The 276,768-nt window shown below is 36.6% G+C and overlaps 9 protein-coding genes across 20 annotated transcripts in view; 3 read left to right on the plus strand and 6 right to left on the minus strand.

Moving 5' to 3' along the window:
* Window positions 1-34,597, minus strand: part of LOC141395156 (uncharacterized) — a 57,814-nt gene extending 23,217 nt beyond the window's left edge. The window contains exon 1 of the mRNA XM_073970644.1: window positions 34,468-34,597. Within this exon, the coding sequence (XP_073826745.1) occupies window positions 34,468-34,478 (11 nt within the window). The 5' untranslated portion in view covers window positions 34,479-34,597. The remainder of the gene's footprint in view (window positions 1-34,467) is intronic.
* Window positions 34,598-44,911: 10,314 nt separating this feature from the next.
* On the plus strand, window positions 44,912-46,461 carry LOC141393295 (uncharacterized). Its single transcript, XM_073966282.1, has one exon. The coding sequence runs from the start codon at window positions 45,085-45,087 to the stop codon at window positions 46,417-46,419; it is 1,335 nt and encodes a 444-aa protein (XP_073822383.1). The 5' UTR covers window positions 44,912-45,084; the 3' UTR covers window positions 46,420-46,461.
* A 9,929-nt stretch (window positions 46,462-56,390) lies between these two features.
* On the plus strand, window positions 56,391-58,007 carry LOC141393296 (uncharacterized). Its single transcript, XM_073966283.1, has one exon. The coding sequence runs from the start codon at window positions 56,500-56,502 to the stop codon at window positions 57,829-57,831; it is 1,332 nt and encodes a 443-aa protein (XP_073822384.1). The 5' UTR covers window positions 56,391-56,499; the 3' UTR covers window positions 57,832-58,007.
* A 4,632-nt stretch (window positions 58,008-62,639) lies between these two features.
* On the minus strand, window positions 62,640-73,222 carry ppk13 (pickpocket 13). Its single transcript, XM_073965435.1, has 8 exons — window positions 73,060-73,222; window positions 72,858-72,984; window positions 72,511-72,795; window positions 72,360-72,447; window positions 72,048-72,133; window positions 71,610-71,978; window positions 71,389-71,492; window positions 62,640-62,782 (listed from the first exon to the last, which is right to left on the minus strand). Exons 1-8 carry the CDS (start codon window positions 73,220-73,222, stop codon window positions 62,640-62,642), a joined length of 1,365 nt encoding a protein of 454 aa, XP_073821536.1.
* A 12,901-nt stretch (window positions 73,223-86,123) lies between these two features.
* LOC141393297 (uncharacterized) lies at window positions 86,124-89,147 on the plus strand. Its single transcript, XM_073966284.1, has 3 exons — window positions 86,124-86,633; window positions 86,701-86,914; window positions 88,113-89,147. The coding sequence occupies exons 1-3, from the start codon at window positions 86,406-86,408 to the stop codon at window positions 89,018-89,020; spliced, it is 1,350 nt and encodes a 449-aa protein (XP_073822385.1). The 5' UTR covers window positions 86,124-86,405; the 3' UTR covers window positions 89,021-89,147.
* An 11,065-nt stretch (window positions 89,148-100,212) lies between these two features.
* LOC141393298 (uncharacterized) lies at window positions 100,213-110,051 on the minus strand. The gene is made up of 4 exons (XM_073966285.1): window positions 109,726-110,051; window positions 101,304-101,448; window positions 100,960-101,234; window positions 100,213-100,896 (listed from the first exon to the last, which is right to left on the minus strand). The coding sequence occupies exons 1-4, from the start codon at window positions 109,936-109,938 to the stop codon at window positions 100,240-100,242; spliced, it is 1,290 nt and encodes a 429-aa protein (XP_073822386.1). The 5' UTR covers window positions 109,939-110,051; the 3' UTR covers window positions 100,213-100,239.
* Window positions 110,052-125,993: 15,942 nt separating this feature from the next.
* Window positions 125,994-127,529, minus strand: LOC141393299 (uncharacterized). Its single transcript, XM_073966286.1, has 3 exons — window positions 127,234-127,529; window positions 126,740-127,165; window positions 125,994-126,675 (listed from the first exon to the last, which is right to left on the minus strand). Exons 1-3 carry the CDS (start codon window positions 127,417-127,419, stop codon window positions 126,022-126,024), a joined length of 1,266 nt encoding a protein of 421 aa, XP_073822387.1. The 5' UTR covers window positions 127,420-127,529; the 3' UTR covers window positions 125,994-126,021.
* Window positions 127,530-134,418: 6,889 nt separating this feature from the next.
* tadr (torn and diminished rhabdomeres) lies at window positions 134,419-234,679 on the minus strand. Of its 12 annotated transcripts, XM_073970655.1 has the most exons (13): window positions 234,595-234,676; window positions 234,466-234,504; window positions 233,722-234,176; window positions 159,844-159,992; window positions 159,482-159,676; window positions 151,427-151,518; window positions 151,017-151,151; window positions 137,315-137,472; window positions 137,002-137,246; window positions 136,797-136,940; window positions 136,481-136,737; window positions 136,159-136,417; window positions 134,419-135,297 (listed from the first exon to the last, which is right to left on the minus strand). In XM_073970655.1, exons 3-13 carry the CDS (start codon window positions 233,733-233,735, stop codon window positions 134,939-134,941), a joined length of 2,007 nt encoding a protein of 668 aa, XP_073826756.1. In that variant the 5' UTR covers window positions 233,736-234,176; window positions 234,466-234,504; window positions 234,595-234,676; the 3' UTR covers window positions 134,419-134,938. The 12 variants fall into 12 exon arrangements, 11 of the variants coding, with proteins under 11 accessions (XP_073826756.1, XP_073826754.1, XP_073826752.1 ...); XM_073970653.1 differs by having other exon boundaries at window positions 233,722-234,504; window positions 234,595-234,679; XM_073970651.1 differs by lacking the exon at window positions 234,466-234,504 and having other exon boundaries at window positions 234,563-234,679.
* A 39,012-nt stretch (window positions 234,680-273,691) lies between these two features.
* Window positions 273,692-276,768, minus strand: part of LOC141392498 (integrin beta-nu-like) — a 5,367-nt gene continuing 2,290 nt past the window's right edge. The window contains exons 2-3 of the mRNA XM_073965436.1: window positions 274,184-274,753; window positions 273,692-274,121 (exon numbers count right to left, since the gene is read on the minus strand). Coding sequence (XP_073821537.1) covers window positions 273,760-274,121; window positions 274,184-274,753 — 932 coding nt within the window. The 3' untranslated portion in view covers window positions 273,692-273,759. The remainder of the gene's footprint in view (window positions 274,122-274,183; window positions 274,754-276,768) is intronic.

Genomic DNA, 276,768 nt, shown 5'->3' on the forward strand with positions numbered 1-276,768 from the left:
GAATACTAAAGCAGCAGGAGCCGATGGCTTACCAGCCGAGCTGTTTAAAACCGGAGGCGACGCGCTGATAAGGTGTATGCATCAGCTAGTTAGCACCATCTGGCAGGAAGAACGCGTACCCGACGATTGGAACCTGAGCATCCTATGTCCCGTCCACAAGAAAGGAGATAAGACTGTATGCTCCAACTATAGGGGCATAAGTCTTCTCCCTATTGCCTAGAAGATAGTGTCAGGGATATTGTGCGAACGACTAAAGCCAATGGTCAACGAAATAATTGGACCATACCAATGTGGCTTTAGACCTGGCAAGTCCACCATTGACCAGATATTTACCCTGCGGCAAATCCTAGAGAAGACCCAAGAGATGCAGATCGACACATTTCACCTATTTGTCGATTATAAAGCAGCATTCGACAATCCCCTCCGATCAAAGGTATTCCACGCAATGTCTGAATTTGGTATCCCCGCAAAGCTCATCCGGCTTTGTAAGATGACTTTAACTGATACTAGGTCCTCAGTTAAAATTGGAAAGAACCTCTCCGAACAGTTCAGTACCAAAAGAGGTTTCAGACAAGGAGACAGCCTTTCGTGTGACCTATTCAACATTTTGCTGGAAAAGGTAATACGAGATGCAAATGTCAAAAGAAATGGCACAATTTACACCAATAGCCACATGTTACTTGCCTATGCTGATGACATAGACATCATGGGACGATCAGTAAAGGAAGTAACTGATACCTTTATGAAGATCGAAGCAGAATCTGCGAAAGTGGGTCTGGCGGTAAACGGCGAAAAGACCAAATTTATGGTGTCGACACGCAAAGCGTCCATAGAGCTCGGACCAACTGTGGAAGTTGGTACCTACAATTTTGAGGTAGTTAAAGACTTCGTCTACCTCGGCACTGCCATAAACACAACAAACAACATCAGTTGTGAAACAAGAAGAAGAATTGTATTGGCCAACATGGTCTAAGTAAGCAATTTAAAAAAGCCACATCTCGTCAAACAAAAATAACACTATACAAATGGAGATCTTTTCTTAGTTCGGTCTATGGAACAAATGTTCTGTAATGGGCCAACTAAGTAAGTAAGTAAGAGGTTAAACAGTTCCGGAGATACTACCCCACCTTGAGGAACTCCCGTTTCATTCTACGGGGTTTGGACTTCTTGTTCCTAAATTCCACCTAAAGGCCTAAAGTCTCAAGGGTCTTTGCTACGGATGACAAAAGCGAAAACGGGCTGTACGATTCAACTTTGCTGGTATCCTTACCTGACTTCAGTAGCGGAACCACCCTGCCCATATTCCAGACTTCAGGAATGATGTGGATGGCTAGCGACAGGTTAAGATATTTAGTGAGATACTCGACTCTCTGCTCATCCAGCCGTTTCAGCATTACCATGCAGATTTCATCAGGCCCCAATGCTTTTGTTGAGTTAGCGTTCCTGATCACATTCGCAACATCAGCTATTGTAAATTGTGGTGTTGCGTCCTCGGCAGGAAGAGATCTAATGCGACATAGTTCTCTTCTCTACGCCATGTTACTCCCGGTGCACGATAAAATGTTAATTGAAATAACTTGCGCACCTCTTCGAATCAGTCAGCGTAACGTCGTAAAACCTGATTGAGTTCTCATCTTCCTTCTTTATAGGGTTCAAGAGTGACATAGCCGTTGCCCATATTTCACTTATTCCGGCTCCAATGCAGCAACTTGTTCCGCTTATGCTTACTGACAAGCCTGTTAACTTCCAATGTCAGTTCCCTGATTGTGCGGTCACTGGGGTTGGTACGACGAAGCTCATCGCGCACATTTGCTAATCACGTCGCCTATGCTGGGAAATTTGGTCTAACTTCGGGTATTCTACCAAGAGATATATGGCGAGCGGCTGCAGCAGTGATGATGTCTCGGAACATCATTTCTGATACCCGAACACTAGAAGCGTTGGGTAGATCTCTGAAGCGGAAGTTCAACTGGTAGTAGTTTTGGCGAAAAAGTTTGTGCAAAGGCTCTTTTCTCTAACCTAGTCTGGCAGTTGGTGTGCGCCACTTGTGGAAGTTTCATATTATATGTGGTTTAAACCCAGATCGCGGGTGGGGTTTCGTCTCGAATCTGGAGTTGCATATCAACCGGGTGAACCGGAAAGGCAGAAGTCTTAGATTGGTTCCCCTATTTATAAACGAGGTGATATCGTGCAAATGTGTGTGAGCGAATTGGTACTCGAACTTCGGTGTGGGTGCGTTGGTAGACGCATGACCTTCACCCCGGTGTTAAGAGCACTGAGAGATAGGTGGTAGGTGCTTTCATTCAGCGAGAATTTATGAACTCCTGTGAGGGAGGTACTCATTTCATACTATGTAGTGCCAAATATATTCCCCGTCGTCTGCGAAAATTTGATCTGGTCGATGGGATGTTACGCGGTACAGTACAATTCTTCGTGTTTCTCTAAATTGTTCGCACTAGACTAAAGTTTGTATCTTCGATATTGATATTTAAGGAAGCCTACCAGGCGATGCAATGGGAAGCTAGGTGTTGTCCAATTGAGCTAAGGAAGGAATAAAGATAAATCTTGAACTTTGCCATGCTAAATTGATCAGAAGGGTTCTTAGTAATGTTTTAACCCCTACATCACCCTCATTTCTGAAATATCCAACAAAAAATAATTGCACATATATGTATGTGTACGTATAGGTACATTTACATACATTCATATGTATGTGTGTAACATTTGCTACACATGCATATACTTATTTCACATGTCCTTGCTTCAGTTAATTTATAACACATTCACTTGCACCTACTGACCCAAATATTTTATGGGATTTTATAGTCTCGACTGTGGCACCACCAACATAAAAGATAATAACCCCTCACGCTGATCACCATCACTTGCATTAAAAAGATCATTGTTCCAGTGACTCCATTGCATAAAGAAGCAGCAGTTCGATTCATGGTGAATGCAAAATCAAAAATAAGAAAAAAATGTAACTCGGGATTAAGAGAGTGGAAAAAAGTAAGAGGTAATTATTTATTCACTCATCCATGGATGCAATGTAAAAGAAAAAGCAGACACTTTTATGTTGTGTACCACCACATGAAAACCACCGATGATGATGATGGTGGTGGAGAAGAAGAAAAATGTTGCACTGATAATAACACGACAATTGCATAATACACCGGCTCCAATATTTCTACAACAACTGACTGGTTGGCGGGATGTTGTGCATGTGGATTCACTAGTTGGCTACCTCGATCACCATATATTCATACATATTGCGTCTATTCATCGCAACAATGCCAGCCAGTCAGCCAGCCTGCAGCATCGACTGCCAATTCCAGTTGCTGCTGAACAAAGTTGTCCATGGTTGAAGGTGCAATTATATCAAAGTGTAGTCTGTCCACCCATCTGCCACAGGCAGAATAGCTGGATTTCTGACTGGATAGTTGGAGAGTTGCTTGCGGTTGTTGTCAAATGATGCTGTTGACGTTGCATTCCATAATGCAGCATCTTGAAATTACACGATTTAGGCGTAAGTGTGGGTATTTTGGAATTTTTTGAATGTATGAAAACATTAAATTAGTTAAAAAATCCGCAAAACCAAGAAATATTTCAAAATAGTACAAACTAATTTGGTATAGGAGATTAAAAATTCCTGGGACTGTTGACCGCTTTTAAAATGACAATCCTAAAAACTTGGATGGATGCGTCGGTTTTGTAACCCACTGGATGCTGGAAATCAACAACACAATCCTCTGGGTGTCGCTAGCAGAATACCCGAAACAGACAAAATTTCCTAGAGGCGAAGGCACTAGTAAGCGCACTAAATGGGCGATCATCGATACCTGAGCATGTGGTTTCAACCAAAGAACAAGGTGAAGACAGTTAAGTTAACTATATAGAATGGAAGAGGCTTCTATAGAATGGAAGACCTCCGTAGGAGGCTTCTATAGAATAGAAGACCTTCCTAGAGGCGAAGGCACTAGTAAGCGCACTAAATGGGCGATCATCGATACCTGAGCATGTGGTTTCAACCAAAGAACAAGGTGAAGACAGTTAAGTTAACTATATAGAATGGAAGAGGCTTCTATAGAATGGAAGACCTCCGTAGGAGGCTTCTATAGAATAGAAGACCTCCGTAGGAGGCTTCTATAGAATAGAAGACTTCCGTAGGAGGCTTCTATAGAATAGAAGACCTCCGTAGGAGGCTTCTATAGAATAGAAGACCTCCGTAGGAGGCTTCTATAGAATAGAAGACCTCCGTAGGAGGCTTCTATAGAATAGAAGACCTCCGTAGGAGGCTTCTATAGAATAGAAGACCTCCGTAGGAGGCTTCTATAGAATAGAAGACCTCCGTAGGAGACTTCTATAGAATAGAAGACCTCCGTAGGAGGCTTCTATAGAATAGAACACCTCCGTAGGAGGCTTCTATAGAATAGAAGACCTCCGTAGGAGGCTTCTATAGAGTAGAAGATCTCCGTAGGAGGCTTCTATAGAGCAGAAGATCTCCGTAGGAGGCTTCTATAGAGTAGAAGATCTCAGTAGGAGGCTTCTATAGAATAGAAGACTTCCGTAGGAGGCTTCTATAGAATAGAAGACTTCCGTAGGAGGTTCTATAGAATAGAAGACCTCCGTAGGAGGCTTCTATAGAATAGAAGACTTCCGTAGGAGGCTTCTATAGAATAGAAGACCTCCGTAGGAGGCTTCTATAGAATAGAAGACCTCCGTAGGAGGCTTCTATAGAATAGAAGACCTCCGTAGGAGGCTTCTATAGAATAGAAGACCTCCGTAGGAGGCTTCTATAGAATAGAAGACCTCCGTAGGAGGCTTCTATAGAATAGAAGACCTCCGTAGGAGGCTTCTATAGAATAGAAGACCTCCGTAGGAGGTTTCTATAGAATAGAAGACCTCCGTAGGAGGCTTCTATAGAATAGAAGACCTCCGTAGGAGGCTTCTATAGAATAGAAGACCTCCGTAGGAGGCTTCTATAGAATAGAAGACCTCCGTAGGAGGCTTCTATAGAATAGAAGACCTCCGTAGGAGGCTTCTATAGAATAGAAGACCTCCGTAGGAGGCTTCTATAGAATAGAAGACCTCCGTAGGAGGCTTCTATAAAATAGGTGACCTCCGTAGGAGGATTCTATAGAATAGAAGACCTCCGTAAGAGGCTTCTATAGAATAGATGACCTCCGTGGAAGGCTTCTATAGAATAGAAGACCTCCGTGGGAGGCTTCTATAGAATAGAAGACCTCCGTAGGAGGCTTCTATAGAATAGAAGACCTCCGTAGGAGGCTTCTATAGAATAGAAGACCTCCGTAGGAGGCTTCTATAGAATGGAAGATCTCCGTAGGAGGCTTCTATAGAATGGAAGATCTCCGTAGGAGGCTTCTATAGAATGGAAGACCTCCGTAGGAGGCTTCTATAGAATAGAAGACCTCCGTGGGAGGCTTCTATAGAATGGAAGATCTCCGTAGGAGGCTTCTATAGAATGGAAGATCTCCGTAGGAGGCTTCTATTGAATGGAAGATCTCCGTAGGAGGCTTCTATAGAATGGAAGACCTCCGTAGGAGGCTTCTATAGAATGGAAGACCTCCGTAGGAGGCTTCTCTAGAATAGAAGACCTCCGTATGAGGCTTCTATGGAATAGAAGACCTCCGTAGGAGGCTTCTATAGAATAGAAGACCTCCGTAGGAGGCTTCTATAGAATAGAAGACCTCCGTTGGAGGCTTCTATAGAATAGAAGACCTCCGTAGGAGGCTTCTCCTCCTTCTATATAATAGAAGACCTCCGTTAGAGGCTTCTATAGAATAGAAGACCTCGGTAGGAGGCTTCTATAGAAAAAAAGACTTCCGAAGGAGGCTTCTATAGAATAGAAGACCTCCGTAGGAAGCTTCTATAGAGTAGAAGATCTCCGTAGGAGGCTTCTATAGAATAGAATACCTCCATAGGGGGCTTCTATAGAATAGAATACCTCCGTAGGAGGCTTCTATAGAATAGAAGACCTCCATAGGAGGCTTCTATAGAATAGAATACCTCCGTAGGAGGCTTCTATAGAATAGAAGACCTCCATAGGAGGCTTCTATAGAATAGAAGACCTCCGTAGGAGGCTTCTATAGAATAGAAGACCTCCGTAGGAGGCTTCTATAGAATAGAAGACCTCCGTAGGAGGCTTCTATAGAATAGAAGACCTCCGTAGGAGGCTTCTATAGAATAGAAGACTTCCGTAGGAGACTTCTATAGAATAGAAGACCTCCGTACGAGGCTTCTAAAGAAAAGAAGACCTCCGTAGGAGGCTTCCATAGACAAGAAGACCTCCGTAGGACGCTTCTATAGAATAGAAGACCTCCGTAGGACGCTTCTATAGAATAGAAGACCTCCGTAGGAGGCTTCTATAGAATAGAAGACCTCCGTAGGAGGCTTCTATAGAATAGAAGACCTCCGTAGGAGGCTTCTATAGAATAGAAGACCTCCGTAGGAGGCTTCTATAGAATAGAGGACCTCCGTAGGAGGCTTCTATAGAATAGAGGACCTCCGTAGGAGGCTTCTATAGAATAGAAGACCTCCGTAGGAGACTTCTATAGAATAGAAGACCTCCGTAGGAGACTTCTATAGAATAGAAGACCTCCGTAGGAGACTTCTATAGAATAGAAGACCTCCGTAGGAGGCTTCTATAGAATAGAAGACCTCCGTAGGAGGCTTCTATAGAATAGAAGACCTCCGTAGGAGGCTTCTCCTCCTTCTATAAAGACCTCCGTTAGAGGCTTCTATAGAATAGAAGACCTCGGTAGGAGGCTTCTATAGAAAAAAAGACTTCCGTAGGAGGCTTCTATAGAATAGAAGACCTCCGTAGGAAGCTTCTATAGAGTAGAAGATCTCCGTAGGAGGCTTCTATAGAATAGAAGACCTCCATAGGGGGCTTCTATAGAATAGAATACCTCCGTAGGAGGCTTCTATAGAATAGAAGACCTCCATAGGAGGCTTCTATAGAATAGAATACCTCCGTAGGAGGCTTCTATAGAATAGAATACCTCCGTAGGAGGCTTCTATAGAATAGAATACCTCCGTAGGAGGCTTCTATAGAATAGAAGACCTCCATAGGAGGCTTCCATAGAATAGAAGACCTCCGTAGGAGGTTTCTATAGAATAGAAGACCTCCGTAGGAGGTTTCTATAGAATAGAAGACCTCCGTAGGAGGCTTCTATAGAATAGAAGACCTCCGTAAGAGGCTTCTATAGAATAGAAGACCTCCGTAGGAGGCTTCTATAGAATAGAAGACCTCCGTAGGAGGCTTCTATAGAATAGAAGACCTCCGTAGGAGGTTTCTATAGAATAGAAGACCTCCGTAGGAGGCTTCTATAGAATAGAAGACCTCCGTAGGAGGCTTCTATAGAATAGAAGACCTCCGTAGGAGGTTTCTATAGAATAGAAGACCTCCGTAGGAGGTTTCTATAGAATAGAAGACCTCCGTAGGAGGCTTCTATAGAATAGAAGACCTCCGTAAGAGGCTTCTATAGAATAGAAGACCTCCGTAAGAGGCTTCTATAGAATAGAAGACCTCCGTAGGAGGCTTCTATAGAATGGAAGACCTCCGTAGGAGGCTTCTATAGAATAGAAGACCTCCGTAGGAGGCTTCTATAGATTAGAAGACCTCCGTAGGAGGCTTCTATAGAAAAGAAGACCTCCGTACGAGGTTTCTGTAGAAAAGAAGACCTCCGTAGGAGGCTTCTATAGAATAGAAAACCTCCGTAGGAGGCTTCTATAGAATAGAAGACCTCCGTAGGAGGCTTCTAAAGAATAGATGTCCTCCGTAGGAGGCTTCTAAAGAATAGAAGTCCTCCGTAGGAGGCTTCTATAGAATAGAAGACCTCCGTAGGAGGAGGAATTCCTCCGCAGGAGGCTTCTATAGAATAGAATACCTCCGTAGGAGGCTTCTATAGAATAGAAGACCTCCATAGGAGGCTTCTATAGAATAGAAGACCTCCGTAGGAGGTTTCTATAGAATAGAAGACCTCCGTAGGAGGCTTCTATAGAATAGAAGACTTCCGTAGGAGACTTCTATAGAATAGAAGACCTCCGTACGAGGCTTCTAAAGAAAAGAAGACCTCCGTAGGAGGCTTCCATAGAATAGAAGACCTCCGTAGGAGGCTTCTATAGAATAGAAGACCTCCGTAGGAGGCTTCTATAGAATAGAAGACCTCCGTAGGAGGCTTCTATAGAATGGAAGATCTCCGTAGGAGGCTTCTATAGAATGGAAGATCTCCGTAGGAGGCTTCTATAGAATGGAAGACCTCCGTAGGAGGCTTCTATAGAATGGAAGACCTCCGTAGGAGGCTTCTCTAGAATAGAAGACCTCCGTATGAGGCTTCTATGGAATAGAAGACCTCCGTAGGAGGCTTCTATAGAATAGAAGACCTCCGTAGTAGGCTTCTATAGAATAGAAGACCTCCGTTGGAGGCTTCTATAGAATAGAAGACCTCCGTAGGAGGCTTCTCCTCCTTCTATATAATAGAAGACCTCCGTTAGAGGCTTCTATAGAATAGAAGACCTCGGTAGGAGGCTTCTATAGAAAAAAAGACTTCCGTAGGAGGCTTCTATAGAATAGAAGACCTCCGTAGGAAGCTTCTATAGAGTAGAAGATCTCCGTAGGAGGCTTCTATAGAATAGAATACCTCCATAGGGGGCTTCTATAGAATAGAATACCTCCGTAGGAGGCTTCTATAGAATAGAAGACCTCCATAGGAGGCTTCTATAGAATAGAATACCTCCGTAGGAGGCTTCTATAAAATAGAAGACCTCCATAGGAGGCTTCTATAGAATAGAAGACCTCCATAGGAGGCTTCTATAGAATAGAAGACCTCCGTAGGAGGTTTCTATAGAATAGAAGACCTCCGTAGGAGGCTTCTATAGAATATAAGACCTCCGTAGGAGGCTTCTATAGAATAGAAGACCTCCGTAGGAGGCTTCTATAGAATGGAAGACCTCCGTAGGAGGCTTCTATAGAATAGAAGACCTCCGTAGGAGGCTTCTATAGATTAGAAGACCTCCGTAGGAGGCTTCTATAGATTAGAAGACCTCCGTAGGAGGCTTCTATAGAAAAGAAGACCTCCGTACGAGGCTTCTGTAGAAAAGAAGACCTCCGTAGGAGGCTTCTATAGAATAGAAGACCTCCGTAGGAGGCTTCTATAGAATAGAAGACCTCCGTAGGAGGCTTCTATAGAATAGAAGACCTCCGTAGGAGGCTTCTATAGAATAGAAGAACTCCGTAGGAGGCTTCTATAGAATAGAAGACCTCCGTAGGAGGCTTCTATAGAATAGAAGACCTCCGTAGGAGGCTTCTATAGAATAGAAGACCTCCGTAGGAGGCTTCTATAGAATAGAAGACCTCCGTAGGAGGCTTCTATAGAATAGAAAACTTCCGTAGGAGGCTTCTATAGAATAGAAGACCTCCGTAGGATCTCCGTAGGTTGCTTCTATAGAATAGAAGACCTCCGTAGGAGGCTTCTATAAAATAGAAGATCTCCGTAGGAGGCTTCTATAGAATAGAAGATCTCCGTAGGAGGCCTCTATAGAATAGAAGATCTCCGTAGGAGGCTTCTATAGAATAGAAGACCTCCGTAGGAGGCTTCTATAGAATAGAAGACCTCCGTAGGAGGCTTCTATAGAATAGAAGACCTCCGTGGGAGGCTTCTATAGAATAGAAGATCTCCGTAGGAGGCTTCTATAGAATAGAAGATCTCCGTAGGAGGCTTCTATAGAATAGAAGATCTCCGTAGGAGGCTTCTATAGAATAGAAGATCTCCGTAGGAGGCTTCTATAGAATAGAAGATCTCCGTAGGAGGCTTCTATAGAATAGAAGACCTCCGTAGGAGGCTCCTATAGAAAGGAAGATCTCCCTAGGAGGCTTCTATAGAATAGAAGATCTCCGTAAGAGGCTTCGATAGAATAGAAGACCTCCGTAGGAGGCTTCTATAGAATAGAAGACCTCCGTAGGAGGCATTTATAGAATAGATGATCTCCGTAGGAGGCTTCCATAGAATAGAAGATGTCCGTAGGAGGCTTCTATAGACTAGAAGATCTCCGTAGGAGGCTTCTATAGAATAAAAGATCTCCGTAGGAGGCTTCTATAGAATAGAATGTCTCCGTAGAAGGCTTCTATAGAATAGAAGATCTCCGCAGGAGGCTTCTGTAGAATAGAAGACCTCCGTTGGATGCTTCTATAGAATAAAAGACCTCCGTAAGAGGCTTCTATAGAATAGAAGACCTCCGTTGGAGGCTTCTATTGAATAGAAGACCTCCGTAGGAGGCTTCTATAGAATAGAAGACCTCCGTAGGAGGCTTCTATAGAATAGAAGACCTCCGTAGGAGGCTTCTATAAAATAGAAGACTTCTGTAGGAGGCTTCTGTAGAATAGAAGACCTCCGTATGAGGCTTCTATTGAATAGAAGACCTCCGTAGGAGGCTTCTATAGAATAGAAGACCTCCGTTGGAGGATTCTATAGAATAGAAGACCTCCGTTGGAGGCTTCTATAGAATAGAAGACCTCCGTTGGAGGCTTCTATAGAATAGAAGACCTCTGTAGGAGGCTTCTATAGAATAGAAGACCTCTGTAGGAGGCTTCTATAGAATAGAAGATCTCCGTAGGAGGCTTCTATAGAATAGAAGATCTCCGTAGGAGACTTCTATATAATAGAAGATCTCCGTAGGAGGCTTCTATAGAATAGAAGATCTCCGTAGGAGGCTTCTATAGAATAGAAGACCTCCGTAGGAGGCTTCTATAGAATAGAAGACCTCCGTAGGAGGCTTCTATAGAATAGAAGATCTCCGTAGGAGGCTTCTATAGAATAGAAGACCTCCGTAGGAGGCTTCTATAGAATAGAAGACCTCCGTAGGAGGCTTCTATAGAATAGAAGACCTCCGTAGGAGGCTTCTATAGAATAGAAGACCTCCGTAGGAGGCTACTATCGAATAGAAGACCTCCGTAAGAGGCTTCTATCGAATAGAAGACCTCCGTAGGAGGCTTCTATCGAATAGAAGACCTCCGTAGGAGGATTCTGTAGTATAGAAAATTCCGTAGGAACCTTCTATAGAAAACTTCCACATCCGAAAACTTCCTCTGTCACGTACAAAAATGCCATTTATATTTATATGTAGGGGCTCTTAGTGGTACATTTAGGTCCACCTGCTTCAGGGGCCAGGGGATCAGCTAGTTTTATTTATGTATAACCCCATTTGTCATAAAAAATCTAAGCACTTTTTAAAATATTTTTTTTTCTTTTGTTATGTTTAATCAAATTCTTTTTAAACAATTATTTTTATAGATTTACAATGACAGCACGCTGACCGGCCAGACATTTGTCACTCTGACATTACTACCTGTACATACATACACACATGCATAAAGTTGACGACAATATGCAAGTCACATTTATTTGCATAAAAGTTATAAGTTCAGCAGTACAACAAAAATATTACTTAGTTATTTATAGTTTTCAAAAAATAATTACCAGCAACAATAACACAAAAAAAATAATTAAGTAATAAAATTTATTATTTACAAATAATACACGGGGCCAAAGAAGTTCAATACAAAAGCAAAACAAACAGCAAAAATTATGAAAACCCTCATTAAAATGCTGAATGGTAAACTTTAATGTCATCGATTGAAAATTGGAAACCCCAAAATTGTTACTACAAAAAAATATTTGAAATTTCTTTGGTAACGATTAAATAATCGAAATAACAACAACACGTTTGTCATAACACGGATTATATGGAAGAGGCCCAAAACAGAGACAAAATTGGAAATATTGGCCACTCTTGGAGGGGAAGAGCAATGCATAACACTATGCCCATAAATGGCAAAGTAACTTAAAGAGTTTTTTTTAAGTATTGGTAGGGGTCAATGAAAGTGAATAGAATTTTGTTTGTTGTTATTGTTAGGATTGTTGTTGCTGTTGTTGCAAGATACCTCAATGTAGGTTAACATGCCGGGCTAATGGGCCAATGTTAATTTTTTAAAGCTCTTTGTGTGCACGCATGCGTCTTATGTTGTGATGTACATGAGCCTCTCTTGACTTCAGTGAACATTTTAGCCAAGTTTATGTGAAGTGCATTTTTAAGTGGTTACCATAATTTATTTTGCTTTTAGGGGGAGGGGTGGGGGTGTAGAGTGTTATCGTTTATTTCTCCTTTATGGGCGGTAGCATAATTTGTAATGTTTTTCGGTTTTGTTTTAATATACCGGTAATAAAATGCATAATCCGGACTAATGACCTTGAGACTGTTAAATGTATTTTCATGTTGTCCATGTTGTTATGACTCTTTTTAATTTGACCATTATCATCTGCAGGTACTAATGGGCGCATGTATAGATTAACAAGAAGACAAATTATTTTAATTGACAAGTGCGCAGTTTTTTGTGTGAAGAATTGTTAAGCCTATTGGACTTAAGTGGATATATCAGCGATCAATGACAACTTTGGGTGTGAGTTTCTCTTCCACATCACGTAATAAGGCCTATGAAATGTTATAATTTGAATTTTAAAATTTAATTTGATATGTTGTTGAGAACCTTAACCTTCAATATTGTGAATATATTGGTTTTATGCCCAAGAGTACGTAAATATGCCAGCACATGTTTACAGTAACAAAACATCTGTCCTTGAATGTAGAATAGATTTCCAAGCGTCTCCGTTTTTTTGCGCTATTCTAACTAATAACGAATTAGGAGATGACCTTCTCTACTTAAGTTGTCCATCGAAATTTTTGCCATTCCCTTCCGGGTATTCAAACTGTAGTTCATTCATCCAATCTCACAATGAAAAAGCCAAGCCAATTTGATACCTTTACGCCATTCATGTGACGTCTTTATTCTCCCTCCACACATCTCTTTTGGCCTTGACTGTTTTAATGTCAAACCTAATGTTATTTTCGGGTGATGTGGGGGATAATTGTACCAAGCAACGGTATTGACCGGCTTTAATATGGCAAAGCCCAAGATTTATCTTAGCCCCTCTTTCATTTCAAGTGGACACTGACCTTCCCATGGTGGCACCTGGGGAGCTGCCTTTAACATCCGTCGAAGGTAGTGAGCTAACATGTGCCGCGCGTTCACCCATAAGAACGTTAAAAACTTGGGTTGGACGTTGGACTAATAACTCACCCCGTCAAAACACCGCCTACTATGAAAAAACAAAGAAAAAGAAGAAAAACAAACTCCTCTAAAGTTGACGAACCCCGCAAACGTTTTAAGGACCATGATCTGCGAATCTGCACCAGGAATGTCAGGACTCTCTACAGAGCAGGTGCAGTTTGCGCACTGGTGTATGTACTTGGTAAGTGCAAAGCTGATATTATCGCCTTACAGGATTATCGCACTGTATTATAGCTGCCATGAAACGAAACATGAGCTAGGTGTTGGATTTATGGTAAATAGGAGACTTAAAAATCTCGTCTCCAACTTCACTCCGGTTGATGAGAGAATTGCCACAATCCGTATAAAAGCAACGTTTTTTAACATCAGTCTCATCTGCGCCCATGCCCCGATCGAAGAGAAAGAGGAACAGACCAAGGATATATTCTACGAGCGCCTAGAGAGAGCATATGACCGCTGCCCTGGCCATGACATTAAGATTGTTCTAGGATATTTTAATGATAAAATTGGGAGAGAAAATATGTTTGTTACCACGATCGGTAAGTTCAGCCTTCATGAGGTAACATCCGACAACGGAATGAGGCTGATCGATTTTGCAGCGCCAAAAAACATGGTAGTGAGCAGTACCAGATTCCAATACCTCGACATGCACAAGACCATGTGGATATCCCCAGATGGGAAAACAAGAAACCAGATTTATCATGTTGTGATAGACGGAAGACACTCGTCCAGTGTGTTATATGTCCGATCGATTCGAGGAGCGAACTTCGATTCTGACCATTTCCTTGTAGCAGCAAAGGTACGCACTCGCCTTAATGTTGCAGCAAAAGTGCGATCTAACACAAGACGGAAGCTGGATGTCGAGAAGCTGCAAACACAACAGATAGCACAAGCCTTGTCCGCTCAACTGACTCACGTGCTGGAAGACAGCACTCCTTGTCGCGATAATGTGGAAGGCAGTGGCAAAGAATAGCCAACTCACTTCAAACTGCCGCAAAATCTGTGCTTGAGTACCAAAAACAACCACCTAAAAATCCATGGTACGATCAGGAGTACCGTAAGGCTACTGAAGAAGAGAACGCGGCATACAGCAACACTGCATTCAGAAGCAATACGAAGCGCGAAAGAAAAAAATCGGAAGAAGAGGAGAAGCGTATTTTCAGAAGAAAAAAGAAAGTGCGAGAAAAACGTGAGCTTGAGAAACTCGGGATGTTCAGGAGTCAGAATGAGGTCTGAAAATTTTACCAGAGTGTAAAACACCAGACTGAAGGGTATTGTGCAGGCACATTCTCCTGCAAAGATCATGAAGGGAATCTGGTATAGCGTACTGAGGATCTGGAAGGAGCATTTAATGAAGCTCTTAGTATGGAATATGGGCGGCGATGAAGATACACCAGAACCAATCGCAAACGACGACGTTGAATGTCTTCCACCTAGCCAAAGCGAGGTCATGACAGAAATTAATCGGCTGAAAAACAATAAAGCAGCAGGAGCTGATGGGCTGACGGTCGAACTGTTCAAGACCGGTGGTGAAATGCTGATAAGGAGTATGCATCAGTTAATTACCGAAATTTGGCAGGAGGAGAGCATTACCAACGATTGGAACCTCAGCCTCTATGTCCCTTACACAAGAAAGGAGACAAGATGGTGTGTACAAACAACAGAGACATAAGTCTGCTCCCAATCGCATACAAAGTGCTGTCGAGTGTACTGTGTGAACGTTTAAAACCCATGGTCAATAACATAATCGGGTCATACCAATGCGGTTTTAGACCTGTTTAATCGACAATTGACCAAATCTTCACACTGCGCCTTCGACAGCCCAATTCGATCAAAGGTGTTCCAAGCCATGTCTGAGTTTGGTATCCCTGCAAAACTTATAAGATTATGCAGGATGACATTGGCTAATACAAGATCAGCTGTTAAAGTAGGAAAAAACCTCTCGGAACCTTTTGAAACAAAACGAGGTTTCAGGCAAGGTGACAGCCTATCGTGTGACCTATTTAACATTCTATTGGAAAAGGTCATACGAGAAGCGAATGTATATATCGATAGAGATAAAAATAGCACTATATACAATAAGGATATAATGTTATTAGCCTACGCAGACGATATTTATACCCTACACCACTATGTGGGGAGGGTATTATAAGTTGGTTTTGGCCAAAAAGTTTGTAACGCATCGAAATAATGGTCGTAGACCCATACTTGTATATACCAAAATGAATGTCTCGACGAGCTGAGTCGATCTGGCTATGTGTGTCCGTCCGTCAGTCCGTCCGTCTGTCCGTCTGTCCGTCTGTCCATCTAAACCTTGTAATCACGCTACAGGTCGCAATTTTGATCGGATCGTCACGAAATTTTGGATGTTGATGGGGGTCCCGGAGGGGAAGAAGCCTATTGATTTTGGTGATGGTCGGATAATATTTAGAGGTCGGAAAGGGCAAAAAACTTAGGCGGATAAAAAGAAAACGTTTTTTCCAAAGCGAATATGTCAGCTTCTATATGGGGTATACCAAAAGCAAAACCTGACAATGAAAGCAAAAAATATCACCTTTCGAATGATGTAAAGTAGGTGCTCGTAGGTGATCAAACAACGAAGATATCACAATAGTAGCAAATAAAACCCCAATTTTAATTTTTGCGATTTTAAATATATTGACGAATATCACAGCTTTAGTTGAACATTTTCAAAAAGCAAAGCCTGACTATGAAAGTAGAAGATCCCGTCTTTACAATGATGCAAACTAGGTCGGCGTATGTAACCAAATAACGGAGATATCGCAATAGTCGGTAATACATCCCATTTTTCTATTTTTTGGAAATCACGCTACAGGTCGCAATTTTGATCGGATCGTCACGAAAATTTGAGGGTTAATGGGGGTCTCACAAATGAAGATACCTATTGATTTTGGTGATGGTCGGATAATATTTAGGGGTCGGAATGGGCAAACACTTATTTGGAGAAAGGTCAACCTTTTATTTCAAAGCCAATATCTCTGTTTCTTTAAGAGGTATATCAAAAGCAAAACCTGGCCAGGAAAGTAGAAAATATCACCTTTACAACGATGTAAAGTAGGTTGTCGTAGGTGGTCAAATAGCAGAGATATGGCAATAGTCGATAATGCATCCCATTTTCCGATTTTTTTGTAATCACGCTACAGGTCGCTATTTTGATCGGATCGTCACGAAATTTTGGGGGTTAATGGGGGTCCCAAAGAGAAAGAAGCCTATTGATTTTGATGATGGTCGGATAATATTCAGGGGTCGGAATGGGCAAACACTTATTTGGAGAAAGGTCAACGTTTTATTTCAAAGCCAATATCTCTGTTTCTTTAGAGGTGTATCAAAAGCAAAACCAAGGAAAGTAGAAAATATCACCTTTTCAGCGATGTAAATTAGGTTGTCGTAGGTGGTCAAATAGCAGAGATATGGCAATAGTCGACAATGCATACCATTTTCCGATTATTTTGTAATCACGCCACAGGTTGCAATTTTGATCGGATCGTCAGGAAATTTTAGAGGTTAATGGGGGTCCCACAGAGGAAGAAGCCTACTGATTTTAATGATGGTCGGATAATATTTAGGGGTCGGAATGGGCAAAAACTCATTTGGAGACAAATTCAAAGTTTTATTCTTCGTGAATATATTGACTTTTAGTAGGGGTATTCCAACGGCAAAACCTGTCAATGGAAGAAGAAAATATTACCTTTACATTGGCGTAAAGCAGGTTGGCGAAGGTGGTCAAACAAGGGAGATACCACAATAGTCGGTAATGCATCCAATTCTTCCATTTTTTGCAATCAAGCTACAGGTCGTAATTTTGATCGGATGGTCACGAAAGTTTGGTTGCTTATGGGGTTCCCAGAGAGAAAGAGGCATATTATTTTTGGTGGTAGTCGGATTATATTCCCTAAAAGAAATGTTTACCAGTGAAAACCTTATGCACAGGGGTAGTGGTGTAGGGTATCACATGGTCGGCCCCGTCCCGACTATAGCCTTTGCTCACTTGTTATATAATAGGTCGATCAACGCCAAGTGGGACTGGTAGCGATAAGATAAAGTTTATGGTATCAACACGCAAGACGTCCAGTACACTCGGACCAACTGTTGATGTTCAGAACTACAATTTTGAGGTAGTAAATGACTTTACATAACTCGGCTCCGCCATAAATAAAACGAACAAAATCAGTTTTGAAATCAAAAGAAGAACAATATTGGCCAACAGATGCTACTTTGGTCTAAGCAAACAGTTTAAAAGCAAAACCACCTCTCGTCAAACAAAACTTACATTCTACCAGACACTGATACTACCCGTACTTATGCATGGATCTGAAGCATGGGTACTTGCGAAAGCAGATGAGGCAGAACTTGGTGTGTTTGACAGAAAAATTCTTCAAAAGATTTATGGAGCAATATACGTTGACAGCCGACCGACATCGATATAGTAAAACGTATCGAAATACAACGATTGCGTTGGCTTGACCATTATAACGAGTGGTTTTGTCTAAGGCTGAGGTAAGCTCAGTCGTCTCCAGGGTCAACTCAAGGACCCACAAACCTTAAGTGATAACACGAGTTTTATAAGTTCAATTCTTTATTTAACTCTTGGGTGTTAATGTAATGAATAGTACGTTAGTGGAATTTCAGATTTGGTTGGATATTTATATGTAATTCAGATAGCTATATGATTATATATATTTATATGTAATTGGACAAATCTGGTGGAAGATCGGACCCTCGGTTTCTCTGCTTCGGTACACGGGTGTGTCCAGGGAATTCAGACGGGTGCGGTTGATTAGGCTGGTTCTGGTGTGGGAAGGTGGCATGTGGCTGGATGCAAGCGGTGTGATGGCTACGAGCGAGTAGCTGGCTACGAGCGAGTAGCTGGCTACGAGCGTTGAGCTTTGCTGAGCGGTGAGCTTGATGTGGGCTGCTTACGAACGAGTGACTGGTTACGAGCGGTAGGCTGCCACGATCTTGCTGGCTAGGAGCGCTGAGCTATAAGTTGACTACGAGTGAGTAGCTGGCTACGGGCGTTGAGCGTTATTCAGCGGTGAGCTTGAGGCGAGCTGTGGACTGCTTACGAACGAGTATCTGGATACGAACGGTTGGCTGCCACGAGCTTGCTGGCTATGAGCGCTGAGTTGTCGATTGGTGCACGGGTTGCGAGTAACAGAACTGAGTGGTAAACTAGTTATGAGCAAGTTGCGAGCTACGAGCGTTGACTGGTGAGCGAGTAGCTGGCCGCAAGCGTTGACGGTGAAGAGCGGTGAATTGGGCGAGCAGCGGGCTACGAGCGTTGACTGGTGGGCGAGTAGCTGGCCGCAGGCGTTGTCGGTGTTGAGCGGTGAACTGGGCGAGCAGCGGGCTACGAGCGTTGACTGGTGAGCGAGTAACTGTCCACAAGCGTTGACGGTGAAGAGCGGTGGATTGGGCGAGCAGCGGGCTACGAGCGTTGACTGGTGAGCGAGTAGCTGGCCGCAAGCGTTGACGGTGAAGAGCGGTGAAATTGGCGAGCAGCGGGCTACGAGCGTTGACTGGTGGGCGAGTAGCTGGCCGCAGGCGTTGTCGGTGTTGAGCGGTGAACTGGGCGAGCAGCGGGCTACGAGCGTTGACTGGTGAGCGAGTAACTGTCCACAAGCGTTGACGGTGAAGAGCGGTGGATCGGGCGAGCAGCGGGCTACGAGCGTTGACTGGTGAGCGAGTAGCTGGCCGCAAGCGTTGACGATGCTGGGCGGTGGACTGGATGCGGGCGAGTAGCTGGCTACGAGCGTTGGACGGTGAGCGGGTAGCTGGCTACAAGTGTTGACGAGGCGGAGCGGTGAACTGGATGCGAGCGAGTAGCGGGCTACGAGCGTTGTACGGCGAGCGGGTAGCTGGCTACAAGCGTTGACGGGGCTATGCGGTGAGCTGGATGCGGGCGAGTAGCGGGCTACGAGCGTTGTACGGCGAGCAGGTAGCTGGCTATAAGCGTTGACGAGGCGGAGCGGTGGACTGGATACGAGCGAGTAGCGGGCTACGAGCGTTGTACGGCGAGCGGGTAGCTGGCTACAAGCGTTGACGAAGCGGAGCGGTGAACTGGATGCGAGCGAGTAGCGGGCTACGAGCGTTGTACGGCGAGCGGGTAGCTGGCTACAAGCGTTGACGAAGCGGAGCAGTGAGCTGGATGCGGGCGAGTAGCGGGCTATGAGCGTTGTACGGCGAGCGGGTAGCTGGCTACAAGCGTTGACGAAGCGGAGCGGTGAGCTGGTTGCGGGCGAGTAGCGGGCTACGAGCGTTGTACGGCGAGCGGGTAGCTGGCTACAAGCGTTGACGAGGCGGAGCGGTGAACTGGATGCGAGCGAGTAGCGGGCTACGAGCGTTGTACGGCGAGCGGGTAGCTGGCTACAAGCGTTGACAAAGCGGAGCGGTGAGCTGGATGCGGGCGAGTAGCGGGCTATGAGCGTTGTACGGCGAGCGGGTAGCTGGCTGCAAGCGTTGACGAAGCGGAGCGGTGAGCTGGATGCGGGCGAGTAGCGGGCTACGAGCGTTGTACGGCGAGCGGGTAGCTGACTACAAGCGTTGACGAGGCTATGCGGTGAGCTGGATGCGGGCGAGTAGCGGGCTACGAGCGTTGGACGGTGAGCGGGTAGCTGGCTACAAGCACGGTTGAGCTGGCAGAGAGCGGGGGAGCTAGCAAAGAGCGGGTGAGCTGGCAGAGAGCGGGGGAGCTGGCAAAGAGCGGTTGAGCTGGCAAAGAGCGGGGGAGCTGGCAAAGAGCGGTTGAGCTGGCAAAGAGCGGGTGAGCTGGCAAAGAGCGGTTGAGCTGGCAAAGAGCGTTTGAGCTGGCAAAGAGCGGTTGAGCTGGCAAAGAGCGGTTGAGCTGGCAAAGAGCGGTTGAGCTGGCAAAGAGCGGGTGAGCTGGCAAAGAGCGGGGGAGCTGGCAAAGAGCGGGTGAGCTGGCAAAGAGCGGGTGAGCTGGCAAAGAGCGGTTGAGCTGGCAAAGAGCGGGGGAGCTGGCAAAGAGCAGGTAGCCGGCTACGATAAGGTCAAGTACACTCGTTACTTACAGGCTACTACGACTGCGGTCAAGCCACACATCACTTCACTTGTACTAACTCTGGTTCTCGACAAACTCAATGGTGAAATTCTGAACATCTTATATATATGCGTTTGCAAAGTGAATGCGAAGCACATGTGGCGCGAGTTGTCAAAAAAATGCACCAGAATCAATGTTAACATGTTGACTGCAGTATGAATGGTGGTGCGAAATTAAAATGTGTTGTCAACAAGAGTGATGTGTGGTGTGCGTATGTATGTTTGCCTTTGGTGCCAAACGTATGTTGGGGTGGGTAGTGTTGACGAATAGACAACTGCTTTATGTTTGTTGTTGGTTGGCACCAGTGTGGTGTCTTGTGTGTAGTTTTGTGAGTTTTGTCCAGGTACCTAGGGTAAAACGTGTATTAGGATGGGTAGTGTTAAAGAATATTTTTAAGTGAATTGGGGAAATAATTGATAGGGGAATTTATGTAAAATGAAATAAAAGCAGTAATAGTTTTATTTTATTAATTATTATGGATAATAAGAGTTTGCGGTAGTAAAAAAATTAATCGGGCGTATAAGTAGGTGGGACGTTTGTAACGGTCACGTTACAGCTCCCTCCTCACTTCGGTAAAAAAAAGAAAATATATTTTCTTTTTTCCCAGACTTCCTTCTTTTCTCTCTTTTTTTTTTTTTTTTTTTTTTTTGTTCTGGTTTCATTTTTTTTTCAAATTCTTAATCTATTATTTTTTTAATTCAGGTTTATTTATTTTTTTATTCTGTTGTTAGTGTCCTTTTTTGGATCTTTTGTTTTTTTTCTTGTTTTGATTCTTATATATTTTTTCCAGAACTCTTCTTCTAGTTTTTTTTTATTATTTTTTTTCATCTTATTTTTTTTCTTCTTATTTTCTTCAATTTATTTTTATTCTTTGTTTTCTTGCTTCCTTTTTGATTTATGCTTTTCTTAGCTTTTATTGTTTTTCTTATTATTCTTTTCGGAACATGTTTTGGAGATGTTGGCGACCCGTTTTGCATGCTACGGATGGGTGCTGATCGGTTGTTGGCATACAGTGTGCATATCAGTTGGTTCTGCACACCGATTCCGGGGTTAACACCTACCGATGACAATTCTCCTGGTTTTGACACTTGTATTTGAGAGTTTATTTCAACATCCGAAGGGACCGGGTTAGCCTTAGAAGCCTTGGGCGAAGGGCATGCTATAGACGTCTTCTTACTATCCTGCAATCGGATTTCTCGGTTCGGGATAAATTTCGGTGGTGATTCTTTTTCAGGTATATTTCGTTTCTGTTGTTGGGGGGTTGCCGCCACCTTCCGCGGTTGAGTCGATGTTCGCTTTACTTTCCTCATATCGCTCTCATTCGGCTTAAGATCAAGCGTTGGAGGTATTTGGCGAGAGTAATCAAACGTGGCGTTGTGCATAAAGTCGTGGTGGGGTTCAGGGTTGGATAACCTTATGACTTCACCATCGATACTCAACCGACAGTCCCTTGCGGCCAGGAAGTCCAAACCTAATATGAGAGGAACGGCTAAGGTTGGCATGACGGTAACCGGTATAACCGTCGACTTGTCTTTGTAGTTCACCCTCACGTTCAGACCGGATTCGCAATATGCGACCCGTTGGTCCGCCATCTGGATTCTCTTTGTGGTTGTTCCGGGAAGTACTCCTTTAGACTGGAGCCTCCTCCTCATTGCTTCGTCGATATAACTCAAGGAAGCACCTGTGTCGATGAGGGCATGGACGTTGACTCCTTCGACGGTTACAGGGAGAAAATATCGCACGATTGGTCCAGATGCCGCCGGAATTGTTCCTCTGGTATCCTTTGTCTTGCAGCTGCAGTCCCGAGAAAAGACGTTATTCTGCCCACAATAGGAACAGAACAACATTGGAGTTTGCTGACATTGCCAGCGGGTATGACCCGGACGTTTACAACGCCAGCAGTGGTTCTTTCTGGAGTACGGAACGTCGGTGGCATGTAGCATGTGGGAGGTATGCGGTTTCTCCAGACGAGCTTCGTCCCGCTTCAATAACTCATACTCATCCGTCAGATCCATCAGGTCGTCGAGGGTTTTAAAATCGTGCCGTCTGACGTAATGACGGTATTCTGGACGCAAGCCGTCGTAAATTCGGTCCAAGTGGTCCATATTCCTCAGCTGGGGATGTCGACGGGAGTTCGTTAACATCGTGAGGATATAATCCTTCGCTCTTTCTCGGGCGTGCTGTCTACGGTTGTAAAAATTCTGCTCGATCTGGCTTAAGTACCGTTTGGGGAGAAAAAATTTTCCGGCCTCTGCTCGGAAATCGGCCCAAGTTTTGATGTCGGTCCGTTTGACCCGGTACCATTTCAGTGCGTTGCCTTCCAGAATGGTGAGTAAGGACGGGAGAAGGCGATCCTGATGTATTGAATAACACTCTGCCAATTCTTCAGCGCGCTCAATGAACTCCATCAGGTCTTGTTCGCCTGAGTACTTTAATCCCCATTGGTGGATGGTACTGATGACTTCTGCGGCGTTAGACATGGTTAGTTGATATTTGATCGGTGTGGTAGGGGTGTCTTTATTTTCTAAATTTCCACTTTTACTATTCATGGACCTCGACGAATCTTCGCTGGCGATGGTTGAGGTTTTTCCGCTTTTCGTTTCTTCGTCGTGTCCCTGCTCGGGCGCCATATATAACGAGTGGTTTTGTCTAAGGCTGAGGTAAGCTCAGTCGTCTCCAGGGTCAACTCAAGGACCCACAAACCTTAAGTGATAACACGAGTTTTATAAGTTCAATTCTTTATTTAACTCTTGGGTGTTAATGTAATGAATAGTACGTTAGTGGAATTTCAGATTTGGTTGGATATTTATATGTAATTCAGATAGCTATATGATTATATATATTTATATGTAATTGGACAAATCTGGTGGAAGATCGGACCCTCGGTTTCTCTGCTTCGGTACACGGGTGTGTCCAGGGAATTCAGACGGGTGCGGTTGATTAGGCTGGTTCTGGTGTGGGAAGGTGGCATGTGGCTGGATGCAAGCGGTGTGATGGCTACGAGCGAGTAGCTGGCTACGAGCGAGTAGCTGGCTACGAGCGTTGAGCTTTGCTGAGCGGTGAGCTTGATGTGGGCTGCTTACGAACGAGTGACTGGTTACGAGCGGTAGGCTGCCACGATCTTGCTGGCTAGGAGCGCTGAGCTATAAGTTGACTACGAGTGAGTAGCTGGCTACGGGCGTTGAGCGTTATTCAGCGGTGAGCTTGAGGCGAGCTGTGGACTGCTTACGAACGAGTATCTGGATACGAACGGTTGGCTGCCACGAGCTTGCTGGCTATGAGCGCTGAGTTGTCGATTGGTGCACGGGTTGCGAGTAACAGAACTGAGTGGTAAACTAGTTATGAGCAAGTTGCGAGCTACGAGCGTTGACTGGTGAGCGAGTAGCTGGCCGCAAGCGTTGACGGTGAAGAGCGGTGAATTGGGCGAGCAGCGGGCTACGAGCGTTGACTGGTGGGCGAGTAGCTGGCCGCAGGCGTTGTCGGTGTTGAGCGGTGAACTGGGCGAGCAGCGGGCTACGAGCGTTGACTGGTGAGCGAGTAACTGTCCACAAGCGTTGACGGTGAAGAGCGGTGGATTGGGCGAGCAGCGGGCTACGAGCGTTGACTGGTGAGCGAGTAGCTGGCCGCAAGCGTTGACGGTGAAGAGCGGTGAAATTGGCGAGCAGCGGGCTACGAGCGTTGACTGGTGGGCGAGTAGCTGGCCGCAGGCGTTGTCGGTGTTGAGCGGTGAACTGGGCGAGCAGCGGGCTACGAGCGTTGACTGGTGAGCGAGTAACTGTCCACAAGCGTTGACGGTGAAGAGCGGTGGATCGGGCGAGCAGCGGGCTACGAGCGTTGACTGGTGAGCGAGTAGCTGGCCGCAAGCGTTGACGATGCTGGGCGGTGGACTGGATGCGGGCGAGTAGCTGGCTACGAGCGTTGGACGGTGAGCGGGTAGCTGGCTACAAGTGTTGACGAGGCGGAGCGGTGAACTGGATGCGAGCGAGTAGCGGGCTACGAGCGTTGTACGGCGAGCGGGTAGCTGGCTACAAGCGTTGACGGGGCTATGCGGTGAGCTGGATGCGGGCGAGTAGCGGGCTACGAGCGTTGTACGGCGAGCAGGTAGCTGGCTATAAGCGTTGACGAGGCGGAGCGGTGGACTGGATACGAGCGAGTAGCGGGCTACGAGCGTTGTACGGCGAGCGGGTAGCTGGCTACAAGCGTTGACGAAGCGGAGCGGTGAACTGGATGCGAGCGAGTAGCGGGCTACGAGCGTTGTACGGCGAGCGGGTAGCTGGCTACAAGCGTTGACGAAGCGGAGCAGTGAGCTGGATGCGGGCGAGTAGCGGGCTATGAGCGTTGTACGGCGAGCGGGTAGCTGGCTACAAGCGTTGACGAAGCGGAGCGGTGAGCTGGTTGCGGGCGAGTAGCGGGCTACGAGCGTTGTACGGCGAGCGGGTAGCTGGCTACAAGCGTTGACGAGGCGGAGCGGTGAACTGGATGCGAGCGAGTAGCGGGCTACGAGCGTTGTACGGCGAGCGGGTAGCTGGCTACAAGCGTTGACAAAGCGGAGCGGTGAGCTGGATGCGGGCGAGTAGCGGGCTATGAGCGTTGTACGGCGAGCGGGTAGCTGGCTGCAAGCGTTGACGAAGCGGAGCGGTGAGCTGGATGCGGGCGAGTAGCGGGCTACGAGCGTTGTACGGCGAGCGGGTAGCTGACTACAAGCGTTGACGAGGCTATGCGGTGAGCTGGATGCGGGCGAGTAGCGGGCTACGAGCGTTGGACGGTGAGCGGGTAGCTGGCTACAAGCACGGTTGAGCTGGCAGAGAGCGGGGGAGCTAGCAAAGAGCGGGTGAGCTGGCAGAGAGCGGGGGAGCTGGCAAAGAGCGGTTGAGCTGGCAAAGAGCGGGGGAGCTGGCAAAGAGCGGTTGAGCTGGCAAAGAGCGGGTGAGCTGGCAAAGAGCGGTTGAGCTGGCAAAGAGCGTTTGAGCTGGCAAAGAGCGGTTGAGCTGGCAAAGAGCGGTTGAGCTGGCAAAGAGCGGTTGAGCTGGCAAAGAGCGGGTGAGCTGGCAAAGAGCGGGGGAGCTGGCAAAGAGCGGGTGAGCTGGCAAAGAGCGGGTGAGCTGGCAAAGAGCGGTTGAGCTGGCAAAGAGCGGGGGAGCTGGCAAAGAGCAGGTAGCCGGCTACGATAAGGTCAAGTACACTCGTTACTTACAGGCTACTACGACTGCGGTCAAGCCACACATCACTTCACTTGTACTAACTCTGGTTCTCGACAAACTCAATGGTGAAATTCTGAACATCTTATATATATGCGTTTGCAAAGTGAATGCGAAGCACATGTGGCGCGAGTTGTCAAAAAAATGCACCAGAATCAATGTTAACATGTTGACTGCAGTATGAATGGTGGTGCGAAATTAAAATGTGTTGTCAACAAGAGTGATGTGTGGTGTGCGTATGTATGTTTGCCTTTGGTGCCAAACGTATGTTGGGGTGGGTAGTGTTGACGAATAGACAACTGCTTTATGTTTGTTGTTGGTTGGCACCAGTGTGGTGTCTTGTGTGTAGTTTTGTGAGTTTTGTCCAGGTACCTAGGGTAAAACGTGTATTAGGATGGGTAGTGTTAAAGAATATTTTTAAGTGAATTGGGGAAATAATTGATAGGGGAATTTATGTAAAATGAAATAAAAGCAGTAATAGTTTTATTTTATTAATTATTATGGATAATAAGAGTTTGCGGTAGTAAAAAAATTAATCGGGCGTATAAGTAGGTGGGACGTTTGTAACGGTCACGTTACACCATGTCAGCAGGATGGATAAAGATGCCTCCGCCAAAAAGGCATTTAAATACGAGCCACTCGACAGTATACACGCCAAGGGAAGGCCAAAACTCCGATGAAAAGACCAAGTTGAAGAAGATATCACAAAACATGGCATTCAAAATTGGAGAAGTAAAGCAAAAGATCGCTGCGTTTGGAAATCTACTCTTAGTTCGGCTTATGGAACAAGACGTTCTGTTTAATATGAAAGCCATCTAGGTAAGTAATGTTATTTCCTTTGCAGATGGCTTTTCCAAGGTAGACACAATCGTTCATTTCTTAATGTTGGAGTTTCCATCTTTGACCATCTGTCGGAGTCGGATATGATATTTCTACATACTTCTGCATCTCCACAACATTTAATATACTGCTGGAATTTTGACAAAATCATACGATAGGCTGCCCCTCGTTTAAAGCTTTGCTTGGAGATAGTTCATTTCTATTTTAATTGCAGATTTTGTATCTGTTAATGTCTCTTGCCACTTCATATACGCTTGCCAAATCATATATTGCTTCCAAAATCTTTGACCCACTAGATATATGGGTACAGCATTTTACGTCAGCTAAGATTCCGCTTGGTGGTAGATTTGCCAGGTCTAAAGCCACATTAAAATGTATCTATCTCTGGAACTGAATGAGTGCACCACGATTCATATTAGCTCAATGATATGGGACCTACTGTTTATCGCCGAGTCCGAGAGGCGTGTCTTAAGATACCACTTTGTAGAGAAGTTTTACATGGCTGAAATACTCAGGAAATGTCGCCAACCTTACTGAGGGGTACTTTGCCACCGTTGAAAATTTTGATGTTGACTGGCCGGGGAATAGAACCCACGACTTTCAGCGTGCATAGAAGCACCTTTTCTTTCAGAAAGGGTCTATAGAAGCAGCTTTTCTTTCATAAAGGGTCCAGAGAAGCACTCTTTCGATGGGCTGTAACTTCAAAGCTACTGGAGCCAGTTGAGTACATTTGGCAGGGCAGTTGAAAAGGTGCAGTGTATTGTTGTTGTAACAGTGTTTATTATTGTATGTTTGTGTGTTCATTCTTCTGTTCAATTTGTCTCTGGGTCCATCTCCAGTTCCCGGAATGTGGCTGTTTCGATGGGATGTAACTACCGATCCACTGCAGGGCAGTTGAAAAGGTGCAGTGTGTTGTGCGGGCCCATGCCGAATGCTGGGCAGATGGTGCCATCGATCCTTGCCCTAAAAAAATTCAGGCGACTGCAATATCCAGAGCGTAGTTGGGCCAAAACTACTCTGATTTATCGTAGCAGCTGACGCTCCTCAGCTGCGATAGATGGGGGACGTACTCCTTGGACTTTAGTTGTAGTTCTTTATGGCCTTGGCAGCTTCGTCCGTGTGAATGCTATTCAATCCTGCTTGATATGCTTGTTGATCTAGGGGTTCTCTCCTGTATCTTCGGATCTCCTTCTCTAGAACGTGAAGATCCTTTTTGATGGTGATTGGGATGGCTCTCACGGTAACACCCGAGCAAGTATTGCAACGAAAGCATTCCCTTGCGTTGCTGTACTGGAACAATCTTTGCATCTTCATGTAGATACTCTACTGAAGACATGAGGAGGTACCCTGTTGCTGTTCTCAGGGCGGCATTCTGTCAAGTTCGAATATTTTTCCATTGCGTTGCACTTACACTCGCGGATCAAACTGGTGCCGCATAGCTTACCATAGACCGACCTATCGCGTTATATGTGGTCAACAAGGTTTCTTTATCTGCACCCCAAGTTCTGCGGCTTTTGAGGACAATGTTCCTAAATTTCAGTTTGTCTCATATAGCCGAGGCATGCGTGGACGACGAGAACGTGATGTCGAATGTGACCTCTATAACTTAGGGGTACTTTGTGGTTGGAATTCTGCTACCATCGACCACGAAATTCAACTCTCTTCTCACCTGCGTCGTCCATGTGATGAACAGAGTGGCCGTGGATTTAGTGGCGGATATCAGAATATTCCTCACGTGGGAAAATGTGCTAAGATCGGTTAAATAGGAGTTCAGTCTTTAACAAATGTCGTCAGAGAAGGTACCTGACGTCAGGATCGCACAATCATCCGCGTACGTTACGATCTCGGTGCCGTCTGGAATTTAAACAGTTCCGGAAATATAACCCCACTTTGGGAAATTCCCTTCTTGTTCCTGAATTCCACGAACGACGGACGTCCACACATATAATTGATTATCTAGCGTTTTAGACTTGGCCGGAGGGTTGTCTGCTCAAATTCCTCAAACCGCGTGGAGTGACTGACAGTATCAAGCGTCACCTTCACTGTTCTATTACACGACATATTCTGGTTGAGTGCTCGACAAATATCTGTGGAGATGACGTACAGCGCTGTTGTCGTGCTGTGCTGCTTACGTAATCCCTGCTGATGATCGGCAACTGGATAGCTATTTCTGACGCTGGGAAGGACTAAGGCCTCAAAGGTCTTTGCTAGGGGCAAAAGCGAAATTTGCTGGCATCCTTGCCTGGCTTCAGTAGCGATACCACCCTGCCCATTTTCCAGACTTCGAGAACAATGAAGGTGGCTAGCGACCATAGAGATTCCATCAGGACCCAACGCTTTGGATGATTTAGCGTTCCTGGTGACATTCGCAATATCATCCTTTGTAAATTGTGGTGGTTCATGCTCAACAGGAAGAGATCTAATTCGACGTAGTAATCTTCTCTTCGTCCTGTCACTCTCGGAGTGCTCGAAAAACTGTCGATTGAAATAACTTGCGCACCTTTTCGGATCAGTCAGCGTAACGTAGCCAAACGTGACTGAAGTCCAATCTTCATTCTTTCCAGGGTAAGAGAGTAATGTAACCGTTGCCCAGAATTCACTAATTCCGTCTCCAATGTTGCAACACTTCAGATGATTTAACCCCTTGTTCCGCTTATGCTCATCGATCAGCCTGTTAACTTCCAGTGTCAGCTGCCTAACTTTGGGGTCACTGCGGTTGGCACGACGAAGCTCATGATGCTCATTTACTATTTCCGTCGCCTCTGCTGGGAAGTTTGTTCTCACTTCGGGTATTCGACCAGCAAGAACGGCATTTTTGCTACCCGAACATCAGAAGGTTGCGCGGATCTCTGAAGCGGCGATTAGTGAACTCTCTGAAACTTGGCCAATCAGCTGTCCCATTATTGATGAAAGTGCGGCATTCAGAGGTGATGAAATCGGGCGGTCTGCTGATGGAGACAATTATGGGGAGATGGTCTGACCTAAGAAAAACGACTTGTTGCCATTTGTCAGACCAGGTCAGGACACGATGGTTATATCTGGCGAACTGTGAGACTCCCCAGGGCGTCCTAATTGACGGTGCAAAACGTAGAAATATGATGTGCATTAAAGTCGGGATGTATACGAGAAGCAACTCCACCTCGGCAATTCCCCACCTTGTTGCTGCCCCCATACTTTCCATGTACTGGCAACTAGAGCCAAGCGAGATAGGTCTGCGTAGAGCAGACTGGTGTAATAGGAAAGCTAATCCCCCCACCTCCACTTCTGGTACGATCCTTCCTCAGTACGTTGTAAACATCACAAGGCTGTAAGCTGAAGTTGTTGAGCTACCCAGCAAAAATATTCATTACAAAAACCCTTACTAACCCTTTATTTTAACAAGGGTAATCTTTGGTTATTTTCTGTCCACTTATTACGCTCTATAAAAATCAGTGAAGTCTTTTCACAGAGATGTGGCATAAAAGGGAGTCTCTCACAACAACTCGAAGACTTATATCAAACATAAACTAACACCACCACTAGTGGGGTTAAAAATGCTCTCTTAGTTTTTATAAGTTCAACAAAATATGGATAATTTTGTGTTTTTGTGGTTAATAACTTGCGTGTTAAAAAATAGAAGATATTTGTATCTAGAAACCCGATACCAAAATAAAAAAAAAAATTGTAAACATCACATCATCCTAAGCTAATGTGACACAGTACGAAATTCATATTCGCAATGCGAAAATGACACACCATCACAGTTCATGTACTATTGACCAACGAACGCACACATTAGTTGGCCGGCAATGCGTTTTTTTATTTGTTTTATTTTTATGCTGTGGGGTAATGTAGGTGATGATGTTTGGCTTTTCTGATGGTCAATGGTATAAAAACACAGCAGTTAATTTATTGCCCTCTAATTGTTGTCAACACAAAAACAACAACAACAACATTGGTAGTTAGTTTAGTCCAATGGTGGGCAAATTGCGAGAGACTCATGTATTTTTTACACTTTTGTGTATGAGGCCGAGCATTTCTGCCCAACAGTGGTTTAGTCACTGTGTTTGCTTTAGTAGTTGGCTTGCAATTCGGAAGCAACGTAGAAAAAAAAAAGACGAAAACAAATACACAATATTGGCAAATTGTTTATCGGGGCTATTGTCTTAAACTATTTGCATAAATTTGTTAAACAGGCGACGATTGGGTAATATTTAGTTGTAGTGGGTATTAATTGTGCTGCAGCTACTGTTGGCGGCATTGCCAATGTTTGAGGATTTGATTTTAGAATTGTGTATGTAAACACATAATGAGGAGAGGATATTTATGTTATTTGGCAAAAATATAGAATTCTTCGGTTTAGAGAGAGAGAAAGAGAAAATATTCCTCTGGGAAGTGAAGAAATGTATTCCACAAGGGCCTGAGGAAAACTGGTACATTAAAAAAACACATAAAGAAACTGACGAAAAAAAAATCGATAAAAATATACTTTAGGAACCTGAGGAAAATTTTTGTATAAAAATAGTCCTCAGAATTTCTATAGAAAAATATTCTTCAGGTACCTGAAAAAAAAATTGTCAATAGAAAAATATTCTTCAGGGACCTGAGGAAAAAAATTGTCTATAGAAGATTAATCATTATAAAATTATTCTTAAGGGAGCTAAGGAAACAAATTTTAAGGAAAGATATTCCTCAGGTATATGAGAGAACAATTTTATATAGAAACATAGCTCTCATTTACTTAAGACAATTTTTTATAGAAAAATAGTCCTCAGAGATTTGAGGACAAATTATTTATTGGAAAACACTCAGTGTTCTGTGGAGAACTTTTCTATATAAAATAGTCTTCATGGACCTGAAGAAATTTTTCCTATACAAAAATATTCCTCAAGGACCTGAGGAAACATTTTCAATAGAAAAATATTTCTCAGGGACATGAGGAAATAAGTTCAATAAAAAGTATTCCTCAGGTCACTGAGGAAAGCGTTTTCTGTAGAAAAGTATTCTTCACCGACCTGAGAAAAACTGTTATATTGAAAATTCCTCAGAGACTTCAGGAAAACATCTTCTTAAAAAAATCCTGAGGGATATGAAAAAAACATTCTATAGAAAAATATACCTTAAGAATCTGAGGAAAAAATTTTCTATAGCAAAATATTCCTCAGTGACCTGAGAAACAAATTTCTCCAGGAAAATATTCTCCAAGGAACTGAGGAAAAAAAATTCTATGGAAAAATTTCCTCAGGGACTTGAGGAAAACAATGTCTATAGAAAATTATTCTTAGGAATTAAGAAAATTTGTCTATATAAAACTATTCTTAAGGGAGCCGAGTAAAAATTTTTTTTAAATAAAAATATTTCTCAGTGATCTGAAGAAAAACTTTTCAGTAGAAAAATATTCCTCAGGGATATGAGAAAAAAGTTTGCATAAAAAAGCAATGGAGGAATACTTTTCTATAGAAAAATATTTTTTAGCAACCTGAAAGTTTGTCCTCAGAGACCTGAGGACTTTTTTAATAGAAAAAACTGTCTTCAGGGACCTGAGGATTTTTTCTAATGAAAAAAGTTTTCTCAGTGATCTGGCGACAACTTTTTCAGTACAAAAATATTGATTAGGGTCCAGAGGATAAAATTGTCTATAGTAAAATATACCTCTGGGACCTGAGATTTTTTTTTAAAGAAATATCAATCCTCCGGGCCTAGAGGAAATTTTAGAAAAAGAAAACTATAGAAATAACAATCCTTAGAGACCTGAGGAAAAAAACAAACCTCATGGGCCTGAGGATTTTTTTTCTATAAAAAACAAAGAAATCTCAGGGACCTGAGGAAACTTCTTCTATAGAAAAAATAAACTTCATGGACCTGAGAAATTTTTTTCTGTAGAAAAACAATTTTTTCCAAAAGAAAAAACAATCTTCAAGTACCGGAGGAAATTTTTTAAAGCAAAAACCATCAGCGACCTGAGGAATTTTTTTTTTATAAAACAACAATCGTCAGGAATCTGAGGAAATTGTTTCTATAGAAAAACAATCGTCAGTGACCTGAGGCAATTTTTCTATAGAAAACACAAACGTCAGGGACCTGAGGAATTTTTTTCTGTAGAAAAACTATTTTTTCTATAGAAAACACAAACCTCAAGGACCTGAGGAAATTGTTTCTATAAAAAAAAAACAAACCTCAGCAACCTTAGGAAACTTTTTCTGTAAAAAAACAAACCTAAGGAGACCTGAGAAAATTTTTTCTGTAAAAAAAACAAACCTTAGCAACCTTAGGAAACTTTTTCTGTAAAAAAACAAACCTAAGGAACCTGAGGAAATTGTTTCTATAAAAAAACATTTCCTCAGAGACCTGAGGAAATTTTTTTAAAGCAAAAACCATCAGCAACCTGGGGAAATTGTTTCTATAGAAAAACAAACCTCAGTGTCCTGAGCAAATTTTTTCTTTATAAAAATAAACCACAAGGACCTCAGGAAATTTTTTTTTTTCTATAGGAAAAAAACAATCCTCATGGGGCTGAGGAAATTTTTTAAAGAAAAAACAATCGTCAGGAACCTGAGGAAATTTTTTCTATAAAAAGGAAACTTTTTCTGTAAAAAATAAACCTAAGGAACCCGAGGAAATTGTTTCTATAAAAAACATTTCCTCAGAGACCTGAGGAAATTTTTTTAAAGCAAAAACCATCAGCAACCTGAGGAAGTTGTTTCTTTAGAAAAACAAACCTCAGGGTCCTGAGGAAATTTTTTCTTTATAAAAATAAACCTCAAGGACCACAGGAAATTTTTTTTCTATAGAAAAAAAAACAATCCTCATGGGGCTAAGGAAATTTTTTAAAGAAAAAACAATCGTCAGGAACCTGAGGAAATTTTTTCTATAGAAAAAACAACCTTCAGCGACAAACCTCAGGGTCCTGAGGACATTTTTTCTATAGAAAAAAACAATCCTCAGGGAGTTGAGGAAATTTTTTAAAGAAAAAACAATCGTCAGGAATCTGAGGAAACTTTTTTTATAGAAAAACAATCGTCAGGGACCTGAGGAAATTTTTTCTATAGAAAAAACAACCTTCAGGGACCTGAGGAAATTGTTTTATAGAAAAAACAATCCTCTGGGACACGAGGAAATGTTTTCAGTAAAAAAACAGTCTTCAGGAAACTGAAGAAATTTTTTCAGTAGGTCCTCAAGGACTTCAGGATTTGCTTCAAAGACAGAACTCTCCTCACGGACTTCTTACTATAGAAAAAATTGCCCTCAGGGACCAGATGAGAAAATGTTCATCAGAATGTTTTTCTGTAGAAAAATGTGTCCTCAGTGACCTGAAGAATTGTTTTCTTCAGTAAAAGCTGTCCTCAAGAACCTGACTAATGTTTTCCTTTAAAAGAAACTGTCCTTGGGAACCTGAGAAATTTTTTCTTTAGAAAAAAACTTCGTTTAAACGAAAGTGTCCTGTGTATTTTTTCTGTATAAAAACAGTGTTCTGAGACAGATGCTTCGTAAAAAAACTGTCTTCAGGAACCTTGGGGACATGAGATTTTTTTTTATAGAAAAAGTGTCCTCTGGAGCTTAAGGATTTTTTGTATAGAGAAATTTGCCCTAGAGACCTGTCGTAGAGGATTTTTCTCTACAGCAAAAACTGTGAGCTGAGGATTTTTATAAATAAAAATTTGTCCTCAGGGACCTGTTGATTTTTTTTTCATTAAAAGAAAGTGTCATAGGGGACTTAAGGAATTTTTTTTAGTAAAAAAGTTTCCTCAGGTAAATGAACATTTGTCCGCATTTGTCCTGATGTTTTTTTTAATTGTCTTTATGGACCTGAGGAATTTTGTTTCTGTATAAAAAAGTGTCTCAGGGACTTGTAGAAAAAGTGTTCTTAGAGACCTCAGGACTTTTTTGTGTATAAAAAACTGTCTTCAGGGACCTCAAGATGTTATTGGGCGAAACCATCTTCTCAGGGAAATACAGTTCATCAAGTCCAGGAAACAGTTTTCTTCTGCATAAAAATTCTCATCCTCAGGTTCAATCGTTTTATATACAAAATATTTTCATTACAGATTTTCAAAGACTTGTTAACATATTTGAATTAATTGTTTACTAATATTCCCATCAATCTATTTTTAATGTCACTTCTTAAACATTTAACAGCAATAGTTTAAACTTTAATTACACTTTCTATTAAACAGGAAACAAAAGACACACATAATATTGGCTTTGATGATGTCGAAACTCACATTTTTTCCATCTTCGTTTTTGTTGTTGTTAAAATTTGCTCACGAATTTGAAAATTAAAATTTGATGAGGTTTTCGATATTTGCAACCTTAATGTGGAAGATTCACAAGTACGAAAAATTTTGTAGTTAGTTGTTGTTGATGATGTTTGTTGTTGTTGAAATCCGTTTAACTGAAACCAAAACAAAATGTTTTTTTTTGCAAATATTTCAAATCAAACAAGAAGACACAAATCTAAAATAAACGATAAACAAATTAACAATGAAGTAATTGCCGTTTTGTATTTATTTTCTTGTTTTACAACAAATTTACACGAATTAAAGACCGTTTAATTGTTTTCTTTTTACTTTGTTGACATTTAAATATTTACAATTTCCGTTGTTTTGATTTTAAATGAATTATTCTTTAATTTATGTGGGAATTTTCAATTGAAGCGCTTTAAGCGAAGTTTAAACGAACGCGTCTCGTAAACAACTGTCTGAATTTTGAGTTTTACGCCAAGTAAAAACCTTACCAAAAAAAACTGTTTCACGTTTTGTGTGGTGACGTGATTTTTTTAACGCTCTTAACCATCATTCGGTAAATTTGTTGCAAGTTTTTAAGTTAAGCAAAGAGTTGATTTCTTCTGCTTTGGCTAAAACGTGAAACCAACCATCTGCTCTGCGACTGGCTCATAAAAACTTGAAGTCATCAACAAGAATTTGGCTATTGGATGAGAAAAAGCTTATATTGACTTAAATCAAAAGTTTCGTTAACGATTTAGCTTGGACGAAAACCGCCTGGTAATTTTTAAGACATTGTTTGGGTGGTTGGCAATTAACTTTTGGATGGTCAGGATCATTCGTAATACAAGGTATTACTTGTCGTTGTTATACCCTAGCCAACACTGTGGTAATTTTTATACCCTATTCTATAGTATTGAGGGTATATTAAATCTGTTTTTACAGTGTTACAGTGTTTTATTTAACTTGCCTTGGTGTGTGTTTAGTTCAAATCTGGTAACTCATTTTTAACACAGTTGCAGTTTACCAATCGAACTAAAACTTTGCACACTTTTCAGATGTGAATGACAATACATGAATATGAATTCAAAACCAATATTGGTCCATTTTTACACTGTTTTACAGGGTTTTATCTAATTTGCTTTTCAAATCTGGTAACTCATTTTTCACATATCGCACTTAAATTTTGCACACTTTTCAGATTTGGATGACAATACACGAATTTGAAATCAAAACTAATATTGGTTGATTGTTACAGTGTTTTTACGGTGTCTAACTTGACTTGATTTTTTCCTATAGCCCCCATATAACGGTACCACCCGACTTCTGGTATTTTGGGGATTTTGCCTTCATGTTTAGCCCGAATATGCTGTAACTTGGCATTTGGAGTTCTCAATACTCCAGGAACTTCCCCACTAAAAATTGTGGACGTAGGTCAAGGTTTAATAGAGCCTCCATATAACGGTACCATCCAATTTCAAGCATTTTAATCTACATTTTTTGCTCAAATGGACTGTTTTAAGTGCATTTCTAAATAAAACACTGAGACTTATTTTTTTAAATTATTTTTTATTCCGTTTGTAACGCAATGAAGTAATAATTTGCGACCGTATAAAGTATATATTCCTGATGAAGATAATAAATAAATCCCCGGAATTGTCATTTATCGACATTTTCCGACAAATTTGCACTATTTCAAGGCCAAAACTGCCTAAATTAGCTTACCAATGCTTTTGCGATGTACTAGAAAGTTCATAATTATTGTTTTGGCTACAATTTTAGTTTTACAGCCTGTTCATGTATGTCGACCGAACGGCTTTTTGCGCATCGGAAGTGGAAAGAAATCATTTTCTGTTCATGTAAACGCCTTCGAAACGAAAATCTATGCGACCGACAAGCCATACGAAATAACACGTAAACGTACACCTTTCCATTAAATTTGGGTTTATGTATTTCGAAAGGACTTTCTCTTATAGAAAGAGAACGTCAAAATCACTCACTTGCTTTGTAGCTGCCGAGTAGAACGTAAACTCGCGAATAACACCGAAAATCTTAAAACAAATTTATGCAACACAATCTTGAAACAAAATAAAAATTTTATAGACACGTTTTAATGGAGTTTTCATTCATTATTTTGAAGAAATCAATAAAATAAAATAATTCAAAATACCGACACATTTTTGCTGTGTTCCAGAACCTGCAAAAAGCTACTATTTTTTACTACGATAACATTGTTTCCTTTATGTTATCGGAAAAAATAGTAAAAATTAGTAGATTATTGCAGTACTTGAACAGACCAATTGCTAACGATGTCGCACAGTGAAAAAATACAAAACAAATCACACATATTTCAATGTTTGTATGTATATGTGGATTTTGTTTTCATTTCTCATTTGGCTCTCATTTGGTCTGTTCCTTTACTTTTGAAAATGGTAAAACCGGCAAAAGTAGTAGAAGTTGTAAACGCTCCCATATGAATGGTATGGTATCCGAAGTAAAGGAACACTTTTCGAGTAAAAAGTGGTAAAACTTGATGATTCTTGCACGTAAAGGAACAGAGCTATTTATGGAACATATTTGTACAAATGTACATTCAAATTAGTAGTATTTCGCATAGGATACGTAACGGCAGTCGCACGATAGTTTGCGAAATACATGAACGCATTTTTAGACGGAAGCGAGTGACTGCTTTCCTTTCGTACAGGTTTCCGTGCGACATACATGAACAGGCGGTTAGTGTTGTATCGAAAATCTCTATGGTTTGGCTGTTATATGACAAAATATCCAAAAACTTGGGTAAAAACGTTCAAGTCAAAATCGGAAGGCTCAATTTTCACCGTAGACATATGGTCTAGTGGATTTTTTGCCCAGTACAATCCCAGGAATCAGAAAGGCGAAGGGCCCTTGTAATGTTCAAAAAGCTCTATCCTAGCAACCAACAAAAACTAAAAGAGCAGATTAAAATCTGCTCGATTTCGAATGTATTTCAGGCCTAGGTACATTGAAGCCTTGCCTGCTTGCCTTGTTTGCTTCTGATAAAAGAATAAAGAAGGCTGAGCCAATTTTCGAACTAGGTTGCCCTTTTTTCTTTTATCAAAAGCAAGCAAGGTAAGCAAGCGAGGTAGCTTATGTACCCAGGCCTTTACTCACACTCGAAAACGAGCAAAGCATGTGGCCTGTTATTCGAGCGGTATAGAAAAATTAATTATACTCTATTGTTTTTCTACACGTAGGAGTAACGTGCTCGAATTATAGTAGAGAGCGAAACTCTCTCATTTCAGAGCCCTGACTACAATTACACTGTGCAACAAAATTCATTTTTTTTCAAAATGACGGGAAAAGCTGAGCAGATTATGAAAAATATGAGACACGTGTATCGGCGTTTTTCACCTTGACATCGGAAAGTGACCAAAGTAGGCGGGGCAAGTTCCGCCAATTTCTCGTTTTTTCGAAATACTTGTTTTAAGATATCTTAAATAAAATGAAAATGTAATAAATCGTTAACAGCATTCCATATCTATTCGTAGATGTTTAAATAGTTATTAAATTTATTATTATTTTCGCGGAAAATCAACAAATAATACAAAAATTTGAAGTAAATCCAAATTATCCATCGAAATCCAAAATAAATTAAAAAGTATATGCGGAATCTAGACAATGCGTAGAAAAATATGAAACCAAATTTATAGAGATTGGGTACATAAATTGCATATTATAGCAACAACAAAAGAAAAAAACTTATTGTTGGAAAATATTGTTGCAAATATATTTTTTGGTTTGATTCGAAAAATTAGAAAAAAAATATTTGGGAGTTCTCTAACTATTTCGCTAAAATCCCATACAGTAATTAATGTGTACTGCTAAAACTTCATCAAGAAATATGGTTTGCCATCGTGAAAGCTTTTTTGCTTACTGTGATAACTTATAAGAATAGGAAATTAAGAGTAATATTGCAATTACAATCATTCAAAAAATGGGGAAATTAAAAAGCTTGTAATTCGCGAATTAGTTAAAATCAGTTGATGCGCATCCGTTTTTGGATACAGCGAATCAATCTCTTTCAATATTTATGCATATTACGATGTTTCACTCAGCGATCAAAGTGTGCCTCCAGTTGCATCACACAATACAAAAAAACCTTAAAGTGGATAAAATCGCGCAAATTGCTTACGATTTTGATGCGCATCCGGTTTCAGTAGCACCCATCAAAAATACGTCTATATCAGTGTCAGGCACCATACTTTTCTATTGCATACCTTACGGGGTGTCATTGTGTGAGTGCATGCTTTTTCAATGGGTTGAATTGTGTGTGTGGAGAGAGCAACGTTAAATGGGCGCACGTGAGCGCTCTCTCGCATGACGCTGGTCTATATACACATATTTCAAGTAGATTCTTCAAGAACCGCGGATGTGCCTCCACATTCTATTTTTGGTAAAAAAAAAACATATTACACGCGAATCTCTGTAATTTATGACACGCGTTTTCGCACATATTATAACCATTTATGTAAAACATGTTAAAGAAAATCGCGGTTTAAAACGCCGATTTGTCAAAATATATTTTTGCCGATTTTCGTATTTCCAAGGTATCTATATCCGCGGTTTAAGTGGATGAATTCGATCGCGGAAGGTCTCATTAGATCCGTCGCGAAAAAAAAAACTAAATTCACGCGGGGTATAAAGGAAATTGAATGGCATTTGTAAATTTTAAATGCCAAAAATAGGGTTTTTAAAAAATTCACGCATCATATATTGGCCTTTAGACTCCAATTACTAGGATGCTCTAAGGAGCACACTCATGAGATATGCATTAAACGACGTAAAAGTACGAGTTCTATAATCCTATTATGAGATTTGAATATTATCTTTTGATACTCGGATTCATCGATTGTAAAACATTTTTGGTTTTTGCCACATATTCTTGATCAAGGTAAAATTCTAAGTCGATATAACCATGTCCGTCTGTCCGTCCGTCTGTTGAAATCAAGATACAGTTCGTAATTTTAAAACAAGTTAAAAAGTATCAGTCGGCTTTGCCGACAGAGATATACCCTCAGCCTGTGTATATTGAAACAATTTTTTCCCAAAATACGTGTGTATTTAAGGGGGTTTAACAATTTCGGGAGTTTGAACCGACAAAAATGTTGATTAGGATTAAAGATCAAAAGTTTTGCGGAGGAGATACTAAAAGGAATGGATCGACATTGACCGTTATGGAAGTGGACCTCCAGCCACAACATATGGCGCCATAGGGGGTTTATACACTCTTCGGGCTGTTTGCTCAAGAAGTATGGACTTGCCCCTAAAAAAACTTTTACCATCGTAATTGAGGCAGCGAATGCAAGCTGCTTCAACAAAAAGTCTTAAAGTGAACTTATTCGAAATTTTGTGTGGGAGGTACCGGATGGAGTGGACAAATATTGTCCATATTTGAAGCTGATCTATATCTGGTAGATATATTAGGATCTGCAAAGTATAGACCGATTCGGCCACTCCCTTCAAGAGTTACCGTACGAACAATTTTTCCGAACATATTTGAACTTTTGTGGTGGAGGTACCTGAAGGAGTGGACCGATATTGCTTATCTTCAAACTTAAACTATGTTTGAACAAAATATTACTAAGGTCATATTTTGGACCGAATCGGCAGATCCGTTCCAGAGTTATCTTGCGCTCCATCCACCTCACAGGGTGTCATAGGGTTTTTTTGCAACTTTCATGCTATTTTCTCAGGAAGTATGGACTTGCCCCTGATGAAACTTGTACCGTCGTATGGAGGGCAGTGAATACAAGTTGCTAAAACAAAAATCAAAGCGATTCGAGAGATGGCCCTAAACTGAACTTTTCCGATATTTTGTGTGGGAGGTACCCGAAGCAGTGGACCTATTGAGACCATATTGGAACCTCATATTACTCTGGTAGAAAGTTTACGCTATACAAAGTATGGACCAAATCGGTCACTCCCTTAAAGAGTTATCGTGCGCACAAACTTTGCGAACATTTTCGAACTTTTGTGGGGGAGGTACCGGAAGGAGTGGACCGATGTAGCTCATCTTCGAACTTAAACTAAGTTTGGGCAAAATGTTACGAAAGCCAAACTTTGAACCGAATCGGTTCATCCGTTCGAGAGTTATCGTGCGCTCCAACCAGCAGGACAGACTGACAGACAGACGGACGGACATGGCTAGATCGACTCCAAATTGTCTCAAACACATTTCGTCAAAACATACTTGGGGTCTAAAACACACAACTCTTCATTATAAAACAACATTCCACAGCCGCGAGAGCACTGTTATTACTCTCGTTGACAAACATCCTCTCTCCACCCATGAAAAAAATTTTCTAACATAAAAAATATGTTTTAGCCAAACATATCAAAATGAGATATGTTACAAAATGTTGCAAACATATATTTGTTTGTACCCAAACATATTATGTTTGGATCCAAACATATATTTGTTTGCAAACGGTCCCAAACATATATTTGTTTGGATCCAAACATATTTCTAACATAAATTTTTCTGCGTGTATATACCCTCCTTAGCCTAAAGGCTGAGGGTATAATGAAATTCTGCTGCCCAATCCAAAGTCTAAACATGTATACAAAAATTCTTAGGTTATGTAAGGAATTCTTGTTTTAGCAAAAAGTCATGAACGCAATTTGCCCAATCTACATTTTTTGTACCCTCAGCCTCAGGCTAATGAGGGAATTTACACACTTTCCTACGGCCAGAATGTGGTTCATCGAAATAAAGCCCAAGTATGTTTGGACGAAATCCGTTTCAGTCTGTCTGTATTGCTGGAAAGCTCGAAAACTCTCGAACGGATATAATATTTTGTCCCAACTTAAAGCAGGCTGTTCCCGGGGCCCCTATTACGACAGTACAATTTTTTTTCAGGGGCAAGTCCATGCTTCCTGAGAAAATGGTCCGGCAGCTGTAAAAAACGCCTACAGCCACCATGAGCAGTGGCTTGTACGTTGATCCAAACTTGGAATATCGTAATATTTCTGCGAGTCTTCGATAAAGTCCGAAGATTGTGCTTATCGGTCCACTCCTTCCGGTGCCTTCCCCACAAAAGTTCAAATATTTTCGTTAAATTTGTACGCTCGATATTTTTAAACGGAGTAACCGATTTGTTCCAAACTTTGAATTTAATAATACATTGTCCAAACATAGTTTAAGCTCGAAAATGGGCCGTATCGATTCGCTCTTTAGGGTGACACCCTCGCAAAGGTTCAACATTTTAGTTTAAGTGTAGTTTAAGCTCTGTTCGAGGATCCTTTGAAAATTTTTACTGAAGATACTCCTTGTGGTCCTATTTGCAGCGATATTATGTTTTTCGTGGACAAGTCTATCTTTCCTGACATAATAGTCCAACAGTCCTGACATAATAGTCCATGAAAGACTAAATAAGAAATTTCAGTCATTTCGGTGGGATATTCACGTCACAATCTTCAGAATTACGAAAATCGGGAGGTACCGTTCTATGGAGGCTATATGAAGGCGTGAACCTATACCAACAAATTCAGGTGGAAAGTTCTATACACCCAACGATAACTAAATACCAAATTTCAGCCATTTTGGTGGGATAATGAAGCTAAAACCTTCAAAATACCGAATATCGGGCGGTACCGTTTTATGTTGGCTATATCAAAACGTGGACCGATATATCCCATTTTCAATACCAACCATCCTGCAAGTAATAAAAACGTCTGTACCAAATATTAACTCTCTATCTTTAAAATTGAGAGCTGTATCTTGATTTCAACAGACAGCAGACGGACGGACAGACGGACATGGTTAAATCGACATAGAATTTTATGCTGATAAATACTATATATACTTTATAGGGTCTCCGACGAATATTTCTATGAGTTACAAGCGGAATGACAAATTCAATTATACCCTCCATATGGTGGAGGGTATAAAAAGTGCAATAATTATAAATTAACGTATTGTTGTGAAGTCAGCAACTGAAAACTTCCAGAAAATTACCCAAGAAGCTTAAATTGTTATTTTTGACAAATAAGTATGCAGATGTAGTTAAATTATCCTCTGTAATACTCCATCCAATACTTTAGATATGTCTTGCCGAATTTAAAACAGTTTAAAATTCTACTCAGAAATCATGGTAGAACAAGAAAAGGTAGCAGCAATACCCAGCTGACTGAACTGGGTTGTAGTGTTAGTGTCAAATCCCATTCGACATTTTATGTATTTATTTCTATGTTCCATGTATATTAGGGATATATATTTTTGAAGAACAAATTTATTCATCAGAAAATAAAACTATTTCCCATAAAGACGGCTTCATATCATTGACATGTAACCTCCTCCAGGTCCGAACGACATGCCGCACACTAAAACACCGCTTATAGAGGCGGTACAATATTTGTTAATATGTGTGGTATTTTCTTAAACTTGAAAAGAATAAAGCCCTAATAAACATGTGCTTTTTTGTTTTCAAAAGCAAATGATTGAAACATCTTCTCTTTTTTCAATGAATTACCAGCGACCCGAAACATTTTTGCAAGTATTCAACTTTCTGCGAGAAATTATGCATTTAATGGAATGATATGGAAACATTCAAATTGAAAATCTAACGAGTTTTCATTCATGTTTTCCAAAATATTCAATCAAATGTGAAAAATTATTAGTTTTTTAAATTCCAATAATTTATAGACATTTCCTTGTTTTGTTTACATTTACGTTGACACTACGGTTTACAAACAAAAACAAATTCCTTTGTGGTTGTTGTTCGAGTTGTATTTGTTGTAGTATTAACTTTACCTTGTATTTGTTCTACCATGCTCAGAAATGAAAAAATGTGTAGCATAAGCTAATATCCTATGGAAACTTAAATCATTTAGGCCCCCCGCCACCTCTGGCTTCGTCGGTGCCTATAAAGTACCCCTATAGTACCATGCGTAGTGGCTGAAGCTCACGATAACTCTCGAACAGATCAGCCGAATCGGTCCATAATTTGGACTTCGAACAAATTTGGTTTTTGTTGTATTCGCTTTCCATTACGACGGTATATGTTTTTTCAGGGGCACATCCTTACTTCTTGAAATAATGGTCCGAAAGCTCCAAAAAAGCTTGCCGGCACCAACTAAACTAGGTAGTGCGTAAGATAGCCCTCGAAGGGAGTAACCAATGTAGTCCAAACGTTGTACATCGTATTATACAGACGTAAGAAATATTGTGTGATACTTCTTTTCTATAGGTCCGAGGCTGAGGATATATCTCTGTCGTTCAAGCCGACTGATACTTTTTTACTTGTTCGTGGGCAAGTCCATGTTTTTTGATATAATGGTAATATCGAGAGGAATGACTCGCAAAATAAGACACACTCTCAAAATGGACTATCCTAATCCATATCTTTGTCGGCAAGTTCATACGCCCAATCTGAAGACCCCCTAAATACATACTTTTTTTTGGAAAAAAAAAACGTTTCAATTCACACAGGCTGAGGGTAGATCTCTTCTACTTTTTTACTTGTTTCTTTTTATCCTCATTTGGGTCTTTCCACAGGATTTTTCAAAATAATGTGTGAATGTTTCTTCCACATTTTTAATGTGGCGCGTCAGCTAGGGGCTCTGAGTTCTCTATGTTTATTGTGGTTAAATAGCTGTGTCTGGTTACCTTAAAATTTGTAACAATTTGTCTCAATTGTTGCTGGATGTCGTCTGTTAACACAAAAACCCAGCAAAAAAGAGCGGTTCGAGAGAGACATTTTGACAGTTCTTTCACTGAGAGCTTGCAAATTCTTGCTGGACAAATTTCTTCTAGCAAGCACTTGCAAGCTCTTCTTCTTCCTGAAAACAATCAATCATCTGTTTTTAATTTGTTGTTGATTTATGTGTTTGAAAATTAAAAACCATTTTATTGTGGAAATAACATAGTCTAATTGTATTGTTTTATGGAAAACAAATTTGTAAAGTGGAAAAATACTTTATTGTTTCATTTTCTTTTTTATTTTTAATAAAATACAACGTGTTTGCTTAATTTATTGGCGGACAAATTGTCTGTTTTGGCAAGCCAGCTGATTGCTTGCTGGTTTTTGCTGGGAAGGTGTCTGTTTACTTTTTACAATTTTCTAGCAAAAGAGAACAAAAACCCCTTACTCTCTGAGAAAGTTCTTGCTTGAAAATTGTTGCTGGGAAAGTAACCAGACAGACTTAAGGGGTAAGTACATAAGCTGCCTTGCCTGCTTACCTTGCTTGCTTCTGATAAAAGAATAAAAAAGAAAAGGGCAACCCAGTTCGAAATTTGCTCGGCCTTCTTTATTCTTTTATTTTTATTATGTCAGAAATTAAGCAGGAAAGCAAGGCAATCAGGCAAGGCAGCTTATGTACGCAGGCCTTTATTCTCTGGTATTTTTAAAAACAAATTTTATTTGCATATTCTACTTTCTTGACAAATCCCATTCAAAATATTAATTCTTAGATATGAAGAAAAGTTAAGACATGAATTAGTTAATGGTTGAGATAACATCTGCAGTTAAAGAAGTTTTAATTTTCAAGATCATTGTTTGGTATTTTTCACTTCAAGTGCAATATCTCAAAGGCAAACAACAAAGAAAGGGTTAAACGGCAGTTTGTGCAACATTCAACATGACCGCTACTGCAATAGAAATATCCTCCAAGGAAGTTGAAAGGCTATGCCAAAAATATTTTAGTCAGGAACATGAGCCGGAAGCAAAGGAGTCATCAACAGACAACCATTTCCAAATAAATATCATTCGTTATCAATTGCAATCAATTTCGGATAATACTTCGGGATTTTTTGGACATCATCGTTTTTTGGTGGTTGATGTCCAGCTTATCTACAAAAATGATGCTGATGGTCAAGAATCAAGAACCTTCAATAGAATACGTTTCTTTACCAAAACGGCCCCGGTAGAGAATGCTTCCAGAATGGATTATTTGGAGGAATTTGGTGTCTTCAAAAAAGAAATAATGGTCTACCGAGATGTGTTGCCGCAATTAGAGAAAATATGTCCAGGAATTTTCCCAAAATGTTATTATGCTAATACAAATTTGTTGGTATTTGAAGAATTGCAACAAAAGGGCTATAAAATGGCAGCGGCGCGAGATGGTCTTCTCGACTACGAACACTTGAAGTGTGCTGTCAAAAGTTTAGCTAGCTTACATGCAGCTTCCATTGTATTTGAAGTTAAACAAAATCAGAAAGTTAATCGAACCTATCCCCTTGCCACCAAGGAAGATTGTTATCCCGAGAACTTGGAACCCAAACATGTGCGTTATCAAAATTTCGCCAACGGAATTAAGGTGTTTGGTGAATTAATTAAACAAATGCCGAAATATAAAGAACAAACAGATTTTCTATTAAGCCAACTTAAACCAAAAATGTCAATAATATTCCAGTTGGCCCAACCTTCCAAGGAATTCCGCAATGTCTTTTGCCATGGTGATTTATGGGCCAATAATCTTATGTTTAAATATGCCAATGGAAATGATAAACCCACACAATGTTGTTTTGTGGATTTCCAATTATCTCGCTATGCACCCCCAATGTTGGACTTGATAACTCTACTTACCATTCCCACATCTCAACAATTTCGTTCCGCATATCTTATCAAATTGTTGGCGAATTACTATGATTTTATGACAGAATTTTTGAAACGTGAACACCTTAACATTGATAATTTTTTAAGTCGTACGGAATTTTGGCAAACATTTGAACTATATCGGATTTGTGGTCTAATTGAAAGTTGTTTCTTTTGCCATCTGATTCTTTTGCCACCCGAATCAACGGAAAGCCTAACATCGAGCGCTGATGGTTTTAGTGATTTCTTTGCTCGCAAACGTGTGGAAATATGCCTCAAGGCATTCCAAACGGATGAAATCTATAGACAACGTTTAACTGATATGTTGGAAGATTTTGTCGATAATTATATTTTGGAGAAGGAAGGGAAAAGGGTTTAAAATGTTAACATACGAAAATATTTTGATTATTATGTATGTGAATTGTTCGACTAATAAATACTATTTTAATAAATAGCGTCTGCCCAAAAATATTTTATGGTCTCAATAATTACTTATAAATAATGTGATAACATAACATACTTGTAAATATAAAGGTGTGTTCCAACACTTAGTCGGTCATAAAAATAAATCTTTATGTATTTCAGCATGTTTTATGAAAGGTTTGTTTATTATAACCATGGCACAATTATCCAGGTAGTGGTTTCGTAAAATTTTGAATATGTTATGTCAAAATTTTGTTTATGTTGTTGGGGAAATTACAACAAAAATAATTTTTTTATAAAGGGATTTGACTTTTCATATTCGATCAGCTGGCGTGATACCACTACCTGCCCCCCTATTCAGTAACTTTTTAACAACTTTACTCATTGTTTATTTTTAAACAATTTCATTTGTTTGTTTTGTAGTTGTTACAAAAACAAAAGAAATTTTAACAACTTTTCAATCGATAAAAGTTACAAAATAGGCCTACTGGTAGTTCTGCCATGATTATAACCTATACCTCAACGATGTATAAGGTATGATATGTTGGTAAATTATTTTATACCCTCAGCCTTTTGATATGACAAAAGCGTTAAGTTCGTCCATAATTCGGTGGAGAAGTTTCTTGATCACTGAAAAGCCTAATTGAAAAATTATAGCTAATTAGGAATGAAAATGTAGCTAAGAACGTAAAAATACATGAAATCCGGTGGTACCGTTATATGGGGGCTATTATAAAATGTAGATCTATGTCCACAGTTTTTGGTGAAGAGAATTTTTGACCACTTCGAACCTTAAATTCCAAATTATAGCTAATTCGGTTCGATAAAAGCGCAAAAAATACCTAAAATTGGGTTTTACCGTTATATTGGGTTTATTCCCAAACGTAGAGTTGTGTTCATAATTTTTGGTGGAGAAATTTCTTGACCACTGCTAACCCTACATGCCAGATTGTAGCTAAATCGGTCTAAAAATGTTGCTAATAACGTCGCAAATACCTAAAATCGGGCGGTACCTTTATATGGGCGCTGACCACAACGCAGACCTATGTATATCCATAATTTTTGGTGGACAAGTTTTTTGACCATTTTGAAACTTAAATGCCAATTTATAGCTAATTCGGTCTAAACATACCTAAAACTGGCGGCATCATTATATGGGGGTTATAGCAAAACTTGGACTAATATAGCCCATCAGCGAACTAGAACTGCCTGCAAACGAAAGACACATCTTTCCAAAATGTCACCTTTCTATCTCATATAGTGTTCATGCTATAGTAATTACCACAGACGTTTATACATTTGGACCTATCTCTCTCCAGATCATGAAGATCTCCCCTGACGTACTTGGGTGGGGAAACCTGTCTGGTAGATTATGACAGGGATGTTCACCGCGGTGACGCCCAAGCAGGTACTGAATCGACAATACCTTCTTGTGTGGATGTACCGGTAAAATCTTCGTCTCCTCATGACGATGCTCGTTTGAATATTCTTCCACTGCCTAGCGCTAACCCAAGCATACCACACTGACGCCGCATAGCTTACCACAAAAAGTATTCTTTGTGAGCACCCCAAGAGCTGCCGACCAGCGGCTTTAGAACCTTATTCCTACTTTTGATCTGTGGCTTGCGCGTACGTCTTAAACATGATGAACATCGACCAATATGTTTCAGCCGTCCATGTGGTGAACAGTGTGGCAGTGGATTTAGCGGCGGAAATTTTCATATTCTTCACATGGAAGAACTGCACTAAGTCATTTATGTAGACATTTAACCTATCACATATGTATGTCATCAACGATAGGACTGGACGCCATGATCGTACAATCATCCGCATACATTATGATTTCTATGCCGTCTGGATGGTGTGGAATTTCAGAACGATAGAGGTTAAAGAGTTCCGGAGATATCATCCAGTCTTTGGGAACTCCCTGTTTTGCTCTACGGGGACTTTTTATTTCTAAATTCTACAAACGACTTCCGTCCACACATATAGTTGATTAAGCAATGTTTCAAACGCGAATGGAAGTCTTCTCTATACACTCGAACAGCTATCGAAAGCATTCGATAAGTCAAGGCCCACCATAACTGTTCGGACGCACGGCTTGTTCTGCTTCAGTCCTCGACTGATATGTGTGTAGATATGGCGTGCTGTGATGCTGTGCATTTTCCGTAATCCATGCTGATGTTGGGCAACTGGGAAATTGCTTCTCATCATGGGGAGGAGTAGTGCCTCTAGAATTTTTTCTACTGGCTTCAGTTGCAGGACCACCCTGCCAACTTTTCGGACTTCTGGTACAATAAGGGTGGCTAACGATAGATTGAGGATACTTTTTAAATACGGATGACGCCTGAAACGTCGCCCATCGAAAATTTTGCCGGTACCTTCTCGGCTGGGAGGGCTCTTCTTATACGGCGTAGTGCACTCCTCTTCGCTCTATCACTCTCGGGGTGCTCTAAAAATGACCGGTTATAATAAAGCGCGCACAGCCGTAACAGCCGTTCTGTCATCCTTTTTTCCCGGATTCGAGAGTGTTTTAACCTTTGCCCACAGTCTCAATGTATGCATTCCTTCAGGTTGTCTAGCCACTTTTTCAACTTGTGTTCGCCTACAAGCCCGTTGATTTCATGAGTAAGTTGTCTAACTCTCGGGTCTTCAGGGTTCGAACGACGAAGCTCATCATGCTCATTTGCTAGTCCCGTCGCCTTTGCTGAGAAATTAGGTCTGATTTCGGGTATTCTCTGAACTCTTGCTAATCAGCTTTTCCATTATTCAGAAAAGTACGGCGTTTAGAGATTATGAAATCGGGTGGTCTATTTAGGCAGACGTGATTGGAAGATGGTCTTAGCCAAGGGAAATTACGGATTGCCAGAAGCGTCATTCATCAGTCCTTTGCCCACAATCTACTTAATCCTGTATCAATGTTGCATTCCTTCAGGTGGTCTAGGCACTTTTTCAGCTTATGTTACCCACATAGGAGCGTCTTCATTCATCGTGCAAAATTTGGGGCTATCGATTTGCTCCTCTGGTCAATGCTCATGATGAGAATTGAAGTCACATAGCTCCAGACGGTTATTGATCTCCAGCAGTGAACTAATGTCGGATGTAGAACCCAAGGCACATCTATTCATGGGCGGTATGTACACATTCAGCAATTCTACCTCGGTAGTCTCACACTTTACTGTACTGGACAGACTGATGTTTATAGAAGGCAAGACCTCCTCCTTCGCTTATTATACGATCCTTCTGCAAAACATTGTTACCATCGCAATTATGCAAGCTACTGACGCTGACGGTGAAATTTGTTTCCTGCATCGCGACGAGCATGACGTTCTTTCAAGTCATAAAGTCTAATATTTCGCTTATGCATTTCCGGGACGCTGAACAACAACATGGCGTGTTAGATGTTGTGCTTGCTGTTGTGTAGACGTCACGTATTCCGACAAAGACAATCATTTCGATGACGAAGTTGAAGAGCCGCTGGGCTATGTTATGGGCAGCAAGCAGCACGTAACTTCTATCGCAGTTGTCCTGGAGACGTCTAAGGCCTGAGCAGCCTCTTAAGTGTACCCATTCTCTACATCCATTACATTTCACCTAATCTGCTCATCTAGCAAACGGAACAGATCCACGGACCGCGGTTCTTCTCTGTCCCGACATGGACCAAGAAAATCGGAGCGGGCATTCTGCGATACATTGCCGCTAACATTGGTAGAACAAGTAAAAAGTCATTAAGTTCGTCCTGGCCGAACTTTTCATGCAGTACTTTTTCGGCCACGGATACCCCAAATGTCTAAATTATCTAATCTAAAAAAGTGTTCAATTTGTTTGGATTTATGTTGACAATTTATGGTGGTCAAATTTTGTGACTGCAGGAAACTTAAAATGTCAAATTACCGGTAGATCCGCCAAATAATGTAGCTAAATCCCTCAAAATACCGAGAATCTGGACGTACCGTTATACGTAGGCTATACCAGAAGATGGACCTAAGTTAAAAACTTGTGGTGGAGATTTTTTGTGACCACTGGGGACCTCAAATGTTAAATTACAGGTAGTTTGGTAAAAAATGTAGCGAAGACCGAAAATCGAGAGATACCGTTATATGGGGGCCATAACGAAACATGAACCTATGCCAATTTTTATTGAAAAAGTTTCGTTGCCACTAAGAACTTCAAATGTCAAGTTTCAGATAGTTCGGTTAAAAATTTTAGGTAAAATTTCAAAATACCGAAAATCGGGAGGAACCGTTATATGGGGCTATACCAAAGCATGGTTCATGTTGACGATTTTTAGTGAAGAAGTTTCGTGTCTATTAAAAACCTCAGATGTCAAATTACAGCTAGTTCGGTTAAAAATTGTAGTTAGAATCCTCAAAATACCGTTAATGGGGAGGTACCGTTATATGGGGGGCCATACCAAAACATAGACCTATGTTGACGATTTTTAGTGAAGAAGTTTCATGACCACTGAGAATGCCAAATGTCAAATTACAGCTAGTTCGGTTAAAAATTGTAGCTTAAATCCTTAACATACCGATAATCGGGAGGTGCCGTTACATGCGGGCCATACCAAAACATGGACCGATATAAACCATCATCGACCTTGACCTGCCTGTGTATAAAAGACTCATCCTCCCAAAATTTAAGCGTCCTATTGCCATCTTGTGTATGCTACAGTGATTACAACAGACGGGCGGACGGACATGCATAGATCGACTCAGAATTTTACCCTGATGATTGTTTCAATGGGTTACAAATGGAGAAACAAACTTAATATATCCTCCATACTATGGTGGAGTGTATCAAAATATATGAACACAAACACATAATTGTTGAGGTGACGGAGATCGAAGATTCCGAAAACTCCGAGTCAATTCGGTGTATAGAAACGTTGGATTGACAATTTTTGGTGGAGAAGTTTGTGGCTAAAATCCTCAAAATACAGAAAATCGGAAGGTACCGTTATATGGAGGCTACACCAAAACATGGGCCTAGGTCCATAATTATACCCTCTAATATGGAGGGTTTAATTAAATTTGTCATTCCGTTTGTAACACATCGAAATATTCATCGGTGTAAATTTCATCAGGGTAAAATTCAAAGCCGATATAACGATGTCCGTCCGTCTGTTGAAATCAAGATACAGCTCGCAAGTCCACGCCTTCATATTACCCCCATAGAAAGTACTTCCCGATTTTCGGTGTTTTGAAGGTTGTAGCCACAGCAACTCTTCGAAATGGGTGAAATTTGGTATTTAGTCTTTGTTGGAGATAAAAGCCTTTCTGACTGAAATTCGTCGGTATAGGTCCACGTTTCGATATAGCCTCCACAGAACGGTACCTCCCGATTTTCGTAATTCTGAAGGTTGTGACGTCAATATCCCACCGAAATCGGTATTTTGAAGGTTAGCCACATTGTGTTACCGAACTTGGTACTTAGCCTTCTTCATAAACGAAAGGAAACTTATTTTTATACCCTCGGCATTTATGTTAATGCTAATCGAAATAATGGTTTTAGACCCCAAGTATGTTTGGACGAAATGTGTTTCAGACAATTTGGATTTGATTTAGCCATGTACGCCGTATGTCTGTTTGGCTGGCTGGAGCGCACGATAACTCTCGAATGGATCAACCGATTAGGTCCAAAATTTGGCTTTCGTAATATTTTGTCCAAACTTATTTTAAGTTCGAAGATGGGTTATATCGGTCCACTCCTTCCGATACCTCCACCACAAAAGTTCGGAAATGTTAGGAAAATTTGTGCGCACTATAACTCTTGAATAGAGTGATCGATGTAGTCCATTCCTTTCACATCCTAATATGTCTACCAGATATAGATCAGGTTCGAATATGGACTATGTTTGTCCACTCCTTCGGGTACCTATCACACAAAATTACGGATAAGTTCACTTTAAGACCTGCTCTCGAATCAATTTGATTTTTTGAAGCAACTTGCATTCGCTGCCTCAATTACGACGGTAACAGTTTTTTCAAGGGCAAGTCCATACTTCTTGAGAAAACAGCCCGAAAGGTGTAAAAAAGCCCTATGGCACCATATGTAGTGGCTGGAGAGCACGATAACTAACCGATTTTGTCCAAAATTTGGCGTTTCTGATATTTTATCATACTTTCAGTTCGAAGATAGGCAATACCGGCCCAGAACTTCCGGTAGTTTCCCCGAATAATTAAAAAATGTTACTTAAAGCCACTTGGTCCAAACTTTGGATCTCCTAACATTTCTTTAATTTAGTTTAACTTCTAAAATGGAGGCACCTTAGGGTACCTCCTCCACAAAAGTTCAACATTTGTGTCTATTTGCAGTTTAAGGTCTGTTTGAAGATCCTTTGGAAATGTATGCCGATTCTGTTCGTTGTTGCCCTTCTTACAACGGTATTATGTTTTCTGTGGACAAGTCCATGCTTCCTGGCATACTGGTCCATAAGTTATACGAGACCCACTGAAATGACTAGTAGGCGATATATCCCAAAATAAGATATACTTCCATAATGGACTATGTCGGTACATTCCTGTAAGTATATCCTCTGCAACACTTTTGAACTCTAATCCTAATCCATGCTGTCGTCGGCAATTTCAAATGTACAAAAAAGGCCAAAAAATAAAAGTCGATAAGTCGATATAACCATGTCCGTCTGTTGAAATCAAGATACAGCTCGCAATTTTTAAGAGAGTGCTTTGTAATTTAGTATAAAAGTTTATATTACTCATAGGATGTTTAGAATTGCAAATGGCCTATATCAGTCCACGTTTTGATATAGCCCCCATAAACGGTACCATCCGATTTTCGGTATTTTTAAGGTTTTAGCCTATATATCAAACCGAATTGGCTGAAATTTGCTACTTAGTCTTCGTTGGGGGTATAAAACATTCCCCCAGATATTAGTCGGCATAGGTCAACGCCTTCATATAGCCCCCATTGAACGGTACCTCCGATTTTCGGTATTTTGAAGGTTGTGGCCACAATAATCCACTGAAATGGCTGAAATTTGGTATTTGGTCTTCATTTGAGGTATTACACTTTCCATATGAAATTTTTCGGTATAGAGCTGTACCTCCCAATTTTCGGTATTTTGAAGGTTGTGGTCTCAATATTCCTCCGAAATTTGAAGCTTGTGGCCACAATAAACCATCGAAGTGGCTGAAAATTTGTATTAAATATTCATTGGGGGTATTCAACTTTCCCCCAGAAATTTGTCGCTATAGGTCCTCACCTTCATATAGTTCCCATAGAACGGTACCTCCCGATTTTCGGTATTTTGAAGGTAGTTGCCACAATAACCCACCGAAATGGCTGAAATTTGGTACTTAGTATTCGTTGGAGATACAAAACTTCCCCCCAGCAGTTTGTCGGTATAGGTCCACGTCTTCATATTACCCCCGTAGAACGGTACCTCCCGATTTTCGGTATTTTGAAGGTTGTGGCCACAATAATCCACTGAAATGGCTGAAATTTGGTATTTAGTCTTTGTTGGAAGTAAAAGCCTTTCTGACTAAAATTCGCCGGTATAGGTCCACGTTTCGATATAGCCCCCATAGAACGGTACCTCCCGATTTTCGTAATTCTGACGTCAATATCCCAACGAAAAACTGATACTTTCATGGGGTTATAAAATATTCCAGAAGAGAATTATCAGTATAGGTCCGCGGGTTACTATATCCCCCTAGAAACGTACCTACCCTTCCCCAATTTTATGGCGACTCGAGCTCAAGAATAAGTGTGACTGATGAATTTGTTTAAATGCGAATTCAACCGAAACAGCTATAGATCGACGTTTCGATATAGCTCTCATGGAACGGTACCTCCAGAAGTTCGGTATTTTGAAGGTTTGCCACATTTCTTGATAAACGAAAGGAAACTAATTGTTACATTTTACTTCAATATAACTCGTGGTGGAGGTTATAACAATTTCGGTCTGCCCGAAATTAACGCCGTTCTTACTTGTTTTTGGAATATAAGCTTTCTGCTCACTAGGAACCCTAAATGTCAAATTATAGCTAATTCATTCTGAAAACTTGAAAATACCTAAATCGGTCTGTACCGTTATACCTTATATAACCCGCCTACAAACAAAAGACGCAACTCAGAATGTTAACTGTTATTTTCTTTTTATACCCTCCACCATAGTATGGAGGGTATATTAAGTTTGTTTTTCTGTTTGTAACACATCGAAATAATCGTTTGCGACCATATAAAGTATATACATATATTCTTTATCAGGATAAGATGATCTAGCCATGTCCGTCTGTTGTAATCACTCTAGCGTTATCAATAATTGAGGTAGAGTTCTATATTTTTGCACCGAGCGTATTTTTTCAGGTCAAGTTCGGAACACTTTTTGGTATAGCCCCCATATTACGGTACCTCCCATTTATCGGTATTTTGAGTATATTAGCTAAATTTTTTGACCGAACTACCTGTAATTTGACAGTTGAGGTTCCTAGTAATCACAATATATCTCCACCAAAAACTGTCATGGTTTGGTAGATCCCCTATATAACGGTACCTCCCGATTATCGGTATTTTGTGGATTTTAACTACCTTTTTTGACCGAACTATCTGTTATTTCAGGTTTGGGGTTCCCAGTGACCACAAAGTATATCCACTAAAAACCGTCAACATAGGTCCATGTTTTGGTATAGCCCTCATATAGCGCTACGTCCCGATTTTCGGTATGTTGAGGATTTTAACTACATTTTCACGTTGGTGTTTCCAGTGCTCTCAAAATATCTCCACTTAAAACCGTCAAGATAGGTCCATGTTTAGATATAGCCCCCTATATAAAGGTACCTCCCGATTTTCACTTTGATATAGCCTCATATAAGATTCCCTACCGATTGAATACATTTTTTATGTTTTTTTCTTACCTTATTTAGGTATCAGTGGTCACAAAACATCTCCGCCTAAGATTGTGGACAGGAAAGAATATAATTATTCCGTTTTAGTTCAGAATATTTTATGGTGGAGGGTATAAAACGTTCGGCCCGGCCGCACTTAACGCTTTCTTACTTGTTTTTTTTTTTATTTGTTATCTTTAATCCTGCTTTCTCAGCCTCTTGGACAATATTATTCAATTTATTTTGCATGTCGGAATGATTGTTTCTTACAAGGACTATGACGTATGTATGCGTAAGCCATTTCACCTAGTTTTGAGTTGAAGTGGCGAAAAGACAAAACTCACGGGGAATTTTCGTACAGAATAACCCCCATATACTTTATGGGGTCACACGTGATTATTTTAATACGTTACGAACGGAAAAACAAACTTAATATACCTCTGCATACTATGGTAGAGGGTATAAAAAATTAACAAAAAATACAGAATTTTGGCCAAGAAAAAATGATTCCGAATCACTGTGTGTCGTACGAATACAACCTATGATAATAAACAAAACACTTTTTCCACACGCTTTGTGCATTCAACCTAAAAGTGTACTTTTGAATTTTTCGAACAATCTGTCTATTAACAGAGAATGATAAACAGATAAGGGTTATGGGTCATCTTGTAACGATACGATAAAAATGGAAGCTGAAATTACAAGACATTTACCAAAAATTTCAGAATGACAGATGACAGGCGGTACACAAAAATCATTAGTTGCTTTGCCAAAAACGAGGATATAAAAGTCGGTTAAAATGGTTGAATGACAATTAAAGAAATTCCTGGAACGGTAACCAAGCACTCGAAGTTATAGCAGCGTGTGATTTTAAAATAAATGTATAAATCTGTTTGTAAATATTATGAAGATCTTCTTCAACAAATCATAAAATGTTTGTAATTTATTGGTGCTGCTGATAATGATACTCCCGCGCCACATGTTTACTTATCAAAAATACATTTCCATACCCGGCAACTTGTTATCACACAAAAAGATGGTTCATATATGGTTTTATGGATGAGAATGAGTGCCAGGCGTTTAAGTAGATCTCATTTTCAAGATCATTGTTATTTCGCAGCTGAAGTGTAATACCAAGAAGTCGAGATAGTCAAGGTATTTAACGGAAATTTCAATTAACTACCAACATGGCCACTGCAATAGAATTATCTGCCAATGATGTGGAAGGATTGTGTCAACAATATTTTGGCCATCAATATGCTGCTGCTGAAGCCACTAAATCTGCCATAAATAAGGAGTTACAACTAAATGTTATTCGTTATCAACTGAAACCAATCTCCGATAGTCCTGCAGGATTTTTGGGACATCATCGTTTTCTGGTGGTGGATGTCCAGGTTACCCACACAAATGATGATGGTCGCGAATCTATAGCCTTTAATAGAATTCGTTTCTTTACTAAAGCAGCTCCTGCTGAGATTGCCTCCAGAATGGAGTATTTGGAAGAATTTGGAGTTTTTAAAAAAGAAATCATTGTCTATCGGGATGTGTTACCCCAGCTACAACAAATATTTGCAGGAGTGGCCCCTAAGTGCTATTATGCCGACAACAATCTTTTGGTTTTTGAAGAGCTACAACAAATGGGCTATAAAATGGCTGCTGCTAGAGATGGCCTCTTGGACTATGAACATTTGCTGTGTGCTGTCAAGACCCTTGCCACCATGCATGCAGCATCCATTGTCTTTGAAGTGAAACAAAATGTGAAATTAAATCAAATATTTCCCCAAGCCATTGTAGAAAATGCCTATCCGGATGAAGTGAATCACAAACATGTGCGTTATCAAAACTTTGCCAATGGTGTTGAGGTATTTGGTGAATTAATTAAACAAATGCCAAAATATGCGGGGCACGTGGATTATATTTTAAGTCAGCTGAAATCAAAAATGTCAATTATATTTTCTCTGGCCAAGACTTCCAAGGAGTTCTGCAATGTCTTTTCCCACGGAGATTTGTGGGCCAATAATGTCATGTTCTCATATGGTAAATATGGTGATAGTCCCATACAATGTCGCTTTGTTGACTTCCAACTGGCCCGTTATGCACCACCCATGATGGATTTAATAACCCTTCTAACCATTCCCACATCACGTGAATTTCGTTCCGCACATCTGGTTGAACTACTCCAAGAATACTATCGTTTCGTGCAGGAATTTGTAAAACGTGAACATTTACGCATTGAAGATTTCCTAAGTCCAACAGAATTTTGGCACACATTTGAGATGTATCGCATTGTTGGTCTCATTGAAAGTTGTTTATTTTCACATTTAACAATTTTACCACCAGAATTGACACAATCTTTGACAGCCACCACGGATGGTTTTAGCGACTTCTTCTCTCGCAAACGTGTGGAAATTTGTCTTAAGGCATTTAACACAGATGAATCGTATAGATGCAGGCTAACGGATATGTTGGAAGATTTTGTGGATAATTATGTGCTCGAGAAGAGGGTGAAAAGTGAGTGAGGGCGGAACGTAAGGAATTTGTTAACCTGTAAGAAAATTTCTCATCATTCATACTCATTCATGTATTATTGGCTGTAGAAGAATCAAACATAGACGTACATATGTACAGTTATACAACTGTTTGCAAAACAACTTATATTTAAAAAAAAATTGGAAATAAAATACAATAATATAAAGATAATAAGTTTTAATAAAAATAATAATTTTTAATAAAAATTTTCTAAACTGATAAACTGATTATTTCGATGTACGGGTTTCATAATAGAGTGATTTGTTTCATTGATCGTATGAAAATTATATCAGGAAAAGTATCTAAAATCGGGTTTCCATTTTCAAAAAATGTTTTGATATCATAAAGGGATATGGATCTTTTCATTTTAATAATTAGAAAAATTCTGTAAAATCGGGGGTTAATAAAATAAAATAATAATTGTTCCACAAATATCCCTGAAGGGACGAGGGAGACTCCTCTCTTATCAATGAGTGCACCCAGATTCATATTGGCTCAATATGAATTGCCGAGTCCGAACGGCGCACAGTGTTGCCGCTTCCATACAAAAGTGGACAAAAATAGAAGGCGTTGACCTAGGTTGATGAATTTTTGCACATGTACTTATGAGGGCACGGGTGACGTAGGGGATGGAAGATACCAAGGAACGGTCCTGACCGGTTTTAACATGGCACAGCCCAGGACTTATCTTGGTCCCTCGTTCATCTCAAGTTGACACTGACCTCCCCGTGGTGTGGTAACATGTGCCGCGCGTTCACACATAAGAACGTTAAAAACCTGGGATTGGACGTCGGGTTAGTAACCCCTAGAAAAAACAGCCTACTATGAAAAAACGAAAGAAAAGAAAAACAAACTCCTCTAAAGTTGACGAACCCCACAAACGTTTTAAAGACCATGATCTGCGAATCTGCACCTGGAATGTTCACACTCTTTATAGAGAAGGTGCAGTCTTCGCATTGGCAGACGTACTTGAAAACTACAAGGCCGATATTACTGCCATACAGGAAATACGATGGATTGGGAAAGGCGTCACAACAACACCTAAAGGTGACGCACTGCATTATAGCTGCCATGACGTAAAACCTGAGTTTGCTTGCGGATTCGTAGTTAGTCGGATGCTAAAACATCTGGTATCCAGCTTCACCCCACTGAATGAAAGACTTGCTGCAATTCTTCAACATCAGCTTTATTTGCGCTCATGGTCCCAAATGCTGACCAAAGATATATTTTACGAGCGCTTAGAAGAAACATATGACCGTTGCCCTGCCCATGACATTAAAATCATTCTAGTCGATTTTAATGCCAAAATTGGAAAGGAGAATATCCTTGCCCCAACAGTCGGGAAATTCAGTCTCCACAGTGAAACATCTCACAATGGTATGAGGCTGATAGACTTTGCAGCTGCAAACAACATGGTAGTTAGCAGTACCAGATTTAATCATCTCGATATTTATAAGGGCAACTGGCTGTCTCCAGATCAAAGAAGAAGTAATCAAATTGATCATGTTTTGATAGAAGGAAGACTCATCGAGCGTGTTGGATGTACGATCGTTCCGAGGAGCAAACATTGATTCGGACCACTTCCTTGTTGCAGCAAAGTTACGTACCCGTCTAAACGTTGCAAATAAAGCACGAACAGACACAACGCGGAAGTTGGTCATCGATAGGCTGCAAACACAACAAATAGCCACAGCATATTCTACTCAACTGGCCCAATTCTTTAATGAGAGCACTCCTTTTCCCGATAACATATCAGGACAATGGCAAAACATTGCCCACTCCATGCAAACAGCAGCAAAATCCATACTTGGATACCAGAGACCTCCACAAAGGAATTCATGGTATGACCAGGAGTGTCGTGCTGCTACCGAACAGAAAAATGCGGCATATAGAGCTACTTTACAATCGATAGCAACGCGTAGCGCACGAAAGGGATATCGGGAGAAAAGGAGAGAAGAGAAACGTCTTTTCCGCAAGAAAAAGAGAGAAATGGAAAAGCGGGAGTGTGAAAAAATCGAGATGTACAGGAGCCAGAATGAAGTCCGAAAATTCTACCAAAGAGTGAAACATCAAACAGATGGCTTTGGTACAGGCACATCCTCCTGTAGCGACCAGCAAGGTAATCTGGTAACAGACACAAATAGCGTGCTCAGGAAATGGAAGCAACATTTTTCCAATCTGCTGGTATCCAATAGTAGCGAAGACGATAATAGCACAAATCCAATCCCAGAAGATGGTATAGAATGTATACCACCCGGCCAAGATGAGGTAAAAACAGCAATCAACCGGCTGAAGAATAATAAACCAGCAGGCATAAGTCTTCTCCCTATTGCCTATAAGATAGTGTCAGGGATATTGTGCGAACGACTAAAGCCAAAGGTCAACGAAATAATTGAAACATACCAATGTGTGAGATATTGATTAAATTAGGAAAATGTGACGTTATTATTCGTAATTGAGTGACACCGGCCGAAATTATATATGAAAGCCATATTCAAACCTGAACCGATATGGACCAAAGTTGATATTTTTCATTCCTGTGCCCTCATAAGTACTTGTGCAAACATTCATTAACGGTAAATGTGAACAGGGGCCTGAGGAAACATTCCATGTTAAATTTGAAGGCTGTTCATCAAAAATTGAGCGAATTATAGCAAAATCCAAATTTGAACCGATTTTTGCAAAAATCGGTGAAACTACTCAGGGGCCTAAGAAAATATCACACATTAAATTTGAAGGCTATTATATTAAAATTTACCGAGTTATAGCAAAATCGGAGAAAGATATATATGGGGGCTATATCCAAATTTGCGCGGATTTTTCAAAAATCGGTGAAACTACTCAGGGACCTAAGAAAATCTGACATATTAAATTTGAGGGCTATTCGATTAAAATTTACCGAGTTATAGCAAAATCGGAGAAAGATATATATGGGGGCTATATCCAAATCTAAATCAATTTTTGTAAAAATCGGTGTAGCTACTCAGGGGCCTAAGAAAATAACACATACTAAATTTGAAAGCTATTCGATCAAAATTGAACGAACTGTAGCAAAATCGGGTAAAGATATATATGGGGGCTATATAAAATCTGAACCGATATATCTCAGAAGGTTGCAGGGATGGGTAGAATGTTTTTACACATTTTGCTTCGGAAGTGATGTCTAATTAACGGAAATCAAGATCTAAGGTGGCAATAGGTGGCAATCAAAAGATATACTATACTAAATATTAAGAATTTATATTTTTTTTATCTTTTTTATCTTATTTTTAATTCTTGATAGCGTTTCTTTGCCCATGTCTAATTGATGTTAACTTATTTCGCTAAAATTTTATATTTATAGCCCACCCATCAAATCCCCATCCAAAAGTTTTAATATTATCAACAAAATTTTCAGAAATAATTATTTTATTGGTCGTCTAATTATCGCTTTAGATTTCGTTCATATTTAGCGAGCTATAACTTCGTTATAGATGCACATATCGATAAAATTCTTTCAGATTCGTCGTATCTGATGTGTGTACTGTAAGAAAGAAACGTAAACATATATAAAAGTTAACATCACATTTATCGATTTTTGTCCTTGCGGCAACACTGTGTGGCGTGTCTTAAGACTTAAGAGAAGTTTTTCATGGCTTAAATACTCAGAAAATGTCACCAACATTACTGAGGGGTATTTTGCCACCGTTGAAAATTTGATGTTGCCTGGCCTGGGAGTCCAACCGCAGACCTTTAGCGTACAAGGCGGGTTTGCATACCATTGCACCACGGTGGCACCAAATAAGTTTTTATATCCTATTACCGTTAACTGAATTTGTACTCTTTGCTATTATTCGAAAATACTCTTTTTATGTCTCAGTGGATTTGCAAAAACTCAAATTCATTACAAAAGTTTACGTAATCACAAATATTTTGTTTCTTGAGAAAACAAAATTGTATTAGCTATCCCAATAAAAAACGACGCCACCATGTTCGAAATCACAAATATATTTTTGGAAATAATAGCGCTTAACTCAAAAGAAAAGTTGAAGTTCTTCTTCGAAGAGTTTTGACCGAATCAGGTATAATTTGGTGCTTCTCTGATCAAAAAACGTATTCACCTAAAATTGTGATCAAGAAAATAGCCCAAAAAATTTTTGGAAGTCCTACCCCCAAATATGTTTTCCATTTCATCCAAAAACCTTATATATGAAATTTTATGGCAATCGGTTAGCGTTAACCCGTGCTACCTGAGCGATCTTTGTATGGGGGCACGGGTTATCTTTAACCGATCATTATACGTTTTAGAACAAATCGGGTTTTAGCCACAACAGTGAACTGGAAAAGTTTTTTCATCGATTGGACCATAATTGTCACCTTTAGAGAATTTTCGTGAAAATTCACTTTGGGCCCATGCATATTACTATGGAACAAAGATAACTAGTTTGACTTAACCGATGGGTTAACCAATCGCCATAAAAATCCATATATAAGGTTTTTGGATCAAATGGAACAAATTAGGGGTAGGAGCTCCAAAAAAAAAAGTTGTGTGTTTTTTTTTTGGGTCTCCTAAGCTTAATATACGGCACCACCCAATTTGCTGTAAATGGTGATTATGATTGCCAGCAGTCAGAAAACTTCCTCACTACAAATTGAGGACATTGATACTTTCGTAACAAAAAGAAAACTAATTATTTTAGAGGAATTTAAATGTACTTTATTAGTTAAAACAAACATGTTGTAATATATTCCAATGTATGGTGCCGAAGTTAGATATTATTTATGACCAATGAACCACATTTAAAATTTACGGTTAAGCTCAGTATCGCTGCCCTTCCTGACGTAATTGTCGTTTTTTCGCCATCATGCTGCCATAAGGACGTATAGTAGCATAATAGAAGATTTCCACAAAACTCAAGAGACTGGCACCCACAAATAGACCGGTAGTTCCGCCAATCGATACTGAAATGAGAAATTCAAATTTTGTAATAGAATGTAGACCACCAAAAAAGTATACTTAAAAATCAACGATTATGCCTCTCAAATAACCTCAAAACATATTAAAAAGAAATCCACGACTATTGCTCTGAAGTACCCTCCAAAAATATTAAAAAGAAATCCACGATTATTGCTCTGAAACACCCTCCAAAAATATATTTAAAAAATCCACTATTATTGCTCTGAAATACCCTCCAAAAATATTCTTTAAAAAATCCACGATTATTGCTCTGAAATACCCTCCAAGATATACTTTAAAAATCCACGATTATTGTTCTGAAATACCATCCAAAAATATTTTTTAAATATTATTGCTCTGAAATACCCTCTAAAAATATTCTTTAAAAATCCACGATTATTGCTCTGAAATACCATCCAAAAATATTCTTTAAAAATCCACGATTATTGCTTTGAAATACCCTCCAAAAATATTCTTTAAAAATCCACGATTATTGCTCTGAAATACCATCCAAAAATATACTTTATATATCCTGAAATACCATCTAAAAATATGCTCTATAATACCCTCCAAAAATTTAGTTTAAAATCCACAATAATTCCTCTGAAATACCCCCAAAAATATATTTTAAAAATCCACGATAATTGCTCTGACATATCCTCCAAATTATTCTTAAAAAATCCACGATTATTGCTCTGAAATGCTTCTCAAAAATATTCTTTTAAAGTCCACGATTATTGCTCTGAAATACCATCCAAAACATACTTTATATATCCTAAAATACCCTCTAAAAATATGCTCTATAATAACCTCCAAAAATTTAGTTTAAAATCCACAATAATTCCTCTGAAATACCCCCAAAAATATATAATCGATACTGAAATGAGAAATTAAAATTTTGTAATAAAATAAAGACCACTAAAAATATTCTTAAAAATCAACGATTATAAGACATATTAAAAAGAAATCCACGATTATTGCTCAGAAATACCCTCCCAAGATATACTTTAAAAATCCACTATTATTGCTCTGAAATGCCCTCCAAAAATATACTTTAAAAGTCCACGACTATTGCTTTGAAATACCCTCCAAAATATTCTTTAAAAATCCACTATTATTGCTCTGAAATACCCTCCAAAAATATACTTTAAAAATCCACGACTATTGCTTTGAAATACCCTCTAAAATATTCTTTTAAAATCCACGATTATTGCTCTGAAATACTTTCCCAAGATATATTTTAAAAATCCACTATTATTGTTCTGAAATACCATCCAAAAATATTCTTTAAAAAATCCACGATTATTGCTCTGAAATACCTTCCAAAAATATTCTTTAAAATTCCACGATTATTGCTCTGAAACACCCTCCAAAAATATATTTAAGAAATCCACGATTATTGCTCTGAAATACCCTCCAAAAATATTCTTTAAAAATCCACGATTATTGCTCTGAAATACCCTCCAAGATATACTTTAAAAATCCACGATTATTGTTCTGAAATACCCTCCAAAAATATTGTTTAAATTTCCACGTTTATTGCTCTGAAATACCCTCTAAAAATATTCTTTAAAAATCCACGATTATTGCTCTGAAATACAATCCAAAAATATACTTTATATATCCTGAAATATCCTCTAAAAATATGCTCTATAATACCCTCCAAAAATTTAGTTTAAAATCCACAATAATTCCTCTGAAATACCCCCAAAAATATATTTTAAAAATCCACGATAATTGCTCTGAAATATCCTCCAAAAATATTCTTAAAAAATCCACGATTATTGCTCTGAAATACTTCTCAAAAATATTCTTTAAAAGTCCACAATTATTGCTCCGAAATACCTTCCAAAAATATTCTTTAAAAATCCACGATTATTTGTCTGAAAAAACCCTCCAAAATATTCTTTAAAAATTTACGATTATTGCTCTAAAATACCCTCCTAAAATATTCTTTAAAAATTTACGATTATTGCTCTAAAATACCATCCTAAAATATATTTAAAAAATCCACCATTATTTGTCTGAAAACCCCTCCAAAACTATATTTAAAAAATCCACGATTATTGCTCTGCAATTCCCCCCAAAACTATATTAAAAAAATCCACGATTATTGCTCTTAAATACCCTCCAAAAATATATTTAAAAAAGCCACTATTATTGTTCGTTAATATTCTTTAAAAATCCGCTATTATTGCTCTAGGATTATTATTACTCTGAAATACCCTCTCCTCGGGGGAACCTGTAACCCCTAGAGGACGCGTCCCCAGGTGGTGGATAGGGGAATGCTTCCCAGATATGGGTGGTAAGGGGGAAATAAAATACCTCTCGCGGACCAACAGGTAGCGGTGTCTGTTTCCACAGTGGGCGGCTGCAAACAGCGTCTATACTCTAAGAAGAGCGGCTGAAACGAAGACGGTAAACTTTAAACCCATCAGAAGATAAGGGGAAATCACTGATGTATTTATCCCTTGAAAACCACAAACAATGAATGCAGAACAAAACACACGGCCCTCAATCTCCGGTAACTCGAGGGTGCTAAGAATCCCCGGAGATAAAACCAAAAAGACACTTAATATTGGTACATGGAATATCCGAAGTTTATATGAAGCAGGTAAACTAAACAACACTATAGCTGAAATGGACAGACTCAATGTGGACATACTGGGAGTGAGTGAAACTTGGTGCCCAAACTCTGGAGATTTTGTATCTCAAAATGCGAAAATATACTTTTCAGGTAACTCGGATAGAAATCATCGGAATGGAGTTGGCATTATAGTGAAAGAACATATAGCCAAAAGTGTCATCGGATTCATTCCAAAATCTGACAGAACTATGATAATAAAAATATCAGCAAATTCAGTAAACGTTAATATAATTCAAGTCTATGCACCTACAGCAGACAAAAGTAATGACGAGATTGAAACCTTTTACACTGAAGTCGAGGAACTAATTAAAATAACAAAACCGCACAAAATAACCATAATCCAAGACGAGTTCAATGCAAAGGTAGGAAGCGATATAGTTGCAGGAGTAAAAGGAAGATATGGTCTAGAAGACAGAAATGAAAGAGGTGACAGACTCATCGAATTTTGTCAGGAATTTAAAATGAAAATTACCAATACCCTGTTCATCCTACCGCTAAGAAGGTTATATACTTGGAAATCCCCCCAAGATAGAGTCGACAATGTGGTAAGAAATCAAATAGATTTCATACTTATCAACAGGCGACACTGCTCATCTGTTAGAAATGTTACAACATACCCTAGCGCAGATGTACCATCTGATCACAATCTTCTGATGGCAAAAATCCACATAAAACTAGCACGTCAATTAAATAAAGTACGAAATCGAAAAATTGACATCGGAAAACTCGGAAATCCTACAATAAGGTCTGACGTTTCTTCTGAAGTCAACACAGAATTAATCAATATCGACAGGAATGACGTTGAAAATATATGGAACAGTGTGAAGACCACAATCAATTCAATTGCACGTAACACGCTTGGAAACTACACAAAACCAAAAAGTAAAAGCTGGATGACTGAAGAGATACTTCAACTGATGGATGAGCGTAGAAAATACACTGCACGACGACTTTCAGTTACACAAGAAAATGAAAGAAGCAGCCGGCATATACAGAAATAATAATTCATCAGTCCTTTACAATAACAGTAATGAACCCGTTTTTGAAACCGCTGAGAATAAAAACACGTGGAAAGAATATATTCAAAACTTATTCAAAGATCCTACTAGATCTGATTATGGATACCGGATATCACAGCAAATGACAGGCGAGGCAATCACAAACAACGAAGTTGAAGATGCAATAAATAATTGCCGAAATACTAAAAAAGATAAATGATAACAATCTTGATCTGTTAACGAAACTATTTAACTATATTTATGACACCGGTAAATACCCCGAGGATTGGCTGAAGTCCACATTTATAACCATTCCAAAGAAATCTCACCCCAAAAGATGCAACGACTACCGACTTATTAGCTTGATGAGTAACGCCTTAACAATTTTTCTGAAAATTATACATAGACGGATATACGAAAAAAGCGAAAAAGAAATGGGCGAAACACAATTTTGTTTTAAAGAAGCAAAAGGAACCAGAGAAGCACTATTCTCCGTGCAAGTGTTGGTCCAAAAATGTAGAAGTGTCCATAAAGACGTTTTTATGTGCTTCATCGACTACGAGAAGGCATTTGACACCGTACAACATGACAAGCTCATTGATATTTTGGCGTCAATTGGAATAGGGGGAAAAGAAATTAGATGCATTAAAAGTCTGTATTGGCACCAAACCGCACATGTTAATATCAACGGAGAAATGACGGAAGAAATATCTATATCCAAAGGAGTAAGACAAGGTTGTACTCTGTCCGCACTACTGTTTAATATCTATTCGGAAAAAATATTCAAAGAAGCAATAAATAACGCTAAAGAAGGAATCCTCATAAGTAATGCTTATATAAACAATATCAGATACACTGACGATACTACACTAATAGCAGACAGCCTATCAGGTTTACAAAATCTTGTCACCAGACTAACTGCGTGTAGTGAAAGATATGGATTAAGATTAAACATCAAGAAAACTAAATATATGATAATAAGCAGAAAAAACAATTACGAAAACATGAATATAATAATTCACAACACTCCACTCGAGAGAGTGTCGAGCTTCAAATATCTCGGGTTCTCAATAAATGATCAGTGGGATAAATCCAAGGAAATTAAATGCCGGATAGAAATGGCAAGAGACGCCTTTCACAAATATAGAAAAATTTTGACAAGTCATGATATTAACATCACAACAAAGACGAGGTTCATAAAAGCCTACATATGGCCAGTACTGTTATACGCAACGGAAGTATGGACTCTAAAAGTAGTAGATGTCAAGCGATTAGAAGCATTCGAAATGTGGATATATCGGAGAATTCTTAAAATCCCATGGATAGCTCACGTGTCAAATGACGAAGTTCTACGCAGATTAAAGAGAACAAGAGAACTCTTCAATCATATAAAAAGGAGAAAAATTACATTCTACAATCAATTCTACAAGCCAGTATAGTAGGAAAACGTAGCAGAGGAAGGCAAGATATGTCCTGGCTCCAAAATATTCAACAATGGACAGAATTCCGAAATGCAGAAAATTTAATAAGTGCCGCAAGAAATAGAGAATTATTTTCTTATTTTGTCAATGATATATAAAATATTATACATGAAATGTAATATGGTCGCTAACATTCGAATATGGAATATGCAATAAAGAAGAAGAAATACCCTCCAAAAATTTATTAAAAAAATCCTAGATTATTGTTGCAAAATACCCTTCAAAAAACGTTTCTTGTTGAAGAAGTTATTGAAAAATAACTTCGGCGGAGAATATCCACAAACAAGAAACAAGGGAACTGATGAGATCCAGTGGCGTGGATCGAAACTATAGTATTCCCTGCCTTACCCCTTGGCGAACAATGCCAAATCTTTTCCACTAATAAACTAGTTGTTTTAAAATATTAAAACAACAACAATGGGATTAAGCCAGACTATTTTGAAAAAAAAACAAAATTGCAAACGCTATCCCAATAAAAAACGCCACAATGTTTCTAACTTCAAAAATATATTTAAAAAATTCACAATTGTTGCTGTGGAATACCCTCCAAAAATATTCTTTAAAAATCCACAATTATTGCTCTGAAAACCCCTCCAAAACTGTTCTTTAAAAATCCACGATTAGTCCTCTGAAATACCCTCCAAAAATATTCTGTAAAAATCCACGATTATTGCTGTGAATTACCCTCCAAATATATTCTTTGAAAATCAACAAGTATTGCTCTGAAATACCTTCCAAAAATATTTGTTAAAAATTTACAATTAGTGCTCTAAAATACCCTCTAAAAATATATTTAAAAATCCACGATTATTGCTCTGAAATACCCTCCATAAATATATATAAAAAATCTCAATTATTGCTCTAAAATACCCTCTAAAAATATTGTTAAAAAATCCAGGATTATTGCTCTAAAATACATTCTAAAATTTTTTTAAACAAGTAAAAAATTGTCGGTCCGCTTTGCCGACAGAGGTATACCCTCAGCCAATGTGAATTGAAACTTTCATCTACGGACAGATAGAATGTATTTAGCGTCTCTTCAGAATTTTGTGGCCCTTTTTCAACATTTAAACTTGCCGACAAAAATGTGAATTAGGAATTAACACAAATGTTGAACTTTTATGGGGGAGGTACCCTTAGGGAGGACCGATATGGGCCATTTTAGAAGTTAAACTAAATTTTGACAAAATATTAGGAGATTCAAAGTTTGGACCAAATTGGTTGCACCATTCAAGTGATATCGTCCTAACATTTTAGTGACATTTTTTAAATATTGGGGAGAAGTACCGGAAGTTAGGGGCCGGTATTGCCCCATGAAACTAAGTTTGGATAAAATATGACGAAGACCAAATGTTGCACCAAATCAGTAGAACAGTTCGAGAGCCACATATGGTGACAAAAGGATTTTTACACCTTTTGGGATGTTTTCTCAAGAAATATTGACCTGCTCCTGCAGAAACTTTTACCGTCGTAATGGAGGTACCGAATGCAAATCGCTTCCACAAAAATCAAATTGATTCGAGAGCAGGTCTTAAAGTGAACTTATCCGAAATTTTGTGTGAGAGGTACCCAAAGGAGTGCACAAATATAGTCCATATTCGAACCTGATCTATATATTGTAGATATGTATATTAGGATGTGCAGAGTATGGATTACATCAGTCACTCTCTTCAAGAGTTATCGTGCGCATATTTTTTCCGAAGATTTTTGAATTTTTGTGAGGGAGATACCTGAAGGAGTGGACCGACATGGTTTATCTTCGAACTTAAACTATGTGTGGACAAAATACTAGGAAGGTCAAATTTTGGACCGAATTGGCAGATCCGTTCGATATTTATCTTGCGCTCCAACCACTACACACTGTGTCATTGGGGTTTTTTTTTGCACCTTTCAGGCTATTTTATCAGGAAGTATGAACTTGTCCCTTATGAAACTTGTACCGTCGTATGGGGGACAGCGAATACAAGTTGCTACAGCAAAAATCAAAGCGATTCGTGAGCAGGTTCTAAACTGAACTTTACCGAAATTTTGTGTGGGAGGTACCCGAAGGAGTCGACCGATTGAGTACATATTTAAACTTCATCTAAGTCTGGTAGAACTTTCACGATGTACAAGATGGGCACAAATTTTCCGAACATTTTCGAACTTTTGTGGGGGAGGTACCGGAAGAAGTGGACCGATATAGCACATCTTCGAAGTTAAACTAAGTTTGGGCAAAATATTACGAAAGCCGAATTTTGAACCGAATCGGTTGCTCCGTTCGAGAGTTATCGTGCGCGCCAGCCAGACAGACGGACGGACAGACAGACGGACAGGCAGAGAGACGGACGGACATTGCTAAATCAACTCCAAATTGTCTGAAACACATTTCGTCCAAACATACTTGGGGTCTAAAAACATTATTTCGATGAGGCCGTATGAAAGTGTATACCCTTGTTAGCATAAATGCTGAGGGTATAAAAACCCACGATTATTACTCTGAAATTCGCTCCAATAATATTCTTAAAAAATCCACGCCTATTGCTCTGCAATTCCCTCCAAAAATGTTCTTAAAAAATCCAGGAATTTTGCTCTGAAAATCCCTCCAAAAAATATATTAAAAATCTTAAATACCCTTTAAAAATGTTGTTAAAAAATCCACGCTTATTGCTCGGAAATTTCCTCCATAAATATTCTAAAAAAATCCACGATTATTGCCCTAAAATACTTTCTAAAAATATTGTTAATAATTTCACAATTATTGCTCTAAAATACCCTTTAAAAATATTTTTTAAAAATCCTCCATTATTTCTCTAAAATGCCCTATTTTTAAAAAAATCAACGATTGTTGCTCTAAAATAGCCTCTAAAATAATTTTTAATAAATCCAAGATTATTTTTCAAAAATATGTTTAAAAATCCAATAATATTGCTCTAAAATATCCCTTAAAAAATGTTTTTAACAAATCCGCGATCGTTGCTCTAAAATATTTTTAAAAAAATATTTAAAAAATGGACGATTATTGCTCCAAAATATCCTCCAAAAATATCACGATTACAGCTCAGAAATTCCCCCAAAAATATTTTTTAAAAATACACGCTTATTTTTCTGAAATTTCCTCCGAATATATTTTTAAAAAATCGACCCTTAATTTTATGAAAATCCTTCCAAAATATTTTAAAAAAATCTACGCTTATTTTTCTGAAATTCCCTACAAAAATATTTTTATAAAATCCACGCTTATTTCTCTGAAATTCCCTCCAAAAATATTCTTAAAAAATCCACGCTTATTGCTCTGGAATACTCTCCAAAATAGTCCTAAAAAATCCACGCTTATTGCTCTGGAATACTCTCCAAAATAGTCCTAAAAAATCCACGCTTATTGCTCTGATATCCCCTCCAAAAATATTCTTAAAAAAATAACGCTAATTGCTCTGAAATTCCCTCCAAAAATATTTTTAAAAAATCCACGATTATTATTCCGAAATACTCCCCAATTGCCTTACCAACCAAATCCAATTTTCCTCTAACCAGATTTCTTTTATAACGTTCAGTGGGCAATTCCACCAAGGCTATTTCCACCTTTGAAAATGGAATTTGACTGTAGATACTGGAAAGAAATTGAAAATCAAAATATATTTTTTTAGCATGACGTATGAGTAATGAAACTAGATTTCCATTAATATCCCCATAGAATTTTTTATACGTCTCATTGAACAAAACTTACTTATCCTTACTATCCACGGCTGTTGTAATATCCACTTCGGTGCACGATGGTAAACAATCACATACCAAACCACGACGACTCTTCGACCATTTGGCAATAATCACCGATAAATCTTCATAATTACGATTCAAACACTCGAGACCATCCATATTGCACATTTGATGACTTGGGGTGTTCGGTGCCAGATGGCTGGAACAGTTGCACAACTCCATTTGTCGATCCTTACGACATTGTACCGTACAGGCACTGTAACTGTAGTAACGATGAACATCCAAATTATTTTCATCATTGAAACGGCAGTTGCGTTGTGTGATTTTCGTGTCACGAATTTCTTCATCATTTTGAATGTCATGCTTGGCAATGTGACGGCTGTAAGGATGGGTGTGTTTGGAAATTATGGGATGATATGAATGTATTCAAATTTCATAAAGAACTTACACAAATGATATATAAGGACTAACAATGAGATAATCGGTCTTGGGTGTAACCAGTGTGGGAACTTCTTCTTCTCCTAAAATAAACACCTGGAAGGTAAACAAATAAATAAATTCAATAATGGATGAATACCAAAGAAGAAAAACATTCTCAGGTTTCTAAAGTATTTATTTTTTTCTACAGAAAAATCCTACTCTAATTCCTAAGGTGAGATTTTTCTAAAAATATTTCCCTTATTTTCTGTTTAAAAAATGCCATATTTTCTGTTTACAAAATCACTCTTCAGTAACTTGAGAAATATTTCTTTAGACTTACCACAGCCTCGGTGTGTATGTCCAATTTCAAATTTCCAGGACCGGTATAACGATTTGACCACATATTCAGTTTGGGACCATTATTTTTGCTATGGAAAATTAATTGTTCAAACAGATTTCCCTCTACACAACTCCATACAACTTTTACCTACCCAGCCTGTAATGAATTGATGGCATAACATAAACCCAATTCCGTTTCCATGCGATGGAAAAACCGACAACACTGAAACGGTTTATTGTTCCACATACAATTCTTGATGGTGCTCTCACAACTGCTTCGCACAAGCTGCGCATAATATGAGAAATTACTGTAGAAACAATTCTCGGAAGGTTCTTCTCCGCCACATTCATGTACTGTGTGATAGGATTCACCACGAAAGAAAGCAATTTCACTTAACACTTCTTCCAGGGTGAAATCATGATCTGCACCCCAAAGTCTGGAGGAAATATTTGTTGTTGCTTTTTTGTTCATAGCCAATAGAACCAATTTTCTACTTACTGCTCTGCAACCTCTTGTATGCGATCCATATTCTTGGATTCACACACCACAATGGCTGGGAAATTGGTTTCCCAATCACGATAACTGGACTCTACACCGAAACTAATGGAATTATTTTCAAAGGCATCTGGGAGAAGCACAAAAAAAAAAATAAATAAAATAGTCTAACATTTATCCGCATTGCCATTGAAATTATCCTCACCCAATGAAACAGTTATTAGCTTCCATGAGGCCACCCACGACGCCAATAAACAAATAAACCAAAACAACTTCTCAATCCAGGTTAGTTCCTTATCCACAATAAAACGTGCTCCATGTAATGTCGAATTTTCCAAATATTCTTTAGTCACATCACGTAAACGCATCATTTTCCAAAGACACTTTTCACCTGCGAACACCTTTCACTTTAAATGCCGAACAAAAACTGTTAGCATTTCATAGCTGCTGCACTCAATTTTACCTCTGATTTGTAACACATATATTTTTTAGGGGATAATTAATGTCGTTCGGTTATGTCCTACGATAGATGTAATTATCCTCTTAGAGATTGTTTATCTGCGGACATGTTTGGCAACATTTGTTAGAATTCTCACGTCGAACCCATTGAGTTGGGGGTATAAACAAAAAATAAATAAATAAAAATAAAAAAAACAGAAAAAGGAATAAAGGATCCATTGGGTTGGATAATTAATCAAATCCAATAGTAGATTTTTTAAATATATTTTTGGGGGGTATTTCAGAGCAATAATCATGGATTTTTTAAATATATTTGGAGGATATTTGAGAGCAAAAATGGTGGATTTTTTAAATATATTTTTGGAGTCTATTTTTCAGAGCAATAATCATGGATTTTTTAAATATATTTTTGGAGGGTATTTCACAACAATAATCGTGGATTTTTTTAATTTATTTTTGGAGGGTATTTCACAACAATAATCGTGGATTTTTTTAAATATATTTTTGGATGGTATATCACAACAATAATCGTGGATTTTTTAAATATATTTTTGGAGGGTATTCCACAACAATAATCGTGGATTTTTTAAATATATTTTTGGAGGGTATTTCACAACAATAATCGTGGATTTTTTAAATATATTTTTGGAGGGTATTTCACAACAGTAATCGTGGATATTTTTAAATATATTTTTGGATGGTATATCACAACAATAATCGTGGATTTTTTAAATATATTTTTGGAGGGTATTTCACAACAATAATCGTGGATTTTTTTAATTTATTTTTGGAGGGTATTTCACAACAATAATCGTGGATTTTTTTAAATATATTTTTGGATGGTATATCACAACAATAATCGTGGATTTTTTAAATATATTTTTGGAGGGTATTCCACAACAATAATCGTGGATTTTTTAAATATATTTTTGGAGGGTATTTCACAACAATAATCGTGGATTTTTTAAATATATTTTTGGAGGGTATTTCACAACAGTAATCGTGGATATTTTTAAATATATTTTTGGATGGTATATCACAACAATAATCGTGGATTTTTTAAATATATTTTTGGAGGGTATTTCACAACAATAATCGTGGATTTTTTTAATTTATTTTTGGAGGGTATTTCACAACAATAATCGTGGATTTTTTTAAATATATTTTTGGATGGTATATCACAACAATAATCGTGGATTTTTTAAATATATTTTTGGAGGGTATTCCACAACAATAATCGTGGATTTTTTAAATATATTTTTGGAGGGTATTTCACAACAATAATCGTGGATTTTTTAAATATATTTTTGGAGGGTATTTCACAACAATAATCGTGGATTTTTTAAATATATTTTTGGAGGGTATTTCACAACAATAATCGTGGATTTTTTAAATATATTTTTGGAGGGTATTTCACAACAATAATCGTGGATTTTTTAAATATATTTTTGGAGGGTATTTCACAACAATAATCGTGGATTTTTTAAATATATTCTTGGAGGGTATTTCACAACAATAATCGTGGATTTTTTAAATATATTTTTGTAGGGTATTTCACAACAATAAACGTGGATTCTTTTAAATATATTTTTGTAGGGTATTTCACAACAATAATCGTGGATTTTTTAAATATATTCTTGGAGGGTATTTCACAACAATAATCGTGGATTTTTTAAATATATTTTTGGAGGGTATTTCACAACAATAATCGTGGATTCTTTTAAATACATTTTTGGAAGGTATTTCACAACAATAATCGTGGATTTTTTAAATATATTTTTGGAGGGTATTTCACAACAATAATCGTGGATTTTTAAAATATATTTTTGGAGGGTATTTCACAACAATAATCGTGGATTTTTAAAATATATTTTTGGAGGGTATTTCACAACAATAATCGTGGATTTTTTAAATATATTTTTGGAGGGTATTTCACAACAATAATCGTGGATTTTTAAAATATATTTTTGGAGGGTATTTCACAACAATAATCGTGGATTTTTAAAATATTATTTTGGAGGGTATTTCACAACAATAATCGTGGATTTTTTAAATATATTTTTGGAGGGTATTTCACAACAACAATCGTGGATTTTTAAAATATATTTTTGGAGGGTATTTCACAACAATAATCGTGGATTTTTAAAATATATTTTTGGAGGGTATTTCACAACAATAATCGTGGATTTTTTAAATATATTTTTGGAGGGTATTTCACAACAATAATCGTGGATTTTTAAAATATATTTTTGGAGGGTATTTCACAACAATAATCGTGGATTTTTTAAATATATTTTTGGAGGGTATTTCACAACAATAATCGTGGATTTTTTAAATATATTTTTGGAGGGTATTTCACAACAATAATCGTGGATTTTTTAAATATATTCTTGGAGGGTATTTCACAACAATAATCGTGGATTTTTTAAATATATTTTTGGAGGGTATTTCACAACAATAATCGTGGATTCTTTTAAATACATTTTTGGAAGGTATTTCACAACAATAATCGTGGATTTTTTAAATATATTTTTGGAGGGTATTTCACAACAATAATCGTGGATTTTTAAAATATATTTTTGGAGGGTATTTCACAACAATAATCGTGGATTTTTAAAATATATTTTTGGAGGGTATTTCACAACAATAATCGTGGATTTTTAAAATATATTTTTGGAGGGTATTTCACAACAATAATCGTGGATTTTTTAAATATATTTTTGGAGGGTATTTCACAACAGTAATCGTGGATTCTTTTAAATACATTTTTGGAGGGTACATCACAACAATAATCATGGATTTTTTAAATATATTTTTGGAGGGTATTTCACAACAATAATCGTGGATTTTTTAAATATATTTTTGGAGGGTATTTCACAACAATAATCGTGGATTTTTTAAATATATTTTTGGAGGGTATTTCACAACAATAAGCGTGGATTTTTTAAATATATTTTTGGAGGGTATTTCACAACAATAATCGTGGATTTTTTAAATATATATTTGGAGGGTATTTCACAACAATAATCGTGGATTTTTTAAATATATTTTTGGAGGGTATTTCACAACAATAATCGTGGATTTTTTAAATATATTTTTGGAGGGTATTTCACAACAATAATCGTGGATTTTTTAAATATATTTTTGGAGGGTATTTCACAACAGTAATCGTGGATTCTTTTAAATACATTTTTGGAGGGTACATCACAACAATAATCATGGATTTTTTAAATATATTTTTGGAGGGTATTTCACAACAATAATCGTGGATTTTTTAAATATATTTTTGGAGGGTATTTCACAACAATAATCGTGGATTTTTTAAATATATTTTTGGAGGGTATTTCACAACAATAAGCGTGGATTTTTTAAATATATTTTTGGAGGGTATTTCACAACAATAATCGTGGATTTTTTAAATATATTTTTGGAGGGTATTTCACAACAATAATCGTGGATTTTTTAAATATATTTTTGGAGGGTATTTCACAACAATAATCGTGGATTTTTTAAATATATTTTTGGAGGGTATTTCACAACAATAAGCGTGGATTTTTTAAATATATTTTTGGAGGGTATTTCACAACAATAATCGTGGATTTTTTAAATATATTTTTGGAGGGTATTTCACAACAATAATCGTGGATTTTTTAAATATATTTTTGGAGGGTATTTCACAACAATAATCGTGGATTTTTTAAATATATTTTTGGAGGGTATTTCACAACAATAAGCGTGGATTTTTTAAATATATTTTTGGAGGGTATTTCACAACAATAATCGTGGATTTTTTAAATATATTTTTGGAGGGTATTTCACAACAATAATCGTGGATTTTTTAAATATATTTTTGGAGGGTATTTCACAACAATAATCGTGGATTTTTTAAATATATTTTTGGAGGGTATTTCACAACAGTAATCGTGGATTCTTTTAAATACATTTTTGGAGGGTACATCACAACAATAATCATGGATTTTTTAAATATATTTTTGGAGGGTATTTCACAACAATAATCGTGGATTTTTTAAATATATTTTTGGAGGGTATTTCACAACAATAATCGTGGATTTTTTAAATATATTTTTGGAGGGTATTTCACAACAATAATCGTGGATTTTTTAAATATATTTTTGGAGGGTATTTCACAACAATAATCGTGGATTTTTTAAATATATTTTTGGAGGGTATTTCACAACAATAATCGTGGATTTTTTAAATATATTTTTGGAGGGTATTTCACAACAATAATCGTGGATTTTTTAAATATATTTTTGGAGGGTATTTCACAACAATAATCGTGGATTTTTTAAATATATTTTTGGAGGGTATTTCACAACAATAATCGTGGATTTTTTAAAAATATTTGTGGAGGGTATTTCAGAGTAATAATCGTGGATTTTTTAAAAATATTTTTGGAGGGTATTTCAAAGTAATAATCGTGAATTTTTTAAAAATATTTTTTGGAGGGTATTTCAGAGTAATAATCGAGGATTCTTTAAAAATATTTTTGGAGGGTATTTCAGAGTAATAATCGAGGATTTTTTAAAAATATTTTTGGAGGGTATTTCAGAGTAATAATCGAGGATTTTTTAAAAATATTTTTGGAGGGTATTTCAGAGTAATAATCGTGGATTTTTTAAAAATATTTTTGAAGAGTAGGGTTTTTTAGAGCAATAATCGTGAAATTTTTAAATATATTTTTGGAGGGTATTTCACAACAATAATCGTGGATGTTTTAAATATATTTTTGGAGGGTATTTCACAACAATAATCGTGGATTTTTTAAATATATTTTTGGAGGGTATTTCACAACAATAATTGTGGATTTTTTAAATATATTTTTGGACGGTATTTCACAACAATAATCGTGGATTTTTTAAATATATTTTTGAAAGGTATTTCACAACAATAATCGTGGATTTTTTAAATATATTTTTGGAGGGTATTTCACAACAATAATCGTGGAGTAATAATCGTGGATTTTTTAAAAATATTTTTGGAGGGTATTTCAAAGTAATAATCGTGGATTTTTTAAAAATATTTTTGGAGAGTATTTCAGAGTAATAATCGTGGATTTTTTAAAAATATTTTTGGAGGGTATTTCAGAGTAATAATCGAGGATTTTTTAAAAATATTTTTGGAGGGTATTTCAGAGTAATAATCGAGGATTTTTTAAAAATATTTTTGGAGGGTATTTCAGAGTAATAATCGTGGATTTTTTAAAAATATTTTTGAAGAGTAGGGTTTTTTAGAGCAATAATCGTGAAATTTTTAAATATATTTTTGGAGGGTATTTCACAACAATAATCGTGGATGTTTTAAATATATTTTTGGAGGGTATTTCACAACAATAATCGTGGATTTTTTAAATATATTTTTGGAGGGTATTTCACAACAATAATTGTGGATTTTTTAAATATATTTTTGGACGGTATTTCACAACAATAATCGTGGATTTTTTAAATATATTTTTGAAAGGTATTTCACAACAATAATCGTGGATTTTTTAAATATATTTTTGGAGGGTATTTCACAACAATAATCGTGGAGTAATAATCGTGGATTTTTTAAAAATATTTTTGGAGGGTATTTCAAAGTAATAATCGTGGATTTTTTAAAAATATTTTTGGAGAGTATTTCAGAGTAATAATCGTGGATTTTTTAAAAATATTTTTGGAGGGTATTTCAGAGTAATAATCGAGGATTTTTTAAAAATATTTTTGGAGGGTATTTCAGAGTAATAATCGAGGATTTTTTAAAAATATTTTTGGAGGGTATTTCAGAGTAATAATCGTGGATTTTTTAAAAATATTTTTGAAGAGTAGGGTTTTTTAGAGCAATAATCGTGAAATTTTTAAATATATTTTTGGAGGGTATTTCACAACAATAATCGTGGATGTTTTAAATATATTTTTGGAGGGTATTTCACAACAATAATCGTGGATTTTTTAAATATATTTTTGGAGGGTATTTCACAACAATAATTGTGGATTTTTTAAATATATTTTTGGACGGTATTTCACAACAATAATCGTGGATTTTTTAAATATATTTTTGAAAGGTATTTCACAACAATAATCGTGGATTTTTTAAATATATTTTTGGAGGGTATTTCACAACAATAATCGTGGAGTAATAATCGTGGATTTTTTAAAAATATTTTTGGAGGGTATTTCAAAGTAATAATCGTGGATTTTTTAAAAATATTTTTGGAGAGTATTTCAGAGTAATAATCGTGGATTTTTTAAAAATATTTTTGGAGGGTATTTCAGAGTAATAATCGAGGATTTTTTAAAAATATTTTTGGAGGGTATTTCAGAGTAATAATCGAGGATTTTTTAAAAATATTTTTGGAGGGTATTTCAGAGTAATAATCGTGGATTTTTTAAAAATATTTTTGAAGAGTAGGGTTTTTTAGAGCAATAATCGTGAAATTTTTAAATATATTTTTGGAGGGTATTTCACAACAATAATCGTGGATGTTTTAAATATATTTTTGGAGGGTATTTCACAACAATAATCGTGGATTTTTTAAATATATTTTTGGAGGGTATTTCACAACAATAATTGTGGATTTTTTAAATATATTTTTGGACGGTATTTCACAACAATAATCGTGGATTTTTTAAATATATTTTTGAAAGGTATTTCACAACAATAATCGTGGATTTTTTAAATATATTTTTGGAGGGTATTTCACAACAATAATCGTGGAGTAATAATCGTGGATTTTTTAAAAATATTTTTGGAGGGTATTTCAAAGTAATAATCGTGGATTTTTTAAAAATATTTTTGGAGAGTATTTCAGAGTAATAATCGTGGATTTTTTAAAAATATTTTTGGAGGGTATTTCAGAGTAATAATCGAGGATTTTTTAAAAATATTTTTGGAGGGTATTTCAGAGTAATAATCGAGGATTTTTTAAAAATATTTTTGGAGGGTATTTCAGAGTAATAATCGTGGATTTTTTAAAAATATTTTTGAAGAGTAGGGTTTTTTAGAGCAATAATCGTGAATTTTTTAAATATATTTTTGGAGGGTATTTCACAACAATAATCTATATATATAAAAGAGTAGTGAGGTGAGTGACTGACTGACTGATTCATCAGCGCCCAGACGAAACCGCTGAAGCTAGAAAGTTGAAATTTTGGGTGTAGGTTGCTGTTGGTGTGTAGGGGTGAGATAAGGCTGGGTTTTTGGAAATTCGACCTAGAAGTGCACGAAAAGTACTAAAAGGTACTAAATATGGTACCCTTTGTATTAGGCAAACGGTAAGAGCTAGAATTCTGAAATTTGGAATGAGGGTAACTGATGGAGATCCAGAAAGATGTACCAAAGGGTTTTTGGAAATTCGAACTACAAGGGTACGAAAATTACTAAATGGTACTAAATTTAGTACAATTTGGATTTGTGTGAACGGATGGAGCTGGAATCCTGAAATTTGAAATCAGGGTAACTTGTGGAGACTAACAAAGAAAGGTTTTTGGAAATTCCAACTATATGTGCACGAATAGTACTAAATGGTACTAAATTTAGTACCATTTGGATTTGGGTGAACGGATAGAGCTGGAATACAGGCATTGGAATGAGGGTCACTGATGAAGAGTAACAATGCAAGGTTTTTGTAAATTCGAACTATAAGGGTACGAAAAGTACTAAATGGTACTAAATTTAGTACAATTTGGATTTGGGTGAACGGTGGAGCTAGAATCCTGAAATTTGAAATTAGGGTCGCTGGTGGAGAGTAACAAAGAAAGGTTTTTGGAAATTCGAACTATAAGTGCACGAAAAGTTCTAAATGGTACTAAATTTAGTACAATTTGGATTTGATGAATGGATTGAGCTGGAATCCTGAAATTTGTAATGAGGGTCACTGATGAAGAGTAACAATGCAAGGTTTTTGTAAATTCGAACTATAAGGGTACGAAAAGTACTAAATGGTACTAAATTTAGTACAATTTGGATTTGGGTGAACGGATGGAGCTAGAATCCTGAAATTTGAAATTAGGGTCACTGGTGGAGAGTAACAATGCAAGGTTTTTGTAAATTCGAACTATAAGGGTACGAAAAGTACTATATGGTACTAAATTTAGTACAATTTGGATTTGGGTGAACTGATGGAGCTAGAATCCTGAAATTTGAAATTAGGGTCACTGATGAAGAGTAACAAAGAAAGGTTTTTGGAAATTCGAACCGTAAGGGTACGAATAGTACTAAATGGTACAAAATTTAGTACAATTTTGATTTGGGTGAACGGATTGAGCTGGAATACAGACATTTGGAATGAGGGTCACTGATGAAGAGTAAGAATGAAAGGTTCTTGGAAATTCGAACTGTAAGGGTACGAAAAGTACTAAATGGTACTAAATTTAGTACAATTTTGATTTGGGTGAACGGATTGAGCTGGAATACAGACATTTGGAATGAGGTTCACTGATGAAGAGTAACAATGAAAGGTTTTTGTAGATTCGAACTATAAAGGTACGAAAAGTACTAAATGGTACTAAATTTAGTACAATTTGGATTTGGGTGAACGGATGGAGCTAGAATCCTGAAATTTGAAATTAGGGTCGCTGGTGGAGAGTAACAAAGAAAGGTTTTTGGAATTTCGAACTAAAACTGCACGAAAGTTTCTAAATGGTACTAAATTTAGTACAATTTTGTTTTGGGTGAACGGATTGAGCTTGAATCCTGAAATTTGTAATGAGGGTCACTGATGGAGAGTAACAAAGAAAGGTTTTTAGAAATTCGAACTATAAGTGCACGAAAAGTACTAAATGGTACTAAATTTAGTACAATTTGGATTTGGGTGAACGGATAGAGCAGGAATCCTTGAAATTTGGAATGAGAATCACTGATGAAGAGTAAAAATAAAAGGTTTTTGGAATTCGAACTATAAGTTACGAAAAGTAATAAATGGTACTAAATTTAGTACAATTTGGGTTTGGGTGAACGAACAGAGCTGGAATCCTGAAATTTGGAATGAAGGTCACTGATGGAGAGTAAAAAAGAAAGGTTTTTGGAAATTCGAATTACAAGGGTACGAAAGTACTAAATGGTACTAAATTTAGTACAATTTGGATTTGGGTGAACGGATTGAGCTGGAATCCTGAAATTTGTAATGAGGGTCACTGATGGAGAGTAGTAAAGAAAGGTTTTTAGAAATTCGAACCACAAGTGCAAGAAAAGTACTAAACGGTACTAAATTTAGTACAATTCGGATTTGGGTGAACGGATAGAGCTGGAATACAGGCATTTGGAATGAGGGTCACTGATGAAGAGTAACAATGAATGGTTTTTGGAAATTCGAACTGTAAGGGTACGAAAAGTACTAAATGGTACTAAATTTAGTAAAATTTTGATTTGGGTGAACGGATTGAGCTGGAATACAGACATTTGGAATGAGGGTCACTGATGAAGAGTAGCAATGAAAGGTTTTTGCAAATTCGAACTATAAGGGTACGAATAGTACTAAATGGTACTAAATTTAGTACAATTTGGATTTGGGTGAACGGATGGAGCTGGAATACAGGCGTTTGGTTTTTTGTAAATTCGAACTAGAAGGGTACGAAAAGTACTAAATGGTACTAAATTTAGTACAATTTGGATTTGGGTGAACGGATTGAGCTGGAATCTTGAAATTTGTAATGAGGGTCACTGATGGAGATTAGCAAAGAAAGGTTTTTAGAAATTCGAACCATAAGTGCACGAAAGTACTAAATGGTACTAAATTTAGTACAATTCGGATTTGGGTGAACGGATAGAGCTGGAATCCTGAAATTTGGAATGAGGATCACTGATGAAGAGTAAAAATGAAAGGTTTTTGAAATTCGAACTATAATATACGAAAAGTAATATATGGTACTAAATTTAGTACAATTTGGGTTTGGGTGAACGAATAGAGCTGGAATCCTGAAATTTGGAATGAAGGTCACTGATGGAGAGTAAAAAAGAAAGGATTTTGGAAATTGGAATTACAAGGGTACGAAAAGTACTAAATGGTACTAAATTTAGTACAATTTTGATTTGGGTGAACGGATTGAGCTGGAATACAGACATTTGGAATGAGGATCACTGATGAAGAGTAACAATGAAAGGTTTTTGTAAATACGAAAAGTACTAAATGGTACTAAATTTAGTACAATTTGGATTTGGGTGAACGGATGGAGCTGGAATCCTGAAATTTGTAATGAGGGTCACTGATGGAGAGTAACAAAGAAAGGTTTTTAGAAATTTGAACTATAAGCACACGAAAAGTACTAAATGGTACTAAATTTAGTACAATTTGGATTTGGGTGAACGAATAGAGCTGGAATCCTGAAATTTGGAAAGAAGGTCACTGATTGAGATTAAAAAAGAAAGGTTTTTGGAAATTCGAATTAAAAGTATACGAAAAATACTAAATGGTACTAAATATAGTACAATTTGGATATGGGTTAACGAATAGGGCCGGAATCCTGAAATTTGGAATGGGGGTCCCTGATGAAGAGTAAGAAAGATGTACCAAAGGTCGAAAAGTCCTAAATGGTACTGAGTTTAGTATGATTTGGGTTTGAAGAGCTGGAATCCTGAATTTTGGAATTAAGATTACTGTTGGAATATAGAATTGAGATATGGAGGTAGCTTTGGAAAATCGTACTAATGTGCACGAAGTAGTACTAAATGGTACGAAATTCGCTATAATTTGTATTTGCGTGAACAGATTATTGTTGGAGTGTAGGATTGAGGTAGTTTTGGAAATTCGTACTTATGGAAAAGTGATTAATGGAACTACATTGGAACTCGTGTACGAAAAGTGCTGAATGGTACAAAAATTTGTACCTTTTGGTATTTGCTATATGGTATAGAATTTTGTACAATTTGTGATTTTGTAAAGGGTAGAACTGGAATTTTGAAATTCGGTATTAGATTAGCAATTGGTGTTTAGAGTGGAGGTAGGGAGGAGGTTTTGAAAATTCGTACTTATTTATACAAAAACTACTAAATAGTCCCCAAATGGGTTTCAGGGGAACTGGTAAAACTGAAAAAGAGAATTGGGGTTAGGATATATGTTGAATATAAGGAAGTAATTTTTAAAACGTTTACCTATGTGCACGATAAGTTGGGTAACATGTTGGTACCAAAACCATTTTAAATAGTTACGGTACTAAATTTGGTGTTGGGTGTAGGGACAAAACTGGGATTATATAATTTGGAAATACGCTATTTGTACAAAAAATACGAAATGGAAAAATATTTGTTATGAAGATCGCTCTAATATTTGAGACAAAGTTCTGAGTTTGAAAAATTTGCTTTTGTATGTAAATTTGAGAACGTGGTCCAATGCGACAATTTTTTTAACTAGAAGGTATTTACCCCCTGATATTAAAAATCCTAAATTGAAATGCCTTCAAAAAATTGTCCGTTATATACGGTTGACATACCCGTGCACATTAAGTACAATTTTTTGTAAAGAAGTTTTCTAACCTTTCATGCCACAAATTTCGAATTTCGGTTGGAAAATGTGCAGAAGATTTTCAAAATACTCTAAATCTTCAAAATATCTCTTCTAATAAACGTGGATTGAAGTGGAGATTTTTTATATTAAACTTTTATATCCTCTGAGTATTCAAGGTCCAAATTTAAAGAAAATTGGACAATGTACATTTGTTCTTCTTTTAAAATACACTTAGTCGAGGGGTGCCGTTATATGGGGATATCCGAAAACGTGGATTTTTATGGCCATTTTGAATGCCGAAAATTTAACGGACCTATTCGGGTTCTGGGCGAAAACGCTAAAGCTAGAACCATGAATTGTGAATGTGCGTGAGTGTTGTTGTGAAGGGGTGAGATAAAGTTAAGTGTTTGGAAATTCATACTGGAAGGGAATGCTGTGTTAGTGAAGCGGTAAAACGAGGAGTCAAATTTGAAATTTGCAATATGATACGTAGTTTTGGAAATTCGCAATAAAAATATGGTAGCTGTGTAGGGATGCGATACGGCAGATTTTTTTAAATTCTGACTACAATCGAAAAATATTGGTAATAAAAATAGGTGTTAGTACAACAGAATCTCCAGTATTCACAATTCCCGTATTAAATATTGTTTATATATATTTCGTTTCCTTTCCGCATACGAAGTAGCGGGCATTTGCTAGTCGTTAAATATATTTCTGGGTGGTATTTCAGAGCAATAATCGTTGCTTTTTTAAAAATATGTTTGAAGCATTTGGACCGAATTATTATATTGTTGATTGCAAACTTCGCACGGGTTGTCCATGAAAACTTATCATGAGGAAAACATTGTACAAAAACTACCTAACGACCCAGTCATATCAATGAAATATGATGCTCCCATCTAATGATAATAATAGGCAACGCTTTCAGATAAATATTTGCACAGTTATTATTGTTTGCAAATGCAGAATGCAATGTCTCCAACTTCAACAATTCAAAAATAAAAAAAAACGATGTGGTTTCTTTTGTGATATGAGCTCCACAGAAAGTTTTTTATCAGCATAATTCTTAAAAAACTGAAACACAAAAGAACGTAATGCAAAACCACCCAATATGAGTCAATTTTTGATTGGGCTAATAAATTGAAGATATAACAAATGTATTGGGCAGGGCGTTCATTGATATGAACGTTGAATGTATGAACGGCTGTTGGTACACTTGAGTAAATGGCGATTAGATTAAATAACAAACAAAAATATAAATAAAAATACAACTGAAAAACGAAAAACCGCTGAACGCAACTACCGAATGGGTGGAAGAGGTGTAAAAAATGTGCCGGCCATAGAAAGCCGTTCACAAGTGCATGCTAGTCAGTGGATATTAACAAGTCGCAAAGAATAGAACCAAAAAACAAACAACATATATAGTACGTCTTAGATAGAACGCCAAGAATAGTTCATTATTATAATAACAAAACAAAAACAACAACAGCAAAAACAAAAAAGTGTCAACAAAGAAAATTCAGAAATAAAACAATTTTCATTTTGTGTGTTTTCGAAATACAATTTTTTGGATACCGGCCAAACTACAAAAACAATAACAACCACATTTGAGGAAAATATAAACAACAATTTGTAACCGTTTTTCGCATGTAATGGCAACATTATTAAATGAAAATCTGGCAACTGTTATCACTGCCAAACAATGTAAACAAATTTTACACAAATACAATGAAGACAACGAATCGGATTTGAAGTTGCTAAGTTTTAGCGTCACACCAGCGGAAGAGGTAAAAGGTTTCTTAGGTGAATATTTTCATTTGAATTTGATTTGTACAGAAATAGCTGCAGTAGAAGAAGAGGAGGTAAATTCTGATGAAGAGGTGAATTTTTGTAGTGTTAAATTGAAAAAAGATAGCATACTTTGAGGCATTTGTATTTATGTTGCAGTTAACAGAAGAAGATCATGTTGATGATGATGAAACCAAAGAAGTTGAGGAAGGTGCTAATGAAAATATCGATGATGAAGAGAACTTTGTCGGCAAATCCCTAAAGTTTTTCATCAAGAAACTTCCGTTGGTCCATGAGCTCCATGAAAAGGTCATAATATTTCGTAAAGAATGCCGCTTGTATAGTTCCCTTTTAAATGAATTACAGGAATACTGTAAGTATAGAATATATTTGCAGATATTTTTTAATAATATTATTAAAGCAATTAAGGCATCGGAAGCATGCAATTCGGTACATATAAAGGCATCGGAAGCATGGTAAATTAATAAAAAAACGACCGAGGTAGGCTGCCCTTTACCTTTTAGCCTTTTACCAGAACTAACTTAAGTAAGAAACTCAGCCGCTTATGTACCGAGGTCTTTACGGTTATTGCACACAAATTATCACGCTTCAGTTCCACTAGACATATTCTTAGAGTTTCAGAACCTATCCACGATTATTGGTCTGAAACGCCCTGCAAAATATTCTTATTCTTCCCTCCAAAATATATTTAAAAAATCCACGATTATTGCTCTGAAATACACTCCAAAAATATATTTAAAAAATCCACGATTATTGCTCTGAAATACCCTCCAATAATATATTTAAAAAATCCACGATTATTGCTCTGAAATACCCTCCAAAAATTTATTTAAAAAATCCACGATAATTGCTCTGAAATACCCTCCAAAAATATATTTAAAAAATCCACGATTATTGCTCTGAAATACCCTCCAAAAATATATTTAAAAAATCCACGATTATTTCTTTGAAATACCCTTCAGAAATATATTTAAAAAATCCGCGATTATTGCTTTGAAATACCCTCCAAAAATATATTTAAAAAATCCATGATTATTGCTCTGAAATACCCTCTAAAAATATTCTTAAAAAATCCACGATTATTGCTCTGAAATACCCTCCAAACATATATTTAAAAAAATCCACGATCATTGCTCTGAAATACGCTTCAACAATATTCTTTAGAAATCACGATTATTGTTCTGAAATATCCTCCAAAAACATTCTTAAAAAACACGTTTACCGCCCAAAAATACTCGCTAAAAATGTTTTTTAAAATTGCTCTGAAAACCCCTCCAAAAATATCTTAAAAAATCCACGATTATTGCTCTAAAATACCCTCCAAAATATACTTAAAAAGTCCACGATTACTGCTCTGAAATACCCCCCAAAAAATATATTTAAAAAATCCACGATTATTGCTCCAAGATACCCTCCAATAATATCTTAAAAAGTCCGCGATTAATGCTCTGAAATACCCTCCAAAAATATTTTCTTTAAATCTATAAATATTACCTCAAAACATTCTTTTAAAAATACCTCATCATTTTATTTCATTTCGTTTTTTTCAGCTCCCCAACCATGGTGCCCGAAGGTATATTTATGTTCCTCACAACTTCTGGTATTACAAGATCTCGAAGAGATGGGCTATCACTCGCTGAATAACAGAGAAACTCTGGAGGAATGTGAAATATTTGCCATTCTCAAGGCTCTGGCAGCGATGCATGCCTCAAGTTTACTCTATGAACTTTATGACAAACCTATTGAGGATAACTTTTATGATTGCCTTAAGGAGATTACCGTTCATCCCGACATAGCATGGTTTACAACTGGCCTCAAGGCCATCTTAGAAATAGCTAAAAAACATCCAAAATATCAAGCAGAAGTCTCCCAGGAATTTATTGACAAAGAATTACCGTATCATTTAAAATCCGTCTATTTTATGGTAAACCCCTCACCAAAATATCACAATGTGGTTTGTCATCGTGACCCCTGGGGTGGTAATATTTTCCTAAATTCTGAAGATCCAGATGCCCCGGCAATATTTGTTGACTATCAGACGTGTCGTTATAGTCCACCAATAATTGATGTCATCTTTACTCTCTTCATGAATTTGCCGAAAGAAGAGAGAATGGAAAAAGAAATGGAGTATTTACAATATTATTGGGAACAACTGAAGGGTGTATTGAGTGCAAATGATGATGGCGATGGTGGTGAAAGTTGGGGCCTTAATGAATCCGAAATTATGGAATCTTATGAAGAATTTAAGCTATTCGGTTATGTTTATCGTGCCTTGGCTGCAACCATATTAAAGGTTCCCAAAGAAATGGTAACAGAGGAATATAAAAATGTGGAACGAACAGAGCCATTGTTACAATTTATGGAAGAGAATGAGGAATTTAGAGAGCTTATGGAAGAATGTGTCGAGGATGTAATTGAGATTGTCATTGATATGACCATGAAGGATGAAAGTTTTTAGTAGTTGGTTTAGTAAATATTTGTATTTTGCTATTGTAAATAAAATTTAGTAAATTTTTATGAAAAACTAGCGGACCCGGCGAACTTCGTCTCGCTATTAAGGAATAAAATTTCACACAAAAACTCAATTTTCGATTTTTCCAATTTTCCGACTTTTCCAGAGAGATTTTCCAAAATTTTCTTCCGTAAAGACCTTCTCCTCGAAAATACGAATAACTGACATAAAATATTACAGAAATCGGCCTAGCCGTTCTCATTTTATGAATTACTATACATTTTTTACACCATTTTTATATATATAGATGTTATATGTACATACTGCCATTTTTTGTTCTTGGGTTACTTAAAAGATGACAGATACCATATCAGCTTAGATTGTTTAGGCATGGCTTCCAATTTAGCTTCTGCCGAAAACAATATTGAAGTCTCTGAAAGTATTATAGGTATAGGTTTTCTCCTCATTAGATGGGAAGAATAGTCTATCACATAGAAGGGTTCCAAACGATTTTACGAAATGTCTATTTTTATAGACCTTGTAACCTTAATGGATCGAAACCCCAATTCATCGGGATTCTAATGCATACCAATGCCCTGCCCAATGATGTTAAATATATTATCTTGTGGACGAGACATAGTATGCTCACGTTCAAACGCCTTCCTCTTGCCAGATAGTGCTAATACATAAATTTTATCAACGTGTTGCCTTCTGTCTTGAATAGCACGGTTGGTAAACCATCGGCTCCTTCGGCTTTTTTGTTCTTCAGGTGGTTTATTGCTTACCAGATCCTGGTCAGGCGGTGTACACTCAATATAATTTTCTCGGATTGCATCTGAGGGATCTTCGCTGTTGTTGTAACAACGGAAATATGTTCGTAAGAATTTCGTTTACCTGGTCCTGGTTCCTCGTGTACAGATTCAACAATTCTGCAGCACTGACCTGAATGTTTCTATAAAGAATCAGGGGACCGGCCAGATAAACCCAGGCCATACATATGTTCCTACAACATCTCCGCAGAAACAAGGGAGACTTCTCTAATTCCAATGAGTGCACGACGATTCACGCCGAGTCCGGCTTGCGTGTCTTACGACACCACTTGTGGAGAAGTTTCGCAAGGCTGAAATACTCAGGAAATGCAAGTGAAGATTACTTTGAGAGGATTTGCAACCGCCGAAAGTTTTGATGTTCTGGTCGGGGATTGAACCGCAGACCTTCTGAGTGCAAATCGGAGGTGATTACCACTGCACCACGTTGTTTGGTATCATACCATCAATTTGGGCCCAATATGATTTGAGATGGCTGCATCCGGGATCTTAATTGAGCTAAAATCACCCCTTTTTGCTTGGCAGCTGGGTGTGTGTGGTCTCCGAGTACGTTATTCCCAATGCAATTTTTTATTGCCTGCTCAATTGCATCAGTGTGAACACTAACCTAGAGGTTCTCGCATGTACTCATGTACCACTATAATGTGGTTGGCTCACGGAGGTAAGACCCAAGCAGTTACTGTATCGACAACAACACCTGGCTGTGCTGATGCGCACATGTTCGTCTTATCATGATGATTGTCCACTGATATCATCAGGAGGGACCCTGTTGCAGTCCTCAGGGCAGCATTCTGGAAGGTTTGAACATCCTTCCATTGTTTAAATCTAACAGTTGCATACCACACTAGCGCTTCATAGCTTACCACATAGGCCGACCTATTGCTTCATAAGAGCTCAAGGAGTTTTCTTTGTCAGTACCCCAAGTTGTTGTTGTTACATCATGAAACCTACGTAGAAACAGCTGCCGATCAGCGACCTTGTTCCTATTTCTGCCTTATTTCTATGCCAGACTTAAACATAATTTGGAATATTACACTCAATATCTTGGGATAATTAACGTCGGAATGATGACATCTTGGTCGATGGTGTCTTCATTTTCAGGGGACGCCTCATATCATATCGCTTATCCGGGTAGATATTTAACCATATGTATGTCATAGGACCCGATGCCAAGATTCTATAATCATCCGCATATATTACGATCTTTATGTAGTTCGGTGGGTGTGGGATTTACGAAATTCAGCGATTAAACCTTTCCGGAGATATCGCCTGTTTCACTCTGCGGGGCTTCGACTTCTTATATATGAATTTCACAAGCGACTGGCGTCCACACATGTGGTTGATTATCCAACTTTTCAAACACTGCTGGAGAGATGTCTTCGAACAGCTTGGAATGGTTAACGGAAGACTTTCAATATGCTATGACTGTCGCACTGTCTTTTCGGGTTCAATCCTCGACTGTTAAGTGTGGATATGGTGTATAATGCAGTTGTGGTACTGTGCATTTTCCGGAATCCATGTTGATGTTGGGCTCCCAGTTGTCCTTATGGTACCCGGACATAACTCCCACGGACATAACTCCCAAAATGATTTTGGGCGTCATGTAGGCTGCGCTTTGCGGACATAACTCCCAAAATTCGTTGGGAGTTATGTCCGTTAAGCAAAGCGGACATAACACCCAAAGATTTTTTACTTAATTTATAAATTATTTCTTTGCTTAATTTTGAAATTTATAGTTATACATTTTTTAATTTTAGAGTAGAAGTTAGAATGTAAGCGGAATTATACATTTGAGAAGGCCTAAGTGCCAACCAATACCGAAGTATCCACAAAATCCTTCTGATTTTAAAAAAAATTATTTAAAAACGAAATTATGTAAGTAGCAGTTAGGAGAAGTTTTGAATTGTAAAAATATTTGTCAAGAAAATCGCGCTATTTTTTCAAAAATATTTTCGTTTTTCAGAAAGTATTTGAATATTTGTACAAACTCTTTTTTTATCTTCTTAAATTGTGAACATATTTTTGTAAAAATTGCGCGATTTTTTTTATACCCTACACCACTATGTGGGGAGGGTATTATAAGTTGGTTTTGGCCAAAAAGTTTGTAACGCATCGAAATAATGGTCGTAGACCCATACTTATATATACCAAAATGAATGTCTCGACGAGCTGAGTCGATCTGGCTATGTGTTTCCGTCCGTCAGTCCGTCCGTCCGTCCGTCTGTAATCACGCTACAGGTCGCAATTTTGATCAGATCGTCACGAAATTTCGGATGTTAATGGGGGTCCCGGAGGGGAAGAAGCCTATTGATTTTGGTGATGGTCGGATAATATTTAGGGGTCGGAATGGACAAAACACTTATGTGGATAAAAAGACAACGTTTTCTTCCAAAGCAAATATCTCAGCTTCTATAAGGGGTATACCTGAAAATGAAAGTAGAAAATATCACCTTTCTAATGATGTAAAGTAGGTTCTCTTAAGTGATCAAACAACGAAGATATCACAATAGTCGCAAATAAAACCCAAATTTTTAGTTTTGCGATTTTAATTATAATGACGAATATCACAGCTTTGGTTGGGGACTTTCCAAAAGCAAAGCCGGCCCATGAAAGTAGAAGATTCCATCTTTACAATGATGCAAACTAGGTCGGCGTAGGTAACCAAATAACGGAGATATCGCAATATTCGTTAATACATCCCATTTATCCATTTTTATGGAAATCACGCTACAGGTCGCAATTTTGATCGGATAGTCAGGAAATTATGAGTGTTAATGGGGGTCTCACAGATGAAGAAGCCTATTGATTTTGGTGATGGTCGGATTATATTTAGGGCCTGAATGGGCAAAAAACTTATTTGGATAAAAAGACAACGTTTTTTTCCAAAGCGAATACATGTCTCTTCCAAAGCAGTATCGATACCTGGATACACTCTTATACGTAATGATCGCCCAGTATCTAGAGGAGGTGGGGTTTGTATTTTTGTCTCAAAATGTTTAAAATTTAAGATTGTTCATCGTTCATTGGACTTTGGAGTTAGCGAATCTCTTTTCATTGAATTGGAAGATGGTTTAGTTAAAACTCTTTTTGGTGTTGTTTATTTGCCTCATGGCGATGTTGATACGTTTGAAGAATCTCACTCCGACCTTTTCGCTAGGTATTGTAATGTCATTGTAGTTGGTGATTTTAATTTCAATTTATTTGACGTGTCAAAGTCAGTAAAAATGAGAGATATATCGACGAGACTGGGTCTTTCTGTCGTTCATAACTCTCTTCCCACTCACTTTGATATTGTTCATTCATCGTCGTCATTGATTGACTTTATGCTTTTGAGTCGTCCTGCATTATTAAAATTTTCTCATCAAGTTCAGTGTCCCTCAATTTCTCATCACTCATTAATTTTTGCCTCATTGGACTTTTTCATGCGTCCTAGGGATATATATGTAGAATATCGCGATTTCAACAATATTGATTGGGATGGTTTTTTCTTGTATCTATCAAATATTTCCCTTGATCTTACTTTTTCTTCGTTGGATGTGAACTCGCAGATTCAGGCGCTTAATAATGTTATATCTAATTTATACTCCTATGTTCCCACCATTCGTCGCCAACTTAGTAGTAATACAGATTCCTGGCTAAAATGCGGGGAAATTGTATTGTCTCGGTCGTTGCGTGATATGGCTTACACTGGTAATTGGAAAATTTTTTGTACCTACCGTAACAAGGCCAAGTCAGTTTTACGGAGAGAAAGAAGGAAGTATTATACAAATTTGTTTGATGGTTTAGATAGCTCCCAGATGTGGAAAAGAGTTCGTGCAGGTGGCTATATGGATGAGGACTCCAACCCAGAGGAGATTCCAGTTGATGTTGAAACTTTAAACGATTTTTTTGTTCAACCCCCTTCCACCTTGGGTCCGAGACCTGTTGATCTTACTGGTTGTGTTACTCAAGGCCATACATTCTCATTTAATTGCGTATTTGAAGAGGATGTTGTTCGTGCTTTTGGTGCTGTGAAGTCGGATGCGGTAGGTTCGGACGGTATTCCGATCAAATTCCTGAAGATCATTTTTCCTTATTTGTCTGTTTATTTCCTAAAGTTTTTCAACTCAATTCTTACAACTTCTTGCTTCCCCTCATGTTGGAAAATTGCCCGTGTGGTTCCAATACCTAAATGTAAAGAGTCATTATGTATGGAAAATTTGCGACCCATAAGTATACTTCCCGCTTTGTCTAAAGTAGCCGAGCATCTTATGAAAAATCAGATCATTGATTATATAGAAGATAAAAAGTTGTTAAATAAATTTCAATTTGGGTTTCGTCGTGGTCACAGTACCGTAACGCATCTTCTTCATCTTACGGATACTATTAGAGAGAATATCGACGTTGGAAATTTTGGTGTGCTTGTAGCTCTTGATTTGTCTAAAGCTTTTGATAAAGTTGACCATGTATTATTGATTGAAAAGCTAAAGAATAACTTTTCCTTTGATAGCTCGTCATGCAGATTGATTTATTCATATCTTTCAGACCGTTCGCAGTTTGTTAGCCTTAGTGGTTCTTCCTCAAGCCAACGCATTATCAATAGTGGTGTTCCGCAGGGATCCGTCTTGGGCCCGCTTCTCTTTATACTATATATCAATGATATCGTTAACTGTATAAGTAGTCGAGATTGTTTCCCATTTTTGTATGCAGACGACATGCATTTATTCTTTAGAAATTGTTTGATTACAGATTTAGAAACTGATGTTAATTGTTCCTTAGAAATTATAAATCGTTGGCTTAACTCTAACAACTTTTCGGTTAATGTTCAGAAATCTAAGGCAATATTATTTAAACCCAGGAGAAATATTAGTTCTTCCATTCGTATTTATTTGAATGGCTTAAATATAGTATTCGTAGAAAAGATGAAATGTTTGGGATGCATAATTGATGATAGGCTAACGTTTAGTAGTCACATCACATATCTTCATTCTGTTGTTATGTCCACATTGCGTAGGTTATACTGCAATAATATGTATTTGCCACTGTCTGTTCGTAAGCGACTTGCTTTTGCTTTGTTGATGTCTCGGCTTAGCTACTGCATTGAGGTTATTTCTGGCACTAACCAAGGGAATTTGAAGAGGATTGAGAAGCTTTACAACATGGTTTTGCGCTTTGTTTATAAATTGAAGCGCCGTGACCATGTCACGAGCTACTCTCTAATGTTTTTGGGAGTACCGTTTGACAGTTACGTTAGTCAACGTTTAATGATAACGTTTTACAAGATGATTTGTACTAATTGCCCCGATTTATTGCTTACAAAGTTTCACTTTTCGCATTCAACGCGACATACACAGCTAATTATACCTCGATTTACCTCTTCGATATTTGAGCGATCGTATATTATTAGAGTTGCACGTATTTGGAACCAGCTTCCTCCATTATTACGCACATTTTCGTACACGGTACATGTATTTAAACAAAAATATACTGCTTTTGTTTTAAATCAGGTCTGATAAGTTATCCACAATGGTGGCAACAAGTATAGTAGTTCTCTTAGTTGATTTATATATTTTGTATGCTTATTTAACAGTAATATACATATATACATTTTTTTTTTCCTCAGTTTGGATTTTTTATACATTGGGGAACCAAATTCTTGGTCTTAAATTGTTAAGTTTACATTTAATATTAATTGCTTGAAATCATGTTGTATGATCCATTGAATTAAAGTAGAACTTACTGTAATGTAATTATTTGGCTGCCTTCAGCTTTTGCATTATTAAGTAAATAAAAATGAAATGAAATGAAATGAATATCTCAGCTTCTATAAGGGGTATACCAAAAGCAGAACCTAACAGTGAAAGTAGAAAATATCACCTTTCTAATGATGTAAAGTAGGTTCCCGTAGGTGATCAAACAAACAAGATATCACAATAGTCGCAAATAAATCCCAAATTTTCAATTTTTGCGATTTTAATAATAATGACGGATATCACACCTTTGGTTGGGGACTTTCCAAAAGCAAAGCCTGAATATGAAAGTAGAAGATTCTATCTTTACATCCAAGTTTTCCATTTTTTGGAAGTCACGCTACAGGTCGCAGTTTTGATCGGATTGTCACGAAATTTTGAGGGTTAATGGGGGTCTCACAGATGAAGAATCCTATTGATTTTGGTGATGGTCGGATAATATTTAGGGGTCGTAATGGGCAAAAAACTTATTTGCATAAAAAGACAACGTTTTATCCAAAGCGAATATCTCAGCTTCTATATTGGGTATACCAAAAGCAAAACCTGACAATGAAAGTAGAAAATATCGCCTTTCTAATGATGTAAAGTAGTAGATATCCCAATAGTCGCAAATAAAACCCAACTTTTCATTTTTGCGATTTTAGTTAAAATGACAAATATAACAGCTTTGGTTCGGGACTTTCCACAAGCAAAGCCTGACTATGAATGTAGAAGATCCATCTTTACAATGATGCAAACTAGGTCGGCGTAGGTGACCAACTAACGCAGATATCGCAATAGTCGTTAATACATCCCATTTTTCCATTTTTTTGGAAATCACGCTACAGGTCGGAATTTTGATCGGATCGTCACGAAATTTCGAGGGATAATCGCTATTAGAACCCTACTTTTCATTTTTGCGATTTTAATAATAATGACGGATATCACACCTTTCACTAAGAACGTATAAAATCCCATCTTTAAAATTATGCAAAGAAGGTTGGCGTAAGTGGTTATATAATAGAGATATCGCAATAGTCGGTAACGCATCCCTTTTTTCCACTTTTTCTGCAATCACACTGCAGGTCGGAATTTTGATCGGATCATCACGAAATTTTCTCATTTGGTATAAAAGTCAGATAGGTGAAATCTTTCGTATCTCCATAAAAGAAATGTTTTCGAGTGAAAAGATTATGCACAGAGGTAGTGGTGTAGGGTATCACATAGTCGGCCCCGTACCGACTATAGACTTTTCTCACTTGTATCAAAAATATTTTCGACTTTTTATCTCCTTAAATTGTGAAAATATTTTTGAATACTTTTACGAAAGCTTTTTATTTTCTTAAATTATTAAAATATTTTTGTAAAAAATCGCGAATATTGTTACAAAAACGTTTTATCTTCTTAAATTGTGAAAATATTTTTGTAAAAAATCACGCGATATTTTTTTTAAATATTTTTGCCTGCGGCGCTTTCCATTTTTCAGAAAGTATTTGAATATTTTTACAAAAACTTTTAATTTTCTTAAATTGTGATAATATTTTTGAAAAAATCTGGCATATTTTCGCCTGCGGCGCTTTTCGTTTTTCAGAAAGTATTTGAATATTTTTACAAAAACTTTTTATCTTCTTAAATTGTGAAAATATTTTTGTAAAAAATCGCGCGATTTTTTTAAATTTTTTTTTCTTGCGGCGCTTTTCAAACTTTTTATTTTCCTGTAGGCAGCATTTTTCGTTTAAAATAGGCTTGACGGCAAATTTTGAATATAGTTCGATTTGAGATGGCTACTACGTATTTTGTACTTAATTTTCTGAAAAATTTTAAATCAATTATAAATTATTATATGAAATGGAAAATGCATCTAAACTTAATTTTTTTCTTATACATTTGAAATAAAAATTGTATTTAAATAAATATCACCTAAATTTTAAAAACGGACATAACTCCCATTGGGACTTATGTCCGCTAAGGGGGGTCGGACATATCTCCCAAAAAATTTGGGAATTCCGTGTGAGTTATGTAACGGCACCTGTCTTTATTATGGGGAGGAGTAATCTCTCTAGGATCTTCGCTACTGGTGACGAAAGGAAATTCAGCATGTAAGATTCGCCTTTGCTGTATCTTTGCCTGGCTTCAGTAGAGGCCAAATTTCCAGGCTTCGACAATACGAATGGCTAACGACACTTGTCAAGTACTCAACTCCGGGAACATCCAGTTGCTAAAGTATTACCGTGGGATACCGTGCGAGGCCAACGCTGTGAATGATCGGAAATTGTGGTGGTCATCCTCGGCTGAATAGGCTCTTATACGGCGTAGCACATTCCTTTTCGCCCAATCAATCTAAGGGTGTTCTATAAATTGCCACTGTCACGCCATTGAAAGTAACAGGCGTTCTATCAACCTTATTTCCTCGGAGTCGAGAGTGCTTTAACCGCTTTCCACTTAATCATATCCAAATGTTCCATTGCTTCAGGTTGTTTAGCCATTGTTTACGCCTACTAGCCAGTTGACTTCAAAGTATTTCTTATTTCTTCAGGTTTCCTACAACAAAGTTCATCAAACTCATTTGTTAGTCCCGTCGCATCTGCTCGAAAAGTGTGATCTAATTTCAAATATTATACCAAAAGGCTACAGCTGTGATGATGTCCCGGAAAATTCTCTCAGCCACCAATCAGCTTGCCATTGTTCAAAAAAGTACGGTGGTCAGAGGTTATGAGGTCGGGTGGCCAGTTAATAGAGACGATGATAGTCCAAGTCATTTAGAAGATCGGGTACAACAAAGGTGATGTCTGGTGAGATGTAAAAATACTTGTAGGAGCATCCACATTCACTCGGCACTTTACTGCTACCCTATACATTCCATTTATCGGTCACTATATTCAAACTCAAACTGGGCAGTCTGGTGTATATGGAAATCATGTCTAGTCTTCCCGGTTTGTTTTTTCAATGATGGATGTTTTAATAGAGGTTGGTTACTTAGCCGACACCTCTAAAATGGTTCAGAAATGTACGGTTGTCAAAAGTAGGGTAGTCTGGATGTCATTATGGTGATGTCTAGCAAAATGTGGAAATCTCCTCTTATATGTGTAGGAGCGTCTTCATTCACCGTGCAAAATGGGGAGCTTTCAATTTGCTCTTCCAACAATGTACCCTTCTGGTCATTGCCTAGGATGGAATACCAAAGCTCATGATGAGCATTGAAGTCCCCTAGCACCAGACGTTTATTGTCTCCCAATAGTGAACTAATATGAGGCATATAACGCAAGGCCCAGCTCTTCATCGGCAGTATGTACACATTCAGCATTCCATGTATGGGTCACTACAGTCAAGTTTAAGTGAGATAGGTTCTTACTGGACAGACTGGTGGAAGGTATGTCCTACTCCTACGATTCTTGTACTATTATTCCATAACGTCCTCTGAAGTGCACCCATTTCCTGCATCCATTACATCTCACCATTGTTGACATATGGTGGATGCGCAGGCTCGGAGCAGGCATTCCGGGATACATATATCATTTGTATAGAACCGGCCGCTGTAGATTTGGTATTCATCCATTTGTTTCAGTTGGTGCCAATTCCTCAGATCCTCGTTTAGCTGAAAGAATTTTGCAGCCGCTCGCTATATACCTGCTGATCGAATACCCAAAATCAGACCAAATTTCCCAGAAGGTATTACTAGCAAATGGGCGTGATGTGCTTAGTCGTACTAACCCTGAAGAACCCATGACCCAAAAGCGAAAAAAGCAATGCAACATTGGAACAGGATTTAGTAAAGTGTGGGCAACGGTCGAAGAGGTACCACCACAATTTACGATGGGTGAAGTTGCAGACATCATTCGAAGCGCGTAATCATACCAAGCGTTGGGCCCACACGGAATCTCAGTGCTTTAGCAAGTATCCTCAATGTATCGTTAACCACATATATTTTACCAGAAGCCTGGAAAGGCACAACCTCCCCCCCCCCCCCCCCTGATAAGAAGCAGTTTCGCAGTTGCCCAACATCAGCATGGATGGACGGAAAATGCATAGCACCACAACAGCATTACACGCAACTAACTCACATATCTGTTGAAGACTGAACCAAAAGGGGCCGTGCGATTGAACAGTTATCTAGTAGAGCTGGTAAAAATCGATTGCACTATCGATAATATCGATTATTATTTTTTTAATTCAATATCGATAAATAGTTTTTTCTATCGATATTATCGGATTAAAAACCCCTAACCAAAAATTCATTAAAAAATGGAAATTTCGCGGCTTTTCGGTTTTGTGGACGTGAGAAAGTAAGTCTGTATTCACACGTACAAATTTTTCGGGAAATTAAACTGTATTTTGTATATTTTTATTAAATAAGAGCAATTGTTTTTCTCCTTTATATTTCTGTAAACTTCTTGTGCAAAATGCCAACAAAAGCATAGACATTTCCGCCATTTTCATTTCCAAATTAATGGTGACAAATATCGATAAAATCGATATCAATCGATGTTTTTAAATGAAATATTGAAAATATCTAATGTTGGGAATATCGATAATTTGCCAGCTCTATTACCTAGGTCTTGACCCATTAAAGGCCCGCTGTCGACCATGCTAATGTTTTGTCCGAGTAGCCTGCATTTGAGCCTGAGGTATTTTTTAGGAATAAGCAGATAGTGCGTCATCGCCATTTGTTTAAATATGTAAAACCCACATTTTATTCTTTATAGAAATAATCTTTCAAAACCAATTCCATCATGTCATCAATACATTCCAACATATAATCTCTGAAATCGGCATCAATCTTCACCAGTTCCAAAACTTCATCAGTACGATCAACATTCGTGTAGCGATGAAAATCATCGGGACGATTTAATTTCATATCACGCAAATAATCTCCGGGGACACGTAAAATTGTTGCCGCTATGCAATTATACAGTGCTCCAAATAGAGCCAAATCTTTTAAAGACTGCTCAAATGCTTCAAAAGTCATAAATTCCTTCGGTTCCAACGACATCAGCGATAATTCCTCACAAAATTGTTGATAATATATTGCATGGCATTCCTTCTCAATTTGTTTTCTTTCCGAGGGTTTAATGTTCATATACAGCGTCATAAGGACATCAATGGCAGCGGGGGAATAACGACATAATTGGAAATCTACAAATGCTGCTCCTTTTTCATAAGGCCTCTCTTTGGCAAAGAAAACATTACCACCCCAAACATCACGATGACAAAAGACATTGGAATATTTGGATGAGGGGTTTACCATATCATAGACCGTATCCAAAATTGAGGGTAAATTGTTTTTGATGAATTGCTGCAAAGGTTCTGATTGGTAGTGCGGGTGTTTAAGGGCCACCGCCAATGTTGCCTGTAATTAAAATAGATTCTATGAATTTTCGTAATTTATTTCTTTTATAGTGTTCCTCCCTACCTTAATGCCAGCTGTATACCACACCACCTTGGGATTAACTGTAACCTCATAGAGCACATCCTTCAGCTGTTCTCCAATTTTAATATTATGTATTTGTTCATAGCCCACGCTGCAGGCATGCATACTGGCCAAACCTTTTAGTATGGAACAAATCTGTTGTTTGTTTAAAAATACCGATGAATCTTGCAAAGGTTCATAACCCAAATCCACTATATTTTGCATAACAAAGAGATCTGGTTTGACTAGATAACATTGGGCACACCAAATATTGGGAGCTGTAAGCAGATTGGCGAAAAGGCATTGAAATGAGTTTTGAAATGTGAAAATATTTTGCTTTAACTTACTTAGTTTCCTAAGTTCATTCAACAGTTTTTGATAGAGGGTAGCTTCTTTCTTCAACATGCCCGAACGTTCTATGAAATCGGACATATCAGGATTTTGATAGGGTTTGCTCTTTATGAACAGCCTTAGACGTGTTAGTTCTGTTTCCTGAAAAAAATATTCAATGTTATTTCCGTTTAAAAAAATATTGTTCCACAACAACCCATACGGGACAAGGGAGACTTCTCTCATATCAATGAGTGCATCCCGATTCATATTTAGATATGGGACCTACTGTTTATTGCCGAGTCCGGACGGCGTGTCCTAAGACACCACTTGTGGAGAAGTTTTTCAAGGCTGAAATACTCAGTAAATGTCGCCAACATTACTGAGGGATATTTTGCCACCGTTGAAAAATGTTTGATGTTACCTGGCCGGGGAGTCGAACCACCGACCTTCTGCGTGCAAGGCGGGCATGCATACCATTGCACCACGGTGGCATTTCCGTTTTAGGTTTTGAAAAAAATATAATAACAAAAAATATTCCCCAAAGGGTACTACAGGGCAATGAATAGAACGGCACCACCTGATTTTTAAGGGTCTTTCGGTGGAATAACCGTATAGTATTACTATTTTTTAAGAGTTATTAAGGATAATATTCGCAAAGTTTTTATACGAAGAGTTGCAACATTGAAGCAGAAATAAGTGATTTGTGGGCAACGGTTAAGTCACTCTCGAAGCTTGGAAGGAAGATAAGACCTAAGTCAGGTTTAGCGACGTTACGCCGATGATTAACCACCACAATTTACAATGGATGGTGTTGCGAATTTCATCAGGAACGCTAAATCATCCAAAGCGTTGGGCTCTGATGGAATTTCCATGGTAATGCTGAAACAGCGGGATGTGCCGGGAATCGAGTATCTCACTCAAGTTGTCAACCTATCGGTAGCCAACTACACAGACAAAAATTTAGCCATTTGATAAAAAAATTCAAAAATTAAATCAAAAATTTATCGGTTTTCCGGCGATAAAAAATTGTCATATTGACAAAATTCGATAACATTATTTGATCACAAAGTAAAAATACAGCTGATAAAATATTTCACATACTGACAAAAATATTTATCAAAATAATGTGGAATATGCTTAAAAAAATATTTTCTTGTTGAAAAAAAATGTATAAAAAATCGATAAATATTTTAGTCAATATGTAAAATATTTTATCAGTTGTATTTTTACTTTGTGATCAAATAATTGTATCGAATTTCGTCAATATGACAATTTGTTTTATCGCCGAATTTTTTCTTCTGTGATACTGATGGGGAGGACTAGAACCTCTAGGGTCTTTCCTACGGCGACAACAGCGAAATCGGTCTATGCGATTCACCTTTGCTGGCATCCTTGCTTGGCTTCAGTAGCGGGACCACCCTGTTCCAGACTAAAACAAATTGTCATATTGACGAAATTCGATACAATTATTTGATCACAAAGTAAAAATACAACTGATAAAATATATCACATATTGACTAAAATATTTATCGATTTTTTATACATTTTTTTTTCAACAAGAAAATATTTTTTTTAAGAACATTCCACTTTATTTTGATAAATATTTTTGTCAATATGTGAAATATTTTATCAGCTGTATTTTTACTTTGTGATCAAATAATTTTATCGAATTTTGTCAATATGACAATTTTTTATCGCCGGAAAACCGACAAATTTTTGATTTAATCTTTGATTTTTTTATCAAATGGATAATTTTTTTTTGATAAGGGTTCCGTAATAAGCACAGCACGACAACAGTGCTGCACGCCATCTCCATACATATTAGTCGAGGATTCAACCAGATCAAGCCGTGTGATAAAACAAGTAAAAAAGTATCAGTCGGCTTTGCCGACAGAGATATACCCTCAGCCTGTGTATATTGAAACAATTTTTTCCCAAAAAACGCATGTATTTAGGAATTTTGGGCGTTTGAACTGACAAAAATGTTGATTAGGATTAGAGATCAAAAGTTTTGCGGAGGAGATACTAAAAAGAATGGATCTCCAGCCACTACATATGGTGCCATAGGGGTTTTTTACAACTTCAGGGATGTTTGCTCAAGAAGTATGGACTTGCCCCTGAAACAACTTTTACCATCGCAATTGAGGCAGCGAATGCAAGTTGCTTCAACAAAAATCAAAGTGATTCGAAAGCAGGTCTTAAAGTGAACATGTTTCCGACATTTTGTGTGGGAGGTACCGGATGGAGTGGACAAATGTAGTCCATATTTGAACCTTATCTATATCTGGTAGATATATTAGGATGTGTAAAGTATGGTCCAATTCGGCCACTCTCTTTAAGAGTTTATCGTACGCACAATTTTTCCGAACATTTTTGAACTTTTGTGGGGGAGGTACCTGAAGGAGTGGACCGATAAGGCTTATCTTCGAACTTAAACTATGTTTGGACAAAATATTACTAAGGCCAAACTTTGGACCGAATCGGCAGACCTGTTCGAGAGTTATTTTGCCCTCCAACCTCCTCACACGGTGTCATAGGGGTTTTTTGAAACTTTCAGGTTATTATCTCAGGAAGTATGGACTTGCCCCTGATGAAACTTATACCGTCGTATGGAGGAGCAAAAATCAAAGCGATTCGAGAGATGGTCCTAAACTGAACTTTTCCAAATTTTTGTGTGGGAGGTACCCGACGGAGTAGACCGATTGAGTCCATATTAAAACCTGATCTATGTCTGGTACACGCTCCACGATGGGCAAAGTATGGACCAACTCGGTTACTCCTTTCAAGAGTTATCGTGCGCACAAATTTTAGCATAAATGCTGAGGGTATAACAACGATGGTGACGCTTGACTTATCAAAAGCCTTCGATACTGTCACACACTCCATACTGTTTGAGGATGTAGACAATTTTCAAAAAATTGTGTTACACTTGAACCGGACTATATAGGTTTGGAAGTATAGGCAAAATGGTGTATAATGGTATTTTTATACAGTCAGCATTTATGCTAACGAGGGTATATGGTAATATTCAAAAATGTTTTACAATCGTTGAAGTTGAGGTTCACCATTTAATAAGTCGCGAACAGTCAATATATTTTATACAATATGAATATATTTGTATTAATTGAAGTGTTTTAGCCGGGTTTCGCATAAAATGAACCATAACAAATAATTTATGTGGAGGCTGTGTTGGTGGTAATATTAAAAAATGGGTAAAAATATGTTGAATTTTACAAGTTTTTTTGTGTTCTTTCTTGATTTCTGTTCAAACCACGGAAAATTCAGACATGAGCTCAAAGAAAGAATTGAAGAATACCCCTTGGGCAACATGGTTCTAATGTATGACTTTTTGATATATACACTGCATCCCCTAACATAGATGCTGACACTTTGAAGTTTTGAAATCTGGGTTTTTTGAATTTTTCTTATAATTGGAGGGCGCAACCAGATAATTACCCAAACTATTTATTGGATTGTAGAACTCGTGATTCCACGTCGTTTGATGTATATCTCATGAGTGTGCTTCATACAGCTCCCTAGTAATAGGAGTCCAAAGTAGAAATTTTGGTGCGTAAATTTTCTTCAAAACCCTATTTCTTGGCTTCTAAATTTACAACTGTGACTTAGGTACCCTTGAACCCCGCGTGATTTTAGTTTTTTTACGCGCCGGATCTAATGAACCCTTCCGCTTTCAAATCCATCCACTTAAACGGCGGTTATAGATACCTTGAAAGTAGGAAATTCTGCAAATTATATTTTGATGATTCCGCGCATTGAACCGCGATTTTCTTTGGTTATTTTTACATAAATGGAATCCTTTATACGCGATTATATTATTTTCCAAAACCGTGTGGCATAAATTACCAAAATTCTGGAGTAATATTCGTATTTCGTATAAAATAGAATTTGGTAGCACATCCGCGGTTCTTGACGAATTTGTTTAAAATTTTTTATAATGACGTATTTTTTATAGGCGGTCACTGAAATCAGATGCGCCTTATAATCTTATGTACATCGCGCAATTTTTACCCACATAAAGGTTTTTTGAACAGTAAGATGCAGCTGCCGGCACACTTTGGTCGCTGAATGAAAATTGGAAAAATCGCTACATATTGATAGAGATGCACTCGCTGTATCTGAAAAGTGCATGCGCCTTAACTGATTTTAACGAATTCGCGAATTATGCGTTTTTTAACCTTTATGTTTTTTCTTTGGTTGTAATTTCAATATTACTTTCTATTTCATAATCCTATTGTTTATCAAAGTAAGCAAATACACTTTCGGGTTTGTCATCGCATTTTCCCTGAAGAAGTTTCAGCGAAGTCCGTCAGTCCTTTCATCGAAATTTAGCGAAATAGTGGAATAACTCCCAAAAATATTTTTCTATTTTTCGTATTAAACAAAAAAATATATTTTTGAAATAATATTCCAACAATAAGTTTTCGTCTTTTGTTGTTGCTGTAATATGGCAGTTATAAATCCTATCGTTAAAATTTTGGTCTCATATTTTTCTACGCGTTGTCTAGAATCTGTACGTATTTTTAATTAATTTTTTCGAGTTTTATTTGGACTTTAATTAGAATAAATTAAATTTACTCAAAGATTTTTTCAGTATTTCTTAATTTTCCGCGAAAATAGAAATAAATTTAATAAATATTAAGGCATCTACGGATAGACATTAAATGCTGTTAACGCTTTATATATACATTTTCTTATTACAGCAACAATGGAATTTTTAAATATTTGTTCTTTATAAGGGAATATAACCCCCCATAACTTTGGAGCGCAGCATCCAATTTTGTGAACGCGAACAGATTTGAAACCACGACTTTTTTCTTAATCTATGTTCCAAAAATTGCGGATGTGCTCGCGAAAATTTTTTTTAACATTTCTTCCAATGGAATTGCAAAAGAAATTTGAAATTTACCATATACACTTTCATACGGGCAAAATGTGCCTCATCGAAATAATGGTTTTAGACCCCAAGTATGTTTGGACGAAATGTGTTTCAGACAATTTGGAGTTGATTTAGCCGTGTCCGTCCGTCTGTCTGTCTGGCTGGTGCGCACAATAACTCTCGAACGGAGCAACTGATTCGGTTCAAAATTTGGCTTTCGTAATATTTTGCCCAAACTTAGTTTAAGTTCGAAGATGGGTTATATCGGTCCACTCCTTCCGGTACCTCCCCCACAAAAGTTCGAAAATTGTCGGAAAATTTGTGCGCACGATAACTCTTGAAGGGAGTAAACGATTTGGCCCACACTTTGTACATCGTGAAAGTTCTATCAGACTTAGATGAAGTTTAAATATGGACTCAATCGGTCCACTCCTTCGGGTACCTCTCACACAAAATTTCGGAAAAGTTCAGTTTAGGACCTGCTCTCGAATCGCTTTGATTTTTGTTGTAGCAACTTGTATTCGCTGTCCCCCATACGACGTTACAAGTTTCATAAGGCGCAAGTCCATACTTCCTGAAAAAATAGCCTGAAAGGTGCAAAAAACCCCTATGACACCGTGTGTATTGGTTGGAGCGCAAGATAAATCTCGAACTGATCTGCCAATTCGGTCCAAAATGAGGCCTTCGTAATATTTTGTCCAAACATAGTTTAAGTCCGAAGATAAACCATGTCGGTCCAATCCTTCAGGTACCTCCCTCACAAAAATTCAAAAATCTTCGGAAAAAATATGAGCACGATAACTCTTGAAGGGAGTCACTGATGTAATCCATACTCTGCACATCCTAATATATCTACCAGATATAGATCAGGTTCGAATATGGACTATATTTGTGCACTCCTTTGGGTACCTCGCACACAAAATTTCGGATAAATTCACTTTAAGACCTGCTCTCGAATCACTTTGATTTTTGTTGAAGCGATTTGCATTCGCTACCTCCATTACGACGGTAATTTGTCCAGGATAAAAAGAGGACATCAAAAATATCCTTGAAAAATTAAGTCAAAAGTGAGCATTTTGGCAGGCGCGTATCTTCTAATCCGCGAAGAATTTTAATTTGTTCATGGAGGCAAAGTTGTAGCTCTTGTCATAAAGAACATCAATTCTGGACAAATGAAATCCACCAAACCTCATTTTCAAGGTCAAAATCGCCAAGGTCAAACCCCTAGAAAAAGTTATAGAAGATGATGAAGATGAGGTTTGGTGGATTTCATGTGTCCAAAATTTATATTCTTTATGGCAAGAGCTACAACTTTGCCTCCATGAACAAATTAAAATTCTTCGCGGTTTAGAAGATATGCGCCTGTCAAAATGCTCACTTAATTTTTCAAGGATATTTTTGATGTCCTTTTTATTCTGGAATGCAATAATTTATAATTATTATATAAAGCCTATACTCTCCTCTTTAATATGACACCAATACCAGCATCGTACGACGAGTACAAGTATTTAAAATATTTTTTTGAAAAATGTTGACCTTTGAAATTTGTTTGACCTCTAAAAGGTCAAAACGATGAGAAAACGAAAAATTAAAAATGCCATTTTACTCCATATTGCCTATATTTTCAAACGTATATAGTCCGGTTCAAGTGTAATTTTGGCTATCGGACAGTGTAATCAATTATATTTGTGGACGCCAGTCGAACGTGGAATTCAGCAACAAGAAATCCAAGCCCCGTAAAGTGAATGGGGGAGTTCCTCAAGGTTGGGTAATATGACCGGAACTGTTTAAAATCTACCTCTCCCGTATTTCGCCCCCTCGAGACGACATTGAGATCGTAACGTATGCGTCAGGTACCTTCACTGGTCTCATTTGTGAAAGGCTAATTGACTGATTGTTCCACTTTTTTCCACGCGAGGAATATGCAAATATCCACCAATAAATGTACGGCCACGCTGAACACCATATGAATGGCAGAGGTGAGAAGATAGTTTAATTCTAGGAGTCACATTCGTCAGCATGTTAATGTCGCCCGATCGTGCCACAGCTATATGCGACAAGCTTAGATGTAGAAGCAAAGCCCTCAAGTCCCTAGTCGGCAGCACTTGGGGTGCAGATAAAGAAACATTATTGACAACATATAAGTCGAAGGGTCGGTCTTTGGTACGCTACGCAGAACCAGTTTGTTCCGCGAATATAAGTGCAACGCTATGAAAAAGTATTCAAATCTGTCAGAATTCCGCCCTGAGAACTGCAACTGGTTGTCTCCCTATGTCTTCAGTGTATCATCTACATGAAGAAACAAAGATGCTTCCAGTACAGCAACACAATGACATGCTTTTGAGTAATTGCTCGCGTGTTACGGTGAAAGCCATCCTAATCAACATATGCTGGATAGGACTCCCCCACCAGGCATATCAGGAGAAATTTTCATAATCTAGAATTCCTGCTTTACAAGAGAAAACCTCTATATCGACAAGCCTATCAAGCAGGTTTAAGTAGCATTCACATGGATGCAGTCGCAGATGCCATAAACAACTATCGTGTGAATGCGGTCCTCGGAGAACATCCCCCATCTATTGCAACTTAGGAGCGTATAACCCAATAACGACCAACATTCGTTCCAACGACAATTGAATATTTGCTCCGGAATGTCTCATGTTCATCTTGGACTAAGATTGTCAATTCAGCGATAGCTGTATCAACAGGAAGTTTTTTCCACAGATAAGCAAAACATCCTGGAAACTTTGTGCGCCATCCTCCTAATTAGAGCCGGCATTCAACAAAATCCTCGTCCAAGTATATGGATTTGTTCAGTATATTGGACAAATTCCACCTAAGTTGGATGCTACGTTTGTAATAACTGGTCAGGTCTTATCTAACACCGCCACTAGTCACAATATTTTATAGACAGCTGTGATCAGCCGCCTACAACATCCATCATCCATCAATTCGCGGCAAATTGCTAAGCCTGTGCAATGGTTCTGTTCAGTCAGAAGTGTAATTCGGAGAAATATAACATCCGTTCAATGAAAGGGAATGGAGTCCAATGTTCCAAGCCGCATAGTGCTCCAACACCCGTGCTGCACTAGCAATCCTTTTACACCTTATTCAGATATAACTCGAAACATTCCAGTTGCAATTCGTTACATTTCATTTGTAGTTCGATTATTCCATTTGTAATTCTAAACAATTCAGTTTTAATTCGAGTTTTCAATTTGTAATTCGAATTATTTTATTTGTAATTCGGCAAGGAGTCGTTAAATGTATATATAAAGTTTTTTGGAAAAAAAAGAAAAAAAAATCCGGGTAGGCGTTTAAAAAAACTGTATGTTGTTTTTTTGGGTCACCCTAACGCACATATATGTAACTAACCCAAGAGCGTTATATAGAACATTTTAGGGTCGTCTTTAAATTCGCGGATTCTCGATTGTTTTCTTGAGCCTTTCTTACGTATGCGTCCGTATGCACTCAGCTATGCTTCGTCGGGACTGTTTTTTTATAGTTTTCCTTAACGATAGTTTATTCTTTTCACATACCCCAGCTTTTAAATACCGCAAATGCAAATGGAAATATTCTCCCAAATATCCAATTGTACTTAATTCTGGAACAATTTCATATTCTTTCAATTCACCCACAACACCCTGTTCGTCCAATATCTTTTTCAGTATTTGTTCACATTCTTCCCGTGTTACTAAATCATGACGATTATGTCGTTCGATTAGTTCTTTATTATTTTGTATATCATTCATTGTGATTTGAATTTTAAAATGTGAACAACTTGAATTGAATACAACAAACACGTGATAACAACGACAATGGCACGAGCGATACAACGTTCTACCTCGAACGAATTTTAAAATACAACTGAGCGGTTAACAGCTATCGTCTTGATGAGATACAAGTAAAGCGCTTTACAAGTAATAAACTGTGAGAGGAACGGTATTCTGAGTAGGGCCAACGTTTTGTTACAATTCGACAAAATGAGACTCATTTTATGTTTCGTTGTATAATTCTAAATAATTTCGCCGGTCTGCGATCATCTCTTCATAATGCTACTAAGTTGAGATCGATTGAAGATATCTAATGGCAAGAAAGTTTGATTTCTACATTACAGACTACTCGAATCGTTTGAACATAATATTATAGTGTCTTTTTAATTCGTATACAATTCTTATAAGAAAGTACTCTCTTAATGTCGATACGATAAGATATTTTATTAGATAGTAAAAACTACCCAACAGGTAAACTATAGACTATTCTACGTAGTACTTATAACATATTCGAAACGAACGTTTAACCGTATCCACTGTATACTCAATACTTCTAGTATGTTATGTATGTCTATGTATATCAGTTGCCTACTGGGTAATTGTGCGAGACTATAATTTGTTTCAGAGAGATTAAGGTGATGGATGATCTTATCAGAAGACAATTTATCAACAAGTTGACAATCTAACGGAGAGATTGTAACAGAGCATGTTTAAACAATTAATAGCGTTTTAAATTTGTTTAACTTGAACTGTGTTTTAATTTAACAGCTTAAGTGTGTAAACATATATAAAGTTTGCTAGTTTATTTCCATCATAATAATAATTTGAGTGCGTGGCGTAGGGGATGAAAGATACCAAGGAACGGTCCTGATCTGTTTTAACATGGCAAAGCCCAGGATTTATCTTAGTCTCTATCTCATCTCAAGTGGACACTGAATAAAATGCCGGTCCCGTGGTGTTACCTGAGGGAACTGCCTTTAACACCCGTTAAAGGAAGTGTGCTAACATGTGCCGCGCGTATAAGAACGTTAAAAACTTGGGTTTGGGCAACGGGTTAGTAACTCACCCCTAGAAAAAGCAGCCTACAATGAAAAAAAACGAAAGAAAAGAAAACAAATCCCTCTAAAGTTGACGACCCCCGCAAACGTTTTAAGGACCATGATCTGCGAATCAGCACCTGGAATGTTCGCACTCTTTACAGAGAAGGTGCAGTTTACGCGCTGCCAGATGTACTTGAAAAGTACAAGGCCAATATAACTGCCATACAGGAAATACGATGGATTGGGAAAAACGTCACAACAACACCTAAGTTAACGAACTATATTATAGCTGCCATGAAGCAAAGCATGAGTTTGGTTGCGGTTTTGTAGTTGGTTGGAGGTTAAAACATCTGGTCTCCTGCTTCACCCAAGTGAATGAAAGACTTGCTACAATGCGGATAAATGCATAATTCTTCAATAACAGCATTATATGTGTTTATGCTCCCAGAAAAGGCAAGGACCAACAGACAAATGGACATATTTAACGAGCGCTTAGAAGAAATATATGGCCGTTGTCCTATGCCAAAATTGGAAAGTAGAATATTATTGGCCCAACATTTTGGAAATTCAGTCTCCACAGTGAAACATCTCACAATGGAATGAGGCTGATAGACTTCGCAGCGGCAAAAACATGGTCGTTAGCAGTACCAGATTTAAGCATCTCGATATTCATAAAGGCTTCTGGCTGTCTCCAGATCAACGGACAATAAATAAAATTCATAACGTTGTGATAGATGGAAGACATTCATCGAGTGTGTTGGATGTACGATCGTTCCGAGGAGCAAACATAGACTCGGACCACTACCTTGTTGCAGCAAAGGTACGTACCCGTCTAAACGTTGCAAATAAAGCACAAACCGACGGAAGTTGGACATCGGTAAACTCCAATCACAACACATAGCTACAGAATATTCCACTCAACTGGCCCAATTACTTAATGAAAGCACTCCTCGTCCCTATAACATCCCAGCAAACCAAATGTCGGATGTCCGACATATCGGAACAATTTCGGAAGCAAAATCGTTCAGATTTCGTATCGATTTCTATACGATTTATCGTAGGGGAATTCGTTCAAATTTCGTTCCGATTTCGGAGAAAATATCGGAAGTAAATTTCCCTTCGAATATGCTAATGTTTTTCTTCCGATTTCGTTAAGAATTCGGATCGATATGTCGGAAACAAATTTCCCTTCGCACAACAACCACCTTTTGTATATATCTAACAAGCAACATTTTAGTTTGTTGTCGAAAAACAAAATAGTTGGTTATAAAATTCGCATATAAATTTGTTAAATATTTTAAATATAAATGCAACATATAATAATTCAAGATTATGCTGATAGACTCAATATATTCGTACACAAAGTTTACATTGTTCTAGTATAACTACAAAATAATAATAACAGTGAAAATCATTAGATATCTTTGAAATTATAATCTTCCAACAAAATACATAACAAAGAAAATTTATCAATAAAAAAGAGGCATCAGAGAAAATTTTTTTCCTTCGATAATCATACGAAATTATTCCAAAATCGTTCAGAAATCTTTACGAAAGTTCGGGAGGTACCTCAGATTTTCATACGACATTATTCCGAAATCGTTCAGAAATCTGTACGAAAATTCGGAGGGAAAAATTCGCATTTCGAATTCCCCAAGGATTTTATTCCGATTTCGTTCCGAATTCTGATCCGATTTCGCTCCGAAATCTCGTTCCGAATTTATGTCAACCACTTCATATAACTTTCCGGACCCGAAATCGGACGTATCGTCCGAATTTTGTTCTGATTTCGTTACGATGTCGGTACGATTGGTTTGCTGGGATATCAGCACAATGGCAAAGTATTGCCCATTCCATGCAAATACCCGCGAAATCCATACTTGAATACCAGAGACCTCCACCAAGGAACCCATGGTATGACCAGGAGTGTCGTGCTGCTACCGAAGAGAAAAATGCGGCATATAGGGCTACTCTACAACAGGAGGAGGCATTGTAACTCACAAGAGAGCCCATTTGCTCTAAGTGAGCGTAAATTTGTTATCGCTCACAGCCTGTGTAGATGCTAACACGTTGTGAACAACAACAAATTTACGCTCATTGAGAGCACAAGAGAGACCCAAAAATGTTCTCTGCCTCACTCTGCTCTACAATCAATAGCAACGCGTAGCGCACGAGAGAGGTATCGGGAGAAAAGGAGAGACGAGAAACGCCTTTTCCACAGTAAAAATAGAGAAATGGGAAAGCGGGAGTGTGAAAAAATCGAGATGTACAGGAGTCAGAATGAAGTCCGAAAATTCTACCAAAGAGTGAAACATCAAACTGATGGCTTTGGAACTGGCACATCCTCCTGTAGAGACCAGCAAGGTAATTTGGTAACTGATACAGATAGTGTGATCGGGATATGGTAAGTACATTTTTCCAAACTGCTGGTATCCAATACTAACGAAGACAACGAAGTTACCACAGATGGTATTGAATGTATACCGCCCGGCCAAGATGAGGTAAAGACAGCAATAAACCGGCTGATGAATAATAAGGTTGCAGGAGAGGATGGCTTACCAGCCGAGCTGTTCAAATCCGGAGGCGACACGCTTTAAAAAGTGTATGCATCAGTTAGTTAGCACCATCTGGCAGAAAGAACGCGTACCCGACGATTGGAACGTGAACATCCTATGTCCAGTCCACAATAAGGGAGATAAGACTGTGTGCTCCAATTACATGGGCATAAGTCTGCTCCCTATTGCTTATAAGATAGTATCTGGCATTTCATATTTTAAGTTGGGCATCGTTTTGTAACTACATAATAATATGATTATTGTAATACTCTGTATAATTTCATCGGTATGCGATCAGTTATTTAGAATGATAATTAGTTGAGAGCAATTTTGGGAAACGTGTATTTCAGTGAATGCCTGATTTTCACAGTAACAACTTGTCCAAACTTTTAACCATCATTTATATACCGCATTTTTAATTCTTATATTCAATTTTCAATTCAATTCAATGATTCTTTATTTTTTTTTCAAATATCGTTACAAAATATTGCAATTATAGATATTATGTTAGAATAAAGAATATTTACAGCATGGTTTTATAAACCGTCTGCTGGGTAGATGAGTGGTTATATGATAATGTTTATCAAGATGTACGCTAATAGTTAAATTCATCGATTAAGATTTTTCTAAATTTTAGTGCTTCCTTCAAAAATTTATACAACTGTATCCAGCAAAATTCTTCACCACCATTTAGTATACTAATAACTTTTGAGTGCGACAATAGGGGTTGTTGTAAATGTCTGATACGCATATTTTTTAAAACTGGACAACGTCCTATGAAGTGCTCTACTGTTTCTATTTCTCCAGTATTGCATAACGAGCACCTTTGTTCCTCCTCAGGCCTCCAAGTATTAAAATTCAGCCTTAATAATCCGCCTCTGGCCTTCATTATTAATGAAATTTGCTCTTGGTTATATTTGTCATTACAATAAAGAGGACCAATGTTAAAATTGAGGTATTTATATATTCGGGTTCCACTACATTCTGCTTTTTCAATATGTTCGATTATATTTTTGAGTTTCAGTTCTGTCAGCAATTTCTGCGCAGCTTCTAACCAATAAGTCTTGTTAGACATTACGTTGTTGTGATAAATGTTATTCTCAGACAGTTTTTGCTTAAATTCCTTAAACCAGGATATATTTTTGGTAGCCAATTTTATTCCCAGTATGTGTGGTAATCTATGACTATCGAAATCAAATAATATTTTCGATAAATATTGTAGGTGCAGGGAATACGTATATATGTACCCTGGTTCATATCCTGTCTCAAGTGAAATCACATAATTGGGTGTAGACTCCGGTAGGTTCAATATCTTCTTGATGAAGAAGCGATACATTTTGTCCACTTCGCTAAAGTACGCATTGCCCCAGATTTGGGCCCCGTAACTATGTATTGAGCGGCATACAGCCAAAAACATTTTCCATTTTGCAGTGAGACTTATGGAAGCTTTTGAAATAAATTGTTTCCAGGTGGAGAGCAGGGATAGTTTCGTGGCTTCCTCTTTTTTCTTTAAGTGTTTAGTGAAGGAAAACGTTGGTGTTATCAATATTCCCAAATATTTGTATTCGTTGACTATTCTTATTTGTTCGTTTTTATACACCCACTGCTCATTCGACGCTAGTCTGCCTCCTTTCCTTAACACCATTATCTCAGACTTTGTTTGGTTTACCTCCATTCCCCATAATGTACAATATGCTTCTAATTTGTTGATCATTTGTTGCAATATCGGTGCACTTTCAGCAAGAATGACTATATCATCCGCATACATTAATACACGAATGTTTGTGTCATCTATATAAATGCCTCCTTCAAGATGATCATGCAGGTCGTTGAGGTAAAGAGCGAAAAGAATAGGAGATAGCAAGCAACCTTGTTTTACTCCAGACCGTGTTTCAAAGAAATCGGATAGTTGTTGGCCTGACCAAACTGCAGATTTTGTTTTTTCATATATCCTTTGTATAAAATTCACGACTTTTGTGGACAGCCCGATATCATGCAATTTATATATTAGCATATCCCTTGGAACTCGATCAAAAGCTGCTTTAAAATCGACGAAAAAAGCATAGACCTTCTTGCCTTCGTCAATTTTTAAGTTCGTTATCGCTGCAAGGTTAAATATATTGTCCACTGTCGAGTAGCCTCTTCGAAATCCCGCTTGATACTCATTCAATATAGGGATAGACAAGTCGACTTTCGATTAATCGATTAGTCGACTTTTTGGTTTGAAAAGTCTAAAAATCGAAGTCGACCTTTGGTTATGAAGAAGAAATCGACCATGAAAGGTCGACTTTCGATTACCTTAAGTGTAGTACACATTGACAAGCAAAACTGACAGTCATCGAGGTCTATTTCGTGAATATCAAAGCCTAACTGAAAAATTTCTTTTGTAATCTCTAAATAATACCATATATATTGTATTTCAAAAGTTTTTAGCTAAATAAAAGTTGTTATTTGCCGGAAAATTGTCCTAAAAGTACGCTGACTGTCAGTTTTGAATGATAATGTGTACTCCCCTTTACTCAACATTTTTTATATGACAAATATTGCAATAACACCCTCTGTTGACAGCTATATGTATCAAAAAAGCTATAAAATCGATCAAAAATCGATTTTAGTCGACTTTGATCATAATCGAAAGATCGAAAAGTCGACGTTTTTGTTAAAGGTGAAAATCGAATGATCGAAAAGTCGACTTTCCTGTTGAAGGTAAAAATCGAAAGATCGAATAGTCGATTTTTGACTTCGATTACGTATCCCTAATTCAATATATTGTTTCTTTCCACCCATTCTCCAATTCTCTGGTTGATCATACCGATCATCAATTTACCAACACTGTTCATAAATGTGATGCCTCGATAGTTGCTCACTTCCATTACATCTCCCTTCTTGTAAATTGGAAAAATAATGCCGGAACGAAAAGTTTCATAATCATCAAAACCATTAAAAATATTGTTGAAACTGTTGCACAGCATTTCTAGATAACTGTCTGTTGCGTGAATAAAAAATTCATAGGGTACTTGATCTTCCCCTGGAGCTTTATTTGCTTTTGCTTTTTTTAATTGTTCTTTCAGTTCTTCGACAGTAAATGCGGCATCCATGTGTATATCCCTTGATATATTTGGTGCAAAATGAAATGGTGAAATATTGCAGATGGGGTTGAGGAGGTTTTCAAAATATGTTTTGAGTTCATCTGTTGAGATACAGCAGTTACTTCCCTCATCTAACTGTCTGATCTCTCTTGCCAAAGACCACCAAGTTTTGCTATCATTTATTGCGTCCAGCCTTCGCTCTATATTATTGTAATAGTTTCTTTTTTTCGACTTGCATAAGTTTTCATACGTTTTCTTCATTTCAATATAATGAATTCTGTTGTAACTTTCTCCAGATCTTCTGAATTTATTGAGGAGTTTCATTGTTTTTTGCCTTGCTTTAAAGCATTCTGTATCAAACCATTTGTTTTTGAACATTATATTTTTCTTGGTTGTGTTTTTCGGATAAGACTTATGTATAATTCTCGTCAGCTCGTTCAGCTTTGGTTGTGGGGGCAAATAATCGATGTTTTTGTTTAGAGAGTTTTGATATACACTTTTCTTGCTTTCCTTCCATAGTAATTTTGGAAGAAGATTATGTTTCTTTGACATATTCGGTCCCGATGAAGGTATGGATAGGGTTAAGACTATAGGGAAATTTTCTTATAAGCAACGTCTCTCTCATTGTCGTTAATAATTACACTTAATGTGATAAGATAGATAGGTGAGAGTAACAGGTAAATTAATATTTAGTAAAGGAAATGTGAAACGAGTCTGTACTGAAAACATGGTAATGTAGATATTTGTCAATATGTATAAATAAACACATTTTCAAAATTATGTTTAGAAGATCGCACATGTTTTAAATTAATAATTTTAGATTGTATTTGATAATTAGAATGTGATCGAAATATAATTTTAATGTGATTAATAAATTGTCCACCGGGTATTTGGAGAGACTATAAATTTGTTTCACTGTGATTATGGTGATGATCTTATCTGAAGACAATCTATCAACAAGTTGACAGACTGGCAGAGTGATTGTGAGAGAGTGTATTCAAACAATTAATAATGTTTTAAATTTGTTTGACTTGAACTGTGTTTGAATTTTACAGTTTTAGTATGTAAACAAAAATAAGGTTTCGACAGTTTATTTGCATCCTAATAACAATTTTAGTTTTACTGTAGCAAAATTTATCAGATATATGTAAGTAACGTTCATTGTAAGGAAGTTGTAATATCTGTACAATTTATTAGTATTATAGTCGATAGAAATAAAGAACTAAAAACGAATACATATGTCGACTTTAGAAGACAGCTAATTGCCCTGAGCCTATGGCTGTACAAAAAAAAAAAACAGCGGCAAAAGTGAAGGACATAAAATTGTAAGCTTTTGTGAGAGCAGGTATCACAAATATTAGGCCTGATTATTTCATATTTTCGATATTATTCTAAGAGGAAAATGGGGCATTGTAATAAAAAATAATTCAAAAAAGTTAAGCCACAGCGTTTTATTTATAAATGCACTAAAAGCTAGATTATATTTTTCGCTTAACATAAAGTAGAATATTCTTCTTCATGATGGAATCTCCCAAATAAAACGCTTGCCGTTTAATTTTGTCAAAATTGTAGTTGGGTGGAATCGTTATATGGGGGCAATACCGAAACCTATGTCCACAATTTTTGGCGGGGAAGTGTATGTACCTTTTTGAACTCAAATGTCAAGTTACAGTCATTTTGGGCTAAGAATGAAGATAAAATCCTCAAAATACCTGAAATCCTGTGGTACCGTTATATGGGGGTTATGGGGGAAAAAGGACCCATATTGGTTTTGGTTTCATAGTCATGTATTGTCATCCAAACCTGAAAAGTGTGCAAAGTTTTAGTTCGATTGGACAACTGCAACTGTGTTAAAAATGAGTTACTAGATTTTAACTAAACAGATATGAGACAAAACAAGTTATATAAAAATATATATTACTAGCAAATGCCCGCTACTTCGTATGCGGAAAAGAAACGAAATATATATAAACAATATTTAATACGGGAATGGTGAATACTGGAGATTCTGTTGTACTAAGACCTATTTTTATTACCAATATTTTTTCGATTGTAGTCAGAATTTAAAAAAAATATCTGCCGTATCGCATCCCTACACAGTTACCATATTTTTTATTGCGAATTTCCAAAACTACGTATCATATTGCAAATTTCAGATTTGACTCCTGGTTTTACCCCTTCACTAACACAGCATTCCCTTCCAGTACGAATTTGCAAACACTTAACTTTATCTCACCCCTTCACAACAACGATCACGCACATTCACAATTCAAGGTTCTAACTTTAGCGGTTTCGCCCAGAACCCGAATAGGTCCGTTAAATTATCGGCATTCAAAATGGCCATAAAAATCCACGTTTTCGGATATAACGGTACCTCTCGACTAAGTGTATTTTAAAAGAAGAACAAATGAATATTTTCCAATTTTCTTTAAATTTGGACCTTGAATACTCACATAGAGAATATAAAAGTTTAATTTAAAAACTCTCCACTTCAATCCACGTTTATTAGAAGAGATATTTTGAAGATTTAGAGTATTTTGAAAATCTTCTGCACATTTTCCAACCAAAATTCGGAATTTGTGGCATGAAAGGTTAGAAAACTTCTTTACAGAAAATTGTACTTAATGTGCACGGGTATGTCAACCGTATATAACGGAAAATTTTTTGAAGGCATTTTAATTTAGGATTTTTTAATATCAGGGGGTAAATACTTTCTAGTTAACAAAATTGTCGCATTGGACCACGTTTTCAAATTTACATACCAAAGCGGTCAGAACAAAAAACATTTTTTAAAAAGATACTTCACGTTTGACTACTTAATTTCAGTACATTATTTATAAACCCCTTGGCGTTAACATCAAATCAATGGAACAATATTTTTCAAACTCAGAACTTTGTCTCAAATTTTAGAGCGATCTTCATAACAAATATTTTTCCATTTCGTATTTTTTGTACAAATAGGGTATTTCCAAATTATATAATCCCAGTTTTGTTCCTACACCCAACACCAAATTTAGTACCTTAACTATTTAAAATGGTTTTGGTACCAACATGTTACCCAACTTATCGTACACATAGGTAAACGTTTTAAAAATTACTTCCTTATATTCAACATATGTCCTAACCCCAATTCACTTTTCCAGTTTTACCAGTTCCCCTGAAACCCATTTGGGGACTATTTTGTAGTTTTTGTATAAATAAGTACGAATTTTCAAAACCTCCTCCCTACCTCCACTCTAAACACCAATTGCTAATCTAATACCGAATTTCAAAATTCCAGTTCTACCCTTTACAAAATCACAAATTGTACAAAATTCTATACCATATAGCAAATACCAAAAGGTACCAAATTTTGTACCATTTAGCACTTTTCGTACACGATTTTCCAAAATGTACTTTCATATCTCAGCTCTATCCGTTCACTTAAACCCAATTTATAGCCAATGTAGTTCCATTTAGCACTTTTGCATAAGTACGAATTTCCAAAACTACCTCAATCCTACAATCCAACAATAATCTGTTCACGCAAATACAAATTATAGCGAATTTCGTACCATTTAGTACTACTTCGTGCACATTAGTACGATTTTCCAAAGCTTCCTCCATATCTCAATTCTATATTCCAACATTAATCTTAATTCCAAATTTCAGGATTCCAGCTCTTCATTTAGGACTTTTCTTTTCTTCATTTAGGACCTTTCTTTTTCACTCTCCATCAGTGACCTTCATTCCAAATTTCAGGATTCCAGCTCTATTCGTTCACCCAAATCCAAATTGTACTAAATTTAGTACCATTTAGTACTTTGCGTACCCTTGTAATTCGAATTTCCAAAAACCTTTCTTTTTTACTCTCCATCAGTGACCTTCATTCCAAATTTCAGGATTCCAGCTCTATTCGTTCACCCAAACCCAAATTGTACTAAATTTAGTACCATTAATTACTTTTCGTATATTATAGTTCGAATTTCAAAAACCTTTCATTTTTACTCTTCATCAGTGATCCTCATTTCAAATTTCAGGATTCCAGCTCTATCCGTTCACCCAAATCCGAAGTGTACTAAATTTAGTACCATTTAGAACTTTTCGTGCACTTATGGTTCGAATTTCTAAAAACCTTTCTTTGCTACTCTCCATCAGTGACCCTCATTACAAATTTCAGGATTCCAGCTCAATCCGTTCACCCAAATCCAAACTGTACTAAATTTAGTACCATTTAGAACTTTCCGTGCACTTATAGTTGAAGTTTCCAAAAACCTTTCTTTGTTAATCTCCACCAGTGACCCTAATTTCAAATTTCAGGATTCTAGTGCCATCCGTTCACCCAAATCCAAATTGTACTAAATTTAGTACCATTTAGTACATTTCGTATCCTTATAGTTCGAATTTACAAAAACCTTTCATTGTTACTCTTCATCAGTGACCCTCATTCCAAATGTCTGCATTCCAGCTCAATCCGTTCACCCAAATCAAAATTGTACTAAATTTAGTACCATTTAATACTTTCCGTACCCTTACAGTTCGAATTTCCAAAAACATTTCATTGCTACTCTTCATCAGTGACCCTCATTCCAAATGCCTGTATTCCAGCCCTGTCCGTTCACCCAAATCCAAATTGTACTAAATTTAGTACCATTTAGTACTTTTCGTACCCTTATAGTTCGAATTTACAAAAACCTTTCATTGTTACTCTTCATCAGTGACCCTCATTCCAAATGTCTGTATTCCAGCTCAATCCTTTCACCCAAATCAAAATTGTACTAAATTTAGTACCATTTAGTACTTTTCGTACCCTAGTGGTTCGAATTTCCAAAAACCTTTCATTGTTACTCTTCATCAGTTACCCTTATTCCAAATGCCTGTATTCCAGCTCTATCCGTTCACCCAAATCCGAACTGTACTAAATTTAGTACCATTTAGTACTTTTCGTGCACTTATGGTTCGAATTTCTAAAAACCTTTATTTGCTACTGTCCTCATTACAAATTTCAGGATTCCAGCTCAATCCGTTCAGCCAAATCCAAATTGTACTAAATTTAGTACCATTTAGTACTTTTCATACCCTTGTAATTCGAATTTCCAAAAACCTTTCTTTTTTACTCTCTATCAGTGACCTTCATTCCAAATTTGAGGATTCCAGCTCTATTCGTTCACCCAAATCCGAATTGTACTAAATTTAGTACCATTTAGTACTTTTCGTGCACTTATGGTTGAATTTCCAAAAACCTTTCTTTGTTAATCTCCACCAGTGACCCTAATTTCAAATTTCAGGATTCTAGCTCCATCCGTTCACCCAAATCCGAGTTGTACTAAATTTAGTACCATTTAGTACATTTCGTGCCCTTATAGTTCGAATTTACAAAAACCTTTCATTGTTACTCTTCATCAGTGACCCTCGTTCCGATTGTCATTATTCCAGCTCAATCCGTTAACCCAAATCAAAATTGTACTAAATTTAGTACCATTTAGTACTTTTCGTACCCTTGTAGTTCGAATTTCCAAAAACCCTTTGGTACATCTTTCTACCTCTCCATCAGTTACCCTCATTCCAAATTTCTAGCTCTTACCGTTTGCATAATACAAAGGGTACCATATTTAGTACCTTTTAGTACTTTTCGTACACTTCTAGGTCGAATTTCCAAAAACCCAGCCTTATCTCACCCCTACACACCAACAGCAACCTACACCCAAAATTTCAACTTTCTAGCTTCAGCGGTTTCGTCTGGGCGCTGATGAATCAGTCAGTCAATCAGTCAGTCACTCACCTCACTACTCTTTTATATATATAGATTGAGGCAACCATATATTTTACTGTATACTGTTGTTTGCCACAAAATATTTGTCTGTTCCAACAGTACATATTCTGGCATATTTACAATGCCCACTGCTCTTGCAAGCATACCACTTGAACGGGGTTTTTGGGCATTATGCAGGGAAGTATGGAGAATAAAATTATAGTGTTATAATAGAGGTAAAGTGAGGGTGTCCCTTGTCACCTCTACTTACTTAGTTAGCCAATAAACCGAACTAAGAAAAGATTTCCAATACTCTCTCTTCATTGCTTTGCTTTTTGGAATACCACGTCTTTCCATCTCTTCTACCACTTGTTTGCTTCATCAAAGCCTTGGCCTGCCAGCTCTGCATGTACCGCCATATGGCCCGTATTTATACGCCATTTTAACGGGTTCATCATCGCTCATTCTTATGACATGGCCTAACCAACGCAATCGTTGTATCTCGATACGTTTAACTATACTGATGTCATTGTATAGCAGGTACAGCTCCTGGTTTATATGACAACTCCTGGTTCATATGACGTTCACATAACGTCACCGTCAATGCAGATTGGCCCAAAAATCTTTCGAAGAATTTTTTTTTTTTTTAAATAGCATCTGTTGGCCAATAAAATTCCTTTTCTTATTTCACAACAGATGTTGTTTATTGTGTTTATGGAGGTGTCGGGGTAGACGAAGTCTTTTATTACCTCAAAATTATGTGAACCAACTTCCACTGTTCGTCCAAGCTCTATGGACCCATTGCGCGCCACACCATCAATTTGGTCTTCTCGCCGTCTACCGCCAGACCCACTTTAGCAGATTTTCCTTCGACCTTCTTAAAGGTATCAGTTAATTCTTTTACTGATCTGTCCATTATGCCTTTATGGTCAGCATAAGCCAGTAACATGTGGCTATTGGTGTAAATTGAGATATTTCTTTTAACATCTGCATTTCGTATAATCTTTTCCAGCAGAATGATGAATAAGTCAAAAGAAAGGCTGTCCCCTTGTCTGAAACCTCTTTTGCTTCTAAACTCTTCGGAGATGTTCTTTCCTATTTTAACTGAGGGCCGAGAATCAGTTAATGTCATTTTACAAAGTCGAATGTGCATTGCGGGGATACCAAATGCAGACATGGCTTGGAATACCTTTGAACGCAGCGGGCTGTCGAAGGCTGCTTTATAATCGACAAAAATGTGGTAGGTGTCGATCTGCATCTTTTTGGTCTTCTCCAGGATTTGCCGCAGGGTATGGTGGACTTTCCAAGTCTAAAGACGCATTGGTATGGTCTAATTATTTCTTTGACCATAGGATTTCTTCGTTCGCACAATATCCCTGACACTATCTTGTAAGCAATAGGGAGAAAACGTATGCCCCTATGGTTAGAGCATACAGTCTTATCTCCTTTCTTGTGGACAAGGCACAGGATGCTCAAGGTTCCAATCGTCGGGTACTCGTTCTTCCTGCCAGATGGTGCTAACTAGCTGATCAGCTTATCAGCGTGTCGCCTCCGGTTTTGAACAGCTCGGTTGGTAAGCCCCTACTGCCTTATAATTCTTCAGCCGGTTTATTGCTGTCTTTATCTCATCTTGGCTGGGCGGTATACATTCAATATCATCTTCTGGGATTGGATCTATTGTATCTTGGTCGTCTACGCTACTATTGGATACCAACAGTTTGGATCAGTTACCAAATTACCTTGCTGGTCTCCTGTACATCTCGATTTTTTATACTCCCGCTTTTCCATTTCTCTTTTTCTACTGCGGAAAAGACGTTTCTCTTCTCTCCTTTTCTCCCGATACCTCTCTCGTGCGCGTTGCTACTGATTGTAGAGCAGTCCTATATGCCACATTTTTTTCTTCGGTAGCAGCACGATGCTCCTGTTCATACCATGGATTCCTTTGTGGAGGTCTCTGGTCTCCAAGTATGGATTTTGCGGCTGTTAGCATGGAGTGGGCAAAACTTTACCATTGTGCTGATATGTTATCGGGACGAGGAGTGCTTTGATTAAGTAATTGAGCCAGTTGAGTGGAATATGCTGTGGCTATCTGTTGTGATTGCAGCTTACCGATGTCTAAATTTCGTGTTGTGTCTGTTCGCACTTTATTCGATACGTTTAACCGGGTACGTGTACGTACCTTTGCTGCAACACGGTGGTGGTCTGAGTCTATGTTTGCTCCTCGGAACCAAAGTACATCCAACATACTCGATGAATGTCTTCCATCTATCACAACACACATCAGCCGCTATGCCACGATCGTTTCGTTAGCTGGTAAGGCTAACATTCTCAAGCATATTAGATGTTGTTGTTGCTAGACAATTTTCGCCATTTAGAGCCCCTATTTATACATCCATGATTGCAAATTTGCATTTGTGAATTTCAAATTGAAGCTTTTTATTTCCAAAGACGACTCATTTGTCCCCCTTCTATTCCAGAAATCAATTTTTCAATATTACATTCATATTACAGCCAATGGTTATTTTGCATTTCTTGTCTTCTGATCTGGAGACAGCCAGGTGCTCTTATGAATGTCGAGATGCTTTAATCTGGCGCTGCTAACTTCCATGTTTTTTGCCGGTGCAAGATCTATCAACCAGATATTTCACTGTGGAAACTGAATTTCCCGACCGTTGGCCCAAAGATATTCTCCTTCCTAATTTTGGTATTCAAATCTACTAGAATAATTTTAATGTTGTGGGCAGGACAACGGTTGTATGTTTCTTCTAAGCGCAGAATATATATTTAGTCTGTTAGTTCTTGTCTTCGGTTTGAGCATGAACGCAGATGAAGCTAATGTTGAAGAATGTTGCTTTTATCCGTATTGATGCAAGTCGTTCATTCACTAGAGTGAAGCTGGAGACCAGATGCTTTATGTCATGGCAGCTATAATACAGTGCAGCACCTTTAGGTGTTGATGTGACGCCTTTCCCAATCCATCGAATTTCCTGTATGGCAGTAATGTCGGCCTTGTACTTTTCAAGTACATCTGCCAATGCGTGAACTGCACCTTCTCTATAAAGAGTGCAAACATTCTAGGTGTAGATTCATAGATCATGGTCCCTAAAACTTTGCGTTCGTAAACATTTGAGGGCTTTGTTTTTCTTTTCTTTCGTTTTTTCATAGTAGGCTTCATTTTGTAGGGTTAGTAACCCAACCCGACGCCCAAACCCAATTTTTAACGTTCTTATGGGTGAGCGCGCGGTGCATGTTAGCTCACTACCTTTAACGGGTGTTAAAGGCAGCTCCCCAGGTGACACCACGGGGAGGACAGTGTCCACTTGAGATGACAGAGGGACCAAGATAAATCCTGGGCTTTGACATGATAAAGCCTGTCAGGACCGTTCCTTGGTATCTTTCATCGCCTACGTCACCCATCTTTGTACTATATGTACAATGTTCATGGGACGTCCACGGCTATCTTCCAGTGATAATAAAGATGTCATATGGGGCGTAACATCCCAGATTTTGGCGAGGGACCGTATTGAAAAATTGTATAATCTAATCTTCTTCAAGCTTATGTCAAATTCGAAAATCCACAAAAGTTCCAACATTTAGGCCTGAGAACAGATTTTATATAAATGTCACTATCTTTATTTATAATACATCTATTTAGTCTTAAAATTAAAATATTCCATTATTTCTTGTATTGGAAATAGTATTTTATCCATATAGGTGGGATCGATTTTCGAAACCCTTTCAAACATTTCAGTACGTTCACTATTCATGTAACCGTCAAATGTCTTTGGTTCAGTGGCACGCATATGGGAAGCCCAGCCGCTAGGTAAATTAAATAACGGCACACAAATAGCTCTCAAAGTTAAAACAGGCAATAAAGCTCTACGGCAATCTTCTTCAAATTCTTTCTGTGGTATTAGATCCTCAGCTAAGTTCAAACGTTTCAATTCATGCCTCAGGGCATTATGATAATACTTGAGAAGTTCTGGTACTTCTTTATCTCTCCGGTGGGAATTTTCAAAATTGTTATAAAGAAAATTTAACACATCTATGGCAGGAGGACTGTAACGTGTTAGCTGAAAGTCAACAATGCGACATTCCAATGGTTCTTGAGATGCTGGATCGTATTTCCAAAAGATGTTGCTGTTCCATGAATCACGATGACAAAAAACATTGCGTTGAGTGGCAGATGGATTGGAAAATTCTTCCATATTTATAAATATTTTATAGAGCTGTTCATTGATGAATTTCTGGGCTTCAGGGTATTGATAGTTGGGATGATGTTGGGCCAAGTAGATGGCAGCCTTATTAAAGAAGAAAAATAAAATAAATTAATTATTCTTTATTTTTGTGTTGAAGATACCTTACCTTTATTCCCGTTATGTACCACTCATTTTTCGTTGTTAGCTGCATTTCAAATAGCACATCTTTGAATTTTTCACCTATATTAAATGCTTCATTGGTCTCCCAAGCTATGCTGGCTGCATGAAGCCGAGCCAGTAAATGTAAACAAAGCTGGAAATGTTTTGTGGTGTAGGTTTCATTGGCAGCCAATTGCATGAATCCTTTCTCTGGCAAAGAAAAATCTTCTAAAACCAAAATATCCGAACGTATCAAATATGATTTTGGAAATAAATCAGCCGCAGCATAGCGTTGAATATTTGGTAATATATCAGCATAGATCCTGGATTCCTTGCGAAAGAATCCCTTGCGTTCACATTCATCTCGGTAAACTGTATTTGTTACAGGAATACTTTTGACAAAAAATTTCAAAATCTTCACAGCATCAGAATTCTTTGAGGAAGGGAGAGATTCGAAAATTAAAAATCTTATAATTCAACTTTTTCTTTAAAAGAACCCACCTTTTCCTTTATCTCCACCTGTAGTTTATAATATTCCCCCATAAAACCCACCAAATCACTGGAGGGTTTTACAATTTTATATCCGAGCAATTCAAAATCACTATCATTTGGCAAATTTAAACAATTCTTAACAACTTGTAAACATTCTTTTTTATTTAAAATTTCCACTGCAATGCTATCTTCCATGATCACGTTTAGTTCGATACTAAATTTTCAACTCGCATTTGCTTAGCTCTGAATAGACGACCACAAAGACTTGACTGGCATTCGTTTGAATTTATAGCGAGATTTTGTTTGTTTGTTTAACAATTGTGAATTTAATTTTGTTTTCATTATCCACAAATCGTTTGAACTTGTGAGAGGGAGAGTTTGTGTGAGAACCCACGAATAACTCAAAAAGATAATTTTAATCTGAGAACTAGTTATGATAATTACTTTAGATATTAAAACGCACAATGGGGAAGAATTCTCTCATATCAATGAGTGCACAACGATTCACATTGGCTCAATGATATGGGACCTATTTTTTATCGTCGAGTCCGAAGTAGAGAAGTTTTTCATGGCTGAAATACTCAAGAAATTTTAAGCCAACACTTCACGGAGGGAATTTTCCAACGACAAAATTCTGAGTGCAAGGCGCCACTGTGTCTCCAAATAATGGATTTCCATTTCTCCATAGTTGTTGCTTTAATTTCAAAAGTTTGAATATCATGATTATATCCTCAGCATTATGCTAACTATAAATGTGCCTCATCGAAATAATGGTTTTGGACCCCAAGTATGCTTGGACGAAATCTGTTTCAGACAATTTGAAGTTCATTTAGCCATGTCCGTCCCTCTGTCTGTCTGGCTGGAGCTCACAATAACTCTCGAACGGATCAACCGATTCAGTCCAACATTTGACCTTCGTAATATTTTGTCCAAACTCAGTTTAAGTTTAAGGATGGGTTACATCGGTCCACTCCTTCCGGTACCCACAAAAGTTTGAAAATGTTCGGAAAAATTCTGCGCACGATATCTCTGGAAGGCAATAACCGATTTGATCCATACTTGAAATTTGTACCAGACTTAGATAATGTTCCAATATGGACTCAATCGGTTCACTCCTTCGGGTACCTCCCACACAAATTTTCGAAAAAGTTCAGTTTAGGACCTGCTCTCGAATCGCTTTGATATTTGCTGTAACAACTTCCATCCACTGTCCTCTATACAACAATACAACATTTGCTGAGAAAATAGCATGAAAAATCCAAAAAAATCTTTATGACACCGTGTGTAGTGGTTGGAGCGCAAGATAGGTCTCGAACGGTTTTGCCGATTCCAAAATTTGGCCTTCGTAATATTTCGTTCAAACTTAGTTTAAGTTCGAAGATAAGTCATATCGGTCCTCTCCTTCAGGTACCTCCCCCACAAAAGTACAAAAATGTTAGGAACAATTGTGCGCACGATAACTCTTGCAGGGATTGATCGATTTGGTCTATACTTTACATATCCTAATATAACTACCAGATATAGATCAGGTTCGAATATGTACCATAGTTTTCCTCTCTTTCGGGTATTTCCCACACAAAGTTTCGGATCACTTCACTTTAGGCCTGCTGGCGAATTACTTTGATGTTTGTTGAAGCAACTTGGATTCGCTGCCTCAATTACGACGGTAAACGTTTTTTTCAGGAGCAAGTCCATACTTCTTGAAAAAAACAGCCCGAAAGGGGTAAAAACCCCTTATGGCACCATTTGTAGTGGCTGGAAAGCACGATAACTCTCGAACTGATCAACCGATTTGGTCCAAAATTTGGCTTTCTTCATTTTTTGTCCAAACTTAGTTTCAGATTGAAGATGGGCAATACCGGTCCACAACTTCCGGCAATTCCCACCAATATTTAAAAATGTCACTAAAATGGTATGCACGATATCTCTTGAATGGGGCAACTAATTTGGTGCAAACTTTGGATCTCCTAATATTTTGTCCAAATTTAGGTTAAATTCTAAAATTGCCGATATCGGTCCTCTCTTTAGGATACCTCCAAAAATTCAACATTTGTGTCTAAGTTCAGTTTAGGGTCTGTTCGAAGATCCTTTGGAAATGTATAACGATGCCGTTCGTTGTTGTCTTGTTTACAGCGATATTATATTTTCCGTGGACAAGTCCATGCTTCCTGGCATATGTACTTGTCCTAAAGTTATACGATGACCCACTGAAATGACTAGCGAGTGCGATATCTATCGAAAAGATATGACTCCCAAAATAAGATCCACTTTCATAATGGACTATGTCGGTCCAATGCTTTAAGTAGCTCCTCCGCAACACTTTTGAACTTTGATCCTAATCCACATGTTTGTCGGCAAGTTCAAATGTCCAAAAAGGGCCACAAAATTCTGAAAAGACCCTAAATACATTCGATTTGTCCGTAGATAAAAGTTTCAATTCACATAGGCTGAGGGTATATCTCTATAGACAAAGCCAACTGATACTTTTTTACTTGTTTTTTAAAGTAGCCTTCCATTTGTTCATTTGCCGTTCTGGGTGTACCGCTATGCGGCCCATATTTATATGCCATTTTAGTTGGTTCATCATCGCTCATTCTCAATACGTAACCTACCCAATGCAATCGTCGTTGTATGACCGATACAATTCGTGGTGGTTACGACGGTGATGTTCACCTTCAAAGTCGATTGGCCCGTAGATGTTCCTAAGTTTTAATTTTCAGACATACCAAGTACAGCATCGGGACCATACATCAGCACGGGTAGTATTAGTGTTTATTGACAAGTTTAATTTTTTTGACGAGATGTGACTTTGTTTCTATCCATAGAATACCTTTAGACATAAATTGGTCTACATATGTCCTTTAGAAGGACTAAATTTCATAAAAAACCGTTAAAAGATAGAGGACCTTAAGTAGATATTTCGTTTACAGAAAACTCTTAAATTGTTTGCTGCCCATAGACGATCTTAAAAAAATATTCTTTCTATAGATGACTTTAAAATGGTCTTCAGTCTATAAAAAAAAAACTTTAAGGTATTCTGTCTATAGAGGATCCTTAGTAGTCGTATGCCTCTAGAAAATACTTAAAATGCCTTCTGTCTATAGAGTATCTTTAAAAGGACTTATGTAAATAGAGTATCTTTAATTCGTCTTCTATCCACAGAGGACCTATAAAAGGTCGCCTGTTCATAGAAGACTTTTAGAAGGTAATTTGTCCATAGAAGACCTTCAGAAGGGTTTCCGTTCATTGAAGATCTTTAATAGATCTTCGGCCCATTAGAAGGTCTACTGCCCATAGAAGATGCCTCAAAGCCATTCTCTCAGAGGATCAGTAAAAGGTCTTCAGTCCATAAAAACTCTTAGGCCTTCTATCCATAGAGTGCCCTTAATAATGGTCTGTGCATAGAAGACATTTGAAAGGACATTTATCCACCGAGGAACTTTAGTCAATGAAAGATCCTTAAAGAGTATTTTGTACCTAGCGGACCTAAACTAGATACATAAAAAGCCCTGGAAGGTCTTTTATCCATTGGAAACACCTAAAATGTCTTCTGTCTGTAGGGGATCTTTCATGGAGGACCTGTCCATAGAGAACCTTTAAGTAGTATTTTATCCACAGTGTCCCTATAATAGGTCATCTGTTCATAGAAGATGTTTAGAAGGTCATTTGTTCACAGAGGACCCATAGAAGATCGTTCAAGGGTATTCTCTCCATAGAGGATCTTTAAAAGGTCTTAAATACATAGAGGACCTTCAAAAGGTTTTCCATCCATAGCAAATCTTTAATAGATCTTCGGCCCATAAGAAGGTACATTAGAAGGTCTTCTGGCCATAGAAGGTTCCTCAAAGGCATTCTCTCCATAAAACATATTTAGTCTTTGGTCCATAGAGGACATTCAATAAGTCTTTAGTTCTTTAAAGACCTATAGAAATTAATTTCTACACAAAGAAGGTCCATGGACAACCGTTGGAAACACTTCTGTCCATAGAAGACCCATAAAGGGTCTTCAATACATTTAAAAGGACTTATGTTTTTAAAATAGCTATACAATATCTTTTGTCCATATATAACCTCTTCAAGGTCTTCGGTCCATAGATTATCATTAGAAGATCTTCAAGTAGTAGAGGACGATTGAAAGGTCTTCGGTCCATACGTGGTTTTAATAGGTAAGATCTTTAAAAGGTCAATTGCTCATAAAAGAGCCTGAAAATAGTGTCCTCTCTATAGAGGACATTTAGAAGATCTTCAGTCCATAATAAAACCTTTAAGGTCTGTTCATGGAAAACCTTTAGAAGATCATATATCCATAAAGGAATTTTAGAAGATCTCCGGTCCAAAAAATACCATAAAGTCTTTTGTAAACAGAAGACCCTATGCTAGCTCTCATTAACCTCTACAATCTTAAAAGGCCTATGGAGGATCTTTGAAAGGACTTCTGTCCTGGAGTACCTTTAAGTGGTTTTTCATCCACAGAGAACGTATGTATACAAGGTCGCTTTTTCATAGAAGAGGTAATTTGCCCATAGAAGAACTTCAGAAGATTTTCCGTCCATAGAAGATCTTTTATAGGTCTTCGGTCCATAGAGGAACTTCATAAAGTTTTCCGTCCATGGAAGATCTTCGGTCTTCGGTTAATTAGAAGGTCTTCTGCCCATAGAAGATCCTTCAATAGAGAACCTTTAGAAGGTTTTCAGTACATAAAAAACCTTAGATGGTCTTTAGTTCTTTGAGGACCATTAGAAGTTTATTTCTTCACAGAGAACCATTGAAGGTCTTGTATCCATAGATGATCCTTAAAGGGTATTTTTTCGAAATCAAAAGGCCCAAAGAGGATTTTTGAAAGCTCTTCTGTCCATAGAAACCTCTTAAAGGGTTTTCAAAACATTAAAAGCTCTTATGTCCTTAGAAGATCTCTACAACATATACTGGAGTTAGTTAGAAAGGTTTGGCAGGGCAGTTGTGTGGCGTAAGCTATGCGGTACCTCATGTCTTCAGTGGACGTAAGGAGACAAAGTTTCTTCTAGTACAGTCGCTGACCCTCCTCAGCTGCAATAGTTGGGCATATTCTCCGAGGACCACATTCACACAATAGTTGTTGTTGGCATCTGCGACTACTTCCATGTTAATGCTATTTAAACCTGCTTGATAGGCCTGCTGATCTAGGGGTTACCTCTTGTAACATTGAAACTCTCTTTCTAGATCTTGAATATCGAAGGAAATAGTATTGTTTGGGCTTGAATGGCAACAAAGGGTGTTAAAAGTTTTGTTTTTATAAAAGCAAACATGGTCAAAACATTGTTAAGAATATTTCTGAAAACTGTTTTCAAAGAAATGTGCAAAAAAATTGTTACCTCTATCAGGCAACGCCGTTAAAGACTATTACAATATAGGACAAGCCTGGCTAATACAAGACTTTCCATATATCATTAGGTTGTTTGTACGTACTCTGGACATAACCCTTAATGATTTTTCATAGTAATTTTTTTGGAAAATAACTTCAAAAACTAGAAATTTCTAGCCAACTAGGGACCTTAATTACTGTCATGCCACTATTACGTCAAGAATATCATTTTTTCTATCGGAATCATGGACAAAACTACTGAAAACGATAGGGAACCAATAATTTCACCATTCTGAATACTAAAATTGCATAAAAAGCGAAAAATTTGGAAATTATTAATCGATTATTGTGGTGCATAATTTTCAATGATCACATTAAAAATGCCAATTTTTTGTTTTCCGGTAAAATTTTAGTATAACGGTACTGTAAAGGGAATATTTTTGTATGCCATCTTAAAGACAACTCTTCAGCCTACAAAATTGTTTTTTGAATTGTTAAAAAATCTCAACTCGTTTCCAAGTAATCAACGTTTACATTTTTTATTTCAGGTTGCATAATTTTCAGTGACAGTCACCGTATATCTGTCGGCAAAGCCGACTGATCCTTTTTGCTTGTCACGGTGCTCTTGAACAAATTTTAAATAAAAGGAGCTTACACCTGGGAAGGTTTTGCGGATTCTGAAACTACAATGTTCATGTTCAGAAAAATCAAAAAACAAAAAACCTCCGGAGCGCTTTTTAAATAAATCTCTGTCAAAGTTCAAACTCATTGTTTGAGTTACCGACTAAAATCGGTAACATTAAAACGCATAATTATGAATGAAAAGCATAACAAAATTCGACAGCACTGTTGTTATCGGTATTATCGGATTTAGCAACAGCTTTATTTTGGTTGTTAACTTACCAAAAAATTTATTTAAAAAGCGCTCCGGCGATTTATTTTGTAGTCTCAGAATCCGCAAAAACTTCCCAGGTGTAAGCACCTTTCATTTAAAGTTGGTTCAAGAGCACCGTGTTGTTACTTGTTGAATTTCAACTTTCCGTCCGGAAAATAAATTTATTTTCGCTACATTCCTCCCCAAACCTTTCGCGTCCACTAATCGTTGCTACTTATTGCCGAATAGCCATATGTGCTGCGGTTGTTTGCAGGGAGTGAGCAACATTTTACCACTGCACTGATTTATTATCGGAACAAAGAGTGCTCTCATTAAACAATTGGGAAAATTGCGGAAGGAATATACAATGGCTTTCTGTTGTCATTGTAACCTTTCCAACAATCGTGTTGTGTCTGTTCGTACTTTGCCTACGTTTAAGTGGGTACGTACGTTTGCTGGTCCTCGAATCGATTATACCTAGCACACGCTCAATGAATGCTTCTATCCATCGCAGTGTAATTAATTTGGTTTGCCTCAACCTGGAGCTGCTAACTTTCAGGTTTTTTTGCCACTGCGAAGTCTATCAGCCACATTCCATTATCAGATAGTTCATTGTGGAGACTGAGTTTCTTGCATGGAATACTTGCAGTATCATAGGCAGGACAACGGTCTTAAGTTTCTTCTAAGTCCCCATAAAATATATATTTGATCTCCTTGTCCTTATTTTCGGTGTTTCCATGGGCAGAAAATAATACTGATCTTGAGGAATTTAGCGTTTATCCGAATTGTATAACGCCTTTCATCCACCTGGGTCAAAACTGCAAATCAGTATTGGAATTCTGCAACCGACAAAAATCGGTATAATTAAAATGCAACATTATGAACGAGAAGTCCCAATACAACCAACTATAGTTTGTCTGCTTTTTGCACAAATAATTTTAAATTTTTCATCACTTATTAATAAAAATCTCATTAACTCTTTTTTCGAAATGTTATTATTTGTTTTTATTTGAAAACTTAATACTTTCATTTTCCATTTGCATTCAGTGACAACTTTAATAAACGTCTTAAATACTAAGTAAAGCCCGTATAAAGTCTCCATCCAAATTTTGTATTTTTTTAAATCTTTTTTTCTAGACAAAAAATTTGTTCAGAATAATAAATTGCTCTTTTTTGAATTGATTGCTGTAATAATTTTTTTAAATAATAATAATTGTTCATATATATTTCTAAATTTGCTTTTTAAATATGAAAAAATACTTTTGTCGAATTTCTTATCTGCATTTCGTTCCATGCTAAAGCATCAGGCATCTTAGTAACAAGTAAAAAAGCTTTTATATTCATATATTTTGAATTTCTAACTAGCAATTAGTTTAGCTCGCTCGCTCCCTTCATTCAGTCCAATCTCCATTAGGATCACCATCCGCATCATCCTCTTCAAAATCACGAATATTAAAGTCCTCATTGAACAAATCCTCGCCCTCAGAGGACTCTGAATGTCATCTGGGAGCGTTGATGTGTGTTGGTATGGTAATGAAGCCCTTGGGAGGTCTTGGCATACGTATGGTTGTTGTTCCGCTTGCCGATGTTGAGCCGCTCGATACACTTGGCAACAGTTGTTCATTTAACGATCCGCTATCTTGATTAAGGCAATCACAACAAATATTATCACAACGTATTAACATTATGAGACCCGCAACAATCCAAAATACAATTGCTGGCCACGAATATTGAGCACAGGATGCAAAGAGTATGCAACCAATATAGATTGCTGAACAGCATATGACAGGACTGACATTGACAACACTTCCAGTGTATTTTGGTATTAGCGGCATCATAAGGCTGATAATGAAAACACCTGCAAGAAGAAAGGGAAAGGTGATTATTTGTTAAGTTTTCATTATGGAAAGATAAATCTATACTAAGGGATCTATCTACAGAGAAGAAGGAGAAGGTTTCTATATATCATCGGAGGTCCTCTAGCTATAGATGATTCTTAGGAGTTCCTTTTTCTGAAAGAAAGGGTGCTTCTATAGACCCTTTCAGAAAGAAAGGGTGCTTCTATAGACCCTTTCAGAAAGAAAGGGTGCTTCTATAGACCTTTTTTGAAAGAAAGGGTGCTTCTTTAAGAAAGGGTGCTTCTATAGACCTTTTCTGAAAGAAAGGGTGCTTCTTTAAGAAAGGGTGCTTCTATAGACCCTTTCAGAAAGAAAGGGTGGTTCTTTAAGAAAGGGTGCTTCTATAGACCTTTTCTGAAAGAAAGGGTGCTTCTTTAAGAAGGGGTGCTTCTATAGACCTTTTCTGAAACAAAGGGTGCTTCTTTAAGAAAGGGTGCTTCTATAGACCTTTTCTGAAACAAAGGGTGCTTCTTTAAGAAAGGGTGCTTCTATAGACCTTTTCTGAAACAAAGGGTGCTTCTTTAAGAAAGGGTGCTTCTATAGACCTTTTCTGAAACAAAGGGTGCTTCTTTAAGAAAGGGTGCTTCTATATCTACAAGACTTCTATATCTACAACATCCCTAGGAGGTCACCTTTCTTTAAAAGACTTTTAGTAGGTCTGTTATTTATAGCATACCCTTAGTAGATAATCTACCTATGGAAGACCTGTTGGAGGTCTTCTATCTCTATAATACCGTTATGAAGTTTTCTGTCTCTAGGAGACCCTAAGTACGTCTTGCACTACCGAACATACATGTAGCCTTTGAAAAAATATTACTCACCTATCGATCCGGTGAATGCTGCTGGCGCCCAATGCATAAATATACCAGCCATGCTTAATGCTATACCCAGAAACACAACCACAATTGCAAATATGGTAACACGCCAAGAAGATACTGTAGGTATGCGAGCCGTTCTATCCAATGGACCGGCAGTGGCAACCTTAACCTTTTGGCGGTATTCATCAACAATGGCATCAATGTCCGTGGATGTATCCGAATCGCTATTATCGAATTTATCGGGATATTCAAAATCCGAAGGCTAAAACAGAAATAAAAGCAGTTATAATATTTTAACTACAATTTGCTACAAGTATCACATTACCGGAGGTTCTCCATCTGAAAGTATCGTAGACTCGACATCCTTTGTTTCCCTCTGCGGACATGGTGATGTGGGTTCACCCAAAAGTAACCACTCTTTTTCAACCTCTTGTTTATTTTTTGATTTTGTTTTGGGTTTTTTATTTGGTGCCTGTTTGCCAACACTTAAATTCCATAGGCTGCGCTTTAGGCGGGCCGATGATGAACTGTGGGTAATTGGTTCCGTGTTTAAGCGGCTATATGACAAAGAAGAATCTGTGTCTAAAATGTAAAGAAAATCTTAAATATTCCTTAAAATTTGTTGTATCCTAAATACTCACTGCATTGTAAAATAAATTTTGGACGGAAGGGTGTATAGAGCAAATAGAAAGCTCGGAAGAATACCGCACACAAATGACTGGCCGCCAGCATATAAGAGAGATTTTGCAAGGGGCAAGCAAAGGCTAACATGGCACATAGGCTTCCTAAATTAGAAAAATAATAATAGTAAAAATAATTTCATTACAAATAAAAGTCCCCCATTACCCGCTATAAAAACCGCCAGCACTGGATTACCACTTTCCGAACTTTCATATGATATCTGTTTGGTTAATATTCTCCATTCGGATGTTGCAAAGCGAACTATTATCCGATATAGTTCTGGAAATAGTTCCAAAAAGGCACCGGTTACTGTTAACATTAGCATACAGGCAGCTGCGGGTACTAATTTATGAAAATTATTTTCATCCAAAATGTGAAATAATGGGACGGCTGCATATTCCTCTATGGGTCTAAGGTAAGAATTTTGATTGTTATTATATGGCTGATGAAGGGTGTTTGGAGGTTGTTGTACACTTACTTGTAGTGTAATATTGTGGTTAAACAACCGGAAGCTAATAGCAGTGATATCGTCACTAACAATATCATAAATAGACCTGTAAACCGTTTCCAACCGGTTTTAGGGCTTGGACACTCAACGGGAAAGGAAAACGTCAATAAGGCAGTGGCGGTAAGTAACTGAAAATTAAAGAAAATGTAATTAAAAATATATTTTATCTTATTATTATAATAATTGTTTCACAAATATCCCAGAAAGGACATGAGATACTTCTCTTATATCAATGAGTGCAATGGGACCTAGTTTTTGTTGTCGAGTCCGAACGGCGTGTCTTAAGACACCACATGTGGAGAAATTGTACATGGCTAAAACACTCAGGCAATGCCCCCAACAATACACTGAGGGGTATTTTGCCACCGTTGGAAATTTAATGGCCTAGATATCGCTTATGAAAATCAACAAGCATATCAAGCAGGTTTAGATAGCATTCACACAGATGCAGTCGCAGATGCCATTAACAGCTATCGTGTGAATACGGTCCTAGGAGAACATTCCCATTTATCGCAGCTGAGGAGAGTCAGCTAGCACGAAAAAACAGATTTGGGCAACTACGCTCGGGATGGTGCAGCCCTCTAAATTCCTACACTGTGCAACAAAATGGAGCTCAAAGTCTGGGGGGTGGAAAATTTCTATTGGAGATGAAAGCCCTTGTTGAGTATATACAGAACCCCGAAGGACAGATTCGCCGTGAGTCGAACTTTCGCGATATGGCGTGATGAATATTTTGCTGGAGACCCTAAAAGCCATCTGGAGTCAGCATTATATCTTTGTTCGCGGTTGTTTAAGCTTATATTTAAGATGGCATGTCTTCAGTCAAATCAAATGAGGATTTTTTTCGTAGAACATTTCGACCTTCTAACTCGCTTTGTGGCTAATTTATGGAAGTATGGACTTTCACACGGCATATTTCATATCGTTGTGATCAGGATAGGGTTTTGGGTTTTCCCGGTTTTTGTCATTCCCGGGAAACGGGAATCAAAAAATCGCCATTCCCGGGAATCCGGGATTTCCCGGGAAATTTTCAAATACGAGAGTGGATCAATATTTCCGTGATTTTTTTATATTCCCATACTAACTTATATGAAATACAATATTTTCAAAGAATTGCGGGCTCAAAAATGCATGACACGTGTTCGCTCTATCGATTAAAAACGAAAAATATGGAAATGCACCACACAGATTATTTCCATTATTCAAAGCTAATGAAATCGCTCTATGGAAAGTCATTTGGCTCAAACAATTAAGTTATTCACCAGAAATTCCAATTTTATGGACCTCGAAAATCGTATGTTTAATTCTTATGCTTAAGATTGCTTGAAAAAAGTAGAAAAGTATCAGTCAGCTGTGCCGACTGAGATATACCCTCAGCCTTGAACCTAAAGAAAAGAAGCAAACACAATACTTCTGACGTTTCTAGGGGCTTTTTGAGTTTTTGAGCCAATTTCTTAGGAAAACTAGGGCCGCACACAAAACATGTTGCCAAACATTTAAAAGAGAGAGTGTGGGAGATTTCACCCTTCGACGGTTATCTTACGTCCTACCCAATGTAGTTCGTATCTGCAGGTTTTTTAGAGATTTTGTGCCTTTACCTCAGGAAGAGTGGACTTGCCCTCCCAATAAAGTTGCGCGGTCGTAACAGGGCCTTCGAGTAGAACTTTTTGGAAAGAATTTCAAAACGATTCGAGGTGAGCTGTTAAGCTGCACTTTTCCTGGATTTTGTGTTTGAGGTACCCGAAGGGCTGGACCGAAATAGTCCATATTCCAAACTGATACATGCATAGATGAAATAATACGATGTGCAAAGTTTGTTGCCGATAAGGTTTCTCGGAGTTTTTAATACATTATCTCAGGAAGTATGGACTTGCCCCCATAAAATGTGTTCCGTCGTAAAGGGGGCCGTAAAGACAAATTGCTGAAAAAAAATTTCAAATCGATCCGAGAGAAGCTCTAAAACTTCACTTTTTCCGAATTTTGTGTGGAACCCGTTATATGCCTGGAACTAATATTACCATATGCAAAATTATGACCGATTCAGTTATTCCCTTCGAGAGTTATCATGGGCACCATTTTAGCGATAATTGTTGAACTTTTGTGGGGAAGGTACCGGAAGTAGTGACCCCCGGTATGGTCCATCTTCCGGCTTAAACTAAGTTAAAAAAAAATTCGAATGACAAATTTTTGATCTGATCGGTGGCTTCGTTCGAAAGTTATCGTGCTCACCAGCCAGCAAGCAGGACCCTCTTTAGCCCAATGGCTGAGGGTATAAAATGTCGTTATAGTCCATGTTTTTGGTGCGCCTCTTATAACTTTTTCCCTGAAAACACTTCTGTTGATTAAATTTATTTCCAAATATTTTGTATTTTATCGATTCTGTAAAATCTTATCGAATTTTGATTGTATGGTATAAAAGTGACGGACATAGTTTATTCATTAATTCAATATAAGTTGTGATAAATGTAAAAATATATTTCCCGAATTCCCGGGAAATATGATATTGTTTCCCGGGAAAATCCCGTAACCAAAAAACCGAGAATTCCCGGGAATTCCCGGTGCGGGATTTCCCTACCCAAAACCCTAGATCAGGATAACAACGACTAACTTTGGTGAATATTTCAAAAGAATCCTACAATCGCACTGTGGTTCCGCCTGTGGACAAAAATCGAAAAATGTATGACAAAAATTTCATTGTGATTGAAATAAATATTCTCTAAACATATTACAATTTTAATATTTAGTGTTATTTTTGCCAATTTACTGTGGTAATATGTCAAGTTAAGCCGAAGAAGTTGAAATTTATAGGTGGTGCCTTAAAAACGTAAAATACACCCGCAAAACATTCGCAGCTTATGATTAAAATTATACAAAAATAAATAGGTAAATGTACAATTTCCAGAATGAAACTTATAGTTGATGGTATTGACAATGTTTTTACCAAACAAATATTCCTACATCATTTTCTAACTTACTTAAAAATAAATTCTTTGTAAATTAATTTTTCTGGTATTTTTAATATCAGAACTATATATTAAGTTAAGTTTTAGTAATGTTGGGAGTATTTGGGAGACTCCATATTTTTTTTTTAATAGATGGGAAAGTCTCTAGTTAACGATAAAAAATTCAACCATCTGCCACGCGGTATGTTATTCCCCTTATACCACGCCTGTAAATAGTCAAAATTCCGAAAATCGGAAGGTACGTTTATATGGGGGCTATACCTAAACGTAGATCTACAGTGGCGGCCAACTATTTAGGACAATAAGTTAATAGATTATTCGATTTCATTTAAAAATGTGTAGATTTTGATGAATTAATTTTGCATAAATGTATTGGTAAAAGCACTATCGAGTAATGTCAACACGTTCTGAGATTCCCCATTAGGGTGGGGCGATTTGTGTGGAAGGAAAAAACCTTAATGAGCCCTTCGCGTTTCTGATTCCTGAGATTGAACTGAGCAAAAAAGTCCACTGGACCGTGAAAATCGAGCCTCCCGATTTTGGCTTTAAGTTTTTTATTGACGTTTTTTGGATATTTTGGCATATAACAGCCAAACCATTGAGATTTTCGATCCAACACAAAGACATAAATTGTAGCCAAGACAGTAATTGAAAACTCTCTAATACATCGCAGAAGCATTGGAACGCTCTTTCAGGCAGTTTTGGCCTGAAGAATGTGCAAACTTTTCGGAAAATGTCGATAAATGACATTGTGCTATAAAATTTGACAAGAAAATTATTCCAGCGTCAATACCTTTAGTTCGTATGTATCACTTCGTTTTATTTTTTATAACGGTAAAAGTAGTGAAAATCTGGGTTTCTTACAGTTTCAAATTTAAACGGACATATCTTCTTTTTTTCACAACGGTTTACTATTGATCCTTCTTCCTTTTAAAGCGCTGAATAATATCTTTCGAACAAGTTATTATTTTTTTTAAATCGGTTAACAAATGGCTCAGTTGAAGTGGTTTAAGACTGAAAACCCCCACAAAATAACTATAACTGAATTTCTCATAATTTTGAAATATATAATGTTTTTTGTTTTGTTCAATAATTATTTTCAAAATTAAGAGAAATTCAGTTATAGTTTTTTTGAGGGGGTTTTCAGACTTAAACCACTATAACTTAGCCATTTGTTAACCGATTTAAACAAATAATAACTTGTTCTAAAGATAGTATTTTTAAGTCAACAAAATGTGAGGAAATCTAGTCATTAGTATGCCGTTTGAGAGAAATATTGCGATGTTAAATGCTTGGACCAATGTCAGTTACTCTTTTCGATAGCTATCGTGGAACATAATGTAGGATTTGGAAGATATTTAACTCAGAAATCATTTAAGTTGGTGCCGGCAGGGGTTTTTAGAGATTTTGTACCATTATGTCAGGAAGTAGGGACTTTCCCCAGACAGATTGTACTGTCGAACGACTTTCCTGGCCAAAACCCAAATTTTTTCGTCATCGATTGTTAATTTCTATATGGGATTTGATAGTAAACATATTGAAACTAAGGGAACCAAAAATTAGGTCAAAATATTTCGCTATTTTGGAAAATACGTCATTTTTCGAACTATAACAGATATTATGTTTATTGTTTTTTTTTTTTTGTTAGGTAGGTACGATTGTTGTCTTTAAGAACCATTTCAATAAATTACCGTTGCGTTTACACGAAGTGAGCTATTTTATTTTCCGCAGGTACTAAATTTTAGTCAAATTCCAACTTTGGTGGACTAGAAATTTTAGGGGACAGCTTGGAACAAAGTTCCATTTTCACAGAAGGATGCCCGAGAGTGTCCACTTTCAGTCCATGTATACTTTTGAACCCGCCCCGTTTAACACTTTTTTAAATTTTTCCAAATTATATGGGTATACATTTGTGTTTTTTCCATACCGTTTCCTATATAAACTATAGATTTTTTACACAAATAGACATTTTTTTAATATATGAGTTGTTTAAGAGTTTTATGAAACCCCTGCACAGTGGATCCACTTGTATGGAGAAAGTGGCCAAAAATATATAGAGTGTAAAAATGAAGCCAGTGCGCCGGTTACAGCTTTGTGCTGCTGCGAAGAGTGTTTTAAGAAACCAAGAGCGTAACATTCTCCCCCTTTCCCATCTGGAGGGGGTATATGGTAAGAATTGATTTATGCTGTTAATACAAAATAACATGAACAAAGGTCCCGATTATCTTATGATGCAAAAATAGGCTTGGGGAAACAAAACAATGTCCATAACAACATAAAGTCCGACAAATTTAGCGGATTAAAAAAATCAAAATTTTTGTCTGAAATTTGGTAAAATTTTTAATATAGATCTTATAGCGCTCTTCTTGGAAGGCACGTACCGCCAACGTATGGCAAATTTGGAAGAAGGTTTCTTCATCATGGCGCTGATGCCAATTATGTTGATGTACGTGGTCAGATAACAGAGTTATACTCTAATATATCCATAGAAACCCTATTCAAGGGCAGCTTTAGTCAGCAGCCCACCATTTATAGTCTGGCACTAGATGGCAGCTGATTTTAATACTGAATAATCTTAAACCCATGACCTACTTTGAAAAATTATTCCCGAGGTGGGCACTGGTTGGCATCATTACTAAAACCTTAGTTTAAATTTAAGTATATGATCGAATTGGCATTACAAAATACACTAAGAAAATATGCAGCTAACAAGAATTCCACATCACGCTAAAACAATATTTTTTAATGAAAATTAAGCTATTACCTTCTCCTTCAAAATCCACTATAATATTTTGCTATACGTATTAGTTTCGCGATATTTTGAATATATTTAATTGCACTTAAAATATAGGTTGCACTCACAACAAAAAATATTTGTCAAATGTTCCGACTTTTGAAGCTATTCTTAAGAAGATCGCGTTCGAGTGAAACAAAAATTCAATTATTTTTAAAAAGGTCCATGTCATAGCTGTCAGAGTTGCCAGATGTAGTACCAAAATTTTGACATTCATTTTTTATTTTTGGCCAATGGGTGGATCCACTGTGCCCTGGGGCATTTATCTAATTTTGAAAACAATTTTTCGAAAAAATTTTTTTTTTTAATTTTTTGTATTTTTATTGTTTGTTTATTGGTGTTTGACATTTTTTTAAATAGTTAGAACTCATGCTCGAAACAAAGCTCATAAATGTGTGTAAAATCTTGATATCCGTCATAACACTATATCGCTGTACAAAAATTATGCAAAAACTATTTTGTATATTCGCTCCAATATTGTCATCAGAGGCGTCGAGGGATTTCAAAATTTGTATCTAATGTATGTAAATAAATACTGAATTGAAAAAAAATCAGCCATGTCCGTCCGTCTGTATGTGTGGCTGGTGCGCATGATAACTCTCGAACGGATCAACTTATTCGAACCATATTTTGGGTATCGTAATATTTTGTCCAAACTTAGTATATATATGGTCCATACTGTGTACATGGTGAAATTTCTACCAGACTTAGATGAGGTTCCAATATGGACTCAATCGGTCCACTCCCACACAAAATTTCGGAAAAGTTCAGTTTAGGACCTGCTCTAGAATCGCTTTGATTTTTGTTGTAAAAACGTGTATTCACTGCTTCTAATGCGACGGTACAAGTTTCATTAGGGACAAGTCCATACTTCCTGAGAAAATAGCCTGAAAGGTGCAAAAAACCCCTATGACACCGTCTGTAGTGGAGTGGTGGAGCAAGATACCTCTTGAACGGATCTGCCGATTTGGTCCAAAATTTTGTCTTCACAATATTTTGTGCAAACTTAGTTTATTTTCGAAGATAAACAATTTTGGTCCTCTTCTTCCCCCACAAAAGTTAAAAAAATTCGGAAAAATTGTGCGCACGATAACTCTTAAAGAGAGGGACCGATTTGATTAATACTTTACACTTCCTAATATATCTACCAGATATAGATCAGGTTCGAACATGGACGGTCTATTCCTTCGGGTACCCCCAAACACAATTTTGGATAATTTCATTTTAAGACCTGATCTCGAATCACATTGGTTTTTGTTGAAGCAACATGCATTCGCTGTCTCAATTACAACGGTAAAATTTTTTCAGGGGCAAGTCCATACTTCTTGAAAAAAACAGCTCGAAGGTGTAAAAAACCCCTATAGTCCACGATTTGGTCCAAAATTTAGACTGTATTTGTCCATTCCTTTGGGTATCACCCACACAAAATTTTGGATAGGTTCACTTTAAGACCTGATCTCGAATCACTTTGATTTTTGTTGAAGCAACTTGAATTCGCTGTCTCATTTACAACGGTAAAATTTTTTCAGGGGCATGTCCATACTTGTTGAAAAAACAGCCCGAAAAGTTTAAAAAAACCCCTATGGACCATATGTAATGGCTGGAGAGCACACCGATTTGGTCCAAAATTTGGATTTCGTCATATTTTGTCCAAACTTAGTTTCTGTTCGAAGGTGGGCAAAACCGGTCCACTACTTCTGGTACTTCCTTTCAATATTTTTTTTATAATGTCACTAAAATGGTATGCATGATATCTCTTGAACGGGGCAACCAATTTCGTTCAAACTTTGGATCTCCTAACATTTTGTCCAAATTAAGTTTAACTTGTAAAATGGTCCATAGCGGTCCTCTTCAGTCTTAGTGCAGCTTAGGGTCTGTTCGAAGATCCTTTAGAAATGTGTACCGACGCTGTTCGTTGTGATCCTGTTTAAAGCGATATTATGTTTTCGGTGGACAAATCCATGCTTCCTGGCATACTGGTCCAAAAGTTATCCGATGACTCACTGAAATGACTAGTGGGCGCGACACATACCGAAAAGATATGACACCGAAAATAAGACCCACTTCCATAACGGACCAAGTCGGTCAATACCTTTAAGTACCTCCTCCGCAACACTTTTGAACTTTAATCCTAATCCACATTTTTGTCGGCAAGCTCAAATGTCCAAAAAGGCCACAAAATTCTGAAAATACCCTAAATGGATTCGATATGTCCGTAGATGAAAGTTTAATTTCACATACAGTGCCCGAAATAAACATAGGTTCACATGTACATTTCTATTTTTTTCATAATTCCGATGACTTTTATAGGATTTTATAATTTTGTATTATGGAGTTGGACACTCCCCATGATATCAATATATCAATTATTTGATTTTGCGATAAAATAAAAATTTGTAAAAGTTGTCTCCGAATTATTTTCAAAATGCAGATTTGTTCAACACTTTAAAGCAGTTTTCAAGAAACAAATTTTTAACGTGGGAGAGGAGGCGAATCTGTTGTTATCAGAGGCAAGGATCATTTCAGATTGCATGAAAAGAGTATCAATCAAAAAACTAAATCCAGTTTTTTAAAAAGTTTCATAAATTGGGCGCAAATTTAAACGTCAAAAAAGTCTGGGGGGTTCTCCAACTCCACTTTGACGGCAAGAATAGCTTATTTTTCCCATTTATTGCAGTTAAAATAATTTTTCATCTCAAAACAACAGTCAACTTGATCTTCAGGTATCGAAAATGCGATGTATACAAACGCTAGTAAGCTCGAATGGACCGATAGGAAGAATACAAGAATTGCCAAGTAAAACTGCAACCGAGCCCAAAAAAGAGAACCGCCAGATTTCGACTAAAAAGTCTGTGAACTCTCATGCAAAATGGCTAGGATGGATTTTTCTATTACTCAAACAATTTCCCATCCATTTTTCATAAGCATTTTTACCTAAACCTACGTCTGTTCTTTTTCAGGCTCGATTGCTGTTTTCCTTGGCAATTTTTGTATTCTTCCTAGGTCGATTCGAGCTTTCTAACGTTTGTTTACATAGCATTTTCTATACCGGAAGATCACGTTGACTGTTGTTTTGCGCCTAATTTATGAAACTTTTTAAAAAATTGGATTTAGTTGTTTGATTGTTACTCTTTTCATGCAATTTGAAATGATCCTTGCCTCTGACAACCACAGATTTGCCTCCTCTCCCACGTTAAAAATTTGTTTCTTGAAAACTTCTTTTAAGTGTTGAACAAATCTGCATTTTGAAAATAATTCGGACACAACTTCTAAACTAAATTACTCGTTGGACATCGGCGATCTAAAAAAACAACGATTTGTAAAAAGTTCTCCTCAAATTTATACGTGTAAATCCTCAAAAATTGCCCTGAACCTATCATTATTTCGCACCTAAAATAAGGAAACAATTTTTTAAATTTTTATTTTGTCGCAAAACCAAATAACTCATATATTGACATCATGAGGAATGCCCAACTCCAAAATACAAAATTATAAAATCCTATAAAAGTCATCTGAATTATGAAAAAATTACAAATTTACATGTGAACCTATGTTTATTTCGGACACTGTAGGCTGAGTGTATATCCCTGTCGGCAAAGCGGACTGATACTTTTTTAATTGTTTTTTTCAATTCATAGTATTTTTGTACCATTTACCATAACATGGAGGATATAATGAAATTTGTCATTCCGTTTGTAACACATCGAAATATTCATCGGAGACCCTATAAAGTATATATTCTTGATCAGTGTAAAATTTGAAGTATATAAAACCATGTCCGTATGTCCGTCCGTCTGTTGAAATCAAGATACTTACTTACTTACTTAGCTGGCCCATTACAGAACATCTGTTCTATAGGCCGAACTAAGAAAAGATCTCCAATACTCTCTATTTGTTGCTTCGCTTTCTGGAATACGGCGCCTTTTCATCTCATCATCCACTTGTTTGCGCCATCTATTCCTTGGCCTACCAATTCTGCGTGCACCGCCAAGCGGTCCGTGTTTATACACCTTTTTAGCGGGGTCATTATCGCTCATTCTTATGATAGATCTTTCGAAGAATTTTTCTCTTAAACACACCAAGCACTGTCATATCTGCTTGCGCAAGTACCCAGGCTTCGGAGCCATACATCAGCACGGGTAGTATCAGTGTTTTGTAGAGCGTTTTTTTTTTTGTTTGACGAGATGTGGCTTTGTTTTTGAACTGCTTACTTAAACCAAAGTAGCATCTGTTGGCCAATATAATTCTTCTTTGTATTTCACAACTGATGTCGTTTGTTGTGTTTACGGAGGTGCCGAGGTAGACGAAGTCTTTTACTACCTCAATATTATAGGAACCAACTTCCACAGTCGGTCCGAGCTCAATGGACGCATTGCACGTCGACACCATCAACATGGTCTTCTCACCGTTTACCGCCAGACCCACTTTAGCAGATTCTCCTTCGACCTTCATAAAGGTATCAGTTACTTCTTTTACTGATCGGCCTATGATATAGACATCTATCATCAGCATAAGCAAGTAACATGTGGCTATTGGTGTAGATTGTGCCACTTCTTTTGACGATTGCCTCTCGTATAACCTTTTCCAGCAGGATGTTAAAGAGATCACACGAAAGGCTGTCTCCTTGTCTGAAACCTCTTTTGGTACCAAACTCTTCGGAGAGGTTCTTTCCTATTTTAACTGAGGACCTCCTGTCAGTTAAAGTCATTTTGCAAATTCAGACATGGCTTGGAATACCTTTGAACGCAGCGGGCTGTCGAAGGCTGCTTTATAATCGACAAAAAGGTGGTAGGTGTCGATCTGCATCTCTTGGGTCTTCTCCAGGATTTGCCGCAGGGTAAATATCTGGTCAATGGTGGACTTGCCAGGTCTAAAGCCGCATTGGTATGATCCAATTATCTCGTTGACCATAGGCTTTAGTCGTTCGCACAATATCCCTGACACGATCTTGTAGGCAATAGGGAGTAGACTTATGGCCCTATAGTTAGAGCATACAGTCTTATGATGCTTGACTCTTTGGTAGAATTTTCGGACTTCATTCTGGCTCCTGTACATCTCGATTTTTTCAGCCTCTCGCTTTTCCATCTCTCTCTTTTTCCTGCAGAAAAGACGTTTCTCCTCTCTCCTTTTCTCCCTGTATCTCTCTCGTGCGCTACGCGTTGTTACGGATTGTAAGGTAGCCCTATATGCCGCATTTTTCTCTTCGGTGGCAGCACGACACTCCTCATCATACCATGGATTCCTTGGTGGAGGCCTCTGGTATCTAAGTATGGATTTTCCGGCTGTTTGCATGGAGTGGGCAATGCTTTGCCATTGCGCTGATATGTTATCGGGATGAGGAGTGCTTTGATTAAGCAATTGGGCTAGTTGAGTGGAATATGCTGTGGCTATCTGTTGTGATTGCAGCTTACCGATGTCTAACTTTCGTGTTGTGTCTGTTCGTACTTTGGTTGCTACGTTTAAGCAGGTGCGTACCTTTGCTGCAACAAGGTAGTGGTCCGAATCAATGTTTGCGCCTCGGAACGATCGTACATCCAACACGCTCGATGAATGTCTTCCATCTATAACAACATGATCCATTTGATTTCTTGTTTTCTGATCTGGAGACAGCCAGATGCCCTTATGGATATCGAGATGATTAAATCTGGTACTGCTAACTACCATGTTTTTTGCAGCTGCAAAGTCTATCAGCCTCATACCATTGTCAGATGTTTCACTGTGGAGACTGAATTTCCCGACTGTTGGGCCAAAGATATTCTCCGTTTCAATTTTGGCATTAAAATCGCCTAGAAAGATTTTAATGTCATGGGCAGGGCAACTGTCACATGTTTCTTCTAAGCGCTCGTAAAATATATCTTTGGTCTGTTCGTCCTTTTCTTCAGTAATCAGCGCAAATAAAGCTGATGTTGAAGAATTTAGCTTTTATTCGAATTGCAGCAAGTCTTTCATTCACTGGAGTGAAGCTGGATACCAGACGTTTTAGTCTCCGACTAACTACAAATCCGTAATACAGTGCGTCACCTTTAGGTGTTGTTGTGACGCCTTTCCCAATCCATTGTATTTCCTGTATGGCAGTAATATCGGTCTTGTTCTTTTCAAGTACATCTGCCAATGCGAAGACTGCACCTTCTCTATAAAGAGTGCGAACATTCCAGGTGTAAATTCGCAGATCATGGTCCTTTCGTTTTTTCATAGTATGCTGTTTTTTTTTTTTTTTGGGAGGGTTACTAACCCGACGCCCAAACCCAAGTTTTTAACGTTCTTATGGGAGAACGCGCGGCACATGTTAGCTCACTACCTTTAACGGGTGTTAAAGGCAATTCCCCAGGTGACACCACGGGGAGGTCAGTGTCCACTTGAGATGAAAGAGGGACCAAGATAAATCCTGGGCTTTGCCATGTTGAAATCGGTCAGGACCTTTGCTTGGTATTTTCCATCCCCTACGTCACCCGTTGAAATCAAGATACAGCTCGCAATTTTTAAGATAGAAATTTGTAATTTTGTATAGAAGTTTCTATTACTCGTGGATTGTTTGGTATTGCAAATGGGCAATATTGGTCCACGTTTTGATATAGCCTCATTATCCCATCGAAATGGCTAAAATTTGGTACTAAGTCTTCGTTGGGGATATACAACTTTACTCCAAAAATTTGTCGGTATAGGTCCACGCCCCCATAGAACCGTGCCACCCGATTTTCGGTATTTTGAAGGTTGGGGCCTCAATATTCCTCCGAAATAACTGAAATTTGGTATTTGGTCTTCATTTGGGTATTAAACGTTCCATATGAAATTTGTTGGTAGAGGTCAACGTCTTCATATAGCCCCCACAGAACGGGGTCCCCCGATTTTGGGTATTTTGAAGGTTTTAGCGTCATTATCACACCAAAATGGCCGAAAATTGGTACTTAATCTTCGTTTGGGGTATAAAACTTTCTCCCACAAATTTGTCGGTATAGGTCCATGCCTTCATATAAACCCCATAGAACGGTATAGATCGACGGTTTGATATAGTCGGTATTTTATATGTTAGGTGGAGGGTGTTTTTGAGTTTTTTAAAAAAAGAATAAAAATGTTGCACTGATATCTTAAAAAGTTGGCATTGAAGTTTATTTTTATTTAACCTCCTTTTCCTTCTTTTTTGGTTTGGTTGTTATCTATGTCCTAAATATAAATCTTGAATATGTTTCGAACAAAAAAAAAAAAAAACTTGTTAAACCATTTCCCCTCCAATAAAGGAACATTTGAAAACATTCGTGTTTTTGTTTAATTATATTTGTCACGAATATGTCTGTTTGCGGAAACGGTCCGACAATATGTTTAAATGTTTTAGTCTAAACCAAAAGTTTGTTGGCGTTCTTTGGTGGTTGAGATTGACGAATTATAATAATTTCATATAAAAAAGCCTGAAATTATTATTACAGAAATGATTGCTTTAAACCATTTTCTAAAGGTTAAGGTAGTACGTAGTCTGTTGATTCCATTTAAACATGATTAAAAATCAAATATTTCTACGTTTAGCTATTAAAAATATAACACTCATTCAAATATATTGCCTTTAGTATTTGTTGAACTCTTAAATTTTAATTTAAATTTATTTTTTATTAATTTCCCCATAACATCAACATTTCCCATTCACACATTCATTTTCTTTGCATAATCTTAAATTACCACATATCCTTTTTCTATCTACAACGACAACATTATTTACATGAAAGAATCAGAAAATCAAAAAGGATTTCCAAGTGGCATAAGTGTTCTTTAGCTACTAACTGAAGTGAAAAGTGGCGTTTCTTTGCGTAAACATGACACACAACAGCACTACCAACACTATGGCCACATGAGAAGTTCTCTTATTAAAAGCTCGCTACCAGCCCCCCTTCCTTAAAAAAAAAAACTAAACATAAACAATACGTACACTTTTGAAACCACTCGGCTGCAATAGAGTCTCATGCCAAGCGATAGCATCACCATTCCACCAGCCAACGGCACTTAATATGGCATTTAAACCGAACATGGCCAATGCCATTATAAAACTGAAAGCCTTTGAGTGCTATAAAAAGTGAGGAAAGAGAGAGAAAAGAAAATATAAAAATATCATATTAAAAATTCATTCACCTAATAAATAAAATATATTACGAAAAAAACATTTCACAAAAAGCACCATCAACAACCATGGAGATCAAACACTAGACAACCAAGAGGGCCATGGGTGCGTGTTGTTGTTGTTCAACAACAACGGTCTCCATGATTACTGCAGTAAATAACACACGTTGCAGAAGAGCTTACCACATACTCGTAGATACTGACTCTGTATGAAATACATACCTCTAGGCCTAACATAAACATGCCCGTTACTAGAAACACCACAGCTACTCCCAAGACATCTGGCCAGGGTTCGTTGGCTGGTGAATTGCGGCCTAAAAGTATACAATGAAATCTAAGCGATAACAAACATGAAATGGTTGATGGATTGGCTGCCCTTATACCCTACAACACTGCTATTATAACATAATATCAAAATATAATATCAAAATATAAAGGAATAATGCAAGCCAAATTTCGTTTATATGACCGTTGAAAAAGACAATTGATTTGCAGGACGAAGACTTTTGTTCTTCAACATGAAGACCTTTGATCTTGTTGATAAAGACCCTTGATCTTCAAGATGAAGACCATTGACATTTAAGATGACACCGTTTGGTATTCATGATGAAGTCCTTCGGTCTTGAAGATGCAGACCTTCGGTCTTCACGATGAAGAAAGTTGGTCTTCAAGATGAATGCCTTTAATCTTTATTAATTTATTATTAATCTTTAATCTTAATCTTTAAGATTTTTGTCTTCAAAATTAAGACCTTCGGCCTTTGGAATGGAGACCTTTGATTTCCAAGATGAATGCTTTTGATTTTCAAAATCATTAAGATGGAGGCCAATGATATTCAGGATGAAGACTTTTGCTTTTTAAAATTAAAACTTTTGGTCTTCGATATGTATACCTTCTTCGTATACCTTTTACGATTGAGACTTTTGACCTCCGGTCTTCATGATGATTGATCTTCAAGTCGAAGACATATGTTCTTTACTATGAAGACCCTTGTTCTTCACAATGAAGACCTTTGATATTCAAGAAGAAAACCTTTGGTTTTCAAGATGAAGACCATTGATCATTAAAATGAAGACCTTTGGTCTTCAAGATAGGGGACGTAGGGGATGAAAGATACCAAGGAACGGTCCTAACCGGCTTTAACATGGCAAAGCCTAAAATTTATCTTGGGCTGGCTGATGTACTTGAAATGTACAAGGTCGATATAGCTGCCATAAAGGAAATGCTATGGACATCAGCTTTATCTGCACTCATGCTCCAACCGAAGACAAGGACGAACAGGCCAAAGATATTTTCTAAGAGCACTTAGAAAAAAACAAGTAAAAAAATATCAGTCGGCTTTGCCGACAGAGATATACCCTCAGCCCGTTCAAGAGATATAGCATTTTAATGGCATTTTCTTAAATACTGAGGGAATGTACCGGAAGTTGAGGACCGGTATTGCCAAAATTTGAACCCAATCGGGTGAAAAAGCTGTTACTGTCGTAATGGAGGCAGCGAATGCAAGTTGCTTCAACAAAAATCAAAGTGATTTAAGAGAAAGTGTTTAAGTTTACTTATCCGAAATTTTGTGTTAGAGGACCCCGAAGGAGTGGACACATATAGTCAATATTCGAACATGATCTATATATGGTAGATATATTAGGACGTGTAAAGTATGGACCAAATCGGTCACTCCCTTCAAGAGCTATCGTGAGCACAAGGTTTCCGAATATTTTTGAACTTTTGTGGGGTAGGTACCTGAAGGAGAGAACCGATATGGCTTGTCTTCGAACTAAAACTAAGTTTACAAAGGCCAAATTTTGGACCGAATCGGCGGATCTGTTCGAGAGTTATACTGCGCTCCAACCACTACACACGGTGTTATAGGGTTTTTTACACCTTTCAGGCTATTTTTTCAGGAAGTATGGACTTGCCCCAGATGAAACTTTTACCGTCGTATGGATAGCAGTGAATACAAGTTGTTACAACAAAAATCAAATCGAAATTTTGTGTGGGAGGTACCCGAAGACGTGGACCGATTAAGTCCATATTTGAACCTAATTCATGTCTGGTAAGTGCTTCACGATGTGCAAAGTATGGACCACATCGGTTGCTGCCTTCAAGAGTTATCGCGCGCACAAATATTCCGAGCATTTTCGAACTTTTGTGGGGGAGGAGTGACCGATATAACCCATCTTCGAACTTAAACTTAGTTTGGACAAAATATTACGAAAACCAAATTTTGGACCGAATAGGTTGATCCGTTCGAAATTTAACGTGCGCTCCAGCCAGTCAGACGGACAGACAGGCTGGCGGACATGACTAAGTCAGCTCCAAATTGTCTGAAACGGATTTCGTCCAAACATACTTGGGGTCTAAAACCATTATTTCAATGAGACACATTTTGCCTGTATGAAAGTGTATATACCCTCGTTAGCATAAATGCTGAGTTTATCAAAAATACGACCGTTGTCCTGTCCATGACTTTAAAATTATTCCAGGCGGTTTTAATGCCAAAATTGGAAAGGAGAATATCTTTGGCCCAACATTCTGGAAATTCTGTCTGCACAGTGAAAAATCTGACAACGGTATGATGGTTATACACTTTGCAGCGGCAAAAAACATGGTAGTTTGCAGCATCAGATTTAAGCATCTCGACATTCATAAGGGCACCTGACTAGATAGGATAGATGGGAGCCATTCGTTGGCCTTGTTGGATGTGCGTTCGTTCCGAGCAGCAAACATAGACTCGGACCACCACATTGTTTCAGCAAATGTACGTACCCGGTTAAACATAGTGAATAAAGTACGAACATACACAACTCGAAAGTTAGACATCGGTAAGCTGTAATCACAACAGATAGTCACAGCATATTCTACTCAACTGGCTCAATTGCTTAATCAAAACACTCCTCGTTCCGGTAACAAATCAGCACAATGGCAAAATATTGCCCACTCCTCGCAACCGATACAGATAGTGTGATCAGGATATGGAATGAGAATTTTTCTAAACTGTTGGTATTCGATAGGAGCGAAGGAGGCGAATATACCACAGATCCAATCCTAGAAGATGATATTGAATGTATACCGTCCAGCCAAGATGAGGTAAAGGCTAATAAGGCAACAGGAGCCGATGTCCTACCAGCCCAGCTGTTCAATACCTGAGGCGACACGCTGATATGCATCAGCTAGTTAGCACCATCTGACAGGAAGAACGTAAGGATAAAGGACTGTATGCACTAACTATAGGGGCATAAGTCTTCTCCCTATTGCCTACAAGATAGTGTCAAAGATATTGTGCTAACGACTAAATCCAATGCGGCTTTAGTTCACCATTGACTACATATTTACCCTACTGCAAATCCTAGACAAGACCCAAGAGATGCAGGACAGCCTTCGACAGCCCCCTACATCCAAAGCCATGTCTGCATTTGGTATCCCCGCACAGCTTATTCGGCTTTGTAAGACGACTTTAACTGACCTGCTGGTAAAGGTTATACGAGATGCAAATGCCAAAAGATATGGCACAATCTACTTGCTTATGCTGATGACATTGACATTATGGGACGATCAGTAAAGGAAGTAACTGATACAGCAAAAGTGGCTCTGGCGGTAAACGGCGAAAAAATAAAGTTGATGGTGTCGACGCGCACTGCGTCCATAGAGCTCTGACCAACAGTGGAAGTTGGTTCCTATAATTTTAAGGTAGTAAAAGACTTCGCCTACCTCGGCACCGCCATAAACACAACAAACAACATCAGTTCTGAAATAACAAGAAGAATTGTATTGGGCAACAGATACTACTTTGGCTTAAGTAAACAGTTTGAAAACAAAGCCACATCTTGTCAAACAAAAACAATGCTTTACAAAACACTAATACTACCCGTGCTAAAGTATTGTTCCGAAGCCTGGGTATACTCAGTATACTTGCACAAGCAGACAAGGCAGCGCTTGATGTGTTTGAGAGAAAAATTCTTCGAAAGATCTACGGACTAGTCTGCGTTGACGGTAAATATCGACGTCGTATGAACCACTATCTGCTATATAATGACATCAGTAAAGATAAACGTATAGAGATGCAATGATTGCGTTGACTAGGCCATATCATAAGAATGAGCGATGATGAGCGCGCTAAAACGGCGTATAAATACGGGCTACTTGGCGGTACAAGCAGAACTGCCAGGGCATGGCTTCGATGGAATAAACAAGTGGAAAAAGAGATGGAAGGCGCGGTATTCCTAAAAGCGAAGCAACAAACAGTTCGGCTTATGGAACAAATGGTCTGTAATGGGCGGCTAAGTAGTGCAACAATTTTCCGGTCACAGTTTGGGGTGTGGAAAATCCAAGTGGGGGTGAGTTCCCACGCCAAACTTTTTTCAGGCCAAACATTTTAGAGCGATATTTTTTAATAATTATGGTTATAATTTGGCACTTTCCTTTCTCAGGGGGAAGCACACCTTTTCGCAGAAAATTTTCAATGTAGATCCATGTTTCGGAGTAGCGGAGAGAAAAAGTAGAAAATGTTTCTTCAACCTACCAAGTCCATATTCCGAACCGATTTAGTATGGGGTCTGGTAAATTCTAAATGGACGTGATGGTGTTAGGTCAGAGGAGCAAAACCTTAAAATGGATTGAATTCTCAGGCCAATTTGTATACCCTCAGCATTTATGCTAACGAGGGTATATACACTTTCATACAGGCAAAATGTGCCTTCTCAAAATTATGGTTTTAGACCCCAAGTATGTGGGGACGAAATGTGTTTCAGACAATTTGGAGTCGATTGAGCAATGTCCGTCCATCTGTCTGTATGGCTGGTGCGCACGATAACTCTCGAACGGATCAACCGATTCGATCCAAAATTTGGCTTTCGTAATATTTTGCCCAAACTTAGTTTAAGTTCGAAGATAGGTTATATCGGTCTACTCCTTTCGGTACCTCGCACACAAAAGTTCGAAAATGTTCGGAAAATTTGTGCGCGCGTTAACTCTTGAAAGGAGTAACCGATTTGGTCTATACTTTGCACATCGTGAAATTTGTACCAGACTTAGACATGGTTTCATTATGGACTTAATCGGTACACTCCTTCGTGTACCTCCAACACAAAATTTAGGAATAGTTCAGTTTAGGGCCATCTCTCGAATCGTTTTGACTTTTGTTTTAGCAACTTGTATTCACTGTTCCCCATACGACGGAACAAGTTTCATTAGCGGCAAGTCCATGCTTCGTGAGAAAATAGCATGAAAGTTGCAAATAATCCCTATGACACCGTGTGAGATGGTTGGAGCGCAAGATAACTCTGGAACGGATCTGCCGATTCGGTCCAAAACTTGGCCTTAGTAATATTTTGTCCAAACATAGTTTAAGTTCGAAGATAAGCCATATCAATCCACTCCTTCAGGAACCTCCCCCAAACAATTAAAAAATGTTCGGAAAAATTGTTCATACGGTAACTCTTGAAGGGAGTGACCGAATTGGTCCATACTTTACACATCCTAATATATCTACCAGATGTAGATCAGGTTCAAATATGGACTATATTTGTGCACTCCATCCGGTACCTCCCACACAAAATTTCGGATAAGTTCACTTTAAGACCTGATATCGAATCACTTTGATTTTTGTTGAAATAACTTGCATTCGCTGTATCAATTACGATGGTAAAAGTTTTTTCAGGGGCAAGTCCATACTTCTTGATCAAACAGCCCGAAGGGTGTAAAAACCCCCTATGGCACCATATGTAGTGGCTGGAGATCCACTTCCATAATGGTCAATGTCGATCCATTCCTCTTAGTATCTCCTCCGCAAAACTTTTGATCTTTAATCCTAATCAACATTTTTGTCGGTTTAAACGCCCAACATTTTTAGAACCCCCTAAATACACACGTTTTTTAGGGAGAAATTGTTTCAATATACCCAGGCTGAGGGCATATCTCTGTCAGCAAAGTCGACTGATACTTTTTTACTTGTTTATGAAAAAGTTTCATATAAAGGTACCTCCCATGTCCAGGTTCCGAACCGATTCGTTATGGGATATGGCAAATTTCAAATGGAGGTGATGGTGTTAGGTCAGAAAGCAAAATCTCAAAAGGGTTTTGAATTCTCAGCCCAATTGCTATACCCTCCACCATAATATGGAGGGTATAATTAAATTTGTTATTGCGTTTGTAACACATCGAAATATTCATCGGAGATCCTAAAAAGTATATATATTCTTGATCAGGGTAAAATTCTAAGTCGATATAACCATGTCCGCCCATACTTCTGTTGAAATTAAAATACAACTCGCAATTTTTAAGATAGAGCTTTGTAATTTAGTGTAGAATTTCTATTGCTCCTAGGATGTTTGGTATTGCAAATGAGTTATATCAGTCTATGTTTTGATATAGCCCCCATAGTACGGTACCACCCGATTTTCGGTATTTTGAAACTTTTAGCTTCATTATCACACCGGTAGAAATTTACTGAAATTTGGTATTTAGTCTTCATTTGTGGTATAAAACGTTCCCCATGAAATTTGTCGGTATAGGTACACGTCTTCATATAGCCTTCATAGAACGGTACCTCCCGATTTTCGGTATTTTGAAGGTTGTGGCCTCAATATTCCTCCAAAATTGCTGAAATTTGGTATTTAGTCTTCGTTAGGGGTATTAAACTTTCCATATGAAATTTGTTGGTATAGGTACATTCCTTCATATCGACGCCTCCAAACAATAGTATGCTAAGTCGACTTAGCATGTTTTCAAGTTCTTTACATTTTTATATTTAACGTCCTTTAACTTAAATTCTGTCAAATTTTGGCAATAATCGGACAATCCAAAACGAAGTTATAAACAAATATTTACTTAGCATAGTACTGAAGGTCAAAGAAATTTCCAAACTTTTAGAGCTTGTCCTGCAAAACTCACTGTTCAGAATTAGCAAACTATTATTTGGAGGTGTCGAACGTCCTTTAACTTAAATTCTGTCAAATTTTGGTAATGATCGGTCAATCCGAACAGAAGTTATAAACAAATATTGACTTAGCATAGTACTGAAGTTCAAAAAAATTTCCACACTTTGAGAGCTTCTCCTGCAAAACTCACTTTTTAGACTTAGCATACTATTATTTGGAGGTGTCGATATAGCCCCCATAGAACGTTACCTCCCGATTTTCGGTGTTTTGAAGGTTGTGGCCTCAATATTCCTCCAAAGTGACTGAAATTTGGTATTTAGTCTTCGTTAGGGGTATTAAACTTTCCATATGAAATTTGTTGGTATAGGTACATTCCTTCATATAGCCCCCATAGAACGGCACCTCCCGATTTTCAGTATTGCGAAGGTTTTAGTCTCATTATCACACCCAAATGGCTGAGATTTGGTACTCAGTCTTCTTTGGGGGTATAAAACTTTCCTTCAGAAATTTGTCGATTTTCGGTATTTTTAAGGTTGTGGCCTCAATTTGTCCGTCAATGTGCACGTCTGCATATAGTCTTTATAGAACGACACCTTCCGATTTTTGGAATCGCTTCACCAGAAATTTGTTGGTATAGGTCTTTATATAGCCCTCCATAGAACGGCACTCACGGATTATCGATATGTTGAAAGTTTTAGCCAGGGGTACAAAACAGTCCTTGCAAAAAATAATACAGCATACGTCAAAGTTTTGCCAAAGGTCGCATGTAAGGGTTTTAGTTTTTGTCAAATTTTTAGAACCGAGATTGCTGTAATTTGGTATTCTGTTTAGTCAGAGGATAGAAAGAACAACGATGAGCTCTTTTATAGAGTGCTGCTACATTTTCCTTCTGAATGAAGTGGATGTAACCTGGTAATTTGGAATCTCAATGGGTAGAAAAGCTCCACACAGAAAATTATCAGTATAAAGTCATTATCGTCAGTTGAGATATTATTCTCTTCCAAAGAAATTATACTTATCGTAGAGAAAGAGCTTAGTAGTTACTAATTGTTTATATTTACTTCAATACAAATTCAACGCCGTTCTTACTTGTTTTTTTTTATTTTACTAAGACCGTTTCTGCGTTTGTTTCTCGTATTCAAGACAAGGTTTTTAGGTGTGATAGTCGTTGAAGAAATAGTCCTGAAGGTCCCAAGCATTACAATATATCACCTAATAAACCTTTTGTATATATAAGCAATATATTTTCTGCAACAAAATGGCATTGGGTAGGGTACATGCATACATATTTAACTAGCCCTATAAGATAAATTGCCCACAAAACCCCAACACTTGTTTTATTCAACATCATCTCCCCACTTAACATATCTGTTATTTAGTAGCTATGGTTTTTTGAACTTACCTAAAATCATAATACGTGCTAAACCACCAGTCATGGCATCCAAACACATGCTCAGTGTGCGCGTCAATGCCCCACAGGCACACAACACCGACAACATTTCCATCCAAGTGGCCAGAAAAAGGCAACCGAAGTCAAATTTATTACTGGCCCGTATATAAGGCATTTGAAGGGATCTCAGACTTGTTTTGCAGCGTGCTGAAAGTGGGGGGCGATATGAAAATTTAAAAAAACAACAACTTAATAATAATTTAAGTAGGTGTAATCGCTGAGGTTGTAATTTATGTAAATATTAAGTAATTGAGGGAGGTGCTGGGGATGAGTGGACATGACTCGGATAAACTTAAAACATAATAAATATTTACCAGCCAAAGCTGCATAAATTGTGGCCGCCATGGTGGCCAAAACCACACATGGCGCTGTCGTTTCATTGTAGGCAATCAAATAGACTAAAACGGCAGAACCCAATGTTAGACGAGCACCATTGCCATTTGAGAATGAGTCCATAAGAAAGCTGGAAAGAGGAGGAATAATAAAATATATAAGTGTGTGAAATATAAATGTGTGTTTTTTTTAGAATATAGTACAAAGTTTTTTTTTCTTTCTTGTTTATGTATCAATATAAAAGTTGAAATGCTTAGTCATTTTTCCGAAGGACATACATACGAATATATGCCAAAAATACTTCCACAAAGGAACTTTGCTAATATGATATCATCAATGATAGGGGACATAAATGATTTTTCTCTGCAAAAGTGACTGAGTTTATCACATTTTGGGAGTAAACAATTAATATTTCTGCTTTGATGTGTTTGTATATTAATATTTCCAACTATGTTAAAATTATTTCAAACGAATCAGTGGTTTTTAAGTTAAATTAAGTTCAACATTTTTAATTTCCAATTATACATAAATACATTTGAAGCATATTTTATGGCGATTTTGATTGCATAGAAACAAACAATAAAATATATTTTTAAAAGTACATTTAAGAAACTTTAGGCGTTGATTGTTTTAATAATAATTTTTAAAAAAATCTAGAGAATAACTTAAGTTATTTCCTAAAGGAAATTTTGATCCGTATAATCTTTATGTGGTATACTTACTTAGCTGGCCCTTTACAGAACCCTAGCATAGTTCCCGCTACACGTATGCGGAAAGTATATATAAAAAAACCATATTTAATATGGAAATGGTGAACACAGAAAATTTTATTGTACTAATGCCAATTTTAATTAATATATGTTTTTATTTAAGTACTGTTCGTATCACTTTAGTTCGATTTTCCAAAAAAAAAAAAAAAAATCAGCAGTATCTCACCTATACACATTAACAACGAGCCGCATTTTTTGAGGCTTTTTATTTAAGGGATTTCTGGCCCCAGAAGGTAAAACATTCTTGTAAAAAATACACTACAGGTATCCATTGCGATTTCAGCCCTCAGCGACTTCCATGCCAAATTTCAGAGTCAGTCGGCTTTGCCGACTGAGATATACCCTCAACCAATGTGAAGTGAAACTTCGGATAGATCGAATGTCTTTAGGGTTTCTTCAGAATTTTGTGGCCCTTTTTGAACATTTGAACTTGCCGACAAAAATGTGGATTAGGAATTAACTGCACAAAGACACAAATTTTGAACTTTTGTGGGGAGGTACCCTTAGGGAGGACCGATATGGGCCATTTTAGAAGTTAAACTAAATTTTGACAAAATATTAGGAGATTCAAAGATTGGACCAAATTGGTTGCCCCATTCAAGTGACATCGTCCTAGCATTTTACGAACATTTTTTAAATATTGGGGTGAAGTACCGGAAGTTGTGGACCGGAATTGCCCCATGAATCTAAGTTTGGATAAAATATGACGAAGACCAAATGTTGGACCAAATCGGTAGAACAGTTCGAGAGTTATCGTGGCCGCTACATATGATGACATAAGGGTTTTTACACTTTCCGGGCTGTTTTCCCAAGAAATATGGATTTGTCCCTGAAAAAACTTTTACCGTCGTAATGGAGGTAGCGAATGCTAATCGCTTCAACAAAAATCGAAGTGATTTGAGATCAGGTCTTAAGGTGAACTTATCCGTTTTGTGTGGGAGGTACCAGAAGGAGTAGACAAATATGGTCCATATTCGAACCTGATCTATATCTGGTAGATATATTACGATTTGCAGAGTATGGATTATATCGGTCACTCCCTTCAAAAGTTATAGAGCGCACAATTTTTCGAACATTTTTGAACTTTTGTGAGGGAGTGGACCGATATGGTTTATCTTCGAACTTAAACTATGTTTGGACAAAATATTAAGAAGGCAAATTTTGGACCGAATTGGCAGATCCTTTAGAGATTTATCTTGCGCTCCAACCACTACACACGGTGTCATAGGGGTTTTTTTGCACCTTTCAGTCTATTTTCTCAGGAAGTATGGCACTTGCCTCTGATGAAACTTGTACCGTCGTATGGGGGACAGTGAATACAAGTTGTTACAACAAAAAATCAAAGCGATTCGAGAGCAGGCCCTAAACTGAACTTTTCCGAAGTTTTTGTGTGGGAGGTACCCGAAGGAGTGGACCGATTGAGTCCATATTGGAACCTCGTCTAAGTCTGGTAGAAATTTCACTATGTGCAAAGTATGGGCCAAATCGGTTACTCCCTTCAATTGTTATCGTGCGCACAAATTTTCCGAACATTTTCGAACTTTTGTAGGGGAGGTACCGGAATGAGTGGACCGATAAAACCCATCTTCGAACTTAAACTAAGTTTGGGCAAAATATTACGAAAGCCAAATTTTGAACCAAATCGGTTTATCCGTTCGAGCGTTATCGTGCCCACCAGCCAGACAGACAGACGGACGGACATTGCTCAATCAACTCCAAATTCTCTGCAACACATTTCGTCCAAACATACTTGGTGTCTAAAACCATTATTTCGATGAGGCACATTTTGCCCGTATGAAAGTGTATATACCCTCGTTAGCATAAATGCTGAGGGTATAGAAAAACCTCCTTATATTATCGTACTTTTCGTACACCGGGTATAACGTTAAAAACATTACCTTCTTATATCAGCCATATATACCAAATGTGATTCTCATTTCCAGCTCTATCAGTTCCCCCAAAACCAATTATAGTACTTTACAAATACACAAGCAAAAAACATTTGGACCAGTATGCCAGGAAGCAATGACGTGTCCACGGAAGACATAATATGGCTGTAAACAGAACCACAACGGACAGCATCGGTATACCTTTCCATAGGATCTTTGAACAGATCGTAAATTGCACTTAGACACAAGTATTGAACTTTTGTGGGGGAGGTAACCTAGGTGAAGACCGATATAAGCCATTTTAGAAGTTAAACTAAATTTAGACAAAATATTAGGAGATCCAAAGTTTGAACCAAATTGGTTGCCCTATTTAACAGATATCCTGCATACCATTTTAGTGACATTTTTTAAATATTGTTGGGGAAGTACCTCAAGTTGTGGACCGGTATTGGCCATTTTCGAACTGAAGCTAAGTTTGGACAAAATATGGCGAAGGCTAAATTTTTGACCAAATCGATTTATCAGTTCGAGAGTTATCGTGCTCTCAAGGTCCTACATATGTATGGTGCCGTAGGAGTTTTTTACACCTTCCGGGCTGTTTTCTCAAGTATGGACTTGCCCCTTAAAAACTTTAACCATTAACCACCTGACCAAAATTTTGAAAGTTCATGTTTAGCAAAGATGCAAACCTTATTTTAGACTTATTCTACTGATGAAATAATTTTATTTCATATGGCGTAAGACTTCTTGGCCAATTTTATCTTGTTTTTAGAACTTTTTTGACAATATGTCACAGTTAATATATGGTCAAAACAATGAATATATTTATAATGCCATATATTTTTGGGTGTATAATTTATCAAATAATTCACAACTACAGTGAATGTTATGAAATTCAGTGATATCACTTCGGTAAGGCCAAAAGAAAGCGAATACAATGGAAAACCTTAGAAATATCATAACATTTAATTTTCAAATATCTTAACGTTATAATTTTCAAAAATATGCAAAAATCCTATGTCTACATATCGCAAAGAATTTCTGAAGGCCGAGAACTAATGCTGAGCAATAGTTAGTCTATCCATCAAGAAATTCTAGCACCTAATTGCGGTTATGTAAGAATAATTTTGGCGCCCAATCGTCGGACATCACTTATAGAAATTCTGGATCTTATCATAAATTTACCAGGAACAAGGGAAGCTCTGGAATCCAGTCTTAACTTCGTTTAAAATGAAATTATGTCGCCCAATCCAAGGTCAATTCTTTTAGCAAAAATCCATAAACACAAATTTTCCCACAGCCTTTAGCCAACTCTCAGCCTTTAGCCAAAATGTACCTCATCGAAATAATGGCTTTAGGGCCAAAGTGTGTTTGGAAGAAATCTGTTTCAGAAAACTTGGAGTCGACTTAATTATGTCCGTTCGTCTGGGTAGTCGCCTGGGGAGCACGATAATTCTCAAACAGATCAACCGATTCGGTCTAAAATTTGGCCTTCGTGATATTTTGATCTATCTACTCTTTCGGCAAACTTCCGCAGAGTATTTCAAACATTTTCAGCTAAGTGCAGTTTTAGACCTCTCTGGATAAGCTGTGTAAGCTTAAGACCTCAATGGTCATGGCTTCACTCCCTTTATGCTAATAATTAGTTATAAGTAAAAATATAAAATAAACAAGTGAGCAAAGGCTATAGTCGGGACGGAGCCGACCATGTGATACCCTACACCACTACCCCTGTGCATAAGCTTTTCACTGGTAAACATTTCTTTTAGGGAATATAATCCGACTACCACCAAAAATAATATGCCTCTTTCTCTCTGGGACCCCCATAAGCAACCAAAATTACGTGACCATCCGATCAAAATTACGACCTGTAGCTTGATTGCAAAAAATGGAAGAATTGGATGCATTACCGACTATTGTGGTATCTCCCTTGTTTGACCACCTTCGCCAACCTGCTTTACACCAATGTAAAGGTAATATTTTCTTCTTCCATAGACAGGCTTTGCCGTTGGTATACCCCTACTAGAAGCCGATATATTCACAAAGAAAAAAACTTTGAATTTGTCTCCAAATGAGTTTTTCCCCATTCCGACCCCTAAATATTATCCGACTATCACCAAAATCAATAGGCTTCTTCCTCTGTAGGACCCCCATCTACCCCCAAAAATTTTGTCACTATCCGATCAAAATTCCAACTTGTAGCGTGATTACAAAAAATGGAAATATTGGGTATATTACTGAATTTTGCAATATCTCGGTTTGCTCACTTACGCCAACATACTTTGCATCAATATAAACGAGATCTTTTCTTCTGCCTCTTGGAATACTCCAACCAGAAGCGGAGATATTCGCATAAAAAACGTTGACATTTCTCCACATAAGCTTTTCGCTTATTCCGACTCCTGAATATTATCCGACCATCACCAAACTAAATAGGCTTCTTCCTCTGTGGGACCCGCATCAACTCCCAAAAAATTCGTGACTATCCGATGAAAATTGCGACCGATTACAAAAAAACCGTGATTACAAAAAAATTGGAAAATAGGACGCATTATCGACTATTGCCATATCTCTGCTATTTGACCACCTACGACACCCTGCTTTACATCCTTGTAAAGGTGATATTTTCTACTATCCTTGCCAGGTGTTGCTTTAGATGTACCTCTTAAATAAACAGAGATATTGGCTTTGAAATAAAACGTTGACCTTTCTCCAAATAAGTGTTTGCCCATTCCACCCCTGAATATTATCCGACCATCATCAAAATCAATAGGCTTCTTTCTCTTTGGGACCCCCATTAACCCCCAAAATTTCGTGACGATCCGATCAAAATTGCGACCTGTAGCGTGATTACAAGAAAATCGGAAAATGGGATGCATTATCGACTATTGCCATATCTCTGCTATTTGACCACCTACGACAACCTATTTTACATCGTTGTAAAGGTGATATTTTCTACTTTCCTTGCCAGGTTTTGCTTTTGATATACCTCTTAAAAAAACAGAGATATTGGTTTTAAAATAAAATGTTGACTTTTCTCCAAATAAGTTTTTGCCCATTCCGACCCCTAATTATTATCCGACCAACACCAAAATCAATAGGCTTCTTCATCTGTGAGACCCCCATTAACCCTTAAGTTTTCGTGACGATCCGATTAAAATTGCGACCTGTAGCGTGATTTCCAAAAAAATAGAAAAATGGGATGTATTACCGACTATTGCGATATCTCCGTTATTTGGTTACCTACGCCGACCTAGTTTGCATCACTGTGAAGACGGGATCTTCTACTTTCATAGTCAGACTTTGCTTTTGGAAAGTTTTCAACCAAAGCTGTGATATTCGTCAATATAGTTAAAATCGCAAAAATGAAAATTGGGGTTTTATTTGCTACTATTGTTATATCTTCGTTGTTTGATTACCTACGAGCACCTGCTTTACATCATTAGAAAGGTGATATTTTCTTCTTTCATTGTCAGGTTTTGCTTTTGGTATACCCCGTATAGAAGCTGAGATATTCGCTTTGGAAAAAAACGTTGTCATTTTATCCACCTAAGTTTTTTGCCCTTTCCGACCCCTAAATATTATCCGACCATCACCAAAATCAATAGGCTTCTTCCCCTCCGGGACCCCTATCAACATGCAAAATTTCGTGACGATCCGATCAAAATTGCGACCTGTAGCGTGATTACAAGGTTTAGATGGACAGACGGACAGACGGACAGACGGACGGACGGACGGACGGACGGACGGACACACATAGCCAGATCGACTCAGCTCGTCGAGACATTCATTTTTATATATATATGTATGGGTCTACGACCATTATTTCGATGCGTTACAAACTTTTTGGCCAAAACCAACTTATAATACCCTCCCCACATAGTGGTGTAGGGTATAATAAATTAATAAATAAAAAAACTCTCTGGAAACGCTTTGCTTTTTTGCAACAAGTGTTCTCGGGGCTCCTATTACTACCGTACAAGTTTTTCAGAGACAAGTCTATACTTCCAGAGAAAATGTGTAGTGGCTAGTGCACACGACAACTTTCGAACCGGATACTGCGTTGCCTTATATATACAAAATTCGATGGTGCTTTTCGGTCTACTTCTTCTGGTATTTTCCCCCCAAATTTCAAGAATTTTAGCTAAAGTGGTATGCGCGAGTTTTCTTGAACGAAGCAACAGATTTGGTCCAAACTTTGGATTTAGTAATATTTTTTCCAAACTTAGTTTTTGCTCGAAAATGGCCCATACTGGGGAACCTCCCTCGCAAACCTTCAAAATAGTTGTTAAATGCAGTTTAGAGTGGTATAAGATTTATCGTGGGCAAGTCCATATTTCCTGTCAAAAGGTGAAAATACTACGGCCAACTGAAATGACTGGTGGGCGCAATATCTTTTAAAAGGAGTGACTCCCAAAATAAGATCTACTCCAAAAATGAACTATGTCGGTCCGGTCCATTTCTCCATACCTCCTCCGCAACACTTGTGATCAATGATACAAATCCATATTTTGTTTGCAAGTTCATACGTCCGAAAATGGCTACAAATTTCTGGGTTTAAGGATTTTGGCTGTGTAGCCGCTATTCGATCTGTCTATAGATGAAAGTTTCAACTCAAACAGGCTCAGGGTATATTCCTGTCCGCAAAGTCGAGTGGTACTTGTTGAGATTTTGACAAAGAAGAACCTGTTTCCAACCAGTTTTTAGATTTCGTTTGTCGTCACAAGGTCCTTTACCGAAGCAGGAAAAATTAACATTTCTAGAAATGTGCATCCATTGAAAGTACTTCCCAAAAATACAATTGCTGTGGGTTTCTATGACGTTTTCTTCTGGTTTTATTCAAAGAGTAATCCACAGAAAAATCTCTGAAGATGAAATTCATTGTAATTTTGGAAACCGCTAAACCGATCTTCCTGAAAATGTCACTACATGGCCTGAAGGTAACATAGGCTATAAAAATTTCTGAAATTCCGGGTTGATCCTTAGATATATCATCAGAATCGGAGGTACCTTCAAAAAATTTAGATATTTTATGCAAGTATATATAGAATGGTAACAGATAATGTCTCCAAATTTTGGATGTGTGCAGGAATTTGGTCTAGAAATAAATCGGTCTAAAATCGTCTAGAATTGAAATCGGTTCAGATTTGGATATAGCGCCTATATACAGTTAGGCAAGAAATGTATTGCAAAAACCAAAATTGTAGAAAATTTCATATTAATTGTTCGTTTATGGCAACAAATTATGTAAAAACTATACGGTGTTTTGTGCAAATCTCTTGCTATAGGTCCTTACAACAATATTCCGTCAAAATATGCAAAGGTTATTTGCGATTTATAACAAATACGGTCAAAAATAAGAATTAACTACTATTTGGGGGTGACAATAAAAGTATTGCAAAAATTGCCAAATCGATGGTTTCTTCGAGAATTACCAAAGGTGTGTTCCTTAATGAGTCGTCTATCCACTTTAATCATTCATTGGAGCATTAATGAGCTTAGTTAAACCAAAAATTAAGGCTCGGTATGTTCCACTCTAAGGATACTGGTTCCCCAATTTTTAGTAAATCTTGATCCTTCGTTGGAGGATGTTTTTGGAGTTTTTTGTTAAATTGGACCCAAACATTTTATGAGGGTTGATATCAGGATGTTGGCCCGATGTATTTAGGAGTTTTGTGTTGTTATATTACATCGGCAATTTACACAAATAAGATTAACATGTCATGATCTGGTCTTTGGAATGGTGGTAGTTGACTTTGTTTAAGCTTTCGGGATCGATTTTTCTGACTTTCAGACTAATGACTATTAAATATTTCTTAATGATGTCAGTGGGGATGTCTTCCCAATCATTATTATATCCGTGAACCCAACATGGTATACTATTTTTCATGGTAAAGAATATAGTAGCCAAATATTCGGTATTCCAGCTTCTCCAGTAGCGGTTTAGTTTCCATATTTAATGGGTTTTATTGAATTTAGCGCAATTGTTTGGATTTATTATGATACCAGAGGATAATATCTATCCACTTAGTAAAAATTAAATCATATCAATACCATTCAGAGACGAAATAATGCTCTGTCGTAGGTCGTTTAAATATACTACACTGGTGTCAATTTTTTCCATATACTTTCCAGAGGTATTTCGATGTTCTCAAAGCCAGAATCGGACTGTTTTGTATTGTTCCATTATCCTACAATACATATTGAGTCAAAGATTCATTCTTGGCATACTTACCTGTGGCCGATTCGTCATTGTTTATCGTTAATATGGTCCCATGCGTTTTTTACCTGTCTGAAGACCCTCCGTGACCGCATTTTTTATCACTGAACTTTATTACATTCAATACTGTTAGTCTATTATTAGACGCAAAAGTCATAAAAATGCATAATGACCGCAAAAATTGCAAAAATTTTATAGTTTTATAGTACTGATTTTCCCGTTGCAATACTTTTATTGTCACCCCCAAGTAGTAGTTAATTCTTATTTTTGACCGTATTTGTTAAAAATCGCAAATAACCTTTGCATATTTTGACGGAATATTGTTGTAAGGACCTATAGCAAGAGATTTGCACAAACAACCGTATAGTTTTTACATAAATTGTTACCATAAACGAACAATTGATATGAAATTTTCTACAATTTTGAGCTCTGTTCCAGAACTAAAAAGTTTTTACAATTTTTACCACTTTTACACATTTTGAGTTCCCGTACACAAAATTGATATGAAAATCGTTTACGACTTTTATAAGTTTTACGACTTTTACCACTTTATAAAGTACGGGAACAGGCCATTGGTTTTTGCAATACTTTTCTTGCCTAACTGTATATTTTCGGCCGATTTCATGTATTTTATGCATTAAACACGCTATGTAGGTCCACTTTCAATGAAATTTGGAATGTGTGACGGAATTGGGTCTAGAAATAAATTTTTCAAATTATATTGAAATCGGTTCAGATTTGGATATAGCTCCCATATATATTCTCCTCCGATTTCATGTATTTGATGCACCAAACACGCTTTATATACGCGATTTTAATGAAAGTTGCAATGAGTGACGAAAAATTGGCCTACAAATAAATTTGTAAAACAAGTGAGCCAAGGCTATAGTAGGGTCGGGGCCGACTACGTGATACCCTACACCACTACCCCAGTTCATAAGCTTTTGACTAATAAAATTCAAAATATTAAAATTGGGATAGCTTAGCGCCTTTGCTCTGAATGTCTTAAAACAGGTCAATTTTTTTGAAACGCATTTAAGTGCATCGGCAGTACAACCCAAATAAAAAATGGAAAAGTGGGATGTATGCCAACCATCAAAAGGCTACTTTCTCTGTTAGACCCCCATCAACCCACAAAATTTCGTGAGGATCTGATCAAAATTTCCTAGTGTGATTGCACAAAAATGGATGCATTACCGACTATTGCGATATCTCTGTTGTTTGACCACCTATGACAACCTACTTCACATCCTTGTAAAGGTGATATTTTCTACTTTCTTTGCCATTGTTATTAAAATCGCAAAAATGAAAAGTTGTGTTCTATTAGCGGCTATTGCGATATCTTCGTTGTTTGACCACCTATGACAACCTACGTAACATCGTTACAAAGGTGATATTTTCTACTTTCATAAGCAGGTTATGCTTTTGATATACCCCTTTTAGAAGCGGAGATATTCGCTTTGAAATAAAACGTTGACTTTTTCTCCAAATAAGTTTTTTTTCCCATTCCGACCCCTTAATATTATCCGACCATCACCAAAAGCAATAGGCTTCTTCATCTGTGCGACCCTCATTAACCCTCAAAATTTCGTGACGATCCGATCAAAATTGCGACCTGTAGCGTGATTTCCAAAAAAGTGGAAAAATGGGATTTTTACCGACTATTGCAAAATCTCCGTTATTTGGTCACCTATGCCGACCTAGTTTACATCATTGTAAAGATGGGATCTTCTACTTTCATAGTCTGACTTTGTTTTTGGATGATCCCCAACCAAAGCTGTGATAATCGTCATTATAATTAAAATTGCAAAAATGAAAATTTGTGTTTTATTTGCGACTATTGTGATATCTTCGTTGTTTGATCACCTACGAGAACGTACTTTACATCATTAGAAAGGTGATATTTTCTACTTTTATTGTCAGGTTCTGCTTTTGTTGTACCCCGTATAGAAGCTGAGATATTCGCTTTGGAAAAAAACGTTGTATTTTTATCCACATAAGTTTTTTGCCCATTCCGACCCCTAAATATTATCCGACCATCACCAAAATCAATAGGCTTCTTCCCCTCCGGCGCCCCCATCAACATCCAAAATTTCGTGACGATCCGATCAAAATTGCGACCTGTAGCGTGATTACAAAGTTTAGATGGACAGACGGACTGACGGATGGACACACATAGCCAGATCGACTCAGCTATCGAGACATTCATTTTGGTATATATAAGTATGGGTCTACGACCATTATTTCGAAGCGTTACAAACTTTTTGGCCAAAACCAACTTATAATACCCTCCCCACATAGTGGTGTAGGGTATAAATATATTTTACCTTATTCGGGGTAGCGAAGCGCACCGGGTTCAGCTAGTAAAATATAAACATTGACCTCAAGCTCAATAATCTTGATTTTATTAACATTCGAAAGGTCGAACAAAACATAAAAATTCGACAGAAAAATCCTTTTGTCCAATAGATATTTACGACACCGCGGCGGAACAGAAATTATATCATAACAAATGGTTGATATACTTACTACTTACTTAGCTGGCCCATTACAGAACATTTGTTCTATAGGCCGAACTAAGAAGAGATCTCCATTCCTCTCTATTTGTTGCTTTGCACTCTGGAATACCGCGCCTTTTCATCTCATCATCCACTTGTTTGCGCCATCTATTCCTTGGCCTGCCAATTCTGCGTGCACCGCCATGTGGCATGTATTCATACGCCTTTTTAGCGGGTTCATCATCGCTCATTCTTATGATATGGCCTAGCCAACGCAATCGCTGCATCTCGATACGTTTAACAATATTGATGTCGTTGTATAGCAGATACAGCTCGTGGTTCATGCGACGTCGATATTCACCGTCAACGCAGATTGGTCCGTAGATCTTTCGAAGAATTTTTCTCTCAAACACACCAAGCACTGCCATGTCTGCTTGCGCAAGTACCCAGGCTTCGGAGCCATACATCAGCACGGGTAGTATCAGTGTTTTGTAGAGCGTTATTTTTGTTTGACGAGATGTGGCTTTGTTTTTAAACTGCTTACTTAATCCAAAGTAGCATCTGTTGGCCAATACAATTCTTCTTTTTATTTCACAACTGATGTCGTTTGTTGTGTTGACGGAGGTGCCGAGGTAGACGAAGTCTTTTACTACCTCAATATTATAGGAACCAACTTCCACAGTCGGTCCGAGCTCAATGGACGCATTGCGCGTCGACACCATCAACTTGGTCTTCTCACCGTTTACCGCCAGACCCACTTTAGCAGATTCTCCTTCGACCTTTATAAAGGTATCAGTTACTTCTTTTACTGATCGACCCATGATGTCTATATCATCAGCATAAGCAAGTAACATGTGACTATTGGTGTAGATTGTGCCACTTCTTTTGACGTTTGCCTCTCGTATAACCTTTTCTAGCAGGATGTTGAAGAGGTCACACGAAAGGCTGTCTCCTTGTCTGAAACCTCTTTTGGTACCAAACTCTTCGGAGAGGTTCTTTCCTATTTTAACTGAGGACCTCGTGTCAGTTAAAGTCATTTTACAAAGCCGGATGAGCTTTGCGGGAATACCAAATTCAGACATGGCTTGGAATACCTTTGAGCGCAGCGGACTGTCGAAGGCTGCTTTATAATCGACAAAAAGGTGGTAGGTGTCGATCTGCATCTCTTGGGTCTTCTCCAGGATTTGCCGCAGGGTAAATATCTGGTCAATGGTGGACTTGCCAGGTCTAAAGCCGCATTGGTATGGTCCAATAATCTCGTTGACCATTGGCTTTAGTCGTTCGCACAATATCCCTGACACGATCTTGTAGGCAATAGGGAGTAGACTTATGCCCCTATAGTTAGAGCATACAGTCTTATCTCCCTTCTTGTGGACGGGGCATAGGATACTCAGGTTCCAATCGTCGGGTACTCGTTCTTCCTGCCAGATGGTGCTAACTAGCTGATGAATACACCTTATCAGCGTGTCGCCTCCGGTTTTGAACAGCTCGGCTGGTAAGCCATCGGCCCCTTCTGCCTTATTATTCTTCAGCCGATTTATTGCTGTCTTTACCTCATCTTGGCTGGGCGGTATACATTCAATACCATCTTCTGGGATTGGGACTGTGGTATCTTCGTCGTCTTCGCTGCTATTGGATACCAACAGATTTGAAAAATGTACTTTCCATATCCTGAGTACACTATCTGTATCAGTTACCAAATTACCTTGCTGGTCTCTACAGGAGGATGTGCCTGTACCAAAGCCATCAGTTTGATGCTTGACTCTTTGGTAGAATTTTCGGACTTCATTCTGGCTCCTGTACATCTCGATTTTTTCACACTCCCGCTTTTCCATCTCTCTCTTTTTCCTGCGGAAAAGACGTTTCTCCTCTCTCCGCGTTGCTACGGATTGTAAAGTAGCCTTATATGCCGCATTTTTCTCTTCGGTGGCAGCACGACACTCCTCATCATACCATGGATTCCTTGGTGGAGGTCTCTGGTATCCAAGTATGGATTTTGCGGCTGTTTGCATGGAGTGGGCAATGCTTTGCCATTGCGCTGATATGTTATCGGGATGAGGAGGGCTTTGATTAAGCAATTGGGCTAGTTGAGTGGAATATGCTGTGGCTATCTGTTGTGATTGCAGCTTACCGATGTCTAACTTTCGTGTTGTGTCTGTTCGTACTTTGTTTGCTACGTTTAAGCGGGTGCGTACCTTTGCTGCAACAAGGTAGTGGTCCGAATCAATGTTTGCGCCTCGGAACGATCGTACATCCAACACGCTCGATGAATGTCTTCCATCTATCACAACATGATCAATTTGATTTCTTGTTTTCTGATCTGGAGACAGCCAGGTGCCCTTATGAATATCGAGATGATTAAATCTGGTACTGCTAACTACCATGTTTTTTTCAGCTGCAAAGTCTATCAGTCTCATACCATTGTCAGATGTTTCACTGTGGAGACTGAATTTCCCGACTGTTGGGCCAAAGATATTCTCCTTTCCAATTTTGGCATTAAAATCGCCTAGAATGATTTTAATGTCATGGGCAGGGCAACGGTCATATGTTTCTTCTAAGCGCTCGTAAAATATATCTTTGGTCTGTTCGTCCTTTTCTTCAGTGGGAGCATGAGCGCAAATAAAGCTGATGTTGAAGAATTTAGCTTTTATTCGAATTGCAGCAAGTCTTTCATTCACTGGAGTGAAGCTGGATACAAGATGTTTTAGTCTCCGACTAACTACGAATCCACAACCAAACTCATGCTTTACGTCATGGCAGCTATAATACAGTGCGTCACCTTTAGGTGCACCTTCTCTATAAAGAGTGCGAACATTCCAGGTGCAGATTCGCAGATCATGGTCCTTAAAACGTTTGCGGGGTTCGTCAAGTTTAGAGGGGTTTGTTTTTCTTTTCTTTTGTTTTTTCATAGTAGGCTGTTTTTTCTAGGGGAGGGTTACTATCCCGACGCCCAAACCCAAGTTTTTAACGTTCTTATGGGTGAACGCGCGGCACATGTTAGCTCACTACCTTTAACGGGTGTTAAAGGCAGTTCCCCAGGTGACACCACGGGGAGGTCAGTGTCCACTTGGGATGAAAGAGGGACCAAGATAAATCCTGGGCTTTGCCATGTTAAAACCGGTCAGGACCGTTCCTTGGTATCTTCCATCCCCTACGTCACCCGTTGGTTGATATACATAGTTTTTTATTGCAAATTTCAAACATAATAAAGAATTTGTAATTGTTATGAATTTCAAAATAGTCCATTATGTTAGAGAAAATATACAAATACTTAAAACCACAAAGATTAAGTAACAGTTTTACATTTTATTGTTGAATTGCTCTTATAAAAAATTTCAAAAACGAAATATCGCAAAAATGTTTTTTTCTGGATGTTGTTTATAAGCCAAAGTATTGGACCTACAAACAAACGTTCAATAAATACAAATATACGTATTGTTCTGAACTCAGTAACACCGTCAGCCTAAAATTCCGATTAAACAACACCTTAAAACTTTAAAAGAACTATGCCTAAAATTGCTCAAAAAGCCTAACTTGTTCATTATTTTTATATTTTCAAATATGTTGGACAATAAGCATACCAATGTAGTTAAATAATTCTCTGTAATATTTCCAACTACTTTACATATTTCTTGAATCATTTAAAACAGTTTAAAGTTTTACTCAAAAATTAAAAAATTTGTAACGTATGCTAATATCCTATGGGAAATAAAATCATTTCGGGGGGGCCCGGGCCCCCCGGGTATAAAAATAAGTACAAATTTTCGAAACCTCCTGCCAATATATCAAAATTCCTGTTAACCCCATTACATAATAACAAATTTTACCAAATTATGTACCATTTAGAACTTTTCATAGTATGCATTTGCAAAGCATCTCCATATCTTAACCCCACATACCAACAATGAAACTAAAAATAAATTTTAGAATTCCAGCTCTGTTCGTACACCCGATACCAAATTTAAATCGAGTTAGTACTTTTCGTCAATTTATGGTACGTATTTCTTAAACCACCCAAAAACAAATTGAGTAATTTTCGTATACTTATTTCGCCAACCACATATCTTAACCTACACTGACATTAATACCAATTAATACCAGTAATCTTAATTCCAAATCTCACTTGTATATCCGTTCCTTTAATACCAAATTGTACCAAACTAAGTACCATTTATCTCTGTTCGTAATAGTAATCTTAATTCAATTCCCAGAATTCCAGTGCTATCCGTTCATCCAAATTTAGATCGACAACCAAATTTAGAATGACAACAGTAACAGTAATCTTAATTTCAAATTTCCGGATTCCAACTCTATAAGTTCGCTCAAATATGTACTTTCAGTACCCATAAGTTCATATTTCCAAAACTACCTCAATCCTACGCTCAAACAGTAATCTTAATCTCATATTTCAGGATTCCAGCCCTATCCGTTCACCCAAATCCAAATTGTACCAAATTTAGTACCTTCTTATATACGCCGTTTGAAGCACCGCGATCGTTTTTAAACACAATTTCTTTGCACGAATCCACAGGGGTCTTTTCTTGAGCAACTACCCAGTTTTGCTGTGAAAAATCTATCTATCATGTGTTCATGCAATATCAAATGTTAGTTGGAAGAAATATCTAAGGATGCCCCTATCTCTATTAGCGGCAGATATTTTCATATTCCTCAGATGGAAGAACTGCACTAGATCAGTTATGCCGTATGGAGTGTGAGGAATTTCTGAAAGTTTAGCCTCTACCTTTCTGAAATTCCACACCCTCCAGGCGGCAGGGAGATATCACCCCTTCTTAGGAACTCCCTGGGGGGTTTGAACTTCTTATTTCTGAATTCCACAAACGACTAGCGTTCGCACATATAGTTGATTACCCAACGTTTCAAACACGGCTTGATGGATGGTTGGCAGTATCGAAGGCCTTCGATAGGTCAAGAGCCACCATGACTGTTCGGTCGCACGTCCTTTTTTGGTTTAATTCTACAGATACGTGTGGATATGGCGTCTAATGTTGTTGTAGTACTATACATTTTCCGAAATCCACGTTTATGTTAGGCAACTGGAATGCTGCTAATGGGTGGCTAATGATAAGTTGAGGACACTTGTTAAATACTCAACTCCGGGTTCATCCAGTTTCTTAAGCATTGCCATCGATATTCGGTGTGGGCCCAACGATTGGGATGATTTCGCGTTTCGGATGGCATCGTTCTGTCATCCCTGTTGCCCACATTTTATTTAATCCTGCACCATGTTGCTTTGCTTCAGGTGGTCTATACACTTTTTCCGCTTATCTTCGCCTACTAACCTGTTGACTTCAAGAGTAAACTCGCTAATCTTGCGTCTTCAGGGTTCGTACGACGAAGTTCATCACGTTCATTTTCTAGTCGCCTCTGCTGGGAAATTTGGTATTATTTCGGGTATGCGAGCGGCGGCTGCAGTTCTCAGAAAGTTCTCTCAACTACCCGAGGATCTGAAGGAATGTGGAGCTCTCTGAAGCGGTGATTGGTAAATTCTCTGAACCCTTGCCAATCAGGTTATGAAGTTAGGTGGTATATTTACGGAGACGATGATAGGAAGGTAGTCTAAGCCAAGAGAAATTACGCGTTGCCGGATACGTCATTTATCAGACCTGGTGCTTCTGGCGCATCTTCATTCACCGTGCAAAAGGTGAAGCTATCAATTTGCTCGGCCAGCGCTGTACCCATCTGTTCATTACCGATGACGGAATGCTGAAGTTCATGATTGACATTGAAGTCCCCTAGCACCAGAAGGTTATTGCTCTCTAAACGGGAACTAATATCGGGCATATAACGCAGAGCACAGCTTTTCATCGTCACATAAAGCAGTGGTACCTCTGCAGTACCACACTTTACTGCTACCCCCATACATTCCATGTATGGTTCACTAGAGTCAAGCTCAAGGGAGATAGGTATGTACTGGTGACTGGTGTATTAGGTAGGCAAGTCCTCCTCCTCCGCTTCTTGTGCGATCTTTCCGCAAAACGTTGCAGACATCACAACGTTGCAAGCTACAGGTAGCGGTGAACTTTGTTTCCAGGATCGCGGCGACAATGATGTTTTTCCGACTAATAAAGTCCACAATTTCTTTGACCTTATTGCGGAGACCGTTGCAATCGAATTGCTGGAATGCTGCGTTTGTTGATGTTGGGATAACTGCCGGGACGTTTCGTTTTCCGACGGCGAAGTTAGAAACACACTTGGCGATGTTCTGGCACAGTAAGCAGCATATCTATCGCACACGCAGACAAATATATGTTAGAAATATGTTTGGATACAAACAAGTATTTGTTTGGGACCGATTGCAAAAAAAAAATATATGTTTGGAACCAAACATAATTTGTTTGTGTCCAAACAAATATGTATTTGGAACATTTTGTAACATATCTCAATTTTATTTGTTTGGGTACCAACATATTTTTTGTGGGAGGAGAGACGATTTTTGTCAAAGAGAGTAACAGCAGAGGTCTCGCGGCTGTGGAATGCTGTTGTATAATAAAGATGCGTGTGTGTATGGTGTAATGGCAGACGCAGAAACTTTGGTAGTGTGGTGCGGTAAAACACGTGTGTTTCGTGCTTTGTTGTTGTTAACCAACGTAGCAAGCGAAGAGGAAAAGCAAAAAATGGTATTAGTTATGTTGTTCTATTTTCTTCAGTTTTCTAAATACAATCGTTGACTAAAGACGGTAAAGTGAGTGAAGAAATCAGTGTTTTGTGTTTTCCTAAAGAAATGCTGCTTTTTAGTAAATTAAATGCCCAATACATTTCATAATTGAATCAAAAAGGTGAAGGGAAATATTTTATTGGACAAGGAAGATATCGCATTTACTATTCGTAATTACATCAACACATTTTTCAGATATGTACATACATATGTATATTTGAAATATGGATGTACCTATTTATCTATACTTATAAAAGAGTTGAGTAATGATGACTCACTGACTCACTGACTGACTGATTCATAATCAACGCCCAGGCTAAACGGCTGGAGCTAGAATCTTGAAATTCACTCTTGGTCCAAAGGTGTCAGATAAGGCTGGGTTTTTGGAAATTCGGCCTAGAACGGTACGAAAAGTACTAAAAGGTACTAAAGTACTAAAAGGTACCAAAAATTCGTATATATGTGTACGAAAAGTACTAAATAGTAATAAATTTAGTACAATTTGGATTTAGTACAATTTTGGAAACCTGAAATGTGGAATTAAGATTACTGTTGAAGTGTAGAATTGAGACATGAGTATGTTTTGGAAATTCGTACTTATGTGTACGAAAAGTACTAAATTTGGTACAATTTGGATTTGGGTGAACGAATCGAGCTAGAATCCTCAAATTTGGAGTTGAGGTAAATTTGGAGTGTAGAATGGAAATATTTTTGAAAATTCGTACTTATGGGTACGAATAGTACTAAATGGTACTAAATTTGGTACAACTTGGATTTGGGTGAACGGATTGAGCTGGAATCCTGTAATTTAAAATTAAGGTAATTGTTGGAGTGTGGAATGGAAGTAATTTAGAAAATGCGTTTTTATGGGTACGAAATGTACTAAATGGTACTAAATTTGGAACAAATTGGATTTGTGTGAACAGATAGAGCTAGAATCCTGGAACTTGGAATTTAGATTGCTGTTCGCGTGTAGGATTGAGGTAGTTTTGCAAATTCGTACTTATGTGTACGAAACGTACTAAATATGGTACAATTTAGCTGAACGGTTAGAGATGGAATCCTAAAATTTGGAACTAAGTTTACTGTTGGAGTGTAGGATTGAGATAGTTTTTGAAATTCGTACTTATGTGTACGAAAAGTATTAAATGGTACAAAATTTCGTACAATTTGGATTTGGGTGAACCGATAAAACTGGAGACCTGAAATTTGGAATTAAGATTACTGTTGGAGTGTAGGATTAAGATAGTTTTGGAAAATCGGTCTTATGGGTACGAAAAGTACTAAATGGTACTAAAAATGGTACAATTTGGATTTAGCTGAACGCTTAGAGATGGAATCCTAAAGTTTGGAACTAAGTTTACTGTTGGAGTGTAGATTGAGATAGTTTTGGAAATTCCGAACTTATGTGTACGAAAAGTACTAAATGGTACTAAATTTGGTACAATAGGGATTTGGGTGAACGGATAGAGCTGGAATCCTGCAATTCGGAATTGAGATTACTGTTGGAGTGTAAGATTGAGGCAGTTTTGGAAATTCGTACTTATGTGTACGAAAAGTACTAAATGGTACAAAATTTGGTACTATGGGAATTCGTAACTGAGATTTCTGTTGAAGTGTATGATTGACGAAGTTTTGGAAATTCATTCTTATGTGTAAGAACAGTACTAAATGGTACAAAATTTAGTACAATTTGGATTTGGGTGAAAGGATAGAGCTTGATTCCCCAAAATTGGACTGACGGTCACTGATGAAGAATACAGAAGATGTCTTAAAGAGTTTTTGGAAACTATGATTGTACTAAATGGTACTAAATTTAGAAAAATTTGGACTTGGGTGAACGGATAGAGCTGGAATCCTGAAATTTGGAATTGATATTACAGTTATGTGTAAGAATAAGGTGGTTTTGGAAATTAGTACTTAGAATGCAAAAAGTACTAAATATTTCTAAATTTGGTACAAGGGGGATTTGGGTGAACAGATAGAGCTGGAATCCTGAAATGTGGAATTAAGATTTCTGTTGGAATGTAGGATTGGGTTAGTTTTGGAAATTCGTACTTATGGGAACGAAAAGTTCAAAATGGTACTAAATTTGGTACAATGGGGATTTGGGGGACGGATAGAGCTGGAATCCTAGAATTTGGTAAGACTATTGTTGGAGTGTACGATTGAGACCTGGTGGTAGTTTTTGAAATTCGTACTTATGGGCACGAAATGTAACAAATGGTACTAAATGGTACAATTTGGATTTGAGTACACGGATAGCGCTAGAATCCTGTTATTTGGAATTATGGTTACTGTTCAAGCGAAGGATTAAAGTAGTTTTGGAAAAATCGCACTTATGGGTACGAGTATTCTTCGTACCCATAAGTACGATTTTTCCAAAATGGTATTAAGTTTGGTACAATCTGTTATTGGACGAACGGATAGAGGTGAAATCCTAAAAATTTGGAATTAATATTATTGTTATTATTTGGTACTAATGTATACGAAAATTACGATATGACACTCAATTTGTTATTGGGGTCAGGGTGAGGGTTGGTGTGTAGCGTTGGTATATGGAGGTGGTTTAAGAAATACGTACATACCATAAATATACGAAAAGTACTAAATCTTTCGAAATTTCCTATCGAGTGTAGGAACAGAGCTGGAATTCAAAAATTTGTTCTTAATGTCACTGTTTGTGTGTGGGGTAAGATATGCAGATAGATGACTTTGGAAATACAAATTATGAAAAGTACTAAATGGTATAGAATTTGGTACAATTTGTTTTTGTGTAAAGGGGAAAAGGGGTTTTTGAAAAGCCATCCTAGAAAGGTACGAAAAATACTAAAAAAGGGTACTAAATATGGTATACCTTGTATTAGGCAAACGCGAAGAGCTAGAATGAAAATTGAACCAGGGTCACTGATGGAAAGTTATAGAGATGTACAAAAGGGTTTTTGGAAATTAGACCTATAAGTGTACGAAAAGTACTAAAAGTTACTAAATTTGGTACTAATTGTATATTTTGGTCAAATATAGTGTAGGAGAAGAACTAAAAGTTACTAAATTTTTTACAATTAGGATTTGAGTGAATGGATAGAGCTGGAAACTTGAAATTTGGAATTAAGATTACTCTTGGGCTGCATGATTGAGGAAGTTTTAGAAATTCGTACTTATGGGTACGGAAAGCACTGAATGGTACTAAATTTTGTACAATATGGATTTGGTTGAACAGAAAGAGCTGGAATCCTGAAATACGGAAAGCACTAAATGGTACTAAATTTAGTGCAACTTGGATTTGGGTGAACGAATAGAGCTTGAATCCCGAAGTTTTGAATTAAGGTTACTGTTAGAGTGTGGGATTGCGGAAATTCGGAACAATAAATTTGGTACAATTTGGATTTTAGCGAATGTATAGAGCAGGACTCCTAAAATTTGGAGGTAAGATTATTCTTGGGCTGTAGGTTTCAGGAAGTTTTGAAAATTCGTACTTGTGGTTACTAACAGTACTAAATTTGGTACAATTTGGATTTGAGTGAACTGATAGAGCTGGACCCCTGAAACTTGCAATTAAGGTTACTGTTGAAGTGTACGACTGAAGGAGTTGTGGAAATTCATACTTATGGTTACGGAAAGTACTGAATTTGGTACAATGTGGATTTTAGCTAACGGATAGAGTTAGAATTTGGAATTAAGATTACTGTTGGAATGTAGGATTGAGGAAGTTTTAAAAATTCGTACTTATGAGTACTAGAAGACTAAATGGTACTAATATTGTACAATATGGATTTGGATGAACGAATAAAGCTGGAATCCTGATATTTGGAATTAATATTACTGTAGAAATGTAGGATTCAGGAAGTTTTGGAAAGTCGTACGTATGGGTACGAAAAGTACTAAATGGTACTAGATTTGGTACAACTTGGATTTGGGTGTATTAATTGAGCTGGAATCCTGAAATTTGGAATTACGATTACAGTTGAAGAGTAGGATTAAGGTAGTTTTGAAAAATCGTACTTATGCGTACGAAAAGTACTACGTGGTACTAAATTCGGTAAAATTTGGTTTATGTGAAGGGATAGCGGTGGAATCCTGCAATTTGAAATTATTGAAATTATTGTAGGCCTGTTGGATTGAGGAAGGAAAATTCGTACTTATGGGTACGAAAGTTCTAAATTGTTCTAAATTTGGTACAATTTGGATTTGGGCTAACGGATAGAGCTGGAGTCCAGAAATTCGGAATTAAGATTACTGTTAAAGTGAAGGATTGAGGTAGCTTTCGAAAATCTTACTTATGGGTACGACGAGTACGAAATGGTACTAAGTTTGGTACAATTTGGAATTGGACGAACGGATACGGCTGGAATCTTGAGATTTGGAATTACGATTACTGTTATTATTTTGTATTAATTTCAGTGTAGGGTTGAGGTATGTCGTCGAAATACGTACCAAAAATATACGAAAAGTGCCTAATGGTACTCAATTTGTTGTTGAGTGTAGGGACAGTGCTGGAATTTGTGTTTTTGGATTTAGGGTGAGTATTGCGGTGCAACTTTGGCCTTGCTGGTAATGTGTAATGGTGAGATAAGGGTGATCTTTTTGAAAATCGGACTAAAGGGTACAAATAGTACTAAAATAAAAAAATATTGATTAAAATTGGTATTAGTGCAACAAAATTTTCTGCGTTCGCCATTTCCATATTATATTTGATTTATTTGTTTTTTATATCATTTCCGCATACGAAGTAGCGGGCACTTTGCTAGTTACATTATATAATCATTTGATTGCAGATGTCGTTTTTCCGCTGATGATTTCAACTTTGAGGAAAATGTGTTTTATTTCAGAACTAAGAAAAAGTGTTCTACGATGTTTCTATATATATATATATTTTTTTTTTGAGTGTGACTTTTTATAAATTATTCCATTCCGTTTTTCTTTTATTAAAGTCTGTTATGTATTTCTTTGGAATTTGTTGTACCTGGATATGTGTCTGTTGTTGCTTTTGTGTTTGGTATTTCTATGCCTTTCAATAAACCACCACCATTTATAAATGTGTGTATATGTTAGAGATAGCTAGTGACCTCATACTGAGAGCAAGTGACCATACATTTCAATGTGTTTCACATTGAAATTTACGCTCCCTTGCTCTCAGAAAGCGCCCACTGGTGCTTGTGTTTGTTTTTTTGTGGCTTTTGGGTTTGCACCCAAACATATGTTTGTTTGCAGGACCCCAAACATACACTCCGGTTCATCTGAATAGAACCAACCAATATTTGCCTACAAACACCGTTATATCTGACGATAGGAGAGGAATTGTAAATTATATTTTTGTGGACATGTAGAATATGTAGTAGTGGATATTTTCAATACCTAACATGTTTCACATATGCGTTATAACGGCACTATTTACTCGCCTTATGAAAAAATGTCAAAATATTTGCATGTCGATATTCACCGTCAACTCAAATCGGACCGTAGATTTTTCGAAGAATTTTCCTCTCAAACACACCAAGCAAATTGCTTACTTAGACCATAGTAGCATCTGTTGGCCTATACAATTCTTCTTCTTATTTCACAACTGATGTTGTTTGTTGTGTTTATGGCAGTGCCGAGGTAGACGAAGTCTTTAACTACCTCAAAATTGTAGGTACCAACTTCTACAGTTGGTCCGAGCTCTATGGACGCTTTGCGCGTCGACACCATCAACTTTGTCTTTTCGCCGTTTACCGCCAGACCCACTTTCGCAGATTCTGCTTCGACCTTCCTAATGGTATCAGTTACTTCCTTTACTGATCGTCCCATGATGTCTATGTATGCATCTCTTGGGTCTTCTCTAGGATTTGCCGCAGGGTAAATATCTGGTCAATGGTGGACTTGCCAGGTCTAAAGCCACATTGGTATGGTCCAATTATTTCGTTGACCATTGGCTTTAGTCGTTCGCACAATATCCCTGACACTATCTTATAGGCAATAGGGAGAAGACTTATGCCCCTATAGTTTGAGCATACAGTCTTATCTCCTTTCTTGTGGACGGGACATAGGATGCTCAGGTTCCAATCGTCGGGTACGCGTTCTTCCTGCCAGATGGTGCTAACTAGCTGATGCATACACCTTATCAGCGCGTCGCCTCCGGTTTTAAACAGCTCGGCTGGTAAGCCATCGGCTCCTGCTGCTTTATTATTCTTCAGCCGGTTGATTGCTGTCTTTACCTCATCTTGGCCGGGCGGTATACATTCTATACCATCTTCTGGGATTGGATCTGTGGTATCATCGTCTTCGCTACTATTGGATACCAGCAGATTGGAGAAATGTTCCTTCCATATCCTGAGCACGCTATCTGTATATGTTACCAGATTACCTTGCTGGTCTCTATAGGAGGATGTGCCTGTACCAAAGCCATCTGTTTGATGTTTCACTCTTTGGTAGAATTTTCGGACTTCATTCTGTCTCCTGTACATCTCGATTTTTTCACACTCCCGCCTTTTTAATTCTCTCTTTTTCTTGCGGAAAAGACGTTTCTCTTCTCTCCTTTTCTCCCAATATCTCTCTCGTGCGCTACGCGTTGCTACTGATTGTAAAGTAGCACTATATGCCGCATTTTTCTCTTCGGTAGCAGCACGACACTCCTGGTCATACCATGAATTCCTTTGTGGAGGTCTCTGGAATCCAAGTATGGATTTTGCGGCTGTTTGCATGGAGTTGGCAATATTTTGCCATTGTGTTGTTATGTTATCGGGACAAGGAGTGCTCGCGTTAAGCAATTGGGCTAGTTGAGTGGAAAATGCTGTGGCTATCTGTTGTGTTTGCAGCCTATCGATGTCCAACTTCCGCGTTGAGTCTGTTCGTGCTTTATTTGCAACGTTTAGACGGATACGTACCTTTGCTACAACAAGGTAGTGCTCCGAATCAATGTTTGCGCCTTGGAACGATCGTACATCCAACACGCTGGATGAATGTCTTCCATCTATTACAACATGATCAATTTGATTACTTCTTCTTTGATCTGGAGACAGCCATTTCAGACAATTTTGAGTCGATCTAGCAATGTCCGTCCGTCTGTCTGGCTGGTGCGCACGATAACTCTCGAACGGATCAATCGATTCGGTTCAAATTTTGGGTATCGAAATATTTTATCCAGATTTGATTTAAGTTCGAAGATGGGTCATTTCGGTCCACTCCTTCAGGTACCTCACCCACAAAATTTCAAAAATGTTCGGAAAAATTGTCCGCACGATAACTCTTGAAGTGAGTAACCGAATAAGTCCACACTTTGATAAGGTTCCAATATGGACCCTATTGGTTCACTCTTTCGGGTACCTCCCACACAAAATCTTGCTTAAGTGCAGTTTACGGCCTGCTCTCGAATCGCTTTGATTTTTCTTGCAGCCACTTGTATTCACTACCCCCATTACGACGATATATTTTTTTTTCAGGAGCAAGTCCATATATCCTCGGAAATCAGCACGAAAACTGCAAGCAACCCATATAATACCATGTGTCGTATTTGGAGTGCACGATAACTCTCGAACGGATCAACATATTTGGTTAAAATTTTGGGTCTTTCAATATTTTGTCCAAACTTAGTTTAAATTCGAAGATAGACCCTATCGGTCCACTCCTTCCGGTACCTCCCCCACAAAGGTTCAAAATTTTTCGCCAAGATTGTGGGCATGATAACTCTAGGAGGGAATAACCGAATTGAGCCAAACTTTGCTATTGGTAATATTACTTTCAGGCATAGATTGATTTCTAATATGGACTATATCGGTCCCCTCATTTGAGTACCTCCCACACAAAATTTGAAAAAAGTATAGTTTAAGAACTCCTCTCTGATCTTATTAATTTGTGACGCAGCAGGTTGCACTTGTGCCCCTGTTACGACGTTGTAATTTTTTTTTCTTGGGAAAGTCCATACTTCCTGAGATAATGACCCAAAAAGGTCCAGAAAATCCTACCGGCACCACCTAAACTGGCTAATGTGTAAAATAACCCTTTAAGAGAGACATGGATTTAGCTCAAAAAAAAAAAAAATTGAAAAGTAAAATTGTAATATATTTAAATTCAGAAAATTAAGTACAACATATTTAATTATATAGTGTAAGGAAAATATCCATAGACTAATAAAGAAAAAAAATATTTCCTACAGATTTGTATTAGGTCCGAATATGTACTACATCGGATCACTCCTATGGGTACACCCTACCCAAAGTTTGGAAAAAATGCACTCGTCTTCGATCATTCTGAAGTTTGTTAAAACATGTAGTTTTTTGCGACCCTTTCCATCCCGGAAAATTTTCTTAACAGCTAAAAACCTACAGAAGTATTGTGTTTCTTCTTTGTTGTGCTGAGGGTATATCTCTGTCGGCTCAGCTGACTGATACTTTCTTACTTGTTTTTGTGTAATAACGGATCAGAAATATTTTTTCGGTACTTATTCCATTAGTAAAAGATGTGTGAACACCATAACCACAAACAATGAACCCCTTCCTTTCGAAAAAAATTAAGATCGGTCTTCCCCTTTCGCTAAGCTGTTTCTTTCTTAGAGTGGTTCTATCCTGGTGAACCATTAAAACATTTTGACATTTTTTTATAAAGCGAGTAAAAAGCACCGTAATAACGCATATGTGCGACATGTTAGGTATTGAAAATATCGGCTACTATATACTCTACGTGTCCACAAAAATATAATTTACAATTCCTCTCCTATCGTCAGATATAACGGCATTTGTAGGTAAATATTGGTTGGTTCTATTCAGGTGAACCGGAGTGTATGTTATGTTTGGGACTGATTGTAAACAAATATATGTTTGCTGCAAAATATGTTTGGGACATATGTTAGAGAGGCGTTTTGTTTTTCCTCCGTGTAGTAATCCATTAAATCGCACCACTGTTGTCATGTGGTGGCTCTGGATCTGACACGGACCAAAAGTGCTCGGAGCAGGCGTTACGGCATAAATTGTCGCTCCTATTGTGAAAAAATACATAATTGTTGAGGTGACGGCCCCAGGTCGAAGATTCCTCGAGTCAATCCGGTGCATAGAACCGGCCGCCGTGGGGCTATCTGTTGTGATTGCAGCTTACCGATGTCCAAATTCCGTGTTGTGTCTGTTCGTACTGCTAATTACCATAGAAACTGAATTTCCCGACTGTTGGGTCAAAGATATTCTACTTTCTAATTTTGACATTAAAATCGCGTCGTATAATTTTAATGTCATGGACAGAATAACGGTCATATGCTTCTTCTAAGTGCTCGCAGAATGTATCCTTGGTCTGTTCGTCCTTCTCTTCAGTGGCGCAAATAAGGCTGATCTTGAAGAATTTTGCTTTTAATCGAATTGCAGTGAGTATTTTATTTACTAGGGTGAAGCTGAACACCAGATGTTTTAAACTCCGACCAATTACAAATCCGAAATCATACTAATGCTTTAGGTGTTGTTGTGACGCTTTTCCGAATCCATCGTAGTTATATCGGCCTTGTGATTTTCAAGTACATCTGCTAATGCGTAAACTGCACCTTCTCTGTAAAGAGTGCGAACATTCCAGGTGCAGATTCGAGCGTCGTCAACTTTATGGGGTTTCGTTTTTTTCTTTTCCCTTATTTTTTATAGTATGTTGTTTTTGGAGGGATGGCTTACTATCCCAACGTCCAAATCAAGTTTTTAACGTTCTTATGTTGTATAGTATATCACATTGTCTTCCCTTTCACGATTAGAGCATTTGCTCACTTTTTCTTTTAACTTCGTACTTGGTGTTAAAATGAGGTCCCATCTATCCGTTGACTTTCGCGGAAAATTTTTAATTTAGTTATCCAACAATTTCATTTCGTGTTGTTTGTTTTTGCACAACATACAAAATTTGGTAATTGTTTGTGAAAGTCATAAAAAAATGTTTATTCTTTGGCTTCATAAAAAATGTATAAATCATGTTGCTTGTCAAAAATATTTGCATAGTTTTGCATTGTTGTTGTCTTAATTTTCTATTCTGGCTGTGTTGTCATCGTCATCAGTTTAGTGGTGTTTGTTTAAGCGAGAGTAAGGACATTATTTTATGTGCACATGCCATACATACCACCATATCTCGTACGGAATGGATGACTATGGTCTGTTTGCTTGCTTGTTCTTACTCAAATATTTACTACCATCTCATGTAGGTGTAGAAGAGTGTGTAAGTGCGTCGGTTTGTTCTTACTCAAATATTTACTACCATCTCATGTAGGTGTAGAAGAGTGTGTAAGTGCGTCGGTTTGTTTTAGACATCCTGTTTGTTTGTCCTTTCAACAACCATCTTGTAAATGTTCTGTTTTTTCTTTCTCCACTTTTTAAAGCCGTTATCAAAGTCACAGTTGTATGTTAGTGAGTGGCTTTGTGACGGCGGATATTATCTGTGGGTGGTTATGTTTTCTTATTTAAATGTTTGATTTGGCGCCATTTGTTGTCATTTCGAAACGTTACTTTGTAGCTTTTTTGTGTGCTATGTGCGTGTGCGTTCGTGTGTTCTTAATCTATTCACTTTATTGTGAGGGGGTGGCAGTTGTGTCTCCCATGATTTTTTTATTCGTGTGTGGGTGTTACATCCTTTATGTGTCGTTGTCGTCGTCTTGATTGCCACTGTTTTATGGACGCCGTTTTGTTCTTCAGTTCTTTGTTTTCTAATGGACACGCATTAATTTAGCCTCATTAAAGCACTTCTAATTGCTGCACTTTCTCTCAGATTAGTTGTGATATCATTTACATGATTGTGATTACGTCTCCGCCGTCTTTACGCCTGCATAAAGGGGTTAATTAACATTTCAAGATGGACAAACAAGAGGATTATGTGTAATGTGACATGATAAGTTCTGTTCAAACAGAGAATAATGTTTAAAACATTTAGGGTCATTGCGAATGAGTTTAAGCTTTAATGTTTAAGAATATTTTTTGAAGTGTTCTCAGACCCACACTTTCAAACACAGACAACGTGGATTTTTAATTTTTTAAGGATTTTCGAAACCATAAAACGTGGATTAAAAAATTTAAGGATTGTCGTTATGGTTCAGACCTGTATTGTATTTTTAAGAATATTTTTGAAGGATTTTGTCTATCACTGAAAACATGGATTTTTAAAAATATTTTTTGAAGAATTGTCGGACTCTTAAAACGTGGATTTTTAAAAACCTTTTTTAAAGATTCTCAAGTACCGTCAGACCTAAAAACGTGGATTTTTAAAAAATTCTCAAGAACCGTCAGACATATAAACCGTGGATTTAAAAAAAAAAATATTTTGAAGGACTGTCACACTCACAAATCGAGGATTTTTAAGAATATTTTTAATAAAGGCTTTTTGAAGGATTGTCCCGTAAAACTCCCGTACTTTTTGCAGGATTGTCAGTTTTTTTAACGTGGATTTTTAAAAATATTTCTTGAAAGATTGTCTATTTCATAAAATGTGGAACCCATAAAAAGTGGAATTTTATACCCTCCAACATAATATGGAGGGTACAACTAAATTTGTCATTCCGTTTGTAACACACCGAAATATTCATCGGAGACCCTATAAAGTATCTGTCTGTCCGTCCATCCGTCTGTTGAAATCAAGATACAGCTCGCAATTTTCAAGACAGAGCTTTGTAATGTGGTATTGAAGTTTCTACCATAGAACGGTACCACCCGTTTTTAGGTATTTTGAACGTTTTAGCCTCATTATTGCACCGAAATGGCTGAAATTGGGTACTTAGTCTTCGTTGTTGGTATAAAATTTCCTCCAGAAATTTATATAGTATAGGTCCACGCCTTCATATAGCCCCCATAGGACGGTACCTCTCGATTTTCGGTACTTTGAAGGTTGTGGCCTCAATAATCCACCGACATGGCTGAAATTTTGTACTTGGTCTTCATTCGGGGTACAAAACGTTTCATATGAAATGTGTCGGTATAGGTTCACGCTTTAGTATAGTCCCTATAGAACGCTACCTCTCTATTTTCGGTATTTTAAAGGTTATGATCTCAAAATTCCACCGAAATTACTGAAATTTCGTATTTGGTCCTTATTTGGGGTATTAAAAATTCCAAATGAAATTTGGCGGTATAGGTCCACGCCTTCATACAGCCCCCATAGAACGGTACCTCTCGATTTTCGGTATTCGGAAAGTTGTGGCCACAGCCACCCACCGATATGACTGAAATTTGGTATTTACTCTTTGTTGGAGGTAAAAGCTTTTCTGGCTGAAATTCGTCGGTATAGGCCTACGTTTCGATATATCTTACCGGAAGACTGAAATTTGTTATTTCGTCTTCCATGGGGTTATAAAACACTCTAGAAGAGAATTAGCAATATAGGTCCGCTGGTTTCTATATCCCCCATAGAAGCGTATCTCTAATTGTTCCATTTTACTTCAATACAACTCATGGTGGAGGGTAGAACAAGTTCGGCCTTGCTGAACTTAACGCCGGTCTTACTTGTTAACAAGTACTAAGTATATATCAGTCAGCTGTGCTGACGGAGAAATACCCTCAGCCACTGATGACCAAGAAAAAACAACAAAACCAAACCAAACACAATAATTATGCCGTATATAAAATATATTGATTTTATAACACGAGTTAGCTTTAAAATCTGTAGGTACCGAAACGTGGGCTTATACCAAATCATTGACATATACCAAACATTTTTCGCAACCAAACTTCCTCATAAAGGACTCAAAATATTAAATTTTGTTAAAATAAGTTTGAAAGAAATTTTTGAAAAAGTTTTAGGGTTATCTTGCACAATATCCGACAGGGATTTGAAGCTTTTGGGCCATTATCTTAGGAAGTATTGACTTACTCCGGAACAAAATGTACCAGTGTCAATGAGACCGCTCCAACAATCTACTGAAAAAGTGTCAAACGATGCGAGAGGAGCTCCTAAACTTCACTCGATCCGAATTTTGTGTGGGAGGTACCCGAAGGAGTGGACCGATATTGTCTATATTTCAATCCCATACTGGACTGGATGAAATAATAATCAAAAACTCCCTGCGAGGATTATCTTGCGGATTACTGAAAAAAAATTCAAAAGGATCCGTGAGGAGTTCTTAAACTTCACTTTATCCGAATTTTGTGTGGGAGGTACTCGACGGAGTGGACCGATACAATCCATATTCCAACCTGATACATTACTGGATGTAATAATACGATGTGAAAGCCTGCATCAATCAGAAATTCCCTGCGAGGATTATCTTGCGGATTTGCCATTTTGGTTGGTGCCGTCAGGGTTTCTTTCAGCTTCATATTCGAACCAGATCTAGATCTGGAAGGAATAGTACGATGTGTAAGGTTTTGACCAAATCGATTGCTCCCTTCGAGAGTTATCGTTCAGACCATTTTACAGAAAAAATTTTGAACTTTTGTGGGGGAGGTACCAGAAGAAGTGGACCGATATGGTCCATCTTCGAACTTAAACTAAGTTTGGACAAAATATTACGAAACCCAAAATTTGGTTCGAATCGGTTGAACTGTTCGAGAGTTATCCAGACAGACAGACATTTGTCGTATCAAAGTATATAGGAGAAAAAATCAAAATTTTTTAATATTCCATTTGAAAAAAATTAAATACATTTTTTGAAGCTACATAAAAGATTTTTGGTACATGGATTGAGAAAAAATTCCCATTCTCAAATCTGTTCGAGATACTAATTTTGGTTATTGCGCGCAAAAGTTATGGCGGTTTCAATTCTGATTATAAGAAAAAATCTTATAAAAACGCTATTCATTATATTGAGAAACGTGTCAATTTATGACTTCCTACATACTATATGTTTACTGAGGTCCCATAACTTTAGTGAAAATTTTTAAATTTTCGCGGAAATTAAGAAAGAACTCAAAAAATTGCGTGCTTGCAAGTTGTTTAAATAAAATTTAAGCTGTTTATGCATCGGAAACATATGTATCTTAAAAATATGTACGTAATCTAAACATCGCGACGATTCAAATGAACCCAAAAATATACAAATCTGTTTAGTGGTTTGCATATTATAGCAAAAATAAAATAATATATATTTTGAGGGAAGTTATAAAATTTTTGTAAGAGAAAATACATATTTTTTCAAATTTATTTTGTGAGTTAGTTGAAGAAAATGTAAGAGAATTAGGTCGGAGTTATTCTTCTATTTCAGTTAAATTTCACGCAAAAAATCACATTTTTTATTCTAATCACTTCTCGAGTACACGCTAACATCTAGCGAAAGATATAGGTAACAATGCGTGTAAATCGCGAAATCCTCAAAATCCATATGAGCATCCGATTTCACTATCAACCGTGAAAAAATACATCGATCTAAACATATTTCAATAAATTCCATTAAGAACCGTGGATGTACATTAACAATCAATTTTTGGGATAAATCGGATACAGCTTCTATACGAGAAAACGATCCATAGAAAACACGAATTAATCAGCGATATTTTCAAAAACATTTTTCCCAATTTTTTCAATTTTTGCTGTAGCCGTTTCCGCCGTTCTAGTAGATTGGCCTTTAAGATCTGTGATTTATATGATCCGGATCGTCGAAAAACTAAAATATCGCGGGGTACCAGCACACTCAAAAAGATATTGTAAATACTGTACTCAAAAATAGTTTTTTTTAGAAAAAATTTCGCACTAAATTTTTGACCTCTGGCAGTAGATTACTCTTCTTCTGTGTGGGCTACATAACCAATATACATATCAAATTATTCATAATCGCGAGTACTTGAATACTATTGTTTGTTTTTTTGAAATACTCGAATGCGCGTTCCAGTTAAATTAAAAATACGAAAAACACCTAAAATCCGGCTTCAAAATATAAGCATCCATAAAAGGTGGATGCAGTGGAAATTTTGAAAAGTGATACATTAGAAGTGTAATCTTCATTTTGTATTCTTCTACTTTTACTTTGGACATATGTTCGTCATTTGAACGGGTTAATCAGCAATCAAATAGTAACGTAAAAAACCTCGTAAGCTTTTGTCTATTTTTATTCATTTACGCGGTCATAACTTCCACGCAAATTAAATTATTTTGCCGAATTTTTGAGCTTTGTTCAAAAACACTTAAATTGATCCAGCAATAGTCATAGTAACTGGTAAATTGCAATAGTTCGCGTATTATAATAGTGCAAACCTTGGCTTCATGGAAACTACATTTTTTTGACTTTCACTCATATACCCTTCTAGCCTAAAGGCTGAGGGTATAAAAATACTTTTTGAAAGCTTCTCCCACCTACAAACCGTGGATTTGTAAAAATATTTGTTAAAGCTTCTCAGATCTAAAATACGTTGATTTTTAACAATATTTTTGAAGGGTTGTCCGACCCATAAAAGGTGGATTTTAAAACTATTTTTTGTGGATTTTTAAGAATATATTTGAAGTAGTGTCATACCCAAAAATCGTGGTTTTTAAGAATATTTTTTGAAGGACTATTGAAGAAGGATAAATTTTGAATGATAATAAGACCCACAAACGTTGATTTTTAAAATACTTTTTTGAAGGATTTTCAGACCCAAAAAACAATTTTTGAAATTTAAAATATTTTTTGAAGGATAAAAATTGGATTTTTAAAAATATTATTTAAAGGACGAAACGTGGATTTTTAAAATATTTTCTAAAGGATGAAACGTGGATTCTTAATAATATTTGTTAAAGGATGAAACGTGGATTTAAAAAATATAAAGGATAAAACGTTGATTTTTAAAACTATTTCTTAAACGATAAAACGCGTATTTTTAAAAACATTTTTTTAAAGGATGAAACGTGGATTTGTTAAAATATTTTTTTAAACGATAAAATGTGGATTTTTTAAATTATTTTTTATACGATAAAACGTGGATTTTTAAAATTATTTTTATAGAATGAAATTACTTTTTAAAGGATGAAACGTGGATTTTTTAAAAATACTTTTTAAAGGATGAAACGTGGATTTTTTAAAAATACTTTTTAAACGATAAAACGTGGATTTTTTAAAAATACTTTTTTAAGGATGAAACGTGGATTTTTTAAAAATAGTTTTTAAAGGATGAAACGTGGATTTTTTTAAAATACTTTTTAAAGGATGAAACGTGGATTTTTTTAAAATACTTTTTAAAGAATGAAACGTGGATTTTTTAAAAATACTTTTTAAAGGATGAAACGTGGATTTTTTAAAATATTTTTTAAAGAATGAAACGTGGATTTTTTAAAAATACTTTTTAAAGGATGAAACGTGGATTTTTTAAAAAATACTTTTTAAACGATGAAACGTGGATTTTTTAAAAATACTTTTTAAAGGATGAAACGTGGATTTTTTAAAATTACTTTTTAAAGGATGAAACGTGGATTTTGTAAATATACTTTTTAAAGGATGAAACGTGGATTTTTTAAAAATACTTTTAAAAGGATGAAACGTGGATTTTTTAAAAATACTTTTTACACGATGAAACGTGGATTTTTTTAAAAATACTTTTTACACGATGAAACGTGGATTTTTTTAAAAATACTTTTTAAAGAATGAAACGTGGATTTTTTAAAAATACTTTTTAAAGGATGAAACCAGGATTTTTTAAAAATACTTTTTAAAGAATGAAACGTGGATTTTTTTAAAAATACTTTTTAAAGGATGAAACGTGGATTTTTTAAAATTACTTTTTAAAGGATGAAACGTGGATTTTTTAAATATACTTTTTAAAGGATGAAACGTGGATTTTTTAAATATACTTTTTAAAGGATGAAACGTGGATTTTTTAAAATTACTTTTTAAAGGATGAAACGTGGATTTTTTAAATATACTTTTTAAAGGATGAAACGTGGATTTTTTAAAAATACTTTTTAAAGGATGAAACGTGGATTTTTTAAAAATACTTTTTAAACGATAAAACGTGGATTTTTTAAAAATACTTTTTAAACGATAAAACGTGGATTTTTTAAAAATACTTTTTTAAGGATGAAACGTGGATTTTTTAAAAATAGTTTTTAAAGGATGAAACGTGGATTTTTTTAAAATACTTTTTAAAGGATGAAACGTGGATTTTTTAAAATACTTTTTAAAGAATGAAACGTGGATTTTTTAAAAATACTTTTTAAAGGATGAAACGTGGATTTTTTAAAATATTTTTTAAAGAATGAAACTTGGATTTTTTAAAAATACTTTCAAAAAGGATGAAACGTGGATTTTTTAAAAATACTTTTTAAAGGATGAAACGTGGATTTTTTAAAAAATACTTTTTAAACGATGAAACGTGGATTTTTTAAAAATACTTTTTAAAGGATGAAACGTGGATTTTTTAAAATTACTTTTTAAAGGATGAAACGTGGATTTTTTAAATATACTTTTTAAAGGATGAAACGTGGATTTTTTAAAAATACTTTTAAAAGGATGAAACGTGGATTTTTTAAAAATACTTTTTACACGATGAAACGTGGATTTTTTTAAAAATACTTTTTTAAGGATGAAACGTGGATTTTTTAAAAATACTTTTTAAAGAATGAAACGTGGATTTTTTAAAAATACTTTTTAAAGGATGAAACCAGGATTTTTTAAAAATACTTTTTAAAGAATGAAACGTGGATTTTTTTAAAAATACTTTTTAAAGGATGAAACGTGGATTTTTTAAAATTACTTTTTAAAGGATGAAACGTGGATTTTTTAAATATACTTTTTAAAGGATGAAACGTGGATTTTTTAAATATACTTTTTAAAGGATGAAACGTGGATTTTTTAAAATTACTTTTTAAAGGATGAAACGTGGATTTTTTAAAAATACTTTTTAAAGGATGAAACGTGGATTTTTTAAAAATACTTTTTAAACGATAAAACGTGGATTTTTTAAAAATAATTTTTAAACGATAAAACGTGGATTTTTTAAAAATACTTTTTTAAGGATGAAACGTGGATTTTTTAAAAATAGTTTTTAAAGGATGAAACGTGGATTTTTTTAAAATACTTTTTAAAGGATGAAACGTGGATTTTTTAAAATACTTTTTAAAGAATGAAACGTGGATTTTTTAAAAATACTTTTTAAAGGATGAAACGTGGATTTTTTAAAATATTTTTTAAAGAATGAAACTTGGATTTTTTAAAAATACTTTTAAAAGGATGAAACGTGGATTTTTTAAAAATACTTTTTAAAGGATGAAACGTGGATTTTTTAAAAAATACTTTTTAAACGATGAAACGTGGATTTTTTAAAAATACTTTTTAAAGGATGAAACGTGGATTTTTTAAATATACTTTTTAAAGGATGAAACGTGGATTTTTTAAAAATACTTTTAAAAGGATGAAACGTGGATTTTTTAAAAATACTTTTTACACGATGAAACGTGGATTTTTTTAAAAATACTTTTTTAAGGATGAAACGTGGATTTTTTAAAAATACTTTTTAAAGAATGAAACGTGGATTTTTTAAAAATACTTTTTAAAGGATGAAACCAGGATTTTTTAAAAATACTTTTTAAAGAATGAAACGTGGATTTTTTTAAAAATACTTTTTAAAGGATGAAACGTGGATTTTTTAAAATTACTTTTTAAAGGATGAAACGTGGATTTTTTAAATATACTTTTTAAAGGATGAAACGTGGATTTTTTAAATATACTTTTTAAAGGATGAAACGTGGATTTTTTAAAAATACTTTTTAAAGGATGAAACGTGGATTTTTTAAAATTACTTTTTAAAGGATGAAACGTGGATTTTTTAAATATACTTTTTAAAGGATGAAACGTGGATTTTTTAAAAATACTTTTTAAAGGATGAAACGTGGATTTTTTAAAAATACTTTTTAAACGATAAAACGTGGATTTTTTAAAAATACTTTTTAAACGATAAAACGTGGATTTTTTAAAAATACTTTTTTAAGGATGAAACGTGGATTTTTTAAAAATAGTTTTTAAAGGATGAAACGTGGATTTTTTTAAAATACTTTTTAAAGGATGAAACGTGGATTTTTTAAAATACTTTTTAAAGAATGAAACGTGGATTTTTTAAAAATACTTTTTAAAGGATGAAACGTGGATTTTTTAAAATATTTTTTAAAGAATGAAACTTGGATTTTTTAAAAATACTTTTAAAAGGATGAAACGTGGATTTTTTAAAAATACTTTTTAAAGGATGAAACGTGGATTTTTTAAAAAATACTTTTTAAACGATGAAACGTGGATTTTTTAAAAATAATTTTTAAAGGATGAAACGTGGATTTTTTAAAATTACTTTTTAAAGGATGAAACGTGGATTTTTTAAATATACTTTTTAAAGGATGAAACGTGGATTTTTTAAAAATACTTTTAAAAGGATGAAACGTGGATTTTTTAAAAATACTTTTTACACGATGAAACGTGGATTTTTTTAAAAATACTTTTTTAAGGATGAAACGTGGATTTTTTAAAAATACTTTTTAAAGAATGAAACGTGGATTTTTTAAAAATACTTTTTAAAGGATGAAACGTGGATTTTTCAAAATACTTTTTAAAGAATGAAACGTGGATTTTTTAAAAATACTTTTTAAAGGATGAAACGTGGATTTTTTAAAATTACTTTTTAAAGGATGAAACGTGGATTTTTTAAAAATACTTTTTAAAGGATGAAACTTGGATTTTTTAAAAATACTTTTTAAAGGATGAAACGTGGATTTTTTAAAATTACTTTTTAAAGGATGAAACGTGGATTTTTTAAAAATACTTTTTAAAGGATGAAACGTGGATTTTTTAAAAATACTTTTTAAAGGATGAAACGTGGATTTTTTAAAAATACTTTTTAAACGATAAAACGTGGATTTTTTAAAAATACTTTTTTAAGGATGAAACGTGGATTTTTTAAAAATAGTTTTTAAAGGATGAAACGTGGATTTTTTTAAAATACTTTTTAAAGGATGAAACGTGGATTTTTTTAAAATACGTTTTAAAGAATGAAACGTGGATTTTTTAAAAATACTTTTTAAAGGATGAAACGTGGATTTTTTAAAATATTTTTTAAAGAATGAAACGTGGATTTTTTAAAAATACTTTTAAAAGGATGAAACGTGGATTTTTTAAAAATACTTTTTAAAGGATGAAACGTGGATTTTTTAAAAAATACTTTTTAAACGATGAAACGTGGATTTTTTAAAAATACTTTTTAAACGATGAAACGTGGATTTTTTAAATATACTTTTTAAAGGATGAAACGTGGATTTTTTAAAAATACTTTTTAAAGGATGAAACGTGGATTTTTTAAAAATACTTTTTAAACGATAAAACGTGGATTTTTTAAAAATACTTTTTAAACGATAAAACGTGGATTTTTTAAAAATACTTTTTTAAGGATGAAACGTGGATTTTTTTAAAATACTTTTTAAAGGATGAAACGTGGATTTTTTTAAAATACTTTTTAAAGAATGAAACGTGGATTTTTTAAAAATACTTTTAAAAGGATGAAACGTGGATTTTTTAAAAATACTTTTTACACGATGAAACGTGAATTTTTTTAAAAATACTTTTTTAAGGATGAAACGTGGATTTTTTAAAAATACTTTTTAAAGAATGAAACGTGGATTTTTTAAAAATACTTTTTAAAGGATGAAACGTGGATTTTTCAAAATACTTTTTAAAGAATGAAACGTGGATTTTTTAAAAATACTTTTAAAAGGATGAAACGTGGATTTTTTAAAAATACTTTTTAAAGGATGAAACTTGGATTTTTTAAAAATACTTTTTAAAGGATGAAACTTGGATTTTTTAAAAATACTTTTTAAAGGATGAAACGTGGATTTTTCAAAATACTTTTTAAAGAATGAAACGTGGATTTTTTAAAAATACTTTTTAAAGGATGAAACGTGGATTTTTTAAAAATACTTTTTAAAGGATGAAACGTGGATTTTTTAAAAATACTTTTTAAAGGATGAAACGTGGATTTTTAAAAATATTTTTTAAAGAATGAAACGTGGATTTTTTTAAAAATACTTTTAAAAGGATGAAACGTGGATTTTTTAAAAATACTTTTTAAAGGATGAAACGTGGATTTTTTAAAAAATACTTTTTAAACGATGAAACGTGGATTTTTTAAAAATACTTTTTAAAGGATGAAACGTGGATTTTTTAAAATTACTTTTTAAAGGATGAAACGTGGATTTTTTAAATATACTTTTTAAAGGATGAAACGTGGATTTTTTAAAAATACTTTTAAAAGGATGAAACGTGGATTTTTTAAAAATACTTTTTACACGATGAAACGTGGATTTTTTTAAAAATACTTTTTTAAGGATGAAACGTGGATTTTTTAAAAATACTTTTAAAAGGATGAAACGTGGATTTTTTAAAAATACTTTTTAAAGGATGAAACGTGAATTTTTTTAAAATACTTTTTAAAGAATGAAACGTGGATTTTTTAAAAATACTTTTTAAAGGATGAAACGTGGATTTTTCAAAATACTTTTTAAAGAATGAAACGTGGATTTTTTAAAAATACTTTTTAAAGGATGAAACGTGGATTTTTTAAAAATACTTTTTAAAGGATGAAACGTGGATTTTTTAAAAAATACTTTTTAAACGATGAAACGTGGATTTTTTAAAAATACTTTTTAAACGATGAAACGTGGATTTTTTAAAAAATACTTTTTAAAGGATAAAACTTTGACTTTTGAAAATATTTTTTCACAGGATAAAACTTTGACTTTTGAAAATATTTTTTCAAAGGATGAAACGTGATTTTTTTAAACATTTTTTCAACGGATGAAACGTGATTTTTTTAAAATATTTTTTCAAAGGATGAAACGTGATTTTTTTAAAATTTTTTTCAAAGGATTTTGAAAAATATTTTCAAAAGATTGAAAGCTGGATTCTTATAAATATATTTTAAAGGATAAAACGTGGATTTAAAAAAAAATTGAAGCATAAATATGGGATTTTTATAAATTTTTTGAAGCATAAAAATTCGATTTTTGAAAATCGTTTTAAAGGATGAAACGTGGATTTTGCTAAATATTTTTTAAAAGATAAAACGTGGATTTAAAAAAAAATTGAAGCAGAAATATGGACTTCTTATACATTTTTTGAAGCAAAAAATTGGATTTTTAAAAATCATTTTAAAGGATGAAACGTGAATTTTGCTAAATATTTTTTATAGGATAAAACGTGGATTTTTAAAAATATTTTTTAAATGATAAACCGTGGACTTAAAAAAATTGAAGTATAAAAATGGGATTTTTATAAAATTTTTGAAGCATAAAAATTGGGTTTTTCAATATTTTTTTTTTTAAAGGATGAAACGTGTTTTTTTAGTGTTTTAAAAGGATGAAACGTGGATTCTTAAAAATATTTTTTAAAGGATAAACCGTGGATTTTAAAAAAAAAATTGAAGTATAAAAATGGGATTTTTATACATTTTTTTAAGCATAAAAATTGGATTTTTAAATATTTTTTTTTAAGGATGAAACGTGGAATTTTTTAAATATTTTTTGAAGGATAAGACGTGGATTTTTTAAAATATTTTTTAAAGGATGAAACGTGGATTTTTTAAAAATATTTTTTAAAGGATGAAACGTGTATTTTTTAAAAATACTTTTTAAAGGATGAAACGTGGATTTTTTAAAATTAATTTTTAAAGGATGAAACGTGGATTTTTTAAAAATACTTTTTGAAGGATGAAACGTGGATTTTTTAAAAATACTTTTTAAAGGATGAAACTTGGATTTTTTAAAAATACTTTTTAAACGATGAAACGTGGATTTTTTTAAAAATACTTTTTTAAGGATGAAACGTTGATTTTTTAGAAATACTTTTTAAAGGATGAAACGTGGATTTTTTAAAATACTTTTTAAAGAATGAAACGTAGATTTATTAAAAATACTTTTTAAAGGATGAAACGTGGATTTTTTAAAATACTTTTTAAAGAATGAAACGTAGATTTATTAAAAATACTTTTTAAAGGATGAAACGTGGATTTTTTAAAATACTTTTTAAAGAATGAAACGTGGATTTATTAAAAATACTTTTTAAAGGATGAAACGTGGATTTTTTAAAAATACTTTTTAAAGGATGAAACGTGGATTTTTTAAAATACTTTTTAAAGAATGAAACGTGGATTTTTTAAAAATACTTTTTAAAGGATGAAAAGTGGATTTTTTAAAAATACTTTTTAAAGGATGAAACGTGGATTTTTAAAAAATACTTTTTAAACGATGAAACGTGGACTTTTTAAAAATGCTTTTTAAACGATGAAACGTGGACTTTTTAAAAATTCTTTTTAAAGGATAAAACTTTGACTTTTGAAAATATTTTTTCAAAGGATAAAACTTTGACTTTTGAAAATATTTTTTCAAAGGATAAAACTTTGACTTTTGAAAATATTTTTTCAAAGGATGAAACGTGATTTTTTTAAACAATTTTTCAACGGATGAAACGTGATTTTTTTAAAATATTTTTTCAAAGGATGAAACGTGATTTTTTTTAAATATTTTTTCAAAGGATGAAACGTGATTTTTTTAAAAATTTTTTCAAAGGATCAAACGTGATTTTTTATATATTTTTTCAAAGGATAAAACGTGTTTTTTATTAAATATTTTTTCAAAGGATGAAACGTGATTTTTTTTAAATTGTTAATATTTTTAAAGTTAATTGTGTCCCCTAAAGTGGAGTACACCCGATCAGTTTTGACTGTCAGTTTTGCTCAAATAATCGGTTGCTTGCCAGTGTGGCCGTTCATTTTTGTCAGTCATCAGGCAACCACAAAATATGTATTTTGTGCTTGCGTATGTGGAACATGGTTCATCATAATCACGTAGCTCATACGCTACGTATTTTATTTACTTTACTGCTAGAAATTGTCGAATTAAGCCAGATTTTGCATCGTTATTTTCAGAGGCACTAAAAGTATGAGACAAACAGTAAAGACCTTTGGCTAGAAATTGAGATTTTGATTTATGCCGTGCACTTTCGAATAAATGCAAATCTTTGCCATTAAATTTGATAAGGATATTTCCTGTACATTTGGAACTCGATACACCAATATTAATTCAGTTTAACAATGGGCCTAAATCTGTTAATAACTACTATGTTCATATAGACGGTTATACTAAAACATGCAAAAATAACACCATATTTTGAAATTTCTTGACCGTTGAGTTTTATGAAATGGAAGAATGTGTAATGCGTGTTTCTTCATAATTCTTGGGAACTAATTTTCCGCAATTACTACCATTTCGTACCTTTGATGTCGGAAAATTTTAATTCGTTATTTATAATTTAACGGAACGGTCATTTGTTATTTAATCGACGAATTCCGCTTTAATATTTGTTGTACTTCAATTCATACTCTTTAACATTCTCCCGCTATTATGTGTTTCTTATTCAAGTCTTTTAATTTTTGTTAATATGCATGACATTTGTTTTTATTATTGTTTCCATTGAATATATTATATATTAAATCTTATAACAGACATGTGTTTTGTTGCCACAAAACATTGACATTTACGAACACTGTGCGGTAAACTGCACTAGGCACGCGATACATGGTGCCACAGTGCCACAAAAATTGCCACTGCAAATGTTATGGCCTACTTGGCATGACTAAAAAAAATAATAATAAAAACAAAAAAAACTCATGCCAACCAAAATAGAAAATATAATCTACAAAATAAAAGAAGGAAAATATGTACATACATATGTACATATATACAAGAATATACATGCAGGTTGATATCAAATGGTGGAAAAGAAAATAAATGGGAAGAGGGTAACGGACAGTAAAATGATTATTGAATCAAAGGCACAAAGGTGATTAGGGTGCCGCAGCATAAACAAATTTAGGTATATACAAAAAAATATGCATGTTTTGCCCTGTCAAGTGGCTCAAACGAATGAATTGAGTTGAATTGTGAAGAAGGGCATTCCTTTGTCTTTATACTTTAAGACAGAGTTTACATACATAATCATGTTTTTTTAACAGATTTGGAAAAATGATCTTTCTACAATAAATAAATTCATCTCCTCCTACGCCGTTTAAAATGTATTTGTATTATTACTCCCTTTCTGATCGAAAATCAAGAGTGTGAATAGTGTGTTTTTTCAGAAAATCTAAAGTCGGAGACATTCTAATATTTATGCACTTGTTGTTTGCGGGTAGGGAAAGTAAATTTTGAAAAGAAATTGCATATGGCGCTCTTGTATTCATATTAAGAAATAAATACATATTATACATTCACATTATGAAAATCAGCGTAGGTGGTTGACATTCATAAAATACAGCTATGGAAACTTTTGGGTAAATATTTATAAACAAAATGAAATGTTTTTAATAATATACAGATTGGAACCTAGTATCCAAACAAAGAAAATTCATGATAAAAAACATCCGATCTACCAACAAATATAATTGGGTATGAGAGATCGAATCAGATTTTAACCAAAAAGTGTTAAAAATGAATCGGCTTTTCCGGCAGCTATGTAAACACCAGCTTGTGCCTCCACAAACAGAAATATTTAGGTGCACCACTGTACAAACGGGGCACTATGAAAAGATCGGTAATTTTAAAGGAAGTACTATTTTTGTAGGGGACTAAGGGCCTGTTTATGTATGTCGATAAGAAAACGAATGCGGAAGAAAAACTACCAAATTTGAGTGTGCATTTCAAATTTGTTTTTTGTTTTGAAGCAAAAGCAAATGAAATAATATTTCAAAAACTAAAGTTTGGGTGTCTTTCATGCGCACACATTTTCGTTTCGAAATACATAAACTGGGGGTAAGTATGTTTTGCATTTTTTAAACATATACAGTGTGTCCAATTAACACCAAAAATTTACACCAAAAATACGTGGTTTAAATAAATTTTGTATTTAAAGGGGTTCTCAGAATTTTGTCACTTTGTTTGGACGTATGAACTTGCCGATACCGATATAGAGACTTTTTAGGTATTTATCTTAACGTTTGTGGACGTTCGTAATTAATTACCTTTTGCTAGTAAATGCTATTTGGCTAAAAACGCAAAAGTATTGAACTTTAGCGGAGTAGATATCTAAAGGAATGGAACAAAATAGTCAGTTTTGAAAGTGGACCTTAATTTGGTATTCATTACCTTCACCGTAGGATTTACAACTATTGGGCCATTATGCTAGGACTCATGGAGTTGCCCAAGAAAAACATAACATCACTGAAAACTGGATCTCCAGGAGATGTACCCCGCCCCCTCAGAAATTCAACTACATTTGTAGCCTATTTTCACCGAGGGCCACCAAAGTACATTCCCTGACAATTTCAGGATAATCGGTTCAGTAGTTTTTGTAGAAAAGACCACGCGTAAAAAGACCAATCGTAAAATCCGGTATGGAGAGCATAACCTGGTCCATTTATATTGAAACATAACACTGTTGAGAACAGTCGCGGACACCGAAATAAGAACACATATAAAATTCAAAGTCAAAAGGGTGTGTTCAATTAAAAAATCATTTCGCGAAAAGCTAGAAACATAATTATACCCTACACCACTATGTGGGGAGGGTATTATAAGTTGGTTTTGGCCAAAAAGTTTGTAACGCATCGAAATAATGGTCGTAGACCTATACTTATATATACCAAAATGAATGTCTCGACGAACTGAGTCGATCTGGCTATGTGTGTCCGTCCGTCAGTCCGTCCGTCCGTCCGTCTGTCCGTCTGTACATCTAAACCTTGTAATCACGCTACAGGTCGCAATTTTGATCGGATCATCACCAAATTTTGGGTGTTGATGAGGGTCCCGGAGGGGAAGAAGCCTATTGATAATATTCAGGGGTCAGAATGGGCAAAAAACATATGTGGATAAAAAGACAACATTTTCCAAAGCGAATATTTCAGCTTCTGTATGGGGTATACCAAAAGCAAAACCTGGCAATGAAAGTAGAAAATATCACCTTTCTAATGATGTAAAGTATGTTTTCGTAGGTCATCAAACAACGAAGATATCACAATAGTCGCAAATTAAATCCAAATTTTCATTTTTGCGATTTTAGGTATAATGACGAACATTTCAAAAAACAAAAAAAAAAAAAACAAAATTATCCAATCGGTCCAGCCGTTCTAAACTGATGCCATTACCAACGAACGACATTTGATTATTATTTATAAAGATATTGCGATGTGCAATGTTTGGACCAAATCGGTTACTCCCTTCGAGAGTTAACGTGAGCACCATTTCAGCGAATATTTTGTATCTTTTGTGGGGAAGGTACGAGAATGAGTGGACCGATATAGCTTATCTTCGCATTCAAAGTAAGTTTGGTGAAAATATTAGGATGTACAAAATTTGGACCTAACCGGTTTATCTCCAGATAGTATGGACATACCGTTGAAAAAACTTGTACCGTCGCAAAGGGACAGTAAATACAAGTTGTTACAAAAAAAGTCAAAGCGATTTGAGAGCTGGCCTTAAAGTGTACTTTTCGAAAATGTTGTGTGGGAGGTATCCGAGAAAGTGGATCGATATAGTCCATATTCGAACCGGATCTATGTCTAGTAGAAATTTTACGATGTGAAAAGTATGGACCAAATCGGTTACTGTCTCCGAGAGTTATCGTGCGAACAATTTTATCGAACAGTATTGAACTTTTATGGGGGAGGTAGTAGTGAACCGATATGCCCTATCTCCGATCCTAAACTAAGTTGGGCAAAATATAATAATACCTAAAATTTAAACTAAATCGGTTGATCCATGATTAACGGACATGATTAAATCAACTCCAATTTGTCTGAAACGAATTGCGTTCAAATATACTTGGGATCTAAAACCACATTTCGATGAGGCACAATTTTGGCCGTATCAAAGTGTATTTACCCTTCTTTAGCCTAAAGGCTGATGGTATAAAAAAACCCCAAAGAACTGAAAATAAACATTCGACTAATTAATGTGCTCTCATGTGACTAAAAAACGGACTGTAGCTATGGGCGGGAAGACATGACAGTTTGAACAAAACAAACAGGCTTCAGATAATTAACTAAAGACTAAGGTGATGGCTAATGCTGGTGTGTTACAAATACCAACCATGCCTGACCTTATGCATAGTGCTGTGGTACAACTGTCAAGCTAGGCCTTATTTAACTCTGCTTCTGCAAGAACTCCATTGGCAAACGTTGGAGACTCTGAAAACAAATTATATACAGGCTGTATGTAACCGTGATTATGTCCATTTTAATCAGTGGTGGACTTGTTTGGTTGCAGCACGAATTTGTGGGTGAATTATACTGTGCAACATTTTTATGGTAATCTTGTGCAAACAATTTGAGCAGAGGATTTTTTGAAAGTACAGACCCAAACGACAAAAACCCTAGTTGCATTTTGTTGTGTCAGATCCAGCTTGGATTTTATGGCCCCATCTAAACATGGTAAAATATTGACTTTTTAAAGCAATTCTGGGCTGTATCTCTGAAACCTATGTGAATCTTCATCTGACCTCTGAAGCAAATTTGTAGTTATGGGCAAGAATAAAATATTTGGAAAAATAATGAACTCGAAAAGCTACAATTATTTCCTCAAATTTTATAAAGTATCGAAAATTTCAATAATTTGTATACATTTCGCACCATATCTCCAAAACTGTTAATTATACCCTACACCACATTGTAGTAAGGGGTATTATGTGTTTGTGCATTTGTATGTAACATTCAAAAGGAAACTAAATAGACCCATAGTTCCTTTTGGGGATATACATATAATCACTTTCTGAGTCGATTTATGCATGTCCGTCCGTCTGTCTGTCTGTCCGTCTGTCCATGTATTTGTGTTCGCAACGTACAGGTCGCATTTTTTGTCCGATTCAGCTGCAAATTGGGGACTACAGTTTTTTTAGCCATAGGAAGAACGCTATTGCTTTTGGTGAAAATCGGTTCAGATTTAGATATAGCTCCCATATACATTTTCGACCGATTTCACGTATTTGCTGCACCAAACACGCCATATAAGTCCAATTTTGATGAAATTTTGAATGTGCAACTGAATTCGGTCTAGAAATAAGTATGTCGAATTATGTCGAAATCGGTTCAGATTTGGATATAGCTCCCATACATATTTTCGGCCGATTTTACGTATTTCCTGTACCACACACGCTATATATGTCCGATTTCGATGAAATTTGGAAGGTGTGAATGAATTCGGTCTTGAAATAAGTGTGCCAAATTATATCGAAATCGGTTCAGATTTGGATATAGCTCCCATATATATTTTCGCCCGATTTCACGTATTTGCCGTACCAACCAAGCTATATACATCCGATTTTGATGAAATTTGGAATGTTTGACTGAATTCGGTCTAGAAATAAGTATGTCAAATTATATCGAAATCGGTTCAGATTTGGATATAGCTCCCATATATATTTTCGGCCGATTTCACGTATTTTCTGTACCAAACACGCTATTTATTTCCGATTTCGATGAAATTTGGAATGTGTGACTGAATTCGGTCTAGAAATAAATGTCCCAAATTATATCGAAATCGGTTCAGATTTGGATATAGCTCCCATATATATTTTCGCCCGATTTCACGTATTTGCCGCACGAACCAAGCTATATACGTCCGATTTTGATGAAATTTGGAATGTTTGACTGAATTCGGTCTAGAAATAAGTATGTCAAATTATATCGAAATCGGTTCAGATTTGGATATAGCTTCAATATATATTTTCGGCCGACTTCGTGTATTTGCTGCACCAAACACGCTATTTATTTCCGATTACGATGAAATTTGGAATGTGTGACTTAATTCGGTCTAGAAATAAATGTCCCAAATTATATCGAAATCGGTTCAGATTTGGATATAGCTCCCATATATATTTTCGCCCGATTTCACGTATTTGCCGCACGAACCAAGCTATATACGTCCGATTTTGATGAAATTTGGAATGTTTGACTGAATTCGGTCTAGAAATAAGTATGTCAAATTATTCGAAATCGGTTCAGATTTGGATATAGCTCCCATATATATTTTCGCCCGACTTCGTGTATTTGCTGCACCAAACACGCTATATAAGTCCGATTTCAATGTTATTTAGAATGTGTGACTGAATTCGGTCTGGAAATAAATGTGCCAAATTATATCGAAATCGGTTAAGATGTGGATATAGCTCCGATTAATATTTTACATATTCACAGTGGTGTAGGGTATCATATAGTAGGCCCCGCCCGACTTTGATCCTTTCCTTACTGGTTATACCCTCCACCATATGTCATTCCGTTTGTAACACATCGAAATATTCGTCGGAGACCCTATAAAGTATATATATTATTGATCAGCATAAAATTCTATGTCGATTTGACCATGTCCGTCCGTCCGTCCGTCAGTCCGTCCGTCTGTCTGTTGAAATCAAGATACAGCTCGCAATTTTAAAGGTAGAGAGTCAAAATTTTGTACAGAAGTTTTTATTACTTGCAGGATGGTTGGTATTGAAAATGGGATATATCGGTCCACGTTTTGATATAGCCCCCATAGAACGGTACCTCCCGATTTTTGGTATTTTTAAGGTTTTAGCTTCATTATCCTACCAAAATGGCTGAAATTTGGTACGTAGTCTTCTTTAGGGGTATAAAACTTTACCCCAGAATTTTGTCGGTATCGTTCCACTCCTTCATATTGCCCCTTATAGAACGGTACCTCCCGATTTTCGGTACTTTTAGGGTTTTAGCTTCATTATCCTACCAAAATGGCTAAAATTTGATACGTAGTCTTCTTTAGGGGTATAAAACTTTCCCCCAGAATTTTGTCGGTATCGGTCCACACCTTCATATAGCCCCCATAGAACGGTACCTCCCGATTTTCGGTATTTTTAAGGTGTTAGCTTCATTATACTACCAAAATGGCAGAAATTTGGTACGTAGTCTTCTTTAGGAGTATAAAACTTTCCCCCAGAATTTTGTCGGTATCGGTCCATGTCTCATATAGCCCCCATAGAACGGTACCTCCCGATTTTCGGTATTTTGAACGTCGCGGCCTCAATATTCCACCGAAATTTGGTATTTAGACTTCGTTGGGGGTACTCAAACTTCCCCTTTTAATTTGTCGGTATAGGTCCACGCCTTCATATAGCCCCTATGGAAAGGTACCTCCCGATTTTTCATATTTTGAAGGTTGTGTCTTCAATATTCCACCAAAATGGCTGAAATTTGGTATTTAGTCTTCAATGTGATATAAAACTGTTCGCCAGAAATATGTCTGTACAGATCCACGCTTTCATATTGCCCCATTTCTGACTAAAATTCGTCGGTATACGTCCACGTTTTGATATAGCCCCCATAGAACGGTACCTCCCGATTTTCGTAATACTGTAGATTGTGACGTCAATATCCAACCGAAATGTCTGAAATTCGTTATTTCGTCTTCCAAGAGTTATAAAATATTCCAGAAGAGTATTATCAGTATAGGTCCACGTCTTCCTATATCCCCATAGAAGCGTACTTCATGATTTTCGATATTTTTTAAGTTTTAGCCACATTCTCTTACCGAAATATAGGAAATTTGGTATTTAGTCTTCTTTGAGCCTAACAACTTTCCGTCAAAAATTTGTTGGTATAGATCGACGTTTTGAAATAGCCCCCATAGAATGGTGCCTCACATTGTTTTACCGAAATTGCTGAAATTTAGTATTAAGTCTTCTTTATATACGAAAGGAAACTAATTATTCCATTTTACTCCAATACAACTTGTGGTGGAGGGTATAACAAGTTCGGCCCGGCCGAACGTAACGCCGTTCTTACTTGTTTTTCTTTATGTTTTCTATAGGAAAAAAATTAGCTAGACTGTAATACACAACTCTTCAGAACATACCATTGTTGTAAAATGCCCCTATCACGTTGCTTTCAGTACATTATTCAACGACGATTAAATAAATATGTCATATATGTATAATGTGTGAACTGTGTTTGAAATACGTGTTGTAAAAGATATGATGCAAAATACCGCTGAAACAACATGAAAAAAACATTTTAGAGTTTCAGAATTTTCTGAAGAATTGCTGAGAACATTATTTGGAAGATTTTCGTAAAAGGTTGCTCGGTTCAGCTCTCGGTAGTTTAGCTGATATTGACCAGAATTTCAGCAATTATGTAAAATGTTCTATATTTTATCGATTTTGAGGAGTTTTTCTTATGTTGTTTTTTCAAAAGATAAGTTTTACCTCATTTAGGGCTACAATATTGCTAAAGACAGCAACGCCAAATTCCTATTCGTTTCTGAGATAAAGGCCTGATAAATGCAAAAAAGTGTAGATTTAGCCCGGTTTAGATGAGGCCAGAAAATCCGAACTGGATCTGACAGTACAAAACCCTGCTAGCGTTTTTGTAGTCTAAATATGTACTTTCAAAAAATGCATACTAGAAGTTGTTTGCATTTTCAGTGTTGCATAGTGTAATCTAATTTGTCCCCTTATACAAAAAAGTTGACCAAAAACGTAGAAGGTGTTTTATATTGATCTGGGGGTATTTTTATGGAAAGATGTTTATTCGATTTAAAAACTAACTGGACATACAACATGTCTAAATCGGGTGTTTTGGCATAATAAAACCACTAAACCACGTAAAACTGGTGTCTGTTTGCAAATATTTTTTTGTGATCTTATTGGACCTGATCAGCTTAAGTGATATAAATTCCTATAGGAGGTTCCGGGACCCTAATATTGACTCTACTCTTTTAAATATCGAATGAAACCTTAGTATTTAACAATTATCCTTAGAGACAGGATACCAATGGATATATTAATTTATTTAGTTAACTGGATATCTTTATGATAATAAATAAAAGGTTTAACACGCAATATATTATCAAAACAAAAAAAAAATCTTCAGATTTTTAATCAAATTTTCTCAATTGCAGCGGTGTTTTGTATATTTTTGTAAAATAAGTGTTTATTGCCCTTTAAAAAGGGTCAATAAACAATCAAATTACAAAAATATTTGAATTACAAATCCCTAAATTATCTCTGACCTATGTAAAAAGTGAAATAGTCAATCCAGTTGCAAATGTTTTGAGCAGCACCGAATATGTAGCCAAAATGGTCCATCTGTCCATTACGAAATAATGAAAAAATATATAACTTGTCGCAATCATACACACATATATTCCCACAACATCCCCGAACGAACAAGGAAGACTTCGCAATTATATAAATAAATACCGCGGAAAACTAGTCGACTATAGCCCTCTTTTACTTGTTATTATTTAGGACAAAAAACACTGAATACTACCGCACAGTGATTCAGAACCGGAAACATTTTGATATTAAGTAACAATTATAATCTATCTAAATAACAACAATAACAATATGTATTTAATATGTATTTTGTTGTACAAATATTTTCCTCCATTGTTAAGGTTTTTTGTTCAGTTCATTGTGCACCGTTAATCATGTTTCGTATTAAGACCTGCAATGAAATACACAACTTGTAATCAATATATCGATTTAATGATGGACATGTGTTGGTATGTAAGGTGCGTCGATAGGCTAATAAGGGTTGCTAGAACGATACCTATTAGTAAGTAGTATATATTTTCTTAATGGATACTCTATCTCAATAGAATTACAAAACGATTTATGGTATTAAGCTTAAAGAATTGTTTTAAGTTACTAGGGATTGATTGTTAAATGTATTCACAACTGAACCAAATTTTCAGCAACTAGCTGGATAATGGTTACACCATAAGCAATGGAAATTGCGGATTGTTTTATATGTTAGGCTGTAGCCTAATTAATGTTGGAATATAGTTGGAACTTTATACATCGTAAACTGTGGAATTAATTTTTTAAATGAAAGTTATTACACACGACGTAATTAATACTCATCCTTTCGCAATGTCACTCTCAAGGTGGGTGATTCGCAAACTCCCCGCTAGCACAGAAAATTCCAATTGTCGCAATTTAATTAGTCCAGAACTAGTTGTGGGCGGTACTAGTACACAATTGACCCATAAGCAATGCAAAGGGAACCCAAGTAAACGACGAGGCATCAGTTGTATAAAAAAATTCACATTTGCATTTTCTTAATAACTTACATATAAATGCAGCATACGATAACAGAAGCACAGGGGCCAAAAATAAAAAAATGAATGTCAAAATTTGGTATAACATCTGGCAAATCTGAAAGCTATGTCATGGACCTTTTTAAAAATATATTAGTTTTTGTTTCATTCGAACGCGATCTTTTTAAGAATAGCTTCAAAAGTCAGAACATTTGACTAATATTTTTTGTTGTGAGTGCAACCTTTATTTTAAGTGCAGGTAAATATATCAAAAATATCGCGAAACTAATACGTATAGCAAAATATTATAGTGGATTTTGAAGGAAGAGTAATAGTTTTTTTAAATGGCGTTTTACTGTCTTCTGGAATTCCAGTTAGCTGTATGTTTTCTTAGTGTATTTTTAATGTCAATTCGTTCATATACTTAAATTTGATCTAAAGTTTTACTCATGATGCCCACCAGTGCCCACCTCGGGAATAATTTTCCAAAGTAGTTCATGGGTTTAAGATTATTCAGTATTAAAATCAGCTGTCATCTAGTGCCAGACTATAAATGGTGGGTCGTTGACTAAAGCTGCCCTATAATAGGCTTTCTATGGATATATTAGCGTATAACTCTGTTATCTGACCACGTACATTAACATAATTGGCATCAGTGGCAAGATGAAGAAATCTTCTTCCAAATTAGTCTTGCGTTGGCGATACGTGCCTTCCAGGAAGAATGCTATAAAATCTATATTAAAATTTTTAGCAATTTTCAGACAAAAATATTGATTTTTTTAATCTGCTTAATTGCTTGGATTTTATGTTGTTTTGGAGATTGTTTTGTTTCCCCAAACCTGCATCATAAGATAATCGGGACCTTTGTTCATGTCATTTTGTATTAACAGCATAAAACAATTATTACTGTATACCCCTTCCAGAGGGGAAAGGGGGGAGAATGCCACGCTCGTGGTTTCTTAAAACATTCTTCGCAGCAGCACAAAGCTTTAACCGGCACATTGGCTTGATTTTTACACTCTAAATATTTTTGGCCTCATTCTCCATACAAGTGGATCCACTGTGTGTTGATGGACTGAACATATTCGTAAATATTATTATACCCTACACCACTATGTGGGGAGGGTATTATAAGTTGGTGTGGGCCAAAAAGTTTGTAACGCATCGAAATAAAGGTCGTAGACCCATACTTATATATACCAAAATTAATGTCTCGACGAGCTGAGTCGATCTGGCTATGTGTGTCCGTCCGTCTGTTCATCTAAACCTTGTAATCACGCTACAGGTCGCAATTTTGATCGGATCGTCACGAAATTTTGGTTATTGATGGGGGTCCTGGAGGGAAAGAAGCCTATTGATTTTGGTGATGGTCGGATAATATTTAGGGGTTGGAAAGGGCAAAAAACTTGGGTGGATAAAAAGACAACGTTTTTTTCCAAAGCGAATATCTCAGCTTGTATATGGGGTATACCAAAAGCAAAACCTGACAATGAAAGTAGAAAATATAACCTTTCTAAACTTTGGTGCTCCTTTCTAACCTTTGGTGCTCGTATGTGATCAAACAACGAAGATATCACAATACTAGCAAATAAAACCCCAATTTTCATTTTTGCGATTTTAATTATATTGACGAAAATCGCAGCTTTGGTTGGAAACTTTCCAAAAGCAAAGCCTGACTATGAAAGTAGGAGATCCCCTCTTTACAATGATGTAAACTAGGTCGGCGTAGGTAACCAAATGACGTAGATATCGCAATAGTCGGCAATACATCCCATTTTTCTATTTTTTGGAAATCACGCTACAGGTCGCAATTTTGATCGGGTCACGAAAATTTGAGGGTTAATGGGGGTCTCACAGAGGAAGAAGCTTATTGATTTTGGTGATGATCGGATAATATTTAGGGGTCGCAATGGGCAAAAAACTTATTTGGAGAAAAGTCAACATTTTATTTCAAAGACAATATCTCTGTTTCTTTAAGAGGTATATCAAATGTAAAACCGGGCAAGGAAAGTAGCAAATATCACCTTTACAACGATGTAAAGTAGGTTGTCGTAGGTGCTAAAATAGCAGAGATATGGCAATAGCCGATAATGCATCCCATTTTCCGATTTTTTGTAATAACGCTACAGGTTGGAATTTTGGTCGGATAGTTACGAATTTTTGGGGGTCGATGGGGGCCCCACAGAGGAAAATGCCTATTGATTTTGGTGATAGTCGGATAATATTTAGGGATCGGAATGGGGAAAAACTCATGTGGAGACAAATTCAAAATTTTATTCTTTGTGAATATGGCGAAAAACAAAAATTTTTTACAATCGATGAATCCGAGTTTCATCCTTTGAGAATTCGCGAACTGTTAACATATTCTATATAGTATGATATACATTCTTTAAACTGAAGTGTTTTAGGAGGAATCCCATAATGTCGACCATTAAAATTAATTTTCGTGGAAGCTGTGTTGGCATCAATGTAGATAAATAGGTAAAAATGGATTGAAGCCAACAAGTTTTTTTATGCTCCCTTCCGATTTTAGGCTTAACCTTACATTTTATAGCCCAAAGAAAGACTCAAAGAATACTTCATGGGCAATATGATACTAGTGTATCATTTTTCGATATATCTATCCACTGCATCCACCTAAAATTGATGCTGACATTTTGAAGCCGGAATTTCGGGGTTTTTTGAATTTTTTTAATAATCCGGACGCGCAAGAAGATAATATTCCAAACTCATAACACGATTATAGAACTCGTGATTTTACGTCGTTTGGTGCATATCTTATGAGTGTGCTCCTTACAGGATCCTAGTAATTGGAGTCTAAAGGCCAATATTTGATGCGTGATTTTTTTTTAAAAACCTATTTTTTGCGTTTAAAATTTACAAGTGCAATTCAATTTCCTTTGAAACCCGCGTGAATTTAGTTTTTTTACGCGACGGTTTTAATGAGACCTTCCGCGATCGAATCCATCCACTAAAACCGCGGATATAGATACCCTGAAAATAGGAAAAGCAGCAAAAAATTGTTTCGACAAATCCGCGTACTAAACCGCGATTTTCTTGAAATTTTTTTACGTAAATGGAATCCTTTATACGCGATTATAATATTTGCGAAAACGCGTGTCATTAATTACAGAGATTCGCGTGTAATATGGGTTTTTCACCAAAAATAGAATGTGGAGGCACATCCGCGATTCTTGAAGAATCTAATTAAAATTGGTATATTTGGACGTATTTTTGATAGGCGCTGACGAAACCGGATGCGCATCAAAAGCGTATGCACATTGCGCGACTTTTACCAACTTTAAGGTTTTTTGCAGTGTATGATGCAACTGGTGGCACACAATGGCCCCTGAGTGAAACATCGAAATATGCATAAATTTTGACAGAGATTGATTTGCTGTATCCAAAAACGGATGCGCATCAACCGACTTTAACTAATTCGCGAATAACAGGCTTTTTAATTATAATATTAATTGAATGATTGTAATTTCAATATTACTCTTAATTTCCTACCCTTATAAGTTATCACAGTAATCAGTTAAACTCTCGCGATGGTAAACCATATGTTTTGATGAAGTTTTAATTGTATACATTAATTATTCTATGGGATTTTAGCAAAATAGTTGGAGAACTCCTAAATATTTTTTTCTAATTTTTAGAATCAAACCAAAAAAATATTTGCAGCAATATTTTCCAACAATAAGTTTTTCTCTTTTGTTGTTGCTATAATATGCAATTTATGTACCCAATCTCTTTGGTATCATATTTTTCTACGCATTGTCTAGATTCCGCATATATTCTTTAATTTATTTTTAGAGGGTTTGTACGGATTCTGGGACAGGATAATTTGGATTTACTTCAAAATTTTTTTATTATTTGTTGACTTTCCGCGAAAATAATAATAAATTTAATAACTATTTAAACATCTACGAATAGATATGGACTGCTGTTAACGATTTATGCATACATTTTCTCATAACAACAAAAAAGATATTTTTAAATATTTTTTCTTTATATGAGAATAAAAACCGCTATAACTTTTGGCCAATTTCGTGAACGCGAGCAGATTTGAAACCGGATTTTTTTCCTTTACCTCTGTACCAAAAATCGTAGATGTGCTCATAAAAAAAATTTTAATTTTTTTCAAATGGAATTGTAAAGGAATTTTGTTATTCGCCATATATCGATTTCTAGTAGGGTTATTTCAACGACAAATCCTGTCAATGGAAGAAGAAAATATTATCTTTACATTGGTGTAAAGTAGGTTGGCGAAAGTAATCAAACAAGGGATATACCACAATAGTCGCTAATGCATCCAATTCTTCCATTCTACAGCTCGAAATTTTGATCGGATGGTCACAAAATTTTGGTTGCTTATGGGAGTCCCATAGAGAAAGAGGCATATTTTGTTGATTAAAAACCAAAATATGTTTGGTGGTAGTCAGATTATGTTCCCTAAAATAAATGTGTACCAGTGAAAAGCTTATGCACAGGGGTAGTGGTGTAGGGTATCACAAGGTCGGCCCCGTCCCGACTATAGCCTTTGCTCACTTGTTCATATTGTGTTGGTATGAAAAGGAAAACGAAGGAAATATACAAATTGCCATCTTCTTCTCTCTATAGAGTGTAAACGACGAGGCGCCAATTACGGATATTTACTCTTAAATTTAATCACTTTTTTTTAATAAACTGGTATATGACTGCAAACTTGCAACTAGAACAGTACCATCTACGGGTAATGCATAGAGAGTCAATTGGTTACTTTAGCGGGCATCACCTTGTAAAAATTTACAGTTGATTGCACTGTGAGGGGTCAAAATTGGAACTTGTTACTGTAACCTTTTCAATCGACGAGTTTCCGATACCGAACTAGTACATGTCGCTAGCGGGTCTTTTTTAAAACTAACATGAATACTTGTCGCCTGATTTGTTTTGTCTCCCAGCAAAATGTTCGATGCCAAAGATGCCATTCAATCATGGGTGCAAGTGAGCTGGCATGTCATCTTTTTAGGATCTTCATCGATGAATTTTATATGAGCGTGGACCCCAAAAGGTGCTATTCATTTTTGGATCCAAAGCATGTCATCTACACCAATGCTTTGACATGTCATTTTCACCAATGCTTTGGCATGTCATTTCCACCAATGCTTTAGCATGTCATTTTCACCAACCCTTTGCAATGACATTATCATTACGACGAGAGTTTTAACAACGTTGGTTGTGATTTCGAGTCTCCGACAACATCAAGCCTATTGTAAAAAATTAATCTATATATATAAAAGAGCTTAGTGATAAGTGAGTGAGTGAGTGAGTGAGTGAGTGACTGACAGATCGTCGCCCAGACGAAACGGCTGAAGCTAGAAAGCTGAAATTTTGACTGTGGGTTGCCGTCGGTGTGTAGGGGTGGGATAAGGCTGGGTTTTTGGAAATTCGACCTATAAGGGTACGAAAAGTACTAAAAGGTACTAAATATGGTACCCTTTGTATTAGGCAAGCGGGAAGAACTAGAATTCTGAAATTCGGAATGAGGGTAACTGATGGAGAGTTAGAAAAATGTACCAAAGGGCTTTGGGAAATTCGACCTCTAAGCGTACGAAAAGTACTAAATTTACTACCAATTGTATATTTTGAACGGATTTAGCTAGAAACTTGGAAATTGGTATAGAAATGAAGGTTGGGAAGTGGTGTTTATAAAAGGAAATGGTTTGTGAAATTCGTACTCATGTGTACGAAAAGTACTAAATGGTACTAAATTTAGTACAATTTGGATTTGGGTGAAAGGAAAGAGCTGGAATCCTGAAATTTGGAGTTAAGCTGGAATCCTTAAATGTATAATTAAGATTACTTATGGAGTGTAGAATTGAGATGGTTTTGGAAATTCGTAGTTATGGGTACGGAATTTGGTAGGGTAGAATAGGGTAGAATCCTGAAATTTGGAATTACTGTTGGCCATAGTTATTGAAATTCGTACTTTCATACGAAAAGTATTAATGGTATTATGAATAGAGATGGAATTCGGAAATTTGCTATTATAGACCCTCTTGATATGTTGGGTTGAGATATGGATGTGGTTGTGGATATACGTACAAAATTACAAAATGGCACAGAATTTGGTTCAAATTGTTATTGCGTAAATTAGTAGAGCTGAAATTGTGAAATTCGGTATTATGTATACGTACTTATGTATACGAAAAATACTAAATTGCGGTTAGGATTTAGTTTTTTATAAAAGGCAGTAGTTTTTTTAACTTATACATATTAGAAGTACTGAATTTGGTACCAGTTTGGCGTTGCTTGAAGGTATAAAGGTGGAATTTCGAATTGTTGTATGAGGGATGGTGTTGGTGTTTAGATACGATTTTTTTTTTTAAATGCATACAAATTCAGAAATTGGGCTGAGGGCTGGCTGACTTATTGAGAAATACGAAATGTACTAAATGGTATTAAATTTGACGTTGGGGTAGCAATGAAGCTGGGATTATATACTCGTAATTAGTGTTTGAAAAATACAAAATTTCAATAAATTTGGTATTGGGCTATGGAATAGAAGTGGAATTCTGCTATATTATTTGTCAGGTTTATTGTTAGAAGTGGTCGTACAATAAATGTACTAGAAGTATTAAGTAATACTAAATATTGAAGCACGGGTATTGAGTGAATAGATAAATGACATTTGTTGTGAGGATCACTGTTGAGATTGGATCAGAATGTTTATTAAAATCCACCTTTAAATGTATGAACCTTTTCTACATGTAATACTATTGGCATTGGGTGAACAAGTAGAGCTAAAACTGTAACATATGAGCAATGGTTCTGGATTCCAAAAATTGTACTGAATAATGTTCTTTTGTTTCTATGTTAACACGAATTCGGTTTCTAAATAATGTAATAATTGTTCCACAAACATCCCAGGCGGGACAAGGGAGACTTCTCTCATATCAATGAGTGCACCCCGATACATATTAGCTCAATGTAGAGAAGTTTTACATGGCTGAAATACTCAGGAAATGTCGCCAATATTACTTAGGGATATTTTGAGATCGTCGAAAATTTGATGTTGCCTCACCGGGGAATCGATCTGTTTTCTACATTTTGATATCACAAATTCCAAAACTCGGACTGAAATTTAAAATGTAGGCCGCTGTTGAAGGTAGAGGTTTTTTTGAGATTCGAACAAAACGTGTACGAACAGTACTTGAAAGAAATTAAATATCAATTCAAATAGGTATTAGTACATTTTCAGGGTTCACCATATTAAATATTGTTTATTTGATTATTATTCCTTTTCCGCATACGAAGTAGCGGGCATTTTGCTAGTCTTATATATTTAGAAAAAAATTTATAAATAAAATCACAAAATTCATCTTTATTGGATCGAATGGGTTCAAATGCTGATGAAAATATCGGATCTTTCACGACTTCTTTTGCATGGGTTCAAAAGCTGATGAAAAGATCGAATCTTTCACGACTTCCTTTGCATTGGTTCAAATGATAATGAAAAGATCGGATCTTTCACGACTTCGTTTGAACCAATTCAGAAGATGCCATGAAATCACATCATCGCATGGGACCCCTTCCTTCAAATTTGCTGGGTATTTACTTCTGTTATTAATTATTCCATTCCGTTTTTTCTTTCTTTCATGTGTTATTTCTTGTATCTGTTATTTTTTATGTACCCATGCGTCTGTTGTCGCTTTTGTGTTTGTCATGAGTTTCAATAAAATAAATAACCACCACCATTCATAAATGTGTGTGTATGTATCTTTTTTGTGTCTTTTTGGTTTGTATTTAAAAAAAAACAACAAAATAATTGTAAATATGAACATTTATTTATCGATTGGAAAAAATTCGTCCAACAATTTTTAATCAATAAAATATTTTCTTTTTATCAAGCATAATGTGGAATGTCCGATAAATATTTTTGTCAATCTTTGAAATATTTTATAAGACCAAATTAAAAAAAAAATCGATAAATATTTTAGTCAATATGACGATTTTATTTTATCAAACTGTATTTTGACTTTGTGATCAAATAATTATATCGAATTTTGTCAACATGACATTTTTATCGCCGGAAAATTGATAAATTTTTTATTGAATACTTGATTTTTATACCCTCAGCCTTTAGGCTATGAAAGGTATATACACTTTCATACGGGCAAAATGTGCCTCATCGAAATAATGGTTTTAGAGCCCAAGTATGTTTGGACGAAATGTGTTTCAGACTATTTGGAGTCGATTGAGCAATGTCCGTCCGTCTGTCTGTCTGTCTGTCTGGCTGGCTGGAGCGCACGATAACTCTCGAACGGTTAAACCGATTCGGTTCAAATTTTGGCTTTCGTAATATTTTACCCAAACTTAGTTTAAGTTCGAAGATGGGCTATATCGGTCCACTCCTTCCGGTACCTCCCCCACAAAAGTTCGAAAATGTGCGGAAAATTTGTGCGCACGATAACTCTTGAAGGGAGTAACCGATTTGGTCCATACTTTGCCCATCGTGGAGCGTGTACCAGACTTAGATAAGGTTTCAATATGGACTCAATCGGTCCACTCCTTGGGGTACCTCCCACACAAAATTTCGGAAAAGTTCAGTTTAGGGCCAGCTCTCGAATCGCTTTGATTTTTGTTTTAGCAGCTTGTATTCACTGCCCTCCATACGACGGTACAAGTTTCAGCAGGGGCAAAACCATACTTCCCGATAGAATAGCCTGAAAGTTGCAAAAAAACCCTATGACACCGTGTGAGGTGGTTGAAGCGCAAGATAACTCTCGAACGGAACTGCCGATTGGGTCCAAAATTTGGCCTTAGTAATATTTTGTCCAAACATAGTTTAAGTTTGAAGATAAGCCATATCGGTCCACTCTTTCAGGTACCTCCCCCACAACAGTTCAAAAATGTTCGGAAAAATTGTTCGTACGGTAACTCTTGAAGGTAGTTGCCAAATTGGTTTATAGTTTACACATCCTAATACATCTACCAGATATAGATCAGGTTCAAATATGGACTATATTTGTATAGTTTATTGTGCGGATATTTAATAAAACTTTAAAACTTTTTCAACAAATAATTTTATAATTCCATTGGAAAGTCACTCTTCAACTAACACCACAGCAAAAAAGGTAAACAAAGGCTGTGCTCCTCTATCAAACTTGTCCTGCAGCTGATCATCGATATCATTACAACAGCTGTGACCAGTTATCGTTTTATCGAAAAACATATGCTGCACGACAGATGAGTAGTAAGCGTACGTTTACATCAACATCACCAGAAAACGATAACCGTGCACTGAAAAAATTTTCACCGTACCAAACTATGAGTGCTGATAGAAACCAAGATGTATTTTCCTGGGGCAAACTTGCTGATTTACTAGACGACAAATTAAAAGATGTTGCAAAAAAAGAGGATGTGGCTGCCATCAAAAAAGAGGTTGAGGACTTGAAGGAAGAGAACTCCAAACTCAAAATCGAAGTTCAAAAACTAACGATCCGCATCGAGCTGATTGACAGACGTTCCAGGTCTGCAAATGTAGTGGCGAGCGGAATAACATCCAATAATATTTCACTTGCCAAGCAGAATTTTTTTAAAATATGTAAAGATGATCTGAACGTGGATGTAAACATAACGAAAGTAAGAATGCTGAAATCTGGTAAATCGTTTATTTTTACCCTCGAAACCCATGGTCAAGCCCAACGTGTTATGGAGGCGAGAAAAAACGTGATTGGGAAAGGTATCTATATTCAAAAGGATTACACTTCCGTAGAGCAAACAACTCGTTTCAACCTCAGAAAAATAGCCAAAGTCTTATCGAACACCAAAGCTAACGCCAAGGTCCGTTTAGGCGAATTTTGCATATTTGTCAATGATACAAGATACACATGGCTAGATGGTAAAATTCTTGCTTCCTCACAGAAAGATGCTGATTATCTCTCTAATATCTTATCTCAAACTGATAATTCTTTTGATATTATTTGTAAAAAAACCGCCAACTCAAGTAGTATTAATACGAATGCCTTCTCACAATAGCAATTTGATTCGTGCCATATAATATCCTACAATGTGTCTAATTTACAAAGTTCTATTAATTCTGGTAACTTTTTAAATTTCTTATATGATTTTGACATATTCTTTTTATTTGAGACACATGTTGTTGCGAATAAACAGGCAAACTTTACATCATTTTTTAAAAATTATTGTACGTATTGGGTTGATGCAGTTAAAGCTAACAGATATGGAAGAGCTAGTGGTGGATGTCTCTATGGAGTCAAACGTGAAATAAAACAGAAATTCAATGTTCAAATCATTAGCTCATACACTTTTCCGTTCATGACTGCCAAATTTCATGGTAATACTGTCCACTTAATACCTATATATTTGAATTGCACAAATTGGAAGCACGATGCTGAAAACTTCAACAACTTTTTATCAAATCTTTGTCCTTCACATTTTTGTATAATGGGTGATATGAATGCCCGAATCGGAAAAGACCAGTTTCTTGATAACAATATACTAAGTGATGCACCTCATATTTTCTGTAACCGTCAATCTAAAGACTCTACTACAAATGCACGAGGTAAGCAACTTTTGAATCTTATTGAAAATATAGGTGGTGTTGTTCTAAATGGTAGAGTTGAAGGGGACAGTGAAGGTGAGTTTACATTCAGTGGAATAATGGGTACATCAGTAATAGATTACTGTATAAGTTCTACTTCTTTCTTGCAATATGTTGAAGAACTGCAAATACCTTCAGTAACATACTCAGATCATATGCCTCTCTGTCTGAAAATTAAAATTCCCAAACACAGTAACACTACTGAGAGCACAAATAATATCACACATCGTTTATTCTGGAAATTCGTCCAACAATTTTTAATCAATAAAATATTTTCTTTTTATCAAGCATAATGTGGAATGTCCGATAAATATTTTTGTCAATCTTTGAAATATTTTATAAGACCAAATTAAAAAAAAAATCGATAAATATTTTAGTCAATATGACGATTTTATTTTATCAAACTGTATTTTGACTTTGTGATCAAATAATTATATCGAATTTTGTCAACATGACATTTTTATCGCCGGAAAATTGATAAATTTTTTATTGAATACTTGATTTTTATACCCTCAGCCTTTAGGCTATGAAAGGTATATACACTTTCATACGGGCAAAATGTGCCTCATCGAAATAATGGTTTTAGAGCCCAAGTATGTTTGGACGAAATGTGTTTCAGACTATTTGGAGTCGATTGAGCAATGTCCGTCCGTCTGTCTGTCTGTCTGTCTGGCTGGCTGGAGCGCACGATAACTCTCGAACGGTTAAACCGATTCGGTTCAAATTTTGGCTTTCGTAATATTTTACCCAAACTTAGTTTAAGTTCGAAGATGGGCTATATCGGTCCACTCCTTCCGGTACCTCCCCCACAAAAGTTCGAAAATGTGCGGAAAATTTGTGCGCACGATAACTCTTGAAGGGAGTAACCGATTTGGTCCATACTTTGCCCATCGTGGAGCGTGTACCAGACTTAGATAAGGTTTCAATATGGACTCAATCGGTCCACTCCTTGGGGTACCTCCCACACAAAATTTCGGAAAAGTTCAGTTTAGGGCCAGCTCTCGAATCGCTTTGATTTTTGTTTTAGCAGCTTGTATTCACTGCCCTCCATACGACGGTACAAGTTTCAGCAGGGGCAAAACCATACTTCCCGATAGAATAGCCTGAAAGTTGCAAAAAAACCCTATGACACCGTGTGAGGTGGTTGAAGCGCAAGATAACTCTCGAACGGAACTGCCGATTGGGTCCAAAATTTGGCCTTAGTAATATTTTGTCCAAACATAGTTTAAGTTTGAAGATAAGCCATATCGGTCCACTCTTTCAGGTACCTCCCCCACAACAGTTCAAAAATGTTCGGAAAAATTGTTCGTACGGTAACTCTTGAAGGTAGTTGCCAAATTGGTTTATAGTTTACACATCCTAATACATCTACCAGATATAGATCAGGTTCAAATATGGACTATATTTGTATAGTTTATTGTGCGGATATTTAATAAAACTTTAAAACTTTTTCAACAAATAATTTTATAATTCCATTGGAAAGTCACTCTTCAACTAACACCACAGCAAAAAAGGTAAACAAAGGCTGTGCTCCTCTATCAAACTTGTCCTGCAGCTGATCATCGATATCATTACAACAGCTGTGACCAGTTATCGTTTTATCGAAAAACATATGCTGCACGACAGATGAGTAGTAAGCGTACGTTTACATCAACATCACCAGAAAACGATAACCGTGCACTGAAAAAATTTTCACCGTACCAAACTATGAGTGCTGATAGAAACCAAGATGTATTTTCCTGGGGCAAACTTGCTGATTTACTAGACGACAAATTAAAAGATGTTGCAAAAAAAGAGTATGTGGCTGCCATCAAAAAAGAGGTTGAGGACTTGAAGGAAGAGAACTCCAAACTCAAAATCGAAGTTCAAAAACTAACGATCCGCATCGAGCTGATTGACAGACGTTCCAGGTCTGCAAATGTAGTGGCGAGCGGAATAACATCCAATAATATTTCACTTGCCAAGCAGAATTTTTTTAAAATATGTAAAGATGATCTGAACGTGGATGTAAACATAACGAAAGTAAGAATGCTGAAATCTGGTAAATCGTTTATTTTTACCCTCGAAACCCATGGTCAAGCCCAACGTGTTATGGAGGCGAGAAAAAACGTGATTGGGAAAGGTATCTATATTCAAAAGGATTACACTTCCGTAGAGCAAACAACTCGTTTCAACCTCAGAAAAATAGCCAAAGTCTTATCGAACACCAAAGCTAACGCCAAGGTCCGTTTAGGCGAATTTTGCATATTTGTCAATGATACAAGATACACATGGCTAGATGGTAAAATTCTTGCTTCCTCACAGAAAGATGCTGATTATCTCTCTAATATCTTATCTCAAACTGATAATTCTTTTGATATTATTTGTAAAAAAACCGCCAACTCAAGTAGTATTAATACGAATGCCTTCTCACAATAGCAATTTGATTCGTGCCATATAATATCCTACAATGTGTCTAATTTACAAAGTTCTATTAATTCTGGTAACTTTTTAAATTTCTTATATGATTTTGACATATTCTTTTTATTTGAGACACATGTTGTTGCGAATAAACAGGCAAACTTTACATCATTTTTTAAAAATTATTGTACGTATTGGGTTGATGCAGTTAAAGCTAACAGATATGGAAGAGCTAGTGGTGGATGTCTCTATGGAGTCAAACGTGAAATAAAACAGAAATTCAATGTTCAAATCATTAGCTCATACACTTTTCCGTTCATGACTGCCAAATTTCATGGTAATACTGTCCACTTAATACCTATATATTTGAATTGCACAAATTGGAAGCACGATGCTGAAAACTTCAACAACTTTTTATCAAATCTTTGTCCTTCACATTTTTGTATAATGGGTGATATGAATGCCCGAATCGGAAAAGACCAGTTTCTTGATAACAATATACTAAGTGATGCACCTCATATTTTCTGTAACCGTCAATCTAAAGACTCTACTACAAATGCACGAGGTAAGCAACTTTTGAATCTTATTGAAAATATAGGTGGTGTTGTTCTAAATGGTAGAGTTGAAGGGGACAGTGAAGGTGAGTTTACATTCAGTGGAATAATGGGTACATCAGTAATAGATTACTGTATAAGTTCTACTTCTTTCTTGCAATATGTTGAAGAACTGCAAATACCTTCAGTAACATACTCAGATCATATGCCTCTCTGTCTGAAAATTAAAATTCCCAAACACAGTAACACTACTGAGAGCACAAATAATATCACACATCGTTTATTCTGGAATGATATTTTCAAAACCATGTATATTCAAAACCTAAATAATATGTCGCCTGATTTATCCCATATAAACAATCTTTCAGCTGATAAAATGATTGATACTATAACCGGCTCCATCAAAAAATCACAATTCAGAAGACACCATCGTAAATCCTTTGAACCCAGACAAAAATGGTTCGATTGGTCTTGCTTTCGCTCAAGATCAGTAATGCGTAGAAGACTTAGCATATGTAGGAGGGAAAATACACAAGCTAACAGAATCCTTTACTACTCAGCTAAAAGTCGATTCCATAAACTGTGCGAAAGAAAAAAATTAGACTACTTTAATAATAATCTTAAAAAACTAGATATCGTCAAATCTAGCAAGGACTGGTGGAACTTAGCAAAATCACTGAAAACCCATACCAAGAGACCTAAAAGTAACCTAACATCTGAGGATTTTATGAATCATTTTAGCTCACTTTTATGTGAAAGTAACGACACGCAAGATATTAACTGGTGCTTACCATTCTTTGTAGATCCATTTTTAGATTCGCCTATTGAATTCTATGAATTATACAATGTCACAAGAAAATTAAAGCTGAATAAATCTCCTGGCCAGGATGGGATTCCCTATGAATTTTATAAATTTGCCCCTAGAACATTTCTACACAAACTTTTACAAGTCTTTAATTGTATATTCTTAAGGGAAGAGATACCAATTTCATTTACAGAGTCTATAATTATCCCACTGCATAAGAAAGGTGACGCAAACGATCCTCGTAACTACAGAGGGTTATCTTTAATAGATTCTATCTGCAAAATCTTCAATTCCATACTTTTGAATCGTATATCGAACTGGCTAACAGCACATAATATTTTGAATGAATTTCAAGCTGGTTTTAGAAAGGAATATTCAACGATAGACAATATATTTAACCTCGTAAGCATTGTAAATTTGAACCAACATAAAAATAAAACCACATATGCATTTTTCGTGGATTTTTCTTCAGCATTCGATCTTATACCCCGAAATAGCCTTTTCTACAAGCTCACTGCTTTAGGCCTTTCAAGAAAAATTGTCACAATAATTAAACTTTTATACAACAACACTAGAAGTAAAGTATGGGACGGCACTAGCTACTCAGACTATTTTTCGGTGGATACAGGTGTTAAACAGGGTTGTATTTTAAGTCCTGTTTTATTTTCACTATATCTTAATGATTTACCAAGTATTCTTCCTGGAGGTATAAATGTTGCAAATGACAATATAAAAGTGTTACTCTACGCAGATGATATCGTTCTGTTATCCGATTCTCCTACTGAATTACAAAATATGATCAATATATTGCATGACTATTGTCTGCAATGGAGTCTCAAAGTAAATTTGTCGAAATCAAAAGTTATGATATTTCGAAAGGGTACACGATTCTCCTCAAATCTTAACTTTCACTTTCATAATCAAAATATAGAGATTGTTAATAATTACAAATACCTCGGTGTGGATATTACATACAACCTTTCATTTAAAAGGCACCTGAAAGATAAACTTTCTGCCTCCAAAATTGCTATCAATTCGGCATGGTCCAAATATATACAGAACCCAAAAATTTCGAAAAATAATAAAATAAAAATTTTTGAAACATGCTCCAAATCAATACTGTGCTATGCTTCGCAAGTTTGGGGCTTCAATAAATACGACGAAGTAGAAAAATTGTTTCGCTTTTTCATTAAAAAAATGCTTTACCTGCCCAACAATACCCCCAATTATGTATTGTATCTGGAAACTGGACTAAATACTCTTTACTCTTCTACACTCAAGTCGCATTTTTGCTATATAAATAAAGTTCTGCAGCTTAATGAGAACCGTTTACCACGCATCTTAGCTAAGGAAATCTTGGAACTGGAAATTTCATGGGCAAAGGAGTGGTCTAATTTATGTCAAACTCTGAACTATAGTACTACGAACAACAGTTTACCATTATGTACACATTGGAAAGATATAATTTCTGCATTAAATATGCACGAAAGAAATGAATTCCAAATTCTAGCCAGAAATTCTCAATTCCACGACTTGTATCCTATGCTAAGTTATAATGCATTCCCAAAACTTACATCTAATTTCTCGGCTCGTGCTTCCAGTTTACTAATAAAAGCTAGATCCGGCCTACTTGATTTGAATTCAAAAGCTTTTAAAAATAACGCTGATGGCATTTGTTCCATATGTAACACCAATGAACCAGAAAACACATTACACTTTATTGGTATATGTCCTGTCTATAAGGAATTTAGAAAAATTCATTTTAATAAAATTATATTAAATGAAAATGAAGTACTACTTATATTAAATGGCACGAATTTACACTCTCTCTATTTATATTTAGAAAACTGCATAAAATATAGGCAACTTTTATTAACAAATTTTGACTGTTAATGAAATATTCTCACTAGTGGCATACAGCATTCTCGCTACGCCAAATATAGATTGCATATTAAATAATTTAGTAAAAACTCAACATAGTTTTAAAACAATTGTAAACTATCAATCTATTAATAAATAATAATAATAATAATATTTGTATACTCCATCCCGTACCTCCCACACAAAATTTCGGATAAGTTCACTTTAAGACCTGCTATGGAATCACTTTGATTTTTGTTGAGACAACTTGCATTCGTTGCCTCAATTACGATGGTAAAAGTTTTTTTAGGGGCAAGTCCATACTTCTTGAGCAAACAGCCTGAAGAGTGTAAAAACATCCTAAGGCACCATATCGTCGGTGTCATGCTTAAGTGTTCCATACGCCATTTGCCCGTTTTGAGATAATCGCATTTTAATGTTTTGCGTCACAACTGTGTGGAGCTGACTAAAGCAAATATTTATATCTTTGACTTGAAATATTAATAATAGTATATAGAAGATATTTGCAAAAATTTCGAGGAACATGTATTAGAATATAAAAGTTATAGAGATTTTTTTAAAAAAAGAATTTTTGTCGATTTGTTCCATATCCGCACTTATGACACAAATGTGAAATATTGTAAATCACATGGAACAAAGTAACAAAAAAATTTTCCATCTTTGCCTCAATAAATTAAATACTTCTAAATCGAAATATAAAATTCTGATTTTTGAAATGTGTTTTTCAACTTGTAAGTTTTTAAAATATTAATTTCATAACTGAAAAAATTTATGCTTTTCCGTCGAGGCGTGGATATCTCGGAAACTAGAGTAGATAGGAGAAAGCCGACTAGAAATTCAGAAAGAGCATACCGGAAAACCCTAGAAACCAGCTGTATCTCAACAAGTAAGAAAAGCGTTAAGTTCGGTCGGGCCGGACTTTTCATACCCTCCACCACAAATTTCAGCCATTTCGGTGGATTAATGTGGCCACAACCTTCAAAATACCGAAATTCGGAAGGTACCGTTCTATGGGGGCTATATGATGGCGTGGACCTATACCTACAAATTTCTGGGGGAAAGTTTTATACGCCTAAAGAAGACTAAATATCAAATTTCAGCCATATCGGTGTGATAATTAGGCTAAAACGTTCAAAATATCGAAAATCGGGAGATATTGTATTATGGGGGCTATATCAAAACGTGGACCTATATAAACATTTTATGGTAGAAATGTTTCTTAGCCTCTGGAAACACAAAATACAAAGTTACAACCGATTCTTTGGTCAAATGGGTCTAATACATTCAAAATATATTAAAATGACGCGTACTTTATATGGGGCCTTATATGGGGGCTATACCAAAACGTGGACCTATATAACCCAACTTTGGTAAGAATATTTTTTGGCCTCTGGCTAGAGTGATTTCCACAGACGGACAGACGGACAGACAGACAGACGGACGGACATGGCTATATCGATGTAGAATTGCACGCTGATCAAGAATATATATACTTTGTTGGGTCTACAATGATTATTTCGAGTAGTTACAAACCTAGTGACAAACTTAATATACCCCCATCCTATGGTGGAGGGTATAAAAAGTCAAAAATGGCGTAAGTATGACACCGACGATATGTTGTGGCTGGAGATCCACTTCCATAACGGTCAATGTCGATCCATTCCTTTTAGTATCTCCTCCGCAAAACTTTTGAACTTTAATCCTAATCAACATTGTTGTCGGTTCAAATATCCAAAATTTTTAAAACCCCCTAAATACATATGTATTTTGGGAATTTTTTTTTCAATATACACAGGCTGAGGGTGTATCTCTGTCGGCAAAGCCGACTGATACTTTTTTACTTGTTTTTTATCAAAAGGCTGAAATTTGTTTTTCTGTGTAGTATGTATTAAATAAAATATTAAGAAAATCCAGACATCTGCAGAAAATCTTACTTACTTACTTACTTAGCTGGCCTTTTACAGAACATTTGTTCCATAAGCCGAACTAAGAAAAAATCTCCAATCCTCTCTGTTTGCTGCTGTATTTTCCCAATCTGGGATATGTAGCTTTGTGATATCTCGTTTCACTTGTTCGCTCCAACGAAGCTTTGGCCTTCTAGATCTGCGAGAACCTCCATGCGGCCCGTATTTATACGCCTTTTTAGCGTGTTCATCATCACTCATTCTTATAACATGGCCTAGCCATCGCAATCGTTGTATCTCGATTCGTTCAACTATATTGATGGCATTGTATAGTTGATACAGCTCGATGTTCATACGACGCCGATATTCGCCGTCAACACAGATTGGCCCGTAGATCTTTCGAAGAATTTTTCTCTCAAACACACAAAGCACTGCCTTATCTGCTTGAGCAAGTACCCATGCTTCGGAACCATACATTAGCACGGGTAGTATCAGTGTTTTGTACAGTGTTATTTTTGTTTGACGAGAGGTGGCTTTATTCCTAAACTGCTTACTCAGCCCAAAGTATCATCTGTTAGCCAACACTATTCTTCTTCGTATTTCACAACTGATGTTATTTGTTGTGTTTATGGCGGTGCCGAGGTAGACGAAGTCCTTTACTACCTCAAAATTATAGGTACCAACATTCACAGATGGTGCGGTGTTTATGGACATATTACGCGTCGATACCATCAACTTGGTTTTTACGCCGTTTACTGCCAGACCAACTTTAGCAGATTCTCTTTCGACTTTTGCAAAGGTGTCAGTTACTTCCTTTACCGATCGACCCATGATGTCAATGTCGTCGGCATAAGCCAGTAACATGTGGCTGTTCGTGTATATCGTTCCATTTCTTTTGACCTTCGCGTCTCGTATGACCTTTTCCAGCAGGATGTTGAATAGATCACACGACAGGCCGTCTCCTTGTCTGAAACCTCTTTTGGTAGTAAACTCTTCGGAGAGGTTCTTTCCAATTTTAACTGAGGATCTCGTCTCAGTTAATGTCATTCTACAAAGTCGAATGAGCTTTGCAGGAATACCAAAATCAGACATGGCTTGGAACACCTTTGAACGTATAGGGCTGTCGAATGCTGCTTTATAATCGACGAAAAGATGGAAGGTGTCGATCTGCATTTCTTGGGTCTTTTCCAGGATTTGTCTCAAGGTAAATATCTGGTCAATGGTGGATTTGCCAGGTCTAAAGCCGCACTGATAGGGTCCAATAATTTCATTGACCATAGGCTTTAGTCTCTCACACAATATGCCAGATACTATCTTATATGCAATAGGGAGCAGACTTATGCCCCTATAATTGGAGCACACAGTCTTATCACCCTTCTTGTGGACTGGACATAGGATGCTCACGTTCCAATCGTCGGGTACGCGTTCTTCCTGCCAGATGGTGCTAACTAGCTGATGAATACACCTTATCAGCGTGTCGCCTCCGGTTTTGAACAGCTCGGCTGGTAAGCCATCGGCCCCTGCTGCCTTATTATTCTTCAGCCGATTTATTGCTGTCTTTACCTCATCTTGGCTGGGCGGTATACATTCAATACCATCTTCTGGGATTGGATCTGTGGTATCTTCGCCGTCTTCACTGCTATCGGATACCAACAGTTTGGAAAAATGTTCTTTCCATATCCTGAGCACACTATCTGTATCAGTTACCAAATTACCTTGTTGATCTCTACAGGAGGATATTCCTGTACCAAAGCCATCAGTTTGATGCTTCACTCTTTGGTAGAATTTTCGGACTTCGTTCTGTCTCTGCAGAAAACCATTCCCCGAAAATCGGCCTTCTCTGATTACCTTAAAAAATGATAAAACATTCTTTTAAAATCCACATTTCTCATTATGAAAAATTCATCCTATTCAACAATATTTGTTCAAAACGGAATATCCACATTACATTGTCCTACGTTGTTATTTGCCATAGACAAAAAATTTAAAACTGCTTAATACATTGTAATCTTTAAAAAATAATAACAAGTAATAATACAGGGCTAAGGGCCAATTCCTAGTAAAGCACCCAGCTTGTTGTTAAGGTAATATTATTACTCCATAAACAACAAAATATGCCTACTTTTATTTTAATTTAGTGTTTGTTTGTCTGAATTAAATCCAATTAACCTAGAGGTATTTTAAATTGAACAAAAAATTTCCTAGGAATTCCAAACTAAATAAAATACAATAGCTTAGAAACGTTTTCGTAGTTACAAATAAGCACATCTATTAATGTCACAACAGGGATGGACAATTAAAAATTTCAAACAGTACTAAAATGGTACTTTTTATTTTTTTTTTTTAAGAAAAAAAATAAAAAACTTTTATTCAGTAAAAAACAACAACAAAGGCTTATATCTATGTAATCTGAAGAATGTTGCAAAACGGTATATATTTGTATACCATACTGAAGGTATAATTAACTTTGTCATTCCGTTTCTAACACATCGAAATATTGGTCGGAGACCCTATAAAGTATTTAACCTGGTCCGTCCAGGTCCGCTCCCTATATTTAATATGGAGCTTTTTTATTTAGTACAGAAGCTTTAATTACTCCTAGAAAGTTTGGTATTGAAAATGGGCTCTATCGGTTCACGTTTTGATAACTCCCATACAACGGTACCTCAAGATTTTCGTTATTTTAAAGGTTTGAGCCACTTTTCATACCAAAATTGTGGAAATTTGGTATTTAGCCTTCGTTGGGCCTACAAAACACTCCCCCATAAATTTGTCAGAGCGGGTCCACGTTCTGCTATAGCCCGCATAGAACGGTATTTTAAAAGTTTTAGCCTCATTATCCTATCGAAATTAGACACTTTGTATGTGTATGTGTATGTGGGTATAGATGCACGTTTTAAATAACCTAGAGCTGGCAAACTATCGGTAGTCGGACTATCGTTTCGATCGCTGTCGTAAAGGCTTGTTTATATTGATTATATTGAACTCTGAATAAATTATTTTTTAAATAATGCGTGACAGATATTCCAAAAAATGTTTTGGTGGCCGATATAAACTTTGTGTTTCTTCAGTAATCAAAGCGATAGTCAGACTGTCTATAGTTTTCCAGCACCAATATAGGCTACATAGAAGAGGTATTGCAGATTCTCATATTGGAATGTACTTCGATACCGCACAATGTGAAGTCTTTTAAATTATTAGCCTATCGTTGTTTGAGATTTCGGATTCTCAGAATGATCAATATAGGTTTATATTTTGGTACCAACATATATATTCAGATTTGTAAAGTTTCTAGTAATTTTATCTTGAATTTTGCATTTTTAGTTCCACATACAATTTTTCTAGACTAGAGTATGGAAATGGTACTGAATTGGCCATGGGAGTACTTCAGTACTTTTTATAGCGAAATGGTACTTAAAAAAAGTACTATTGTACTGAATTTTCCATCCCTGTGTCACAATGATTTTATTTAGCGTTTCTACGTGTGCTACTGCTCCGATCCTTATAACAATGCCACCCTCTCCCCCTTGACAACGATGTTAGCTACGCCAATGTTGTCATTCGAAACCCCGCAAAGGTCATGTCTCAACGACAACAGTTGTGATGGAATGCTAACAAATTACGAGTATCTAATGGAACGTTATTAAACTTTGGAATTGAATATGAAATAGTACAACAACATTGCACTGAGCGAAAAATTAATTAATAAAACCCTACGAAAGAAAGGAAAATATGTAAATTGCTTATCCATATCAAACAAACCTTGTTGAGGGCATCTTTGTGACAGCAGCCGCAGCAGCAGGAGGAGCAGGTGATCAGAAACAAATCCCCTTTTAGTTTGAGTGAAAAGAATTTATTGGCTTTTATCCAAATATGGATTTCTTGGTTGGTCGTTTGTCAATATAATTTTTGCAGAAGAAGATTTTCGTGTTGTTGTTAGCATAGTATACGGGTAGGGTAGTATGATAACATGTTATATAGGTATGCATATATGTAATAATCGCATATATATTCACATTGAATTTTTGTGTCTGACATCAATTCACGAAATCACATGGTTTTACGTTTGTTTTCCTTTTGCTCTTCACTATTTTTTTAGTTGCGTGTGGATTTTCATTTATTTTTGTTGTTGATTTAGTTGCGTTAAAACTTTTTCAATAACTTTTCATATCCAAGTGACATTAACATTTCCTTAATGGAGGCAATGGCTCCATTTCCTTTCAGAAGCAGAAAACAGCAAAACAAGAAAGAACACAAATTAAAACGACTGGAAAACACTTCTAGGTTTTCAGGGGTTTTGTCACCCGGCCCCTAACACTCACACGCCGCCACACTTAATTATGTTTAATGAAATTGCCTTTGCTTGCCAATATGTACAGATATTTATTTTGTTAGCCACCCACCTATAAGGTGGTAGTGGTGGTTGTTGTTGTTTTTCTATCCTCTTTAATTTTGTATTATTAGTTGCACTTTTTTCATTCTTTTTTATTACTATTTGTTATTGACCTTTTTTGGCTCGGCACAGCAATAAACCACCAAACCCCACTAAAATGGGCAGAGAAACAACAACATTGATAAACCCCCTTCTTTTTTATTTATTTACCCCCCACTTCATTAGCCACGGTCACGCTTTACTTCGGTGTTGACCACTTTGGAATCGTTTCCAAATTGTTTTCGTGCTAATAAATCCGTTCCGAGCGACAAACAAATGTTAACTAAATATAAGTTTAAGGTTTCTCGGGTAAAAGCTTTAGGGATTGTTGGGATAGCTTTTGGGGGAGACCACTGAAACATGTGTGAATTTGGAGTATGCGCTTTAAATGTTTGCGCATCTCTTTGTTTTGTTGTGCATTTTTTGTGCTTTATTGAAAAAAGCGCCAAAATTGCCTTTTGTTTACTTATTTCACTTCGTTATATATGCATGTGCAGAAAGAAAGTGGATGTGGAGAGAGGCCACTACATCTGAAGGACTTCGTGAAAGGAAAAAAACTAATTTTCGAACAGTTTTGCAGTTGGAGTGATGGAAGTTTTATGAAGTTGTCAATGAGAGCCGTACCTAAAATTATCTGAGCGACATTTTTGCAGAACATTTCGAAGCTGAAAAACGTCATCTTGTGGTACTTTTATAGCGGCTCTTAAAATAAAGGACGAAAAGGACATTAAAGGAAGCGAGTTAGAAGGTCGAAGTGCTCCACGAAAATAATCCTCATTCGATTTGACTGAAGACATGTGATCTCAAAAATATGCTAAGGCAACAGTGAACAAATATATAACGCTAATTCCTGATGGCTTACAGAGTCTCTAGCAAAAACTTCATCACGCCATAACGCGGAATTTCGACTCACGGCGCATCTGTCCTTCGGGATTCTTAATATACTCACCAAGGCTTTTCTTCCCCAAGAGGTATTTTCCGTGCCCCAGACTTTCACTGATATTAGACTGATATTAGGGGATCCCAAGTTTGGACCAAATTCGTTGGCCCGTTCAAGAGATATCGTGCATACCATTTTAGTGACATGTTTTTAAGTACTGGGGGGAAATATTGGAAGTTGTGGACCGGTATTGCCCATCTTCGAACTGAAACTAAATGTGGACAAAATATGACAAAGGCCGAATTTTGGACCAAATTAGTTGATTAGTTCGAGAGTTATCTCCAGCCACTACATATGGCTAAAGGTTTCAACACCTTTCGGGCTGTTTTCTCAAGAAGTATGGATTTGCCCCTGAAAAACTTTTTACCGTCGTAAAGGATGCAGGGAATACAAGTTGGTTAAACAAAATTAAAGTGATTCGAGAGCAGGTCCTAAACTGAACTTCTCCAAAATTTTGTGTGGGAGGTACTCGAAGGAGTGAACCGATTGAATCCATATTGGAAACTCATCTAAGTCTGGTAGAAAATTCATGATGCGCAAAGCATGGACCAAATCGGTTGCTCCTATCAAGATTTATGGTGCACACAAATTTTCCGAACATTTTCGAACTTTTGAGTGGGAGGTACCTGAAGGAGTGGGCCGATGTAAGCCATCTTCAAACTTAAACTTAGTTTGGACAAAATATTATGAAAGCCAATTTTGGACCGAATCGGTTGATCCGTTCGAGAGTTATCGTGCGCTCCAGCCAGCCAGACGGACGGACATGGCTAAATCAACTCCAAATTGTCTGTAACGAATTTCGTCCAAACAAACTTAGGGTCTAAAACCGCGGTCGGCAACGTGCGCTTGCTGAGAACAAAAGAGCGTAAATTTCAATGTAAAATGCTTGGAACTTACGCTCTTTTGCTCTCAGCAAGCACTAGTTGCAGATCGTTGGTCTAAACCACAGCCGACCAAGAAGAGGGCACACAAAATTCTCAATATTTTCAACTTTTGACAGTGTGTTAGTAACGTTGTATGCACGCATGATGCAAAACAAAAACAAATCAAAACATTTGTGTGCTCTTTCGTTGCGTTCGGGTCGTGTGTGTATGAATTGCCGAAAAACTTCGTAACTTTAACAATATCAAAGCACGACATTGGTCTAAACCCATTATTTCAATGTTGCACATTTTGCCCGTATGAAAGTGTATATACAATCGTTAGCATCAATGCTGAGGGTAGAAAAAATTATTACCATTTAGAAGGTCACCTCAATACATTTACACAGAGGCTTGTTCCAGCACAGAGGCGTCGATATCAGATCTTCCAAAAAGGTTTATGCTTTCTGTCCGCCAGAGACTTGTTTTTCACACATAGACCTTCTGATCTTCACAGAAACTTGTGATTTCCGTCTTTTGTTCATAGATATATTCAGTAGTTAGTCAATAGAATTGTTGTTCAGTTCCCATGAACAATGCTATCGACAATCAAAACATTTCCTAGATCATCATCAGCATAATTCCCGATCACAATTGTCCTCGAACATCAATCTAATTCTCAGCACTTACGATATTCCTACTGTGAGCATTAGTTTTGGATATGATACATACATATGAACGCTACTACAAAAGGCTCCAGGCGGTCATAAAACCTTTCCATTAGAGAGTTTGACATTTTTAGCATGAACGTACTCAGTACGGTTTCACAGGAAAAAATTGTAACCTTTTGAAAATAAATAAAAAAACTGACAATTTTTTAATTGATTTTTTGCCGATAAAAGTAATGTTCATATTGCCAATAGTCGACACAAAAAATTGTAGTTTTCATTAGAAATTAATTTGATGAAGCAATTCTCATAAATTTTCATATTAACAAACTGGTTTGTCGATCTTTTAATTTTTATTTGATAAAAAAATTGTCACATATACAACAAGGCTTTTGTTTTTTAAACCGAATTTACGAAAAACAAGTAAGCAAAGGTTATAGCCGGACGGGGCCGACCATGTGATACCCTACACCACTGTCCCTGGCAATTAGCTTTCAGCAAATCAAAATTCCTTTATAGAACAAATAAGCTTATTGTAAGAATACTTTTTTTGGATTCTGCCACCTTATCACATTAAGCTTGGGACCTACAGTTTATCGCCGAGTCCGAAGGGCGTGTCCTAATACACCACTTTTAGAGAAGTTTTATATGGCTGAAATACTCAGAAAATGTCGCCAACATTACTGAGGTGTATTTTGCCACCGTAGTGATGGTGACATTTTCCTAGTATTTCAGCCATGAAAAACTTCTCTACATGCGGTGTCTTAGGACACGTCGTTTGGACTCGGCGATAAACAGTAGGTCCCTAATCATTGAGCTAGTATGAATTGGGGTGAACTCATTCATATTAGAGAAGCTTCCTTTGTCCCTACTGGGATGTTTGTGGAACAATTATGTATATCATTATACATTTCTAATAAAAGTTTCAAAATTGGAAAATTGACATTGGTAGCCTCTTCTGATACATCTAAAAATTTTCTATGAATATCAGGTTCCTTTTTGGAATACACCTAATATAAACAAATATATAAGCCGCTGCAAATAAAACCAGTTACAATGCAATTTGCCATATCTGGCCGTGAAATTTTCGACATACGGACATTGCAAATGCAAATGCTATATACAAATTTTCAAAGGGAACATTGTGAGTTTATTCAAGATCTATCGTCCAATTTGCATCAGGGGAAAGGTCAGTAGTTAATTTTCCATATGTAGGCTACTTTGCTGGTACATGCCCTCCAGGAAGATAAAGATGGAACAAATTGAAATTTTTTATATTTATCATGCAAAAGTAATGGTCCATTGAACCACTATGTAATATGAGATCATCATCCAAAATTGTAGGCATGTTCTTCGACCTAAACTCTTACATCGTGCAAAATCTCGTGACTAGTGATCTATAACTGCGTGCTTCTGAATACACTACAAACAAATAACTGGATAGATATATTAGGCTGCAACTCTGCTATCTGAGCACGTAAATCAACATAATTGGCATCAATGGAAAGCTCAAGAAATGGTCTTCCAAATTTTATTTACGTGGGCGGAATGTATCTTCCAGGAATACATATATAAGCTGTATATTAAAAATTTTCACAATTTTCACACAAAAGTTGTGGTCCCTTTAACCCTCTAAATATTATCTGATTACTATCTCAAAGTGCAAGCTTCTTCTCTGTCATATACTCTTACCTTAGTTAAAATTTCGAGGCTTTCGGACCATTTTTGCGACCTACAGAGCAGCTACAAAATCGGATAAAAATTATGTAGTTGGTCTATTTCACCCGCTAAATATTTCACGATCATCACCAATAACAATAGGTGTCTATTCTGATCTGAACCCGACCTCCATGCAAAATTTTGTGACGATCGGTCCATAATTGGGGCCTGGAGTTCGATTACAATTTATAATGGACAAACGGACGGACACACATCTCAAAATTGCTTTATCTCGCCGAGATATGAAGATTGCTATACCACATTGGGGGTCTACGACCGATATTTCGCTGTGTTACATGAATTTTTCCCAAAACAAACTTATAATACCTTTTCCACATAATGGTGTAGGGTATAAAAAGAATCAAAACGACCGAGAGGAGCTCTTAAACTTCACTTTTTCCGAATTTTTTATGGGAGGTACTCGAAGTAGTTGACCGATATAGCCCATATTCCAACCTGATAGATGACTGGTGCAAAGTCTGCACCAATCAGAAACTCCCCGCGAGAATTATCTTACGGGTTTGCCATTTTGGTTGGTGCCGCCAGGGTTTCTTGGAGCTTTTAGGCCAATATCTCAGGAAGTATGGACTTGCGCAAGAAAAAAATGCACCGTCGTAAAGGAGGCCGCAAGGATAACCTACTGAAAAATATCAAAAAGATCCGAGAGGAGCTATTAAAGTTCACTTTATCCGAATTTTGTGTAGGAGGTTCCCTAAGGAGTATCTGGAAGAAATAATACCCTTTGAGAGTTATCGTTCACACCATCCTACAGAAAATGTTTGAATTTTTGTGGGGGTCGTACCCGAAGTAGTGGACCGATATGACCCATCTTCGAACTTAAACTAAATTTGGACAACATATTACGATACCCAAAATTTGGTTCGAATCGGATGATCCGTTTGAGGGTTATCGTGCGCACCAGACAGACAGACGGACGGACATGGCTAGATCGACTCCAAATTGTCTGAAACGAATTTCGTCCAAACATACTTGGAATCTAAAACTGTTATTTCGATGAGGCACTTTTTTGGTCGTATCAAAGTGTATATACCCTTTCTTGCCTAAAAGCTGAAGGCATAAAAAGGAACATCCAACATAGATTTTTAGCCTATCCAACACTAGGCGTAAAATACTGTTGCTTATCATAGCCATCCATCAATGATTGAACGGTAGAAAAATTATTCGACAGATCCATATAGTTAATTTCATATTGACTGTACAACTGTGGCTCGCCAGAAAGGCGAGTTGTGGACCGACAACTTTGAAAATCTTATTTTTTCTTATTTATGCCTAAATTGCTATTGCTAAGAACGAAAACGTCAATGAAATAAATAAGAATCTAATGTGCAAGAGAGGAAAAAATATTGATGTCCGGATTATCGAGGTACGAAAAATATGAGATGTCCGGATTATAGAGTCTACAATGTAAAAAATGCTAGTGTCCGGATTACGCGTTGTCCGGATTATCGAGACTATACTGTATTTCAAGATGTTTATGTACATTGAACAGCTGTTTAAAAGTCAACTGGCCGAACTTACAAATTTTTACGGGACAAATTTTCCCAGCAAAAATTTGCAAGTTTTCAGTCCCAGAACTGTCAAAAAATCTCTCTCAACTCCCTCTCTTTTGCTTGACAATTTTCTTATCGAACAGCATTCAGTAAAAATTTGTAGGAATTTGAACAAATTTTTGGGTTATCGTACGGATCTACTGTGTTTGCTTGTTTAGTGGTCTCCAAAATTTCTATCACTCCAAAGCAATCTAATGCCGAATATTTTATAGAATCAAAAAGGCTAAAAATGTATAGAAATGCATACAAGTTGTATTTGCAAACACAAGTTGTTGTGCGTCGGTGGATTAGACTATTTCCCTCCCTTGTGTATTTTGTCGATTTTACGGATTTACTTTTGTTGCCACCAGTGTTTTTCACTCATTCGGTCGTTCGTTGTTTGCACATCAAATGCGTTGTTGTTTGCTTAGAAAAATCTTCTCTCCTTCTCATGAAGATGTGAATGGGCCACTTAGTCTGAATAGGTTGACGTTTGTTCAAGTAACAAATACAAGGAGCTGTTGTTTATTCATTTTATTGTTTGACTTTTGTTGTTTGGCCTGCCTTTTTTCAGGTAGGCAGATTGTGTGTTTGTTTGCCCATTGAATTTAATTAAGATTTTAAGGTCAGGTAAATACATTTGTCTAAAATGAAAACAATCAAAATTTGTATTTTTATGCAAAAAGAAAGGAGAAACCTTTGAACTAAATAAAATTAAAATAATAATAAAAAATATATTTTTAAACGCCAACAACTATATTTTTAATATTTACTAATACAAAATGCTTATCACTTAAATATGAAAAAAAATAGACAAGTAAAAAAGTATCAGTCGCCTTTGCCGACAAAGGCATAACCTCAGCCTATGTCAACTTAAACTTTCATCTACAGAGAGATCGAATATATTTAGGTTCTTTTCAGAATTTTCTGGCCCTTTTTGGACATTTGAGCTTGCCGAAAACATGTGGGTTAGTTCAAAATTGTTGTGGAGGAGGTACTTAAAGGAATGGACCGACTTGGTCCCTTATGGAAGGGGATCTTATTTTGGGATTCATATCTTTTCGATGGATATCGCGCCAACTAGTCATTTCAGTGTGTCATCGTATAACCTTTAGACAAGTATGCCAGGAAGCATGGACTTGTCCACGGAGAACGTAATATCGCTGTATACAGGACCGCAACGAAAAGCATCAGTATATATTTCCAAGGGATCTTCAAACAGACACTGCACTTATACACAAATATTGAGCTTTCGTGGGGGAGGTACCCCAAAGAGAGGACCGATATGGGTAATTTTAAAAGTTAAACTAAATTTGGACAAAATATTATTAGATTCAAAGTTTGGACCAAATTGGTTGCCCCGTTCAAAAGATATCGGGGAAGTTGTGGACCGGCATTGCCCATATCTTCGAACTGAAGCTAAGTTTGGACAAAAATAACGAAGGGCAAATTTTGGACCAAATCGGTCAGTGTCATAGGGATTTTTTAGACCTTTCTGGCAGTTTTCTCAAGACTTAAGTCAAAACGATTCGAGAGGAGGTCTTAAAGTGAACTTATCCGAAATTTTGTGTGGCAAGTATCCGAAGGAGTGGACAAATATAGTCCAAATTTGAACCTGATCTATATTTGGTAGATATATTAGGATGTGTAAAGTATAGACAAAATCATTCAAGCGTTATCCTGCGCACATTTTCCCGAACATTTGTGAACTTTTGTGGGGGAGGTACCTGAAGGAGTGTACCGATATAGCCCATCTTCGAACTTAAACTAAGTTTGGACAAAATATTACGAAGGCCAATTTTTGGACCGAATCGACAGATCTGTTCGAGAGTTATTCGAGGCAACCACTGCACACGGTGTCATGTTGTTGTAACAGTGTTTATTATATTTGTATGTTCGTTCTTCTGTTCAATCTGGCTCTCGGTGTATCTCCAGTTCCAGTAAAATGGCTGCTTCGATGGGACTTAGCCACAGATCCACTGGAGTTAGATGAGTAGGTTTGGCGGGGCAGTTGAAAAGGTGTTTTGTGTCGTGCGGGCCATGTTGCATACAGGGCAGAGGACTTGCACGGCGCGATCGATTTCCGCCCAATAAGAATTAAGGCAACTGCAATATCCGGAGCGTAGTTGAGCCAAAACTACTCTGGTTTGTCGTCGCAGCTGACGCTCCTCAGCTGCGATAGATGGGGGATGTACTCCGACAACTTTGGTCACACTATATTTGCTTATGGCCTTTGCAACTCCATCCGTGTGAATACTGTTTAAACCTGCTTGATATGCCTGTTGATCTAGGGGTTCTCTCTTCCCTCTCTAAAGCATGAACATCCTTCCTGATATGCCTGAATGTGTCGGGACTGGCCAACAGATGGTGATTGGGATGGCTCTCACGGTAATACCCAAGCAAATTCTGCAACTAAAGCATCTCATTGTGTTGCTTTACTGGAAGAATGCGCCTTATGTAGATGGTCCAATGAAGACTTGAGAAGACACCCTGTTGCTGTTCTCAGTGCGGCATTCTGACAGGGGAACCAAACTGGAGCCACATAGCTTACCACAGACCGACCTATAGCGTTATATGTGGTCAACAAGGTTTCTTTATCTGCACCTCAAGTGCTGCCGGTTAGGGACTTGAGGACCTTGTGCCTGCTTTTCAGTTTATCGCAGGTAGCTGTGGTGTGTGCGAACGACTTGAATGTAGTGTCTGCTACCGTCGACCACGACATTCAATTCTCTTCCAAACTGCGCTGTCCATCTGGTGAACAGAGTGGCTGTAGATTCTGTGGCAGAAATCTGCATATTTCTCTAGTGGAAAAAGGTGGTAAGGTCCGTTAAATAGGTGTTCAGTATCTCACAGATGTCATCAGGGAAGGTACCTGACGTCAGGATCGTTACGTTACGATCTCGATGCCGTCTGGAGGGGGTGGAATACAGGAGAGGTAGAGGTTAAACAGTTCCGGAGATATCACCCCACCTTGGGGAACTCCCTGTTTCACTATACGGGAGTGGACTTCTTGTTCCTGAATTCCACGTACGACAGGCGTCCACACATATAATTGACTATGCAAAGTTTCAAGCTTGGCCGGAGGGTTGTATGCTCAATGTCCTCAAACACAGTGGAGTGCCTGACTGTATCAAAAGCTTTTGATAAGTCAAGCGCCACCATCACTGTTCTATCACACGGAGGTCTCTGATTGAGTCCTTGATAAATATATGTGGTAATGGCGTGCAGCGCTGTTGTCGTGCTGTGCTGCTTACGGAATCCATGCTGATGATCGGCAACTTGATAGCTATCTCTGATACTGGGGACGACTAAGGCCTCAAGGGTCTTCGCTACGGGCGACAAAAGCGAAATCGGCCTGTACGATTCACTTTTGCTGTCATCCTTGCCTGGCTTCCGTAGCGGGACCACCCTGCCCATTTTCCAGGCTTCGGCAACAATGAGGGTGGCTAGCGACAAGTTGAGAACTTTAGTGAGATACTGCACTCCCGGCTCATCCAGCTGCTTCAGCATTACCATGGAGATTCCATCACGGCCCGACGCTTTGGATGATTTAGCGTTCCTGATGGCATTAGCAACATCATCCATTGTAAACTGTGGTGATTCCTCCTCGGCAGGAGAGATCTAATTCGACGTAATACTCTTCTCTTCGCCAAGCCACTCTAGGGGTGCTCGACAAACTGTCGATTGAAATAACTTGCGCACCTCTTCGGGTCAGTCAACGTAACGTCGCCAAACGTGACTGAGGTCCTATCTTCCATTCTTCCAGGGTTCGAGAGTGACTTAACTGTTGCCCACAATTCACCTATACCGGCTCCAATGTTACAACTCTTCAGATAATTTAACCACTTGTTCCGCTTATGCTCGCCGACCAGCCTGTTAACCTCCAGTGTCAGCTCCCTGACTCTGAGGTCATTGGGGTTGGCTGGACGAAGCTCATCACGCTCATTTGCTAATCCCGTCGCCTCTGCTGGGAAGTTTGGTCTTACTTCGGGTATTCGACCAGCAGGGATATTGCGAGCGGCTGCAGCAGTGATGATGTCTCGGAACGTCCTTTCCGCTACCCGAACATCAGAAGGATTGGGCAGTTCTCTGAAGCGGTGATTGGTGAACTGTCTGAAACTCGGCCAATCAGCTTTCTTATGATTGACGAATGTGCGGCGTTCAGAGGTCATGAAATCGGGTGGTCTGCTAATGCCAGGTAACGGCATTTGTCAGACCTGGTGACACGATGGTTATGTCTGGCGAACTGTGACACTCTACTCTAATTATTATAGGGGCGTCCTCACTGACCGTGCAAAACGTAGAGTTATCAATATGCTCAGCCAGTGTATGAACACACGGTGTCATAGGGTTTTTTTGCACCTTTCAGGCTATTTTCTAATGAAGTATGGACTTGCCCCTGATGAAACTTGTACCGTCATATTGGGCACATTGAGTACAAGTTATTACAACAAAAATTAAAGAGGTTCGAGAGCACGTCCTAAACTGAACTTTTCCGAAATTTTGTGTGGGAGGTACCCGAAGGAGTGAAGCGATTGAGTCCATATTAGAACCTCATCTAACTCTGGTAGAAATTTCACGATGTGTAAAGTATGTACCAAATCGGCTACTCCCTTCAAGAGTTATCGTGCGCACAAATTTTCCGAACATTTTCTAACTTTTGTTGTGTAGGTACCGGAAAAGTGGACCGATATAACCCATCTTCGAACTTAAGGACAAGTTAAGACAAAATATCGGTTGATCCGTTCGAGATTGATCGTGTGCTCCAGCCAGCCAGACGGACGAATATGGCTAAATCAACTACAAATTGTCTGAAACGAATTTCGTCCTAAAACCATTATTTCGATGAGGCACATTTTGCCCGAATGAATGTGTATGTATATATGTATGTATATACCCTCGTTAGAATAAATACTGAGGGTATAAAAATTGTACACTGATTCTATATATATTTTGGGAAGTATGCAACTGCTATAAAGATCGATTTCATTTCTTAGATCCGAGGAATTGAAGAAATTTTCACCAAATAGATTGGTCAGATGATGTTTGAAGAAACATATTTATATATTGTAATCATTACATATGCATTATTGCCCGACGTATAAAGTAATCGACATATACATATAAAAAGTTTATTTAAAAACAACTCACTTAAACTTTAGCCCATCCATTAGAACTTTTAATGACTGACAAAGTTGTCTGAACCTAAGAAGCTTTAAAAATGTGTATGTATGTTCATATGCAAACATATCTACAGTGGTGGCCAATACATTTGCAATAAAATTGCACGTTTTAGGAAATTTTATTTAGAATATTTTTTTTGAAAGCAATATTAAGTAATGTTCTTGCAATTATTTATAGATCATTGCTTCAAAATTAAGAAAATAAAAATTTTGATACTTTATACAACAAAAATTTTGAAAAAATTTGAAAATACATAACATACCTTAAAATCTAAAGCTCAAAACTTATGCAAGTGAACTAAATCCGATGCAAAAATCTTCAATATTTTGCAAAATATGATTTTTTTGCATTATTAATATCATTTGTATTTGTTTTGGATAGATTAAAACTGAATAAAATTTTTAAACTGATATCAGTCATACGTACTTCTTCGGGGAAGTTGCGAGTCCCGTACGATGGTCATGGGTCCAAGGATCAAATACTTCAAAAGTAATGAAAATTTCTTAACATTTCAGTTGTCAATTTAATAACATTAAACGTTTAGAATGCAGTCGCATCATTTATTGGCAAAAGTCAGAAGTCTGGTCTCGAAAAACATATGATCGTAGAGATATATATCAGAGTGATGGTTACTGATGCATTGAAGTTACAACGGGCGGTATAATTGGAAATTTTGGATTCTATAAACTAAAAAAGTTTTAGAAACCTTTTTATGGTGTGTTAAGAATAAGAATTTTAAGGCGTGTTATGTATTTTCATATTTTTTCAAAATTTTTGTTGTATAACGTGCCAAAACTTTTTTTCTTATATTTAAAGCAGTGAACTATAAATAATTGCAAAAAATACTTAATTCTACCTTCAACATTTTTTTTAAAAAAATCCTAAAACGTGCAATTTTGTTGCAAATGTATTGGCCTCTACTGTATATAAAAACGCATGCATAAGTGTACATATCAAAGTAATTAAATATTGTGTTAATTATTGCGATAATAATTAACTCCCATTATTAAAGAACATTAGCGACAATTAGCGATCTTTGTTTCTTTCATGTTTTCTTTTATTTCCCGGTCATTTGAATGCAGGAAATATAGACGTCATATTCTTCATATTCATATTTTCTAATTGTTTTGTTATGTGATGTGTCTTATATAACAGTTTCATAACATTAATATTGTTAAGATAAAGCTTGTCTGCAAGTAGTTCAAAGTTGAATTTTATAATGTTTGAATTAAAACAGAAGAGAGATTCCGAAACTACAATGTTCATAGATGAGAAAAATCAAAAACAAAAATAAACAAAAAAAAATCGCTAGAGGGATTTTCAAATAAATCGAGATCAAAGTTCACATTTCTTAGGACAGAACATTTGTTCCATAGACCGAACTAAGAAGAGATCTCCAATTCTCTCTGTTTAAGCGAAGCACTGGAATAGCGCGCATTGTCATCACTTCATCCACTTGTTTGCGCCATATATTCTTTGGCCTGCCAATTCTGCGTGCACCGCTATGTGGCCCGAATTTATACGCCTTTTTAGCGGGTTCATCATCGCTCATTCTTATTATATGACCTAGCCAACGCATTCGCTGCATCTCGATACGTTTATATGTATATACTGATGTCGTTGTATAGAAGATACAGCTCGTGGTTCATACGACGTCGATATTCACCGTCAACGCTCAAACACGCCAAGCACTGCCTTATCTGCTTGCGCAAGTACCCAGGCTTCGGAACCATACATCAGCACGGGTAGTATCAGTGTTTTAACAAGTAAGAAAAGCGTTAAGTTCGGTCGGGCCGAACTTTTTATACCCTCCACCACAAATTTCAGCCATTTCGGTGGATTAATGTGGCCACAACCTTCAAAATACCGAAATTCGGAAGGTACCGTTCTATAGGGGCTATATGATGGCGTGGACCTATACCTACAAATTTCTGGGTGAAAGTTTTATACGCCTAAAGAAGACTAAATACCAAATTTCAGCCATATCGGTGTGATAATGAGGCTAAAACGTTCAAAATATCGAAAATCGGGAGATATTGTATTATGGGGGCTATATCAACACGTGGACCTATATAAACGTTTTATGGTAGAAATGTTTCTTAGGCTCTGGAAACACAAAATACAAAGTTACAAACCGATTCTTTGGTCAAATGGGTCTAATACATTCAAAATATATTAAAATGACGCGTACTTTATATGTGGCCTTATGTGGGGGCTATACCAAAACGTGGACCTATATAACCCAACTTTGGTAGGAATGTTTTCTGGCCTCTGAAGACACAAAATACCAAATTACAACCAATTCTGTGGTCAAATGGGTCTAATACATTCAAAATATATTAAAATTACGCGTACTTTATATGTGGACTTATATGGGGGCTATACCGAAACGTGTACCTATATAAAACCCAACTTTGGTAGGAATATTTCTTGGCCTCTGGAGAAACAAAGTACCAAATTACAACCAATTCGGTGGTAAAATATCTTAAAAATTCCTTAAAACGACGACGCGTCGTAATAACCCAAAACAAACATTAAAGTAAATTTTTTGAACTCATTAAACTCCAAATGGCAAATTGGAGCCATATTTGGGGAAAATCGTTAAAATACCTAAAATCGGGAGGTACCATTATATGGGGGCTACAAAAAAACATGGACCTATCTTAACAATTTTAAGTGGCGAAATTTAGTGGCCACTGTGAACCACATATGTAAAATTTCAGCTAGTTCAAGCAAAAAATGTGGCTAAGATCCCTAAAATACCTTAAATCGGGAGGTATCGTTATATGGGGACTATACCGAACCGTGGACCTATCTTGACAATTTTTAGTGGAGCAATTTCGCGGCCATTGAGAACCTCAAATGTAAAATTTCAGCTAGTTTGGGCAAAAAATGTGGCTAAGATCCATAAAATACCTTAAATCGGGAGGTATCGTTATATGGGGACTATACCGAACCGTGGACCTATCTTGACAATTTTAATGGAGCAATTTTGCGGCCATTGGGAACCTCAAATGTAAAATTTCAGCTGGTTTGGGCAACAAATGCGGCTAAGATCCTTAAAATACCTTAAATCGGGAGGTACCGTTATATGGGGGCTATACCAAAACATGGACCGATATAGCCCATCTTCGAACTTGACGGCTTCCGACGGCTAAAAAAATGGTATTCCCCAATTTTCAGCGAAATCGGTCAACAAATGCGACCTGTATGTTGCGAACGGACGGACATGCATAAATCGACTCAGAAAGTGATTCTATGTATATCCCTAGAAGGAACTATGGGTCTATCTCGCTTCCTTTTGTATGTTACATACAAATGCACTAACACATAATACCCCTTACCACACAGTGGTGTAGGGTATAAAAATATTTTTTCAAATTTATTATGTGACTTAGTTGAAGAAAATTTAGGAAAACTAGGTCGGAGTAGAGGAATAACTAGGTAAATTTCACGCGAAAATGAACATTTATCATTGTAATCACTTCCCGAGTACACGCTAACATATTGAGGAATAATTTTGAAGGAAAACTGTATTGGGTAATATACATTTTGAAATGCGTGTAAATCGCGAATTCCTCAAAGTAACTTGATGCGCATGGGGTTTCCTGATGCGGTTTCTTTTCATTTGTAACCATTTACCAAGATTTACTTTGGCGGTGGCGTGTAGCATCGTCTGCAGTTTAGTGTGCAAATTCACGATTTCATTATCCACCGTGAAAAAATACATGGATCTAAACCTATTTCAATAAAATCCATCAAGAACCGTGGATGTAGCATCACACAGAATTTTTGGCAAAAATCAAATAAAGTTTCCATACCGCTTAACTTTTTAAACCTCTGTTTTCGCAAAAACGCGAGTGATGTGTCGGTTTCTTAACTGAAAAAGAAACGATCCAAAGAAAACACGAATTAATCCGCGATATTTTCAAAAACGTTTTTCGCAATTTTTTCAATTTTTGCAGTAGCCGTTTTCGCCGATGTAGTGGATGGATTTTCAGCACCTCAAAAGAATATTGTAAATACTGTACCCAAAAAATTGGTTTTTTAGAAAAAATATCGCACAAAATTTTTACCTTTGGCAGTAGATTACTGTGATGCTGTATGGACCACATAGTCAGAATAAATATCAACTTATGCGTAATCGCGAGTACTTTAATCCTATGATAGGTTTTTTGAAATACCCGAGTGCGCGTCCATTTAATATATTCTATATAGTATGACTGAAATTCTTTAAAATGAAGAGTCGACCATTAAAATTAATTTTCGTGGAAGCTGTGTTGGCATCACTGTAGAAAAAGTAGGTAAAAACGGGTTGAAGCCAACAAGTTTTTTTATGTTCCCTTCCGATTTCTGGCTTAAGCATACATTTGATAGGCCTATACCCAAATACTCCACGGGCAACATGATACTAGTGTATGATTTTTCGCTATATCCACTGTATCCACCTAAAATTGATGCTGAAGCCGGAAATTCGAGGTTTTTTGCATTTTTTAATAATCCGGATGCGCAACAAGATAATGTTCCAAAATAGTAATAGGATTCTACATCGTTTAGTGTATATCTTATGAGTGTGCTCCGTACATCATTATAGTAATTGGAGTCTATTTTCTTAAAAAACCTATTTTCTGCGTGTAAAATTTACAACTGTCATTCAATTTCCTTTGAACCCCGCGTGAATTTAGTTTTTTACGCGACGGATCTAATGTGCCCATCCGCGATCGAATCCATCTACTAAATACCTTAAACTACTACTAGATACCTTAAAAATAGGAAAATCAGCAAAAATATATTTTGAGAAATCCGCATACTAAACCGCGATTTTCTTTAAAAAATTTTATATAAATTAAATCCTTTATCCGCGATTATAATATTTGCGAAAACGCGTGTCATAAATTGCAGAGATATGCGAGTACATCCGCGAGCAGAGGCACATCCGCGGTTCTTAAAGAATCTATTTGAAATAGGTGTATATTGACGTATTTTTGATGGGCGCGAATGAAACCGGATGAGCATCAAAATCGTATGCACATTGCCAGACTTTTACCCACTTTAAGGTTTTTTGCATTGTGAGATGCAACTGACGACACACAATGGTCGCTGCGTGAAATATTGAAATATGCATAAATATTGAACAAGACTGATTCGCTGTATCCAAAAACGGATGCGCATCAACTGATTTTAACTAATTCGCGAATTACATGCTTTTTAATTTTCATATTTTTTGAATGATTGTAATTTCAATATTACTCTCAATTTCCTATCCTTATAAGTAGACATCGGATTTTGCATATTTGCATATTTTTTATTAATAAAGATACGAAAATTCTGATTGGACCAAAATTCGTTTTGAAGAAAACTGAACGCAATGACTGGCTCATATTTTTTTATTTTTTTGCATATTTTGCATATGTACAAAATATGCAAAAAATATGCAAAATATGCAAAATATGCAAAATATGCAAGTAATTTTTTTTGACAAAAATCATCAAATTAAATTTGGAAAGTCTTCAAAAAGTGTTCTACATTAAGTTTATTGCCGTTAAACGTCGATTTCTTAGCAGATTATCATGTTATTAGTTATTATTCCGCCACAGCAACAAATCTGGACTAAAAGACTTAGAAAAATTCCTATAACCCAGCCTTCTTATTACAAAATAAGTTGCTTTCTAATACAAATTTGTTCAAATATTAAAATATCAAATATCAAATATTGAATATTACATAAAATCTTTCATATTTTATTAAATACATATAACAAATATATACGGTGCCATCATTAATATTTCCCTCTGAATTTTCCACACGGAAAATAATTTTTAAATGTGAAATTCTTTTAAAATCAATATTTGCTAAAAGTTGAAAAATACTAGATTCGCTTCATTATGGCGTATTCTAGTCGAATCGACAAAAATATTTCCTTTTTGAGCATAAATACGGAAATAAAAAATTGTGAAATTGGGGAAAGGAAACAAATTCTGCACGGAATTTTTATTCATGATTGCACTGATAACTATATTTTAATACCCTAAGGGTATTATGTCTTAGTGAATGAGTTTGCAACATGTAAAATGAAACGAAATAGACCCACAGTTCCTTTTGATGATCTGCATAGATTCGCACTTATCCATCTCGCCATGTCTTTTTGAAAATAAAGCACAGGTCACATTAATAGACCACTTCGCATAAAAATTGGGGATTTTTTGGCCCTAGGGCGATCCCTATTTCGGTAAGAATTGATTCAGATTTGGATATTGCTCCCATATATACAGTTGATTCGCGATAATCCCTACACCACAGGTTTCGGCGGTGTCCGAATTATCAAATTGTTCGGATTAACGAATTCTAAGGAAAATAAATTATTTTATATGATTAAATCACTCGTGGAAGTTATATAATAATACTTTTTTTAAATTGTAATTGCTAATTACGAACACTTAAATGAAAGTGCTCTACGTGTAAAAACTAGTGAGATTTTTCTACTCGAAAATCCGGAAAAAGAAAAAGCCAATCAGATTGTGAAAGTAGTGCTAGAAATATGGCGTTTTTAAAGTTTACATCAGGATGTAAGCAAACCTAGAAACAGATGCATAATTTCATCGTTTTGTAAATTAATATTCCTTAAAATCTTTGCCTTTTAGGTGTATAGTGCATTTGGCAACTTTAATGACAATATTGCGCGAATATTTTTCTTAATATATTTATTTATATCCTATACAACAAGACTAATATGTCATTAAAGGTTTGTTCTTGTAATAGATAATTTTTACTAAATGTTGCTGAAACATTTTTTTCCAACTTCTCCATTAAACAACTGTCAAAATTCGAAGCAGTGGTAATAATTAGTACAAATTATCGAGTACACGGACAGGTATAAATTAAACAATTGTGTATACAAAAGGGTTATGACTTTTCGACTGTGTTATCAAAACTGTTTTCCTGTAGCAGGAATGAATGAACTATATTTTTTAGCATTCCAAATACTTTTCTAGCGGAAATATGTGAGTTGTTTTGCCATTTTAAAGACAAGGTTTTTGACTTATTTTACCACTACCACTCTATTGTGTGGTTTTCCTAAGTGATGTCATTTTGCACTAATCATTGGACGTTCTGCATTTTTCTTATTATTCATCGTGGATGGGTATAACAATAATGCATTACTTTTCGCCGAGGAGTGAACATTTTCCAATTCTGCATTATGCGTACAATATAGATCGATATTATAAAATAATGTATTTTTAGGGCATTAAACTAAAACCATGTCATCAATATTAAAGCGGCAGTTAGAGCATTTTTCCAATGAAGCTTTTTGACCATAAAGAACAAAAATTGGCAATTTATGTCTGTATATACTGAATAAAAGACTAAACACTATAAAATATATTAAAATCTAATATGTGGATATTCAAAACGTATATGTACTTCTAATTATATTTAATATTCCAGAACCTGGAATCGTAAATGGTACTTTAGTACTTTTTCCCATTTTGCGCTAAAAAACGAACCCTTTTTCCAAAAACTAGAAAAAAAATTGAGCTTTTATCTAAATAAATTAGCGATGACTAATTCTAGCTCCTTTGTTTTTCTGCTAGACAATTTTGGCCGATTAGAAACTATCACCATATTTGGACACGTTGATTTTGACATTTCTGATTGAGTTTTTGAAGTTTTTCCATTATCTATCTATAGGAAGCAAATTATGTTGTAATAGGAATGCTGGGTTATTTGACATTTTCTTACCTTGTTGAAAACTGATTTAAGTCTTGTTAGTCTAGATTTATTGCTGTGGCGGAATATCTGGGGAGTCCCAATAACATAATAATCTGCAAACAACTATGTTAAACGTCAAAAAACTTAATTTAGAATGCTTTTTTGATGATTTTTCAAGTTTAATTGACGATTTTTGTCAAAAAAACACTTGCATATTTAGCATATTTTGCATATTTTTTGCATATTTTTTGCATATTTTTTGAATTTTTTGGTATGACCCCAAATATCGAAAAATTGACCCTCAAAACGCCTAGATCCAAAATTTGAGTCCAATCGGATAAGAAATAAAAAACATGCTAAAATCCGATGTCTACTTATAAGTTATCACAGTAAGCAACTAAGCTTTTGCGATGGTAAAACAACATTTCTTGATGAAGGTTGGAAAACGCGAAATAGTTGGAAAACTCCCAAATATTTTTTTTCTAATTTTTCGAATCAAACCAAAAAAATATATTTGCACCAATATTGTCTAACAATAAGTTTTCCTCTTTTGTTGTTGCTATAATATGTAATTTATGTACCCAATCCCTATAAATTTGGTTTCATATTTTTCTACGCATTGTCTAGATTCCGCGGATGGTTTTTTAATTTATTTTCTGGGTGTTTGTACCAACACTCAGATAGGATAATTTGGATTTACTTCAATACTTGTTTATTATTTGTTGATTTTCCGCGAAAATAATAACAAATTTAGTAAATATTTAAACTCTACGAATAGATATGGAATGCTGTTAACGATTTATGCATAAATTTTCTCATAACAACAAATAAGACATTTTTAAATATTTTTTTCTTTGATTGCTTAAGTCTGGAGTATTCCTCCATTGGCTAAACTTCATTCATCATTACTTTCTTTGCAGAGAGTAATGTTTACAAAACGCACTGACAGCTTGCAAAATTTACTGATCGCTACCAATATCATGATTTCATCCCGGCGAAGGGAATTATCAATTGGCTTTTCAGTTTTTGAAATGATGATTTTTTAGTGAAAACCTGAACTCTTTAAGCATCGAGTATTCTCATGTCAATGAGAATGATGCTCATTTTTCGGCTTTCCCAAAAAAAACCAGAACAAAATATTTGCAAGCTGTCAGCACGATTCAACAAAGAAATCATTGATTTCTATTAAGTTGAAATAACATCAGCACAGTTACCTGTGCGTTTGTTGTTGGAATTTTATTTTTAAAAAATTCCCTTTTGAGCGTGCCTTCGCTGTTTTTTGTTTGTTCTGTTTTTGTTGAAGATTCAATCATATGATTGGCTTAACCTCATTCATCATTACTATTCTTTGTATGAGAATAAAACCGCTATAACTTTTACGCGCATCGGCCAATTTTGTGAACGCGAACAGATTTGAAACCAGCATTTTTTCCTTAAACTCTGTACCAAAAATTGTAGATGTGCTCGCAAAAAAAATGTTGTAATTTTTTCAAATGGAATTGCGAAGGAATTTTGTTTTTTACCATATACCCTTTCTAGCCTAAAGGCTGATGGTATAAAAAACAATGAACATAATTGGTCTGTTTCCAGTACTACACATTTCTACACATTTTTACTCCGATAACCGATTTTTCCTTTATGTTATCGAAAAAAATAGTAAAAATGTGTAGAAATGTGCAGTACTGGAACACACCAAATATCTTTTATAACATCCCAGAAATAGCTGTTTCTTTCTCCAGAAATTCGCAAGAATGAAATTTTTTTAAAATTGGGGAAAATTTTTCCCTTTCTTTAGGAACACGCCACGCCCTTACATTTCAATATTGTGTCCTAATTTGTTGGTTTCCTTATTATCAATATGTTTACTATCGAATCCTTTATCGAAATTAACAATCGATGACGATAAAACAATCGGGTTGACCAGGAAATCGATTTCTGAACCACCGTGTGACGAAAAGACTGATCCACAGTGTCGCTGTTGCAGTCTAAATGTTGTAACATCCTGCTAACTATAAAACCACAGGAAATATCTGCTGTGACTAATGGCACCTTCAGATATTGTAGTCAGGTCTTTCTCAAACCATGTACTTTCTGTATGGCTGTAATATCGGTATTAAAACACATTCGCCAGTTTTACCGTTATTATGGGTGAACGCCCAGTTCACTACCTTTAACCGGTGTTGAATGCGGTTCCACAGGTGTAGTCAGTGTCCACTTCAGACGAAAGAGGGCCTAAGAATATGCCGTGTTAAAGTCAGTCTGATAGTTTTCATAATATTTTTCATCTCCTACATCATTCGCTGTTTGCCTCCAATTGTTGTTTACCTCCGAACAGTTTTGTTCGTTTTGCCGTTGTTACTTCTCTTCCACCGACAAATTTTTACTGAATGACATTTTTTTCTTACTAATTGTTGAATTTAATTTTGTTTTTTGATAATAATAAATTCACTATACAGTTGTTACTGTGAATTGCGAGTAATAATTATTTTGTTTGTCAATTGGCTACAGAAACAGCCAATAATTTTTGTCCACATCCTTTAAAAATACAAAATTTGTAAATTCAATAGATATGCAGTTATTGGCTTATGGTAAAAATAAACTAAAGCCTATATCACTTCTCAATGCTAACTAACTATCCAATAATTTTTTTTTTTCAAAACAAATCTCAAGCATGATGATAAACACACACACAAAATGCAAATCACCTGGTTAGGCCCTCAAAATTCATTTATACGATCACTGTTGGCTTATTTTTAATATTAAATCTTTTCAATGGCACTACTAAATTTATTGTATTCGATTTATGGGTTGTGGCGGCAGACTTATGCACATATCTAATCAAATCAATACTTAACATTGACCATGAATTTGTCTCAATTAAAAAAAAAAAAAAAACAACAACAAACAACCGTTTCTAATATCATCTCAAGATGCTAATTTTTATACCATTCTAATTCTGTGTGATAAACTATTTCTTCTAATGGCTGAAGGTAAGGCCCCTCGTCTTCATCGTTTGCTTGATATTTTTATTTTGTTTAACAATCAAAAATTATAACTGCAAATACCGGAGTATAAAATTAAAAATGAAGATGGCTTAAGGTCTTGCTTTTATTATTTTACATATGTTAATTTTATGTTGTTTTAATTTGCATTATTTATTAATTCTTATTTTATTTATTCTTATTTATTATTCTTATATTTTTATTGCCGTCGAGTCTTAGTTGTTTGTTGTTCGTCAATTTAAAGAAAAAGAATTGGATAATAAAAGTTGTAAATTTTATAGTGGATGTCAACAGATATACAATGTATTTTGAAGACTTTTACAGTGGCATTGACTGACTTTGTCATATACATACTATGGAACGTTATTTTTGATTCAAACAAAGCATTTTTCAAAAGTGTCTAACATCATAAAAAATTCAGTTCAATTCCAAAGTATAATTCTAAAGTAGAAATACAACATAAATTAGGTTTGATTTTTGTTGTAACAACATTCATTGAAAGACCTTCATACGACGGTACAAGTTTCTGAGAAAATAGAAAATATTCCGAAAAAAAACCCCTACGGCACCATGTGTAGTGGTTGGAGCTCACGATAACTCTCGAACGGATCTGCCCGATTCGGTCCGAAATTTGGCCTTCATAATATTTTGTCCAAACTCAGTTTAAGTTCGAAGATAAGCCATATCGGTACACTACTTCAGGTTTCTGCCCCACAAAATTTCCAAATTTTTCGGAAAGTTTTGATCCAAACTTTGTACATCGTGAAATTTCTACTAGACTTAGATGAGTTTCCAATATGGACTCAATCGGTCCACTCCTTCGGGTACCTCCTTTGATTTTTGATTTTTGTTTCAACAACTTATATTCACTGCCTCCCATACGACGGTACAAGTTTCATCAGGAAACAAGTCAGAACAGAGGTCACGAAACTTCTCTACCAAAAATCGTCAACATAGGTCCATGTTATAAAACTTTTCCACCAAATAATTATAAAGACAGGTTGAATCTTTGATATAGCAGCGTAGGTGGTACATTTCACCTAGCTGAACACATTTTTTAGATTAGATAATTTAGGCAATTGGAGTATATATCCATGGTCGAAAAATTTGTCCACCTAAAATTGTGAAAGAACACCAATTATTCCATTTTTATTAAGACTATTTTATGGTGGAGGGTATAAAAAGTTCGGCCCGGCCGAACTGAACGACTTTTTACCTGTTTTATTTCGCCCTTTGCCGGATTTGATCATGCGAACTTCTAATTGGAAGCCGAAAACACTACACACTCGGCCATGCGTACGGACATTAAGGGATGTTTTAAACGCTTACATATGCACCGTACACATAACTTAGTAAGGAGTAACATAAGTAATTATTTTGGTTTACATTACTTTGTAATGGGTTGCATAATGATTAACGGATCCGAATTTTTTGCTTTAGAAATATTATGATGTACAACGTTTGGACCAAATCAATTACTCCTTTCGAGAGTTATCATGCGCTTCTTTTTAGCGAATTAGTTTGAACTTTTGTGGAGTAGGTACTTACAGCCTGTTGTTGTAACTCGAATTTTGGTCAACTTTTAGGTATAGACCCCCCATAACGGTACTTCCAGTTTTTTATTAGTTTTCAAGATTTTGTCTATATTCAAAGTGAATTCGTTGGAATATGACATGTTGTGTTCTTTGGTACTATTAAACATTTTGGGTAGGTCCATGGTCGACAGAGTTCCATGTTTTATTATATCCCCCATATATACATACGTACTTCCCGTTTTTTTATAATTTCACGATTTTGGCTATATTTTCCAACTGATATGCTGCAATTTGACATTTCGAGTTTATAATCTGTATCAAACATTCTTGCCAAAATTCTTCAATATATGTCCACATTTTGGTATAGTCCTACATCATGTTAACTCCCGATATTTGGCATATTTAAGTATTTGGCCTAAATTTTTTACAAAAACGTTTGGAAAAATCATGACATGTTATGAATTTTATTCTTCACAATGATTAACTGGTAACAAGTATCAACAATATTAGGCACAGAATATTCTTACTAGGAGGGTTAACACCAAGGACCAAGGGCGTTCCAGATTATATTAGATGTAAACAATGTCCTATAGGTCTCAAACAGAGAATACCTGTAGTGGAATTCTGTAACACATTTTTTGAGTTACCGACAAATGTCGGTAAAATTTAAACGCAAAATTATGACTGAAAATTATCAATAAAAGTTGACAACAATGTTGCTATCGGCAGGACTTAGCGACAGCTTTATTTTGGTGGTTAACTTACCGAAAAATTTCGTTAATTACCGAAATTATAAGAATTTTAATTTTATCGATTTTTGTCGGTAACTCAAAAAATGTTTTACAGAATGCCACTACTGGAAACTAAAATGTTTTATGAGACTTTTAGTTCGCAATGATGGGTTGGCATTTATTACAATAAATACTAGCTACAGGATATCTCGATTAGAAGAGTTCCCAGATCGACTAAAAATGCACTAGGATATATAAACAGTAAACAAGACCACGAGGTAATCCTGCTCGCCAATTTAAAGGGCTGTTTACACCATCTATCAATGTCGTATGAGATGTCAAATTTTCTACCTGCGAATGTTGTACACATAGTGTGACCACCATGAAAATTTTCATCTATCAAAATGATTTGGCAACTCATATGTAAATTTTTCATTTAGGAAGCGCTCTATTTGATACGGCATTCTCGTATGTAAACATAAATTTATCAGCTGTTTTCTGGCATTCTCAAAAACAAACTGAAAAACTAAATCTTTCAAAAAAGAAAATGGAAAGTTATGTATATTTAAATATTTAGAAAAGTAAATAAATGGTGTTTATAATGTTATTTTCAGATCGATTGGTAGAAAGAAGCAGTCTTGGATATGATTGCTTTGTGGCAAAAACATGAACGCCTCTATAACCCCAAAAACCTATTCTACCACAACAAACATGTTAGATATTCATTTTCCTTCAACCAAAATTAAAATTTGCGCAAATTTGCAACTCAACAATAAATATACACATTATAAATAAATATAAACAATGACAAAAACAGCTGTTTTTATATTTATAGGTTATGTCATACGAAAATAACACTTGTAGGTATGAACGCGCAAATTTAAAGTTGCATGGATGACGTCAATTTTGACAAACATAGAGAATGTCGAATGGGTGAAAGAAATGATAGCTCATATGACATTGATAGATGGTGTAAACAGCCCTTAACCATTCTACGTTGTTTAGTTTTCTGTGTGGAGCTTAAATCTACGGCAGGCCTTCCGCGTTTTAACTTTCAACGGCAGACAATTCTTGAAGTGGCATGCATGTTTCAAAAATAATGGTGTTTTTATAGCAAGCCAATTTGCATGATGTTTATCAATTGTTTTGTTCTCTTGTTCTGTATCCAGGATTTTTCAAATTCCTTTGCAGAGATAGTGTATACGGTCTGACAACTTAGAGAACTCATATCCCGCAACATCCCCCTGAAGGTTTACTATAATTTCCTCGAATACCGTCCGTCCCATGCTGGCATTGACAAAGTTTATTGAACACCACATTTCAAAAACATGCAAATGTGAAAACACACATTCATACTGTAATCCTAAAAACATAATTTTTTATAAAATAAGATCGAAACAAATGCAAAACAACAACACCGATTGCTTGAAAACACCCAAAAAACCTATACTAAACATTCACAAAACTCCGAGTATACTCAGTATAATGAAAACTGAATACCGCTCGGCAACTTTCGGCAGACGCGATAATTTGTTTCTAATTCTGTACACTTCCACGAACATTTAAATAAAAATAACGTGAGGATCCGCGAGGATCCAAGTTACTAAAAGTCTATTTCTTTTCACAATATTAAATAAAAAAACACGCACAAAAATACATTTCAAAAGAGATTAATTTTACTACAAAATAAATATACAACTTTATGATGTTATCAATTAAAACAATAACAATACCATTTACTTTAACTTCCATTTCTTACTATAGTAATTTTACACATTACTTTTTTGTGATATCACTTGTAACTTGTCACTACGTTAAATTTCAATGTCTCAATGTCTTCAAATGGAAATGCTCAATTCTGTGGCTCTGTTTTGGCAAGTAACGTTAGAAGTTGTTAAAAAGAAAGTCCGAATACTAAAATTTGATGTGTCTACGATAGATTCGAATAGTTAAAATCATAATTTGTAGGCATTGATTTTCGTATTTTTGTCGCGGGCTGTGACCACAGTGATATGGTGCTATAAGGGGTTTTTTCAACTTTCGTGCTTTTTTCTCAAGAAAACTTGAAAAAACTTTTACTGTCGTAATTGAGGCAGCGAATGCAAGTTGCTTCAACAAAAATCAAAGTGATCCGAGAGCAGATCTTAAAGTGAATTTATCCAAAAATGTTTGTGGGAGGTACCCGACGGAGTGGACAAATATAGTCCATATTCGAACCTGACCTATACCTGGTAGGATGTGTAAAATATGAACTAAATCCGCCACTCCCTTCGAGAGTTATCGTACGCTCAATTTTTCCGAACATTTTTGAACTCTTGTGGGGGAGATACCTGAAGGAGTGGACCGATATGGCTTCTCTTCGAACTTAAACTAAGTTTGCTCAAAATATTACGAAGGCCACATTTTGGACCGAAACGGCAGATCCGTTCGAGAGTTATCTTACGCTCCAACCCGGTGTGGTGGGGGTTTTTTTGCACCTTTCAGGCTATTTTCTCAGGAAGTATGGACTTGCCCTTATGAAATTTGTACCGTAGTTTAGGGGAAAGTGAATACAAGTTGTTACAAAAAAAATCAAAGCGATTCGAGAGTAGATCCTAAACTGAACTTTTGCGAAATTTTGTTTGGGAGGTACCCGAAGGAGTGGACCATTTTGGAACCTCATCTAAGTCTGGTAGAAATATCACGATTTGTAAAGTATGGGCCAAATCGGTCAATCCCTTCAAGAGTTATCGTGCGCACAAATTTTCCGAACATTTTAGAACAAGGCTGTTTAAAGTGCGTACTTGGCCTGTCGGTGTATGTCAATTTGCTCACACACACAATTTAAAAATAGAGCTTTTGCTTCAAAATTACCAATCAGTCTCTATTGAAAACTCGATGAGGAAGGTTCTGTTGTGGATTTTGTCTATGAATTTATATGCGTACACTGAAAAAATTAATGAAGATACTGAATACGAATTTTTATTTGCCGAAAATTATTACGGCAAATTAGAGTGTTTGGTTTGTCAGCGCACTTTGGCGCAACAAATTATAACATCAACAGTCATATTTGGTCAAATTAAAATAATTCTTTTACTTTAAATTTTGAAACATAAAATAAAAAAAAAACTTGTACACAGTCTACAGAGGCAAAATGAAAACATTGAAATTTGTGTATTTCAAAACCAACACAATAACAAAATGTATTTGTATGTGTGTGAGCAGGCCTATTTAAGAAGCTTTGTGGGGGAGGTACCGGAAGGAGTGGACCGATATAAACCATCTTCGAACTTAACCTAGGTTTAGAAAAAATATTACGAAAGCCAAATTTTGGACCGTGCGCACCAGCCAGCCAGACAGACGGACGGACATGGATAAATCAACTCCAAATTGTCTGAAAGGGATTTCGTCCAAACATACTTGGAGTCTAAAACCATTATCTCGATGAGGTGCATTTTGCCCATAAGGAAGTTTATACACCCTCGTTAACATAAATGCTGAGGGTATAAATATTTCTCACAAATAGCGCAGAGTGGACAAGGGAAACACGAGTCTTACACTGTGCTACAAAAGTGGACAAATTTTTTTGCAGGGGTTCTGATGCTTAAATTCGGTATTGTGGGAGTCCATGGAAGACGAAAATACCTTTGGTTTCTATGGGTCACTTCGTTTTTTGATTTTATAACGGAAAATGTAGTGAAAAACGGAGTTTCTTGGATTTTCAACTTAAAACGGACATAACTTTTTTTTCCACAACGGACTTTTACAGCTTACTTTTTATTTAAAAGGTGAGAATCATGTCTTTCGAACAAGCCATAATTTTTAAAAATCGGATAACAAATGGTTATGTTATAGTGATTTAAGTGTGACAAAAACGCATTAAAAAACAGGAAAATGCTTTTCCTCGTGCTCTAAGCTGCGTAGTAGGCAACAAACTAAGTAATTATTTACTTTTATCAAGAAGGAAATTTAGTTAGCTTTACAAAATGGGGAAAACCAATGAAATCGTTTGAAAAAATGCGTGAGTTATGCCATCTTTAGAGTTTTAACTTTTTGGTTTTTCCTTTATACAAGATTGGTACCTTGTGCGTAATTGTTAACTAGACAAATTCAAACTACAATCATACGAACCAAAGTACCAACTTTTATAAAGAAAAACCCAAAAAGTTAAAACACAAAAAATGTCAAAACTCACGCATTTTTCAACCGATTTTATTAGTTTTCCCCATTTTGTAAAGCTAGAGTAAATACTTACGCAGTTTGGTGTCTTCTACGCAGCCTAGAACACCAGGAAAAGCATTTTCCTGCTTCTTAATGCGTTTTTGTCACACTTAAATCACTATAAACCAACCATTTGTTACCCGATTTTTCAAAGAAGCCATAATTTTTACCTTTTAAATAAAAAATAAGCTGTAAATTTTCAATTGTGGAAAAAATAAGTTATGTCCGTTTTAAGTTGAAAATCCAAGAAACCCCGTTTTTCACTACATTTACCGTTATAAAATCAAAAAACGAAGTGACCCAAAGAAACCAAAGGTATTTTCGTCTTCCATGGACTCCCACAATACCGAATTTATGCATCAGAACCCCTCCAAGTTTTCACTGTAGCACAGTGTTATCAATGTATTTACCCGACTCTATATATGATCTACTATGATTTTTTGAATCTTTTAAATATTTAAAAGAGTAAGTTTTAACGGTTTCTGGTATACAAATCTTTAATACAACAATGTGAAAGACACAGTTGATTTGTTCCTATTCCAACCCTTGCAACGGAACTACCCTTATGATAGATGGTTCAACCCTTAAAATAACAATAACAGCAGTCTTAGTTTTTTCGCACACAAAAGCAACATATGACATTCCCCCATAACAAACCACTGCGCATGACCTTAAAATGTCAGTTTATTCCTGAGTAATCTGGAAATCGTTGCTGGTTATCGCAAAATCGTCGCCTTGATATCTTATATTATATTACCAATAGAAAAGAAAAAAATACCGGTAGTAAAAACTGTGGAAATAAAATTAAAAGTGTGTATTTGAATATAGCCACTGGCTAATAATTACAAGAAGTTCTTAAAAAGCAGAAACGCAAAAGAACATAACATCTAATCATTATCGATTTGCTGGATATTTGGATGGATAAGACATTCCCTTTCGCGTGGCATATTTTTTGTTATTGTTTTGAGTGACCTTAAGAATAATATTAAGAATTTGGAAAAGAAAGAAAAAAAAAAACAAATTAAATTCTACGGCTGTCAAAATGATACAAACGATTATTTTTAACTTTTTTAGCTAATATTCTAATGATGTTGTAGTTTGCATCTGTGTGTGTGTGTGATTTTTGCAAAATTTAATAGTCGAATTTGTTAATACGGATGGAAATATACTGAAATTATAGAGGAAAAAACCCTCATTTCCTATTTTCCTCAATATCATATTATTTGGCTAATTCTGGTTTGAACCTTATTTCGCCATAAAAGCCTGGCGCTAAGCCATTCATACACACATGTTGTATATCACGTTTTAGCGAAATATTATTAATTGATTTTCTTCTCTTTGGTTTTCGCTTCTTGTTTTCATTTGTTTTATTTTGCTAATTTTCTTTGGGTTCTCTATTCTTATGTGGTATGGGGTTATGCAATGTTCTGCGTTCCGTTATAACATAACGGAATAATTAAACAAATATATTTGAATACATAGACGAGAAAACTGAAATTTATGCGATGGGAGAACATAGAATGTGAGGTATGATCAGGCCGATTTTGTTATTTGTCACCTGAAGTTCCCGCACCGATTGCATTCCAATTTTCCGTTGCTGTTAATTCTTTTATTTTTTTCATTACAACATTTGACCAATTCCTTAATTGAAATTAAATATAATTTTCAATATTTTGATTTGTAAAGATAAAATTATCAAAAGGTTTTTTGAAATCGAAATCGATTTGGTGCGGGAACTTTTTTGGCCGAATTGAGGACAATATACCCCCATATTATAGCCCTACTGAACAAACCTGACTAAATCAGGGGCTCAATTCTTGTTCTATAAAAATTTGAAATGAAAACTTTTATAAAGGAAATAAATGTCAAATGAAAAATTTTATAAAGAAAATATTTTTAATTTCAAATTTTCATAGAACAAGAATCCAGCCACAGTTCAACGCGTTCGAAAATGTCTGTCAAATATGTTTTGGCGTAGGCAAAATTGATCAACTCTGGCTTGTTTCGATGAATTGGCCAAGTTATTCAAATGCAGTTTTGCAACATAAATTTAAATTATGCATTGAGGAAGAAATTAAAAAAAAAACAAACTGGTTGTTATACGTCATAGAATTTATTTTAATTGACATAGATTCACTTATAGTTTTCCAAATATTTTTTACTAAAATTTTAAGTTTGCCGGATCAACAAGTTTTCAAAAGAACATCAACAAATATATGTACATACGATGCCAACACCTGACCTGTTTTAGAAGATTTGTTTCATCCATTAAGAAGTTTTAATAGAATCGTGTATACACATTTCAATGTATGTGTGTATACGAACGAGTATGTAAAATATAAAACAAAAAATATAAACAATTTCCTCATTTTAATAGTTCAGGGTTAATGATTGTTTGTTTTAATAACTCGTAATTATGGACTTTGTATTTATGCTGAGGCGAAATTCTTACCAGTTTTATTTTTTCTTTCTAACAGTTCAAGGGGGTTCTAAAAGAATTTTGATTAATAATTCGAAGAAGAAGGCCATATACATATGTATATGAATAAATTATCGAATATATTATCTTGTTCAAGTAGGGAATGGAAGATACCAGCGGACAACACGAAGTCCATTCGTAACATGACAAACTTCAACATTTCTGACCTCCCTGACATGGGGTGTGACATGGCGATCCATCCTTGAAATATAGCAATATAGTATGCATATATAGCGCACCACGTTCGTCGCCATATGGTACTTCATTAACCGACTTTTTGATATATTAAGGGCTATGGCCACTTATTTTTTATTTTTTATTTTATTACAAGAAATCTACCAAACTTTTATAGATTTTTTTTTTTTTGAAATTTTGCCTGTAAGGGCGAAGATCATTTTTAATGATTTTGTATTAATTTTCTCGTTTAGAGTTAAGCTTGATGATCGGAAATTATTTGCAAGTGAAAAAGGTAAGCCAAGGACTCGAACCCACATAGTCACCAAATTACGTTGCCTGGTTTCATTGGTGGTAAAGCAAATCTTCGTACGTATCGACTATGTAATGGCTTCTCTGTCCTAGAACTTATCGTTTTTTAAATGCAAATGTGTTTTGTTTTTAATCTGAAAGGTCACACCTTGAGCTCCTTTGGGAATTTTTTGTTGAAAAGGATTGCAAATATTGCGGTGCCCACTGTAGCACGAAAACGAATTAACCGATCAGCATATATTTTTCCTTAAGCGAAACAGAATTAAAACATTTCCTTTTTTTTACTGGTCTACTGTCAACATACAAATTACGATTTTAAATAAAAATATATCGTTTTTTTCGCCATAAATCCGTCAACATTTTGTACACCCTCAGCCTTTAGGCTCGTTGATACGACCAAAAATGTGCTTCATCGAAATAATGATTTTATACCCAAAATATGTTAGGACGAAATTTAAATTTGAAGACAACAAATATGAGATTAAGCTTGACTTACCTACAAATAGTAAGTAAAACACACATCTCAACAAAACTGCCAAAGTGAATCTAAAAATAGACACAAAGCACCGTGGAAAGAATTTGCTATAATTTGACATTTAGGGTTCCTAGTGAGCAGACAACTTATATTCCAAAAGCAAGTAAGAACGGCGTTAATTTCGGGCAGACTGAACTTGTTATACCCTCCACCACGAGTAGTATTGAAGTAAAATGGTACAATTAGTTTCATTTCGTTTATCAAGAAGACTAAATACCAAATTTCAGCAAGTTCGGTAAAACAATGTGGCTAATCTTCAAAATACCGAAATTCTGGAGGTACCGTTCCATGGGGGCTATATCAAAACCCCGATCTATAGGTGTTTCGGTTGAATTCGCATTTAAACGAATTCGTCAGACACACTTATTCTTGAGCTCGAGTCGTCATAAAATTGGGGAAGGGTTCTTTGTTGCAATACAAAGAACTAAGAGAAGTGATGAGTCCAAGTGGCGTTGGACGAAACTAGTCTTCTCTGCCATCCCCTAAAGTAATCAATTCTAACTACATCCCACTTTAAACTTGTTGTCTTTAAATTTGAAAACGACAAATATGAGATTAAGCTTGACTTACCTACAAATAGTAAGTAAAACACACCTCTCAACAAAACTGCCAAAGTGAATCTAGAAATTCGTTTTAGCCATCTCCGTCCGTCTTTCGTTCTGGCTGGCTGGTGTGCATGATAACACTCGAACGGATCAACCGATTCAAACCACTTTTTGCACTTCGCAACATTTTTTCCAAACTTAGTTTATGTTCGAATATGGGTTATATCGGCCCACTCCTTTGGTTACCTCACCCATAAAAGTTCAAAATTATTCTGCAAAATGGTGTGAACGATAAGGGAGCAATCGCTTTGTCCCAAACTTTGCACAAGGTTGTATTCCTACCAGATATGCAGTGGGTGTCACTGAAAATTATGCACCCTGAACATTGAGTATTAAAATGATGCACCACAATAACCGATTATTAATTACTAAATTGTTGGCGTTTGCTTTTGGTATACTCCTTATAGAAGCTGAGAAATTAGCTTTAGAAAATAGTTGCCTTTTTCTCCAAAGAATTGTTTCCCATCCCGACCCCTAAATATTATCCTACCATCACCAAAATCAATGGGCTTCTTCCCCTCCGATCAAAATAGCGACCTGTATCGTGATTACAAGGTTTAGATGGACAGACGGACGGAGGGATGGGCAAATATATTCAGATCGACTTATGTCGTCGAAACATTTATTTTGGAATATATAAGTATGGGTCTACGACCATTATTTTGAAGCGTTACAAACTTGTTGGCCAAAACCAACTCATAATACCCTATCCACATAGTTATGCAGGGTATAAACATTAAGTTCAGGCGATCCATTAAATATTCTGAACTTTTATGAAATAATTAATTTTCACAATTTTCTGTGGGAGACTTTTTGAGCACTGGAAACCCAGATACCTAATTTTGTCAGGTAAAAAGCGGCGTACAGTGGTTCAGAAATCGATCTTCCAAAAGCTCAGCCTTTAGGCTAAAGAGGGTATACACTTTGATACGACCAAAAATGTGCTTCATCGAAATAATGGTTTTAGACCCCAAGTATGTTTGTACGATATCCGTTTCAGAAAATTTTGATTCGATCTAACAATATCGGTCCGTCTGTCTGTCTGGCTGGTACGTACGATAACTCTCGAACGGATCAATCGATTCGGTTCAAATTTTGGGTATCGAAATATTTTGTCCAGATTTGATTTAAGTTCGAAGATTGGCCATATAGGTCCTCCTTCAGGTACCTCCCCACAAAAGTTCAAAAATGTTCGGAAAAATTGTCCGCACGATAACTCTTGAAGGGAGTAACCGAATTAGCCCATACTTTGCACATAGTGACATTTCTACCAGACATAGATGAGGTTCCAATATGGACCCTATTGGTTCACTCCTTCGGGTACCTCCCACACAAAATTTTGCTTAAGTGCAGTTAAGGCCTGCTCTCGAATCGCTTTTATTTTGTTGCGGTCACTTGTATTCCCTACCCCCATTACGACGATATAATTTTTTTCAGGAGCAAGTCCATACTTCCTCAGAAATCAGCTCGAAAACTGCAAACAACCCATATAATATCATGTGTCGTAGTTGCAGCGCACGATAACTCTCGAACGGATCAACATATTTGGTTCAAATTTTGGGTCTTTCAATATTTTGTCCAAGCTTAGTTTAAGTTCGAAGATAGACCATATCGGTCCACTCCTTCCGGTACCTCCCCCACAAAGGTTCAGAAATTTTCGCCAAGATTGTGGGCATGATAACTATAGGAGGGAGTAACCGAATTGAGCCAAACTTTGCTATTGGTAATATTGCTTTCAGGCATAGATCGGGTTCCAATATGGACTATATCGGTCCACTCATTTGGGTACTTCCCGCACAAAATTTGGAAAAGTATGGTTGAACAACTCCTCTCTGATCTTATTAATTAGTTATGCAGCAGGATGCACTTGCGGCCCCTGTTACGACGTTGTAATTTTTTTTCGTGGGCAAGTCCATACCTCCTGAGATAATGACCCAAAAAGGTCCAGAAAATCCTACCGACACCACCTAAACTGGCTAATGTGTAAAATAATCCTTTAAGAGAGGAATCGATTTAGCTCACACTTTGTAAATCGTATTATTTCCTACAGATTTATATTAGGTACGAATATGTACTACATCGGATCACTCCTACGGGTACACCCTACCCAAAGTTTGGAAAAAATGCAGTTTAAGGACTTGTCTTGGATCATTCTGAATTTTGTTGTTGTTGTGGTTTTTTTGCGGCCATTTCCATCCTGGGCAATTTTCCCAACAGCTAAAAAACCTACAGAAGTATTGTGTTAACTTTTTTTCTTCGGGTACGTGGCTGAGGGTATATCTCTGTCGGCTCAGCTGACTGATACTTTCTTACTTGTTTTTATATGGGATTCGATAGTAAACACATTGAAACTAAGGAAACTAAAAACGTAGGGCAAAATATTGGAAAGGACTGGGCGTGGTGTGCTCCTAAAGACCACAATTTTTCCAATTTTGGAAAATTCGTCATTTCTGGAGAAAGAAATAGGCATTTCTCGGAAACTATAACAGATATTGTGTTCATTGTCTTTTTTGTTAGGCTGGTAGGATTGTTGCCTTTAAGAACTCTTTTAATAAATTACCTCTGCGTTTACACGAAGTGATCTAATTAATTTTTCCATAGGTACTAAATTTTAGTGAAATTTAATATATCTATAAAATATAGTGAAGTAGAACTTTAAGGGAACAACATAGAAAAAGGTTTGGTATTCGCAGAAAGATGCCCGATAGTGTCCTCTTTCAGTCCTAAGTAAAGTTAAGACCAGTGTTTTCACTGCAGGTATGCTTTATGGCATCTATTGAAACGCTATAATTTTATTCTCCCCATCAAGAGGGCTTATTGTAATATTACGTTGGAAATATCGAAAACTTCCTTGTCCCTTAAGAAAAAGCTGTTGATTTGTATAGCCTCAGCCTTTAGACTAAGAGGGTACATAGACTTTGACTTGAAATAATGGGTTTAGACCCCGAGTATGTTTGGACAAAAAAACGTTTCCTCAAAAGTTAAAAACGTTTCGCTAAAATGGTAATATTTTCTAGCGTAATATTTCTGCGAGACGTATATCATCTTCGAATATGGACTATATCTATTGAAACCTTCGACATAAAATTTCGACCTTTCCATTTGTTATAACAACTTCTACTCGCTGCCCCCATTGCAAGTTTTTCAGGGGTAAGTCAAACTTTCTGAGCAAAGCTGTGAAACCTCCACGGTACCATGTGTAGTGACTGCATGATAACTCCCGAAAGGATCTACCGATTCGGTCCAAACATAGCCTTCGTACTATTTTGTTCACACATACATTAAGTTGAATGATGAGCCAAATCGGTCCACTCCTTACGGTGCTTCGCCACAAAATTTTCAACATTTTTTGTTTCAGTGCAGTTTAAGGTCTGTTCCTTTGGAAATGTATACCGATGTTACACGTTGTGACCAACTGAAATGACTGGAAGATCCTCTTCCAAAATGGACTATGCCGATGCATTGCTTCCGGTATCTATTTTTTCAACGATCCATCAGAGGCATAGATTTTTCAAAAATATTTTTTTCAACTATCGTTCTGGGGCGTAGATTTTTCAACGAGCTGAAGGGAGTCTTTACAAACGGCTTGAAGGAAGTCCTTTATAAACGAGGTGGAGGGAGTCCTTTAGACGAGATGGAGGAATTCTTTATAGACGGGCAAGAGGGAGTCTGTATAGATCAGCTAGGGGAGACCTTGTAAACGAGCCGAATGGGGTCATTAAAGACCAGCTTAGGATATTTCTTATTAGAGAGTCTTTATAGATCAGATATAGGAAATACTATGATTTCGAGGGTGCTGTAATTATTTTGGTTCAGTAAGCCCTAAGTCTTCTGACATAAAAGCCAGAAATGTATATCCGTAAAAAGCTTATTCACATGGGTAGGGGTGTAGGGTATCACTCCGACTCTTCCATAGTATGAAGGGTATACTCGACCTAATAATTTGCGACCATAGCCATGTCCGTCTGTTGTAATCACTCTAGTGTCCGCTATAAATGAGATAGAACGCTAAAATGTTGCACCCGAGCGTCTTTTCTCCACAGACAGGTCAAGTTCGAAGATGGGCTATATAGGTCCATGTTTTAGTACGGGCCCAATATAACGGTACCACCCGATTAAAGTACTTTAGCTTCATTTTTGACCGAATTAGCCACCATATAACGGTACCTCCCGATTTAAAGTATTTTGAGGCTTTTAGCTACATTTTCTGCCCAATTTCCTCCAGTTTGGTAGTTATGCACCAAAAATGGTGGATATAGGTCCACGTTTTGGTATAGGCACCATATAACGGTACCTCCCGACTTAAAGTATTTTAGCTACTTATTTTAACCGAATTAGCTGAAATTTGACATTTTCTGACCGAATTAGCTGAATTTTGACATTTGATGTTCCCAAAGACCAAAAAACTTCTCTACAAAGAATTATCAAAATAGGACCACATTTTGGTATAGCCCCCATATAACGGTATCTTCCGATTTCGGTATTTTAAGGATTTTAGCCCATTTTTTTTTTACCGAACTAGCTGTAACTTGACACTTGAGGTTTTCAGTGGTCACGAAACTTCTCCACCGAAAATCGTCAAAATAGGTCTATGTTTTGGTATAGCCCCCATATCACGGTACCCCCGATTTTTGGTATTTTAGCTAAATTTTTTTTTAGGTTTTCAGTGTTCAATAAACTTCTCCACCAAAAATCGTCCACATAGGTAAATTGTTTGACCGAATTTAGGCATTTCGTGTATCCGCAGTCAAAAAATTTTTGCACCTAACAGGAAACTAATTATTCAATTTTAGTTCAGAATATTTATGGTGGAGGCCCGGCCGAACTTAATGTTTTTACTTGTTTCTCCTTTATATTAATGTAAAGTACTTGTACGAAATATCAACAAAAGCATTTCCACCACTCTTAATTACAAATTAATGATGATTACAAATTAACTACAGTATTGATAGCTATTGATTTTTTTTAAAATTAAATATCGAAAATATGTAATGTTGGGAATATCGATAGTTTGCCAGCTCTAATCCCACACCAACATAATTTCAGGGTTTCTTTTTTGTCTTGAAAGATTGATTTAATAGAAAGTACGAAGATTGATGGACTTGGCAAGTAAATTGTTACTTTTTGAGGTGCCCAGGTATCAACCAGGTTCCGTTTGAATACAATCAGTATCCTATTGTAAACCTTAAAGGCATGTAGCCACGTGTTTTTTATACCCTACACCACACAGTGGTAAGGGGTATTATGTCTTTGTGCATTTGTATGTAACATACAAAAGGAAACGAAATAGACCCATAGTTCCTTTTGGGGATATACATGTAATCACTTTCTGAGCCGATTTATGCATGTCCGTCCGTCTGTCTGTCTGTCTGTCCGTCTGTCCATGTATTTTTGTTCGCAATGTACAGGTCGCATTTTTTGTCCGATTCAGCTGAAAATTGGGGACTACAACTTTTTTAGCCATAGGAAGAACGCTATTGCTTTTGGTGAAAATCGGTTCAGATTTGGATATAGCTCCCATATATATTTTCGCCCGATTTCAGGTATTTGCTGCACCAAACACGCTATATACGTCCAATTTTAATCAAATTTTGAATGTGTGACTGAATTCGGTCTAAAAATAAATGTGCCAAATTATATCGAAATCGGTTCAGATTTGGATATAGCTCCCATATATATGTTCGCCCGATTTCAGGTATGTGCTGCACCGATCACGCAATATACGTCCGATTTTAATGAAATTTGGAATGTTTGACTGAATGTGGTCTAGAAATAAGTGTGCCAAATTATATAGAAATCGGTTCAGATTTGGATATAGCTCCCATATATATGTTCGCCCGATTTCAGGTATGTGCTGCACCGATCACGCAATATACGTCCGATTTTAATGAAATTTGGAATGTTTGACTGAATGTGGTCTAGAAATAAGTGTGCCAAATTATATAGAATCGGTTCAGATTTGGATATAGCTCCCATATATATTTTCCGGCCGATTTCACGTATTTTCTGTACCAAACACGCTATATATTTCCGATTTCGATGAAATTTGGAATGTGTGACTGAATTCAGTCTAGAAATAAATGTGCCAAATTATATCGAAATCGGTTCAGATTTGGATATAGCTCCCATATATATGTTCGCCCGATTTTCAGGTATGTGCTGCACCGATCACGCAATATACGTCCGATTTTAATGAAATTTGGAATGTTTGACTGAATGTGGTCTAGAAATAAGTGTGCCAAATTATATAGAAATCGGTTTCAGATTTGGATATAGCTCCCATATATATTTTCGGCCGATTTCACGTATTTTCTGTACCAAACACGCTATATATTTCCGATTTCGATGAAATTTGGAATGTGTGACTGAATTCAGTCTAGAAATAAATGTGCCAAATTATATCGAAATCGGTTCAGATTTGGATATAGCTCCCATATATATGTTCGCCCGATTTCAGGTATGTGCTGCACCGATCACGCAATATTACGTCCGATTTTAATGAAATTTGGAATGTTTGACTGAATGTGGTCTAGAAATAAGTGTGCCAAATTATATAGAAATCGGTTCAGATTTGGATATAGCTCCCATATATATTTTCGGCCGATTTCACGTATTTTCTGTACCAAACACGCTATATATTTCCGATTTCGATGAAATTTGGAATGTGTGACTGAATTCAGTCTAGAAATAAATGTGCCAAATTATATCGAAATCGGTTCAGATTTGGATATAGCACCCATATATATATTTTCGGCCGATTTCGCGTATTTGCTGCTCCAAACACGCTATATAAGTCCGATTTCAATGATATTTGAAATGTGTGACTGAATTCGGTCTGGAAATAAATGTGTCAAATTATATCAAAATCGGTAAAGATCTGGCTATAGCTCCGATTTATATTTTACATATTCACAGTGGTGTAGGGTATCATATAGTCGGCCCCGCCCGACTTTGATCCTTTCCTTACTGGTTTAACATAGCGACATTAGTGGATCCCCTATTAATTCAAGTCCGTTGATTTGAATGAAGAAATTGTGACCTTGTCTGGCTGGGTAATAAGATCTAAATTATGTTTAAACAAAATAACCCATTCACATTTGTTATTAAATATTTATTGTCATTTCATCCTCAAATTCCTTACAAACTAAATATTTGATCACTTAATTATAAAAATGGATTGCTTTGTTTGCGATTAATCTCTTTGGGAACAACATATTTCCGCACAGGATCTTTGTATATGGGACTTTCCATTAGATAACTGTTTTTCTTATCAGCTTCAAAGCGAGCATATTCCCTGGCATCTTTGGCACGTATACAACCCCAGATTATTAAAACTATAAGGAGGCCCAAAATAAATGTGGCCACCGAAATAAAACTAATTAAGGCCACATAATTCAATGGCTCGCAGGTGTTAATTTGTATCAGTAGGTAATTCTCCAAATGATCCATTATTCTATAGGTAAAATAATGATCACATTTAATGCCGAATTCATTTTCCACACGGGCCAAGCAGCGATCTTCGATATCTATAGAAGAAATGCAAGACAATTAACTATCACCAATTTAAAACTTTTGTGCTGGTACTTACCCAACTCCTCATTAACATAAACCGTGGTGAAACGTTCATGCTTCTCTGCTTTACCGCAAATCTCCGTTATATTCTCACACTTCCGCACCGCAGTCTTCTCCTCAATCAAACAGCTTACACATGGCTCAAAGAATGTACAGAATTTATTATCTGTAGCCGAACCAATTTCACAATATTTTCCCACATACGGTTCATCGCATACACAGGCACCACATTCACAATAACCACGATCTGAACAGATTTCTCCAGTGGGTCCAATACAACCATCGTTACTCTCTTTACAATTGCAACGATTACCAGACCAACCGTATTTACAGACACATTGGCCGCAAACACAATCAGCTTTTTCGAGATCGCAGTCTACATCACATTCCTGGCATTCACAGAATTTACCCTCATATCCGGGGAAGCAGAAACAGGTACCACAATCACATTCACCGCGGTTAGAACAGACTGGACCCAAATCGTCAGGTTGTGTCACATCGTATGGTTTGCGACAAAGACGTTCAATTGCCTCGGTTGTAGTGGCATTTGTAGCATCGGTGGGGCAATGTACAAAATGTTCCAGTCCTGAAACGAAAAGGAAGGTATAGTGTATTTCCAAATCAAAATGTTCACCATAATCAATTTAATTGTAACATAAATTCATAACAGTCCTGCAAACATTTTACTAGAAAAAACAATGAAAAGGAGATTTACAATAACAATTCTACACCATTACTATGACTACTTTCTTGTAATTGCCTGTGTATAGAAGCACGCTTTCCTCTTGAAGGGATGTTTCGAAGAAAACATATCCTCATGTATGAATCTTTCCGCTGGAAAGAGTCTACAGAAGCGGCCTTTCTCTGGAAAGGATCTATAGAATCACCCTTCTTTACTCTTGAAAGCGTGCATAGAAGCATCAATTCGGGCCCAATTGTGACAGCTGAACCGTCCGGATCTAAACTGTTTGTGTTGCTATAGACCCTTTCCAGAGGAAAGGGTGTTTCTACAGACCCTTTCCAGAGGAAAGGGTGTTTCTATAGACACTTTCCAGAGGAAAGGGTATTTCTATAGACCCTTTCTAGAGGAAAAAGTGCTTCTGTAGACCCTTTCCAGAGAATAGGTTGTTTCCATAGACCCTTTCCAAAGGAAAGGGTTCTCCTATAGTCCCTTTCCAGAGGAAAGGGTGTTTCTATAGAGCCTTTCCGGAGGAAGCAGTGCTACTATAGACCCTTTCCAGAGGAAAGGGTGCTTCTATAGTCCCTTTCCAGAGGAAAGGGTGCTTCTATAGTCCCTTTCCAGAGGAAAGGGTGCTTCTATAGTCCCTTTCCAGAGGAAAGGGTGCTTCTATAGTCCCTTTCCAGAGGAAAGGGTGCTTCTATAGTCCCTTTCCAGAGGAAAGGGTGCTTCTATAGTCCCTTTCCAGAGGAAAGGGTGCTTCTATAGTCCCTTTCCAGAGGAAAGGGTGCTTCTATAGTCCCTTTCCAGAGGAAAGGGTGCTTCTATAGTCCCTTTCCAGAGGAAAGGGTGCTTCTATAGTCCCTTTCCAGAGGAAAGGGTTGCTTCTATAGTCCCTTTCCAGAGGAAAGGGTGCTTCTATAGTCCCTTTCCAGAGGAAAGGGTGCTTCTATAGTCCCTTTCCAGAGGAAAGGGTGCTCTATAGTCCCTTTCCAGAGGAAAGGGTGCTTCTATAGTCCCTTTCCAGAGGAAAGGGTGCTTCTATAGTCCCTTTCCAGAGGGAAGGGTGCTTCTATAGTCCCTTTCCAGAGGAAAGGGTGCTTCTATAGTCCCTTTCCAGAGGAAAGGGTGCTTCTATAGTCCCTTTCCAGAGGAAAGGGTGCTTCTATAGTCCCTTTCCAGAGGAAAGGGTGCTTCTATAGTCCCTTTCCAGAGGAAAGGGTGCTTCTATAGTCCCTTTCCAGAGGAAAGGGTGCTTCTATAGTCCCTTTCCAGAGGAAAGGGTGCTTCTATAGTCCTTTCCAGAGGAAGGGTGCTTCTATAGTCCCTTTCCAGAGGAAAGGGTGCTTCTATAGTCCCTTTCCAGAGGAAAGGGTGCTTCTATAGTCCCCTTTCCAGAGGGAAAGGGTGCTTCTATAGTCCCTTTCCAGAGGAAAGGGTGCTTCTATAGTCCCTTTCCAGAGGAAAGGGTGCTTCTATAGTCCCTTTCCAGAGGAAAGGGTGCTTCTATAGTCCCTTTCCAGAGGAAAGGGTGCTTCTATAGTCCCTTTCCAGAGGAAAGGGTGCTTCTATAGTCCCTTTCCAGAGGAAAGGGTGCTTCTATAGTCCCTTTCCAGAGGAAAGGGTGCTTCTATAGTCCCTTTCCAGAGGAAAGGGTGCTTCTATAGTCCCTTTCCAGAGGAAAGGGTGCTTCTATAGTCCCTTTCCAGAGGAAAGGGTGCTTCTATAGTCCCTTTCCAGCAGGAAAGGGTGCTTCTATAGTCCCTTTCCAGAGGAAGGGTGCTTCTATAGTCCCTTTCCAGAGGAAAGGGTGCTTCTATAGTCCCTTTCCAGAGGAAGGGTGCTTCTATAGTCCCTTTCCAGAGGAAAGGGTGCTTCTATAGTCCCTTTCCAGAGGAAAGGGTGCTTCTATAGTCCCTTTC

Source organism: Musca autumnalis, unplaced genomic scaffold (assembly GCF_047663935.1).
Source record: "Musca autumnalis isolate F117 unplaced genomic scaffold, ASM4766393v1 scaffold_2, whole genome shotgun sequence".
NCBI lineage: Eukaryota > Metazoa > Arthropoda > Insecta > Diptera > Muscidae > Musca > Musca autumnalis.

Coding starts and splice junctions, on each gene's coding strand:
- LOC141393299 (XM_073966286.1), bottom strand. CDS start 127,419: ATGGAAGATAGCATTGCAGTGGAAATTTTAAATAAAAAAGAATGTTTA. Junction 127,166..127,233: donor AGGTGGAGATAAAGGAAAAG/GTGGGTTCTTTT, acceptor CCTTCCTCAAAG/AATTCTGATGCTGTGAAGAT. Junction 126,676..126,739: donor GGTACATAACGGGAATAAAG/GTAAGGTATCTT, acceptor TTCTTTAATAAG/GCTGCCATCTACTTGGCCCA.
- LOC141393297 (XM_073966284.1), top strand. CDS start 86,406: ATGGCAACATTATTAAATGAAAATCTGGCAACTGTTATCACTGCCAAA. Junction 86,634..86,700: donor AGGTAAATTCTGATGAAGAG/GTGAATTTTTGT, acceptor TTTATGTTGCAG/TTAACAGAAGAAGATCATGT. Junction 86,915..88,112: donor AAATGAATTACAGGAATACT/GTAAGTATAGAA, acceptor CGTTTTTTTCAG/CTCCCCAACCATGGTGCCCG.
- LOC141393298 (XM_073966285.1), bottom strand. CDS start 109,938: ATGAATGATATACAAAATAATAAAGAACTAATCGAACGACATAATCGT. Junction 101,235..101,303: donor GAATGAACTTAGGAAACTAA/GTAAGTTAAAGC, acceptor ATCTGCTTACAG/CTCCCAATATTTGGTGTGCC. Junction 100,897..100,959: donor GGTATACAGCTGGCATTAAG/GTAGGGAGGAAC, acceptor TTTTAATTACAG/GCAACATTGGCGGTGGCCCT.
- ppk13 (XM_073965435.1), bottom strand. CDS start 73,222: ATGCGTTTACGTGATGTGACTAAAGAATATTTGGAAAATTCGACATTA. Junction 72,985..73,059: donor GCTAATAACTGTTTCATTGG/GTGAGGATAATT, acceptor TGCTTCTCCCAG/ATGCCTTTGAAAATAATTCC. Junction 71,493..71,609: donor GCCGTGGATAGTAAGGATAA/GTAAGTTTTGTT, acceptor ATTTCTTTCCAG/TATCTACAGTCAAATTCCAT.
- LOC141393295 (XM_073966282.1), top strand. CDS start 45,085: ATGACCGCTACTGCAATAGAAATATCCTCCAAGGAAGTTGAAAGGCTA.
- tadr (XM_073970649.1), bottom strand. CDS start 171,290: ATGGGCCAGCTAAGTAAGTA. Junction 136,941..137,001: donor GCTGGCGGTTTTTATAGCGG/GTAATGGGGGAC, acceptor TTTCTAATTTAG/GAAGCCTATGTGCCATGTTA. Junction 135,298..136,158: donor AGCATTCACCGGATCGATAG/GTGAGTAATATT, acceptor TTCTTCTTGCAG/GTGTTTTCATTATCAGCCTT.
- LOC141393296 (XM_073966283.1), top strand. CDS start 56,500: ATGGCCACTGCAATAGAATTATCTGCCAATGATGTGGAAGGATTGTGT.